At 50.5% G+C, this 243,793-nt stretch overlaps 3 protein-coding genes, 4 long non-coding RNA genes and 1 other non-coding gene across 21 annotated transcripts in view; 4 read left to right on the top strand and 4 right to left on the bottom strand.

The window, feature by feature from the left end:
• Positions 1 to 821: 821 nt before the first annotated feature.
• LOC138923197 (uncharacterized) lies at positions 822 to 1,679 on the top strand. Its single transcript, XR_011436480.1, has 3 exons — positions 822 to 955; positions 1,225 to 1,313; positions 1,480 to 1,679. It is a non-coding gene; the product is annotated as an uncharacterized lncRNA (long non-coding RNA).
• A 10,648-nt stretch (positions 1,680 to 12,327) lies between these two features.
• On the bottom strand, positions 12,328 to 13,902 carry LOC138923196 (uncharacterized). Its single transcript, XR_011436479.1, has 2 exons — positions 13,748 to 13,902; positions 12,328 to 12,960 (listed from the first exon to the last, which is right to left on the bottom strand). It is a non-coding gene; the product is annotated as an uncharacterized lncRNA (long non-coding RNA).
• Positions 13,903 to 14,003: 101 nt separating this feature from the next.
• Positions 14,004 to 40,184, bottom strand: SRSF4 (serine and arginine rich splicing factor 4). Its single transcript, XM_023634842.2, has 6 exons — positions 39,661 to 40,184; positions 23,329 to 23,471; positions 22,353 to 22,465; positions 19,093 to 19,307; positions 15,764 to 15,853; positions 14,004 to 15,504 (listed from the first exon to the last, which is right to left on the bottom strand). The coding sequence occupies exons 1-6, from the start codon at positions 39,765 to 39,767 to the stop codon at positions 14,667 to 14,669; spliced, it is 1,506 nt and encodes a 501-aa protein (XP_023490610.1). The 5' UTR covers positions 39,768 to 40,184; the 3' UTR covers positions 14,004 to 14,666.
• Positions 40,185 to 46,201: 6,017 nt separating this feature from the next.
• MECR (mitochondrial trans-2-enoyl-CoA reductase) lies at positions 46,202 to 76,114 on the bottom strand. Of its 2 annotated transcripts, none has more exons than XM_001503934.6 (10): positions 75,855 to 76,114; positions 61,094 to 61,191; positions 60,498 to 60,629; positions 55,759 to 55,902; positions 52,955 to 53,057; positions 51,754 to 51,856; positions 50,693 to 50,766; positions 48,216 to 48,276; positions 48,000 to 48,072; positions 46,202 to 46,573 (listed from the first exon to the last, which is right to left on the bottom strand). In XM_001503934.6, exons 1-10 carry the CDS (start codon positions 76,028 to 76,030, stop codon positions 46,413 to 46,415), a joined length of 1,125 nt encoding a protein of 374 aa, XP_001503984.3. In that variant the 5' UTR covers positions 76,031 to 76,114; the 3' UTR covers positions 46,202 to 46,412. The 2 variants fall into 2 exon arrangements, with proteins under 2 accessions (XP_001503984.3, XP_070116710.1); XM_070260609.1 differs by having other exon boundaries at positions 75,645 to 75,879.
• LOC111772625 (U6 spliceosomal RNA) lies at positions 74,511 to 74,613 on the bottom strand. Its single transcript, XR_002806629.1, has one exon. It is a non-coding gene; the product is annotated as a U6 spliceosomal RNA (small nuclear RNA).
• A 6,114-nt stretch (positions 76,115 to 82,228) lies between the features above and the next one.
• On the top strand, positions 82,229 to 161,567 carry PTPRU (protein tyrosine phosphatase receptor type U). 12 transcript variants are annotated; one of them, XM_070250105.1, is made up of 32 exons: positions 82,262 to 82,494; positions 97,620 to 97,751; positions 100,729 to 101,000; positions 101,533 to 101,614; positions 101,718 to 101,833; positions 102,249 to 102,423; positions 102,910 to 103,203; positions 112,688 to 112,996; positions 117,029 to 117,138; positions 117,464 to 117,665; positions 117,933 to 118,035; positions 120,672 to 120,945; positions 121,782 to 121,818; positions 122,633 to 122,771; positions 127,094 to 127,123; positions 130,034 to 130,191; positions 139,106 to 139,296; positions 139,908 to 139,983; positions 140,452 to 140,528; positions 142,658 to 142,675; positions 146,666 to 146,702; positions 147,350 to 147,438; positions 147,532 to 147,648; positions 148,417 to 148,571; positions 150,598 to 150,733; positions 151,250 to 151,399; positions 152,970 to 153,143; positions 155,747 to 155,887; positions 158,022 to 158,147; positions 158,278 to 158,435; positions 159,962 to 160,097; positions 160,359 to 161,567. In XM_070250105.1, the coding sequence occupies exons 1-32, from the start codon at positions 82,422 to 82,424 to the stop codon at positions 160,419 to 160,421; spliced, it is 4,350 nt and encodes a 1,449-aa protein (XP_070106206.1). In that variant the 5' UTR covers positions 82,262 to 82,421; the 3' UTR covers positions 160,422 to 161,567. The 12 variants fall into 12 exon arrangements, with proteins under 12 accessions (XP_070106268.1, XP_070106206.1, XP_070106200.1 ...); XM_070250099.1 differs by having other exon boundaries at positions 147,350 to 147,447; XM_023634822.2 differs by lacking the exon at positions 142,658 to 142,675.
• A 54,267-nt stretch (positions 161,568 to 215,834) lies between these two features.
• On the top strand, positions 215,835 to 216,885 carry LOC138919987 (uncharacterized). The gene is made up of 3 exons (XR_011430571.1): positions 215,835 to 215,947; positions 216,511 to 216,632; positions 216,756 to 216,885. It is a non-coding gene; the product is annotated as an uncharacterized lncRNA (long non-coding RNA).
• A 20,913-nt stretch (positions 216,886 to 237,798) lies between these two features.
• LOC111771927 (uncharacterized) overlaps positions 237,799 to 243,793 on the top strand; it is a 12,225-nt gene continuing 6,230 nt past the window's right edge. The window contains exon 1 of one of the 2 annotated variants that reach the window (XR_011432221.1): positions 237,799 to 237,948. This is a non-coding gene — a long non-coding RNA (uncharacterized lncRNA). Of the gene's footprint in view, positions 243,654 to 243,793 lie in introns of both variants that reach the window. The other variant, XR_002805829.2, reaches the window with a different exon arrangement.

Raw genomic sequence — 243,793 nt, 5'->3', positions numbered from 1 at the left:
TCACCTCTCTGAGCCTCGGTTTCTTCACCTGACTACACGCCAATTACCCATCTCACAGGGTCGTGAGGATTCCGTGCCCGTGAAGAGCTCGCAGGGCCACCTGGAAGGCTGCCAGGAAACCTTAGCTGCCGCTGTTGGCGCTGTTGTCTGTGCTGCTGTGAACTCAGCTCTGATCTTCTCCATCATCTCTGGGTCCTTTTTCAATTTCTTCGACATTGCGATTGGCTCAACTTGGATCAGATGGCTATCCCTGGTCCAATCAGCTGGGGACTCGAGGGAGAGGATGGGGTCAGGAGGTCCACAGGGGAGGGGGTGGGCATGTAGATTCTCTCAGAAGCCCTGGAGAGGGCGGCAGGTCCCCACAAGTGACTGCCAGCTTTGGGGGCAGGGGTAGAATGTTGGGAGCTGGGCGATCTCCCACCAACAGCTTGGAGTAGGGCTGCTGGCCAGAAGTGTGACTGTGGGCACAGGCCCGCCACCCATGGCCTCAGCCATGCCAGGTGTGCCCGGCAAGGGACTGCAGCTGGAGGTTCCCTGTGAAGACCTGCTTGCCCTCCACTCCCCTGGGAGTGCTCAGAGCAGGAACCACGGGGAAGAAAACCTCCCTTGAGGAAATCCTGCCTGCCTGTTTCCCCTTGCCCTGTCAATCAGGAAAATTGCACCACTGTGCGGAGAGGCGAGCCTTAGAATGGGGCAGGGCTGCGGCCAACCCACAGCACAACGTGTAACACCAGCTGGACATCTGTGTTTGTTGTAAACCACTGAGATGGGGTGATCTGTTACTGCAGCGCGCCCCAGTGAGAGCTGGCGGACTCACCTGGCACGTGGTAAGCACCTGTTAAATTGCAGCTAATCACATGACTGTTTTATTTCAGTGACAGAATGATGGACTCCGCTGATGCTGCCAGAGGAGAATTTAAGAACAGTGGCTTTGGAGCTGGCTGGTGGCGCAGAGGTTAAGTTTGCACATTCCACTTCAGTGGCCTGGGGTTTGCCAGTTCCCAGGTGCAGACCTACACACTGCTTGGCACGCCACGCTGTGGCAGGCATCCCACATATAAAGTAGAGGAAGATGGGCACAGATGTTAGCTCAGGGCCAGTCTTCCTCAGCAAAAAGAGGAGGATTGGCAGCAGATGTGAGCTCAGGGCTAATCTTCCTCAAAACTAACAATAATAGCAGTGGCTTTAAGCAAGACAGAACTGTATTTCTCCTTCTCATTACAGGTGGAGCATTAGCTGTCCAGAGTCAACAGGGAGGCCCCCAGAGTTAGGGACCCAGGCTCCTTCCATCTTGTGGCTCTGCCATCCCTAAGGTGTGGACCTGCCTTGCCTCTGGGGTTGAAGATGCTCACTATTCCCCTCCCCGAGGTTGCGGACCAGCCAGGGAGAGTGGGGTGGAAAGGGGAGTGCGCCTCCCACCCCTTTTAAAGGCACAACAGCCCATGCACACACCCAGAGTGCTCCTTTCCCATTGGTCAGAACCGGGTCATGCAGCCACCAGAGCTCCGAGGGAGGCTGGGAAACGGATACTGAGAGACAACCAGGAGTCCTTGCCACAAATACCACGGGATGTGGCACCTCCATTGGTGACAAATCACAGTGCTGATGAGGCTCTGGGCACCACGCCACGGGTGGGGATAGGGGGCAGAGGCTGGCCCCTCTGGAGCCTCAGATTCAAGGTGAGAATCCTCTAGGGCAGGCCCCCTGGGCCAAGGGAGCCCTGGTTGGCGCATGCCCAGGCAGCCATCCTCCTACCCCTTGATTGTGCCAAGAGAAGCCAGGGGCCTGTGGGGTCTCTGTCTGTCCATCTACCTATCAGTCACCGGTCCTGCAGAGAGCAACTCTCAGGCTCTCACATCATGCGGTCCAGTTTCTAATCCCCCGCCCCCAAACTTGGGCCGGTCCCGGTTCTGAGTATGACGCGGGTCAAATGCCAGTTTCCAGAGATCTTGAATAAAGTGCTTTGTAAACTGCCAAGGACGTAAGGAGGCCCAGAGAGGATGAGAGACATGCCCAAAGTCGCACAGCTTGATGATGGGTCAAGTCACCGCATTTCACCCTCCCCGGCCTCGGCAAGGCAGGACTCCAGTTCTAAGGGTAACCCCCTGCCTCTGAGCTGTGCGGGGACTTGGTACCAGGCCTGGGGCAGGGGGCGGCGGGAAGCACGCGGGAGAGACAGCAGCGGAGCGGGGGAGCGTTGGCGCCCCCTGGCGGCGAGGCCGCGCACCTGCCCCCGCGGGCCCCGCCTCGCGCGCCGCCCGCCTCCCGCCGCCCGCAGGGGAGCGGCCCACGCCGCCTCTCCGCCAGCTCCGCACGCGATGCCCCCGCGGGGCCTCCCCGGAGCCCCGGGCAGCGGCCGTCGGAGCTCACGGGGGAGCTGCCCTGCAAACCGCAGGGGCCGCGGCGAAAAGGACTCCACTCGGGGAGGTCGGGGCAGGGAGGGAGGAGCCAAAACTTCGTGGCTGCGCCGCGCGGGGCGAAGCCGGGCCGGGGGGCGGCGTGGGAGCCCCTGGCGGCGCTGCTCCGACAGGTCCCCTGTCATCCTCCTGGCGGCCCAGGGCGGGCAGCGCTGGCGCATCCCTGCCCTGCGGACAGGACGCGGGCTCGGGGACGCGCAGGGGCAGCTCGCGGAGCTGGGCTGGCCCAGGGCGGCCTGATCGGAACCCAAACCCGGGCCCGGCTCGCCTGCCCAGGCTCTGTGTGCCCCTCCCCGGCCCCAGCGCGGGCCGCCGGCCCAGGCCTGTGCGAGTTCGCTTGTTCTCAGACAGGCCGCTTGTCCTCTGACGTTTGTGATGACCGTTTCGCCATTGCGAAGGGGACCGGAGGCCGGGGAGTGCCCTCTCCTCCTTCCTTCGCTCCAGAGGCTGGGACACGCAGAGAGCTGCAGACCCAGAGGCGTCCGCTCCGTGCCGCTCTGCTGCTCCTTTTACAGACCGGTGGACAGGGGACAGGCAGACTGCGGCGGGCTTCTCAATGCGGTGTCACCCCCCCACCCCAACCCTCACCCCCCGTCCAGTGTCAAGGCTCCAAGCAGGGAGGCGGGGACGCCAGGAGGCAGCCCTGGTGGAGAAAGGAGCGCCGAGGGGACCACTGCTCGCTGGGCGGTCTAAGCCAGGCCCTGGTGAGCATGGCCCTCATCTGCTGGTGAAGCAGGTACTGAGCTATTTCCTGTTTCCAGGTTCAGGGGTGAAATGACCCCCCTGAAGTCACACAGAGTGTGGGGCAGTGTCAGGACGCCAGGCCAGATCTGTCTGACTCCAAAACTTCTCCACAGAGTTGGGAGGTAGTGGTATGAATTATTATCCCCATTTTACAGATGAGCAAACCATGGCCCAGAGTTTAAGTAACTTGTCCAAGGTCACACAGCAAGGTAGTGAGAGTCACACCCTTCCTAGAATCTCTCATTTCCTCATCTGTCAAGTTCGGACAACACGCTGACCTTAGGAGGGTGTTCTGAGGACCAGGTGACTTGACGTGTGTGAAGTGCCCTCCACCTGCCTGGTGCATGGTGGGAACACAGTATTGGACACTTCACTTGGTCTCCTACTGATATTTTCCAGAAACTGTATGTCCCCAGTCATATTCTAGTAAGAAGAGACAGCCAAAGAGATGAGGAGAAAATGTCCTCAGACGTTGCAGGTCCTGGCAGTTTCTTCCCAGGGACACCGGCACCTCCAGTCGTTAAGCTAAGATGCCCTGCGTGGGGGTGCTCCCCCTGCATCAGTGACGTTATTGGGTCCGCACAAATTTCTGGTTTAGAAGAATTACTGACGATGATCCAAGAAAGTTTTCAAATGTCTTGCCAAGAGATGCTTGAGGGAAAACATTAAGATGACTAGAAGATCGACAGACTACCGATGGCTTGAATGGTAGCTGACGGATGGGAAGAACAGCCCCTCAGAGTCACTGAGGTCTGCGGGCGTGAGTTTTTCATTTCTCAAGTCATTTGAGTCTTCCCAATAAAGGGGATCCAGTAAGCAATATTTGGTGTCTAAACCTTTGTAAGATTTTTTATAGATAAAGTCAGGAATGGAGGAGGGCATCGCGCATCCACTCGGCCCCGAGAGGACTCAGGAGCCTGGCTTGGATGGCGTCCATCGTTTTTCCTGTGATAAATAACGCCGCTATAAACAGCTTTGAACTCGGAGCTCTTTTCCTGGTTTGGGTTGTCACCTCGGGATGAACGCTGGGAGCGGGTGACCCGGCCGGGCGGCGCCACATCGCCCTCGCAGTTCTGGGTGACTTCCGGCCAGAGCGGCCTGGTGGCGGCGCCGTTCAGCATCACCGCCGGGCGGCGCTGCGTTTCCTAACAGAAGCCAGGTTAATGCGATACCTGGAGTGGCTCTAATTTGCATTTCTTTAGGAATATCCCGGGGTTCTTAATAGACTCTCTAAGAAACACCAGGGCTTCCTGAAAAGTGTGAATTAAAGTTAAGTATTCTATCCTGTGAAAAAAGGAATTCTGCTCCCGATGGGATCTGGTGAAATCTCCTTGCCTGTTGGCACTGCTCTTTCGCTGTGAAGGTAACACCCCTCCAGGAAAGGGCGTAAAACCCGGAGGCCCAGCTCGGCCAGCTCCCAGGTAACCCGCACCAGGCAAGGAGCAGACCACAGCCAGCACCCCCAGCGGCCCGCCTGCCTTTCCCATTGCCACCTCTCCCTCCGTCCCAAAGTACACACGGGTCCCACCTCTCAACAGCTGCCGTTTAGTCTGGCCTGCTTTCAAAGTGTGCGATTGTGGAGGGAGTCTCTGCTCCTTCGTGTCCGGCGTCATGTTTGCGAGGTGCCCCCGTGCGGCTTCCTGGCGCGGTGGCTCGTTCGCTTCCACCTGCAGAGGACTCGGTTACAGGAACGCGCCACAACTTAGCTGTTCACAACTTAGCCGGTCGACTGCTGGAGGCTTCGGGGATATTTCTAGGTCTGGCTGTTACAAACAAGGCTGCCGAGGGCCTTCCAGGCCGTGCCGTTTGGTGCCCCGCGCGGCCGGCGCGCTCGTGGTGGGTCTGGCTGGGCCGTGCAGGCGCTGGCGCTGCTCTTCGGCGGGTCGCCGGGCGCGTCCGTGCTGAAACGGACAGGCCGCAGGGCAGACCCCGGACTTTTGCCTCGGATAGCACGTTCCTGCGCCACGCACGGGTTACTTTGTCTATTTGGGTTTCAGCATTAAGGATAAAGCTCTCTGAAGACAAGTTCCACGTCTGGCTCACCTCTGAATCCTGCTCAGGACGTGACCCCATATTTTGCAAAAGTGTAGCAGACACTTGTCAGTGTTTGACGGCCCTCACCCACCTCCCGCTTCTGCGCTGGGGGCGTCCTCACTGGAGAGCATCTGGGGGAGGCAGGGCCGCGTCCCCTGCGTCCGAGCTGGGGAACTAGGTCCTCCCTCTGCAGCCGGGCGGAAGCTGCTGCCCCGGCCTGGCCGCGCTGCCCCTGCCCGGCCCTCTGGAAATGCCTGGGCGCTTGCCCGTTGCCCGAGCCGTCCTCCAGCTTCCACGAAGAGCGACAGGCAGTCCCCGCGCACGAGGAGCGTGACTGTTCTCTACTCGACAGCAGGAGCCCGCAGAACCTTCTCCTCCTTTTTAAAAATCCGCTTCAATAGGTATTAGCTACGTATGTCATTAAAATTAACCTGTGGAGGAGGGAAGCATAAAGTCAGGCAAGGCCTTCTGACCGCTTACAACAAAATAGGACAGTAGCCCCTACCTGCGTTTACTTTCTGGATATGTCATGTATCCATCGATATATTTTAAATGATTTTCTTTTCCTTTCATTTTTCCTCATTATTGTATATAGGCTGTGGTTAAATTTACCATTTAGTACAGGAGGTGGCAGTCTTTTTCTTTAACAAACGGCACACAGGGGCCGACTGGTGGCGTAGAAGTCACGTTTGCCGGCTCCATTTCGGCCCGGGGTTCACCAGTTCGGATTCCAGGTGTGCACCTGCATACCACTCATCAAGCCATGCTGTGACGGCAAACACATACAAAATAGAGGAGGACTGGCATGGACTGGCTCAGGGCCAATCTTCCTCATTGCCCCCCGCCCCCCCAAAAGCCACACACAACTATAACAACTCTTCTGCCGGAAAAACATCCACGTAGTTAAGTATTTTAGAACTTGAGAGCTGTTCCATTTTTGTTACAATGAGTCAACTCTGCTGCCGTAAGAATGAACATGGCTGTGTGCCAAGAGTGGGCACTGAAATGTGAATTTTGTATAACTTTTGTGTATGATGAAATTTTTTTATTTTTTCAACCATTAAAAAATGTAAAAACTATTCTTAGCTCAAGGGCAGTATAACAATAAGGCAGTAGACTGAATCTGGCCCATGGGCTGAGTTTACTGATCCCTAATTTAGTATATAAGTTGCAGAATGTCAAGATGGCATTACTCAAAGGACCAGAAGATCAGAAATTACCTGAGGGATTTTTGCAGATGCCAGGGAGACATTAGGTTGACTCCCTGCACTTAGAAAATATTAACAGACTTTGCAGGTTTAAAGGGAAAGTGCAGAGTTCCCATATACCCCCTCACCTCCTCTTCCCCCATGATTAGCATCTTGCGTTGCTGTGGGACATTTGTTACAACTGATGAAAGGACACTGATGCAGTATTAACTCAAGTCCACAGTTTACATTAGGCTTCACGCTTTGTATTGTGCTGTTCTCTGGGTTTTGACAAATACATAATGTCATGTATCCACCATCACAGTATCATACAGAATAGTGTCCCTGCCCTAAAGGTCCCCTGTGCCTCACCCAGTCCCTCGCTCTCTCCCCCTGAACCCCTGATCTTTTTACTGTCTCCATAGTTTTGCCTTTCCAGAATATCCTACAGTTGGAGTCTCTAGGTGTGTAGCCTTTTCAGATTGGCTTCTTTCGCTGGGAATATGCCTTTAAGGCTCCTCCGTGTCTTTTAGTGGCTTGCTAACTCATTGCTGCTTATCACTGAGTAAGATGCCGTCGTGAGGTTGTACCACAATTTATCCATTCACTTATTGAAGGACATCTTGGTTGCTTCCAAGTTTCGACAATTATGAATAAAGCTGCTATTAAACATTCATGTGCAGGTTTTTGTGTGGACATGTTTTCAGTTCATTTGAGTAAATACCAAGGACATGATGGCTGGATGGGAAGAGAATGTTTAGCTTTGTAAGAAACTACCCAGCTGTCTCCCAAAGGGGCTGTACCATTTTGCATTCCCATCGGTAGTGAATGAGTTCCTGTGGTTCCACATCCTCCCCAGCATTTGGTGTTCTCAGTGTTTTGGATTTTGGTGATTCTAATAGGTGTTTAGTGGTCTCTCATTGTTTTCTTAACTTGCAATTCTGTAATGACATATGAGATTGAGTGTCTTTTCATATGATTATTTGCCATCTGTATATCTTCTTTGATGAGGTGTCTGTTCAGATCATTTGCCTATTTTTAAATTGGGTTGTTTGTTTTGTTATTGTTGAGTTTTAAGACCTCTTTGTATATTTTGGATGCAAGTCCTATGCTGGATATGTTTTAAAAATATTTTCTCCTATTCTGTCACTTGTTTTTTTTAACAGTGCCTTTCACAGTTTTTAATTTTAATAAAGTCCAGCTTATCAATTTTTCTTTCCTGGATTGTACTGTTGGTGTTATAGCTAAAAAGTCATTGCCAAACCCAAGGTTACCTAGATTTTCTATCTTATCTTGTAGTAACTTTGTGTATTACATTAAGGTTTATGATCCTTTTGAGTTAATATTTATGAAAGGCATAAGATCTGTGTCTAGATTCCTTTTTCCTGTGCCACCTGTTGAAAAGACCATCCCTTCTATATTGAATTGCCTTTGCTCCTCTGCAAGTCAGTTGACTATATTTGTGTGGGTCTATTTTGTTCCATTGATCTCTTTTGTCTATTCTTTTAGCCAACACGACTCTGTCTTTACTGAAGTTTATGGTAAGTCTTGAAGTTGAGCAGTGTCAGTCCTCTGACTTTGTTCTCTTTCAATATTGTATTAGCTATACTGGATATTTTTTTGGCTTTCTACATAAACTCTAAAATCAGTTTGTTGACAGCCACAAAATCAGTTGGTGGGATTGCACTGCATCTATGGTTCCAGGTGGAAAGAACTGACATTTTAACAATGTTGAGCCTTCCTATCATGAACGTGGAATCTCTCTCCATTTATGTAGATCTTTGATTTCTTTCAGCAGAGGTCTTGTACATATTTTGTTACTTGTATACCTAAGTATTTCATTTTTATTGGTGCTAATGTAAATGGTATTGTTTTTAATTTCAAATTCTAATTGTTCATTACTGTACAGAGAAAAGCAATTGACTTTTGTATATTATTCATATCTTGAAAACTTGCTATAATTTCTTACTGTTTTTAGTTCTTCTGTTGATTCTTTGGGATTTTCTACAAAGATGATAATGTCATTTGTGAATAGAGTTTTATTTCTTCTTTCCCAATCTGTGTATCTTTTATTTCCTTTTCTTGTCTTATTGCATTAGCTGGGACTTCCAGTACGATGTTGAATATGAGTGGTGACAGGGGATATCTCGGCCATACTGCTGCTCTTATGGGGAAAGCATCTAGTTTCTCACTATTAAGTATGATGTGAGCTGTGGGTTTTTGTTGATTCCTTATCAAGTTGAGGAAGTTGCCTTCTCTTCCTAGTTTGCTGAGAGTTTTTATCATGATTGAGTGTTGGATTTTCCTTAAATGCTTTCTTTGCATCTATTGATATGCTCATGTCATTTTTATTCTTTAGCCTGTTCATGTGATAGATTACATTAATTGATTTTTGAATGTTGAACTAGTTTTGTGTACCTGGGGTAAATTCCACTTGATTGTGGTATATAATTCTTTTTATACATCATTGGATTCTATTTGCTAATATTTCAGGGAGGGTTTTTGTATCTATGTTCATGAATATTGGTATGTAGTTTTCCTTTCTTGCATAGTCTTTGCCTGGTTTGGTGTTGGGGTAATGCTGGTCTCACAAAATGAGTTAGGAGGTATTCCCTCTGCTTTTATTTTCTGGAGAAGATTGAGAATTGGTATAATTTCTTCCTTAAATATTTGGTAGAATTAACATCTGGGCCTGGTGCTTTCTGTTTTTGAAGGTTATTAATTATTGATTACATTTCTTTAGGCCTATTCAGATTTCTTTTCTCTCCCTGTTAGTTTTGGTAGATTGTGTTTTCCAAGGAATTATTCCATTTCATCTAGATTATCAAATTGTGGGGATATAGTTGTTCATTATATCCCTTTATTATTCTTTTTAATGTCCATGAGAACTGTGATGGCCCCTTTCACTTCTGATATTAGTAACTTGTGTCTTGTTTTTATTGGTTAGCTTAGCCAGAAGTTTATAACTTTTCTTAAAGTATCAGCTTTTGGTTTCATTATCTTCTCTATTGACTTCCTGTTTTCAATTTCATTGATTTCTGTTCTGATTTTTATTATTTCTTTTCTTTTGCTTATTTTGGATTTAATTTGCTCTTCTTTTTCTAGTTTCCTGAGGCAGAAGCTTAGATTATTGATTTTAGACTTTTCTTTTTTCTAATGGATGCATTTTAATGCTATAAATTTCCCTCTAAGGACTGCTTTTGCTGTACCCCACAAATTTTAAGTTGTATTTTCATTTGGCTCAAAATCTCTCTCTTGAGGAGATGATTTCCTCAACTTGCGTTATTTAGAAGTGTTGTTTAATTTCCAGGTATTTTGGGATTTTCCAGTTATCTTTCTGTTTTTGATTTCTAGTTTAACTCTATTGTGGTCTGAGAGCATACATAGCATGATTTCTATCCTTTTAAATTTCATAAGGTGTGTTTACGGCCCAGAATGTGGTCTGTCCTGGTAAATGTTCCATGTAAGCTTGAGAAGAATGGGTATTCTGCTAGATGAAGTACTTTATACAAATGTCAATTAGATTCAGTTCATTGATGGCACTGTTCGGTTCAACTACGTCCTTACTAATTTCCTGTCTGCTGGATCTGTCAACTACTGATATAGGGCTGTTGAAGTCTCCAACTCTCATAGTGGCTTTGCCTCTTTCTCCTTGCAGTTCTATCAGTTTTGGCCTCGTGTATTTGATACTTTGTTGTTAGGTGCATACACATTAAAGATTGTTATATCTTCTCGGAGAATTGATCTCTTTATGTAATGCCCCTCTTTATTCCTGATAATCTCCCTTGCTCTGAAGTCTGTCTTGTCTAAAAATATAGCTATCTCACCTTTCTTTTGATTAGTGTTACCACGATATGTCTCCCTCTTTACTTTTAATATCTCAATATTTAAAAACATATAGTTGGGTCTTGTTTTTTAATCTGCTGACACTCTTTGTCTAATTACTTAGATCATTGACATTTGCAGTGATTATTGATAGGGTCTGAATAATACCCATCACATTTGTTACTGTTTTCTATTCGTAACCCTTGTTCTTTCTTACCATTTCCGTTTTCTACTTTTTTTGACAGGAGGAGGAGATGAAGGTTGAGCATGGACAGAAGGGTGCGTGTGGACTTTGAGCATCCAAAGAGGTGAATTCTAGTGGACCTTTGCATCTCCGGCTGCTTCCTATTTTTGGGAAATTCCCTATTGAGTGCATTTTTGTGGGCATTAATGCACCGTTTCCCACTGTACAAGCTAAAATGAACCATCTTCCTTCTTTTCACTCCTTGGCATCTAGGATGTGGCATGACGACTGGGCTTGGCCAAATGGGCTCTTCCAGGCAGGCCTGAGTCTTGATCAAACGATGGAGCAATTCATATTCAGAGCAGTGGGCTAGTGGCATCATCCTGCAGCAACTGAGAAACTTTTGTTTAAGGAAAGCAGATTCAGTTTTGTAGAAATCCTGCTTGACTTGAAACTGAGTTCAAACTCTAGCTGTTGTGATTTCCAGCAAGTGTTTTCCTGTAACTGTATCACAAGTGATATTTTACAAGGGAGGAGAACCAGAGAAATCTAGAGATGAATCCTAGCTTTGTCACTAGCTGTGCTACATTGGGCAAATCACTTCACCTCTCTGAGCTTGTCTTCATCTTTTAAAATGGGACTGTGTAGTAAGGTACATAAAACCACCTAGCTCAGTAGATGCTGCAGGCAAATCAATCAGATTTAGGGCGTTCCTCTTTCAGCTTCCCAAGGTCCTTCCTCCATTGGGCCCCAGTGGGTGGGAGGGGAGGGGCAGGCATTACTCCACATTAGCCTCAAAGGTATTGCCTTCCTCTGGCTCAACTTGTCTAGGAAAAATAGTGCAGTCTAGAATAAGCACTGCATTTAGAAACCTTTTTGGGGCTGGCCCAATGAGGCAGTGGTTAAGTGCCCATGTGCTGCCTTGGCGGCCCAGGGTTCACTGGTTCAGATCCCGGGTGTGGACATGGCACTGCTTGGCAAGCCATGCTGTGGTAGGCGTCCCACATATAAAGTAGAGGAAGATGGGCAGAGACATTAGCTCAGGGCCACTGTTCCTCAGCAAAAAGAGGAGGACTGGCAGCAGTTAGCTCAGGGCTAACCTTCCTCAAAAAAACCCCAAAAGACCTGTTTCTACAGTAAGGCGGCAGACTTCCTTGCAGTGATTTGCCAGTGAACACCAATCAGCCCAACATCCAGCCCAAGGCAAGCACTTGGTACTGATACCCTTATGGGCCAAGTCCTTTAATCTGCCTTAAAAGTAACGTGTATGTTCCATGAGAAGATGGGCCTCGTCTGTCTTGCTCATACTCTATTCCTGGTGCCTTAGAACAGTGCTTGGCCTATAGAAGGTGCTCACATATTAACCTAACACTGTTGGGGGTGGGTAGATATTGTGCTGCAATCTCCTTACCTGCTACTGAGCCTAACGATACTGATCCCAGGGTGGTGGTGTGAGAGCAAAATGAAAAATGTATACAAAAGCACTAACCCTTGGTGCATATTTGGAACTCAACAGATGAGTGTTCATCTTTCCTTGTTAAATTTTTTTTTTACCTCTTCCTTTTCATTACGAATCTAAGTACAGTTGCATAAGGACATTTTGGTCAACAAACCACACATACAACGGTGGTCCCCTAAGATCAGTACTGTATAGCCTAGGTGTGTAACAGGCTGTACCATCTAGGTTTGTGTTAGTACATTCTGTGACGTTCGCATGACGACGAAATAGCCTAATGATGCATTTCTCAGAATGTATCCGTTGTTACCCGATGCATGACTGCAAATAGAAGTGGATTTAAAAACTGCTGCAAAAAGACTGCAAATCCCTTGCAGGCACACATGAAATTGCCCTACCATTCTACTTAAGGATCACACGTGCTAATACATTCATTTGGTTTTAATGTGCCTGAAACATTTAAGTGACAACTTCCAATGCTCATGGTAAATGACAAAGTTTATTAAATTACATAAACATGACATAACTATGTTAGAATATGAATGAATAGGAACAAGCTTGGAAGAGAATTTGGTAAAACAAAAGTTGCTGTGTTAGAGATAAATTGAGGTGAATTTTTTAAAACTGGGCTTAAAAAATTTAAAACTTGTGAAAGAAAGGAAAACACACCCAAAGAAATGTCCCCATCCTTACAGGGATAAAGTTAGGGGATGCTGAATTCTGGAGATCGACATGAGATCCAAGGCAGTGGGAATTCTGGGTGGAGTCATCTTGTCAAGACGACGCAAGAATGAAGGGAAAGATCTAAGGGGCCTGAGTGAGGTTCCTTGGTGTAGCTGCTGTCTGTTCCTGAAGTTCTGTGTTTCCAAAACTGGGCTCACTCACCTTCATCTTCCTCATTCCTCAGAAAGGCTTCACCATCTTGGATGACCTCTGACACCTCTTTCCCTAGGCCAGGTGACCCCTCTTCTGTCCTTGCTGTCGCTGCCTTTGCTCAAGCCCCACATCGCCTGCCACTGTCGCACTCCCGGAATCGCTGGTCCTACTGCACCCGACCTCTCCCACTACTGTCAGATCCATCTGCAGCAGCACAGCTCCAGGACCCGTACCCTCCTGTTCAAATATTTTCTGTGTTCCCCACTGCTTACAAGACAAAGGCCAATTCCCCCTCCTGGCATTTAAAACCCTCTATGACCCAATCCCTCTTGCCAAACTTGCCTCTCTTATTCCCCATTATCAAACTCCACGTTCCCTGGGCACCCTGCCCAGTGCTTTCCCAACTCCATGGCTTTGCTTGCAGATGTTTTTTTCAACAGGAATGCCTCCCCAACCCCCACATCTCCAAAGGTTCAGCCTATGTGCTGTCTCTGAACCCAGATGAAGTTACAACTCCCTTCTCTCAATGCCCACTCTACCCTCATGGTGTTTATCATTTTCAACCAGACTGCAAACTATAAGAGAGCAAGAAACACTCTGATCTTGTCTCCCCAATATGTCCTATAAGGTATGGTTTATAGGAGGAGACAGGACAGTATTTTAAATCTAGGAGCAGTCCCCAGTACATGCACAGGAAGCAGTCTGGAAAGTGGCTCTCTCCCCTTCCAAGCTTGCCACAGCATGTAATGTAGGCCCGCCGGCTTCCTCCCTGCCTTGATGCCTCTCCATGGTCCCTCAAGGGTGGAGACCAGACTGAGCCACCATGTATCTGGTGTCTCCTATAGAGGCAGGCCAGACCAGTATTGCTGGGAAGGAGTGAGGCAGAGGTAATCCAGCATAGTTTCTCTTCCTGGCTTTTGCTTAGTCCAAATCCTAAGGTGATGAGGGATGCTCCCTTGGATTCATGGCAAGAAGTTCAACAGACAGCACAGAAGAAAGAACACTATGTTCATGAAGAACTCACCTGGTGATGCTCTGAGTTCCGAAAGTGACTCATTTCTCATCTGCTTGGCCATAAGCTTCTTGAGAGGATGGACTGTAAATTCCTAAAAACTTGCCTTATTCTCTTGGGTGAGAAAAATCCTTTAGGAAAGTGTTGACTTCCTACCCATGGGTGACCTCAAGGAATAAAACAGTCATTACACACTCAACTTTCTATGCTAAGAAAAGAGATATCAAGATAGATCAGGAAATGCAACTTCGATTCAAGCACCATGAAATTTTGTCAAGCAAAAATAGTCTTTATTCAAATTTAATGGAAACAGGGGTCACTATACTTTGCAAGACGGGGAAAAATAAAATTAAAAAAAATTCTTTTCTTTTCTTTTTTAATATAAAACAATATAATCACAATACCAGAATATGGAACTCTACAGTTTATTTCCTATGGGTTACTGCAGGTATCAATTTTCCTCGACTGTGCTATTCACAACTTTGTTAAGTCCAAAAATATGAAACCAAAGTGGTAGGAAACTTAAGACTTAGCACTTTCACTAAATGGCATACATCAAAGGGCATCAATTCAAGGGCAAAAATGGTTGAACTCACCATACCTACCTATGTCATCATTGCAGCCTTAAAGCCGTCCAGGTACTGAGCTCCCTGTAGGAAAGGCCAGGCCTGAAAGCCAAGGCATTTTGGATATTCTACTGTGGGCCATGAGTAAGGGGGTTTCAAAGAGAAGATTGTTTTCAGTCGAGCAGGAAGGCCTGGTGCCAGGAGGCTTTACGGAGAGGAAGCACTTAGATTTAACAACTGTAGACACACCATTAGGGGAGTTAAAAATGTACAGCAGTGCCATATGTTCTACTTCGATCATTGTGCTACGGCTACCAAACACGTACAAAAGACTGCTCGGGAGTTCCAGCTGTGCGCGCAGCCACTTAGGACCTCGAGTGGGACCTGGATCTAGACCGGGAGGGTGATCTGGACGCAGACCTGGATCGAGACTTGGACCGAGATCGGGTTTTGGAAGCAGACTTTGATCTGGAGCGTGATTCCGATGGAAGGTTTGGTTTTGATTTGGAATTGGACCTCGACCTGGACCGGGTCTCCGGATTGGCGCCAGCATCCTCGCTCTCCCCTCGGCCTTCCCTCTGGCCGGACTCGGACTTGGCATGTTCTCGCTCCTTGGACGCCGAGCGGGATCGCGATCTGGACTGGGAGCGGTCGGTGTCTTCCTTCTTCTTCTTTTTGCTGCTGCCAGACTTGCTGTCTCGCTTGCCGCCCCGTTTTCTGCTCCTCTCACTCTTGCTGTGGCTGCGGCTCCGGCTGCGGCTCTCCTCCCTGCTTCTCTTCCTTCCCTTCCTCTTATCCTTGCTTTTGCTGCGACTCCTGCTTCGGCTCCTGCTGCCGCCTTTGCTCCTGCTTCTGCTCCGGCTCTTGTGCAGGCTTTTCTCCTGACTCCGGCTCTTCTCCTTGCTCCGACTCCTGCTCACACTCCCCCGCTTCTCCTCCTCCACTCTCCTCTCCTGACTCCTGCTTCTACTTTTACTCTTGCTTTTATGCCTGCTGGGACTCCGGCTTTTGGATTTCCCAGTGTTGTCGCTGTTCTGGACCTTCTCTTCGGCTTGGTCTTTGCTCTTGCTGCGGCGCTTGTCCGCGCTGCGGCTGCGGCTGCGGCTCTTGTCATCCTTGCTGGGGCTCCTGCTTTTCTCCTTCTTGCTCCGGCTCCGGCTCTGGCTGCGGCTGCGGCTCTTGCTCCGGGAATGGGAGCCTGACCTGAAGAGAGACAGGGACGTTACGTCACATGAGACCTCAGACTTCATGCTAATCATGAGATGACCAAAGGATGTGGAGCTTTTGCCCCACAACCGAATGCAGGGCTTGCACTGCACAATGATTGCTTTCTGAACCCCCACAATTCCAGTCCAGAGCCAGAAAGACGCGGGTGAGGGAAGACTGGTAACATGATTAAAACCAAAGTGGGAATGGGACGGTGTTCCCTGCCGACCTCCTCAGTTACACCCGGAAGACCTACCTGGACCGGGATCTACTCTTAGAATGACTGCTTTTGCTGCTGCCGCTTCGGCTTCTGCTCTTGCGAGAATGTCTGCTTCGAGAGCGAGACCTAGGGGGAGAAAATATTTCTTTAGTATCTGCCGACAAAAGGCTAGCTGAATAGAATCAACTAAGACTTTTTTTCATTCAAAAAATATGTAGGGCGCTGGCTGCGTCCATGTACAAAGTTGGAAGAGAACTCTCCTCTGTGCTCTAGGCCCAGATCCAGTCACCTGCAAACATTTCACCTGGATGGCTTGCCTAAGACTCTGAGCATCTCCAGTCCTGACCCACTTTCCCATAGACCAGCTCTTTTCCCTGGGTTCCTTCCTTAGTTCCACCGATGCCACTGTTATTTACCCCATTCCTCATACGAGAAAACACAGCCATCCTTGACTCCTCTCTCCCTCATCCTCTTAAACACTCAGATTCTGCCTCTTATCTCCCCGTCTGCTTGTTTCTGCTGCCGCCCTCCTGAGAAAGCCACCAGGGTCTCTCTCCAGGTCCCACAAGAGCCCCCTGACCAGCCTTCCTGCACACACTTTTGCCCTTTACTCATCTATTCACCTCACTGTGAACAGACAGCCATTCTAAAAAGATACACCTCAAGCTTAAAAAAGTCTTTAATAAGCCAACACTGTGGACTCTCTGTATCATTTCCTACCAAAACCAAACAGGGGTCCTGGGGGAAACGACTAATTCCAGGTGTAGGGCAAGAAATGCACAAGATGGGACTAGAACATCTCATCATGACAGAGGGAGGGAAACTTTCAAAGATTTCTGGGCATGATCATCTATGAAAGGACTCTTGCCAAAAATGTTTAATCTGTATCTCATTCATACCTCTCTAGATCTAACTTCCGGTTTACACGAAGTTCAGCAGAAGTACAAGTTCAATGATACTGAGAGGAGACAAATTCAGAATGTAGGAGCATATTAAAGAAAAACCAAACACAATAAAACTAGGAAAAGTAAATGTCATGGAGGGAAGAGGGTAGGAGGGGCTGCTTCAGACTGAAGAGACCGAACAATGCCTTGCAATGCATGACTGCACTGGCTCCTGTGGGGGAAAAATGCAGCTATAAAGACATCCACGGAACAATTGGGGAAATCTGAAAATGGCCCGGACATTAGATGACTTCATGGAATCACTGTTAATGTTCTTAGTTTAGAAAATGGAAGTGTGTTCATCCTCATTTCTGGAGACATATGCTGAAGTATTGAGGGGTGAAGTGTCATTTTAAGTGCTACAACAAAATAAATGTAGAGGGTATGTGTATAAATATACATGCATACATACATACATAGAAAAAGATGCAGAAGGCAGCAAAATGCTAACAAGTGTTGAATTAGAAGGAGGTATACAGGTGGACTATTCCTTCTACTTTTATGTTTAAAAATGATAATAATAAAAAGTCTGGCGAGATATCTAGTAAAGCCCATTCAAACAGACAACAAACAAAGACAAAAGATTTTGAAGACAGAGGAGCCAAACTGATGGGCTTCCAATGACCAAAGAACAATTATTTGAGCATAAAAAATTTATGACTGCAATTGATCAAACATTACATATGTAACATCCAAGAGTCATCACCACCTTTGGGGATTGCTAGGGCACACTTAATATTCTGAAAGTTGGTAATAAAAGTATCAAATTTTTATTTTGCATTTCCTATAAAAATTACATTTTAAGGTAGCAAAGAATGGATGAAGGAAATGATCTTTTATAGAATTACAGCCTTTAAATACAGAAAGAATGAGAAAATTAGAAAGTCACCATTCTGCAACCACTAATGAATGGCTCTAGGTAATGATGACCAATAAATGCCAAAAGTATTAGGTGGAATGTTGATGCAGAACTTTATAAGGGACGGCTCAGGCTGACAACTCCTGAACACTCTGATGCATGTTATCATCACTCAAAGTGGGACACGCAGACACCACATAAGCGATGCAGCAGGAAGTACAAAGTACCACTTAGGAAGAGGACCTGTGAAAAGACTTCCCTTACTCTAAATGCCTCAGCATCCGACTATGAGTTTACAGGAAATATGGGGGACAGGATAAAGGGGTGTGCTAAACATCATCACAGGGATGCAGTCAGCAAACCAATTACAGAAACATCTTCAAAACAGATCACTGTGTCTTCAACAACTAAATGTGTGGAAAATAAAGAGTGAAGAAGGATGTATCAGTGATTAAAAGGAAAATTAAGAGACAATCATCCAATCATAATGTGTAGACCTAGTTGGGATCCTAATATGAACAAACCAACTGCAAAAGTACACATCTGAGGCCACTGGGGAACTGTGAAAACAATTTTGCTAACAGCACCATAATGTCACTTAAAAAGTTAGAGACACACACTGAAGTATTTACAGGTAGAGCGACAGGGTGTCCAGACTTGCCTTAAAACAACGCAGCAGGAAGGGTGATGAAACAAGACTGGCGAAATGAAAAGGACTGAAGCTGGAGGGGTGACAGGCATGAGGGAGTTCAGAGTTCATTAAACTATTTTCTCTAATGCTTATATACTTGAAATTTTCCAGAATAAAAAGTTAAAAAACAGTAAAATCTAAAATGCTTCCAAGTCTCTAATGACTTCCCACTGCTTAAAGCCCTTCCCTGGCTTTGGATCAGCAGGATCCAGCCCTTCTCTGCCTCATCTCAAGCCACTCTCCTCCTGCCTCCCTCTTTCCTCCCTGGAGGCCTTCAAAAAAAGCTGTTCTCTCTGCTAGAAAGGCACTTATCCTTTCTCAGCCCACTGTCTCCAACTTATCCTTGAGGGCTCAGCTTCCATGACATGTCCCTCGGGAAGCCTTTGCCAGCTCTCCAGCCTACTTGTGCTGTGTACCTTTCCTTTCACACACTTAACACAACGGTAATTATTTGCTCAGCGCCTGTTTTCTCCACTAGACTGAGTTTCATGAGGGCATGGGCCATATTTGTCTTGTTCACTAGTGCCTGGCCAGTTCGCAGAATAGCTGCCGAATAAGACAAAACCTCCACTCTTGAGTAGCTGGATCAGTGGCCATGTTTGCCCCCAGTAACGGTGTGATCTGGGGGACCCAGGAATAAACCAAAAGCAGGTCACTGAGACCTGCCTCAGAGAAAGGCCTTTACTTCTATTTGTACTTATGACATAAGAGTTCAAGAGTTTTACAAATAAATGCTCAGTTCAAAGTTCCAAGTTGTTGAACCAGATGGAACCATGGTACTGAGAATCCAACAGGAGAAGGAAAACGGACTGTCTGTGTATTCATTAATGAATTTACTGTGAGTGCCAACACACAAAGACATCAACAGTACCTCGAGTGACTCCGGCTCCTGGAGTAGGACCGGCGTCGTCTAGAACCGGGCTTGTCTTCAACTAATCTGATTTTTCTGCCATTGACTTCAGTTCCATCTAACTTTTCCAAAGCTCTTTTCATATCAGAGTAAGACACAAATTCAATCACCCCTTCATTTTTGCGACCCTTGTGAGCATCTGCATACGTCACTTCTCCCGCCTGACGCATATAATCCTAAAGAAAAAAAAAATCCCCAAATAAGTTAAGACACATTCTTCTAAAATATCTGACACCATCATCATAATGAAAGTTCTTCCTTTCCTTTAGGAAGAATGATGGCTTTCACCACAATGAAGTCTACTGTTAAATATTTCCATCTCCACACCAACCACTTCTTTAAAGCCTCAGGCATTAAGCAGGTGGTAGAGACAACAAATGAATATTTAACTGTTCTTTTAAAGTGATGTGTGAACATAAAAATTTTTAGTTAACTATCATTTCCTCAATTTTATAGTGGCAAATTCTTTACTTATAGAAGCTTTAGAAACTCACGTCACTACATTTAAGTCAGGTCTTTTAGATTTCATTATAAATCCGTGTTTGAAAACATACACTGACAAAAACCAAAGGTAAAATATAAACAAATCCAAAGACAGATTATGAAATTAGTAGCCCAATTTTATCTAAAATTGTTTTCACATTATCTCTGCAGAACAAATGAAAGACAAAAAGGCAACAGAATAGCAGTGTCCAGCTTTGGCTGCAGTGATGTGACGAAGTGTGTCCCATCACTACAATAAGCCTCTTTCCTCACTCTCTTTGAGGACTTAACACAATCCAACGAGAGAACACCACTGACACACTGGATAAATACTGAAGGGATATAGAAAGAAGAGGAGATATGACCAGTGTTTGAAAAGAAAATGCAATTTGGATAAATTTAAAAGAGAGACTTATGGCCAATTTCTCCATACTTCTTTAATATATGATATACACTCAGTACATATTTGTGGAATGATTAAATGAATATTCAGTAGCAGTTCATTGTTGTTATTGCTTTCCTTCCCACGTTTTACAAAGTTAGAAACATCGAACATACGCCATTTGATAATATATCTTTGCTCATTGCATCAAAAAATGTTTACATGTGTTAACAAATAATAATCTTCATAATTAGTGTGCCCAATACTTTTTCTGAGGATTTCCCAATTGTTGGGACTTTCAGATTATATATGGTCTTCTGCTATTATTCACAATCTGGCAATGAATATTTTCATACAAAAATTTCTTTACTTCAGTTGAATTATTTGCAGGAATGGGGATTCTGGGTAAAAGGCAGGGAGCCCACATAATTTATCCTCCAAAGTGGGATATATTTGGGAGTGAATAAGGATATATTAAGTTATGCCACTGGGACCGTCCTGGGCAAGCTGAGACATGATAACTCTGGTTGTTACCACTTTTGTTTATACTGCCATACTTCCAAATCAATAACAGCAGCAGCTAACATATTGAGTGTCTGTTACATGACAGGTGTGATTTAACTAATGTAGTCCTAATTATAACCACAAAAGGTAGACACAATCATTATCTCCACTTTACAGAAGAGAGAAGTGAAATACAGAGATGTTAAGTAAACTGCTCAAGGTCATTCAGGTAGTAAGTGAACGTGCTGGGGTCTGAACATAAGCAGTCAGACTTCAGAACCTGAATTATTAATACTACCCCACACCATGGGTGAAACTACCAATTCTCAATGCCACCAGAGGTATACTACTATAAAAATTTCATCTCAATGCCATCATCATTGGGTGTCATGAATTTACACGTTAAAAACTAACAATATCCCTAAATTTGCTTTATTTTGCATTTTTTTCATTAACAGCTAGCATTCATTGTGCCAGAAACCATTCTAGGCTTTCTTTTTTCTTTGAGGAAGATTGGCCCTGAGCTAACATCTGTGCCTATCTTCCTCTACTTTACATGTGGGACGCCTGCCACAGCATGGCTTGATAAGCAGTGCGTAGGTCTGTGCCTGAGATCTGAACTGGTGAACCCCGCGCCACCAAAGCGGAGCAAGTGAACCTAACCATTGTGCCACCTGGCCGGCCCCCATTCTAGGCTTTTCTTTTTAATAAAAATGTATTCAGTTCTCACAATAACCTTGAGTAGAAATGAGTATCAGTCCCATTTTATAGTTGAGGATTATGAAGCACAAGAGGAAAGTAACTTGCCAGAGTAAAATCACTGAGCAGGGACTCAATCCAGGCAGGTGGACTCCAGGGCCCTGCCCTTAAGGCTGCCTTGACTTACCAGGAAATCTGCTCTCCTAAGACTGAAACGACCAAAGGTACAGAAGTATAAAACCAACTGAGGATACTGGCTAGGCTCCATTTTAACCAAAAGTTTCAAAGTCTTTCCAGTTTCTACTCAACATTTGGGTGGAAAGGACTCAGAATACAGGAGTCCTTCCTTCAGTGAGTGTAATCTTGCTGGCAGACACTCAGTAAGGGGCTGCTATGTGCTGACAACCAACACAATGCACTAGAAAAAATGCCAGCTTATCCCTAGTCCCAGCTCTTCTGCTTAAGAACTGTGTGAGCTAACTTTTTCTGAATCTCACCTTGTTATCTGAAGACTGCTTGGAGTAAATTTTAAAAAAGAAAAAAGATATAAAAATGCTTTGATAAGTTAAAACTATATGAATGTAAAGGATTCCTAACTGCTTTTTGCTGACCCTAAACACACTCACTCATTTTGCTAGAGATGACTTGAGTAATCACGGACTAAAAAGAGAAGTGAGCTGGGAAAAGTCTGAATTTTCCTTTACATTTGTCCTCCTAAAGACCAGCCAGGTTAAGACACTACACAATTAGCTTTGCTTTCCTATAGTCCATTTTCACCAATGAGTATCTACACTGGAAGCCAACAAAAACTTGCATATTACAACCAATGTGGCAGGAAACAACAGAGGTTACAACCTTTCCTTTTATTGGTGAAAGTACACTGGCATCTCTCCACAGCATTCTCTACAGAGGAAAATGTCACATAACATAGGTTGTCCTCAGAGCGATGGTCCCATAATGGACAGGAGTGAGACTGTGATGCCTTCTGTACTGCTATGGAACCTTTAACTGGAGAATTTCTGAATACTTTGGGAAAGCTTTCAAACATATAATACCACTACATTCCATGTATGCCTGGGCCTGCATAAAATTACTTCTTTCCCAACCTCGACTCCTGCCCAACCTTATCCCAGAAGGTTAATGGGGCCCAAACCTTTAGGTCTTGCCAGCTGCACCGACTTGACAAATTCTCCACAATAAGTCTGTATTCTGTGCGGGTAGGAGGGCCATATTTATCTCGGCCACTTCTTCTATAACCATATCCACCTTTGGAAAGTTCAAATGGATAAGCTTATTTCAATGGAGGAAAAGGAAAAAATGATACAGCATGCATTTCCCTTAAATATATCATTTACCGCCCCCCCAAATACCACATATATTTTAACTCTATCCCCACCCTTACTTCTAGATTTTTTTTTTAAAAAAGCCATCAACTAAACATGAAAATTTAATTTACAAAGTTGTAAGTATATATATTAATATTTACATTTAAAATTAACATGCATAAATTAAAAACTATTAACAATTTAGAAATAAGTAACCGAATTATTAAATCAGTTACTGGTGTTACTCACAGTGATTAAAGTTTTTGTGAATATTTTATGTGAAAAAAAAGATTTTCAGGCACCTATTTCAGTTTAATCTCATCTGTGTCTACCCCTTGGGATCCTCACCACCCAGGTCTAATGGGGAAAGGTTGCGGTCGTCACATGGCTTCCTGTTTTTGGTCAGCCAAGGGCCACAATGGTTCAAAGAGCCACGCATGGAAAGGTAACCCAAGGTCAGCAAATGGAACAGGCAGTCATCTTAGCCTCAAAGGATTCTTTTAATTAAAACATTGAGGTCTTTGTTAAATCTATGTTAAACAATTGCATTGCAGAGAAAAAAAACAACACAAATACACATCATTAAACATAATTATAAAGTATTAAAACAAGAAAATTATGTCATTAATTTAATTAAAATTAAACAAAGATATTTGCAATTTTACATTTAAAAAGATACATAATTTATAAAACAAACGGCTTAAATATCAATACATTTCAATGTAACAATTAATTAGTTACTTTAAAAATTAACATTTAATAACAAAGGCATGTCATTGATACAAATGCCCTTTAAATGCTTACTGCGTCCAGAACCGTAACTGCCATCTCGACGTGGGCCTCGGGCATGCTCAACAATTACTCGCTCACCACAAAGGTCTTTGCCATTCAGTTCATAAACAGCATCATCTGCATCACGCAGATCATCAAACTCCACAAACCCGTATCTAGGAGAGAGCAAACCAAATCCTGGTTGGCACCACTCCGACATCCAGCTGTACTAACATTAAAGAGAAAGCAATGAGGTTCATGCTTAGCAAAGGTTAGGTGGGTTGTGCAAACTAAGGGTCAACTTTCTCTTCCCTTTAGCTGAAACCACTTTCCTTTGTGCCGAGAGGTAATGCAAGAGGATAGGGCGACTCCTGTCTCTCTAGTAGGAGGCTTGCTAAATATACAGAGATCATTTCTTTTGTTCCCTAAGTAGTGGGTGGCAACTGGAAAGACCTCCACAGGGATGCTTGGTATAAGGTATCAAAATATATAATCCTACAAGATTGAATATTTGCTCTTTCGAATCACATAAAAACTCATCTTTTTTAATTTCAGCCCAAAAGTGATATCTTAGAAAACAATAAACCTACATTCAGGTACTGTGTCTTAACTGTTAAATAATGTTTGGAATAAAATACCAGGTTAAAAAAAAAAAAATCACAGTACCTTAAATCTCCTCTGTGAAAGAAAAAAAATTTTTAAAGTTCCTGTTTCTCTACCTAAACAAATTAGTCACAAGTCAATTAACTGTTCTAGAAATTATCAGTGAAATTAATTTGGAGCTATTTACTTCCTCAAGATATTACAAACTCATTTCCATGAGGTTTTAGGTAGGGTAGAATTCCCTAAAATCTATCAAAAACTGTACAAACTTCTGTACATACTGCTAGGAATTTCCCAGCAAGGAGGTTTGGTGGTTTAACCCATATCTGAAAGAAAACAAACCCCCCAAAATTCCTATTAATGCCTGTTAAACCGTACAACTTATAAAACTAAAGTGCAAAATTTGTAAGATATTTATAAGCAAGGTTAAACAAACACCCTATAAACTATGTTATCAATAAACTTTTAGTTTGGTCTAACACAGCTGTGAAAAGTCTAGCTTTGTGACCACTGCCTGTATTTAAAAACCAAAACCATCTTAATGATCATACTTAATCACAAAGGAAAGTTACAAGCAATGTCTTCAAACCCTAACAAAGCTGTGTACGCAGGCAACACTGACTAGCGTTCCTCTGTGTCTAACCACACTGGAACTAAAAACAGATGATGAGACTTGCCAGAAGTTCATCCAGTCTGACCAAAACGATTCCATCCTTTAACATGTAATGCTGCGCTCAGCAACACATTAAGTGAGAGAACTCAGAATTTCAGAATTTTTTCTTTACTAAACTAAGTTCCTTTCAAACAAAAGTCTCTCAAGGTGACAATGTACAGCTAACAACTTTGGAGGATTTTTTATGCTGAGATGTCTATAAGCGGCATTCAAACTTTAAGAGTCACTGAACCTCAACTCCATTAAAAAAATCTAACACAGACACACCCAGTTGTTTAATGGGAAATGTTTTGCAGGAGCACAATTCAGAAGCCACCTGGCTCAATTTATGGACTATGAAGTCTTTAAAACATGGTTTCATGCTTCCATAGGCTGGAACTGCTAAGTAGCTTACTAAGAATGATTTTGAACATGATGTCATGTTAGACAAAGCAAGCAAAGCCTCTCCAAATCACTGACTTACTATGTTAAAAAGTGCTTTACAGTCACTATAAATCTATAAGAGATAATTTACGGCAGCTGCTTTTTCCTCTCCTAAGTAGAGTGGGTCATCAGGAAAGCTATACTATCATTTTCAGAGGAAAAAAAGTAAAAAGCAAATAAAAAAATTAAATCTAACTACTTTCTAAATAGATCATAAAATACTCCCCCACCCTGAAAAGTAACTGCCTTAGTTTAATTGTCTAGACTGGTCATAGGTCTGCTTTGCCACAGCATCACTGCCCTTGGCACCATATGAGAGCCTAATGCCAAGCAGAGAGGGATGAGAGAAAACATTCAACATGGGCATGATGAAACGGCCTCCGCTTGCCTCTAAGAGTTACACACCGGCTCGGCACGATTCAATGGCCCTAACTCATCTGATGGGATTTCAGAAAGACAAGATAGACTCCTGAAGATTAAACAAATAATTCACAGGGACATCCAAACAGCTTTCTTCAAAATAATTAGGGTTTACAACTACTCGAGGGTCAGAGAATGCAAGACCCCAAGCTCTGCAAGTCATCTGCAATAGAAAGCCAAACTTCTGTTAATAACAAGTGATGCTTATGTCAGACCTATTGTGGTAATGCATTCTCCCAGACTCAAATATCATCCTGTGCATGCTCATTCCATTCCAAGGCTTGCATGCAGAACTCATTCTGACCTTTGAGGGAGAGTAATGCCAATCTGTTAAGTGGAAGGCACAATTATTTAAAAACAAAAATTAATGCTCAGACAGACCGGCCTTTCTTTGCAGCTGAGGCTGAAGCAAGGTATATCTTGCCAATAAAATTCCTCCCTGAGTTGTAGGGACCAATTTGTGTTATTAGAGGGAAATGGCCCCTACAGTCCTTCCCTAATATTTACATCTAAAAAGTCCCAACAAGCAGGTCACTTAGTAGCCACATTTTTGTGATATCCAAGTTACTTACTAAAATAGTTGAGTTGAGATCAAATTTATTTCACAGAAAAATCCTGCCTACTACTCCGTGAAAAGCCACAAAATCTACTTGGAACATTTTAACGTCAAAGTCCAGTGCAAGGGTTAAATCAGGCACCAGATTGTCACTTCTCTCTGCCACTGGCATGTTGGGTGGGTTTGGAAGAATAAATCAAATATCCTCTGCACCACAAACCACACCTGATAGGGACTTCTGTTCTGAGAGCAAAGTACAGACCAGATCAGTGTGGCCACTTCTGCCAGATTACTATTTATTTAGATCTGTTTTACTGAAAGAATGACTTTATTTCATTCAATAAGTAGAGTGAATGGGTTCCCCAAATAAGGCAGGAAGACCAGACAATAACAGTAAAGTGTTACTTAACATTTATTAAGTAATCTCTATATACTAGACAATGTTATCTTCTTTAATATTCACAATACCCAAGAGTGAGGTACTATTATCCCCGTTTTACAGATGAGGAAACTGAGGCGCAGTGTTAAAAACTTGCATAATAAAACAGCAGAGCTGTTACTCAAAGCCAGTGGTAGGACTCCTGGCTTGTAACTCAAACTTGTAACTATTAAGATCCAAGCAGCATCAGTCGGTCTGAGTTGCAGTCCTGGTTCTGTTATAAACCAACCCTGAAAAGCACATTGAAATCACTTCATTTCTCTGGGTGTCAGTTTATCTGTGAAATGAGGAAGCTACACTACCTATCTCGAAGGCTTCTCCTAACATCAGTAGTATAGAGAAATGTTAAAATTAGTCTTCTTCTAGCCTAAAGATGGGACAAGTTAAACCAATACGATAGCACCAGAGATATACAACAGTGACAGACACGGGTAATTTTAATTTTTAACATCTAAAATACTATTGTATGGGTCCCAATTTTAGTTTTATTTAAACATTTTAACTGTCTCTGAATTAAATTTTAGTGCCTTCAAGAAAGTAAAGCTCTTCCTAGTAACTAACATCAGAGAATCTTTCTAAGTTGATCTTAACATCTCTTTGTAGCAAATAATATGAAACTAATCTCTTTTCCCACAAAATACTCTCCTTTTGAATCTTTTGTCAAATTAACGAGGGATATGAAATACACACAAGCATGTATACACGCTATGTGTTGGCATGTGTATATATCTCTTGTGTGACCTGTGAATAAAGCCTCACGAACACAACCCAACACATAAATTTCTTAACTCTAGCTGCAGACACCCTTCCTCCTGTACTCTATTAAAAACAACCATCTTTCAGTAATTCTAGTATGAAAATGAAGAAGATAAAGAAATTCAGGAGAATGAATCTAAGACAAACTAAGAAATCCCTCTATGGCAAGGACTGATAACAACAAAAACAAAAACCCCTCCTATATACCCCCTCTTGCTTGACTCCCAGACGTCACATCTTTCAACCCTTCTCCCCTATGCCTATGCCTATGTGAAAGAATAAAAAGTATGGCCAAACTATTAGACGTACAATACTTTCCAATTAAAAGAAAAACTACTTTCTTCAATGTTTCTCTGCTATCGCCCTTTCCTAAATTCTCTTCCTCTGGGTCACAATTTATCCTGACAAATTTAGTCAAAAAATGATGGGGGAGGAGTTTCCACCATTTTCTCCCTAAAAAGGTGGGTACCGTGGACTTTTGCCAAGTATAGACAGGTAACTGGACACCACAAACAAAAGCTACACTGAATTATGTGGGCTGTTCTGAACTTTAGTCCATTCTTCCGCCAGGGCCAACACTTGGGGGTTCCTCATTCCACATCTCACGTACTGCTCGGACTATCAGTCAGAACTCTGAAATGCTAGAACGGGGATGACATGTTTTTAAAACTAAAGTACTCCAAGACTTCAATTTTAGAAATGTTAATCACACTTTTCCCCAAGAATTATCATCTGAGCTTGTGCTGTTGCTAAATAGGCTTTCCCTCATCCTAATAACCCACCCCAATGGTCCCAAATACCACTCTGGACGTTCTACTGAAGAGGATGTGGAGTTTATCTTACCCCTCTTGGAAAGGCTTAGGGTCATTCCAAACATCTTCACTGAACAGGGAGACGGGAGAAAAGTCCTCTCTGAAAAACGATGAGCGCGACCTGCTCTGGAGGTATACTGATCAGTGGCTAACTGGGCAGGGCGTGGCTCAGGGGGTGTCCAATACCAGCTAACGGATGGGGAGTGGATACAGGAGCAAGGGAAAGCAAGCCTCCATGCGTGTGCCTGCGGTCACCCACCAACACTGCTTACCGAGGCGCAGGCCTTGGATGTTCTCTCTATAAGAAAAATTTGCCCCTTTCCACAGTGGATCTCTGCTCACCTTTGTCCTAAAACTGTGCCACATGCTTTTCTTTGAATGTGGACATGACAGTCCTCAGCCAACCATCAGCAGGATGTGAGTTTTGTTTTCCCAATGTGGTGAGCCATTCCCACATTCACTCATTTTCCTTGTAAGAACCGAACCTCTCCATGGATGGTCAGGATTAGGGATGTTGCTGTAGCCAAGGAAAAATTTTCATCTGTTGAAGTTAACCCATGGGGTGGCTTGAACCCTCAAATTAGGGTTAATAGCACTGTACTTTAAGGGCAGAACCCTTAAATCTACCCTGAAAGAAATGGCATTCAGTGAACAGGAATCAAACAGCTTTCTTTCAAAGCACTCAGTGTTTGTCCTACGCTTCAGCCAACTTGGTGTTATGAGGTGAAAAAAGTTAGGACAGGATAGTAATAAAACACAGTAATTCTTGCTGTCTGCATAAAGTGCTTGGAAAACTGCAGAAAGACACTTCCGCAACCCACTCTCTAAGTGCTCAGGTGAGGCCAACTCAGAAAAGCTTGTGAGCGAGAACTGTAACTTCTCCCAATTCCAAAGGTCTGCGACATCCCAGGGGAGGCAGTGGTCTGGCCCTCCACGTAGAATTAACCAGCGCCACAGTCACTGCTCTGGGTCACTGATTATGGTTGTAATTTGACTTTCCCAGTAACAGTGGGTTGTTTATAACCCACAACTAGGAACTCCTACCATGTGAAGTAGGTTCCTGAGACCCTTTCCTATCCTGAGACAGGAAGGAGCTGCTCTGGGCATTCTGGCCTCTCTTTCTTTAGCCTCAGAGGAGGGAGGGCCATCAAGGCCACCCGGAGAAGGTGGATGACTTACCCGTGCTCACTGAGTGGCAGAGCTGGGGTGCGACTCCAGGGCTCACCAGTACCCAGTCTGGGGCTCTTTTCACGTCGGCACACTGGCAGTTCCCGCACACCAAGAGCTCTCTGATTAGAGCTAGTATGGATTCCTGGTCTGCAAACGTTGGCCACAGCTCAGTCTGCACTTGATCTTTCCCCACCTTCAAAGAAGAAAACCTACCTCATGACTTCTCTCTTCTGGATCCCTGACCATCTAATTCACTCCCAACCACCTTTGACCATTCCACTCTAGCTGCCCAGTCTAGTTCTACAGTTTTCTCATTCTGCTGGGCTCAGGGCTGGCTCCTCCTGCTTGATCAATTTACTTAATTCTAGGACATGGCTATTTGTATTTACTCCCCCTGTCTCTTTACATGTAGTAGGGAAAGTCCGCTGCTCTATCATTCTCTTGCTCAGAGGTCTAGAATGACTCCTAAATCTCTTTGTTTGTCTCACTCTCTAAAGCTGGAATGACTTGAATGCACAAGGTGCATCACGTCAATCTTCTTCCATATTCTTGAGGATTTCTCTCTCACGAAGTCTCAGAAACCTGCCTGACGCCAATCATTTTAGCATTTTTTTTTAGCTTGAGCACTTCTACTCAATTACATGGTTTCATGATGTTTTTGTGGCCTTTCAAGCCACGTTCTTTTTTCTTTGTGTTTATTCTCTCATTTGATTATCAGCTCTTTAATAGTAATAACAAAGGCTAATATTAGCATAGTGCCTGGCACATAGCAAATAATTATCCATAACACTTCATTATTCCTCATAACATATGTGAAGAGTGTACTATTATCATTATTATTTCCATTTTATAAATGAGAAGACTGAGGCTTGGAGAGGCTAAGCAACTTGCTCACTGTCAAGGAGCTCTTAAGTGGGTATAGCTGAATTTGATCCCACATCCACCTGACTCCAAAACACAAGCTCTTAACTACAAGGTCGCACCGCCTCTGTAAAGGCAGATGCTTCTTCTCTCCTACAGTCCCAAGGACAACTCTTTTCATTCAACAAATGCTGCTGCCTGACTTGATAATCTAACTACAGAAAAACCGGGTTGTACTAAAGTTTTTTGATCTAGTGGGGTATAGACTCCAGAGAAAATACAAACTGATCTTGGGGCAGGGTGAAGCACCTCTAAGCTTGGGATATGTGACAACCAGGTTACATTCACTCTTGTCTTTTGGTTCCCATTAGCCAGTGTCAGCCATCTGGTCCTTCCGAAAACATGTGTGGGTTCAGAACATAACAGACTAGAAGAATAGAGGAAAAATAAGATTATTCTGTGCAATCCCCATCCTGGAGGTCCCATATCAACCCCTGGAATCTTTTTTTGGTTTTTAAGGCTCAGAGAAATTACACTACCATAGAGATGATGGAGAGCTGAGCCTAGAGATGGTGGATATGAATGGATATTGACAATATTATGTATTAAGAATGCATTCAATTAGTTTTGTAAGGAATGGTGACTAGATCATAAAAGCATGGATGGTGGGGGAAAAAAATGACCAGAAACCAAAGAATACTATAAGGTTTACAGACTTTCAACTATACAAGGATTAGAGCAGCAACCAGAAAAGTACTTTGCAGATGATAAGCATTTAAGATCTGATTTAATTCCAAACTACTATTAACATGACTACTCTAGCCCACCAGGATTCTTTCCTTCTTCAAATTCCTTTGCAATAACTCTCACAACTCTGAGGTTTACTGTTAGCTCATAGAAGAAACTAAGATTTAGAGCAGTTAAGTAACTTGCCAAGGTTACCCAACACTTGGGATTCTTCAAACCCTAACCTAAAATCCACATTCCCCCACCATGTTCTATTGCCTCGTAAACACCAGTGGAAAGAAATGGTCCGTAAGAGCAAACACTGTTTGAGAAACATAAGCTCTAGGAGCACAGAAAATCAGTGTCATCAAATTATATGCATTAACACAAATGCCCACGTGAATATTAACATCTTATGAGAAATATTAAATGGTAAGAAAGATCATTTCTGCATCTAATGTGTACTAATATTAATAAGTTGTGAACATTTACTCTCTAAACTATTAGTGGAACCAACCCTATAAATTAACTATCAACATTTTAACATCAGTCTAGGAAAAGAGAAAAAGATAAATCATTAAGAAAATACCAGTCCATCTCTAAAGGAACATTCACATATTGGGGTGAGGAAAATAGAACAGAAAAAATCATTATCCTAAAAACTAAGTGATAAAACAAAATTCCTCCAGAATAGCAGGAGATAGAGAAGAATCTGTATTAAACTCAAATTTAGTCTTACTTTGTAATTGTTCTATGGGCCTATCTAGATGTCCATTTGTTTCAACTATCCAAAACTGTTTCAAAAAGGAACTAAGGTTGCTAAGCTATTTCACTTTTACTAGGCTGCCATCTTATTTCTACCCTACAAAATGGGACCACCCTCAGAAAGTGATATACTTGCAAAGAGTTTGTGGATCAAACTATCACAACCTCCCTGTCATAACTAAATGTATTACTTTGACATTTGAAAGCCAATACGGTTTCTTTCCTTAAAGGTCACAAACACAATCACACCTGTGTCCATTTCAATTTTCTGACACTTATCAATCTTAAGGGTAAATTAAATTAAAAGGTCTCACAAGAAAAGAAGGTCAACCATTCCCTGATGACACAGTAAAGTTCATGGAGACTCAGTCACAAATTAAAAACAATTAAAAAAACTCAGGAGATGAAAGTCATATTACCAATTTAGAATAAAACTCTTGGGACATAAGATAGAATTACCGTAATCTGCTACCCGTACTTAATGAAATAAAAGTTTACACTCAGCAGACAGCACTACCTGATTCCACACCAAAGCTACAAACAGAACTGGTTCGTACTTACCTCTAAAATGATACTACCAGTGGGGTGGCAGGTGTTAAAGCCTTTTAGTGGTTATGCCTCTGGGGCCATCTTGGCTGTTCTCAAGTCCCTTATAACCCTCCCCCCGCCGCCAGTCTGTGGGCTGCAGTCAGTTTCTTTTTTATTTTTATTTTGGTTAAAGATGCTACTCTTTATGCTATTTCTTGGGATGCCCTTCCCTTGAAATTGGCCACTTCATATTTTAACAAATTATTCAAATTCTTTTAACATTAATGAATCAACAGCTTCATTTCACCCACATGCAGTAACTTTTCTTAAAGTCAGCGCTTCCGGTCTGTGGTTCCTGACTCCTGGGCCTGAGCCTCCTACTTGCTTTTATTCCTGACGGCTGAATGCAAACCTCCCTCCTTCAGTCTCACCCCTTTCTCTAAGTCTTGGAGGTCTGTTTACAAAGCACCTGCCATCCCCTCCTTTCAGGCATCCAGGCCTAAAGACATGGGCTGTGGTGGAGGAATAGCCTATCCTTTAAGTGCTTCTTTAGGTATCATCTGCAGCTCAGAGACCTCTAGATTTTCACCTCAATACATCTGAAAGGTCATGTAGGGCATTTCCTCAAAGTATGGGCATGTAAATTCAGAGCACAATCTGATCCCTCACCTTGGGGGTACTCCGAGAGCAGACAGCCCCAGCAATCATATCAGGACAGAGATCACTTACTTGCACAAATCCTACCCTGGTCAGCCATGACAAAGCTGACACCACCTTAACAGCTCTTCAAAGAGTAGCCCGAGGAGGAGAATCGCTAGCGGTCTCCATTCAGGGCCAACGTACCACCTGTCTCACTTTTGGCAGTAACTCGTCAGCTTGTTGGAAGCCTCTGCAGAAACACTCAAGACTGAACAGGCCGTGGGACTTGAACTACCTTCTCACCCTTGGAGGCAAGTCCCAAAAGGGTAAGACTGAACCATCTGGAAGGAAACAGCATGAGAGAAGCTTTGACTGACACTGCTCATGCTGTATCTGGCATGTGAATAACAAAGATCTTCAGTTTCTGGAATTGGCAATAACTCATTTTGTAACCTTGGGCCAGTCACTTATTCGCCCCATGCCTCAGTTTCCCCATCAGTACAAACTAGAGACAACACTTTGATATACTCAGTTGAAAAACAAATCATCCAAATGCACACCGTCAATATTTTCCAAAGTTTTAAAATTTCAGTCTTACTTTACAAATCTCTAAATACCACCCCCAAAAGTATTCTCTCAGATGCATGGAGCACCTTTCTTCTGAGGAGCTCAAAGTACAATTTTCTAGTTAGATTACCTGGAAGCAGCCAAAAATACTGGGAACCCAAACCATATTTTGTCTAGCCTCCATCCTGTGAGTATCTTTTAAGAAGAAACAAATACTTCGCACGGCCCTTTTATTCAAACGTACCTCAATGAGGAAGGGAGGGGCAAGACATTAAAGTGAGGAACAGGGGTTTAAAATGACTTGACCAAATAATTACAGGTATTGTTTATTCAATCACAAATTGACTGGGAAATCAGGACCAAGGAATGGAAGTCTCAAGCCAGGGCAATTTATGCCAGTAACATCTGCTCAAAATCGCAGTATTTTATTGTCTCTTGGCACTCACTGATTTTTCCAAACGGCAGAAATTTTAAAAATTACCTATGTCTTAGGAAAAAAAAGTAACATACTTAAAATTTTTTGAGGTAGGTTGACTTTAAAGAGACTTCAGTAGAAAAACACCTTGGTCACATTTGTAATAGTTATACTACTAATAAAACAAGGATAGAAAAACTACTTAACCCATAGTCCTATTTCTCACAATTTCTTACTTGTTTAAGAAAAAGTTCCTGGTTAAAACACATGAAACCATTTTCACCTGGTAAATGAGCAAAGCTTTTAAACAACAGAGACACTCAACGCTGGGGAGGCTGCCATGACCAGCATGCTCATTCACTGCTGGTACAAGGGTGACGGGTGCAGCTTTCCTGAAAGCTATTTGGCTACATGCATTGAGAGCCCTGAAAAAGTTCATTCCTGCTGTGACACATGAATTTTACTTCATAGAACGTGTCCTAAGAATGATAAAAACGAAAGTTTTATGCACATGAAACCAACACAAGGTTATTTTTAACAGCGAGAATTTAGAGACAACCTGGGAGGAATGGTTACATAAATCACAATATAGCCATACAGTGGATTTTATACAGCCATTAAAATGAAGTGTATGAGAAAGATTTTAACATGAGAGAAAAAATACATGAGAAAAATTAAGTAGAAAAAGTGGTACATAAAATTGCATAGACCTTGCCTATGTTAAAAGGATTCTTGACACTTCTTTTCTACTTTAGGCTTTTAGTGTTTTCTAAATTATCTACAATGAACCTGTATTTATTTCCTAACCAGTCAAAAAGTTATTTTTTGAAAAAGTTCTTGACTCTCTTACGCTTAGTAGGCTACATGCATGAGCCTTAAAGACTGCAAGATAACTTCCCTCATAAACAATTTTAAACATTCTATTTAAAAAATATAATATTAAAAAAACGTAATAAAGGGTAGCTGAGAGTTCAGAAAAATAGGCACTCAAACATGGCAGGTGAAAATATAAATAAATACTATTTGTCTAGAGTTATGGAAACCAACGGGTAGCAAAAGCCTTAAAAACATGTAAGTACTTTGACTCCAAAAGTCCAATTTCAGGAATCTGCCCTAAGGTAATAATTAGAAATATCCACAAAGATTTACAGAAAGGATATCTGTTATGGTGTTATAAATGCATAAAATAACAAAAAACTGAAGATGACCTACATGTCTTACAACAGTTTTAATTATGTGCCTTAAACAGCATTTACACGCGGGAATACTACGCAGCCATCAAGAATCAGGTAGCAGTAGAACACTTCATGACAAAGAAAAGGACCAGGCTGTCAGGAAGGAATAGCAAAGCTACAAAACAGAATGTACAGTATGATCCTAAGCAGGGCAGGCATAAGAAGTGCATGAGCTTGTGCGTGTGTGTGTACAAAAAGGAAGTCTCAAAACGCAGACAGTGTCATCTCTGCATGATTTCCTTTCGTCTATGTTTAAAAAAACTTAAAATACAGAAAATTTTTATATCAGAAATAAATACATGCTATTTTGAAGTGTTATATGAATTAATGGGTCTGTAACTATGCACTGAACAGATTGTTCAAATGCTCCTTTAAACAAAACTATGTTTTAATCTCTTCTTAGAAAATAATAAAATTAACCCAGAACCAAATGCCTTACTTTTCCCAACACAGATTCAAAGCCTTGGTATATGTGGTTGGTTCAAATGTGACATTATTTTTGAGGGCCATGAACAAAAACGTGCTGGGGTCCTCCAAGGGAGAGTCATTGCTGTCGTCCATTAGTTGTAGCATTCCAGAAAAATGATAAAGCATTTAGCTGCTGTCTGGTGGTGGAGGAAGGGAATTTCTCACATGATTAAGAATAAACTAACAGGGGGCAGGCTCTGTGGCCAAGTGGTTAAAGTGCTGCACGCTCCCCTTTAGGGGCCCGGTTTCTCAGGTTTGGATCCCAGATGCGGACCTACTCCACTCGTCAGCCATGCTGTGGAGGTATCCCACATACCCCACATAGCACAAAGTAGAGGAAAATTGGCAATGGATGTCACCTCAGGGTGAATCTTCTTCACACACAAAAAATAAATAAATAAACTAACAGTCAATTAACCAGAAACCAATAACTTGGAACAAAAAACTAATTATATTTCCTTCCTGGCTCTTTTAAAAGAAAAGACAATAAAAAAATAAGCTCCCATGAAGGATTCAGTCAAAAGAGAAAATTCCTGGGTATGTTCTGGGGTTGGCAGAGATTCATCTCAGTATCTAAGGCCTGACAATACCCTACAGAGATCGGGGACAAATCAAACAAGCACTTGACTTAAGGAGAGTAACATATTTAAAAAATTAACCAAGGTATCTTCTACTCGAAGGAATTTTTAACAACGGTGAAAACAAAAACTTCCTGGTAATACTTAGATATCATGAAAATCCAATTAAACAGACTAGACCTCCCTTGAAAATTCTGGCTGGTCACAATTTCACCATAATATGAAACACAGGTTCTGAAACTTATAGCCATGTTTCCCTGCAGAGTTTTAATTCATGTCTTTAACCAACTAAAAACAAAACCAACCAAAAAACCCTCAATGATTTGGGGGTTCACCTGTCCAGCTACTAGCCAAGTAAAATAATCCTAGGATATAACTGATAAATTTTATTAACTAAAATACGGAAAAGTTAAGATATAAAGATTCATGACTGAAAGCACAAGCTTTTGTGGTAAGAGAAACTACTGCATGAAAAATCGTCTACATTTTACATGAAGAAAGTGACTTATTAACATAAAAGAAAGCCCAGAGAAGTCACAAACAATCAAAGGCAGCAAAGTTACCATAGAGGTGCGAGGCTGCCAACAGGTGCTGCTGATATTCTCGCTCCCTGGGCCTCCTAGTCCCGCAGCGGCTCCTGCTGGAGGGTTCCTGCTGGAGGGCTCTTGGTGGAGGTAGCGTGGCAGGTACGAATGTAACAGGCCCTGAGGGGATCTGGAGTGGTCTATATGGTCCTGGGAGATCTACATCCTGTCTATGGTCCCAAACTGAACCATCTTTCTAGGAGTTCTCTAAGACAAAGGCCATCTGGATTAGGGCCGCCGGGTACAATAAAATGGCAGGCAATGAACTACTACATACGTAGGTCTTCTCCAAACACCAAGAGGGTCCATAAAATCCTCTCCTGGACCCTAAATCTCCTTTGGAGAGCTCATCTGCTTCCTCATTTGGTAAACTTTCTATTACACCACTAAGCACCTCATGCCTATTTTAATAATCCTGAACTTTACTCCCAATCCTTCAGCTTATCTGTCTACTGATATACCTCACTTGAACAAATCTGAACGCTTCAACAATTCTTCAAAGCTCTGTCTGTCCAAAATCTGCTTTTGAGTTTCAATTACTAATAATCACAGTCTAGATATGTTCAAAAATGCTTTTCAGGGAGATCTACTGTGCCTTTTAGTTTCCAGGTCTATAAGCTTACATGTTGCTAAACTATGCCATCTTTTCCTTTTGTGCCAACTCCTTCCTGTCAGACTCCTTCACACTTGTGGCATCTACCTCAGTCAATTCCTGCTTGAAATACATCTATACATTGGTCCTTTGCTCAGAAGTCATTTTCCTCTGCAATGATTTCTGAATGCTGCCAGGAGGTGTGCCCGTTTGGTGACTGTCATCCCTGCCTTCAAATCCCTGAAATGACTTCCCATTCCTCATTTCAACCTTGACTTTCAATCAGATGCCACGCATATCATGGTTTAGCAGCAGAAATGTAAAGTATGAATAGCTCCCTACAGGAGACCCAGGTATTTAGGGTCCTGCAAGCATTTGTCCTCTTATCTCATCGTTTGTCAGGTTGCTCAATTACTTCCCCCAGAGCCTTTGAATTCCCATCTATGATTTTGAGTGTTTAATGTAAAATCTTCTACTTCTTGTTTCTGGTTTATGTTGTTAAATTTCTAGATCCTTCATGAGATTCAGTCCAAGCTCGATTGTTTATTTCTCAGAACTGTCCCTTATTGGACCCCTCCTCCTCCTCAGTTATGACATACACTATTCCCAAACACTTCTCTTTCTGCATTTCAAGCCTCAGTCAATCCATTTTTCAAAGCTCATTTCAAACAAATCTTTTCAAACAAACCATTCCAAGTTTTACTTGTTTGAGTTTAAAGAGAGAGCAAGCATTTCTTAACTCAAAGTGTACATGTTATGACCGTAAACACTTAATTTACTCAAGAGCAGAGTTTTCTGCCTCCTCCCCAATTCTTCATCTTCTGCTATCACTTGAGTAACTGTGGAAAACAGACTTCATCAAATACGCTTCATGTTATCAAGCATAAGCTGTCTCCTAATGATTACGCTGAAATCCCTCTGATTATAGCCCTCATTTATAGCTGTGAGCCATTATCTCCAATCTTCCTTTTCCTTGTGGATGAGGAAACTTAAAGAAGTTACTTGCCCACAGATAATAAGTGGTAAAAAGTTAGGATTTGACCCAGGCCTGTCTGGCTTCAAAATCCATGCTTTCCCCACAAAATTTAGTTATTCTGACAACTTAGTCGGGCTCTGAAGAAAATTGGGAGTTTTAACTTGATCTCTCAGATATATGGTATACATCACAATAACAACCCCCCGCGTTTTATCTAGTAAATTCCTTAAGAACCGAAAGCTCTATTGCACAAAATGAGTAATTTTCCAAGCCTTTTACTCTAGAAGAAATCAGTATTCATAACACTTTATTGAGGACACTTTCCTTAGTAAGAAGGTGATTCTTCCGAATGGTCAATTTGAAATGACTTTTTAACCCAACCAACAATCTGAATATATGGCAGCCACCAATTTTTCTCAAATGTGCAACTACTTAAATATCTTCCATAACTTCTCAAGTGTTAGTTGCTAGTATTACACTGGGAGTAAACTGCAGCCGTATCAGACCTGTTGCAAAGTTGGTCTTGTTTCTTAAATAAGCCAAGAGCTCCTCTAACATCCCAGGTTTAGTACCCTAAATGTCCCTCCTACTCCTTTTAATTTTCACACCCATGTCTTTGAAGGCCTACCTAACATCGCCTGGTTTTCAGAGTTTTCCCCGTTGAGTATCTTCTCCAGGCCTGACTCCTCACCTCTTTCGTTTTCCCTGAAACATGCAGCCCTTGCTGGCCCTGCGTCGCCAAAGTAGCTCAGGAATACAAGTAACAGCCCATTCCCGGGGAGGCAGTAAATTAGCAATTTCGAGTTGTGAGCCTCCGTCTCGTTAACCAGTCGACGCAGATATTAGCCAGAGTGGCCACGATTCTCTAACACATTCTACAACGACAAAGCAATTTTTTGGCAAGTTCTGAGATCGGAAACCACAGCGAGGAAACTCTGCACGGAGTCTTAAAGATAACGAGTTAAGACTTTAATTTACCCTTGCAACGGGAACGGTGAAGGCAAGACGATACTTTCGAAACTGTCACTAGACTACTCAAACCGGAGTCTCCCGCCCAAAAAAAGGGTGGCACATGGCAAGTCAAAAAAAGGGCCTCCCTCCAGAGCTCCTGTCCCCGGGAAAGATGCGTGGTGACCGTCTGATCCATTAGACTAGGGAAGAGGGGAAAAGGGAGCAGGAAATCCTGTTTATTTCCAGCTGCCCTCAGGGCGGGAAAGGTCGGTCTCCAGCCGGAGACGAACCAGGCCCCTCTGCCGGGGCCTGAGAAGGAAAACCCAGGCCGCCCCGGCGCCCCGGGGCTGCGCCCTCCCGCCCGGAGCACCGATCCCACTCGGGTTTTCCTTCTCCCCGTCCCACTCGGATCCTCCCCACCGCTCCCATTATCCCTCCACCACCCCCACCCGCGCAGGCGCAGTGGGGACCGGGCCTACCCGCGCCCCCGAGGCGCCGCGACTATGGCGGAGCCGGAGCAGGCCGGTGCAGCTCCGTGCGGAGCAGGCGCCCCTCTCCCGTCCCCGCGGCCTCCCCGCCACCGCCGGGGCGCTGTCCCCACCCGGCCGGCCTCTTCCGCCCTCCTCACCCGTTCTTCAGATCCACCTCCAGGATCTTCCCGTAGCCCTTAAAGAAGCGCTCCACATCGCGCTCCCGGGCCTGGTAGCTCAGGCGGCCGATGTACACCCGCGGCATCCCGGCAACGGCGGCTTGGCCCGGCCCCAGCCCCCTTAGGCGGCGGCCGGCGAAGCGAGAGCGCGGCGGCGACGGCGACGGCGGCGGCGGCAACGGGCGGGCGGCGGGACGGACGCAGCCGAACCCCGGCGACGTACACGAGCACGCAGCTCACGAGCGCGCGCCTCCGCCTCCCCCGCCCTTCCCGCAGGCGGAGGGTAACGGGAGGGAGCGCGCGTTCGCTTCCCGCCCGGCCAAGGGTGGGGGCGGGGCTTGCCCGGGGGCGCGCCGGCGCGGGGCGGGGCCAGCTGATCGACAGGCGGCTCAGGCGGCGCGGGGGCCGTCCGGTCCTCGTCACATTCTCTCGCGATTTCGCCGTGGCCGGGCCCGGGCAGCCCTGCGCCGCCGCCGGCTTCGCCCCGCCCCCCGGAAGTGCGTGCGCCTCCCCCGCCCAGCGAGCGTCCGTGCTTCTGTCCTTTGAACCGGGAGTGGTTTCGCCGTTAGAGCAGCCGCTTTGGAACTAAATCTGGGTTCTAACCGTCTGTGCCTCCCTGACCTTGGGCTCCTTACGCGCCACCTCTCTGAGCCTCGTTGGTCTTCACTGTAAAAGGGGGATAGTGATTCCAACCTGCCAGAGTTGTCTTGAGAGTTGAAAATAGGTACGTAAAGCACTTCGTACTTTGTGCAAGTGCCCAATAAGTGATGCCGATATTATTTTAAAAATCGGACACTGTGCTTCAGTACAAGCAACGTGGGAAGTGGACAAGGCTGAAGCTTTGGAGCTAGACTAGGCGTGACACTGAGTAAATTACTTGACCAATCTAACCTATTTTCTAACTTGCAAAATTAGAATCCAGTAATTCATCCCATCTCAGTGACGAACTGGGGTAGTGGATGTGGGAGTGCTTGGAACGGGGTCGGCACTCAATAAATAATATTGGTTCCCTTCTCAGTAACCCGATTGACTTGAAGCCACAAAGGAGTTTTCTTTGCTGTTCTTATTTTTTAAATTATATTTTGAAAGGATAATTCATTAACTGCTTCAAGTGATATACGGTGAAAAGACTTCTCATCTCTGCCCTCTGGTCGCCTAGTTTCCCTCCTCAGAGGCAAACAGTGTATCAGTTTCTTAAATGTCCTTTCCGAGGTATTTTACACATAGTAAGAAAATAGTAGGGTACTGTACGCACAGTTCTATACTTACTATAGTTTGAAAATTATTCCATCAGAGTACAGAAGGAGCTGCCTCAGGACTATTTTTATGGCTCATAATATACCATTTTATACACAGTAATGTATTTAATCAGTGACCTAGTGAAGGACATGAGACAGGATCAAACCTTTTGTTATAAGGGCTGCAGTAAGTAACTTTGTATATACATATATGTAGGATCTATTCCTAGAAGGAGGATAGTTGGGTCAAAGGGTGTGGGAATGTGTGGTTTTGATAGATATTGCTCACTTCTCTATAAGTACCGTTTCCCCATCTCCTTATCAATACTGTTATCAAACTTTATGATCTTTGTCAATCTGGTATCGGAAAAATGTATCTCACGCTAGTGTATTTTGCAATTTTCTTGAGTGGAGTGAGCCTCATTTTATGTTTAAGAGACACATTTTACTTTCTGTGTCCTTTTATATCTTTTGCCCGTTTTTCTTATTGATTCATAGGAGCTCGCTATATATTAGGGAAATCAGCTCTGTCAAATGAGTTGCAAATATTTTGTCCCAGTTTGTTGACTTTTGATTTTGCCTAGAGTGTTTTTTGCTATATAAAAACATTAGATATTTATGGGATCAAATTTATCCATCCTTTATTTTTCTTTGATTCTGGATTTTGTGTTACAGTTTGAAAGGCCTTCCTCACTCTGAGGCTTTTTTTTTTTTAATCCATTTGGAATTTAGTAAGGTGTGAGGATCATAATATTCTTAAGAACTAGCATCAACCTTGCCTGTCATGTTATCTGCTCAACCTATTGCGCCGATGAGAAAGAGAGCCCCACAGGGGAAATGCCTGTCTCCAAAACCTGCTCCTCCCCTGGAGTCCCCTAACTCAGGGAGTGGCACCTCCATCCAGCAAGGTGCTGAAGTTCAACCTTCAGCCACCACGTTCAGTCTGTCCTGTCGGTTCTTCCTTGTAAGCACTCACAGACCCATTCACTTCACTCCCACTCAGCTAGTTCAGGCCTCATCATATTGTTCACACATCAGGGCTTTTAAACGTGCTGCTCCCTCTGCCTGGAATATGGCTGGCTCCTTCTCATTCAGGCCTCACATCTTCCTTGCCTGTCTTATCTCAGGTACCCCCTGGCACTATGGTATCACTGTATTTTTTCTTTCACAGCACTTATTGCACTCTGTAATTGCCTTGTTTATTTAAACACTTGTTCACTGTCTTTCTCCTCGACCAAAATGTAAGCTCCCTGTTATCAGGGGCCATGTTTGTTGTCTCCTGCTGTATCCCTAGCACCGACGATAGTACTTTTCACATAGTGGATGTTCAGAATATTTACTGAATGAATAAACGAATGATCTCTCAACCTGGATTCCTTCAATGGTCTCTTGATTCTTTGTTTTCATGCATCTGCATGAAACATAGACTCAGGGAAATTCGAACTCTCTTCTGATTGGCATGTCAATTATCAATGAACAAAATCAAGGAGTCCTGAGAAAAGAGGGAGCTGAAGGCCAACTGTGGGACCAAAAGAATTGGGACTGACTGGTATGGTGACTAGACAGGGTCAGGGGGCCTGGCTTCTGGTGCCAGCTCTTCTGCCTGCTGTGTGACCTTGAACAACTCACTTCACCTCTCTCAGCATCCTCCTCTTCTGTAAAGCTGTGATATCAACATCTCAGTGTTACAGAGAGGTTGTAAAAATCAAATGAAGATGCATGTGAAAGTGCTTGTACACTGAAAAGGGTTAGGGACAAGGGAAAGCTTTCTTTCCTTTCAGGGGGGCCACCGTCTCCTTCCCACTTACCTTTAGGTCAGCCCTGCTATCTTCCCAGGATATTCCTGCCTTCAGATCCAGGGAGATGCTGTGCTAGGATTGTCTCTCTTCTCCACCATTTCCAGCTGCTGTGGCTGGGCCTGGTGCCCTACTGAGGACAAGGCACCTGCCATAAGCATGGGGCTGGTGGGTGCTGCTGAGAGCTTCTAGGCAGAAGGACAGGGATGCCTGGCACACACAGGTTAACACAAGAACCTTTTTCTTCTGGGCCTCAGTCTTTCCCTGAGGAAAGGAGGCTTAACGATCTCATCTCCCAAGACACAAGACAGTCATCAATATTATGGCAGTGGCTGTAGGGAGTTGCAGGGTATATGCTCCCAGAAGACAACAGGGAGAGCCAGAGTCACAATGCCTTGGGGCTTCAGGTGCGCCCAAGCTTTGGTTTAGGAGGTGGTGCCTGTTTGTTTGCTTTTAGTCTCCTGGAGCCAAAGCTTCCTCCTTTAGCCATTTAAAAAGCATATTGTTTACTTAGTGGGCCAGAAGAGCTGCCCCAACTACACACACAGATTACTCAGCCTGAAAATTAAAAACAATCTCCTGTACTTGTCCATGATTTTTTTTTTTTTTCGGTGAGGAAGCTAACATCTGGTGTCAATCTTCCTCTTTTATGTGGGATGCCGCCACAGTGTGGCTTGATGAGTGGTGCTAGGTCCCCACCTGGGATCCAAACCTGTGGACCCTGGGCCACCGAAGTGGAGTGCATGAACTTAAACCATGGGGCTGGACCTGGTGATCCATTTTAAGTCAGATTCTCTTTGACATGGTTTTTCCTCAGTCTCCTTTCCTCTGCTGGTCTCTTAAATGCTGATAATCCCTATGTTAGTCTTTAAAACTTAGGGGGATTTTACGTCTCTGAAATTCAGAAGCCTGGGAATTTCTGATTTTATCTTTTTCTTTTGTGCTTCCCTTCTCCAAATTGTCCCCCATCCTGTTGCCAGAGGGATTTTTCCAAAGCAGTTCTGATCTGGCTCAGAAATCTTTTGTTCCTTACTGCCAACAGGATCAAGTCCAAATTCCTTGGCTGGGAATCACAAATTGTCACAATTCCCTTTTTCAGCTTCAGATTGATTGACTTGATTTCAATATAAATTAAATCATGAGTATGTATTAATTATGATTAGGTTCAGAGAAAGCCCAAATACTAGGGGCTTAAGTAACATAGAGCTTATTTCTCAGGTAAAACTTATTTGTGAAGGCCTGAGGTGGGCAGTCGGGGCTTCTGGGTGTCAGGGACCCAGGCTCCTTTGATCTATTGTTGTCTCATTCTTAACCTGGTCAAAGAGGGGAGTGCAAATTCCAGGAATCGTGCTGTATCCCAGCCAGGAGGAAGGTGGAAAGGGAAGAGGGTACGGGATAGATGCCAGGTATATTTTAAAGAGGCTCCGGAGAGACTGGCACCCGCCACCTCTGCTTGCATCACAAGGGACCACCTTGCCTGCTGCAAGGGAGGCAGGGACAGTGTTTATTCCAGCCAACCATGTGCCCACTTGAAAGTTGTCAGTTTTAATTCTTAGGCAGAGAATGGATATTTGGGGAAAATGAGAAGATTCTAACATAAATGTCCTGCCTCTATAACTTTGCTTAGTCTGGTCCCTTAAGTCTGTAATGCTCGTCTCCCTCCCCTGCCTGAGAAAAGGATAATCATCCTTTAAAGCTCAGCCCAGATGTCACCTCCAGACCCCCAGAGGTATTGTTCTCAGGGCCTCATGCACGCCCCTCTCCGAGGTCTCTAACCATGGTGTTATCCTGTCGGCCTCCTGAGTCCGTCCCCGGGGCCTGCTCCCTCTCCATGGCTGCAGGCTCATCACTCCCCCAAGCCCAGCATTGTGGGCCTTCCCTGAGGAACCTAATCTCAATTTTCACTCCTGTAGCCTTTGGGTAGCTTCCCTGACCCCCGCAGGCTTTTTTCACTTGCCCACATTGACCATCTGTGCAAACCATCCATCCCACTAACCTCAAGGATAGAGGACCTGGGAGAGAACTTAGGCAAGTTGGGGCTGATCCAGAGCCCAGGTGCACAAGATGGCAGATCTTACTCAGCGGGCACCTGCAGCCCTTCTGCAACCCCAGGCTGAAGCCGAGTCCTTTTCTCCAGAGGACTCACAATATGCTCCCAAAGGCAAGAGGATCATGCTGGGAGCCGTGAACATGTCTGCCTGCAACTAAACCTGGGTGTCCCCTGGCCTTCCAAGGCAGTTTTTCCACATCACTCCACTGCTTAAAAGCCCTCAGTGCCTCCCCAGGTCTTAAGAGTGAGTCCTGACTTTGTGACCCTTCCTGCTCTGACCTTGCCCACTGCTCCCACCTCAGTCCTCACACTCCCCTCACATCTTAGGCAGCGGTGCCAGGCTCTCAGGGCTGCAAACTTGCACTCGTGTTGTCGGCTTTGCTTGGTGCGCCTTTTCCTGCTCGGCCTTCAAGATTTGCTGTGATGACACTTCCTCGGGAAAGCCTTCCTTAAACCCTCAGGCAGAGCTGCTGTGTCCCACGGCCCTCTGAACACCTCGTATCAGCAGCTTCATCAGCATCCTGCATGGGTCTCTCCCCTGCATTAGGCTAAGGGCCACATCCCTCAGGGCATCCCTAGCCTCCGGCACACACTCGGCACTCCCTGAATGGCGGAGGGCCAGGACATGGAGACACAAAGCTCCAGTCCTTTGCTTTGGGTGAGTGGGTCATGAGGGAAACACCAAAAAGTCACCCAATGTCAAACTCTTTCCTTTGTCTGAATAAAGCTCAGTCTTCAGGGCCTGCTTCTGGGCTTCACCTCGGAAGGCAGCCTGACCCCAGGTCTGGGACAAAACCTTAGGCGCGCTCTCTCAGCACTCCACGCGTATCTTCTTTAGCGCACTCTCACTACGCTAACTGTTCTGGATTCCTGGTTTAACGCAGGGTTTCTCAGCCGTGGCACTATGGACATCTGGGGCTGGCTAATCCTTTGTTGAGGGAGGCTGCCCTGTGCACAGGATGTTTTAGCAGCATTACTGACCTCTACCCACTAGAGGCCAGTAGCACCCTCAGTTATGACAACCAAAAATGTCTCCAGACAGTGTCAAATGTCCCCTTGGGGAAAAGTGAGCTCAGGCTGAGAACCACTGGTGTAAGGTCTGTCTCCTCAGTTAGAATGGACGTTCCACGAGGTGGTCCAGCCACTGGAGACCCCATTTGCTCGGTTCCTCAGCCTGGCACTCACTCTTCCATGCAGTCGATCCTCCCTGCCCCAGATTGAGCTGCACGTCACTGAGAACGCGTCACACCTTCCTTTTGACTCCTCTGTGGGCATGGACAGCTTGAGGGCAGAGACTGCGTCTTTCTGGCTTTTGTACCTGCCAGCGCCCATCCGGGCTTTGCTTTCAGGGTGGCCTTAGCTGGGGGATAAATGGAGGAGAGGCAAGGAGGGGGCTTCTAGGGCTGGTCCTTTCCGACAGGGATGACTTCTATTGGTTTTTGTTTGTTTGTTTTTAGGAAGTTCAGACTTTATTAGATACCCTGAGGCTGGCCCTGGGAAAAGCCTTGGCTGGCTTCACAGTTCTTCTGGTTGGAAGTGACAGTGAGGAGAGGAGCAGCCTGGGGAAGGCTGAGGGCCCTGACTGAGGGGCCCGAAACCAGTCCTGCTGATCCATCTCACACCCACTTGGCTCTGGCTCCTCTGGCCTTATCCCATGGTGAGAATCTGCTTGGAAGACACGAAGGGCTGCATCGCAGTTTCCAAGGCACGCTGGTAGTCCTGCAGCGGGAGCTCAGAGCAGATGGGGGCCATGAGCTGGCCTTGGCGGATGAGATCGCACAGCGTGAGGATCAGCCCCTGGAACTGCTCTGTGGGAGGTCAAAGGAGGTCAGACGGGAGCAGCAGCAGGGCTCAGCAAGACGGCACACAGGTCACCTCTGCCATCAGGAGCTGGCGCTGAGCGCCAGGAAACCCTCAAGAGCCCGGAGGGTGGCTGGGAGACAGCCTGGTCCCTGCCTGTGTTCAGGACAGTGAGAGCCACGGTGGGGACAGAGGAGCATGGGGGCGGCCCCAGGAGATGATGGGCAGGCAGAGGGGGCACTATGCTGGCTTAGACCTATAGAACCTGCTGGGGTGTGACGGGGAGTCCTGAGTGGTGGGAGGGGCAGGGTTACTTTGAGGCAGAGAAGCCGGATGAGGCACTGGGGGGAGGTGGGTGTGCCTGGCACACCTGCTGATACGGAACAGAGGAGCTTAGCTCAGGGGAAGGAGCTCTCCCTGAGAGCCCAGGACTCCTGAGAACCCCAAGAGTTGAGGCTGCCAACATCTCCTCCCAGAGCCCCTCCCACTAAGGACCCAATATGGTACGGGAAGATGAGAAGTGAAGGCCTTAGCTGAGAAGTGTTTTTTCATGGACATAAATTCATTCAACATTCAAATTTAATCATATCCCCTACTTAAAACACTCCAATAGCTCCCCAATTGCCTTTCAGATAGAGTCTGAATTCCTTAAAAAGGTTTATAAGGCCTTTCATAATCTGGTCACAGCCCATCTGTCCGGCTCCCCACTCCCTATGATGGGCCTTTGGACATGCTAGTTTTTCTGCCTGAAACATCCTACTCACACCACGACTGTCCTCCCCTCCGGTTGGATAACTCCATGTCATTCTTCAGTCTCAGTTTGGTGGGGTGGGTCACACTCTGGGGAGCCAGTCCTCCAGGAGAGGAAGAATAGTGTACTGGCTCAGGTTCGGAGTCAGAGAGACTAACTGTTCACAGCCTGGCTGCACCACTGCCTAGGTGGGGCGACTTTGGGCAAGTGACTCAACCACTCTGAACCTCAGTTTCTCCTCTGTCAAACAAGGCTAACAATAGTTTAAACTATTATGACATTTAAACTGAGACAGAGGTTAAGAACTTGTCCCAGGTCTCACAGCTAGGCTCGGCAGAACCTCTAACCAGTAATGGTGGAGGGAGGATTGGAACCCAGGCAAGCTGGCTCCAGAGTCTGTTCTCTTTACTTGGCTGTCTTCCATGGCAGTCTTCCCTACTGTCAGCTCTCAGGGCAGGGGCAGTGGCTGCCTTGTTCAATGCTGTGCCCCCAGGGACCCGCTCACTTTAGTCTGACAACTTTGCTGATTGCAGTTATGGCTGGAGGCTATTTTCCTTTAACCTGTTGTGAAGTTGGAGACCCAGTTACCTCTCCAGGCCTCAGAGTGGCTGGTCACTTCTGCAGCCATTCATAGGCGCTGCCCTCTTGTGTGACCCTAGGCGATGAGGCCATTGTCCACTCACCTGGACTGTGGTCCTTCTTCCACTGGGACAACCAAAAGCCCCGCAGTTTGACATCCTTAAAAATGAACAGGCTCTGTGGATACAGGAAGGACATAGTGGGGCTCTGAGGCACCGCTTAAGGTGCAGATTCTCCCCCAGGGACAGGGCACCACCTGTGTTTAGACAACTGTGGTGTCCGTGCCCCTGTCCCCAGGCCTGTCTCCCCCACCAGCTTACCACAGAGGCTATGACAGGCTGCTTGGCCATCCCCCCGTAGGTCACCATGGTTCCTCCGGGCCTGAAGAATCCAGAGAGAACAGAGTGGGCGCAGGCAGAGATGGCACGTCTTGAACCCACCACAGTGCTTCCATTCCAACCCTGGTTCCTAAGCCTTGCTCTCAGAATTGCTGGGAAGGTTTCAAAAAAATAAAGATTCCTAGGCCCGAGCCCAGACCGAATGTATCAGGAGGCAAGGATCTATATCAAAAACCACAAACAAGCCCCGCTCCGGATGACCCGGATGTTGAGCCAGGGTTGGGAACCCACTGATCTAACCAGAGTCAGGCTGTGATGAGATGCAGCAAAGAAGTGTGAGCTACTGAGAAAAGCTCGAGACTGAGTTCAGTCTGGCTCTACTTCACTCATTGGGTAAGTGACCAGGGACAACGTGTCGAAAACGGTCCAGGCCTCCTCTGTGTGTGCTCCTTCGGAGGATCAGTGAGATGAAGTAGCTGTACGGCTCAGGAATGGTGTGGATGGTAGAGGACAATGGCGACTGGCCTCTCACTGCAGGAGTGTCCGCGTCAGGATCTGCTGTCTGACACCCGCACCCACGCGCAGCAGTCAAACAGGACAGAGGCTCATATACTTTTTAAAAGCTAATAAGCTGGAACTTCACATGCTTGCCTTAACCTGTGTTCCTCTCCCCATGCACTCCCTGGCCCTTTTAGGAATTTATTTTTAAAAAATTTTTTTTTTATTTTTGAAAGATTGGCACCTGAGCTAACAACTGTTGCCAATCTTTTTTTTTTTTTCTGCTTTTTTCTCCCCAAATCCCCCCAGTATATAGTTGTATATTTTTAGTTGTGGGTCCTTCTAGTTGTGGCATGTGGGACACTGCCTCAGCATGGCCTGATGAGCAGTGCCATGTCTGCGCCCAGGATCCAAACCAGCGAAACCCTGGGCTGCTGAAGTGCAGCGCGAGAACTTAACCACTCGGCCCACGGGGCCGGCCCCCAGGAGTTTATTGATCAAGGATGATCCGAGGCACGGTTTGGGACAACACAAGGGAGATTTTGTAAACTACAAGAAGAAGAAGCTCCTGTGTGAGGCAGGTAACTCGTTGTCCCTGAGGCTGGGGGGTGCTTTGGTCTTAAGTTCCCCTCAACCGCCACCTGCCCCAGATAGTCGCTCCTAGGGAATCAAGCCCCACCCCCCCAACACTTATCTAAGCAGAAGAGCTAATATTTACCGGAGGTTTACTAAGTGCCAGGCACAGGTCCAAGCACTTCACGTGTATCGGCTCCGTGAAGCCTCACAGTAACCCCAAAGGGCACTTTCATTACCCTCAATTTGCGGGTGAGAAAACTGAAGCCCAGCCCTCATTCATACAGCGATTTCTCTATCACCTCAGTGTCGCTTAGACTAACTTCTGAGGCAGAAGGGGTTTCTATCCCCTGCCTTTTACAGACGAACAGACTGAGGTCTGGATCATTTTTCATAGGTCCACAGCTAGTCACCAGCCGAGCTGGGTCTTGAACCCAGCCTTTCCAACTCCAAGGCCTACACTTGGAGCCACTGCGCAAGGCTTCCTCCTGCAGTGAGTGACATGGGGATCACAGCCTGCCATGGAGGCTGCCTGGGGTAGGGCTGAAGAGGTGTGCTCAGGAGTCACAGCAACTCGGGGTCAAGCCTGGCTCTCCTGCTGCCTAGACCTTGGTAGTCACTTGCCCTGGACCTTGTATAAATGGGGATGAGAACAGAACCCCTCGCCCAGTGGTTGTGGGAGGGGTACTCGCCGATCACATGACCCAGCTTCCCATCTAGCCAGTGAGTTCTAGAGGGTTCCTTGGGTGTCTCAGCCATGTCTGTACCCCATAGCTAGTGAGTGCTAGCAAGTATTTACTAAGTAATGTTGCTGAGGGGGTTCCTGCTTTAGTGGGAAGTGTCCTTCCAGGCACCCTCCAGCTCGAGAAGTTTATGTTGAAGGGAAAAAGAATGGAAGGACACGCACTGTTAACACTGTCAACAGTGCTTGTCACCCTTGGTGGTGGGATGACAGTAACTTTTGTGTTTAACTTTTCCTTTGTATTTTTACACGCTTTCAAAATGTTTGGTAATAGGCATGTTACTCCAAAATTAGAATCTATTTTTAAAAGCTAATGAAAAATTTAAAAGCTAATAAACTAGGACTAAGCGACTTTATAAGCTGCCCCTAGGCTATGAATCCTTAACTGTCCCCATCACCGAGAGCCTAGCAGTCTACTTCTGTGGTCCCTGGGAAAAACAAAGCTGGGTGGCCATCTGTAAAGGAGGAGGCAGAGAAAGGAGGGCCCAGAGGACAAGGACACGACTTTGGTCCCAGTTTCCTACTCAGGGGCGTGCTGACCTGGCCTTGGCTCGCATTGGCCATTGGGACTTGGTCACCGATGGTCCTCCCAGCTAAAGGCCTGGAGAGCACCGGTGAACTGAATCTGCAGAGCCAAGGGACTTACGCTAAATGTCGCAGCAGCTCTGTGGAGCTTTTCCCACCGACGCAGTTGAGAGCAAGCCGCGGCCGGGGCACATCCTGGAAAACAAGGAACCTGCAGTGAGGGAGCCAGCACTCTACACGGGGGCCTGAGGCTTGCTACAAACAGCACCTCCCCGGCCTGAGTGCTAGGAAGATGGAGGGATCGAAGAAAATGGGATGTCCAGGTTTTCGAACTCTCTGTGCAGGAAGGGCCTTTTCTTTACCAGCTTAATCCTGCTATCTGTTTTGGGATTCCGTTCAAAACTTACCTCCTCTGGAAAAGAACAGACAAAAGGCATCTACATTCCATTTTCATGGACTTCACTTCCCCGCATGCACCTCTTCTAGGCACTTACAACTTGGGTTATATTAGATGTGCCGTTTACTGCTTCAGAAATGTTCTCGAGAGGTGTGTGTTCTCGAGTGCGGTTGTGTGTCTGGTCCCTCCAGAGTTTAGTGAAAAGAGGCTGAGATGTGGTTTGGTCACTTACTAGGGGTGCTGAAGGGTAGAGGTTCTGGAAGGTTAAGAGGCTTTGAGCTCAGAGTCCTGGGGCCAGCCCTGACTCCTCCACACATGACCATGTGGTCCCAGTCAAGTCCCTTATCTTTTCTGAGTCTCGGTTTCCTTGTCTATAAAACAGATCACACTTTGTAGAGCTTTTGTGGAGATTATCAGATAAAATGTAAGGTAGGTCCCTAGGCCATGTTACTCCTTTTCTTTGTCTACCCTCCCTGTGCCTCAGTTTCCTCTCCCAGCTCTGAGACTCACATTGGCTGTGTGGCTGATGTGGCTCAGCACAGATGTTCACAACTACAAATCACACAGCGTTTCCTAAACTGTCTCTCCTGCTTCCCTCACAGCATCTGGGCACTTCATGCAGGCTGTCCCCTGGCTGAGGGAATGGGCTTTGTCCTTCCACAAGGAGACAAAGGGAGGATCTGGAGAGGAACAATGGGGTCAGTCCCCAGTTTTTTTAGTTCAAGTCAACTTTCTTCAGGGAGATGGGTGTGGAACGGAGGCATAAGGGCCCTCATCCTAGGTACCTTAAAGAAGTTTTTCATCTCATGTTTTCTTAATTCCTCTTCAGTGATAACATGCTCAGCCCCCATTTTCTTCAGTCTGTCGGTCAACTTCTGGATGTCAGGTCTGGAAACCAAACACAATCCAAGGTCCTTGGTCACACCTCCCTGCTGTCTCTACTGAAGCCTTCCAGGGCCCCTCTGCTACGGCTGTGAGGACCTGGGTCTCTCTGTGTGGGAAGCTCGGACTGGGTTTGAGCCAGGCAGTGAGCAGGGACTGGCCACCCAGTTTTGTCATACTCCAACATCTCTTGGCTTCAGTTCCTCACTGGCAGGAGGGAGCTAGACTGGGCGATTTCTATAGCTCCTGCCAGCTCAAGGATGCTAGAAACCATCCATGCCCTGGGAGTAGTCATTTCACTTCCTGATTTCTTCTACTGAAACGACAAACTCCACTTCTTTCCCCCCATCTCTTTTCAAGGGGCTCTTCAGAGTGTTGTGCAAACACCCTCCAGCCCAGGAGTGGCTCTGGGCCTCTGTGGCCAAGGCAAACAGAATAATTTTTGTTAGCACAACTGAGGGGATAGGGAACTGAATCGAGAATCAATTCTCCCATTAAGACTGGACCTCCATGACAGACATGGCCACACTCCTGGGTGGTGAGGCCCCAGGAAACTGGATGATATGAGGGAAAGGGAACGAGTCAGGAACTACGTCTGCTACGGACTTGCCGTGTCTTCCTGAGCAAGTTGCTTCTCTCTGACACTTCAGTTTCCTCATAAGTAACCCAGATGACAAACTTGCCCCATCTCCTTGACATCTGTATTTGGTGCGCTTTAAAGTACCACACAAATGCAAGGGAAAAAAGGGCCCTGGGTCAGACAGTTCACAGAAAGAGTAATACAGCTTAAAACATCCCCAAATGTGAGCTGTGGTTTTGAAAACATGGGGTTATCACAAGTCAAGAGCCTTAAAAACTCTTAGCTGGTCAGTAAGGCCATCTCCAGCACCTTCCTGCCCTCCCTTTACATTTCAAAGATTCACTCATCCTATAGCCAAAAGCCGCCTGGACTTTGGGAGGCTGACTCATCTGTTAGCGAGCAGTGTCCGGGCTGAAACGGGGCCTGCTTATGCAAGGGCGCCATCTGGCGGACACGTGGGCAACCGCAGGGATGCCAGGTGGAAAGGCCCAAGTTGGGGTCTGCGATTAGGCCTCCCTACGCACCTGTCTCGGACCACATTGATGGTCCTCAGGCCCAGGGCTGCCGCGATCTGGATGACTGCTTGCCCCACTCCACTGTTGGACGCATTCTGGATGACGGAATCCCCTGTGGAGCCAGGAAGAGACCCAAGTCAAGCCCTGGAGACCTGTAATAGGTCAAGGGCTTCCAGCCTGAGATCCTATTATACAGCGAGAGATGGAGTCCTCAGGTTCCAAGGGGACCTGAGACCTGGCTGCCAACCCTTCTCACACCTTGGAATGTTGCTCACTCTTCTCCCAATGCCCCCCAAACTTCCACCACACCCATGATGCCTCCCAAGACTCAGCAACTCAGAGGCTACACTGGATGTAATTTAGATCCTACTGTGTAGGTAATTTTATATTCTTCATCCTCCCAGTCTCTGCTTAGGTTATTTCCTCGGTCTGCAGTGTTTCCCTCTTTCTCTCTCCCTTTGTTTTGAAATCCTCTCCTTGGAAGCACAGCTCAAGCGTGGCTTCCTTCATGAAGCCTGCCAGGTTCCTCCCTCCACGTGCTGCCGCAGCACTCTGTGGGCGTCTCTACTAATGCTCATGGTCTGCCCCATCTTACACTCGCTTGTACAAAGGTCCATTTGTATCAATGGCTTGCAGCTTCTTGAGGAGGCCATGCCTTATTCCTTCTGTGTACTGCTTAATAAAGGTGCCCTGCCTTGAAATGGGATTAGAGCCATGCTGGAGAAACTGGCAGCCCCTGAGCCAGGGTCCTCCAGAGTCTGTGGTCAAAGCCCAGGCCTAGCTTGGGAATTAACCACCGGGGGAGACAGCGTGACACATTGGGAAGAAGGTGGACTCAGGAATGAGGGGGACTTGGTGTGAGTCCCAGCTTCACCACTGACTGTAATTAAATGACACAGGGCAAGTCATGACCTCTTTGAACCTCAGTTTCCTCCCCATAAAACGGGAGTCCTTGGAACACCGATCAGGGTGCTCCTGACTAGAGTCCAATGCCCTGTGTCAAGGAAGGTGCTCTGGTGCCCCTGATATGCTATCTGGGTTTTGGGAGGCAACAGGGGTCTGGTGCTAGGGACAGAGGACTTCCCGGAAGAGCGCCCCTCATCCTTAGTCGGGGTCAGCATACAGGTGTCACCCAGCAGAGGGTTATGATATCAACATAGCGGGTTGCAAGTGGGATTTTTTTTTCAGTTAAAATGAAGGAAAACAGAATTAAAAATAGCTGAGTGTATCACACATAGAAGGGTAAATATGTTCCGTGAAGCTTTGGTTTCCATTATATATACATTCGTATATGCCTATGTACTGGATTACAAGTAAAATGTAATTCTTACTATGGGTCGAGATCACGAGTTTAACCCTGATCTAGCCCGTGCCGCACTAGCCTTGAGGCAGGAGCGGAGATGCACTGTGGGCACCTGAGATGGAGTGGTGTCAGAACGCCCTGATGAGTCCATGACAGCTGCAGCCCAAATCAGAGGGCCTGAGAGGACGAGATGCAGGTGACTAATGCCTCTGCTGACTAGGACTTGAGCAGAGGTCCCTGGTCACACCTGCTGGCTTTCTCCACCAAAGGCTCCTAGGACTGCTGTGTCCCGCTGTGAGAAGCTGCATTTCTTCTCTGCAGGAAGCGGGGACTGGTTAGCCAGCCTCGAGCAGCAGTGGCCACACTCCAAGTTCATCATACTCCAACATCTCTGGGCCTCCGTCTCCTCGTTGGCATGACGGAACTAGACTGGGTGATTTCTATGGCTCTTGCCAGCTCACGGATATGCCAGTGTGCAGGGTAACCCTCCAAGGATGGGGCACGGGAGGTGGAGGGAACTGGCCCAGCCTCCTGTCATTTGGAGGTGAATGCTGAGGTGGGTTCTCTGAGGGTCCGCAGAGGGTCCCCAGCAGAACTGAGCCCCACTCACCCACAGCAGTAACCAGGCTTCACCAGCTTCTCCTCCTTCCCTGTCTCGCTCTCCCCACTCCCTCACTCCTGCTTCCTGGGATCACCTCCTAGCGAACTGTCTGCCCCTAATCCTTGTCTCAGGCTCTGCTTTCAGGGGAACCCCAAATAAAACACCTGGCTTTGTCATTTCTTTGCTGAGTGATCTCGCTCAAATAATTTACCTCTCTGGACCTCAGTTTCCTCATTTATGAGAAGGAAGAATACTAAAGGCAGTGCACACTTACTGCACTGGATGCCAGGACCGTGCTAAGCATTACACTGCGCTGTTTCGTTAATCCTCAGAACTCCGTATTCTCCATTCTATGGATACAAAATCTGATGATCTGAGAGGTCAGTTAACACAGTCAGTGAAAGGTGAAGCTGGGGTTTGGACGTAGGTGGTTTGCCAGTGATGATACCAGCTTCGCTGCACTGCTCTGAAGACTGCACCAGTCAATGGGGTAATGCATGCAAAGGTACTCACGTGAACTGGAAAGTGCTCTATCAATGCCGAGTGGAACTACTAAGTTCAGCATTTTACGGAAACACAGGGACTGCATCTGTCTTATCTGGCTTTGTATCCCCAGAGCTTAGCACAGCTCGAAACATTTTTGCTGAAGGACAGAATTCCATCCCGAGCTCTAGGGACTGTGATCCTTCAGCGGTTTCCCAGAGCGTACGCCTCCTGAGGTTCCAGCATGTTTTCTAGGAACCAAGCTAACATCTTTCTAAGCACAAGCAACCACACACTCACCCAGGTTAGGGGCCCATCTTCCTCTCAGGCCCCTGACCGGCAAGTTCCCATGGCCTCAGGGTCAGGATCTGGGTCACAGCCCCGTCGGGAGAACCTGGCCTGCTCCCCCCACCTGAGGGTGCCTACCTGGCCGCAGCTGCTCAAAGTCCATCAACATCCTGTAGGCCGTGCAGGGATTGACGCCCACGGTGGCAGCACTCTGAAGAGGAATGTCATTCGGAACTCTGATCAGTGCCTCCTTGCTGAACACAGCCTCGGTCCGCCAGGTTCCTGAGGCAGGGGACGAGTCCCGGGCAGTGAGGAAGGCCCCTGCTCCACACTCAACCCCAGTGCCCCCTCCTCAGTAAATGGGCATCCAGACAGCAGACTTCAAGGATTGCTCAGAGAAAAAGAAAATCCTGGAATCCTCTGGAGTATCTTTGAGTCCTTATAAGAACCATGTAAGGTAGATTTTGTTATTCTCACATCAGTTACCATTAGATTTAGCTAATGTCACACAGCAGGTGGACAAGGATCTCAGACGACTGGACTCTGAGGGTGAGATGGGACACTGTCACCAGGGCAACAGAAGCTGAGAAAGCCCCATTTTCAACTCATTCTTCTCATCTAGGGCAGCTTGGGTAGGGGAGGTATTGCGGAAAAAGGCATGAATGCAGAAGTCGAAGGCCTCAGTTTGGGACCTGGTTTTGCTAGTCTGCTAGTTTGAGCAAATTCCTAACTCACTGAGTTTTGGTGACTCTAATATGTAAATGACATTGGCAAGAAGAGCCTGACTGCCTCCTCCAAGAGCTGTTGCCCAAATCAAACACGATAAAGGAAATGGAAAAATCCTGTAAACTGGAAAGAGATGACCATTAAGCCCCAGCCCACATTCCAGTTCCAGTCAAAAGAAGCCTGAAATGTCAGTGCTGAGAAGGCCCTTAGGGGAGCGAGTTGAAACTCCTCATTGAATAGGGGAGAAAACTGAGGGAGCAACTTGCCGAAAGTCACCAGGCTAATCTGGGCTGCCCCCCTTCCGTCTCTGGATACTTATCTCAAAGCCACTGTGGGCCAGGCACGTGGACAACACAGACAGTTCCCTACTTTCGTGGAGCTTTCATTCCAGTGGAGTGGAACAGGTGAGAAACAAACAGCAAATACAATAATTATAAGTTATAAAGAGCTAGAGAGTAACAGTGGAGAGAATTACACTAGATGGGAGTCAAGGACAGTTCTTGTGGAGATGACAGGCTGAGTTAAAGGACAGAGATGCTAGTCACTCAAAAAGTACACAAAGAACATTCTAGGAAGAGGAAAAAGCACATGCAGGGACTCTGAGGCAGGCCAGATGTAAGAAAGGAACTGCAAAATACACACGGGAGGGCAGAGAGTGAGAGTGATGGAAGCGTGGCTTGAAACGTGGCAGATGTTGCATGGGCTAGACAAAACTTTCATGACCACAGACTTTCATGACCTTGACCCACAGTAACCAGGAGTTATGTTCTAACTCCAGTTACAAGTGATCAGTTTGCACATTCTCTGGCCCCGTCTCCCCTGGGACTGGTTGCAAGTGGGCAAAAGCTGGCTACGGGCACAGCAACAGCTGGGCAGCTCAGTACCATGAAAAATGACCAAGATCAGGCCAGTTGAGGACCCACCGCTTTAACGATGGCCATTCTTATTAAACTGCAGTCTTTGTGAGAAGGCCGTGTCTGTTCACTGCTGTATGCTGGAGCCCAGCGTGTGGCAGATGCTCACAATATGTTTACTGAATAAACTGAGTTAATTATAGTCCCCACAATTGTAAAATCCTCATCCTCTCCAACTGGCACCTGGTTTAAAAGACTCACTTTTTCTCCAGGGAGAAATCCCTGTTCTGGCTACCACCGCCACCACCACACCTGCAATTACCCATAAACCTGGCAGACGTCCTTTATCCTTCTCTCCAAATCTAATTACCAAGGCCTGTTGCTTTAGCTCTTTTATATATATATATATTTATTCTTCCCCCCAAAACCCCCCAGTACATAGTTGTATATTCCAGCTGTAGGTCCTTCTGGTTGTGCTATGTGGGACACTGCCTCAGCATGGCTTGATGAGCGGTGCCATGTCTGCGCCCAGGATCTGAACCGTGAAACCCCAGGCTGCTGAAGTGGAGTGAGTGAACTTAACCACTCGGCCACTGGGCTGGCCCCCTGCTTTAGCACTTAAATCCACCCTGTCTTCTCCAGTCCTATGGCACTGTTTTCTTCAGACCCTCATCATCTGACGCCTGAACTGTTAAGCCACATCCTTACTGGCTTCCTGCCTCCACCCTCTGCCCTTCCAGAGCATTCTCTGTACTGCACCAATCTGATCAAATCATTCCTCTTCTTAACTTTTCATCAGGCGCCCTCTGATCATGGATGCGAGCCCTCTACGACTGGGCCCCAGCCTACCTCTCCAGCCTCATCTCGCTTCCCCCATCCTACCCTTGACCCAGCGACACTGAGCTACCTGCAGTTCTGACGGTGCTGTGCCTTCTCCCATCACCACAGCTTCGCACATGCTGCACTCTCTGCCTGGAAAGCCCTTCCTCACCTCGCCCCCTGGCTGCACTTCTACTCAGTCTTCCAGAGTTCAAGCATCCCTCCTCTGGGAAGCCTTTCCTAATGCTTCCCAACACAGGGCACTCTTGCCTTTGTGTCCATCCTGGGATTATAGCACTGACTATATAGCACTGTATTCAGCATTGTTTTTCCATTCCCAGCCAAGAGCACTTGGAGGGCAGAGACTGTGTCTAACCCATCTTGTGTGCCCTTCACTCGGCACCCATGAATCCCTGCAGCTCTCAATCTGCTCCCGTGGCAAGGCTCTTTCACTGCTAGGTGGCTGGAGGAGAGGGTTGAGGCATTCTCGGAATTCTCGGAGCTTCTAGTAGACTGCTGTGACTGTTTTTCCTGCCTGGTACCTTTTTCTTTCTAGAATTACTCCTTCCTAACCTCTGGGGTGTCAACCATAAGGCCCCACCCTCTCTACCACAGAGGTGGGCAAGAAACTCACCCAGGGCAGTCAGAGCGGCCCAACCCCATCCCCTTCACGCTGGCTTCATGGATGGGCAAGGACCCAGGCAGGGTTGGTCAGAGCCCTTCTCGGGGATGGATAGGGTTGTGCTGGATGGCTTGTGGAGGACGTGCTTGTTTGTTCCCAGGATGATGTAAAGCTCATGCTGCTTTCCACCACCTATGAAAGGTACATATCACAGTGGGTTCGAAACCTAGCTCTACTACTTATTGGCTGGGTGACCTTGGGCAAATTGCTGAATCCTTTACATTTACTGTTGCCTCATGTGCACAATGGGAACAATAACAGTATCTACCTCATGTTGTGGGAAGAATTGAGTTAATGTATGTAAAGTGCTTGGAACAGTGCCTGGTGCAAAGGGAATTGTCAATAAATATTTGTTGCTCTTACTGTATCACTGTGTGGGGAGATGCCATCTGAGGACTACTAGGAACAAGAGAAAGAGCTCTGATATCACTAGGGTTTCTGGATCCAGCTGTGCCTGAAGCTTTCCATCTCTTGCACTTCTCAGTTCCAAAAACCAATTAATTTCTTCCTTTTTTTCGTAAAGCAAGTTTGAGTTGACTCTCTGTAACTTATAACCCAGAGGGTCCTAACACTAGAGTGTAGCAGGAAAAACAGAGGTGACGAGTCTGATGGGTTCTCTTTCAGTCTGCTGTTTGAGTTTCTAGAAGGGCTTCTCCTCAAGCTTCAGTTCCTCATATGTTCAATAGGATGGACAAGGTCTGCCCTGCTTCCCTCTTGTGGCTGTTGTCAGGATCCATCTGTATAATGTTTGTGTCTCAAAAACTGTCAAGTGCTAAAAAGCAAAACTCACCAATGACTTCTTACTAAAGACCAAAGAAAATCCTAGCTCTTAGCTTGGCTTTCGCAGGGCCTTCCCCATGTGGCTCCACTATCCACGTGACCTTCTTTTTCACTTACACAATCCTCTCCCACAAGCAAATCCTCTGCTGAGGCTACGCTGGATTTTCCACCATTGCCCAAATCCACCTCTGTGACTTTGCTCATTTTGTTTCCTCTAAATGCAATGATTTTTTTTTTTTGGTGAGGAAGACTCGCCCTGAGCTAACATCCGTTGCCAATCTTCCTCTTTTTGCTTGAGGAAGATTCACCCTGAGCTAACGTCTGTGCCAAACTTCCTCTATTTTGTACGTGGGATGCCTCCACAGCATGGCTGATGAGTGGAGTAGGTCCACACCCGGGATCCAAACCCCTGAACCCGGGCTGCCAAAGCAGAGCATGTGGAACTTTCACTACTACACCATGGGGCTGGCCCCCCAAATGCAGTGATTTTTGGCTCATCTCTCCCTAACAAAATTCACCCATTAAAGGTCTGTTCCAGTGAAGCCTCCTCCATGAAGCCCTGATCCTTCTGTAAGACTCTCTCTCTGTCACACATGTGCACACATGGTAGCCAGAGGCGCCCTCTGCTTCCTCTGGCCTTGTAGCACTCCCTTTCCGGGGGTTATTAGTTTGGAGATTTCCTAATTAGATTTTAACCTCCTGGAGGGCAGGGGCCGTCTTATTTGTATTCCTCATCACACCTTACGGCAGAGATTAAGGGATTTAGGGACTCAGAGAATCACAGCTCTGCACAACGGGGCCTGAGGAGATGAGAGAGCAGGTGCATCATCTCCTGAGCAAAAGAAACAGAATCTCTGCTCCCCTTGTCCAGCCCCCATCCCTATCTCAGGTACGTGTATGAACTTAATAATAAACCCTGCATTGCTTAGTTACACTGAGCCAATGAGCAAACCTTTACAGTGTGGGTGAAATAGGATCTGGAACAACAGAGGCTGCAGACATCTGAAGAAACTCACCCAAACCAGCATTTGCTGGGATCACCCAGTCTCCTGGCTTCACCCCAGTCACACTGCTGCCCACAGCTACCACCTGTCCAACGCCTTCGTTCCCTCCAACCGCAGGCAGCTTGGGAAGGATGCCGTAATTTCCTAAGGGGGAAGAGCACAGAGGGTCACCCAGCGAAGCCTGGGCAGTGAAAGAGCGTGGACTTCGGAGTCAGACAGACCTAAGCCCGATCTGGGCTCTGCCTTCGACCAGCTGTGTAACTAACCAAGCTCTCTGAGCCTTAGCTTCTTCATCTGTAAAGGGAGATAATACGCTTTAGTGTTCATGGCTATTATGGGGATTAGATAAAATAATGTGTGAAATGAGCCCAGCAGCTCGCAGGCACGTCATAATGGTTGATTTTCTCCCCACTGCAATCTTCCTAACTCTCAAAAAACCTCACATTCCAGAGAGGGGAGGCCAGAGCTCACACGCTCTGCAGACGGCTCATCTGGAGAACAGCTGCTGCTAATCACAGGAATTTCACACCCACACCTGAGGAGGAATGGAAGCGAGGTGGCGCTAAGCAAAAAAGCCAATTAACATAAGCCACAGAAACCAAGGTTACCTTGGATCATATTTATGTCAGCGGGATTGACAGGGGCCGCCAGCATCTTCACATGGACATCTGATCCGCCCATAGCAGCTAACTCCAGGTTCTTCAGTCTAAGCACAGAGCCAAAGAGAGATGTTAATGTCGCCCAGGCTAGACTGGGAGTCTTTTGCTCGAATCATCTCCCCAAAGTAGGTCAGGCAGCAACATTTTTGAGCTGCCATTGTGTGTCCAGGAATGAGGGTTCTGTGAGGAAAGAGAAAGGTGCTGTAAGGAATTAGCACAGGAAACAGGTTCACTCTCACTAACTGCAGTGGAAAGCCGGAGTGACCTCTCCACCCCACTGCCCACTCTAGGACAGGAAATAGTTAAAACTTCTGCTGGCATGGATTAGCCTCGTTTTCCAGAACTAGCTTGATTATAAGAATCACCTGGTGTGCTTACTAATAATATAGATTCTCAGGCATAGCTCTGGCCTCTGTGAACCAGAATCTCCAGATACGGGCACCCCAAGTAGTTCTCATGCACGGGCATGACTGGGAAACCCGGGCTGGCTCATTTGTTCTCCGTTTTCTTTTGCCCCAGCACACACAGGGGAGAGGAGACATTTCCGTTAGTTGCAGAGGGGGTGAGGGGGAGAGAGAGATGGCCTGCCTCGTTCAGAACGAACTCCCTGGGTGACTGTGAATCACCCCTTAGAGTGACGCCTGTTCCCGGTGAGGATGCTGGTCTGTCAGAAAGGACACTGGACGGAGAGCTGAGGGTCTTAAGTGTGAAGCCCCACCACACAATGGCTGTGTCACTGTGGGCAAGTTGTTCCCCATCTCTAGGCCTCTGTCCCTCCACTTGTAAGATGGGGTAATGGTGGTTTGCACTTGATCACTTCCGAGAGCCTGTCCGGTTTCAAGTCTATGTGAGAACTCCCTTTGCTCCAGGTGGGCCCTAGACACCACGGGACTAACGTCTTTATCCACTGGAACTTTGGTTAATGGGTAAAACCCACCAAAGGGCTTTTGAGGGAGGCCCAGCGACAATGTCCGTGTTTTACTTTTGTTTTTATAAAAGGAGACCTTCCAACCAGATGGTACTGATCCGTGCCTAGACTGGTGGGTCCTTGTGACTTTTTCATTACTAGAGACTCCTGTTCTGTCTTTCTCCACACCCCTAAGACTTCATGTTTGCGATGCTTTTCTCTGCCTAACTGTACTGGTGAAGCAATAATTCTCATTTTTACTTACCAAAGGCACATATAACTGCCAATCAGAGATTCTCAGCATTAGGCAACAGAGTCACCACATTAAGCTGATGCAATTCCACCCACTTCCTGCAGAAATCTGACCTTTTAATTATACCCGAGGCTCCATCTTGGGGTAAAAGTGTGATTTTCAAGAAATGTCTTATACTGCTTATAAAAATGGTGGCAGGCAGGGTTTAAATCAACATACGTAAATCAGTAGTATTTCTATATGCTAACAATGAACTAACAGAAAAAGATCTTAAGAACTCAATCCCATTCACGATCGCAACAAAAAGAATAAAATACCTTGGGATAAATTTAACCAAGGAAGTGAAAGATCTATACAACGAAAACTACAAGACCTTCTTGAAAGAAATTGACGACGACATAAAGAGATGGAAAGACATTCCATGCACATGGATTGGAAGAATAAACATAGTTAAAATGTCCATACTACCTAAAGCAATCTACAGATTCAACGTTATCCCAATCAGAATTCCAATGTCATTCTTTACAGAAATTGAACAAAGAATCCTAAAATTCATATGGGGCAACAAAAGACCCCAAATTGCTAAAGCAATCCTGAGAAAGAAGAACAAAGCTGGTGGCATCACAATCCCTGACTTCAAAACATACTACAAAGCTACAGTAATCAAAACAGCATGGTACTGGTACAAAAACAGGTGCACAGACCAATGGAACAGAATTGAAAGCCCAGAAATAAAACCACACATCTATGGACAGCTAATCTTTGACAAAGGAGCTGAGGGCCTACAATGGAGGAAAGAAAGTCTCTTCAACAAATGGTGCTGGGTAAACTGGACAGCCACATGTAAAAGAATGAACATCAACCATTCTTTTTCACCATTTACTAAAATAAACTCAAAATGGATCAAAGACCTAAAGATTAGGCCTGAAACAATAATTCTAGAAGACAATATCGGCAGTACACTCTTTTGACATCAGCTTCAAAAGAATCTTTTCGGACACCATAACCCCTCACATGAGGGAAACAATAGAAAGAATAAACAAATGGGACTTCATCAGACTAAAGAGCTTCTTCAAGGCAAGGGAAAACAGGATTGAAACAAAAAAAACAGCCCACTAATTGGGAAAAAATATTCACAAGTTATTTATCTGACAATGGGTTAATCTCCATAATATACAAAGAACTCACACAACTCAACAATAAAAAATCAAACAACCCAATTACAAAATGGGCAGGGGGCATGAACAGACATTTCTCCAAAGAAGATATACGGATGGCCAATAGACACATGAAAAGATGCTCATCATCACTAATCATCAGGGAAATGCAAATCAAAACTACACTAAGATATCACGTTACACCTGTTAGAATGGCAAAAATATCCAAAACCAAGAGTGACAAATGTTGGAGAGGCTGTGGAGAAAGGAGAACCCTTATACACTTTTGGTGGGAATGCAAACTGGTGCAGCCACTATGGAAAACAGTATGGAGATTCCTCAAAAAGTTAAGAATAGAAATACCTTATGACCCAGCCATCCCACTACTGGGTATCCATCCTAAGAACCTGAAATCAGCAATTCCAAAAGTTCCATGCACCCCTATGTTCATCGCAGCATTATTCACAATAGCCAAGTCATAGAACCAACCTAAGTGCCCAGCAACTGATGATTGGATAAAGAAGATGTGGTATATATATACAATGGAATACTACTCAGCCATAAAAAAGGACAAAGTTGTCCCATTCACAACAACATGGATAGACCTTGAGGGTATTATGTTGAGTGAAATAAGCCAGACAGAGAAAGACGAACTCTGTATGACTCCACTCATAGGTGGTAGTTAACATACGGACAAAGACAACTGATCGGTGGTTGCCAGGGGAAAGGGGGGTGGGGGGAGGGCACTAGGGGTGAAGTGGTGTACCTACAACATGACTAATAATGATGTACAACTGTAATTTTACAAGGATGTTAACTTTCATAACCTTAATTTAAAAAAAGGAAAAAATGGAAAAGAAAAAAAAGAAATCCATTCAACATATTTAAAATATAATGGATCTGTGCTATTTTGAGGAAATTCCTTAAGACCAACAGAGAAGGACAAGGGGCAGATAAAGGGAGTACTCTAAGTCAACAGATAAGGGATAAAAAATTTGTGAGCCTTTGCAGGTGACCTGAAAATTAATATTACTTTATTGCTATTTTCTACAATCTGTAGGGCAATATTAATATTCACAGCAAATTTAACAAATATTTGAATATCTACTATGTACTCTCCTAGTCACTATAGCTTTATACTAAAATGTACCCAGTGTAAATCCTTAAGATTTCATATATCACATTAGAAATGGATTTACATGAGTCTGAACCAAAGCATTAATCATTTAACTTCATATTATAATTAGACATTTCTCCAAACAAAAAGCATCCTAGCAGTTGAGTGAAAAATGTTATGTGAAATGGAATGCTTGAAATAAGAACTGGGCTCTGGGAATAAAACTTTTAAGTTATTTTAAAAATTAAAAAAAAAAAAAAATGGTGGCAGGCATTTATGAGGTGTTTATTATATACCAGGTTCTGTGCTAAGGGCTTTAAATACATGAGCTGATTTAAGATGTAACACTCCTGTGAGGAAAGTATTAATATTCCTATTCCATTAAGTAGGAAGTGGAGGTGCCTGGAGATTAGGACACTTACACAGGGCAGGAGCACTGGTCCGTGGCGGGGCTTACCTACTTTCCAAGTCAGCGCTCTTATCTACCTTGCTCTACACCGGCCTCCTGAAATCAGTTTGAGAATCCTCTGACTGCCTACAAGGACCCCTGGGGATCTAGGAAGCCCAATCTGGGAGTCCCTGTGCTAGATCATGATCAAAGTAAGGGAGGCCACACCTCACCATGACTGAGAAACAGCTGCAAATAACCCAAACAGAAACACTCTACAGGAAATGGTTAACTAGCAAGGAGATGGTGACCAGGGCAGACAGAATAAGGAAAGGGCTTTTTTTAAGATCACTATTAAGGAATGCATATATTTATACACAGCTGGAGGAGAGAGAGTCCTTATAAGAATAATAATAATTATTCTTTGAGTGCTTACCAGTCAGCCACTCTACTAAGTGCTTTCCACGCCAGCTCTCTACTAACTATTATTCTGATTTTATAACTGAGGAACAAAGGTTCAAAAGAGGTAAATAATTTGCTCAAGGCCCCCAGAAGTAGTAAGTGGCGGATCTGATTTAAACCTGGCAGTCTGATGCTAGAGAAGCCAGCCGGTGAGGGGCCGACCCCACACCAAGCCGAGGGCAGCAGGATGAGCACCAGCCTGGAGTGGTGTGTGGGCCTGATCCTTGCTGAGCCTGCCTGGGGAGAAAGAGCGGGGTCAGCAGCTCCCCAGCCTCCCCAGCAGGCTAAGCAGGGAGGCATCAGCTGGACAGCGATGTTTCTCTGTGAACACATGTGTAAGTCTGCATTCCAAAGAAAAATCCTGCCCAGAGCAAATGGATTGTGGACTAGCTCCCCTTTGTATTATCCGTACCCGCTTCTCTCTTGCATTTTGACAGATAATCAGAATTTTCCTGTAAGCTGACAAAATCCGTGCACTCAAGCTACTTAAAGACATTTTTTTCTGCATATTTTCTACATGTTCTTCTCTTAGCCTGGAGTTTCTTTTCCACAGCTTCTCCACGAAGTGAGAAATTCAATTCACCCTTTAAGACTCAGGTCAAATTTTACTTCCCCTAAGACATCTTTTGACTCTCTTCTTGGCCCTGAAAAAAATCACTTGCTCCATCCTCAGTGCTCCCATTACAGAGAAGGGGTGACTGTGCCATTTAAGACCATCTTACACGAGTTTATTGCTTTTTAGTTTACGAAGTCTCTTCATACATTTTTTTCAACTGATCATAACAAGGCGTAAGTTCACATTCCTTTTCCACAACTCTCGGGGCAAGATGTACTCTGGAGTCCTGAACCTGTATCATCTACACCCCATGGGGCAGGGGCAGCACTCCGGGATCAGACACACTGTTTCTGCAGCAAAAACCTACGAGTATTCACACTAAGTGGGATGAATGATGACCATATAAAAACTTCATATTAGATCAGGTTTTGCCTCCAAACGAGCTATGGAAAAACAAACAAACAAAAACAACTGTCAGTGTTCAGAGGTTTTGGATTTCGGAGTTGGAGACACTAATCTGGATTTGAATCCAGGTCTTTCAGACTCAGTTCAGTGCTCTTTTTACTTACCTCCTAGTTTTATAGTCAGAAGGGGTGTGTGCGTGTGTGTTGTCTCCCTGTTAGACTGTGAGCTCAGAGAGGGCAGAGAACTTTTAGTCTTAACTCAGTGTTTAGCACAGTGCCAGGGACCAAAACAGTGCTCATGAATGCTTCCTCAAGAAATGACCCAACTTTTCTTTCTACTGAGAAAATGTAGAATAAAAGTGCCAGCGATTTAGGGAGTCAGGGAAGAGACACGAACCACAGGGACTCAGCTACTGAGGCTTGTACTTGCTCTTCCTGTTCTGGGCTGTTTAGGAAAAGAACCTTGAAGGATGGGTGCAAATAAAATGGAGATTATCCTTAAGAGAGTTTGGTCTGCACAAAAACCTATGGCTCTTTTCCTCACAGGAAAGTGCAGATCAGATTTGCAATAAAATTGCTCTTCTTAAAAACCTAGATGACCAGTCAAGATGAGAATACAAGTAGATTTCAGTGCGTAGATGAAGAGGAGAATATGGATTTAGGCATATGGAATAGGCAGTCCTGAGTTTGAATCTGGCCTTGGTCATTTTCCAGCTAGATAAACCTCAAAATGCTCATCTGTGAGATGGGGAGAACACTAGAACCCAGCTCACAGGATTAAATGAGTTAATGTACAGAAAGCATTTGCTAGAGTATCTGATACACGGGAGATGCTGAAGAAATAGCAGCTGTTATCAGTTGTAGGAATATCCCAGGAAACCTTTGAAACAAGTGACCGGCCATACCTCTGAAAAGAATCACTGAAAGGAAGATAGCAACTTTTGGGAAAATTCTAGTAAAATTAACTCAATAAATATTTATTGATAGTCCTACTATGTGCCAGGTACTGTGCCAAGGGGTTTAAGGATGAAAAACTAAAATCCCCTGGCTGGGAGCTTGATGGTGTGGGCACTCACACATGGCAACGCTGGGAGAAGTGCTGTCACAGAGGCAGGCTTGTGTGCCAACGCCAACTGAGTGTCTAACCGGCCGGAGGAAGAAAACAAAGAGCTAGCAAAGGGGCTTTGGAAGAAGTGATACCTTAGCAGGGGCTTGAAGGATAAACAGGAGTTTACTGGGTGAACCAAGAGAGGAAGGAAGGCTTTCCTGCCAGAGAGAATGACAAAGAATCTGACCCTACGGTAGGCCAGGCAACAGGTGCAGTCTGGACTGGAGCCGTGGGAATGGAGAGGGTTCGATAACCTGGAGTCTCTCAAATAAGAAGAGGCATTGATGTCACTTGGTGACCAACGTCATGGCAGGAGAGTGGGAAGTCTTTGATGGCTCCCAGGCTTCTCGCTTGGGCAAGCTGTTGACATAGGGAAGAAGGAAGAGCGGTTTGGAGTGGGGAGGAAGGTGTTCTGTTTGAAGCTTGAAGGAGGAGACCTGCGGAACGGTATGGAGCAGAGAGCACTCCGGGCTGGACACACAGAGCTGTGAGTCTGTATACAGGTGGGAGTCTAGGTAGCAGATAAACTTATTCTGGGTGATGGGGCTGGATAATTAAATGACAACTAACGCTGACAGTTGACTAAGTTCCAGGCGTCGTGCTTAACATTTTATATACACGATGCTGTTTGGTCCTCAAAACACCTATCTGGAAGGTGTTACCACCTCAATTACCAGATGGGAAGCTGAAGCTCAGAGAAGTTAAGTAACTTGCCCAAGTTAGTAAGCAGCAAGGCTTAGTCTTAAGCTTGACTCCAAAGCTCAGACTGCTGAACGCTAAGCCAGCATCCCCTACACCATGTTTGTGGAATTCTCGTCCTAAGAGAGATTATTAGGTATTCCCTAGGGTCCAATTCGTTTGGGAAACACTGCCTACTAAACCCCCTTTATAAGATTCAGACTGCACATGAGAATCATAAAAGCTCCGAGCAGTCCTCCAGTAAAGAAACCCATGTGGCTTTGTGTAATCCAGAGCTTCCGGAGTTCACTCAGCTGGGAACACTATTTTGACAGCACACCGGATAACTGCCTGCCCCCAGACAGCAGTTTGAGAGGCGCTGCACTGGGCTACCACTGGCTCCCACTTCTCCTCTTGGTCTTCTGGGAGGCTAGCTGCTCCGGCCTGTTGAAATTCACAGAAGTGGGAGGGAAGGAGAGTGGGACAGGGACCAGGGTCTACGAGATGGAAAGCTGAAGCTGCAAACGCAGGTGGGTGAGGGCAGCAGGCAGGCCTGACACACGCTGCTCGCCCCGGGGGAGGTGTGTTGGTCCAGCTGCGTCTCACCAGGGAGACCAGCCCCAGCCTGCCCCATGGAATGCCATCAATACCACAGACACTGCTGATCCTGCAGACAGTTCTAACAGTGTCCTCAAGGATACCATTCTGCCAAGACAGGAAGGAAAGCAGGGTGAGTCTGAATTCCAGGAGTTGGACTCTGGTGTAATGAGAGCAATTTCTTCCTTGTTTTCTCTAAACTCACCAGAGGAACTGGTGGTTGTGTTATGGACTGCAAACGAGGCACCCAAACACAGCCTGGCGAGATCTCAAGTCGCCTTCCTGAGACTGTTCAGGGCCTTCCCCTGTGAGTGTAACGGCGCCACGCAACTCAGAGGGATGCCACTGTCCTCACTCGACAGATCCCAGACTGGATAAGGTCACAATGGCTCCTTTGAGGCTGAGGCTGTACACCTGTGATGCCACATGAACTACAAGGGAGACAAAAGCAGGCAGAAGAAAGAGCCTTTTGAGAGGAGGGAAAAAGAGGCCAGTACTCTGGGGACTGGCTCAGTTCTACTTGCTGTGTAAGGCGGGCACTAGCCAGCTCTGCTAAGATATCTTTCCTGCCTTCTGCATTTAATTAGCAGCCATTGTACTTATCTTGCCTCTTCCACTCAATCACCTCAAACTGGTCAATATCATTTTGAGCAGGAAGAATGCGCAGGGAGACTGTCACAGGCCACAGAGACTTTCTCCTCTGCTCATTACAGAGCCAAGAATGTGTGTCCTGGGTGCCAAGAATAGGGCACTGGGTGAAGGTAACTAACGTCTTATGTGCCTCTCCCCAGGCTGTCTGCAATCCCCATGGTCACAAACAAGCCGCCTTGTGTGATTTAGTGAAATGCCTCGCATGCTGGGTACATTGTTCTGAGATTTAATAATTAATCAGCAGGGCACAACCGGGAAATTGTGGAGGAATGAAGTTCTTCAGCTCACAGCTTGTAACAGCTCGCCCCCCAGCAGGGGATGTTGGCGGCCTCAGTTGGCGGGGTTCTAAAGGAGTTCTGGGCTCTCAGGGAGAGCTCCTTTCCCTGAGCAAAGCTCATACATTCCAATGCCTCTTGGTGTGCCAGGCACACCCACTTGCTGCGCCTCTTCTGGCTTCCCCGTCTCAAAGTAATCTTGCTGTCCCACCACTCAGGACTTTTTCCTCTTTAGCACAAGCATTTTGAATGGAAGCGAATCAGAGACTTAGGGCAACTTCTGGAAGTTTCTCCCAGGGTTGGCAAAGAAACCCTTTCCCTACATTCTCTATCCCCTACTTCTTGTCAATTAAGATTACCAGAAAGCTCGTAAGTCCCATAGCATTCTACATCTGCTGACATCAGGAAACTTACTTGAACGGAGTTGCAGAGTCTCTGTTGCTTAGTTTGCTGAGGCCTAACTCTCTTGTCGCTCCAGAGAACAAGACTGGGCCACAGCAGGGCGCAGGGCCCTGTCTGCAGCTGCTTTTGTCCCTTTGACAGGTACAAAGATGACCCTGCAGTCCCTGCCTGGTGGGCTGCTGATTGTGTAACTAACCAAGGGCAAAGGGGGCCCTTGGTGAAATCTTGTGCCCAAGACCCCAGATTTCTAGCCACACCGTTGCTCCCTGGGTTGCTGGAGCAACCACTGTTGGGCAAGCAGTCCAATGCCTGCTTCAGTTTCAGAGTTGTCAGAGCTGGACAAGTGTTGGATCAAAGAAGATTCATGTCTCATAAACACTTCTGGGGCTGCAATATTATATTGAGAAGGATGTGGAGGCCTCATCTTATCTTGGCAGGAAAGAGTGTTGCTTGAGGAGCATAGGGTAAAGAGGTGTGCAGGTTTTGGGGTGAAAAGGGAGCTGTGAAGGTTCATCAGTGGCACAGAAGACAGGTGGGGGTAGACACAGCCCGCGTGCCCGAGTTTACTGACTTTGGTCAACCCGTTTATTTTATCAAAGAACTGAAAAGAACAGAGCGTGGGGTGATTTCCTCATTCTAATGAGTGGCAGAGCTGATACTAGAACCCAGGCCGGTGTTCTTGAGGGTGATCCCCAATGACCTGAGCCACAGACAAACCTCGTGTCATCTTTGCTTTTTCTCCTCTAAAACAAGGATCCCTCATACCCGATTCAGGGTAGGGAAGGCTTGGAAGCATCCCAGAGAGCTGCAGAGCTGCTAGGAGAGGGCCAGACAATCATGATAACTTGGCGTTGCACTGGGTGGCAGCATTCCTCCCACTCTGGACACAGGGAAATCCCCTGTCAATTGTGCAAGTCCCTGGGGACGTGCCTGCCAAGTTTCACCCTCAGAGGCAAGAATGAGAAAACGAGGGTGGAAGGCCTGGCTCTATACCCCACAGCGTGAGGCCCAGAGGGAAAGTAATGTACAAGTGGTACAGGGTGTGGAATCCTGTGACTTCAGGCTAGTCCCATCTGAGCCTGGTTCAGCAGATACCTGCCTCACAGGAATGCATACTGAGTGCACTGGAGACACTCAATAAATACTCGTTAATAGACACACCACGTTTTCACTTCCCTCTGGACTTTTTTTTTTTTGAGGAAGATTAGCCCTGAGCTAACCACTGCCAATCCTCCTCTTTTTGCTGAGGAAGACCAGCCCTGAGCTAACATCCATGCCCATCTTCCTCTACTTCATACATGGGACACCTACCACAGCATGGCTTTTGCCAAGCGCTGCCATGTCCACACCCGGGATCCGAACCAGCAAACCCCAGGCTGCCGAGAAGCGGAACGTGCAAACTTAACCGCTGTGCCACCGGGCCGGCCCCTCCCTCTGGACTTTTGCACATGCAGGTTCTTCTGCTTGGACCATTCCTACACTTTCTCTCCTCATATGCTGCCCACCTGATCTTCTGGGAACTCAACTTAGACCTGGTGTCTTCAGAGAAAGCATTCTATGAGCAGGCTGAGGGGGTTAGGTCCCCTCTCCTGCGTGTCCGTAGTACTCTAAACATATCCGATCACAGCACTTACCCCACTGGACTATGGTCGCCTGTCTCCTGGACTAGAGTATGAGGTCCCTGAAGGCAAAGACTCCATTCGCTTCTGCATCGTCAGTGCCTAGCACTTAGTAGGACCTAAAAGAATAAATGCTGCCTAACTTACCACATCAGTGAGTTCTGTTCCCACCTCCTTCATTCATGACCACAATAAAGAACTCCAGGAGACAGACAGACAAACAAATAAAATCCCCATTCTCAACACAGTGCCAAAGCAGAAGGTTAAATTTTTTTCCAAGTACTATAACTCTGGTTTAAAAACAAAGTCACCTGCATAGAGTTTCAGTTTTAAACACTGACATCAACTGTAAAAAAGAAATCCCCTGAGAGTTAACAGAGAACCCACTGCCTGCCTAGTCTGGGTCCCTACCATCTGCTCCCCCCAGTTCCACCTGGCTAGGAGAACGTGTGTGTGTCCAAGGGTGCCCCAGCTTTGTTTCATTTTGTGCTACAGCAGACAAGTGAGAAAGCCGTGCTGACCAGGATGCTGTTCTATGAAACCTTCAGGATCCTGACAAGAGGAGGAGACAGAGGACAGGACTCCTACCACCATCCCCAGGGTGCGGCTGCCCTCTTAGGAAGAAGAGAGGTTTGAGGCACCTGAATGACCTATAATTTCCCCTTCATCTCTTCTGACCTATCTTATTCCCAATGTTATACTCCATCTCATCCTCAAAGAAACATGTGAGATGACTGTCATTGTTTCTTCAGGTCTATGTCTATATCAAGGACTTTTAATAAAGGGACATCCTAGTTGTATAATCTTGGGCAAGGAACTTTCAAGCTTCTTGAGCCTCAGTTCCCTTCTCTGAAAAATGGGGATAATAATGATCAAACTGGGTTACTATGATTTTTAAATTCCATAATATATGTGGAGAACTTAGCCCAGTGTCTGCCACATGGTATGTATACAATAAATGAGAGCTGTTTTACCATAAGACCCAGAGGCTGCAAAGTTCTGAAAGAGGACTTTCAGGAACAAAGGGAAAGAGGAAGCTGGAGTTTCCGAGAACTATACGATAGAGATTCCGGAACATTGCACAAGGGACTATGGCTGTGGGGACTTCTGAAATTTCTAGAATGTCTGTAATTCTGCCATGTTTGTCACTTTCTCCTGCACATTCTTACTTCTCTTAGATTAGCACTTCAACGCTTTAAATAAAACAGGCCCAAATGTTTATTTAGGGGAATCCATTTTGGGGGGAAAAGAAATTCTAAGAGCCCAGGGAAAAAGGCTTAGTAGAGAACAGCTAGAAGGGTTGGGAGTCAACAGGAATGAAGACAGCGCCGTTCAGGATGTTGATGTGAGAACAGGAGATCCCTGGAGGCCTCATTTTGAGGAGTTCTGCAGCCCCTTAGACCAGAGCAGACCAGTCCTCGTTCCCTCCCTGCTGCTCCCAGAGCATCCGCCCACAGTGCAAGCATTGCAAATCACGCCAGTCTGAGAAATCTTTGCTTGGACTCTGCAGCCTGAGAAACCTTTGCTTGGACTCTGCATAGTTCCATGACCCTACCAGGTGTATCCTGACCCACATATCCAGTCACCAGGCTGTTGAAAGGACACTTGATTCTTTCCGTGACAGTGTGGTTACTCTAAACCAGCTAAGACATGACTACAAAGAAGAGAACCCCAGCCTCTGGCCTCAGTCCATCCTTGAACAAGTCAAGGCGCCTGAATCTAGGTCAGAAGGGAAAGTTGCTTCCGGGGCAGAGGGAGAATTACTGTCTGCCTGACAATCATATCCACAGGGCAATGGTTCTCACCCCTGGCCTGGGCATCAGAGTCAATCAGCTTTAAAAAACACAGATTTCAGGGCCATCCTAGACCTACCAAGTACCTCAGGGGTGGTGCCTGGCAATATGCAGTTTCCAAAAGTGTCACAGGTGACCGAGATGCGAAGCCAACACTGAATACAATGCTTCATGGAAGCATCACGTTTTGAACTTCTGGGACATTACTGAAGTTCCACTTAAGGAGACAGCAGAGCTGTCTTTTTGCCTATGTGGCATCTGCAACCAGTATGTTCCAGCCTCCCTGGCTCTCCAAGACGAGAGGATCAATCAGGAGGCAACTGCACTCAGCTACCTAACCTTCCCAGGCCTTCCTCAGGGTCCCTGAACATCAGAGATGCCTTCCTCATCATCATAGAACTCAATAAAAGGTGCACTTCTTATTGACATGACTTTTTTTTTTTCTTGCTGAGGAAGATTAGCCCTGAGCTAACATCTGTGCCAATCTTCTTCCACTTTATATGTTGGTTGCCACCACAGCATGGCTGATGAGTGGTATAGGTCTGCGCCTGGGATCCAAACCTGCAAATCTGGGCCGCTGAAGCAGGGTGTGCTGAACTTAACCACTACGCCACAGGGCCAGCCCCCAGATACAGATTTAATAACATTTCTGGGGCACCTGTTTCGTGGCAGGTCCTGCACCAGACACATAAATTACAAGCCTGTGAGAGAGGCACTACATTATTCCCGTTTAGGGGGGCATTCCTAGAAAAGGAGTGTTCCCCAGAGCTTTACCAGCTCATTACAGCACAGTCCTCAAGGAGACGTCTTCCCAACACGGTGATTTATTACCTATCATCAACATACACTTTAGGGTTTACTGCCTGGTGTGTCTTCTCAATATTCTTTCCAGTTGCTCTAATGGTGGATGTGGCTCTGCTGAGTGCATGACCTTGAATTTATCTGAGGCGTATCCCCTCGGGCTGCCAAGACATCTAGCTTGTATCTTTTTTTTAAAGTAAAAACATGGAACGCTTCACAAATTTGCATGTCATCCTTGTGCAGGGACCATGCTAATCTTCTCTGTCTCTTTCCAATTTTAGTATACCTGCTGCCAAAGCAAGCACTCCAGCCTGTATTTTAATCATGAAAATAATTCCGTTTACCTATCCTTTGGAAAACAATCAAACCATTTGCTGGGGATCAAAGAGTTGTAAATAAGGGAGCGCAGGAGAGTAAGCGGTGCTTTTTGGTGGAGAGTATTAGACTGATCTCAGATGATTAGTACTATGAGCTATGAGAGTATTGTCTCCATTTTCAAAGACGATGAAACCAAGGCTCAGAGAACCTCGGTAACTTGCCAAACACACAGCTAGGACATGGAGGGCAAGGATTTGACCTCAAGTCTTCTGATTTCCAGACCAGTGCTTTCACCTTGGCTCCACTAAATGACCCCCGAGCCCTTTTGAATAGCTGTAGTCACTTATGTGCAAATTTATAATGGTTGACAATTCACATACTGTTTTTATCAGCCACATGCAAAAATCATGGATTAAGATACAACTGAATTTTAGGAGGGGCTGAGTGACTTGTCCAAGATCAAATAGCTACTAGGAGGCTGAGCCTGATTTGATCTTAGGTCTGTATGGCTCCAAAACAGGCTCTTTCTAACTTATTAAAAGCACATATACAGCATCGTGGGGAGGAAATCACATAAGATAGGAGTCAGGAGCCATGGATTCCCGTCCCTGTTCCAATCTTTATTAGCTGTATCATTTCGGACAAGTCCCTCACCTTCTGTAAAATGAAAACAATGATCTCTGGCCTACTTTACTGAGAAGTGAAGATCCAAGTGGATGTAAAAGTATTCTGAAATTCCCCTTCAAAAAATAATAGAGGGTAGGAACTCGGGCAGATCAGTCAGACCTGAGTTCAAATTCCGACTCTGCCACTTACTGGCTGTGTGACTCTGGGCAAGTAATTTTACCTCTCTTGTGCCTCAGTTTTCTCATCTGCAAAACGGGGCTAAATCAAGTCCCCACCCCAGAAAGTCGTTGTGGCGCTTAAATGAGAGCATCCATTTACACAGAGATTGCTTGACACACAGTACTCGATCAACACAGTACTCGATCAATAAACGTCAGCTACTATTACCGTTATAATCGTGCCTCTCGGTCTCCAACTTCTTCGAAGCTCAGACTTTCTGAGCTGCAAACGTGCCCTGGGTTTCAGTTTCGGTCCTATTATTCTCTGCCTTCTTCCCCAGACCCTGTCCCTCCGTTCTCACTTCCCCTTCTCCACAGCCCGTCCTAAAACCCTCCAGGAACCCCAGTCCCCTGGCCCCGTCTCGGCGCCATCTCTTACTCGACGACCTTGGCCGGGTCCCCGTGATGCTCATAGACCAGCGCCCGGACCCGGGAGGGCTCGGCAGAGGCGGAGTAGGAGGCGGCAGCAGGCCGGCGGCGGTCCCAAGCAGGCAGCAGCGTCCGCCGCAGCTGGGTAGGGGTTCGAGCCCCGCACAGCGCGCGGCAGACCCACATGCTCCCTCCAGTCAATTCAGAGCTGGATGTCCCGGAAGCGTCATCTTCCCGCGACCGCGCGCTTATGCCCCGCCCCGCCCCGCCCCGCCCCGTCGCGTGGCCACGCCCCTTGCTCCTGTTAAAGGGCCATCCTCCGCCGCTGCCCGCGCAGTGGCGCCTGGTGAAACTGCACCGGGAGCGAGGGTTGGGCGGTGAAGGGACTTGAGGCAGTGGCGGAATTCCGAGCCCGCCAAAGTTGATCTCCCAACAAGGAGCGTCTGGGACAGACCTAGAGCTGTGTCTACAGTATGCGATTTGGTGTTTGATTTTGGGGTAGTCGTTTACCCTCCCCTGGCCTCAGTTTCTCCTCCCCACCATTTATTGAGTGCTGACTGTGCCAGGCTCTTTCAGGCTTCATCTCCTTTAATCCCCGCTACCCTCTAACATTTTAGGGGGCCAAGCTTGCTTCGCTACACTGAGTTCAGTAGATGTAAACTGACGTGGAAGTAAGAGTACTGGGCTTGGAGTTAGAAGATTTAGGTTCAAATCCTAGGCCTGCCGCTTCCTAGCTTAGCCACCTTGGGTAAGTGGCTAAAACTCCGAGTCTGCCTTCTCAGCCGTACAATGGGGAGAATATACCTTGAAGGTGGTTGTGAGGATTGGATGAAACAATAAAATAACGTTATCGTGGGTGAGAGAGTACATCGTAAAAAGCTAAGTGTGTTTAGATAGAAGGGAGGGGTCACAAGGAGGAGAAACTCCTCTCAGAACGCTCACAGTGTAGAAAGGGATTGAGTGAGACAGTGGAAGTGCTTTGTAAAAAGATGTAGCCTGGGAAAGATGCTAGATCATATTTTCAGTGGAGGGAAGACATGAGCATAACTAAAACCCCAGTTGAATGATAGACAGGACAGAGGACGCTGCTGGAGTCTGAAGGACAGAGGTGCTCCGGGATGGTAGCTGGATAGAGGTTCTTGGAGGAAGTGCTGTTGGAGCCAGTCCTGTGACTCAAAATCTTCGATGTACATAAAAATCAACTGAGGTCACACCTCAGACCTACTGAATTAGAATCTTGGGGAGAGGTCCAGGAATCTACATTTCTTACAAGCTCGTAAGAATATTCCAAGGCAGGTGGCCCAGGGAACAGACTTGGAGAAACACTGAGCCAGGGCTTTGAAGGATAAAGAAGAGTTCCTTTCTCTGGATTTTATTGACCCAAAGCCTGCCAGCTCAGAGCCTTTCCTCTGAGGAAGAGAAGAAAGCAAAGTGCTGTGATGGAGGGTGCAGGAGCTGGATTCCAGCAAAACTGGCTTTGAGTCCTGGCTCTGCCACTTTCCAGCCGTTTGATTTTGGGCAAGTCACTTGGCCTCTCTGTGTCTCTATTTCCTCATCCTTAAAATGAAGGAAATAATAGTATCTGTTTCAACTTGAAGCACTTAGCACAATGCTTGGCACATGAAAGCATTTGATAAATGATATTGGAGGTTATCATGAAGATTAAATGAAAAACATCACATGTAAAACATCCAGACTAGGGTCTGGCTCATAGTATGAGCTCAAAAAGTGTTTGTACTTCGATTTATTATTAAAGAAAGTTGACGTCCCATGATAGGGGAAAGACTTGGTCCCATACTGTGTGTACACAAACACACACGCACACACACACACAATACCCAGTCTTGCTTATCTTCTATTTTCACGATGACACATAGGTCTCCTTCTATTGGAAGACTCCCTAGGTGACACTGAGCTGTTGACATTATGTTCTCTATCAAATTGGGTCCTCTGAATTACTTGGGCAGCCCTGCCAGCAAACTTGGAGAATCATCAGTAGGTCTTCCTCCGTGGGGCCGGATTTAGCCCACCTGTCCATCCCGACAGCCCTCACTTTCAGTCCAGGCCATCGGCTCTTATTTGAATGATGTCAACGGCCTTCTTCCTAACTGAGATCCTCTCCCCTCTCTCTCCTTTCCCAATTCCTTCTTTCTCAGGCCTCTGGAATAATTTTTTTTTTAATAGAAAGATCACATTTTGTCTTTCCCTTGCTTAAAGTCCTTCTGTGACTCCCCAATACTCAGGGAGAACCAGAAGCTACAGTTCTTTGTAGAACTCCATGAACTATTGATATATTAAACTTAAAATTGTAAACAAAACAAAGTGAAACTACGATTCTATGCTAATTCTATCATTCTCTCACACATGTACTAAAGTCTTTGGAAAAAGGTATGGAGGAAAAACACCTTCAAACAAAGAAAATTCTATTCATTGTAATTAACCTGCCTTCTTGCAAATTAGAAAAAGATGGCTATGGTTTTAATTCAATGGCAGAAACCCTCAGCTTGGCTTGAGGAATACCTGGCTACCCCAGGGGCACAGTTTGAGAACCAGTGATGGAGGGGTTCAAGTCCAGTTGTCCTGGCCTTGCATTCAAGACGCTTTGCACTGACTCCCACGTTGTCTTTATCTCCTGCTGTTGGACTGTGTGCCGTCTATGATCCAATTGCACCTGATACCCACCTTTCCCAGCACTTCCATGTCTTGTGCCTTTCTGCGGCCTCCTCCTTCTGCTCGAAATGCTCTTCCTTGCCTTGCCTACCTGGGAAACTCCAGATTCAGAAATAATTTCTTTGATGTTGTTTCCCAACCCCCTAGGCTGGTTCAACCCCTGCTGCCTTTATGTTTTTTCTGGATTGGTGTTTTGGCCTTTAGGACACAGTCTCTTATTTATTTATGTGTCCTCTTCTCCCTCCAGGCAGGAGTGGGGCATGTTTGGTGCATCTCCATGATGCCAGCACCCAATATGGGGCCTGGCACAGGGTAGGTGTCATAAATATTCCATGACTTGAAGGTATTTGAGTTTCTTCATGGCCTGGCCCTGTCTGTGGTGCCGTCTCCTTTTCCGTAGATTTGGGTCGGTCATTCCAGGCCAGGACTTTCCTTCTCCCTTCCCTCTTCTCTTAAGGATTATGGAAGTTTGTGGTCTTTTTCAAGTGAAGCAGAATGTTCCCTTTTCATGTGTCCACCCGTTGCTTGTGTTTTCTCTCTCCCTCCATCGCAGTCTCTGCCCTATAGACTTCCCTTGTACAAGGAGTGAAGGGTGTGGAATCAGTCAGGCCTAGCTTTGAGTCCTGGGCCCACTATTTATTAGCTGTGTGACCTTGGACAAGTGCCGTATGTTCTCTGAGCCTCAGTTTCCACATCCCTCCCCAAAAATGGGATCAATGATAAACTCCTGACGTGAGGCTTCTGCACGAGTCCGCTGCAAACAGCGGCATCCTTGGTTGCTTCTTCTGTTCTCCAGGTTTCTCTCCTTGAGTTTCCTTTTCTGGGGCATCCTTTCTGTCTCTTCTCTGCTCCAGCCAGCATTTCTCTGTCTCCATTTCTTCCCCATCACCATTTCTTGCTTCTGTCTCTCTCTCCCTGTGACTTTCTCTGTTTAATTTTCTGCCTCTGGTTCTTGTCTGCTATCTCTTTGCCTCCTTCCCTGGCTCAGCCTGGAGCTCATCAGTGCTCACAAGAGAGGAGCCCAAGAACCCAAAAGCCCTCAGTCCTCCCTCCTTCAGGCCCATAGCAACCTCAGTTGTGCCAACGTCAGTGCAGAGCCAGCCGAGAGTGGAGGCAGTGCACAGGGAGGGCCTACATATTCCTTGAACCCCTGGGCTCTATCCAATATCACTGCCCACTAATTAGACCCATGTACCCTTGGGTCCCTCTGCTTCCACAATCTGTTCTCCACTCAGCTGCTTGGGGGACTTTAAAAAAAATGAGAGATCAGAACTTTTTACTCTTCTGCTTAAAGCTCCAATGGCTTCCCACTGCTCTTAGGGTTTAAGCCAAAGCCCTATAGTTTCTTGTATAACCTGCAGGCCCTGATGGCCTCTCCTGGGACACCTGGCTCCCTTTCCCTCTGCACTTACTCCATTCCAGCCACCCTGGCCTTGCTGGTCCTCAAACCCACCAGCTCCAGCCTTTGCATGGGCTGTCCCCTCTGGCTACAATGTTCTTCCCCACTGATTTGCTGGCTTCTTCTAATACTGCAGGTGTCACCAGGTCACTTCCTTAGGGAATTCCTCTCAGATCACTTTAACTAAAGTAGACCCGCCCCTCCCCCCATTATTTACTCCAACATTTCCATCCATTTCCTTTAGACTGCACATCTCAGAACAGAACTATAGATTTATTTGCATGTTTGCTGTTGGTCTCTTCCCCTAGAATGTAAGTTTCATGAAGGCAAGGACCATGTCAATATTCATTCGTTTATCCATCCAGTATTTATTGAGCACTAACTGCACGTCGGACACCAAGCACTGGGATACAAGACAAAGTCCTAGCCCTCAGGGAACTCAAGTTCTAGAGGTGGAGACAAATAATGAACACATCGTGTAGTAGGTGTTCTGTTTAAAACCGCAATAACCCCCTTCTGTATCACTGTTTCTCTCCCCCACCCCACTTTCTCTGGTATAGCACTGTCTCATATACCAGAGAGTTTGCTGTTTTGAGTAATTTGTTGTTCTTGTCTTACCACTGGAATGTAAGCTCCATGAGAGTAGGAATATTTGTCTAATTCTCCACCTTGGCTTACAGTAATTGTTGAATAAATGACTCCGTATCCAATATCTGTTGATTTGCTCCAGATGAGAAGCAGGTCTCAGCCCCTGTTCATGTTACGCCAGGTGGCCTTGATTCAAATCCTGCTGCTGCCACAAACTAATGCACAATCTTGGAAAGTCACCTCCCTCTTACCTCAATTTCCTCAACTGTGTAATGGGAATAATAGTGGTGAGGATTAAATGAGTCCATGTGGGTAAAACACATAGAAAGTGCCTGGTCTTACAAAGTAACGGACAACTAGTTTGTGGTCATTGCACAAGGGTTTGTACTGGGTAGAAGCTCAGATATACTTAATCTGTATAGCCAGAGGGTAGACTAGGACCAGTGAGAGTTAGCGAGGGAGGTGGACTTCATGGCATGAAAAGGAAGAACTTTTGAAAAGCCAGTGTTGCAAGGAGAAAGAGATGAATCCACTGCTATAGTTGGTAACTTCAACAGCCCTCTCTCAGAAATGCACATATCCAGCAGGCAGAAAGTCAGTAAGGACACAGCTGAACTCAACAACACCATCAACCAACTGGATATAATGGACATCTATAGACGACTTCATCAGACCACCACAGAACACACATTCTTCTCAAGCTCACATGGAATATTCACCGAGATAGACCACACTCTTGGCCGTAAAACACATTTTAACAAATTTTAAAGAATGGGACTTGTACAATGTCTGCTGTCAGATCACAATGGAATTAAACAAGAAATCGATAACAGAAAGATAGCTGGGAACATCCCCAAATACTCGGAGATTAAATAACACACTTTTAAATAACACATGGGTCAAAGAAGAAACTTCAAGAGAAATTAAAAATATTTTGAACTAAATGAAAATGAAAACATAACTTATCAAAATTTGTGGGATGCAGTGAAAGCAGTGCTTCGAGGGAAATTTATAGCACTGAATGCTATATGAGAAAAGAAAAAAGACCTACAACCAATCATCTGAGCTTTTCCCTTGGGAAACTAGAAAAAGAAGAGCAAATTAAACCCAAAGAAAGCAGAAGAAAATAAATAATAAATATTAGAGCAGAAATCAGTGAAATTGGAAACAGGAAATCAATTGAGAAAAAAAATCAACCAAACCAAAAGCTGGTTCTTTGAAAAAATCAATAAACCAGTAAGCCTCTAGCCAGGCTAAGAAGAGAGAGGACACAAATTATCAATATTAGAAATGAAAGAGGAGACATCACGACAGACCCCATGGACATTGAAAGGATAATAAAGGAATAGTATGAACAACTCTAAAAGCTAGCGTTTCCAAAAACCCAACCACCCGCTCGTGGGAGGGGATGAGCACCCTGTCTTTGGAGGTATGGCTGAATGTGCATTTGCAGGGGCCTAGGTAGAGGGGATTCAAGCATCAGAGGGTACCTGGTACCCCCATATCTTTGGGTCTGTATTCCTGAGAGCACTATTCGAGAGCTAGGCCTGGGCAGTGAGCATGCTCGCTTGAAAACGTCGGTGCTGCTCTGGGCAGGCGGCTGGGCGTCCAGGCCCGGCCACCGATCTCCAGGCAGGGGTGCAGGGGTGGGGGAGGGGCGCGCCCGAGCAGCGGTAGACCCGGCCCGGAGGCGGCGCGCGCGGCTGCCAGCGGCCGCCAGCAGGGGGCGCCGCGAGACCGCGGAACGCGCGGCCGGGCCTGACGTCAGCGCCCCGCTTGCTTGGGCTCCCGCTCTGGACTCGGCGCCAGTCCCGCTCCGCGCCGCGCCGCTTCGCTCCGGCTCTGGCTCGCCTCGGGCTCGGCTCGGGCTCCGGCGGCGGCGCCCCCCGCGCCGGGCCCCGGGGCAGGCGGCGGCGCACCATGGCCCGCGCCCAGGCTCTGGTCCTGGCGCTCACCTTCCAGCTGTGCGCGCCGGAGACCGAGACTCCGGCAGGTAAGCGCGCGCCGGTCGGACCAAGCTCGCCCCGCGGAGCCCCCGGGGCCCGTGGCGCAGCTCGGGAGAAAGTGTGAGTGTCGGGTGACCGGGCGTTATGAGCCTGCTCCCTGTGTGTGTCTGAGTGTTGGATGTGCGATCGTGTGCTCCGGGTGTTGTGTGTCTGCGAATGTTGTGTGTCCATGAGTTGTGTGTGCAAGAAAAGGTGCCGTGTGTGTTGTGTGTCTACAACTATGTTGGGGTGAATGTTGTGTGCATCGAGGCTTTGGATGGGCGCTGAGTGTCTTTGTGTGTCTGCCAATGTGTAGTGTTTGTGCGGCCAAGTAGGTTGTGTGTCTGTTGTGTGTGCATCTGAGTTTGCTTGTGTGGTCAGAGTTGTATCCGCTAATGTGTTGCAATTGTTTGCATTTTGTATGCCATAGTCGGGAGTGCTGTTTGTTGTGTGTCTGAGAATGTGTTGTGTGTCTGTATTATGCGTGTGGCCAGGAGTGCTGTGTGGATTCTGCTCGCGTGTGGATCAGGGAACGCGTGTGGTGTGTGTGTGCTTGTGTGCTGCGTGTACGTGTGTGAAGGCGTGGGAACGAGTCTGGAACGTGTGTGTCCGTGCGCTGTGTGCGCGCTGTGTACATGTGGGAGTGTCTGGGGTTTGTGGTGTGCGCCCCTGGGGGCTGCGTGGGTCCGAGTGAATGCCAAGTGTGCCGGGAATGCGTGTGTAGGAGCGTGTCTGGAGCGGATGTGAGTGTGTCCGTGCGAGCTGGCTGCGTGTCCAGGAATGTTGCGAGTGTGTTGCGCGCCTGGGCCGTGGCTGAGTGTGTGCCCGGGCCCGGGGCCACCCGAGGGGGCGGTGCAGGATGTGCGTGTGTGTGTCTGTGTGTGTGTCCCGCGTGTGTGCGTGTGTGGCGCGCGGGCCCCGGACAAGTTGTCGCGGCGGCGCCCCCTCCCCTCCCAGGTCGGGCCGGGCCTGAGGCTCGGAGGGCGGAGGGGGCCCGCGGCCGCCGACTCCGACATGTCGGGCTGTTTGTTGTTTCGCAAGTTCGGCGCGGCGCTGGCGGGCGGCGGATCCGAGCGGCGCCGGGGCTGCGGGGCGCCCGGGCGGTGGCGGGCGGCCCGCGGCGACGTCCGGGCGCGGGCAGGGCCTGGCTCTCGGCCGCCGGACGGCGCCCCTCCCGTTGAGCGCAGGCGGCGCCGCGGACGCCGGGGTCTCCCGGGACACTCCCTCGGTCGACTCCGCAACTTTATGCGGCCTCCCGGCCGGCCGGGACCGCCGTGTGTGTGGAGTGTGTACGTGTGTGAGCGTCTGTGTCGGTGTGATGGCGCTGTCTGGGTGTGATTCGGAGTGTGATGTCTTTTGGGGGGTGTGTGTGTGTGTGTGTGTAGGTGTACGTGTGATCGCGTATCTGAATGTGTGTATCCGGAGCTGTGTTTGTGTGTCCGTATGTGCTGCGGACCGTGTGTCGGCTGTGTGTTTGTGTGTGCGTGTCCCCGCCCCCGCCCCCCCTCGCCAGCCCCCATACCCCACCCTGAGGCCTGGGATCGCAGACGCGGGCCCCCTCCAGTGGAGTTGCGCCCGCCCCTCCGCTGGGCAGGGATGGCCGGTCCTGCTCCCTAGGGCCTCAGCTCCCTCCTCCCCACCGGTTGGGCGGCTCCAGCGCGGTACCCCGGGCGCCGAGTAGCGGGGAGACACGCCCCAGCCAGGGATCCGAGCCGAGACGCGCGCCGGAGCCTCCTCCAGGCCTCTGGCCTCCGGGAACCAGCCTCCCGGGATCGCGTTCTCGGCCCCGCTGCCCCTCAGGCCTCTCAGGCGCAGCTCCCTGGACTCCCGCGGTCGCTCCTGCCGCTGGCTTCGAGCTGGGGCCTGGCCCTGCGCCCCGGGGGCATCAGACACAGCTTTAGCTTTGATCTCTCGGTGCTGGAGAGGACACCAAGGCGACCTCCCTCCCTATCCTCCCCTAACCCCCCCATTCCCATCCTGCAGTAGCGTCGCCCCCTCCCCCACCCTGAGATCAAACCCGAGGGGTACCATACACTCCCCCACCCCTAGCACCTTCACCCTGATTCGAAGAACACTCATGTGCCCCAGCTCCTGCCAGCAGGGGGTCATGTGAAGAACAGAGGTTTGAGGGTGAGACCTTGAGTGAGTTACTTCTGTTCTTGGAGCCTCAGTTTCCTCATCTGCCTCATGGGCATCATAACAATGGTTATGGTACTGGGTAGATTGTAAAGTGAGGCTCTATATGTGAGTGCCAAGGAATGAAAGATGCTTTTGAGGACTGTTACAGAGCCCCAGAGGCTGTGATTTGAAGCTAGGGGGACCTGGTTCGAGTTCTGCCTTGGTCGCTTGCTGTCCCTGTGACCTTGGGCAAGTCACTTCACATCTAAAGCTCCTGGCCCTCTTGTAGCTATTGCTGTTAGAGCTTAATTCAGAAGCCCTTAGCTGAAGGGGTGGGATCGTGCCTTGCCCCGAATCTGGGTAGACAGCCCAGCTCCCTGAATGCCTCCTGAGTCTCCGCCCCACCGAGGGTGGTGCGTGATGTCTCTGAGCCATGCAAGTCTGGCAATAATTTATTCCACTGTGTTCTAGCTCATTTTGTCCTTTTGGTTGCTGGAGTTGTGGACAGCAGGAATGAGGGAGAGGCTGCCCAGTGGTTTCAGGTTGGGCAATAAAGGCTTGTCTGGGCAGCTGGCCCTTCTCCCTGGGGCTGAGGGAGGGGACTCAGCAGGAAGTGGTGAGAGTGGCCAGAGTGGGGGTGCTGAGCTCCTGGGCAGCCTCCAGCCCAGGCCAGCCCAGGTGTCAGGGAAAATCCAGGGCGGGCCCCCTGCTTGCTTAAGGCGTGCTGTCGTCCTTCCATGCTTTCATCAGCCAGGCTAGACTTGGGGCAGCCTTTTCACGAAGGCTGGGTTAGCTGGAGTCGCAGGGGGTGCCTTGTGCCCCCCTTCCTCCCTCAACCCTCTTCCCTCCTCCAAGCCACCCTCCCTGCATCCTGATGCATCCTACCCTTATGCCCTCTCAGGAGCTCCCTCATCTGCCCCCTCTCTCCATCCTCAGGCATCCCTCTCCTCCATCCCTCTCTCCATGGTGCCAGGGATCTTCTTTGAAGGCTTCCCATGGCCTTCAGGGTCAAGGCCATCCCCCTTGGCCCCTGCCTGCCTGTTCAACCTCATCTTGTTTCATGCCCCTTGCCTCTTGCCTGCTATGTTCTGGTCAGTCTCACCACTTACCAATAACCCCTAAATGCCCGTCACCTGCCATCTATCTCCTCTCTGGGCCTTTGCACAAGCTGTCCTTTCTCCCCAGAACTCTCTAACTCCACTTCTTTGCCTGGTGAAATCCTGCTTCTCCTTCAGCCCTCAGCTTAGATATCGCCTCCTCCCTGAAGCCTTCCTTAGTTACTCTCTGTTCTAGTCTAGGAAGGAAGGGTGAGGGTTGATTGGATATTTTCTTAGCATTGTAATTATTGTAATTATAGTTTATTGGCCCTTTCTCCCTTACAGACCGTGAGCTCTGTGAGGACAGGAACTGGATATTTAGTCACCTCTGAATCCTTAGTGCCAGACGCAAGGCCCAGCCGAGTCAAGGCCTGAAAGAGTCAGGTCCAGTGGGTCAAGCTCTAGGCAGGAGATGCCAGATGGGGGCGCACTGACTCCACTGAAAGTAGATTAAAGAAATCGGTTTCCCTTCAGGAATCTGGAAAATTCTTTTGGGGGATGGTGTTGTGTGTGAAAAGGCCACGTAGAGTGTCATCTGGGAGCTGCGAGTTGGGGAGGTTAGGTCCCTGGCAGAGAGGAAGGGAGCACTCTCTGCTTGCCAGCCCCTCCCCCCAGCTCCCAGCACTCCCTCCCTCTGCCCTCCCACCCCACCCCCAGCAGCTGGCAGGGCCTGTGGGCCCCCCAGTGTCAGCCCTTTGTGCTGGAGGCCCTGGCAGTTGGTGAAAGGCATCCAGTCCCAACCGTCAATCTGAGCGTCTGGGCAGGAGGGAGGGAGGGCCCTGCGTCAGGAGCCGGAGACCCTCTGTCAGTCTTCTGTCTCTTGGGGTGGGCAGGTGGGGTCACAGCCTCTGTCCTGGCAGCTTCTGAGCCTGAGGGAAAGTGTTCCCTGTGGTGACTCCTGCAGGTGGGGTTGGGGGAGGCCACCAAGGTTGTGTAGGTGTGATCCTGGCATCTGGGCAGAGTGGGGGGTGTCTGTGTGTGTATGACTGTAGCCTGGGCACAGGACATATGTCACGGCATCTAGCCATCTGCTTACCCTGTGTGGCAGGGTCTGAGTTCAGAGTAGAGAGGCAACCAGCTGCTTTGATCCCCGGGGAGCCTGATGCTAGGGTGTCTGGGTACCCCGGTGTCACATTCCTGGAGTTTGGGTGCGGAGCTCTTTGGGTGGGTGGTGTCTCAGTATCTAGGTGTGGGCACCCCAGTCCCAAGGTGTGGAGGCTCAGGGTGTGCCAACACAAGGATGTCCCAGTGTCTCTGGATCTGGAGGTGGGTGTGTCCAGGTGTGTGGGAGTTCTCAGGGAAATGGGTGTTCAAGTGCGGGAGCATTATATCCAGATGTGGGGCTGTCCAGGTGCCTGGGGGTCTGGGTGTGGAGTACCAAAGTGTCTGGATGTCTGAATGTGGGGTATTTACATATCCAGCAATGGCCTACCCATGTGTTGGAGTATCCGGGTGTTTCTGAGTCTGGCTGTGGGGTGCCCTGTGGTCGGTGTGTCTATTTGTGTGTTTAGGTATGTATGTCTTCAAGAAAGGAGTGTGCATGTTTTGGGTGGGGAGTGTCTTGCTGACTGTGCCCAGCTGTGGACCAGGGGCTGGGGCTGTGCCAGCTCAGCTGCTGACACTCCCTTCCCTGGGGCTTGCCTCCTGATCTCCTTTGGGGCCCCAAGGCCAGGAGCCCCTAGAGGAGGCCCATATGGTTCTTCTTCTCCACGGTTATTCAGTCTAGAGCTGTGCTATCCGATAAAACTTTCTACAATGATGGAAATGTTCTTTACCTGCACTCTCTGGTATGGTGACCGCTTAGTCACATGTGGCTATTAAGTTTAAATTGGTTAAAATTCATTAAAATAAAAATTCCATCCCTCAGTCTCACCAGCCAGATTTCAAGTCCTCAAAAGTCGCAAGTTGCTAGTGGCTATTGTATTGGTCAGTGCAGGTAGAGGACATTTCCATCATGGCAGGAAGCTATATGGACAGTGCTGGTCTTGGGATGTGAGGCCTGTGGCATCTTCAGTGAGGCCTGGACGCCTCAGGGAGTGGAAGTGGTCCGGACGGACCATCACTGAGCGGCCGTTGAAGAAGGCTGTGTTGAATCCATATCCCCTTCTCTCTAGCCCCATCATTTTTGCCTGGACTATTGCAGTAGCCCCCTCCTTGGTCTCCAATCTGCCATCAGCCTCCAGTGCTTCCACCACCCTGTGACCTGAATGACCTCTCTTAGGCAGACATCAGATGCTGCATACCCTTGCCCCAAGCTGAAGGCTCTCCAGCACCCAGGGGACACAAGTCAAACCCTAACGTGACAGGTGGGGCCTTGCACACCCCAGCCGCTGCTTCCTATGACAGCTTCATGTTTAGGCCTGTCCTCCCTGGCCCCGTTCCTCCTATCCACCTTATGACCCAGGATCATCAGGCCAACGCTACTCCGAGAACCCGCTAGGCCCTGTCCGTCCTGTCTCCCTTTGTACGGACTGTGTCTTCTGCTGAGAACGCCCCTGCCACCCTTCTTGCCCGCCTACTTGCTCAGCCTTCAGAATCCAGCTCCCATGTCACTTCCCCAGTGGAGCCTTCTCAGATGCCTCCGGGCACAGTGGGTCGGTTTCTCCGGTTTCTCGCATCACGCTCGTGTGACAGTGTGCTGCTGCCGTTTCCAGTCTCCTTCCCCTCTAGGCTGGGAGCCCCCTGAGGGCTGGGCTGGGTCTTTGTCATCTCCTGTCCCCAGGGCCATGTACATGGCAGGTAGCCCCTCAGTGTTAGCTTTGATGTGAGCCCCCAGGTACCCAGGGAGGGCTCAGAGGGGGTGGAGGGTGGAGCTGGGGCTCTGGAGGGCAGTCGTGGATGGGGGCCCGTATGCCTCCTTGATTGGCTCTGGGCAGAGGCCACCATTGCCTGCAGAATGGCTGGGGGAGGACTCCTGAGGCGGACAGCTCAGAAAAGGCTGTTACTGGATGAGTCAGGAGGTCTTGGGCAGATTCCCAGGGTGCAGACCCCAGGACCTAGTGGTGAACGAGAAGGGATGAAAAGAAAGGGAGCTTAGAGGGGTCGCTGAGGTTTTGGAGTTGAGTCTAGATGTGGCGGGGAAGGATTGGAATGGGGAAGTTGGGAAGGGGTGTTTTTGGGGGCATTTGATGGGCAAGGTCACAGAGGGGGATGGGTGACAGCTGGGGGATAGGGGACAGCTGGGGGATGGGAGATAACTAGCAATGAAGATATATCTGGGAGATGGGGACAGCTGGGAATGAGGGGACAGGTGGCGTAGGGGGAACAGCTGAGGTTTGGGGGACAAATGGGGGATGGAGAGAAAGGGGATGTGGGATAGCTGGGGGATAAGGGGTGACAACTGGGAGGTGCCAGAAACCTATCTGGAAAGGATAAGTGTGTCTCAGCTAAGAGAGTGGGAAGTACATTGCTCAGATTGCGTGCATGTGTGTATGTGTGTTTACATGTGTGTACGTGTGCACCCTTGTGGTTGTACATGTGTGTAAATAGATGTTTGACCTAGAGCGTGGTGGTTAAGAGCATGGGCTCAGGAGCCAGGCCATCGTGGTTCTAATCCTGGCTCCACCACTACTGGCCACATAACTCTTGGGCTAGTTACTTGACCTCTCTGGGCCTTTAGTGTTCTCATCTGTGAGATGGGGATAATAACAGAACACGCTGCGTGGGGTTGCTGTGCGGATATATTTCATATACATGTGTATAGAGTTGAGAACAGCTCCTGGCACATGGTAAGCACTGTGTAAGTGTTAACTATTATTAAGTGTGTGTGTGTGTGCGTGTGTGCAGCATCCTGTGTGTTCAGAAAAGTTTGTTCTCGGCTCCTGATGAAGTCCAGGCCGGGGAGGGGTGATGGTAGGGGCGGCACTGGAGTGACCAGCCAGGTTGGTTGGGTCTGGCTCTCTTCTCATCCTCTCCCTGTTCATCCCGCTTTTCACCCACTCTGTACCAGGGCCTAATCCAATGGGTCTCCCTCTCTGTCTCTCCCTTGTCCTGCCCCCCACTGCCCAGCCCCGGGCTGGGGGCCAGGGGATGTGCTTTAATTGTCCAAAAGCTTTTCAGCAGGATCTGAATTCATTGTTTGCCTGCCAGCGCGCTGGAGCCCTGCTGGGATATAAATACCTGGACAATGTGCTCAGTTGTGGCTGCCCGTCCCATGGGCGGTGGTGGCTTCATCCTTTGCCCTTGGAGAGTCACTGGGGTGGAAGATGTTGGGGTTGGGAGATGAGGTGGGGGAAGCCCACAGGGCAGATGAGTCCTCACCCCACCCCACGGGATGGGCAGCCCTGCCTGGCAGAGCTGCAGGTACGGGGTTTTCCAGGGGGCTGGGCTCCCCTGCTCACCCGTGCATCACAGGGAGGCATGTGCACCCTTCTTCACAACACTTTTGCAGTGTGCTGTGTCCTTGCCTTACACTAATCATGGCGCTGCATTATGGCCCCGGACCAGCACCCAGGACTGGGCCCCTGCATTGCGTCCTTGCCCTGTACTGCTTCTCAACCCCGCACTGCATGACTGCGCTGGGATTCTGCCTTGTGTTGGCTGTGTGAAGTCTCCTTGGGTGTCTGTGCGCGCCACCTCTGCATTGTCCCATTGTACTGTGCCTCCATCCTGCGGCTGTACTCCGTTTGTGTTGTTGCAGCTCTCTTCTGTGCTGCATCACTCTATTGGATGTCACGGTTGCATTGGGCTTTTGGACTCTCTTGGGATTTGGGCATAGCTCCTAGCAATGCACCGCTGCACCATGCCAACAGATGGCATGATCCCACCACACTGCATCTTTGCATCACATGCCACTTCCATACTACACTGCATTACTGCAGTGGGCATGTGCACTGCACTGGGTATGTGGCCTTTCCTGAGTTTCTGGGCAGAGCCCCTCTGCTTTCACTGTTGCGCTGTACCAACACAGTGCACCTTTGCCTCACAGAGCACTTCTGTCCCACTGCTCCACTGCACTGCACCAGGTATGTGCCTTCTCCTTGCCAGCCCTTCACGCTGCACCACTGCCGCTGTAACGCAGCCCCCTGTGGTATCTTGGCCTCTCTTGGTATGACCACTGAGTTGTCAGCTGGTGTCCTTTCCCAGGTTTGTCAGCCCCAGTTGAGCCCCATCTTTGCGTCAAGCATCCTCACCATGTGCACTTCTGCCCACATTGCACACTGCCCCGGGAGTCTCTCTACACTGCAGCCTGGGGCCACTTTGCTGGGCTTTGGTGCTGGCTTGCGTTTTTGTAGGCAGCACCTTTGCACAGGACCCAGCACTGCCTCTGTGCACTGCACAGGATTGCTACCCTGGGCCTCTACCCTGTGCTGTACCTGCTCACTGTTGGGTTGTGTGCACTCTACTGCATTTCAGGACCCAGAGCCCTGACACTGAATTCACTCTTCCACATGGCATCTTCACTGCACTTCATTTTTGTGCCACTTTTGACCCCTGCCCTTGAGACCTACTCGGCTCCTTGGGACTGTATTGGGCTTATATTCTGGACTGGGTCTCCACACCCAGAAGTTTCTTTTACACCACACCGCATCCTTCTCTTCCCCCTGTCTCTGTACTGTTGTGCATGCCTCCGCTGGACACATCCTTTCAGTGAGAATTCATGGAGCGCCAACTATGTGCCTGGCCCTGTGTTAGCATCTGGGGAGGAGGAAGAACTGTTAAGGCTTGAACTCACCACCTTGGCATTCCCTCCACACACCTATGGAGTTAACACTGAGTGCCTGCCCTGTGCCTTCCCCTTATAACGCTGCCAATATGGCAGCCCTACCACTAACTGTGAGATTTGCGGTGCCTACAGATCAGGGAGATGAGGAGTGGGTCTGGCCTAAGTTTCCCCTGCTGTGGTTAGCATCCTTCTGTCCTCAGTGGAGAAGGGAGGATGTCGGCATCGCTGAGATTTGTGCTGGTCCCTGTAGAGGAACTAGTTCAGCTTTCCCTCCCTGTGGCCTGGCCCTGGCTGATCCTTCTGGTTGCAGCATGCTGAACCCTGGGTGATTTGAAGGTGGGCGTATAGCTGGCAGCCCTGCCTTTAATTAATTGCTCATCAGTTATTCAGGGCTCTTGAGGGCAGCTCCAGGGAGCCCTGGCCAAGGTCTGGGTGTGTTGCTCTGGGCAGGAGAGCAGAGAGGTGGGCTGCGCCGGGACTCTGGGCTGGAGTCATGGTCCTGAGCCTGGGTGGGGTTGGTTGGGGTCAGATTAGGTGGGATCATGGGGTCAATAAGTCTAGCCACTGTTGGCCATTGACTGTACACAGAGCTGGGGATGGGGCTCAAAGGCATACGAGATAGTCCCTGACCTCAGGAAGGGAGGAGGTGGGGGTGAGATAGGCCTGAGACGCGGCTGCAGTTGGGGTGAGCGTGGGATAGGGCTGGACTGGGCAAGCACGTCCAGGGGTGAGACCAGTGTTGGTTCCAGGGTGGGGTTGGGCTACCTAGAGTGGGGTGTGACTTTGGATGATGAAATAGACCTGTGTTGTTGTTGGGGTTGTATTTGGGTTCCCAAGGCCAGGGTTGGGGCTGTGCCTGTGGTTGGGGATGATCCAGCCCCTACCTTTGTAATCTTTTGGGAGAAGTGTTATTTCTCCTGGGGCCACCCTTGGGAACTGGATGTTCTATTGACAAACCAAAGGGAACAAAAATCTCATTGCAAACAGACTCTGTATACCTAGGGTCTTCAGAAAACACTGGTGGCAGCTGGCAGGTGCGGTTGGCACAGAGCACCATTCCCTGTCTGGTCGGGAGGAAAGTCTGGTGCTCATATGTTGGTGGTGCTCCCACGCACATGCACAACTCGCCTCTAGCCCACCACGTACACGCACCTCCCCTTAGGCACATGTGTATCACTGAATGTGCCCACATACCTCTGCACGTAAGTGTACACCTGCACGCCCCCAGCTTCACAGCACAGTGCCTGGAGGACCCACACCTTAAGACACGTGGGCTCACCCTCACATCCTCTCCCCTTAGGATCTCTCTCTTCCCTCGAATTATTCTTGCTCACATGTATACTCACACAAATGGAATCAGAATTCTGGAGGTGGAAGCCGCCTTAGAGGTCACCTGGGCGCCCATTCTCATTTCATAGGTGAGGAAGCAGGGGTTCAGAGAGGGCAAATCACCTGCCCAAGGTCACACAGGGAGTTAGAGGCTCAGCAGGAGTTAGATGCAGGTCTCCTGCCTCCCGATTGAGTACTCACAAGTCGGTACCAGGCTATCACTCTCACAGCCATGTACACATACGCACACACACACGTCGGCATATGGGAACACACACACATACACGGAGAGGTGGAGACCCTCACGCCAGACTCACCAGGGAGACCCCCTCGCACACCCGGGCTCCTCCTGCAGAGGTTGCTCTGCCCCTTACATCACCCCGTCTAGAGCCCAGCCGGATGTGGAGAAACCATCCTCCTGCCTTCCCAAATTGTGGCTGACGGTTGCTCAGGCAACCGCCTGCCAGATTGTGGAGATTAGCTCAGGAATGTAGCTGGGCCAGTTTGAGCTGAGGCTGGGGGAGCCGGTGGGGGTCCTGGGTTGATTCAGCCCACCCTCTCTGGGAGGCCCCAGCAGAGATGCGGTATCCGGAGAGGGGCCTGGTTTTTTCCTGTCCCCAGCCCAGTTGAGACTGTGTCCCTAAGGCTTGGACTAGGCTGGGGGAAGGGAGGGTGTATGTGTGTGAACATTTGAGTCTGGGGCTGTGTGTGTGTGTATTGTGCATCTCCCTGGGCGTGATTGGAGTGTGTGCTGTTTTTGTCTGGGCTGGAGACTTGAGGCCCCTTTCCTCACCAGTTCCTGACATCTGACTCTGAACTTCTTGGTGGCTTGTCCCACTCCTGATCCTCTCGTGCCCTCTGGAGAAGCCACCTTTCCTCCTCATGGCTTATAGGATGTGTCACTTGTCTTATCTGAATCCAGGCATTCCCCTGCTCAGACACCACTGTGGCTTCCTAATTCAAAATGACGCCAAACTTCGGGGCTGGTCTGGTGGCATAGTGGTTAAGATTGCGCACTCCACTTCTGCAGCCTGGGGTTTGCAGGTTCGGATCCTGGGCACGGACCTACACATTGCTCATCAAGCCATGCTGTGGTGGCATCCCACATACAAAATAAAAGGAGATTGGGACAGATGTTAGCTCAGTGACAATCTTCCTCACCAAAAGAAATTGAGGCCAAACTTCTCACCCCAGCACTTAAGGCTTCCCTGATGGACCCTCCCTCTGGTCTCATCTCTGCTGCTTTGGCCAGTCTGGGCTCCTCTGTGTCCTGTTACTCGTCACCTTCCTTTGCTGTTGCTGGGCCCTTTGCCTCTAATGCCCTTCCACCCATCTCTACTGGCCAGAACGATCCCCATCCTTCCAGGCTCTGCTCAGACGCCCCTACCTCCAGGAAGCCTTTCCTCTGCACCCACCCTCCTCCCTGGGCCCCCTTGTGGCCTTGACCCTTCTCTGCTTCATCACATTCCCTCACCCCCACTCAGACTGGGAGGTCCCTGAGGGCAGGGCAGAGTCTTAACCATCCTCGTCCTCTAATACTGCCAGCCTGGGACCTGATTTGTACTGTCAGTAAACAACTGTCCTGTGGATGGAACCGAGTTAACATGTGGCCAGTGAAATACCAGGGCCTTAGGTGGTGTGTGCCTAGCCTCCTTGAATAAAGATAGGGGGCTTAAATCCCAGCTTCTGGGACTTACAGTGTGGCCTTGGGCAAGCCACCTCATCTCTCTGTGCCTCAGTCTCCGTCTGTAGGATAGGAATAATATTGGTTCCTCCCTTCTGGGTTACTCTGAGAGTTCATGGCACAGGTGGTCATGGTGGATAGTGGCAGCCCCCTTGTGTTGGTGTTGATGTGCGTGTGTGTGTCTGTGCCCACATCTGTGATGATGGAATCAAGAGGGATCCCCTGCTACTGTTCTTGCTCTGAACCCAAAGTCCAATCTAGGTTTTTCCCCTGGACTGGTGGCCTCCAGCAGGAGCTGGGGCCTGGTTTGGGGGCTCCTGGCTCCTGAGCCATCCAGACTGGAGGTGATGGGGCTTTTCCCAGGGCCTGGGAGGGCTGATTGTTCCCATCCCAGGGCGAACTGGAGAGGAGGTGGGGGTGGGGCTCTCCTTGGGGAGCCTGGCCCCAGAGATGTTACCCTCTAAGGGCTGTGGCTGAACTCCAGCCGGCCCAGAGACACAGGGCTGGGGATGGACATGGCTGAGGGAGGGGGAGCCATTCTGCCTAAGGGGTCACTCTGGATGGGGAGGATCAGCCTTGCTGAGGTCAGTGGTAGGAGTCATTTGGCAGAGGTCAAGAGTCACTCTGGCCAGGGTCAGCTAGTCTAGGGTGAGTCAGTCTGTCTGGTGATTATTCTGGCTGAAGTCAGATGGTCTGGCAGTCATCTGGATGACGTTGGGGCCACTCTGACCAGGAACAATCAGCTGGGGGCCGCTCTAGCTGAGGTCAATCTGTCTGGAGGTCACTGACCTGGGTCAGTCAGTCTCAGGAGCATATGACTGAAGTCAGTCAAACGGAGGGTTACACTGGCTAAGGTCAGATGGTCTGGGGGTCCCTCTGACCAGTTCAGTCAGGCTGGGAGTCCTGGCAAGTGGTGTGGCCTGGCTTAGGATGGACAGGAGGAAGCCAAGGAGCTGACACCCCTAGGCTCACCCCAGGGCCACAGCTGAGACATCTGGGGCAGCTGCCTTGTTCGTTGTGAAGGAACAGGAAGGGCCTGAGTGTCAGCCAGGGCTCTAGGTCTTGGGCTTCCCTTTCTGGAGATCCCTGTGCCTCAGGGAGGCCTTGGCTAAGGCCCTCAGGAGCAGACTCAGTTCAGGCTGAATGACGTCATCTGTCCCCCTCCTCCAGGAAGCCCTTCCTGACCATCCCTATGTTCTCTCTCTGCTGTGCTGTAGGTCATTTTCTAGAGGGATTGCTGAGGCCTTCCCAGCACAGATGGTGTTAAAACGCACCTCCCACAGGCCACAGGGCATGATGCTGACCAGGTCTTTTCACACAAAGAGGCAAAGAGCTCAGCCAAGGTCCTGCCCCAGCTCTGGAGAGAGGCTTCTGTCACTTTGTCCCATCCCCTCGGCGCCAGCCTCATGCCCCCATCTTATGGTTTCACACTCTGATGGGATCCAAGAGGAGGAAAAGGGAGACCCCGTAACGGTGGCGAGCCCCTTCCTGCCTGGCTGTGCTGGGTGTGTTTCCGTTTGCTGTGTCACGTGATCCGCATAACAACCTAGGGAAGTCTCTGCTCCCGATGAAATGACATAGCCTCCCGAGAGTGAAGTCCCTGGCCGCGTGTGCAAATGCCTGGCACTGGGCCCTGTGGGTGGCCCTCACTCCCCATCGCTGTCTGTTTCTCTTCCCTCCTCTTCTTGAGGCTGGGAAGCCACTCAGGTTTGCTCCTTCTCATGGTGATGGCTTTCTGATGGAAGACACGGGCTTTGGCCTCAGATTGACATGGGTTCAAATCCTGCTCTGTTACTTAGTAGGCTCAGGTGGCAGCTGGGAAGAGCTGCTATTTCCTGAGTGCTTGCATGTGCGAGGTATTGTGCTAAGTGCACCCCCTCACTGAATCCTTCTGGGGATGGGAAACTGAGGCTCAGAAGGGGGAAGGGACTTGTCCATGGTCACAAGAGTTGGCAAATTGCAGATTCAAGATTCAATCCCAGGTCTGTCTGATGCCAAAGCCCACTCACTCATGTACCACTATATACTATGGGCAGATCCCTTCACCCCCCGGAGCCTCAGTCACCGCATCTGTCAAATGGGGAGAAGCACCAGTGGCCGGCAGGTACTGAGGACAGGGCCTGGCATCGTTTGTACCTGCTTCCTCGCCACTTGCCCAGGCTAAGGGTCTCAGAGGCCTTAGACTCCCCCGATGGGGCTCCAGACGCCAAGGTACAGGAGTGAGTGCAGGACCAGTTGGCAGGTACTTTCTGAGTCAGTGGTGCCCTCAGGTTTATGAGGGGCGCAGCTCAGGGCTTTGACGCACTAGCCAAGATCTGTGGACCTCATTACCAACCAGAGGACTCACATCCGTTTCAGTCCCCTCTTGCTCCCTCCCCTTCTCATTTAAACTGTAAATATTGGTTCCAGATCATGAGAATTTGCTCCCTCTGGTCATACGTGTGCCCATTCCACTCATGACTATGCTTCTGCATGTCACATTCCTGCAGGCAGAGACCTAAGTTCGGTGACATTGGGCAATGACTGCATCCTCCAGCCCATCTGTCAAGTAGGAATAATAGTGGTACCTGCCTCAGCAGGAGAGGCCTGAGTGAGACCTGTACCCAGAGCCATCAGCCCTGTGCTGGGCTTGTAAGCCTGTGGTGGTCGGTGGCCATCATTATTTTTAAGGGGATACTGTCAGGGCTGGCTCAGGGCACTCATGACCCTGCTAGTCCTGGGGCCCACTGTGCTGAGATGGAGGGACAGGTGACAGGACACTGACTAGCAGTCAGGAGACCTCTGTGCATATCCCACCTCTGTCACTAACTGGCTGAGAGATCTTAAGGAAGTCACTTAACCTCTTTGGGCCTCAGTTTCCTTATCTGTGAAATGGGGATAATTTTAGTCTTGCTCTCCCAAGTTGTCATGAGGCTCTAATGACAACTAGTTTTAATTGAGGAGGGTCTGATGGGTGGTTGAGCAGTGGGGGGTCCTGGGGAGCCCTGGGGGTGTGGGCCGCGTGAGGAGGTCTTGGTATGGGGAAGGGACAGTGAGGGACGGCCTCCGTGGAGGGAGAGGGTGGGGGAGGGAGAGTTTTGTTGGAGGGAGCAGTGGGGGGAGGGCCTGAGGAGAGGCAGGGGTGGAGGGTGGGCCTGGGCAGAAGGATGGGACAGTGGGGGCACCTGGAGGGCAGCCCCAGGAGCCCTCCTGGCCAGCAGCCCAGCCCTAGCCTGGGCTAACCAGGTCCTGCTCTCACAGCCGGCTGCACCTTCGAGGAGGCAAGTGACCCAGCAGTGCCTTGCGAATACAGCCAGGCCCAGAATGACGACTTCCAGTGGGAGCAAGTGCGGATCCACCCTGGTACCCGGGCGCCTGCAGACCTGCCCCATGGTGAGCCTACTTTCAGTCACCATTCTCCCTTCGTCTCCTTCCATTTCTATTCACCTGCTGTGTGAACTTGGGTACATTACTTAACCTCTCTGGGCCTCATCTGCTTTTGCATCTGTAATGATGTATATGATACTATGAATGTGGAGCTCTCTGGACACTGTCCGATTGTGTGTATCAGGTAGTTTTACCTGTGAAATGGGTGCAGGTTCAAGTAATCAAAGGCCCTTACAGCTGTGAGTTAAAATCTACTTCCTATTACCCCTCCTGCAGCTTAGCTCAGAATCCACCCTACTCCCACCAGGTCTTCCTGAATCCTCCGCCTTCTGGGATGTCCCCTTCTCCCTGAGAGCCTCTGCATCCTGGTCTCCTTAGGACGTGAAGATGCTGACAGGGCAGTAACATCGGGCGCTGGACGGGTGTAAACCGCCCTTCCTCTGCCTCCTTCTTCCTGGAAGTCCCAGATCTTTCCCAACTTCTACCTTGCGCTGCCCCTATTTCAGGACGGGGTACTTTTGGCCTTGTGAGCACTGGACTGGGAGTAAGGAGACTAATTCCATGGATTCTAGTATTGACCTCCTACTCTGTTGATGGAGCCCAGAGCTCTGGTTCCAGAATCATAAAGACTGGGGTTACATCCTGGCTTCATCACTTTACCAGCTGGGTGACCTTGGGCAAGTCACTTAATTTCTCTGAGCTTCCATTTTCTTAACTGTAAAACAGAGAGAACAATAATCCATTTCGTAGGGTTATTAGATGATGATGTATATGAAGTGCATAACACAGGGATGGCATGTAGGGGTTCAATTAATGTTTAGTTGCTATTGCTGGAGGTATTTGAGGGGACCCAAACACTAGCACCCCTCTTCACGGGGTGCAGAATCCACTGGAAATTAAGAAAAGGATAAGACAGATGGAGGCCAAATTCTTGACTTTCTCACTGATAAAGCCTGGGTGGGAGGACATAGCACAGTGTGAGGACCAAATGGGCTTCCTGAGGGAAGCCCAGGATTGGGCAGCCTGCGAGCCCCCTCCCCTTTGTCCTATCACAGTAGTGGCCAGGGCCTTCGCTGCTCAGCTTACAGCATGGCTGAGATGGCACCTGCTGTCAAGGGTGCAGCGAGGGGCAGCAAAGGATCTCAGTGGTGGGGCCCAGATTTGAAGCCAACAGGAGAGAGACCCTCCACGACCTGGCACCGGCGGCCTCTGCAGCCTCGTCTCCTGCCCCTCACCTTGCCTCCTAGAGGCCTCCCTGCCTCCCTCTTCCATGTGTTTGCTCACCTGAGCCCTCCCTGGGGCATTCATCTCTGCCTTCGTGGGGCCCTCAGCCCCTAGTTGACCTCTGTACTAGCAGGTGTCAAATCTGACTGCGTGACAATGATCTGTCAAGGTGCCCACCATGGCAGGGACCCTGTGTGGGTTGTTTCCATATCCCCAGGGTCCAGTGTTGGCCTGGTACATGGTTGGTACTCAGGTACAAGGTGGCCGATGGAAATTCTTACAGTTCTGACCACCTGCGTGGGCCCAGCCTCTCTCTCTCTCACAAGGAGAGAAATACCCAGTGAGAGAGGAGGGAGAGAAATTTAGTATTTAGTGTGGGCTTTGTGCTGGATCCTGGGGCTGCAGGCGTCAGCGAGATGACACAGTCCCTGCTCTCTTGGCGCTCACATTCTGGAAAGAGGGTTGGGGGGGTGGAGAGAGAAGGAAGGAGGGAGAGTCACACTGAGAGACAGAGAGCAGGAGGGAGAAGGAAGAGCCACAGGGATGAAGGGAGTAAATGAAAGAGATGGGGAGAGAAGCAGAGTGAGAAAAACTAGGGAAAAAGAGAGAGGAGACAGAGGCAGAGGGCACAGGAGGAAGAGGCAAGAACAAAGTGTCAGAGTGAAACGGCGAGAAGGACCGCAGCTGCTCTCAGGGAGACCAGAGAGGAGGACGGAGGAAGCCAAGAGAGACTGTGGGGGCTGGGATGTGTCCCTTCCTGGGTGGGCTCGGGGACCGGGGGTTCTGTTTACTACCCCACCAGGACTGATCCAGGAGCCGCTTTCACAGGCTTCTGGCTCACAGAGATGAATGGGAGCCCCTCCAGTGGAGTCCCTGGGGAGCCCTCCCAGAGCAGGGAGCCTCATGGTTTGGGATCTGAATCAGCTTGTGTTGGCTGGCAGCCAAGCCCGGGAGGAGGCAGTGCTGTGTGGCTGCGGGCACCCGTGACAGCTGCTGGGGTCTTCTCCCCACGAAAGGGCAGCCATAGTCCCCCAGCCAGGTCCTGAGGAGTCTAGCCACCCCCCCAACCCCCCCAGCACAGGGCACGTATCTCTGGGGAAGGGGTGGGGCTGCCTTTCTCCAGGTTGGAAGTGAAGAGAACTGTATTCCAGGAATTTAGACTCAGGGGGTGGGGCTGGAAGGGAACTTAGAGTCCTTTCATTCAATCTGTTCTATACATTCATTCAGCTGGGGTTCAAACCAGTGCTGGGGACACAGTGGAGCCCCAAGGCTTCACAGGCTGGGGGTGAGACAGACACCCTTTATGAATGATCCAGGGCCAGGAGAGGAAACCATAGAGGGACAGGGAGGGAGGCCTTCAGAAGAGGTGGCCTTTGAGGGCCTGTCATGCGCCAGACTCGACTCCTGAGCTGAGTGACCCAGTTCCTGCCTCCAAGGACAGACAGCTGGGAACACGGGGAAAGCCTGGATCAGCATGGCCTGGACTGGGATTGTAGGTGGTGAGGAGCCATAAGGGGTTTTGACAAAGTCAGATTTGTGTGTTTTTTTGCTGCTGCAACTCTCTCCTCTGGGAAACAGAGGCAGGGAAGTGATGGGACTTACACGGTGAGTCAAAGCTGGGACCAGAACTCAGAACCCCTGACTCTGGGTGGATCCAAATGCCCAGGGTCCTTAGTTCCTGCCTCTCCTCTGTGCCCACCTGGTCCTGGTCCTCCCCCAGGCTCTCCTCCAATCCTGCCTCTTCCTCCTCTCTTTCCAGGCTCGTACTTGATGGTCAACGCTTCCCAGCATGCCCCAGGCCAGCGGGCCCATGTCATCTTCCAGAGCCTGAGCGAGAATGACACCCACTGTGTGCAGTTCAGCTACTTCCTGTACAGCCGGGATGGGCACAGTCCGGGCACCTTGGGCATCTACGTGCGCGTCAATGGGGGTCCCCTGGGCAGCGCTGTCTGGAATATGACTGGATCCCACGGCCGTCAGTGGCACCAGGCTGAGCTGGCTGTCAGCACTTTCTGGCCTAATGAATATCAGGTGGGCTGGGTTTAGTCTGTGGTGAGCCTGTGCTTGGGGCGGGGGTAGAGGGGTGTCACCTTGAGGTCAGAGTGAGTGGCTGAGGTTGGAATTAGTCTGTGTTTAGCATCAGGAGTCACTCTGTGGTCAAGGTCAGGTGTCAGTCTGCGGTCAGCATTGGGTTATTCAGTGATGGTTCAGTCTGAGTTCAGCCTCAGAGGTCATTGTTAATAGGAATAGTCTATGGCTGGGATCCAGGCTGAGTTGGAACAGTGCTGACCTGGAAACCCTGTCTGGCTGGGAGAGTTTTGCAGCTTGAAGTTAACTGTCCAGGACTGGGATGGAACCTCTGGCCTTGACCTTGTTAGCTCTGGGTACGGACACCCCCTCTCACAACTAGTTGGCTTGGTAGGGAGGGTCATTGGGAGCTGGGCTGACCTCTGCTGGTTGAGGAGCATGGGGCTGGAGCAGAGTTGAAAGGGGCCTCTCTGGGCACCTCCCAGGCCGGGCTGGAGGGATATCAGTATGACAGGAGCCCTCCCACCTCCCCCAGGTGCTGTTTGAGGCCCTCATCTCCCCAGACCGCAGGGGCTACATGGGCCTAGATGACATCCTGCTTCTCAGCTACCCCTGCGGTGAGTCCCAGCCCACTGGGGCGCAGGGGGAGGGGTGCGGGCAGCTGTGGCTCCTGTCTGCAGGGGTGCAGGCCTAGCTCACGCCACAGCTCTATTCTCGCAGCAAAGGCCCCCCACTTCTCCCGCTTGGGAGACGTGGAGGTCAACGCGGGCCAGAACGCCTCGTTCCAGTGCATGGCGGCAGGCAGAGCGGCCGAGGCGGAGCGCTTCCTCCTGCAGGTGAGCGGAGGGGGCAGACACCTTAGGCAAGGCGGGGGATTTATTCTGGGCCCTGGCTCCCTTGCGGGGTGCTGAGTCCTTACTTCATCCTCCAGCACCCACACACAGGCGTCCTGGCTCTGCCCTAGGTTCTGCTCTGCCCTCTTGGGAGCCCCCATCCTTCCAAGACAGTGTGTGGCTCCAGGGTCCCCCAACCACACTCTCCATCAAAGACAGAGCGACCACGTTCCCTTAATCAGCTTCTTATCTGGCACCTTCCTGTGGCGGAGCTGGTTCCAGGAACCCCATATACCCCCGTGTAATAGGGACGGTTAAATGGGGCCAGCACATTGACCACTCCCCTCGTCCGGGTCAGAGCGAAACCGGGACCCTCCCTCCCCGACGCCCCTGACCCTGTCGCCCTCTCCTCGAGCAGCGGCAGAGCGGGGCGCTGGTGCCCGCGGCCGGCGTGCGGCACATCAGCCACCGGCGCTTCCTGGCCACCTTCCCGCTGGCCGCCGTGGGCCGCGCGGAGCAGGACCTGTACCGCTGCGTGTCCCAGGCGCCGCGCGGCGCGGGCGTCTCCAACTTCGCGGAGCTCATCGTCAAGGGTGAGCCTGCCGGCGCCCGCGGGGGCGGGGCTCGCACCCTCCGAGTGGCGGGGATGCAGGAGGGGCGGGATCTCGCCGGGCCGGAGTCTGGCCGAGGGGCGAGGTCCGCGGAGGGGTGGGGCCGGCAGGGTCTGACCGGGGGCGGGGCCTTGTCTCCGGGGAGGAGGTCTGATCCAGGGGGCGGGGTCTGACCCGAGCGGGCGTGTGGTCAGCCCCTGCAGGCGAGGACTCAGGGATTCCGAGGGGAGTGAGGAAGAGGGTGTGGGCTGAGGGGTGAGGGCGGGTCAGCCTTTAGAGCGGGGCGCCCCTAAGGGCCCGGGATTTTAGCGGGTGGGGAGAGGTGGTCCCGTCGGGGGCTTGGGGGTTGCATGAGGGGTCTGGGAGGACAGGGAGGGCTCTTGGAGATTTGGATGTGGTGGGAGGCGGAGTTGGGGGCCCGGGTCTCACAGCAGCATCCGTCGGCTCCGCCTCTCCCCCATCTCCCAGAGCCCCCTACCCCCATCGCGCCCCCACAGCTACTGCGCGCGGGTCCTACCTACCTCATCATCCAGCTCAACACCAACTCCATCATTGGCGACGGGCCGATCGTGCGCAAGGAGATTGAGTACCGCATGGCGCGCGGCCCTTGGGCCGAGGTGCACGCCGTCAGCCTGCAGACCTACAAGCTGTGGCACCTCGACCCCGACACCGAGTATGAGATCAGCGTGCTGCTCACGCGCCCGGGTGACGGCGGCACCGGCCGCCCAGGGCCGCCCCTCGTCAGCCGCACCAAGTGCGCAGGTGGGTGCCTCTTGGCCCCGCGGGACAACCGGGTATGGACTCGGGGCAACCCAGGCGCGAAGGGGCACATTCTGAGAGGTAGTATGGCCTGCATCTGTGCTTCTAAAACTTTCTAAAACTTCGTGATTTTCCCTCAATTCTTGTTAAGGTAAAGATAATGATAGATAACACTTTACTTTGTGCTTGAAACACATATGTGTGTGTACACACACACATTTATTGTTTTAAAACTCACAACAGCACCATGATCTAGGCACTCTTGTCATGTCTATTTTACAGATGAAGTGACTAAGGTACAGAGATGTTAAGTGACTTGCCCAAAATCACACAGCTATTAAGTGGCATAGCTGGGATTAGAAACCTTGACTGGCTGGCTCCAGAATGTGTCTTCTTAATTCTAAATTATATCAGCTAGATAAAATAAACAACTAAACGCCGTAAAATAAAAGTGTTATTACGTTCTAGCTGGATCCTCTGGTCTGGGCATTTGAGCCTGAGGTCTGCTCTTCCTGGTTTAAAAGGGTAAAGCAGATGTTAGGAGCAATGGCACACTTGCACCAAAGGAGACTTTTTGTTCAATCGGAAAGGAAATGGAGAACAGAACAGTTTTCTTACTCTATGATTTCAGCGTTGTTGTTGTTTTTTGGAATTAAGATAATTGTAGATTCGTAGGCAGTTGTAAGCAAAAATACAGAGAGAATTCCCTATACACTTTATCGTGTTCCTGCAATGGTAACATTTTTCAAAACTGTAGTATAGTATCACAATCAAAGTATTGACATTGAAACAGTCCACAGATCTTATTCAGACTTCCCCGGGTTCACCAGTCCTCATTTGTGTGTGTTTCGTTCTATACAGTGTATCCATGTGTAAGTTTGCGTGTTCACCACTACAGTCGAGATACTGAACAGTTCAATCCACTTAAAGATCCTTGTGTCGCTCTTTCCTCCCCATTTGCCTCTGTCCCTTCCCCCACCCCCAACCCCTGGTAACGGCTAATCTGTCCTTCGTTTCTAAAATTTTGTCATTTCAAAAACGTTAAATAAATTGTGAAATCATACAGTATATGACCTTTTGGAATTGGCTTTTTAATCTCGTAGCAGCTTTATTGAGATAGAATTCACATCTTAGACAATTCACTCATTAGAGTATACAGTTCATCGGTTTTTAGTATATTCCCAGAGTTGTGCAACCATTGCCACAGTCAATTTTAGAACATTTTTGTCACTCCAACAGGAAACCTTGTACCTTTAGCAGTCTACCTCCCCAACTTCCCCGACACCTCCAATGCTAGGCAACCACTCATTTACTTTCTGTCTCTATAGATTTGCCTCTTTGTGGATAGTTCATATAAATGGAATCATATATAGTCTTTTGTGACTAGCTTCTTTCACTTAGCGTAATATTTTCAAGGTTTATCCATGTTGTGGTATGTATCATACTTTATCCTTTTTATTGGCAAATAATATTCCGTTGTATGGACATATCACTATTTATCCATTCATCAGTTGATGGACATTTGGGTTGTTTATACTTTTTGACTATTATGAACAGTATCGCTATGAATATTCATGTACAGGTTTTTGTGTAGACACGTTTTCATTTCTCCTGGGTATATAGCATATTTATCATATAATAACTATGTTTATCCTTTGAGGAATTGCTGGATTGTTTTCCAGAGCAGCTGCACCATTTAACATTTCCATCAGCAGTGTGTGAGGGTTCCAGTTTCTCTACATTCTTGCCAACACTATTATCTGTCTTCTGATTATCACCCTCCTAGTGGGTGTGGAGAGGTATCTCGTTGGTGGTTTTGATTTGCATTTCCCTGATGGTGAATGATATTGAGCAGTTTTTCATGGGCATATTGGCCATTTATATGTCTTCTCTTTAGAAATGTCTACTTAGATTTTTTACCCATTTTGAGTTGGGTTATTTGTCTTTTTATTATTGAGTTGTAAGAGTGCTTTATGTATTCTAGATACTAGACCCTTATCAGATATGTTTGCAAATATTTTCTTCCGTTCTGTGTGTTGTCTTTTAATTTTCTTGATGGTGTCCTTTGAAGCACAAAAATTTTTGGTTTTGATTATGTCCGATTTATCTATTTTCTCTTTTGTTCTTTGTACTTTTGATGTCTATCTAAGAAATCATTGCCTCATCCAAAGTCATGAAAATTTATCCCTATTTTTCCCTAAGGTTTTATAGTTTTAGCTCTTACAGTCAGGTCCCTGATCCATTTTGAGTTAATTTTTGTGTGTGGTATGAAGTAGGGGTCCAACGTCATTCTATTGCACGTGGACGCCAGTTGTCCAGCACCGTTTGTTGAAAAGACTGTTCCTTTCCCGTTGAATTGTCTTGGCACTGAGACTGGCTTCTTTACTCAGCATAATTCTCTGGAGAGTCATCCAAGTTGTTGTGCATATCAACGGTTCGTTCCTTTTTGTTGCTGAGTAATATTCCATGGTGTGGATATACCACAGTTTAACTGTTCACATTTCGAAGGACATCTGGACTCGTTCCAGTTTTTGCATATACATAAACTTTCATTTTTCTGGGATAAATGCTCAAGGGTACACCTGGTGGGTTGTACGGTAATTGCATAATTAATAAAACTGCCAGAGTGGCTGCATTGTGTTACATTCTCACCAGCAGTGTATGAGTGATCCAGTTTTCTGCATCCTTGCCAGCATTTGGTGTTGTCATTATTTTTCGCTTTCAGCCCTGCTGAGAGGTGTGTAGTGACACCCATCTTGGTCTTAATTTGCATTTCTTTAATGCCTGGTGATGCTGAACATCTTTTTCATGTGCTATTTGCCATCTGTATATCATCTTTGGTGACTTGTTCATGTCTTTGCCGATTTCCTAATTGGATTGTTTATGTTTTACTGTTGGATTTTGAGAGTTCCTTACACATTCTAGATACTAGTTCTTTGCTGGATGTGTAGTTTGTAAACATTTTCTCCCAGCTTTTAGCCTGTCTTTTCATCCTCTTCACTTGAGCTTTCACAGAGCAACCATTTTTAATTTTGATGAGGGCCAGTTTATCAAAATTTCCTTTCATGAATTGTGCTTTTGGTGTCAAGTTTAAGAACTTCTTCCTAGCCCTAGATTCCTCAGATTTTTTTCCCCTGTTTTTTTCTAAAAGTGTTATAGTTTTACATTTTACATTTAAGTCCATGATTCATGATCCACTCTGAGTTAATTTTTGGATAAGGTACAAGGTTTAGGTTGAGGTTTATTTATTTTTTGCCAATCAATATTCTTAAGTGTTTTTAAAAGCCGATCTGGGAACCATCTAAAATTCAGTTTAATGTTGCATTTGGGGAGGCTGTTGGGTCTTGGGTCCCAGTGTTCCAGTGGGAATTACTTTCTAGCTAAGGGATCTGGGTCAAGTTACTTAACCTCTCAGGGCTTTAGTCCTTTTGTGTTATAAAATGGGAATAATAATGGTCTTTAGTCTACAGGGTTAGCATGAAGATTCATTCAACAAACGTTTATCGAGTGCCTGTTATGTGTCAGGTACTATTGTAGTTGCTAGGGATGCAGGGCTGCGACCAAGACAGACAAAGGCCTCTAGCATGTGAATTCCTCACGTAGGAACTCTGCATGGAACTCACATTCTGATGGTAGGAACAGACGGTAAATAAGTAAACAAGTCAAACATATAGGTTGTCAGATGATGGTAAGTGCTGTGAAGAATAAAGCAGGGAGGGGATGTGGGGAGTGGGGGTAGGAGGATTGTTATTTTAAAAAGGCTCAAGGGACCGTTTTCCTGAGCAGGTGGCATTTGAGCAGAGACCTGAAAGAGGTGGGGGAGTGAGCCATGCAGGAGGCTGGAGGAAGGAGCGTTCCAGGCAGATGGAACAGCGGGCTCAGAGGCCTGGAGGCTGGAGCCTGCTTGGCATGTGTGAGGAGCAGCAAGGAGACCAGTGTACCTGTGATCCGGTGACTGAGGGAGAGATGGCAGGAGGAGAGGTCAGATTCTTGCTCGGGGTGTGGGACTCAGAGCCATTTCACGCTGAGTGAGCTAGGGAGCCATTGCGGGGTTTGGAGAGTTGGAGAGCAGGACTGACGTCTCTTCCTATATTTAAAAGGATGACTTTGGTCCTTTTGTGGAGCACAGACTCGAGGAGGGCAAAGGGACCAGAGGAGAGACCAGTGCGGAAGCTGCTCCCGCAATCCAGCTGAGAGCTGGTGGAGGCTGGGAGCTGGGAGGAAGTGGTGGAGGTGGTGAAAAGTGGTTAGATTCGGGGTTTACTTTGAAAGTAGAGCTAACTGCGTTTGCTGATGCATTGGATTTGCAGTGAGAGAGAGGGAAACAGAGAGAAGTCAGGGTGGCTCCAAGATGTTTTGCTTGAGCAGCTGGAAGGATGGAGTTGTCATTTACTGCAAAGGAGCAGACTGCAGGAGGAGCAGGTGTGACGGGGTGTCGTAGATCAGGAGCTCTGTGCTGGGAACGTTGACTTTGAGATGCCTATTAGACGTTCAAGTGGAGGTATCCATCAGGCGGGTGGATTTACGAGTGTGGAGTTCAGGGAAGAGGCTCGGGCTGCTGATATAAATTTGAAAGTCGTCAGTATAGACGTGGTGTAGGAGGTGTTTAAAGCCGTGAGACTGGATGAGATCTTTACGCTGGTGGTTCTCAACCCGCGGGTGAATTTGTCTCCCAGGAGACATTTGCGGTGTCTGGAGACATATTGGTTGTCACAACTGGGGGTGGGCTGCTAATAGCATCTAAAGGGTAGAGGAGGCCAGGGAAGCTGCTAAACATCCTACGATGTACAAAGAGCCCCCCAAACAGAATTCTCTAGTCCAAAACGTCAGTAATGCCGCAGTTGAGAACCCCTGATTTAGTCCTTAGATTTTAGGGACTAAGTGTAGATGGAAAAGAGGGGAGCTGTGAATCCCCAACCCTGGGCCACTCCAGTGTTTGGTGGTCAGTACAGGTCCTTGCGTGTGACTGTTTGAAGTGCACGTGAAGTAAGGTGCCTGACACACAGTGAGTACTCAGTAAGTGACAACTGTCATTATCATGGTGTTTTTAACTCTTCAAAGCCAGTTCTGGTCAGGTACTTAGAATAAAAGAAATCGGAGCTAGGGGTCCATAGAGAATCTCTGGTCCACTCTCCTTAGCGTACAGATGGGGGAACTGAAACCCAGAGAGGGGAAGGCACTGGCCTGGGATCATACAGCAGGTTAAGATCCCAGGTTTCATGATGACAGCTGTCGATTGTTCCCATTTTATAGATGAGGAAACTGAGATTTAGAGATACAGTCCCTTGCCCAAATCTGAACAGTGAGTCCATGGCAGAGTCAGAACCAAAGGTTGAATGTCTTGATTTCCAATCCAGTGTTTGAAACGGCAGCAGCAGCTGCTGTCATGGGCTGAGTGCCGCTTTGTGCCAGGCCTGCTAAACACTTTACGCAGGCCTGCCAGGACAGAAGCTGGGGCAGGGACCAGACAGGACCCAAACACCGTCTCCTGCCCCTCTTAATTACATGCTTCTTTTCGTTGACATCACCACCCCCTCCTTGCTTAGGTGCCTGGGCCAGTGGTTGTTTTGCTGGTGGCCAGCTGTGTTGTCATCTTCTCTGTCCCCATAACTTCCCTCCCACAATATTATTTACTGTAAAAACAATACTGTAACATCAGTAAAAGGCATTTTAAAAAAACTCTCTAAATCCCACAATCCTAGCCCAACAGCTGTTTTAATTTTTCCCCCTTCTTCAAATCTCTGCCCCTGTGCCAACAGTACACATTTTTACACCCTCGTCACCGGGATGTAGAAAGCATTCTGTATTCTGCTTCCTTTGCTTGGTGGTGTTACACGTGTTATGTTGTTTGTAATTATTTTTAGTGGCTATAGAAGTCCATGGAGTGTCTCCATGTTGCTGGACTTTCTGTTTCTAGATTCCTGTTACAGTCATGCGTCGCTTAACGACGGGGCCACGTGCTGAGACATGCGTCGTTAGGCGGTTGCATCGTTGTGTCAACATCACAGAGTGCACTTACACAAGCCTAGATGGTATGGCCTTGTACACTCCTAAGCTGTCAGGTGCTAACCTTATGAGACCACCATCATGTATTTGGTCCGCTGTTGACCTAAATGTTGTTTTGCTGCACGTGGCTGTGTTATAAGTAATACTGCATTGAAAAACTTAGTGCTTACAGTGCTTTTATCCTCTTGAGTTATTTCTTTAAGAGAAATAGTCAGGAGTGATTTAAGAAGGGACTTTGACATCTATTGCTTTAAAAAATGGTTGTACTAATTTATGCTGCTACCAGTATCTTACCTTAGTGTGCACATATTCATTCATTCATTAATTACCATAAGCTAGGCCTTCGACTCACAACATCTCAGACAACTCTCCCACTTGTTCAAAGTAGGTGTTATTGTCTCCATTTTTCAGTCGAGGAACTTGACGTTCAAAGAGGGGAAGTCACTTAGCTGAAGTCATAGAACTAATGAGAGAGGTTGAGATAGGGTTTAAATGTTGAGCACCCGCCCGCTTCAGAAAGCCCCTTCCCAGAAACGGTTGATGTTTCAGGGTTATTGCATCCTCGTTAGCATTGTTAAAATCAACACATTTTGGCCTACTTTAATCGATCTTAACTGTTAGCCTCCTTGTTTTAATGTGCACTTTGACCTTTGACCTCTGAGTAGCCTGCAGCCCTATGGAATTTAGAGGGATGGGGCTTTGAGATCCCCAGGTTCTGTTTTTCCAGCGTGTGCTGGCAGCTGAAGAGAGCGTGTCTGGGCACCAGATGGTTTCTGGAAACACAGAGAGACTCATGAATTCACACCCCTCAATCAACCTATTGGTCTAGAGTCAACAAACTCTTTGGGCCCCCGGATCTGCCCAGATTTGATCAGGGTGGAGAGGGAAGAGAAAAACGAGCTTTCTTTTCAAAGGCCCCTCCGTCTAGCGAGGTAGATGGGGGCCAACCCAGCTGATGGAGAAGGAGACACCCAGCATGAGGGTGGAAGTTTCATCCTCCAACTTAGAGGTTGCCATCTTATGCCCTGCCAAGTGGTTTTCAAAAACCTGAGTAGGTTGCCAGTATTTAAAAATTTGGAGATGTCACACAAAAATCTGAATATCTGGCTTCTTTTAAAAAATGGGAGGATCTGGCAACCCTGAGCCTGTAGTCCTGCAGGGCAGCATCGCCTGGAGCTGAGTAGCAGCTGCCCCTTTTGGATGGGACACTTACTGTCCTGTTTGTTATAGTCCTGACCCAGCCTGTGTCACCAGGTTACATGTACCTTTCCATGCCCTTCTCGAAATGCTGCAGGAGGACCAAGGAAGCAGCGTGCTTTGGCCAAGCCTGGAAGGATGGAAAGGAATATGGGGCAGGTGTTCCGGGGGTAGGGAAGATGTGAGCAGAGCTGCAGGGAACTGAGACCTGCTTTCACTGGTGCAGATAGAGCAGTGGTCCTTTGGTTCCCATGGACACCTTGGGACAGTACACATGGGGCAGCCAGGACCAGAGCCGGAAGGTCAGGGAATGAAACAAGGACCTCTGAACAAGATGGCAGGGCGAGCACACACAAAATCCGCCCCGTCCGCTCCAAACAGATTGGAATGATGGGTTAAAATAAAACTACATAGGAAAACATTCCTCTGCGGGCCAGGAATGTGAGAGAAAACATAAGTGCAGTAAGTGGGCTTGCAGCCAGCAGCCCTCGGGTTGCAGTAGCTGTGGGAGCCAGCCCTTTAATGTCCTTGTCGGATGGGAATCAGGTCTGCCTTGTTTGTGGGGAGAAGGGAGCCAGACTCTGTAAGAAGTCAGGAGGTGGGCCTTGTTCCTAGCAGGAAATATCTCTTTGGTGGCCAGATATATGACTGGAGAATGCCACTTGCCCGTGGCCCAGGGAAGAAAGGAGAGCTCTTGGGCGGAAACAGAACCTTGTGTTGTGCTGTACTTGGGGCCAGCATCTAAAGCTGTGGTACCCATAAACTCCGGAGTAAAGAGCAGCCTGGGCTGATGTTTCCCTTTGCATCTTCTTTGTAAAGAGCATCCTGAGCAAAGTAATCATATAAGAAAGGATAATGGGGTCATACTTAATCATCTTCAGAGGCGAAGCTGTCTCACCTGGTCGTTAAGGTGTGTTCCGAGATCCTCTGACTGGGGATGCTTTGCAGGTGTTCACAGAACTCGAGGGTGATAAAACTGCATTCACAGAGTCAGGGTGCAAGAGTGAAAAGGGTTGTTAGTCATCGTGGCTTCTTCCATCATTTCATAGATGAGGAAATTGAGGCCCAGAGATTAAGATCACACAGCTGGTCAATGCAGATGCAGGACTGGGGGCTGAGCCCCTCGGCTCCATCCTGGCTTTGCTTCAGAAGCCTCAGTTTCTTTGCTTGTAAAATGGGGATAACTTTCTGGCCCCATGGAATCATCAAGAAGCTGTAAGGCACAGTTATATACTCCTCCCTCGTGTTGGGGTAGCTGTCTCTCCTAAGGCATTGTGTGATTTTTTTTTTTTTTTGACAGTGAATTCCTTATGGGGAGGCAGGGTAGTGGTGTTTAAGAGTATGGATTCTGGAGCCAGCCTGTCCAGGTTTGGATCCAAGTGTCATCACTTACTGTCTGTGTGACTGTGGGCAAGTTACTTAATCTTTCTGTGTCTCCATTTCCACATATGATAGGGCTAATAATAGCACCTGTCTATTGGATTTCAGATTAAATGAGATAAGGCATTTTAAAGCCTCTAGAGCAATGCCGGCCACATACAGAGCCCCCAATAAATGTTAAGGGCCATTATTATTATTATCCTGATAATAACAGATTGTATTTCCCTTTTTGCTTTGGCAGTCAGGGAACTCACCACTCAATTTGAACCTTAGCTTTAGACCGCATAGGACCTAATGGCATGCATTTCTGTTTCCCTAACGTTCTCTGCCTTTATTTAACTATTTGGCTCTCATTTCCCCCATCAGCTTGATTTCTATATTTTATTGTTTCATATATTTTACTATAAGCTGTTTTAGAGCAAGTTTGGAATTAATAAATTAAGAAAAATGTGGCCATTTGATTCAGACTGTCCTGATGTTCTCCAGGATGATCTTGAAATAGGAGGTAGACTGTGTTATTAAAAATATCATCGCCCGCATTTTTGAGGCCTGTTCGTATTAGCCGTTCTCGCACATGCTTTGCACACATTCCCTTAAACCTCACAACTCTCCTGTGAGGTAGGGCCTGTTGTCCCATTTTGCAGTTGAGGAAACTAAGGCTCAGAGAGGTACAGACACTCAGCCAGTGGTTGCCAGCTGCAAGCGATTGAGCCAGGATTCAGATGTGGCCCCGCCTGACTCCAAAACACAGACTTTTACTCCCTGTTCCATGTTCTAGGGTGTCCCTTGAGCTCTTGGGGGCAAAGGAGGGATGGTTTCAGTCGGCCAACTGATGTTTTCTCTCCTGTCCCCCTTCTCTTCCCAATTTCTCTGCCTTCTTCTCTCTGCTGCCTGGGTTCTCTAGAGCCCATGAGGGCCCCCAAAGGCCTGGCGTTTGCCGAGATCCAGGCCCGCCAGTTGACCCTGCAGTGGGAACCGCTGGGCTACAACGTGACACGTTGCCACACCTACACCGTGTCCCTGTGCTACCACTACACCCTGGGCAGCAGCCACAACCAGACCTTCCGGGAGTGTGTGAAGATGGAGCGGGGTGTCAGCCGCTACGCCATCAAGAACCTGCTGCCTTACCGGAATGTCCACGTGCGGCTCGTCCTCGCTAACCCCGAGGGGCGCAAGGAGGGCAAGGAGGTCACCTTCCAGACGGACGAGGACGGTAAGGGTCCGCCCCCCGATCCCCAGGGCCCTCAGTGCCCCCACACTCACCCCGTGTCCGAGACTGAAAGTTTTTGCTTAGGATTAAACTAACTGTGTAACAACAATGTAATGACGGCTAATGTTTATTCTCTGCAAGACTTTGGGTTAGATTGGCATAGTTTCTTCCTTAAATGTTTGGAGGAATTCAGCGGTGAAGTCATTTGGGCCCGGGGTTTTCTTTGTGGCAGTGTTTTCTAATAATAGTTTTACTTCTTAAAATAGATGTTAGAATATTCAGATCTTCTACTCTTCTATCAGTTTTGGTGTACCATGTTTTTAAGGGATTTATTCATTTCACCTAAATTGTCAAGTTTCTTGACATAAATTTTATTCTCTGGTTATGTTTATTTAATATCTGTAGGATCTATGGCGATATCCCCTTTTTCATTCCTGATATTGATAATTTGTGCCTTCTCTCTGTTTTCTTGTTCATTCTTGCTAGGGATGTATAAATTTTATTAATCTTTCTAAAGAGCCAACTTTTGGGCTTAGTTGATTTTCTTTGTTGTATATTTATTTTCCATTCTTTATTTCCTTTTTTGTACTTTCTTTGGATTTGATCAGCTGTTCTTCTAGCTTTTTGAGATGGGAACTTATTAGATCATTGATTTTGTGCCTTTATTTCCTATTTATGCATTTAGAGCTATAAATTTCCCTCTAAGCCACACTGTAGCTGCATCCCACGAGTTTTGATATGTTCTATCTTCATTATCGTTAAGTTCAAAATATTTTGTAATTTTTGTTTTGACTTCTTCTTTGACCCAAGAGTTATTTAGAATTATGTTGCTTAATTTCTAAGTAATTGAAACTTTTCTAATTATCTTTTTGTTACTGATATCTAGCTTAATTCTGCTGTGGTCAGAGTGCATATTCTAATTTTGGTCTTTTGAAATTTTGTCCTTGCTTTATAGCCCAGCATATGGTTAAATTTTGGTAAATATTCCATGTATACTTGAAAAAAAAAATGTCATTGGATGCAGTGTTCTACTTATGTCACACTAATACTTTTTAAGCACTTACTACACGTTAAGCACTATTCTGAATGCTTTTCATATATTAACGTATATAATCCCCATGACAACCCTGTGTGGTAGGTGACTGTTACTATCCCCATTTTACAGATGAGGTCACATAGTTAGTAGATAGGTGGCAGAGCTGTTCATAGATAGGTGGCAGAGCTGGGTTTCAAACCTAGCCGTCTGCTTCAGAGAATTCATTGTTTTTTTTGTTTTTGTTTTTGTTTGGTGAGGAGGGTTGGCCCTGAACTAACATCTGTTGCCAGTCTTCCTCTTTTTGCTTGAGGAAGATTGTTGCCGAGCTAATATCCACGCTAGTGTTCCTCTATTTTGGATGTGGGATGCCTCCACAGCATGGCTTGATTAGCGGTGTGTAGGTCTGTGCCCAGGATCCAAACCCATGAACCTGGGCTGCCGAAGCAGAGCGTGGGAACTTAACCGCTCTGCCACCTGGCAAGCCCCCAGAGTTTTCACTCTTAACAGCTGTGCTCTAATGGCAGCACAGGTCCAAAGCCTTCCCCCAGATTCCTCAAATTCCCAGGTACCCTAAGCTCCTTGGTTGATGGTTTTTTGGCTTCTCCACATGTGCAGTTTTCTGTTTTGCACAGCAGTGGCTCAGACACAAAATTTACCTCCTTCTGTGATTTCATAAAACCCCACTCACTCTGGGCAGCGTGCGTGGCCTATGCCCTGTGCTGATGCACTGAGGATTTGCTGGGGGTGGCAGTGAGGACTGGAGGGGTTTACCCTGAAGCACTGAAAATGTAGAGAAGGTAAAACGTAACTTTTTTCCTTCTACCCACCTTAGTTTCATTGGCTGGGGCCGGATAAATTAGACTTAGAAAAGAGAGATTAACAGGAGAAGCACAAACAGGAATTTGCTATGATGTGCATTGCACATACACATGGTAATCCTCAGTGATGAGTAATTCAAAGGGGTGGTTAGAATTTGGGCTTATATAGCATCTTAACAAAGGAACCATGAATCTTTAGAGAAGTGACAAGACAAAGAAAAAGGTCTGCGATTCTAGGGGCGGCAAATTATTCAAAGGCAAACACGTGGGGGAAACAAATGGGCTAGTTAGATAAGGGCTAGTTAGTAAAGATTATGTAGATTCTTCTGGGCCAAGAAGGGTCCAGAGTTGTCTCAGTGATTAACTTCTTTCCTTCCTGTAGAGAGGGGAGGGGGCACCTTTGCAAATTTATGTCCTGCTTTTAGGCAGATGGGGGAGGGCAGAGAATTTTCCTTGTATCTGATTCTTCTCAGTTCAGCTCAAAATAATCCTTATACCAAAATTGTATGTTGTGGGGCAGCATAGTCTGCTCCCCTTCACAGACAACCTCAAGGTCAACATCAGATGACCCCATTCATAAAGTCTGTTGACGTTGATGTCCCCCCCACTCCTAGGTGTGCTTGTGGCTGCTTCATCCACTCTGACCAGGCCTCACTTGGCCTGCTTGGCCTTCTCTCTTCGTTCTCTGCCCCTCTCCTCCTTCCTTCCAATAACTGCTTATTATTTAATGTTTTTTACTTTTAATCAAAATAGTGTAATACTAAGAGGAAGTGCACTTATCAATTAAATGGCCAGCTCAGTGAATTCTCAGACTGGACACATCAGAATAACCCACACCTAGACGAAGAACAGCAATTCCAGCTGCCCAGAAGGCCGGCTTTCTATACCCTCCCACTCACAACCTCCCAGGGGCAACCATTATCCTGACCTATAATGCCAGAGATTAATTTCTGCTTGGTTTTGAACTTTATATCAATGGAATCATACAGCATGTATTCTTTTTATGACTGGCTTCTTTCTCCCAACTTTATGCTTGAGAGAGTCAGCTGTGTTGTGTGTGCGGTTCTAGAGAATTCATTCTCATTACTGAATAGTCCATTATGTGAATATGCCAAATTTATTTATCCTATTTACTGTTGTTGGGCTTTTGGGTTGTTTCCAGTTTTCAGCGACTTTAAATTGTGCTGCAAAGAAAATCCCTGTAGATTATTATTATTATTTCTTTTGGTAGACATACACACTTCCGATGGGTTTATACCTAGGAGCAGAATGGCTAGGTTTTAGGATATGGGTTCAGAATAAGTGGATATATCCAGACAGTTTTCCCAAGTGCTTGTATCAATTTACACCCCCACTAGCAGTGTGTGAAAATTTCAGGTGCTAATTGCCTTTTGCATTTGATCATTTTGGTGGGTGGATAGTGGTGTTGCCTTGTTCACTGTTTTAACACAGAGCCCTTTAGCTTTCACTGATTGTTATTTGGTTTCTGCTTTCCCCTGCCTCAGGATTTTAGCATCCCCACAATGGTTTATCAAGGTGTTTTCCCAAATAAAGACCGTTCTCTTCCTAGAAGAAATTCCTTGTGCCTGCTGTTAGGGTGATACATTCAAACCAAACCAAACCAAACCAACCTGAAAGGGTTCATGCTAAAATGCTAACAGTACTTATCTCTGGGGAATGGATTGCAGGTGCCATTAGTTTACTCTATGCTCATTTTGATTTTCTACATTGAACATATTGTTTGTGTAATTAAACATTTTTACACAAGAAAACATCTCCACCCATAATCCTGCCACTCTAATGCAATTGTTTTCATTTCTCTGGCAAATGTCTGTATTTTCTGAAAACCACTCAACTGGAACAAAATGGGAGCGTTCAGACGTTCTTCTCTGCCGGAGGAAACCTGCACAGGAACGAAAATGCCAGCCACCCTTTTAGAGTAATCAGGTTGAACCATGTGAAATTGCTGATATTTGCCTTTGGCCTTTATGTACATCATATCTTTTAATTCTGGTGAGGGAGGGGTTATTATCATCCCATTTCACAGATAAAGAAATCGAGGCTCAGAGAGGTTGCGTATTCCATGCGCACCAGCTAGGAAATGGCAAGGCTGGAATCTGAACCCGGGTGTCAGGCTCCAGAACCTGCTTTCCAGTGCCCTATGCGGCCTTTCCCTCGCAGTGCCTGGCGGGATTGCGGCGGAGTCCCTGACCTTCACTCCACTGGAGGACATGATCTTCCTCAAGTGGGAGGAGCCCCAGGAACCCAATGGCCTCATCACTCAGTATGAGGTGGGTTTGGACCCTATTACAGTGGGGGCCCCTGGTGTGAACGCACAGCTTGGAGAGGGAGGTATGTTGGGGGGACAGAGGTGATCGTTAAGGTTCAGCTCTGTCCAGGTCTGTGTCCTGTGGGCTATGGGGACAGGGGCCCTGAAGGCAGGAGAGAGAGGCCAAGGTGCCCAGCGGCCTGGGCTAACGGGCATCCTTCATCCCACTGAGTCTTCCCTTTGCCCAGCAAATCCTTGCTCACCTGCACCTTGATGAGTGGGAGGCTATGGGCCCAGTGGTGCCCTACCCATCCCTGTGCCCGCGTACCTGCCCATCCTGCCCCCAGATCAGCTACCAGAGCATCGAGTCATCAGACCCTGCGGTGAACGTGCCGGGCCCACGACGTACCATCTCCAAGCTCCGCAACGAGACCTACCACGTCTTCTCCAACCTGCACCCAGGCACCACCTACCTGTTCTCCGTGCGGGCCCGCACCAGCAAGGGCTTTGGCCAGGCGGCACTCACCGAGATCACCACCAACATCTCAGGTGAGCCCTGCCCGACCCCGGCCCGGCCCCTCTGCAGGAGGCCCCGAATCCCAGGGCTCCGTGGGCAGAGGGGCGTGGGAGCATCCTGGGATGGTTATAGCGGGCCCCTGCTGAGATGAATGTACCATTCAGGGGCTGAGGTCAGAGGGAGCAAGGAGAATAAGGCTGAAGGGGAGAGATGTGAGGACAGAGTCAAGGAGGCTGGAGGCCTGGCCTTCCTGGTCCAGTGGCCAGGCTCCATGCTAATGTCCCTGTCCCCTTCCCCAGCTCCCAGCTTTGATTATGCCGACATGCCGTCGCCCCTGGGCGAGTCTGAGAACACCATCACCGTGCTGCTGAGGCCGGCACAGGGCCGCGGCGCGCCCATCAGGTGGGAAAGGCTGGATGGAGGGGTGGGAGGTCAGGGCTGCAGGGACGAGGCCCCTCCTCTGACCCAGAGCCCCCTACCCAGGCCAGCTCACCCTAGTCCTCCCGCAGTCTCCCGCTCAGGGCTCAGAGTGTCCGGAGGAGGACGTTCTGTGATCCTGGGCAGGCAGAAGCCTTGCAGTCACTCCCCTCTGAGGCCATGGGTATCTGGTGGTGACTGTCATGAGATCTCTGCACAGTGTCCAGTCTGGAGAGGTGACTGTCCAGGCCTCTCCAGAGGGCCTTCCCTGAGACCCCTGCGAGAAGTGAAACTCTGGGCGCCTTATTTCTTCCCAGCTTTGTCCCTGGAGGGTCTTGCCCAGGGAGACACAGGGATGGGCTTTCTAGAAGGCAAGGGCAGCCAGCCAAATAGGGCCATCTTTCTGGAGTGGCCAAGAGCTTGGTTTCTCCACTTCCTTCTCTCCAGAGGAAGCTGGGGATGCTGATGCCACGGTGGCTGCCTCTGCTGGGGAGAAGGTGCTGGAGACAAGATGGGTTGCCTGTGTGTGTGTGATAAAGACGTGTGTGTGCAGTGTGTGGTGTGGAAGTGTGAGTGTCTGTGTGAGAGAGTTGCGGTGGTAAGTCTGAGGGTGTGTGAGAGGTATGTGTAGGATAGGAGCTCGTGTGTATGTATGAGAGAGAGGGGTGAGGGTGTTTGTGGGGTACGTGCGAGTGTGTGCACATACTGTCAGTCAGACACCGTGCTAGAGACCTTACCTGCACGAGTCCTTTTATCCTCGGGGCAGCCTGTGGAGTGGGTGCCACTACCTTTATTTTACACTTCAGGCAACAGGCCCAGAGAGCCTAAGTAACTTGCCCTGAAGGCCCCCAGCGGGGGAGCAATAGAGCTGGGTGTTGGAACCCAGGTCTGTCTGTGAAGGCTGTACCTTTTCTTGAAGTCCCAGAACCTCCCTGGCCCTCGGGTTCACCCCTCCTTCCACAAAGGTGCATGCACTGGGAGAGGGTGACAGCCTGTGTCTGGGCACAGGAACGTTCTAGTAAGTCCCTGCCCCAAGAAGGTCGTGGGTTCCCCAGGTTCCCTGGACACCCCTCTCTTCCCCACTCCCCAACCCCTACTCTTTCCTGCTTTGCCTTCCCTGGATTTTCCACTGTCTGTCCTGCACTGATTCCCAGACCCTCCAGGAGACCCGGGAGAAAGCCAGAGTGTCTGAGGGGCAGTTTGCATTTTCCAGGTGCCTCTGGGCCCTGGTGCAGCTGAATCTGGGAGGAGTTGGAAACTTAGCAGTACCTTCTCCTTTCCTTGTCCTGTTGAGGGGTCTTGTGGGCAGGCCTGGTCAGCGTCCCTCAGGGATGATGATGCCAGGGCTGGGCAGGGGTAGGCGGGTGGAACATGGTGAGAGCGGAGAGGCATGATGGCTGTGCAACCTTGGGCATGTCCTTCACCTCTCTGAGCTCCTTTTCCTTATCTGCATGATTGGGATCATCCCAGATCAACATGTGCTTTGCTCACCGCTAGTGCTGATTATTATCCTCTCCTTGTGGGACTTGGGGCTGAGAGAGGCCTGACCTCAGCCTGGGAAATGGAGGCTGAGCAGGGCCTGGGCTGGTGTTTGTAATGCGCTTGTGACAGAGAACAAACTCTTTTCTCTGGCTCAAATCTCGGGGTGCTGGGGTGATTCCCCTACAACTTGTGAGCTCTAAAGAAACAGCTGGAGAGCAAGGAAAAGGCATTTCTGCTTCCCAGAGCGCAGGCTGTCAGTGCGGGGTGTCCCATGCCAAGACGTGGCGGAGGCTCTGACTGGAAATATTGAAATTTGTCAGCTTCATTTATTTACTCTTGGCTTTGTTCCACAGAGGATTTGGAGGAGCTCACAGCAAAAGGTCATTCAGTAAAGTGAGAATAATAAATAGAAACACACAAGTCAAAACCAGGAGACACAAATTGGAGGCAAGACAGACCAGGGAACACACCTCAGCCATCAGGACCGGGAGATGCCGGGCTCAGGGCTGCAGACTCGAGGCTGCCCCGGGTTGGGCGGGATGTAGGCTGAGTGTCCTTGTTGCTTCCTCAGTCGCTGTCTCCCCATGGAGGGTGGTTCCGGGAAGCCTGGATCCCCAGGTGCTGGCACAGGGCCCATTGTCTGAGCTCAGTCAACGCTTTCTGAGTGAATGAATGCCTCGAGTCTAACTCAAGTTCACTGAGGCCCAGAGGGAGCTGTGGATACCAGGGTGGAGCCCGAGGCTTCGGGATCCTGGGTCCTGTGGCTTCGGGATCCCAGGTCCTGTGGCAGGCTCAGGAGGACTCACTGAGGAGCCTGGGTGGGGCTTTAGGGCTTGGTGCCATTGAGCAGGGCCTGCATTCTTTCAGCTTAGTCACAGTGGTGACAGCTGACAGGCACTGGCTGCTTCCTGACCTTGCCTCCTTCCTCTCATCCACCCATGGAACGGTCCTCTGGTCACTCCCATTTTCAGAGAAGGAAACTGAGGCCTGAGGACGTTAAGTGACTTGCCCAGCTAGTAACAGGCAGAGCAGAGATTAGCCCCAAGCTGGGCCCGATCCCAAGGCCCATGCCCTTAGCTACCAGATGCCTCTCCCGTTCTCTGGCCCCGTGTTCACTGCCCTCTCCCCTCCCGGTCCAGTGTGTACCAGGTGATTGTGGAGGAGGAGCGACCGCGGAGGCTGCGGCGGGAGCCAGGTGGCCAGGACTGCTTCCCAGTGCCGCTGACCTTCGACGCGGCGCTGGCCCGCGGCCTGGTGCACTACTTTGGCGCCGAACTGGCGGCCAGCAGTCTGCCCGAGGCCATGCCCTTCACCGTGGGTGACAACCAGACCTATCGCGGCTTCTGGAACCCACCGCTTGAGCCCAGGAAGGCCTACCTCATCTACTTCCAGGCAACAAGCCACCTGAAGGGGGTGAGGGACCGTCCAGGGTCGTGGTGGGGGCCGTTGGGGGGCAGGCTGGGGACCCCTTGGAGCGGGCCACTATGGAAGAGAGACCTCAGGCCCCGCCCACTTATTGATACCCACCCTCCCGTAGTCCCGCCCCTCTTGAGTCCCGCCCCCTCTCGTGGCCCCCCCCCCCCCCCCCCCCCCCCCCCCCGCCCTCCTCCCCTGTTCCCTGACTCCTCTATTGATTTCCGTCCTCCTATAGCCTCACCTTCCTCCCCTGAGCCCCGCCCTCCTGACCCCAGGCTCCTTCTCTCCAGCGTTACCCACTTCCTGAGCCTATTTTCCCAGACTCCCTTCTAGCCAAGCCCCTGGGCTAGTCCCTGACCGCTGCCTGAGGCCCTGGTCTATCTCAGGCTCCTCTCTCCCCAGAGGGGTCCATCTCAGGTTCCTGCTTTCAGCAGACCCTGAGGCCTAGGACCCTCCTCCTCCCCGAAGCCCCGCCCTCCTCCAGACTCTACCTCCTCAGAGTTCTCCTTCCCAGGCTTCCCCCTCCTAACCATGCTAACCAGACCTTACCCTCATTTCTGATTAGCATGAGCATGAGATGAGCCCCCTTTCTTTTCCTGTTCCCACCCATCTCATTCCCCTTTCCTAAGGCATTGCCCTATTTGCAGGCCCCTCCCCTCTCGGCCCCTCCCTCTGGTCCCCCCCCAGGCCCTCCTGCCGGTTGGGTGTCTTTAGTTACCATCTCCTCCAGACAAGCCCTGACCAGGCCCAAGACACGCTGTCCGAGGTTCCCCCGCCCCGGGGAGGGTCAGGTCTGCTCTTCATTGGTGCTGAAACCCCATCTGTGCCTCCAGGAGACCCGACTGAATTGCATCCGCATTGCCAGGAAGGGTAAGTCCCGCAGGCTTCAGCCCCAGTAGCGGGTTTCTCACCTGCTGGGCTCCGGGGAGGTGGACCCTGAGGACCCGTGGCTGTGGGAACAGAGGAGGCTGGTCCTGCAGGCCTGGGGTCCGGAAGGGTTTCCCTTCTTGGCCCCCATACGCCCCACCTCAAGGGCTCCTTCTCCCAGATCCAACAGCGGGGCTGCACCCCCTTAACTCCCCACCCACTGTGGTCACAGAAGGGGCCTTGGCAGGGGCCGGGGACGGGCCTGTGGAGAGGGAGCCATTATGGTTGGGCCATGGGGGTGATGGGTACTGGGCGCTGGTTCTGGGTTCTGTCTGCCCCCTTTCCTATGGTGGGGAAGAAGTGGGGACAGCATGGACCCTGCAGTGTAGGGATTGTCCTTGCTCCCAGACAGGATTGGTTTGCCATGCTGAGGTGCCCTAACCATGCCCTAGGCACATAAGTCTCTTCCCCCATCACTGCTCAGGAGGGCAAGGGGGTTAGTCTGGAGGCCCCAGGCATCCTCTGTCCTGCATCCACTGAAGGATGGGGAGGATTTGAGATAGTAGAGAGGAGATGGGAGCCATTCCTGATGGGGGACAGTGAAAGTAAAGCCTCTGACAGGAATGCAGAAGGCGTGAAGGATGGTGAGGACATCAATCTGATTGAAAGGCCGGACCTGTGTGAGGACCAGGGGCAGTTGTCTGTGCATGTGTGTTTGTGCAGCCTCATTTGTTCCTTGGGGCTCAGACCCCAGCAGGCAGAGGGTAAGTGGTCCCTATCTCCCCTCTGATCCTTTGTCCTGCTTTGTTCTCTCCAGCTGCCTGTAAGGAAAGCAAGCAGCCCCTGGAGGTGTCCCAGAGATCGGAGGAGATGGGGCTCATTCTGGGCATCTGTGCGGGGGGACTTGCTGTTCTCATCCTCCTCCTGGGGGCCATCATTATCATCATCCGCAAGGGGTGAGTGACGCTGGTGCCCTGGCCCACCTGTGGCTCCTGACCCTCAGAGGCCTGGTGGGCAGAGGGGAGCGGTGGCTGGGAGCTGGTAGGGCAGCCGCCTGGCGGGTGTGTGGAGGGCTGCCAGCCTGGGCATCAGGCCTGTGGATGGACCCAAGCTGGGTGGCGGTGGGAAGCCAGAGACTCTGCAGATGGGGCTGCCCCAGAGCGGCTTGGCTGGGGCCCAGGTCTGGCTGGTGCCTGCTGCCACTATCCAGAGAAGGGCGCTCGGTGCCCGCTGCCAAGGAGCTGTGCTGGAAGTGGGCACCGCCCTCCTGTGCCTGCGGGGCTGCTCCAGTGGGGAGGGTGTGGAAGTGGCCTGACTTGGAGTCCCCAGCCCCTGCAGACCTTCTGCCAACCTGTCTGCCCTGCCCTGGGTGTTGACCCTGGCAGGGGTGGTGGTGCTCACTCCCCTTCAAACCGAGGACCCTGAGCCATGGCTGTTTCCGGGCGCCACCCTCTCTTGGTCTCAGCTTGCCCTGGACCCTGTTACTGTAGGTCCCCTGAGGAGTCCTCCTGGGCCCGTGACTCACAGAAGACCTCCCTCCTGCCCCCACCCTCTCCCAGGCCTCAAAGGTCCAGCTGTGTGTTTACGAGGGATGTGTTGCAGTGGGCGATGTGAGTCCCAGTACATCTTAGAATCTAGAACTTCGAATTTTGGAGTTTCAGGAGACCAGGATTTGGGATTCTGAGAATCTCAGAATTTAGAATTGTGGAGGCTCAGAGCCCAGGAAGTAAAGGCTGCCAGGAAGTTCAAGGACATCTAGCCTAGTGGGTTTCAGATCTTTTTAAAGCAATAGAACCTGTCTCCAGAACACCAAATACACCTCCCTGGAAGCCCGGTCCATGGAGCAGATGAAGGCCAAGGCTCTGGCTGGAGGTGGGGCGGGGGTGTGGGTGGGGGGAGGCTTCTGAGACCTCTCTGCTCGCCCCCGCTGCCCCACCTCATTCCCCATCAGGCAGCCCCAGGACAGTGTGGTCCAAGCACCTTAATTGAGGGATGGAGACACTGAAGGCCAGAGGGAGCGTGGACCTGCCACGGTCACCCAGGGAACCAGAGGCAGGCCTGCTCCCTTTCCTCCCCTCCTGGGCTCTGGCTTCTGTAGCCCCTGCTGCTGCCAGGCTGGGCACACGTGGGTGAGTTGGCGCTGGGTCTCTGGGCTGCTGGGAGCAGATAAGTAGGATCCAGGGGATAAAGGAAAACTGGCTAGGGATCCCCTTGCAGGTAAGACTCTTCCAGGGAGTCTGGGGGTGGGGCATGCCAGTGTTGGGGACATGGTGAGGGGGTGGCATGGGAGGTGGCCTGTCCAGGGTGTCAGGCTCAGATTTTTTCCCTTCCCTAGTCCCTGCACAGCTTCATGAGATGAAATATTTAAAACCATCATTTGATCAGTATTACTGTGTGCTGAGAGCTTTACACACATCATCCCTTAGGATATTAGTTCTTGAGCACCTACTGTGTGCACTCAGGATACATCAGAGGACATTTGCTTCTTGGATCCTGACCCACAAAGCTGGTCCACCTCCCTTTTCACGGATGAGGAAACTGTAATTTAGTGACTTGCCGTGTCGCTTGGCCGATGGGTGGAGGGATTGAACCCAGGCCTGACCGCAGAGCTGTGCTTCTCACAGTTGGGGCTCTGAAGGGTCTCACCACGGCCGGCGCGCAGTAGGTGCTGCCTGGAAGGGGCAAGTGCCTGTCTGTCTGGGCGTTGGCTCCGGGGACTGGGGCGTGAGGCAGATGGAGAGAGCTGTGAGAGAGGGGGAGAGTTTGGGGAGCTGCAGGTAGTGTTTGAGGCCTTGAAATCCACCCTCCAGGAGAGAGGCGTGGCAGGATGGGGGATGTCCCTCACCCCTGCAGAGAGTGTTGGGCCCAAGAGAGGATGGTCAGAGATGCTGCCAGCGCCTCACTAGGAAACCCTCCGCTTTACGCAGCTGCCAGCCCACAAACCCTTCCAGGGGACCCCAAAAGCTCTAGGGTCCCCCGGCACCTCCTTCCTTCCTCTAAAGCCATTCAGCCCCTTTCTCTAGCACCTCACTGCGTCCCCCTGAATCCAGCCTGGCCTTCAGGGTCTACTGTGCTCCTCAGGGCTCCCCCGGTCTGCATTGCGGGGTGTCCTGGGACAGAGCAGCCCTGGCAGGGATGGGGGCATTCAGATCACCTTGGGGTGCGAATGTCATGGGCAGATGAGGAGGTTGCTGAGGGAGGCCAGTTACCCAGCTGCCTCCCGTGTACCCTGTTGGAGGAAGGAGGCAGCCCGGGGGGCCAGCTTGGGAGGAGGCATCAGATTCTCCATCCTGCCCTGCCGTGTGGACAACGAGGCTGGGTGCACCCGCCCCTGGGAACTCCAGGGCAAGGAAGGGCTAGCCTGGCGCACCCCAGGCTGGGTCAGGTCCCTAACTCTGCCTCCGGAGTCCGCCCTTCTTGGCAGCGTCGTCTTCTCCCTGCTTTTTCTTTTACGTACCTGTAGCGCTGTACTCAGTGTTTCTCTTCCCTGCTGGACGGAGTGCTCCATGAGAGTAGAGGAGGGTCTGTCTTGTAGGCTGTGTCTCCCCGGGGTCTGGCCCCGGGGAGTCAGGTCCTCCCGAGCCCCCCATGCCCAACTCTGCAGGTGGAGGAGGCAGGGAGGACCTGAGCATGCACTTCCTGTTCCTTCAGCCTCCCACGGCCCCTGGGAGTTAGTATCATCCTCGCTTGTTTAGAGGAGGAAATAGAGGCTTCTGGGGGTGGCGTTCTTTTATTTATTTTCCCTCCTTTATTGATCACTCAATTCAATGAACTGTTTCTCGAGGGATCATAATGTGCTGGGTGCTGTCCTGGCCCCAGGATCCAGCAGTGGACAGACAGGAACAGGATGCTGCCCTCTGCGGCTTTGTGGCCAGTGGGGAGCCCGGGATTAAACCAGAAAAAGCCCAAATGGATAATTATGAATTATGGAAAGGATGGGGTGCTGGGGTGAGGGCAGAGAGAGGGTAAAGGGGGATGTGATGTGGTGATTATGGGGGAGCGGTCAGGAAGGCCCTCAGAAGTCATGGATTTCAGCTGAGACCAGAAGAATGCCATTCCTTCAGCTGTCCTGCCCCTTTGAGGCCTCTGTGACCAGCTGCAGGGCCCTGGATCAATGTGATGTGTGACTCCAGCCAGTCTCCTGCCCTGACTGGGCCTCAGTCTTCCTCTCCCTTCTCTGCTTGCCTTCCCTCTATCAGCAACGTCAGCGTTGGGGTCCCTGCTGCCCAGTGATGTGGGGGCGGTGGCTCGGGGACCCCTGGATGGGCCTGGATGGGGCCTCAGGAGGGAGCTGGCTCTGGAGTTGGGGTCCTGGTCCTGCTCTGGGCTCCACTACTGACCCCCAGAGTCCTGGGCTGACCATGACTCTCCAGCCTCAGCTTCCCCACCTGTGCCGTGGGACCAGACCTGCTCAGCCTCCTCTCTGGGGGTGCACAGCGGTAACCCAGAGCTCCTGACCTATGCGTGCGCTGGGTGCCCACGAGGAGGTGGGCTGCCTCTTTAATGGATCCCACTCCCAGGGGCAATCTGGGTGGTGAGGGCAGCCCAGGCTCGCTCTGGCGTCCAGCTGGAGTCCTCCCCGCCCCCTGCCGCCCCTCCCCGCCCCAGCCACGGTCCCTCTCAGGCACAGGTGAATGCTCAGGGCTGTCCCCTCAGGGCTGAAGGGCCTGCAGGTGTGAGTGGCATTGGGACTGAGGGTGGGGGCCATATGCAGGGTGAGTGCAGCCCTGGGGGAGGGCGTGACGTTGATTGTGTGATTGTGTGCACCCGTGTGTGTGTGTTTATGAATATTTATCTGTGTATGTATCTGTGTGTGTCAGTCTTTGTGTGTGTATGAGTGTGTCTGCATGTTTGTATGTCTGTGTTTTTAAGTGCATGAGTGTGTCAGTGTGTTTCTATGTGTATGAGTGTGTGTGTATTGTATCCATATGAGCGTGTCTGTGTGTGAGTGTACAAGTGTGTGTATTTCTCTTTGTGAATGTGTGTGTCTGTGACTGTGTGTGAAAGTTCTGCTTCCCCTCAGAGTGCTTCCCACTTCCTCCTCACTCCAGTGGCAGGCTTGGGGAAGGTTCCGGAAGGGGTCTTGGGTCCTGGTCCTCAATGACTGAGCCCAGCTGGCCCTTGGGACGAGGAGGGCCCTTCTGACCTGTCGGGTCCCTGGCCAGCCCCCTCCCCAGCACGGAAAGCACCAGGGCCCTCCCTGCGGGCTGGGCGCAGCCCTTGCCGGGCCTGTGGCAGGACAGGGGCCGACTGTGCTCTTCTCTTTGCATGCTGCCAGGAGAGACCACTATGCCTACTCCTGCTACCCGTAAGTAGCTCCACCCGCCTTGGGGTCCAGGCCCTCGACGGGGAGCCGCCACGCTACCCCTCTGGGCTTGGGCCCCACCCCCCGCCTGGCCGAGTGTCAGCCCCTCCTCCAGGGCCACCTCTGCCTCAGCGTCCCTCCTCTGCTCTGTCCCTCCTCCCCGTCGTCCTCCTGGCGTGGAGGTCATGAGCGCTGGCTTGTCGTCAGAGTCTCAGGTCCAGACCAGGCTCTGCTGAGTCGCCGTGGATGAGTCGCTTGACCTCCCTGAGCCTGGTGTCCTCTCGCCCCCAGAGGCAGCCCCTTGTGTCCGTGAGCCATTCCTGCTGGTCAGGACTTCCTGACGCCAGACCACAGTCCATGCCCAGGAGGGTCCTCACACAGGCCCCGTTCTGGGGTCGGCAGCCCATGTGTGTGTGTGTGCTTGTGGGGCACACCTGTCCCCACGCTGGCAGCTCTCCCCACGGTGCAGGCAGCTCTCAGGGCCACGAGCAACTTCTCCAATGGGGCAGCCCCAGGCTCCCAGACCCGCCGTCTCCTGGGCGCTTCCTCTGGGCTCAGTTCTTTACACCGAAGCCTCACGGCTGCCCTGAGAAGCAGGTGCTGCCATCGCTCCATTTTACTGATGGGGAAACTGAGGCTCAGAGAGGTTAGGGCCCTGTCAGAGGTCACAGGAGGTGCAGAGCTGGGGTCACCGTCTGATTCCATGGCCTCCTGAGGGCACCCCGTCTTCTGCCTCTGTGTCCTCTGACTCTGCAAGCCTTCCAGAACATTCCCCCACCTGTGCTTGTTCTCCCTCCCTGCAGAGCAGGCTCAGGTGGCCCTGGGCCAGCACAGAGGATGGTGGTCTCACCTCCTCCTCCCTGGACCCTCTGCTTGCATCGATGTCACCCGATGTCACGTTAGCTTTTCCAGCAACTGAACCCTGTCAGCCCCGCGGAGCCTCCAGCGCTGCTTTTGCAGGAAGCGCTGACAGGCAGCTCTCCCTCCCTCTCTGCTGCGCAGTTAACTCTCGAGCCTAAATGCAGAACTTTCCATGTGCCCATATTCCATCTGCTTAATCTCACCCTGGGGTCAGCTGGAGGCGGGCAGTGTCGGTGTCCCTCCCGGGTTCTGTCTTCTGCGGATCTGGTTGGTTGGTGTTTGTGGTTCTTCCTAGTGGGCCACCAGCCTGGGTGGGAACAGAGCCCTGTGGTACTCCACTGGAGACTGCCTTCTCGGCCAGTGTCCCCTTGTGACGAGTCCTCCTTGGGCACCTTGGTTCAGCCAGCTTGACCAGCTGTCCTCTGTCCACGGCGCTCTGTCTGTCTTCCCTGGGGGCTGCTGGTGTCTGGCCTGTCCCTCTGTCTGTCCCCTTCCCCATCCCTCTCTCTCTTGTCGTTGTCCCTTACTTTCCTCCTCCTCCTCTGGATCCTCCTGATCTCTCCACGCCCCGCCTCCTTTCCCTCCCTCCTTCCTCCTCCTTCTCTCACGTTGATGGTCAAGGTCGCTGCCACAGAGGTTTCTCCTCACCTGCCCCCAGAGGGCTCCTGGCTCTGCCCTGGTCACAGCGAGGGCGCTGCCCAGAGCCTGGGGTGAGCCTGGGAGTTGGAGGCCTGTGCCCGCTGAGCTGTCTCTCCTCCAGACTGCGAAGGCTGTGCCCACCTCAGTGCACAGCATCATTGGTCCCCAGCGTGGACACAGAGTCATCTTTTCAGCATGGGAAGGACGTTGTAGTCCTGCAGTAGGAGTGTCCAGAGGCCCTCCTGTCCTTCCCCTGCCCTGGGCAGCTCTTGAGCCAGGACAGGTTGATTGGTGTTTGGCTGTCTGGGCATATTCTTTCATTGGCCTCTTCGTCTCCATGGATGATCTGCGTCCCTGAGCCCTCATAACATGGAAGTCCTTTCTCGGGTCTACCCCACGTCCTGCATGCTGCAGCGCTGTGCAGGCAATGGCTCGCTGTCTCAAGCCTTCCCTGTGATTGGGCCCCTGGCTCCTCTCCAGTCTCATGAGGGTCCCAAGTCACTTCCTCTTTGCTTGTGCTGGGCCCCTCCATCCTGGAGCTGCACCCCTGCCCCCTACTCTCTGTCCTCCCTCCCATTTTCCTTGAGTTCCCCTGGAGTCACAAACTGCCATCCTTGTCTGTAAAGCTGGGCTGGAGGCCTGGGCTGTGCGGGACCCTTGTCCAGGGGCCTTTCTGGAAGCTCTGCCCTCTCAAGAGGGACTGGGGCCTCTTACCCTCTCTCTGCTGCTTCCAGTGGCAGTTTGGACTGGTGGGCAGTGGCGGGAATATAGACCCTGTGCGGATCTCTTTACATGTCTAGTGTGGCCTGTGGTTGGACCATTCTGGGGGCAAGAAGGCGCCACGGTTCATTCTGTGCCCAGGGGAGGACTCCTGAGCACTGACTGAGCACCAGCCAGACTGCCCTGAAGGAGGAGTATAGCCCTCCCTACTGCAGGAGTAAAGGAGTTTTCAGGGCAGACGAGGACAGGGGAAAGGAGGATGGAGTATGAGGAAGCTGGGGCTGGAGAGGGAGGATGCTGGGGCTGGAGCTGGGGCAGTCATCCTTCTAGTTTGGGGTGGGATGTCTATCTGCTGTGACACCAAAATAGGCCCAGAGTGACTTTCCTTCCCATTTCCGGAGCCCTTGATGCCGGTGAGAGTTCTGAGCCAGGTCCCAGTCCGAGGCCACTGCTGCTCCATCTGTTGTTCTCAGCAAAGGTCCCCAGGGCAGGGACCCTGCGGCTTCTTTGGGGGCAAGTGGCAGCTCTCTGGTTCTGGTGAGCAAAGGATGGAGGCAGAGCCCCCTCAGCATTCAGGGATGCTTCTAGAATGACTCCTGGCCTCAAGGCCCCCTGATGGCTTGGCCTCCCCATCCGCCTCTGGGCTCTGTCCTGCCCACTCAGGCCTGCGTCTCCCGTGAACCCCCTCTGCAGGAAGCCGGTGAACATGACCAAGGCCACCGTCAACTACCGCCAGGAGAAGACCCACATGATGAGCGCCGTGGACCGGAGCTTTACAGACCAGAGCACGCTGCAGGAGGATGAGCGGCTGGGCCTGTCCTTCATGGATGCCCACGGCTACAGCCCCCGGGGTGAGTGCTGGGGCCCTGGGGCTTCTTCCTCATGGCTCTGGGCTCCCCTCCCCCTCCCCCCGGCATTGGATGAGTTCTGGAACACCCTGAACCAAGATTGAAGCATCTGTTGTGCTCCTGCTGGGTACCAGCACTGGCACTGGAAGTACACAGAAGGCACAGGCATTCCCTTGGTACTGGAGGAGCTTTAGGAAAATTGAGGACTTAGACACAGACTCTATAAAAGGAACGCGAAGTCACATGTTAATTGTGAGAGATGCTCTGGGGACTCAGAGGAGAGAGTGATGCTGTGTGATCAGAGGGGTCAGAGCAGTCTGCTGGCTTATTGAGTGCCTGCTGAGAGTGGCAGGAGGCTAGTGGCTAAGAGAGAGTGCTCTGGAGTCAGACAGGCCTGGGTTGCCACTCAGATCCTCTTAACTGTGTGACCTGGGCCAAGTTGCTTAACCTCTCTGGATGTCTGCTTTCTCATCATGTATAAGATGGGGATAAAAATCATCTCTGCTGCTAGGACTGCTGGAAGACTAACTGAGATATTGTGTGTACATCATTTAGTGCTGTGCCTGGCATGCGGGAAGAGTATAGTGATTCAGCTGGATGTGCTAGGAGCTTGCCGTAAATTGCTGATCGCACATCTTTTTATTCTATTTAGTGCTGATTTTTTACAAAAGAAAACACGTAATGTTTATGAAAGTCATAAAGTCATAATACAGCAAACACCAATGAATCCCACTGGTGAACTGGAACACCATGTGTATGCTCCTCCCTAACTGTATCCCCTGCTTCCCTCTTAGATGTAAATATTCCCCTGCAATTTGTGTTTATAATTTTCTTGCCTTTTTTGGGGTAGTTTTACCATGTCTGCGTGTATCCCCAGACAGCGCATTATATAATTTTTCTCATGTTTGAGCTTTAAAAAAATGAAATCACACTCTATTTTTCAACTCAACATCATGTTTCTAATATTTGCCCAGGTGGATGTTTCGCTGTCGTTCATTTATTTTCTCTGAGGAATAGTTTTCCATTGTATGAACGGATCACAGTTTATTTCTCCATTCTGCCATCCGTGGACATTTCATTTGCTTCTGGTTTTCTTGTTATTACAAATGAGGCTGCAGTGAACATTCTTAAATGACTCTCCAGATGCACCTGCACAGGAGGTTCTAGAAGCAGGACTGCTGGATTAGAGAGGATGCGCTCGTTCCACTTTATAAGACAGTGCCAAATTGTTTTTCGAAGTGGCTGTGCCTGGGTTCACGCCTCACAGCAATGTACAAGAGTTTCTGTGGTTCTGCGTCAAGCTCAGAATTTGCCAGGCTTCTTCACTTTTGTCAAGCTAGTTTGTATAAAATGGTGATTCTCTATAGTCTTAATTTGCATTTCTCTGATTACTAATGAGGTGCAACATGTTTTCAAATCATTATTGGCCATTCAGGTTTCTTCTTCCATGAAATGCCTGTTCATGTCTTTTACCTAATTTTCTATTGGTTTTTCTGTTGCTTTCTTAGTGGTTTTTAGGAGTTCTTTATATATTTAGGATGATACACATTTGTCACTTATGAATTGCAAATATCTTCTCCCAATTTGTGGCTCATCTTTGTAGGTTATTTATAGTGTCTTTGGATGAACACGTTTTTATTTCAATTTAGTCACGTTCATCAAGCTTTTCCTTTTTGATTTCTCCTTTTTCCGTTTTCTTAAAGAATTCTTCCTTACGCAAGGTCATAAAATGTTTTTTACTTTTTTCTAAAACTTTTGATATTTTGCATTTTACATTTAAATCTTTACCCATCTGTAATTGATTTTTGTGTGTGATATGAATTAAGGATTTTATTTTATTTTTTCTGTGGGGAAAACCAACTATCCTGGCCTCAGTTGTTGCGGTTCATACTTTCACCACTGACTTGCGGTGCCACCTTGTCACAGCTCACATTCCCATATGTATGTGGATCGTGTTTTGGCTCCCTATTCTCTTTCTTTGGCTAATTTGGTGATTCCTGAGCCAATACCACACAGCTTAATTACTGTAGTAATCTGTCTTGATATCTGGAACATCAAGCCCTCCCGACTTTGTTCTCTGTCGAGGGTGTCTTGGCTATATTTGTCCTCATTCTCTTTCTTATAAATTTTAGGATCACTTTTGCAAGTTCCTTGGAAAATTTTGGTGGGTGGGTTTGTATTGAACCTATAGATCAATTTGGGGAAAACTGACATCTTGTGAAATTGTCTTTCCATTGATGAATATGATATATATCACCCCATTTATTTAGGTCTTTGAGTGTCTTTCAATAATATTCTCCATAAGATCTTGTACATCTTTTGTTAGATGTACCCCCAGGTCCTTTATAGTTTTGATTTCCATTGCAAATCGTACACTTTTTCTTTATTGTGGTAAAATACACATAACATAAAATTTACCTTCATAACCATTTTTAAGCGTACAGCTGAATGGCTTTGAATACATTCATAATGTTGTGCAGCCATCACCACCCTCCATCCCCATAGCTCTTTTCATCTTGTAAAACTGAAACTCTACACTCATTAAACGATAGCACCTTATTCCCCACTCTTCCTAGCTCCTGGCAACCACCATTCTGCTTTCAGTCTCTATGATTTTGACCACTATAAGTATCTAAGTGGAATCATACGGTATTTGTCTTTTGTGACTGACTTATTTTACTTAACGTAATGTCCTCAAGGTTTATCTATGTTGTAGCATCTTTTAGAATTTCATTCCTTTTTAAGGCTGAATAATATTCCATTGTTTGTATCTATCACACTTTTCTTATTCGTCTGTTGATGGACGCTTGGGTTGCTTCCATGTTTTAACTGTTGTGAATAATGCAGCTCTGAACATGGGTATGTGAATATCTCTTTGAGATGCTGCTTTCAATTCTTTTGGGTATATACCCAAAAGTGGAATTGCTGAATCTTATAGGAGTTCTATTTTTAATATTTTGAAGAACTGCCATACTGTTTTCCATAGCAGCTGTACCATTTTACATTCCCACCAACAGCGTACAAGGGTTCCAATTTCCCTCCATTCTCACCGATAGTTATTTTATTTTATTTTTTTTTGATAGCTGTCATCCTAATGGGTGTGAGATGGCATCTCACAGTTTTGATTTGCATTTGCCTAATGATGAATGATGTGCGTTGAACATCTTTTCACGTGTCTCTTGCCCATTTGTGTATCTTCTTTGGAAAATATTTGAATCAGGTTGTTTGTTTTTTTATTGTTGAGTTCTCGGAGTTCTATATATATTCTGGATATTAATCCTTTGTCAGATATATGATTTGCGAATATTTTCTCTCATTCTGTGGGTTGCCTTTTTACTCTGTGGATAGTGTCTTTTGATGCCCAAAATGTTTAAATTTTCATGAAGTCCGATTTGTCTATTTTTTCTTTTGTTGCCTGTGCCTTTGGTGTCAGAGCCAAGAAATCATTGCTAAGATGAATGTCATGGAGATTTTGTCCTATATTTTTTTCTAAGAGTTTTATAGTTTTAGATCTTACATTTAGGTCTTTGATCCGTTTTGAGTTAATTTTTGTATACGGTATTAGATAAGGGTCCAACTTCATTCTTTTGCTTGGGGAGATCCAGTTTCCCCAGCACAAATGGTATACTTTTAAAATAGTACTTTCCTAATTGTTGCTCAAATAGAGAAATACAGTTGATTTTTGTGTGTATATATATAGATCTCACATCCATACTCCTTGATAAACTTTCTTGTTAATTCTCATTTGTCTGTAGAAGCTTACAGATTTTCTAAGTACAGTCAAGGCATCTGCGAATACTGACAGTTCTATTGCTTCTTTCTCATTTCTTATCCTGTTTTCCTTGTCTTTCTGCACGGCACTGCCTGGGACCCCCAGTATTCTGTTCAAGGGAAACACTTATAGCAGGAATCCTCATCTTGTTTTCCTGACTTTAAAAGGAACACTGCTCACATTAAAATACTGAGAACGAAGTTGGCTATAGATTTTTATTTTAAATGGACATGAAATTTACCAGTGATTTTTTCTGCACTTATTGTAATGTCATATTTTGTTTTTCCTTTAGTTTGTTAATGAAATGAAAGACACTTTTAGATTTTCAAATGTTAAAATAACCTTCAGTTGCTGGGATAAATTCATCCTGGCCACGATGCATTATATTTTTAATGTATTGTTGGATTCAGTATAATATTGTTCAAAATTTTAAAGCTGTATTCTCGAATGGGATTGGCTTGTAATTTTTCTTTTTTGTACACTCCTTGTCTGGTTTCTAGTATCAAGATGCTATTAGTCTTATAAAATATACTGAGGTCTCTTCTCTTTTTTCCTTATTATGGAAAAATGGAATAATTGACACCTTGAAAGTTTGGTGGAATTCACCCGTCAAACAATCTTTCTTTTTGGTTTTATGGAAAAATTTAAAACTTTTAATTCAATTTATTTAAAGGAGTAAAGGACTATTCAAGCTTTCTATTTTTTTCAAGCCACTTTTAGTAAGTTATATCTTCTCTAGGAATTTGTCCATTTCATTTACATTTTCAAATTCATTGACATGCACTTACTTATCCTGTTCTTTTTGTGATCTCCCTCATTCGCTTTTCTCCACAGCTCTGCGTGGTAGCTGTCATCATACAAATGGGGAAATGGAGGCTCAGAGAGGGAAAGTCACTTGTCTGGATCAAACAGCCAGAAAGTGGCAGAGCCAGGATTTACATGCAGGTCTTTCTGAGTTGCAAATTGCCGCTTCTGCTGGCATGGTGGGATTTGGATGGGCAGAGATGGGAAAGGAAGGGCACGCGTGGGGGAAGAACAGCTTGTGCAAATGTTCAGGAGAACATGGAGAGGTCTGACTGGGCTGAAACTCAAGTGGGTGTTGGGGAGAGGGGGAGGTGAGGGTCCTGTGGGCGCATGCCTTGCTGCAGAGTCCTTAATAGACATATAGAGAGACAGGAAGCATGGACTCTGCTCCCAAGGAACTCACTCACTACTTGGGGAGACGAGACTGACCTAGGAAGTCAGCACCAGGCTAATTGCCATGTGGACGGTGGGGACAATTAGTGCTGCCGGAGTCTGGAGAAGAGACACCTTTGGGCCAGGGTGATCAGGGTTTTGGCTGAGATGGGTAAGATTGGACTGACGGTGAGGGGGAGTGGGCACTGCAGGCAGGATGCAGGACACGGGGAAGGTACGAGGGCTGGGAAACTCAAGGTGTGTTCAGAAGACCGGAGCTGAGTCTCAGCACCTTCTCTCTTTCTCCACGCCCCAAACTGGTCTAGCCTCCACTTCCTTCTTTGCTTTTCCAAACAGTGGAGGCCAGAGTTTTGGAGTTTAGAACAGAAAGCCATGTTGATTTTGATACCTCCTCCATTTGCAAATTTTAAAATAGGGATGTACCATGCTGAGTAAAATGGTGGCAGGCTGGCCGTGAGAAGCCGACTGGAATGTTCCCAAGATGTTGGAATGTGCTCCCGTTGTCTCTGAAATTCTGCCTATGAAAACTCTCAAACCTTCCTGGCCCCCATCCCTGCAGAGCTCTTGACCTCTCTGGGTACCAGTGGGTTCTGGCCAAATGTTTTGTCAAATAAGTCCTCAGTTACTTCATCACCATAAATGCCCCTTTATCAGGAAGGGGAAACAGAGAAAGCAGGCGGACAACAGGACCCAGAGTCAGATGGGCCTGGGTTTGAATCTTACTGCTGCCACTTAATGAGAACATAACTTGCCCCTTCTGGGCCTCAGTTTCCTCATTGGGATAGGGGGATGAAACAGTGCCTACGTCATGGGCATAGTCTAAGGATTAAATGACTTAAGAATTGTGCCAGGCATATGAAAGCATTCAATATGTTAGTTATTGTTAGCTTTTATTACCGGCTGTGTTTCTTTAAAGTCATTTGCTAACTGCAAACAGTGAAGGAAAAGGATAAAGTGCTCTTGGATTGTATAACTGGGGCCCATCTTCATCTGAGGGTGGATGGGAATTGGGGAAAGTGCTCATCTTTGAGAAAGATCTGAGGATTCTCATTTTCACATGAGGAAACTGAGGCCCAGAGAGGTCAAGTGACTGGAGTCAGAATTTGAACTCAGGTTCTCTGTGACTCTAGACACAGGGTTCTTTTCTCTGGGCCTCAGCCCTTCTCTTAAAACGTCAGCTGTCTGGTGGTTGCTCCCAAAAGATGTCCCACAATCATGGTGGAGCTGGGGAGAGACTGGGAGACCTTGAAGCTGAGGGCTGGCTCTCACCTTCTTTCCTCTCTTCTTCCCTTTCAGGGGCTGCCAGCTGTGGGCAAGCTGGTCCTTGGGGTGGGGGTGGGGGTGAAGAGGAGAGTGTGTGTGTGTGTGTGTGTGTGTGTGTGTTTGTGTTTGTGAAATCCCATGGGAATTCATGGGCAAGGAGATGGGGAGCTGTCTTCTCTGGTCCCAGGAAATGGAGGGTCCTCTTGGCACCATCATCCCGTTGTCTCCTGCTGGCCTTATTTCTAGAACACCTTGTGTCGCTCTCAGGCTCTGCTGGAAGCCGCCCAGATTTGGCTCTGCCTTTCCATCAGGATCCCAACCAGAGGGCAGTTTTTGCTTGTCTTTAGCCATTGCAAGCTGATTCCATGCCTGCTTGTGAGGCTGCCTTAGAGCTGCCAGCCCCTCGGGGTCTCTGGGATGGGCTGCTGGATTCTCCACCATCCTTGTTTGCTCCTTTCTCCACCTGGAGAGCTCTCTGTGGAGCTGTCGCATGGTTTCCACGAACAGCACTGGGACCCCTCTGTCTCTGAGTTCTTTGAGCCAGCTGAAATCCTTTTGCTTGAAATCTTTGCACTTGTCTTGTGTGTTGTTGTAGATGCTCTTTAGAATTGTTAGGTCCTGGACCAAGATCCTACAGTGGAGAAGGACCACGACAGAAAGGCCCTCTCTTGTCAACCAACTGCCCTGGCTTTCTGGACTAAAGGGGTTCCTCCCTTTCCTGGAGGCTACTAATGATGCCAACAGCCGCCAGCCGCAGGCGTTCACTGTGTGCCGGGCACCGGGCTGCGTGCTTTATATGCATTATCTTATTTAGTATTTACATCATCGTATGGAGAGCAACAGTTTTTATCTTCATTTGACATGTGAAAATGGAAGTCTAGAGAGAGTCCCATCCCCAGGGTCACAGGCAGAGCTGGGATTTGATCTGAGGCCTGTCTGACTCCAGAGATTGGCTCTTAATCTCCATATTACACTGTGTTCCCCCGAGGATATTTCATGAAACAAACAAAAAAAGCTCTCCATGGAGAAAGACGGTGGTGAATCACTGCTGTTTGCACCTATCTCTTGGAAATTCAAAATGCACTCTACCTTGCGGGAAGCCCTGAGAGATCTTACAGGGAAATAACCTACTTATTTTTGTTTAAGCCAGAATTCACCCGTCTCCTTTAAAACGTAGAACCCCTCCTTGTCCTCCTTCTCTTCTTTTTAATGGACTACCACTTAGTCATCTGGTGTCACTGCTACTTTCTGGAAGACACTTTGGCAACCACTACATTAGGGAGGTCTTACCTCTTTGGACCTCAGTTTCCCCATCTGTAAAATCAAGAGTTTGGGGCATCTGACCATGATGGTGTAACTGGCTTGCCCACCAGCTGTAAACAACTAGAAATGTGGATCAAATATGTGACACAATTGTTTTCGACATGGAGTGACAGGCAGCTCAGGACTGGGAGTCCCGAGAGAAGAGAGACAAATGAGTGGGCCCTGCCTTCCCATCGCCTTTCTACCTGGAGGCAGTTTTCCAGTAGTGGTCCAGGAAGGGGGCACCGAGGCGGGCCCGGCGGTCTCCTTGATTTGCAGAGACAAGGATTGGGGTGTGGGGCGGGGGAGCTGCACGGGCGTCTGTCCGGTGCTCCTGCGTTCATTCTGTCAGTTAGTCATGGTGGGAATTAGAGGCCAGACACCAAGAAGTCTCCCCATGGAGGGTCATTTCAGCTGAGGCCTGAAGGATGAGAATGAGTTTGCCAGGCCAAAAGAGGAGGGGCAGGGTGTGCGGACCAGAGGAACCCGCATGTGTGAAGGCACAAGGAAGGGAGGGGACCAGCATCTAGGCCCCACTGAGAGTTGGCCACCTGCCCCTGCCGGCTCTGATGTGGGCAGAGAACAGCTGTGAGAAATGCCGGGGGTCTGGCCTTGAAGGCTCCCTGCACCTTACCCCAGACAGGGGGAGGGAAATGAGTGTTAAGTGAGCGTGTGGGGGTGGTGTCGCTGAGCGGGGCTGTTCTCTCATGTGCTCTCAGTCCCAGGACCCGATCTCAGGACCAGGGTGGGATGTCCTTGGTGATGCTGCTGAGTAGAGCTGGGGCGTGGGCCTGGGGAGGAGGGTCTATTTTCCCGGGGGTGTGGGGCGCTGTGAGCCTCTCGACCCGCTGCCCGATTGGCTGAGCGCAGGCTGACAGCGGAAATGCTTGCGCGGGAGAAACCCTCTATTGAGGTGACTGCGTTAATCTGCAGAGGGGGCGGCGGCCGGGCTAATTTCGGGATTTGCTTGTCTTTGAATGGGGGTAATTGCCAATGTTCCGGATTGTTCCCTAGAAGAGGGGGAGGGAGGGGCTGTTCCGGGCTCTGCCGAGCGCTGCCCCCTGCAGGCAGCACGATGAAGTCCGCTGGATGTAGGATAGAGGGAGGGGATGGCAGGATCGCGGCAGGCAGGGCGCCGCCAGAAGGGCCCCCAGAGGTCAGAGATGCGACCCGCTCCTTTGACAGACGGGAAACCCTAGATGCAGAAGGAAGGGACTTTCCCAAGGTCACATGGGGTGGGCGCAGCCAGGCTGCTTGGCTCCAGGGAACAGCCCAGCCGTCCTCCACGGTGGCCTGCTCCCTTTCCCCCCTCACCCCGAGTCCCTCTGGGGTTCCCCAGGCTGGGCGTGTGTCAGGAGCCCCTTCCCCTTTCTCTGACTGCAGGGGACCAGCGCAGCGGTGGGGTCACTGAGGCCAGCAGCCTCCTGGGGGGCTCTCCGCGGCGTCCGTGTGGCCGGAAGGGCTCCCCGTACCACACGGGGCAGCTGCATCCCGCGGTGCGTGTGGCCGACCTCCTTCAGCACATCAACCAGATGAAGACGGCCGAGGGCTACGGCTTCAAGCAGGAGTACGAGGTGCAGGGCCCGTCCAGCCACGACCCCTCGCCGGGGCCTCACTGGTCCCTCCTCAGTGTGGACCCTGGCCCTGGCAGCCCTGAGCCCAGCTCCAGATAGACCTTGCTCTGACAATCAATTCGACCTAACCCTTTTTGACCCTAACCTACCTTCTTATCTCACTGACCTGGTTTCTCACTGTCATCCTGACCCTGATTTGAAATCTGACCTTGACTCTTAACTCAGTCTCCATCTGGACCTGATGGTAATCCTTATCCTATCCCCAATCCAACCTGACCCTGATCTCTAACCTAACCCCAGTAGGACTTTGACCCTGACTCTCATCCTAAACTCTGTCTGGACTCTGACTTGAATCCCTTCCTGCCTCCATCTGGACTCTGACACCACCCTCCTCCTAATTTTAATTTGACCCTTAACCTTACCTTATTCCTAACTCATACCTGGATTTACCCTAAACCTGACCCTCATTCTAAAATGTCTCTCAAGCCCCACGTTTAGCCCTGAACCTGGCCCTTGCTGTGGTCCCGCCCACATCATCCCTGTTGACGGGAAGGGGCCTTACGAGTGGAGGGGTTTCCCTCTCCCGCTGACCACCACTTCCCACCTGGCAGAGCTTCTTTGAAGGCTGGGATGCCACAAAGAAGAAAGACAAGCTCAAGGGCAGCCGGCAGGAGCACATGCCTGCCTGTGAGTCCTGGGAAGGGCCTGGTGTCTGGGGCAGTGGGTGGGAGGGAGTTAGGGTGGGGAGCGCCCTGGGGCAGCCTCAGAGGTTACAGTGGTATCGGCTGCCATTTCTCGAGGGCCTCCCAATGCCAAGCTGTGCGCTGAGCATTACACCCATTATCTCACTTGTTCCTCTCAATAACCCTGTGAAGTGGGACGTTTTGTAATCCCCGCTTTACAGATGAGGAAGCCAGGCTTGGGAGATTAAGCCCCCTGCCCGAGGTCACTTGCCTGAGTGAGGGAGCATCCCCTGGCCTGGCCTGCTTCCCGCAGTACCTGGAGCCAGCTGTTCGGCCCTGAACCTTTAGGTCCTCTTTGCTGCCCTGCCTGCGCCCCACCTCTGGCCTCCAGGAAGCCTTCCCTGACTGCCCCAGCTCTGGGCTCCCAGTTCAGCCCCTGCCCACCCCATGGCCGCCTGCTCTGTGTTTGCAGATGATCGGCACAGAGTGAAACTGCACCCGATGCTGGGAGACCCGGATGCGGACTACATTAACGCCAACTACATAGACGTGAGTGCCGTGCCCTGTCATCTCTGCTGACCTGGCCCCGCCCGCTCCAGGCTCACTGTCCAGGCAGGGCAGGAGCCTGTCAGGGAATCAATGAGGGTTCAGATGGCTGGGTTCTGGGCGCCCCCACCTCCTGGAGTCAGTGCCAGGGAGCTCAGAGGGGAGCACAGAGTGGATGGTGGCCATCAGGAATGCTTCCTGCAGACTTCTGAAGTGGGCCTGAGAGATGGGGGGGCTTCAGTGAAGCAGAACGAAAGGAAGAGGGCAGACAGCTAGGCCTAGAGGTGAGGCAGCATCCCCCTTCAGTGAGGGCGGAGAGGTGAGGGAGCATCCCCCTTCAGTGAGGGCGGAGAGGTGAGGCAGCATCCCCTTTCAGTGACGGCTGAGAGGTGAGGGAGCATCCCCTTTCAGTGAGGGCGGAGAGGTGAGGGAGCATCCCCTTTCAGTGACGGCTGAGAGGTGAGGGAGCATCCCCTTTCAGTGAGGGCAGAGAGGTGAGGGAGCATCCCCTTTCAGTGACGGCTGAGAGGTGAGGGAGCATCCCCTTTCAGTGATGGCTGAGAGGTGAGGGAGCGTCCCCTTTCAGTGAGGGGCCAAGAGGTGAGGGAGCGTCCCTTTTCAGTGAGGGGCCAAGAGGTGAGGGAGCGTCCCCTTTCAGTGAGGGGGGACAGGTGAGGCAGCATCCCTTTTCAGTGAGGGGGGAGAGGTGAGGCAGCATCCCCTTTCAGTGAGAGGGGAGAGCTTGGAGGTGGGAGTCCATGATACACCATGAAGCTGAGAGCAGGCGGGGCTGGATTGTGAGGCCTCCCTCGAATGGTGAGCTAAGGAGTTGGGGCTTTCCCTAGAGGCACCAGGGAGTGGTTAGAAGTGATTTCACCATGATCAGAGTGGTACTTTAAGAATAGTAACTCTTGTTTATTGAGCATGAACTGTGTGCCAAGCAGTGTGCTAAGCACTTTATGCCAAATATTTAATTTTGTGTAATCCATGCAACCACCCTATGGGTAGTTAGCATCATGACCTCACTTTACAGGTGAGGAAACTGGGGCTCAGAGAGGTGAAGCTACTTGTCCTAGGTCACACAGCTAGTGAGTGGTCAGGAAGGAACTCAAATCTCAGCCTGTCTGTTTCTCCAAAGCCTTTGCTGCTGACCATGAGGCTCTCCTGCCATCCACTGCAGCAGCTGGGTCTGGCTGAACTGAGAGTGGGATCAGAGATAGGCAGGAAGCCAGGAGCCTAGGCTTGGGGGGGTGAAGAAGAGGAGATGAGTCTGCTCCACAATTGTGGATGAGGGTGAGACCAAACAGAGTCCAGGGACTCTGGTCAGACTCCCCCACCCTGCAGCAAGCCAAGTTCAGCAGAGAACCATTTATTCATTTGTTAGCTATCCTTTGAGCACCTACTCTGTCCCAGGCATTGTGCTGGGGACCAGGGATGCAGCAGTGACCAAGCCAGACACATCCCTGCTTTCCTTGAACATGTGGATTCTAGTAGGGGAGACTCATAAATATGCAAGTCACCTAATTTCAGATGAGGTGGGAAGGCACAGGCCAGAGAGAGGAATGGCTTGCCCAGATTGCACAGCACAGTTAGTGGAAGGGCCAGGGTTGGTCCTGGCAGTCTGCCTGGAGGCAGGAGAGCTTGAGCTGGCTTTGGGTGGCTGGAGGGGAAGAGGAGGGACATGCCAGTTGGAGAGCACAGGCCTGAGGCGCATAGGAGGAGGAAGGCCTGTATCTGGGGGGTCCGGGAGTCTGGAGATGATCTCTCCTCGCCCTTGTCTTCACCTCGTCCTGGCGACCAGATGTGCTGCCCCATGGTTTCCAGAATTCCTTACCTTCTTCCCCACGTCCCATCCTCTCCCTTGGCTGGGCCTGACCTCTTGGACTTGGGCAGCTTTGGTGACAGGGGGCCTCTCCTCGGTCTCCTCAAGGTCCCAGTCGGCTTCTCCTTGGGCCTGGCAGGGACATGCCACTCGCCCCTCTCTGGCCCACCCCAGTCCACCCGTCTCTGCTCTGCCTCCCCTGCTCACATCGCCCATTCTGGCCACTGCTGTGCTCCGTCCACCTCCATCTGCCTCTAGCCTAATATCTGTCTCTTTTGCTTTGTACTGTTCCCTCACTGGAATCATTAAGATTCGGATAAACCGTGAAGTAAGTATCTCTCTCCCGTCTCCTCCTCCTCCCCCTCCTCCTTCCCTTCCTCCTCCTCTTCCTCCTTCTCCTCCTCCTCCTATCTGACTGGCTGTACCTCAGACTCTCTCACAGTCTCCAGCTGTCTCTCCCTCTCTCTCTCTCTCTGTCCTCCTTCCCCTCCACCCGTGCGCCTGACACCAACCGTCCATTTCAACAGCCTGGCCAGGGGCCGCCCAGGGCTGCAGATTCGACTCTCTCCCTGTTGTAAGCACTTCCTCCCATCCGCCCTGCCCTGAGACGGGCAGCAGTACTGGGGGTGCTTCCCCAGGTCCCATTCTGCGCCGGCCACCGCCTCGGTCACCTTTGTCCTCCAGCTCCCCATGTCCGATGAGTCCTCTCTAGCCACACCTTCTGCGGGGCCGTGGGCATGGGTGGGGTGGGGCTGGGTGGAGCTGCCCTGGGTGCCCTGTCGCTGCTGCTTGGGGCTCAGGGTCTTCAAGGAAGTGAGCACGACCCTGGTCAGTCCCCTTAAGACCAGGGACTTAAGTCCCTTGGTGATCAGTATGCTTGACACTCAGCCCCCACCACTCTGCCCTCAGTTTAGCCCTAATTTGAATGTTTTACTTTTGGGGAGCAGTTTGGGTATTCTAGTTTTAAAAATAGTGCCATCTTTGGGCCTTTTAAGAATTAAAAAAAAAACCCAATCCATCTAGCGATCCTTTGATTTGATTTTTACTATATATTATTTTCATGATATTTGATGACTGATGGGATTGTTTGCTATCTTGTGGGTACCTTTTCTATTTTATCTCCTTTTTTCTTTTAAAAGTATATTTCTTGATTTTTATGATTGCAGAAATTTCAGACTTTCAGACAACATGGAGATGTCTAATTCATAAAGTGAAAGGGCCCCACAGTCATCTCTGCAGGGGGTGGGCAGTTACCCAGATGTGCTCCCTGACGTCCGCCCTCCTTCCGAGTGCGCTTAAACAGTTGATTTGTAAAGTTTTCGGATTTAAATGGAATGTTAGGGCCGGAAACGCAGTGGATACGCTCAGCCCTAGCGCCCCCTTTAGGAGCTGAGGATCTCCACTGCTCTTAAATCCCCCCTATTTCCATTAGATGTTGTCAGATTCCTGAGAAATACCCATAGAACACTTGGCTTAATACATCTTCAAATGCACGTTAATAAGAGAGTCACTGGCTGAACACCTGCCCTGTGCCGGCACCTCAGGCACGTCGTTTCACTGTTACCACACTCTGCCAGGTGGGGACCTACCTGCATTTGGCAGATGAGAAAATCGAAGCTTAGAAAAGTCAAGCAAATTGCTCACGGCTGTTGGGAGCTGGGTCTCAAACCCAGCCTGAGCCCTCAACCCTTATGCTAGACTGTGGTTCCCCGACTTTGGGAGCATCAGGATGCTCTGAGGGTCTTACCCATAATGCAGGTGGCCCATCCCCCGGCTCCCCAGTCAGACTCCAGGGAGGGCTCAGGTGACCACTCCAGGAGCAGGTTCCTAGGACATGCTGATGCCCAGAGTGTGAGGACCAGTGAGTGCTCTAACGCTGGTCTCTAAAGTGGGTGTGCTCAAGGTGATTGATCTTCCTTTAACATCGGATCATTTTAAACTTTCCATGTCAGCGTCCTCTGTGTAATGTAATTGTACAGTAATGCCCGTATTCAATTCAAAAGTTAATGCAGATATTTTGAGGGTTATGTGTTTAAGACCTTGTTTAGCTTCTTACTGTATTTACTGACTGGTGTTTGAGTGTGCTGGGCACTGGAGGGACCGAGCTGGGGAGTCAGAAGAGGCCCTTACTTTCATGTGGAACTCTTAGGCAAACTGGTTTTAAGTGGAGCAGCCTGTTTCCAGCTGGACCAGTGCTGAGGTTGGGAGGGCAGCCACTGGCAGCACCTCTGCTGGACCCTCCCGTCCTCTGCCTCCACCTTTTCCTCTGGCTCCAGTTGCCCAGCATCTCTGCAGAGGACTTGAAGCAGAGGCCGTGGCTAGGGAGACAGCAGGCGGGAACTACGCTAGACCCGGGGAAGTTTCGGTAGTGAGGGCTGAGTGATGCTGGTAGGCTTTTCATTATTGGTAACTTTGACTGTGTTCTGGTCATTTTCATGGGAATGGTGTGTAGGTCTACAGCAGACTCTCTGAGGTGTATGTCTCACTATTATCCTCATACTACAGAGGAGAACAGAGGTTTAGAGAGGCTGAGAACCTGGGTGCTCAAAGTGTGTTGTGGTCTCTTTTTTTTTTTGGTGAGGAAGATTGGCCCTGAGATAACATCTGCCACCAATTTTCCTCTTTTTGCATGAGGAAGATTGTCCCTGAGCTAACATCTATGCCAGTCCTCCTCCATTTCTTGTATATGGGAGGTTGCCACAGCATGGCTTGATGAATGGTGTGTAGGTCTGTGCCTGGGATCCAAACATGCAAGCCCTGGGCTGCCAAAGTAGAGTGCATGAACTTAACCACTACGCCACCAGGCCGGCCCCTCCAAGTGTGTTTTGAGGCCCAGCATCAGCACCACCTGGGAACTGGTTGGAAATGCACAATCCCAGGCCCCACCCAGACCTTCTGACTTTGCATCTGCCTTTTAACAAGATCCCCAGGAGATTTGTGTGTACATTGGAGGCCAAGAAGCCCCCTTTTGGTGCCCAGAGTCACACAGCTGCTACTTGGCAGAGCAGCGAGGGACCCAGATCACCTTGACTCCAAGACTCCGATTCTTACCCGCTATAGCAAACCACTGTCTGCCCTGGGAATTCTTGACATCCGCACTCTTTGGAGCTTCAGGGGTGCTCTTTGACCCCTAAAGGGGTGGTGATAATGATCAGCTACTATTGATCAAGTACTGACTTGGTGCTTGAAACTGCGCCAAACCCTTGACATACGTTACTCTATTTACTCCTCACAACAGCCCTAGGAGGTAAATGCTATAATTATTCCCATATTATAGATGTGAAAATGGAGGCACAGAAAAGTGAAGGGATCTGCCTAAGGGCGCACAGCTGGCGAGAGCTGTGTAAAGCTGGGACTTGAACCCTGGCAGTCTGGCTCCAGGGCTCCTTGGGCCCGAGAAGCCCGCAGGCCCGAGGCGTTGCGGGAGCTGGGCTGGGGGCGTGTGGGAACTTGAGGCGAGTGGCCGAGCTGGGCTGTCTTCTCTTGCACCAGCCCTCAGTGCTTCTTGCCTGTCTTGTGTTGCCCTCCTTGGTGCCCTGGGCATCTCGTGTGGGCAGGACTCGGGGGCTGTGGCCGCAGGGCCGGTGTGGGAGACCAGCTGCCCCTCTTCTCAGCCTGAGGGCTCTGGGGATGGAGGAGGAAGTAGCTCTTGGCCCCTCTCTTGTGAGAGAAAATTCAGGTAAAGTGCTTAGCACAGTACGTGGCCATAATAGGGTCTCAAAATATTTATTATTGTTATTGATTTTAAAGATTTAAAAACCATTTGATCTGAGGGCCGTGAGGAACCCCTGTGCTCATTTGCCCCCCATGAACCCTTCTTCTGGGCCCCCAAGCTCTACATGACTAAGGAAGTGGGGAGGGGCCCTGCCCATTCTGGTTGCCCCGGCGGGGGCTGGGATAGCTGGCAAGACCCCAGCCTGGGGTCTGGGGTTGATTAGGGCCTCTGGGGCTTTGGGGAGAGGGCAGGGTCACCCTGCACTTTACTTGTTTCCAAACACCAGCTGGGTTGTAAGCTGCTTGTGGATAATTATCCCCAGGTTATGGATGGGGAGGCTCTCTATGCCCCTAAAGGAGTTGTGTCCTCCCTGGGGTCACACAGCAAAGATGGGTTTAGAACCAAGACACTGGCGTCCCAGCCGCACTTCCCTCCTTGCTCGGGGGCTGAGGGACAGGGCCACCCTTGTTAGGAGGTCCTGGGGAAGCGGCGGGACAGTTCCCTGGGTTCGTGTGCTGCTTCTGGGAGAGGAAGGCAGAGGAGGTCTGAGGGAGTGAGGGGCTGCCCCCTGGGGTCTTAACACACCCTCCTCTCCTGTTGCAGGGCTACCACAGGTCAAACCACTTCATAGCCACTCAAGGTACTTGGCGCCTCTGCCCGTGTGCCCCCGTGTGCCCCGCAGTGTGCTGCGTGCCCTCTGCGCCTGTCTGCCTTCCCTGCTCCTCTGCTTGACCCCCATCTGCCTCCCTTCTGCCTCTGTCTCTGTCTGTCTGATCTCTGCTCTCGGCTGAGTCTTCTGGAATCTGGCCATCAGTCTCTGACCCTCTCTGTGTTTGCCCCTCCCCAATATGCTCAGCCTGTCTGTAGCTCCCTGGTCCCTCTGTCTGTCTCCGAGGTGTTGCATGCAAAAGGGCCCCAGGCCCCGTCCTCATGGGTGTGGATTGTGCCTCTCAGCCTGGGGGCTGCCTGGGTCCCTCTGGCTGTCTTTTCCCCCTGACTGTCCATCTGTCTGTCGCTTCTGGAGACTTGTGCTATGGACCAAGAGTCTAGCCGTCCACTTATGCTTCCTGGGGATGGCCAGGGTCTCCAGGCAGGCCCTCCCTAATACTACCCCCACCCAGGGCTCTCCAAGCATGAGTTGGCAGTTGGTGGGGTGTGTGCGGGGTGAGCACAAAGCCCCCACTGGGGCTCAGGAGCCTCCTGGCCTGGGTGGGGGTGCTGGGGAGTGGGTGTGCCGGCTCTGGGTCGACACCTAGCCTCAGGGACACTCACCTTCTGTGTCCCCAGGGCCGAAGCCTGAGATGGTCTACGACTTCTGGCGCATGGTGTGGCAGGAGCACTGTTCCAGCATTGTCATGATCACCAAGCTGGTGGAGGTGGGCAGGGTAAGCGGGGCTGTGGGGTGAGGGGGCCTGGCAGCCACGGGGGGCAGCAAAGAACCCACTGAGCCTGCCCCGTGGGGACTCCAGGTGAAATGCTCACGGTACTGGCCGGAGGACTCGGACATGTACGGGGACATCAAGATCACGCTGGTGAAGACGGAGACTTTAGCCGAATATGTCGTGCGCACCTTTGCCCTGGAGCGGGTGAGTGTCCCGTCACCTGGCCCTCCAGGCAGAGCCCACCTCCCCATCCCCCAGGCCAGGAGCAGGCGGGGTGAGGAGGGCACCACCATCCTCTCCAGCAAGGCAGCTGCTCTTTAACTGCTGTGAGCACCGTGGAGGGACGGGAGGGAACCATCTTTGCTGGCCACTCCACAAGGAATCGAGACAATGGAGATGATGACAGTGGCTGCCAGGTGTTGGTCCTGCTCTGTGCCGGGTGCTGGGCTGAGCCCCTTACATCTTGTTTCAGCCCTGGAAAGCTCTGTGGGATTGGGTGTTTACCATTAGCTCCATTTTACAGATGAGGAAAGTGAGGTTGAGTGGCTGCGTCACTCATGAGAGGCCACAGGGTCAGTGACTGGCCAAGTTCTCCTGTCCATGATCCCGTTTGATCCTCTGTAAAATCCTCAGAGGAAAGAGATTTCCCCCTTTAAACTAAGACCAGGGAGTCAAAATATCCTGCTAGGGTTACACCGTAGTCTGGCCGCAGAGGAGGGTGTTAATGGCATGGGTTTAGGATCAAGGAGACTCCGGCCCAAGTCCCACATATCTGTCTCATCTAACTGCGGGCAAGTGGTTTCTTCTCCTTGAGCCCTAGTTTTCGTGCTTGGGCAATGAGTCATTAACCTCCACCCTATAAGTTTATTACTGGGATTAATTGAGATCTGTGGTGAGATGCTCACCACAGGGCCTGGCACACAGCAGGTGTCTAATAGATGCCAGCAGTGACTCTGACTGTTGTCTCCCCAGAGAGGCTACACTGCCCGGCATGAGGTCCGCCAGTTCCACTTCACGGCCTGGCCGGAGCATGGTGTCCCTTACCATGCTACTGGGCTGCTGGCCTTCATCCGGCGCGTGAAGGCCTCCACGCCCCCTGACGCTGGGCCCATCGTCATCCACTGCAGGTGGGGCGCTGGGAATCCCCAGGAGAGGAGGGGCTGGGAGTGGGGTTGGTTCACGGTCCCTCCAGGAGGCTGGGCTTGGGTTCATCCTGCTTAGAGGACAGGAGAGAAGGACCCCCAAGGACCATCTGCCCTTTGAGCTTCGGCACTGAGGTTGGCCCTGTCCTATGCTCCCTGAGACCTGTGAGGCCCTGGGCCTGGATGCCGAGGAGGCGCTGAGACACGGAGGTGCAGGGGCTGGTGAAGATAGAGTGCTGTCTGCTTCCACGTAGGCAGTATGCACTGCACGCCTGCCCTGTGCTAGGTTTGGCCCAGGTGCTGGGAGGGACCTCGCCTTCTCTCCAAACCCAGGGCCTTTCCTCGCCCTGGGCCTTCTCACTCTCTGCAGCTTTGACCTCACTCCCTCCTTTCCCAGCCCTGCCTTGGTTGGCTCCTGTGACCCCAATGGCCCTTCCTCTCTGCTCTGCCTCCCCCTTGGCTCCATACCTTCCTAAGTGGGGACCCAGTGCCCTGTCTTATTCCTGTCCCCTCTCTACCCCTGGAGAGCTTAACCTCTGACCCTTGTGACGTTGGTGAGTCCCCTGGGCCCACAAGTCCTTGGCCTCTCTATCTCGTCCTGGCTCCTCTCCTAGGGTTCTTATCAGCTTCCCAAATGCCACGTGGCAGACTCATTCATTTTCCTGCCCTGTCCCCAAACCAGCTTCTTTTTGATTTCTTTAGGCCTATTTAAGGTACTGTCTTTTCGGAATAAAATTTTATTAATGTATAATGTACTTAAACAAGGTGCACAAATAATAAGTGTGTATATCACTTTATGAATTTTCACAAAAATTCATTGAACACACGTGTGAAATAACCACACTTCAGATCAAGAAACGGAACATTAGCAGCCCCTAGAAGCCCCCTTGACCCGCCTTCTGGTCTGTATCCGCCTCCTCCCTCCCAGAACAGTCACTCTCCTGACTGCTAAACCCTTGTTTTGCACTTTGCATAAATGGAATCGCACTGTGTGTGCTCTTTGGGTCTGACTGCTTTCCCTCCACCTTATGCTTGTAAGATTCATCCAGATTGTCTGCTGCACCGCCGGATGAATAAACCCCAGTGTGTTTATCCATTCCACTGTTGATAGGCATTTGGGTGGTTTCCCGTTCTGAGCTGTTATGAATAGTGCTGCTGAGCACCTTCTGTGGCACGTCTTTTGGCCCACGTGCACACGCATTGGGGTGAGGTGTGTATGGAGGAGTGGAATTGCTGTCTGTGCGAACATTCAGCTTTAGCAGATACTGCCAGTTTTCCAAAGTGGTTGTACTGATTTAAGCCCCCAGCAGTGGTGTGCGGGACACCCCATTGCCACGTGTTCTTGCCAACACTTTGATGCCACCATTTTCAAGTTTGAAATCTTGGTGTCATCTTTGTCTTCTCCCCGCTCCTCTCAAATCTCCTCAGCCTGGTGCTGAGCGTGGGGATCCTAGTGATGGACGCGAGACAGCCCAGCTCTTGATGAGCTCCCAGGGGGGTCAGGGAGCCAGCCACATAAGCCGCGACCACATAGCAGGAAGAGTGTTTTAATAAAAGCCTGCCCAGATTGCTCGGGGAGCGCAGGAGAATGACATCTGCTGGACGGATTGGGGAGGCTCTACCCAGTCTCTCAGTGGGTGTGGGTGTGTGGGGCTTTGAAGGATGGCCAGGAGACTTGGGGGATATCGAGGAGGCAAGAACATTCTAGGTTAAGCTCTGAGCATCACCTTTGTCCCTCTCCCTCTATCAAAGTTGCTAAGTCTCACCCCCTCATTCTCCTTACCCTTTCCCCCTCTCCTTCCCCAAGGCCCGTCCTCTATCACATTCCACCACAACTCTGCCAGCAGCCTTCTCCCTGGCTCATCTGTGCCCCCGGTGCGGTCTCTCTGTGCCTCCATCCCCTGTGTGGTGTAGATATGGCCAGGTGCCCCAGGGCCCCTCTTTTCATCTCCTTGGTCCTGGGCTTCCTCCCCAAGGCCCTGAGCTGCCCTGGGACTCTCTCTCCCCCCAGCGCGGGCACTGGCCGCACAGGTTGCTACATCGTTCTGGATGTGATGCTGGACATGGCGGAGTGTGAGGGCGTCGTGGACATTTACAACTGCGTGAAGACCCTCTGCTCCCGGCGCGTCAACATGATCCAGACGGAGGTGGGAGACGCAGCCCTCTCCCGCTGCCCCCTCCAGGACTGGGGCCCCTGTGCAGGGGCTCACAGCTGGGGGTGTGTCAGAGGCTGTCCTGAGGCTCTTCCCCTCTCCAGGGTTTCCCCGCTGTTCTTTTGCATCCCCGAACTTGGCCTGCTGACCTCTTAGGGTTTTCCCACACTCAGCCCCACTGTGTTCTGTTAGGTGAGGTCAGACAGCAGCAGGCTAAGGTCATAGGTTCTGCAGGCAAGACATACCCAGGTTTGTGTCCTCATCAGATGTATAACCCTGGGCTGGCCCTCACCTTCAGAGCTTCTCACAAGGATGAAAGATGAGATAAGTGAATGTGTCCACGAAGGTCATTTCGAGGAGCGTTGGTTGAACCTGTTGTGACATGTGGGTGGACTCGTCCTACCTCAGAGCGCCCCCACCTCAGCCTTGAGCTTCTTCCCCCTCCCACCGCCCCCAAATCTCTAGCTGATAGTCCCCCCTGGTTCCTCATAGCCTTGCCTTCTGTTCCAGGAGCAGTACATCTTCATCCACGATGCAATCCTGGAGGCCTGCCTGTGTGGGGAGACCACCATCCCTGTCAGCGAGTTCAAGGCCACCTACAAGGAGATGATCCGCATTGACCCTCAGAGTAACTCGTCCCAGCTGCGGGAGGAGTTCCAGGTGGGGCATGAGTGTGTGTTGTAGGTGTGTAACTGTAAGTGAATGAGTGAGTGTGGTGCGTGGTGTATTGGGAGGTCCTCAGTGCTGTGGGAGTCCTCTGCAGGAGGGACAGAATTGGGCTACCAGGAAGGACTTTGAGACAGTGCAGGAGGTGGTACATCAGTGGTTAGGAGCCCAGGCTTTGAGGTCAGATAAACCTGAGTTCAAATCCTGGCTTACCTAGTTACGAGCAGTGAGTAGCCTTGAACAAGTCACTTTACCTCTCCAAGCCTCAGTTTTCTTACCTAGAAAAGAAAGATGGTTAATATTGCCCTTGCAGTGTTTGTATTGGTTAGGATTCTTTTGGTTGAAAGTGATAAAAGTCCAGCTCAATGGCTCTTATAACTGAAAACGCTGAGAATGGTGTGGCTTCAGTTATGGCTGGATCTAGGGGCTCAAATGAGGATGCCAAGCCTTAGTCTCTGTCTGTTTTTGGTTCTGCTCTCCTCTGCTTTTGCTTCATTCTCAGACCCACACCTTGGTTCCCAGCAGTGCCAGGCTCATGTCTTCTCTACTATCAGGACACTCTGGAAAGAGGCACTTCCTGCCCCCAAGCTCTTCAACAAAATTCTTGGACCAAACTCTCGTCCCTGAGCTGGTCACTGGGGCCAGAGGGATGGAACACACTGATTGACCCGGGCCTGGTTCTGGGGTGGGGCCAGTCTCCCATGTCATGTGACTGAGACAAGGGAAGCCTGGTTCTCCAGAGAAGCTGGAGAGTGGTCAGGGGGCAGGTGAGACCCCAGAAGTCCTCTCCACTCCAGGGTTCCTGTGAGGGTTTGGCAGGATGGCATGTGCTGGTGCCTGGCACTCTAGAGCCGGTACAGAGTGATGTCACAGGAAATGCTGCCTGTGGTTCCTGGAGGAGGATGTCAGGCCCTGGGGACCATGAGAGCCTGGGGTTCCTTGTTAGGGATCCCCAAGAACAAGAGAAAGAAACAGACTCATGAATCAGGATCGTGAGGCCTGAAGGCAAGAGGGTAGAGACGACCGGAGTCCCTGCTTGCTGTAGTCCAGGTGCTCTGCACTTACGTTCTGTTCAGACGGGGTCGTGACCGAGGAAGGTGACCGTCTCTGCCGGGTCCCTGGGGTCTGCTTTGTGGAAGATGTGGGTCTCAGGGCTTGTCTCCATGAAAGCACCCGATAAGCTAGTGACCACCCTCGCTGTGCCTTGTGTGTGTTGATCCTGCGTGTGCCAGGCCCAGTGCTCGGTGCGAGGCCTCAGCTCCCTTCATCTCCCCACCAGCCCCTGAGGCGGGCATGTTCTTATCCACTTTGCAGTTGAGGAATACTGAGGCTGGGAGATGCACTAGCTTGTCTGAGGTTACGCGGGCGGTGAGGAGGCAGACTCCAGACCCTGCGCGGCCTGGACGGGGAGCCTGGGGCCCTGCCCTCTCTCCGTTCTCGCTGGACCTCAGTTTCTCCATCCATAAAGTGGGGGTGATACCCCAGCCCAGTCTCCTCCCTGGGGCTGTGAGGAGGCCCAGCAAGCACTGGACGTCACCCGCATTCCTCTTCCCGCTCTGTGTAGACGCTGAACTCGGTCACACCGCCACTGGACGTGGAGGAGTGCAGCATCGCCCTGCTGCCCCGGAACCGGGACAAGAACCGCAGCATGGACGTGCTGCCACCCGACCGCTGCCTGCCCTTCCTCATCCCCACCGACGGGGACCCCAGCAACTACATCAACGCGGCCCTGACTGACGTGAGGGCCAGGGCGGGGCGGGCTCTGGGGCTCCTCCACCCAGCAGGATCTGGGAGGGTCCAGGAGCCACGGGAGCGGAGCTGAGGGCTCTGGTTGGGGGAATCCTCTGCCCTTTTTGGACACCAGGCCCATGAGGTGACCCTCCTACCCTTAGTGATCTTCCATTCAGGGCATCAAAGCCAGTGTTCTCCCTCAGGTATTACCCTTGGCTGGAGTGGGGGGGGTCTGGGTGGTGGACTTCAGGCAAGGCCGTCTCCAGGATCAGGTCCAGCAGAGCCTGGGGTAGGATGAGTGATTCAGGGAGCTTTGGCAGGTGTGGATGGGAGGGTTTGGGGTTGGTACTTGAGAGGTGATGTCTGGAGCCAGGGGAGCTTGTCCTGGGGTGATTGAGCTTGCCCCAGGACCCGGCCTGGAATGGTGACTTGTTCCCTGGCCCCACCCTGGCTGTGATCTGAGGGCTCAGGAGCCATTTAGAAGCCCCTCTCCCTGCCCCCAGCTCGGGGGGCTCTGCCTCCTTTATTGGGTGCTGCAAGCTGAGCATGGGCTTTAGGGCCCAATGAATGACTCCAAGGTGCTGCTGTCTGAGGGGCAGGAGTCTGTGAGCATCACCTCTTTGCTCTCCCGGTGGAACCCGGTGAGAGAGAAGCACAGGAGACAGACAGGTGGAGATCACAGCCTTACCTTTTTAAGAAAACTGATGAAACTGGAGAACGTGACTTCAGATGTGTGGCTCAGTGGACTGGCAACTCCTTCCTCCTTAGTCAGGCTGACCTGTCCTCCCAGATACCATTGTACAGCCACAGGCCACCCCTCCCCAGCAGGGCCAGGCTTTACGTGTGGCAGGAACCAGGAACAGTTACAGTACACACCTTCTGAGGACAGGCTATCTGCAAAAAGAGGAAGGGGCCGAGCTGAGCACGCTCATCCTTGTCCCACACTCGCCCATGGGAGGAGTGCGTGCAGGCGGGCCAAGGCCAGTGTGTCTCCACTGGACATCTCTCCACGTGCAAATCAGAGATGTGGAGCGGGAGGGTCCCTCGTGGCAGCTACGAGGAAGATGGTTCCTGGCCAGAGCCCCTTGGCAGGACAGTGCAGGGGACAGTGGGCTTTCTCTAAAGAGGGAGAGCTCCCGGCCTTGCTTCCCAGGGGCTTCCCGGTGGGAGCTGAAGGCGAGGGGAGGAGCAGCCCCAGCCGCTGAAGGGAGCGACGGGCAAGGGGCCCATCTGTCACCAGCCTGATGGCATGTGTGTGAGTGTAGGTGTGCATATGACTGCTGAGGGGGTCGGGGTCCTGAAGAGGTGGCATGGGGAGTGGAGAGTTGTGATGGGAACTTAGGAATCTGTGACCTCCCTCCCAGCCCACTCTTTGGCCTCAGCGTGCCCATCTGCACATGGGGGAGGGGAGGCTGGGAAGGAGGCCCTCTGAGGGGCCTGAGCGTCTCTGAGCTGGGGAGGGTCTTGTTGCTCCCTGGCCCTGGGTGGGAATGGGCCTGTCAGGTGGAGGAGCTTCCCTGGGGTCTTTGATACTTTGGGTACTTCATCCCTGCCGGGCACAGCCTGTCGATCGTGAGCCAGGATGCCCCGGAGCCGGGAGCCTTGACTCTTGGATTGCAGCGAGCTTGTCTGGGGGCCAGCTGGGGTCTGTCTGGGGTGGTCAGTCTGCAGGGAGCCCTATCAGGTGCGCAGGCTTGAGTGTTGGAGCCTGGTGGGGCCTGGCCTGGAGGAGCTGCCAGTCAGGGGACCTTCAGAGTCCCAGGGAGGAGGTCGTAGGAGAAGGGGTGGGGGGGACATGGACGGTGGGCAAGGCAGGGCACCAGGAGGAGACAGGGTGGGGCTGAAGGGGTGAAGGCCGGTGCCAGTGCTCCTGGCGGGATGAGGTCGGGAGTGGGGAGCAGAGTCCCTCCCTGGGTTGGGATCTCAGAGCCTTCATCCGTGGAGTTGGAAGGGACCTGGAGAAATAGTCAGACATATTTATTGAACCCCTGCAGGTGCTGGGCACAGGCCACAGCCTGAAATCTCTGTTCTCCTGAACCTTGCATTCGGGGGATGAGATGAGACAGTCAATAAACAAATATATAATGGGATGTCACACACTAGTAATTTCTACAAAAAAACAACCAAGCAGAAGAAGTATTTAATGTGGGTTTTGGGGGCATGTGTGTGGCTATTTTTGATGAGGTGGTAAGAAGGGCCTCTTTGAGGAGGTGGCAGGTAAGCAAAGACCAGAAAGAAGTGAGGGAGAGAGCCATGTAAACACTTAGGAAATTTGTGTTAGGCAACAGGAATAGTAAATGCAAAGGCCCTGAGGCAGGAAGCAGACTTGGCCAGCCTCTGCCTACCATGCCCAAGCTCCCATTGCCACACATTTGGGAACCTTTTGCTGTTTAGTTCCCGGGGGCCATGGGCTTGGGCACTAGAGGCCCGGGGCTCCCTCTGTCAATTCAGGCCTCAGTGCATCAGCCAAAGTTGGAAATGGGCCACTGGAGGTCCTGTGGGGCCGAGCCATGCAGCTCAGAGTGGGCAGGGTGGGAGGACAGCCTGTGGGGGGCTCCACCTGTGGCAGGGACGGTGGACAGGCCCTGCTGAGTCCCGGTTTCTCTGCAGAGCTACACGCGGAGCGCAGCGTTCATCGTGACCCTGCACCCGCTGCAGAGCACCACGCCCGACTTCTGGCGGCTGGTCTACGACTATGGGTGCACCTCCATCGTCATGCTCAACCAGCTGCACCAGTCCAACTCCGCCTGGGTGAGGGCCCCGTGGGCCAGGCTGCCTGGCTGCCTGCTGCCCAGGATCCCAGTGTGTTCAGGGCATGTCCCAGCAGTCGGGGTTGGATCCCAGTGCTGCTGCTTGGTTGTTGAGTGACCTTAGACGGGTTACACTCCTTCCAGAGCCTTGGTTTCCTCATCCGTAAAACGAGGCTGTCAGACTGGAGACAAATAGCTCCTCTTTATTGAGCACCTGCTGTATGCCAGGGACTGTGCTTTGCACTTATGGGCTTCAGGGGAGAAAGTTAAGATCTGGAGAGGTGAAGCAACTTCTCCAAGGTCACACAGCTGGGAAGTGGCAGAGCTGTGCTCCCTACCCTGCCCGGGCTGCCTCCCGCCAGAGCTCCTGGACTAAACTGCCCATTATGGGGGCCTTAGAGGCAGAGTAAGTTCCCAGCCTCCTCACTTTCTGACTTTTGATGGAGGATGAGTGAATTTACCTCTTGAGCCTTAGTTTCCTTCTCTGTAAAATGGGCACCCTCACAGCACCGGTTCTTTCATGGGGTTGTTGTCAGGACCACGTGAGCTGTGTGTAGAAGGCCGTGCCTAGCACAGAGTAGTGCTGAAGATGGTGAGGGTGACAGTCACTACTGAGGTTGGTCCAGACACTGGTTCAGTGACCTCAGCCTGGGGCAGCCAGTGGGGCTGCCCCCAATTCCTTTTCGGGCTCCCAAAGCTGGAGCTCCCGGGCAAAGCAGATGCCCAGCCTTCCAGCCCCAGGTGACCGTATTCCCTAGATGTTTGTGCGAGGCCAGGAAGGTTTGCTGTCAAATGAGCATGACAGCCTCTTAATGGCCGCCTGGACAAGACTGGATAACTGGGCTCTTTACGAGTCAGGCACTTGGTATAGATGGCCCAGGACGGCAAGGTCACGGGCTCCAGCCTCTGGGCAGAGATCTGGAGGGACTCCTACACAGCAAGAACCCGCTCTTGCTCAGACAGTGGGGAGGGACCCAGAGGGAGGCTTATGCAGACATCATTCACTGGTCGCCCATTTGCTCATTCATTCGACCACCTTTTCTCATGAGCCACTCCCTGCTAGGCCCTACAGCTGGGAGTGGGGAGACAGAACACACAACCCCTCTGAGATCTTATGGTCCGGGGGAAGCAGGGACAAAACCGAGAGTGACATCACGGAGGGAAAGGGCTAGCATGGAGCTGGCACAGGGATGCAGGGGAGCCTGGGGGAATAGTATACCAGGGAGGGCTTCCTGGAGGAGGCAGTGTCTGAGCCGAGATGTGTAGGAAGGGTAGAATTAACTAGGTGAAGAGGTGGGAGATGAGTCATCCATGGAGAAGGAGCAGTCCACACAAAGGTCTGAATGCAAGGAGCGGCCAGGACCCCAGGCAAAAAGAGGAAGGCAGTGTCCTCTCTTTGTGGGCTGTGGTCAGAGAAGAAGGGAGCTAGAGCGTAGTGTTGTCTGGGAGCAGCTTGGGGCCATTTTACAGATGGAGAAACTGGGGTGCTGAGAAAGGGAGAGCTTTACCTGGGCTCCAGGCAGAGCTGAGACTAGAAGCCAGGGCTCTGGGCCTGCTAGTCTGGAGGACCCATGTGTGTATATGTGTGGGGGCTGTGCCTCCTCTGTTCCTCTCCTGTCTCGAGTCTGCAGTTTGGGGGGGTGCATTTAAGATCCTGACTCCATGGAGGGGTCCTGGGGCAGGCGTGGGAGTGCTGAGCTGTGTCACAGCATCTGGGATACCCCACCTCTGTGAGGTGATGCTGGAGGGCAGAGGGAGTGAGAGAGAAGGCCCGGGACTGGGGGTGCTGGGGTGGGTGGGGGTGATCTAGCCCTATCCCTGGCAGAAGGAGCCTCATGGAGGTGTGTGTGTGTGTGTGCATGCGTGTGTGTGGGCGTGTTAGGTGTCGCTGTATAGCCGCACAGCAGTGTCAGTGCACCCACTGTGAAGGGTTCGTCTCAGCTGACCTGAGTGTGTCAGTACAGAACTCCTTGCGGCAGGTGTGCCCTGCAGTCTGATGACTGGGTGGCGGAGAGTGGGAGGCCTCTGGAGTGAGTGGGGCTCCCAGGGCAGGTGTGGAGGTCTGGGGGCGGGTGTGAGCGGCAGCTGCCCCTGTCGGGCTCTGTCAGCTCCCCTCTCCGTGCCTGTGCCCCAAGCCGTGCCTGCAGTACTGGCCAGAGCCAGGCCGGCAGCAGTATGGCCTCATGGAGGTGGAGTTCGTGTCGGGTTCAGTGGATGAAGACTTGGTAGCCCGTGTCTTCCGGGTGCAGAACATCTCTCGGGTGAGTGATCCGGGAGCCCCAGGGTGAGAACCTGGGTGGTGGCTGGGGTGGCCTTTAATGACCCTCTTGAGGTCACCAGGGGGCCTCGTCACCCCGGTGCTCATGTCCCCCTGGCTGCTTGCACCCCCAGCTGCAGGAGGGGCACCTGCTGGTGCGGCACTTCCAGTTCCTGCGCTGGTCTGCATACCGGGACACACCTGACTCCAAGAAGGCCTTCCTGCACCTGCTGGCTGAGGTGGACAAGTGGCAGGCGGAGAGTGGGGACGGACGCACCGTTGTGCACTGCCTGTGAGTGCTGGCCCTGCTGCAGGCCGGGGGGAGGGGTCAGGAGCCATGGGCCAGGGTCCCAGGTCAGCGTGAGAGAGGGCTCAAGGCTGGCACTGGAGCCCCTGGGCTCCTAGATGGCCATGGTCTGGACTCTGCCCGACCAGGCAAGGCTGGCCCTGCCTTCCCTGGAGGAACCCAGTCAGCTTCCAGGGTGTAGACTCAATGCGGAACGATGGCCAGTAGCCTCTGTGTGATGTCTGACTTTGCTAGTTTAGTTAGAGTCCTGTAGGGACTGTTTACCCCACCCTATGGGGGTGCGGGTTTTAAGCTGATGGAATACCGGTCTTCTATCATGCCTGCCCTTGTGCAGCTTTTTCATCCATCCATGTGCCTCATTCACAAATTCATTTCTTCACTGGTGTCTGGGTGCAGTCACTCCTCTGCCCCCCACTCTTCCGTGCTTTCAGCACTTACCACCCTCCCAGTGCCAGGCTGGGCACTCTGGGTGCAAGAGATAGGGGGCTGACTCAGGCCGGGCTGGTGGGAGACACCCCTCCAGAAGGGGGCTGAGGGCCCAGTCCCACTCCCTTCTCCCACGAGGCACCCACACCCCAGAGTCACAGAAACTGAGGAGGGAGAGTGATGGGGATGGGAGGGTTTCTGTGTGTGAGAGGCTTGACCAGGAGCGTCTGTGTGTTTGCGCCTTGTGGCTGTTGCTGGGGGTGACTGGTGTGCTCACTGCTCATTTTCCATTCTGCTTTCTTGCTGCTCTGCCGCCCTCCTCCGTGGCTGTCTTAGTCCCAGCGTCTTTCTCTGGGAGTGTGTCTGGCCTTCTTTCTCTCAGCATCTGATGTTTCTCCTGGAGGCGCTGTCTTTCTAGATGCTTCCAGGCTTCGGATGCCAGTCTTAGCGTCTGACTCCGCTCCCTTAACCATGTCCCGCCCCTCATCCCTGGGCTCCCGGACCCCTCCTTTCTGGGTTCCCTGGCCCCGCCCCTCGCCCCTGGGCTCCCGGACCCCTCCTTTCTGGGTTCCCTGACCCCGCCCCTCGCCCCTGGGCTGCCTGGCTCCTCCTTTCTGGGTTCCCTGGCCCCGCCCCTCGCCCCTGGGCTGCCTGGCTCCTCCTTTCTGGGTTCCCTGGCCCCGCCCCTCGCCCCTGGGCTGCCTGGCTCCTCCTTTCTGGGTTCCCTGGCCCCGCCCCTCGCCCCTGGGCTGCCTGGCTCCTCCTTTCTGGGTTCCCTGGCCCCGCCCCTCGCCCCTGGGCTGCCTGGCTCCTCCTTTCTGGGTTCCCTGGCCCCGCCCCTCGCCCCTGGGCTCCCGGACCCCTCCTTTCTAGGTTCCCTGGCCCCGCCCCTCGCCCCTGGGCTGCCTGGCTCCTCCTTTCTGGGTTCCCTGGCCCCGCCCCTCGCCCCTGGGCTCCCGGACCCCTCCTTTCTAGGTTCCCTGGCCCCGCCCCTCGCCCCTGGGCTCCCGGACCCTGGCCCTGCCCTTCACCTCTGAGTTGCCCCCAACCCCGAGCCCGCCCCAAACCTTTTGTGTCTCATTCAGAAATGGTGGCGGCCGCAGCGGCACCTTCTGCGCCTGCGCCACCGTCCTGGAGATGATCCGCTGCCACAGCCTGGTGGACGTTTTCTTTGCTGCCAAAACGCTTAGGAACTACAAGCCCAATATGGTGGAGACCCTGGTAAGGGCCATGTCCCTCCGTGCCCAGCTACTCCCCCGTGCCCAGCTACTTCCCACTTTGCGGTCAGTGCTCGGCCGGGCCCCCCAGCACCCACACTCCCATATCTGCTCCCCACACTGGGCCTTGGGTTCTAGTCCCATGGTGCCAAAGCGTAACCCCAATTCCCCCTTCTGCCAAAGATGAGCCAGGGCCCCTGTCTGCCGTCTCTCCCCAGGACTCGAGAGGGGCCAGGCTTGTGATTCCTTCTCTCCCTCTCCCCAGGATCAGTACCACTTTTGCTATGATGTGGCCCTGGAGTACCTGGAGGGGCTGGAGGCAAGATAGCGGGGCCCGTGGCCTGGGACTCCCACTGCGCACTCAGGGCCAGGCCCACCATGCCAGACTGATGAGAAAGACCTATGCTCCCTATTCTGCTCAGCCACAGCCCCAACAGGGAAAGCACTGGAGTGGACACTGGGCCCTCGGTGCCCCTTCCACTGTGGACAGGGCCTTTTGACCTGTCCCATGGGCAGGCTGTGGGCCAAGGAGGAGCTTAGCAAGACTGCAACCCAGCCCACGTCCACAGGGTCCTGCAGGCCTATGCTGAGAGGCCTGGCACTGCCTGGCAGAGTGACAGGGGCTCAGAACTGCCAGCTCCAGGGAACCCAGGCCCAAGCCCCTTGACTGTGTCCCACCCCTCGGCAGAGATGTGTGAGGCCCTGCAGAGCGTGTGCCAGGCCGAGGGTTCCACCACTTGGCTCGACATGGGTAGAGAGTGCACTGGGGCTTGGCTTCTAGAATCTCATCTGGCCCAGCCGCTGAGGGGCCTGGGGAGATTGGGCTCTGCCCTGAATTGCCAGTGGGCATGGCAGCTTGGCCTCCCTGGGGGGAGCTGCAGCCCCCTCCACCCACTGCCCCCTGCAGCCCCAGGGATATTTTGCTCATGACCCCTCTCACTTCTGCTTCCCTGACGTGTGCTCTGAGCTTCCCCGAACCAGGAGCTGCCCATCCGCACCCTGCCCCCGCGGAGCCCCTGCCTGCCTGGCCCAGTGTCTGCAGAATGAAGTCACCTCAGTCCCTCTGCCTGTACCTTTCAGGCCTCACTGGCCGGTCCTGCTCAGCCTGGGCCAGTGACAGTCTGTGAGGCTGAATGACAGCCCCTGGGGTTGAGGTCCCTGTGGCTCCTGGTCAAACTGCCCACTGGGGAGGGGGCGCTGCTACGTCAGGGGTGCTCGCAAGCCCTGGAGTTTGGAGGAAGAAGGTATATTTTATGATGGAACATCAATGCTTTTTTGTTTGTTTTGTTATTTTTTGATGGAGGGGTGGGAAGATCTCTTTAAAATGGGGCAGGCCACACCCCCATTCCGTGCCTCAATTTCCCCATCTGTAAACTGTAGATATGACTACTGACCTACCTCGCAGGGGGCTGTGGGGAGGCATAAGCTGATGTTTGTAAAACGCTTTGTAAATAAACGTGCTCTCTGAATGCCACAGAGTGGCCGTGTGTGTCTGACCCGCCTGCCCCGGGCTGCTCTCCTGCCCCCAGCCTCCTAGTGCAATGGGAGGCCCTGGACCGGGAGGCAGAGGCCTGAGTGGCAGCCTGGCCTTGGTTTTTTCATCCCAATGGTGGGCGTGTAGACCAGAGCCTCGCTCAGGGTTCTTCCCCTGGCAGAGGCCGTTCTGAGGGTTTCTGGCTGTTGCTGCCTCCACGCAGGCCTCTGAGTTAGTTCCTCAGGCGGTGGGCTTGATCCCGAGACCCCGAGGGCCACACAGCCGCCTTTCACTTCCGGGGCCTGGATCCGGGTCGAGCTCTTTCTGGGTAGCACGGGAGGCCCACGTTTTGGTGTGGGGCAGATGGGCCCCCCCAGCTGTGAGACCCTGGGTGAGTCTGCTGCCCTCTCGGGGGCTCAGTTTCCCATCTGTGAAATGGGGATGATCCTGTTAGGACCAGATGAGGTGGGATTAAGTGCCTTGAGTGGGGCCAGGCGTGTGGAAAGGGCTCCATGTAAAACACAGCAGAGATGGGGCAGAGGAGAGATGCCTCTTCTGGGATTGATCATCCAGGTGCCCGAGCCCAGCCGTTCCCAGGGGGAGGAGGAGTGGGCTGCTGGAAGGGACTCGAGTCACTCCTGGCTCTGTCACAAGCTTGCCGTGTGACCTTGGGTAAGACACTCCTGCTCTGAGCCTCAGTTTCTTCATATGAAAACCAGCTCTATGATGTACTGATTCTGTTCACACTCTGGCTGACTCTCTCTGCCTCAGTTTCTCTATTGGTTAAAGGATATGACCCATTCTAACGACCTCACAATTCAACATCCTTTAATCTGAATTAAAAATTTATCAGTTACTGGGACTGGTCCGGTGGTGTAGTGGTTAAGTTCGTTCACTCTGCTTTGGTGGCCCAGAGTTTGCAGGTTCAGATCCTGGCAGGGACCTGGCACTGCTTGTCAAGCCATGCCGTGGTGGCTTTCCACATAAAAAAGTGGGGGGAAATTGGCACAGATGTTAGATGAACCAATCTTCATCTCACACACACACAAATTATTAGACTGTTATGATCCCAGTTAACTAGGGCACAAACTGACCCCCTCCCACTCGTTCTCTAAGCCTCATCTGATGGGTCACAAATGTATGTCACAGATACTGGCCAAGCAATAGAATGTGACTTGCTTTGACCAACAGAATGTGGCAGAAGTGACGTCAAGTGAGTTCTGGATCCTGGAGCTCGGGGGCATTGTGGCTTTTGCTTTTCCTTCTTGGAACTCTGCCATGTGAGGAAGGCTGTGTAGCCTTCTGGGAGATTTGAAGGCACGTGGAGAAGAACCAACACATCCCATAAGCAGCAAATACCCATCACCAGGCCTGCGAATGAGGCCGTCCTGGGCCTTCCAGCCTGGCTGACCTGTTGGGTGAGTTTAGCCGCAGGATTAAGCTTAGCGGAAACGGCCCAACGGACCCTCAGAACTGGAAGAGATAATAAATTGCTCTTTCTTTTAAGCTGTTATATTTTGGGATCATTTGTTATGCAGCAAAAGCTAACTGATGCATATGTGTTCTGGGCAGTGTGGATGCAGCTTTCCTCTGCCCCATCAGGTGTTGAGCTCCAGGGCAGGAAGTGTCTCTGTGGTCACCTTATTGTATCCATTGCCCAGAAAAGGGCTTATCTTGGAACTGGTGCTTGAGAAATGTGGGCGTGAGGGAGGGAGGGCAGCAGAGAGTGTGGCTGTGCCTGTCCTGACCAGTGGCCTGACACGGCCTTCCAGAGGAGCCGGGAAGGTCGGCTGCGTGTTGGGAGGAGGGCCAGCTCCAGAATCAACAGGCCCTGGTCCCACCCCCCGCCCCACATCCCACCAGCTGGAGACCTTGCTCAAGACCTGGGGCCGCCTGTTTCCCAGTCTAGACAATCAACATAACAAGACCCACCTGCAGGGTTGGTTGTGGCGTCTAGAGAGGTTTAAAAACCAGCATCGTCCCTGGTGACGTAACTGCCCTCACTCAGTGAACGCCACCACACGTCGCGCTGAAGTCCCTGGATCACAAGATGGTCAGCACTGCCCTTCCTTCTGCACCCACGCCCTCTGTCTCTTGCTTATCCCCACACAGCTCTTCAGAGTGAGACGAGGAGACGGGGCCTCAGGGAGGCCGTTCACCCATCTGAAGTCACAGCCGTCTCATGGCAGAGCGAGAACTTGAACTTGAACCACGTGTGGGCCAACTCCAAAGCCTGGCCTTTACCCTCCCTGCTCCATGGCGGGTCGGGGCGATGCTGAAAGTCAGAGGCCCCCTCGGTGCGACACCAAACAGGTCACCTGTGATCTGGGCGCTGGTTTTCAAGTGCCGTTAAATGTGTCAGAGGTGGTGGCCTTGGAGCAGGCGGCCTGAGCACAACATGAGTGGACCGGCCTGGCTCTGCCCAGGGCTGCAGGCGGCAGGTGTGGGGTAGAAGTGCCTGCCCACCGGATCCAGGAAATAGGATTTCTAACCATATCCGGCCTGGCTGCCTACTACTGCCAGGAGCTGAACGTGCTTCTTTATGTCATAATAAACCCGGGCGTAGGAGCTGGCCAAGGCGATTACTACTTCTCACACCTGCCCTGCCAGTCCCTCCCTGGGATGTGTTATATATCCTGGGCACCCAGGAGATGGAGCCAGACTCTGATGGATGCTAAGGCCATTTGCAAGGCCCTAACTGAGAGCAGGGCCTGGCTCCTCCCTGTCACTGGGCCCCACTGACCTCCCCCAGCTGACCTCTGATGGATGGGAGCTTAATAGACATGGCTGAGGGCAGTGCAGAATAACAGTGTTGTTGGGCAGGCAGGACCTGCCGTGTGATGTGGTGAGAGCGGGGACTCTGGCGTCCGAGGCCCTGGGTCTGAGTGCCCTCCTTGCAGGGGCGCTGTGGCCAGTCCTGATCTTCAGGGAACCTCAGCTGCCTCATCCGAGAAGTGGAGAAAAAAAGCCACAGCCGTGGTGCTCCCGGGGCAGTGGGGGACTGGGTCGTGCTGATGGGACTGGAAGGACCTATGGTTCACCAGGTTCAGGCCACGCCGTGTCCCGTGGGTGGAAGACGAGGCTTTGGACGAGGCGTGAAAGCAAAGCTTCGTTTGGCACTGATGATGCTGAGTGCTCTGTGTGGGTCGTCACGTGTCAGCCTCCCCTGCAGGCTGTGAGGCAGGTCCTGTTACCATCACCCTGTGAAAGATGAGGAAGTCGAGGCTCAGGAAGCCTAAGTGACTTGCCCCAGGTCCCAGAGCCACCAAGTGTCACAAACAGCAGTAGCCAGAGCGATCGTTTGAAAGAAATAAGCCAGATCATGTTGCCCACCTGCTCAGACCCTCCAGGGACCTCCCACTGCTCTGTGAGTAAAAGTGGAGCTCCTGGCCGGGACCTCCGTGGCGCCCCCTGCCGTGCCCTGTGCCCTCTCTGCCCAGGTCCCTCCTGCTGGCTCCTTCACCCGCTCTGGCCTCATTTCTTCTCCTCATCCCTCCGAGCTCTTTGCTTGGACGCCCTTTGCCTGTCTCTGCATGGCTCGTCCTTCTTGGTGTCCAGGTCCAGCTCAGATGGCCTCTCCTTGAAAGGCCCTTCCTAGTGCCCTGGCCCCTGCCCCACAGTCCCCGTCACCCCCAGGGCCCCACCCCTGTGTGTCCCTGTCACTCAGGGGTGACTAGCTGGTTTATTTGGTTATTGCCTCTGTCCCCAGACTGTGAGAGAGCCCAGACCATGTGGCTCTGGTCCCCCAGTGTCCCGTGCACTGAGCATGGCGCCTGGCCCATGCTGGGCACTCAGGGGATGTTTGTTGAGTGAATGAAAGGTGTGGAGCCAGGATGCAAACTGTCTGTCTGCTTCCAAAGCCCATACTCTCAAGCACATTATTTTCAGTTGTCCAGTTGGTCAAATGGCTCAATGCCATGAGGCTGAGTTCCAATGCTGGCTCAGCCACTACCGTGCTGTGTGGCCTTGGGCAAACATCTGCCCTCTCTGGGGCTTTGTCTTCTGATCTGTCCAGTGAGGAGGTGGGACTAGGTGCTCTCTAGGAGCCCATTCCAAGTAGGGCACCCTGAGTTCAACATCCATGACAACGGGGCTGAGGCACCTCAGTGGTGCTAGGCCATTGGCTTAGTTAAGCATCTGCTGTCAGAGTCTGGTGAAACCTTGGGTGTGGTTTGGGCTTTGGTCTGATGGGCCCGGGGATGCATCCTGGCAGGTCCCTGCATTATACTGAATATAGGCATTGTCTCTAGTCTTCCCAGCAATCCCCAGACGTAGATGTTACCCAAACCATTTGATATACGAGGAAACAGGCTCAGAGAAGTGAGGCAAATCGCTAAGGGCACATAGCTAAGGAAGAAACAGACAGGATTAGAACTCATGTCACCTGACTCCCAAGCCTTTGCCGCTGTCGTCATCACAGAAACACTTGCAAATCGGAACCAAACCAGATGAACGGCTTGCAATTGCTCTTGTCCCTGAGTCAGTCTGCTCTCTCAGTGCTCGCTCGAGCCTGGCTCAGCTGCACACAGCTTAGCTGAGGCCCGCAAACAGCCTCCCAGCCTCAGTGCTTGACACCTAGTAGGCCTGCAGAAAATGCTGTTGGAGAAATGTTTGAGCGTCTGTTGAATCTGCAGATGGTGGGAGTGGCCTGAGTCAGCAGGAGCCGAGGAGCTGAGAAAGCCTCTTCAAGAAAAATGAAATGCATCTCAACTCACTTCCTACTTCCTCCCAGGGGTGGGCAGAGGGAACCTGTCCAGGAATTTTCTTTTCTTTTCATTTGAAAGCTGAACAATGAGGCTTTCTTGAGCTGTGTTTACTTATGTGACTGCATTTCTCTTTTTGAGGAGAACCAGGCACGGAGTCCTCTCCCCAGGGCTCCAGCCCAGGCCTGTCCGGCCCCCCAAAAGGCAGAGAAATGCCTGCCCCTCTTTTCCTAACAAACGCTTTGCTCCCCTTCATGTCTGCCTCTCCCCCCTGCCAGTTATAGATTTATTGTCTCTGAGCACCAAATACGCCCTTCTTTGCCCTGCTTTCGATACAGGAGCTGGACCCTGTGAACAGTTCTCTCTCGTCAGTGGAGCGATGTAAGACTTTGTCAGTAGAGGGCGCTAGAGGGACACTGTAAGGTGATAGCAGCAGAAAGGCACTTCTAGGTTCTGGTCCTCCTTCCATCTTTTTTTTTTTTTTTTTTTTAAATAAACTCAGCACAGGAGCCAAGACCTCAGTGGTCCTTGTGGACCAGCTCCAGTTGTGCCCTCGGGCCTCACTCTCTAGAGGGTCGCTTCTGCAGACCAGTGCTAGCCCACGCTCCCCGGCAAGTTTCTCAGCCACTAGAGGCTGTGTGTTCTTGTGGTCGGCACTCCCTCACTAAAGAGGTCTCCATCTCAGTCTTGGGGGAAGACCTCAGTCCTTGGTTCCTTCATTATCCCCTCTCCCTCGGCCTAGACACAGTAGCTGGTTCTTTGCAGAACACTTTTTCTTCTGAGTGCTTCTTTCAGTCTCTGCTTTCAGACGCTGTTTCTGGTCCCTTAGAGTCCTCTTTTACCCCTGTTTGTAATTAACTATATTTTGCTAGCTAACAATTCTTTACACTAAAATTTCCATGTTCAAATTGTGGGTTATGAGCTGTCTCCTGACTGAATCTTAATCCATATAATTGGGAGCAGGGTCCCAGGAGACAGACCCTCAAAGGTGGAATTTTGATTGGTTTTGTTTGTGCCCTTGGGCTTGAGCACAGTGCTGAGCTCCTTGCCAATGGGACATGGGATGCTAATGATCCACAGCCTTGTGGCCTCGTAATTATGCTATCGCCTGTGATGGATTTTGATGCAAAGCCAACTGAAGCAAGTGCCTTGGGAGCCCAAGTGACTATTGCAGTCGACCACCACATCAGTAACTATGACTAAGGACTGTGGTGTGGGATGCGTCCTGGAACGCGCTGGAGCACTTACTCGGAAGAAAATGATGAGTTCAGGTCATTTAATTCTCAGCTCAAGTCATGGTTTGAGAACCACAGAGTTTCCATGGCATCTTTAGAAGAATCTCTTATTTCACACAGCCACAGGGCTGATATTGTTGAAAATAACACATAAAATTTAATTGTGTGGGTCACAGACTTTAAACGTCAGTTAAATTTACAGCATTGCCAAGTTTCTCATGTAAGAGTTTGGGTATAAATTAGGAAAGAATGGGGTCCTGAAACTTGGACTAGAGACATCAGGCTGGACTCTGAGCCTCCCTTTACAAATGGAGAGAACTTGCCCTCTTGTGTCTGAGACTACTTTTCCTTTGTTTGAAAACCCCGTGATAACCTCACATGGGTCAGATGCCTTGAAAGGGGATGACCATTCTCAAAACATGCCACAAGCACCCTTTGTTGCCATCGGACCCCTGATGAGAGTCAAATCTCAGAATGCTCCAGGGGCTCAGGTACACACTGATCCAGGAGGAGACAATACATACGATACAAGAATGGCAAGATTCTTGCTAATAGCCAGATTTGACATAATCCTGGGGAATATACATGGGAGTTGGTTCTAAGAGTGGAAGATAATACTAAATCATTCTGAATTCATGGATGCGATTTGGGATTTAACGTGTTAGCTTGTGCAGCTGAAGGTGGCTCTAACAGTTGACTCGGTTGGTTGACTCAAAGTTGGACTTGAAGGTGGCTTACGTTTAATGAGTGGAGGTGCAGAGCTTCCATGGAACGATGTGGAAGAGGGAACCCAAAGGCTTAAGGATATAGGATGTTGGAGTGGATTTATCAGGTATGACCAGCAACTGTGTTCCATGAAAATTCCTAAATGAGGCTTTGAAAAATGTATTTTTCGTATTTTTCAATAGGTGAGAACCATTTCATAGGTGAGAACCTACATCCTTAAGATACTCTGTGGGTGTTCGCCTTTGTAGGCCAGGTATCATCATGGTGTTTTCTGTCATTCAGATGGGCTCCCTGATTTCATGGGGATGACAGGATCCTGGAGTGGTAGAGGCTAGCTGGCTGTGCTTAATAGCCAAAGACAAGGTGAGTGCATTTTCCAGAAAAGGCAGCAGGGGCGTACCAGTAATCAGAAGGCCTTGGCCAATAGGGATTTTTGGTAGTCATTAATTGATCAGTGTGTCCCTAGGGAGGAAATAGATGGCCAGCTTGCTAGGGTATTGCTTGATCTTTGTAACATAAAAACCAACCTCTGTGATTAGTGGCCAAAACCTGAGTTGAATCACTGTGTTGGAGAGTTGTGACCTCTCCTCAGTTTCCAGACATAAACCAATCCACAGACCAGAGCCCCCTGATTGAAGAGAGGCCAGGCCCCTTGAAGAATGTTCTTGCAGCAGTGCTGTAAGCATATACCCTACATCTTCCTCCAAGCCTTCACCAAAGGGACCTATGGCTACTTGACTGCCCTTGGGAAAAGAAGTACCCAGACCTTTGGAGATTACTAGGCTTTGCACTGAATTTATGATAATTCCTGGGGATGCAAAATGCCACTGTGGCCAAAGCAAGGACCTAGGTAGTCAGGTGATAGATACTTAGCCCAAGTGTGTCCAGTTGGTCACTTCCCCAATTCCTGAATGTGTACAAATTGAAGTAGACATACATGGCAACTGGAAGAATCCCCACTTTGGGTCTCTGACTCATGAAATGAGAGCAATTATGGAAGGAAGGGCTAAGTAGAAGTTCCTGGAACTTCCTCTCTCTACCGTGATAGTAAACTGGAAGCACTTCTCCATCCTGCGGAAATTTCAGAGACTGATGAAGCCTGGACCATAAAGAGGTGGTGATTCGTGTGCCATCCCCCTTTAGCTTGCCTCTTTGGCCTGTGCAGAGGTTGGATGGATTTTGGAGGATGACTAGATTATTGTATGCTTCATTGGGTGGTGACCCCAGTTGCAGCTACTGTCTCAGATATAGTATCTTTCCTGGAGCAACTCAGTATAGCACTTGGTATGTAGCCATTGACCTAGCTACTGCCTTTTTCTCTGTACCAATTTGTGAGGACTACCAAAAACAGTTTGCTTTTACCTGGAGTGGCCAACAGTACACCTTCAGAGTCTTGCCTCAGAACTAAGTCAATTCTCTTGCTTTCTGCCATTGTATAGTCTACAAACAATGAGATCATCTTGATTTTCTACAAAGCATCACACTGGTACACTACGTGGATGACAAGCTGATTGCATCTGATGGACAGGAATTACAACATCTGTGTACATACGAGAGGGCGGGAAATAAATCCCACAAAATTTCAGGGGTCTTCCATCTCAGTGAAGTTCCTGAGGGTTCACTGGTATGGAACATGTTGAGATATCTCCTTTAAGGTGAAAGTCAAGTTGCTGCACCTTACAGTACCTGCCACGAGACAAGGGGCATGGCACTTGGTAGGCTTCTTGGATTTTGGAGGAAACATATAGCACATTTGTGGATGCTACTTTGACCCATTGACAAAATCCCCTAAGAATTCCAGTTCCAAGAGGTGACCATCGTAAAAGAAGGCACTGCAGCAAGTAAAGACTTCAGTACAAGTCCTTCTACCACTCTGTTCTTATAACCCAATACACCCAATGATTCTCAAAGGTTTCATAGCAAACAGGGATGCTGTATGGAGTCTCAGACAAGCCCCCAAAGGGGGACCATAGTGAAGACCTCTAGGATTTCAGAGCAAATCTATTCCTTCTTATGCAGATACTTTTCCTTCTGAGAAACAGCTTCTAGCTTGTTACTGGACTGTGGTAGAGATTGGATGGCTCACTATGGGACATCAGGTGGTCATGTGGCCTGAGATTCCCATTTAGGATTCCCTTGACACAACTAGCCATAAATTTAGCTTTGTGCATCAGCAATATACCATCAGATGGGAGTGGTATAAAGAGACCACACTTGAGCAAGTCTGGAAGGTCTGAACACGTATGAGTCAGTGATTCAGACTCCTGCTTCATTGCCTCTTCTCCTTCGAATCATGCCTCTGGCTTCATGGGGAGTTCCCAAAGACCATTTGACTGAGGAATAAAAACTCAAGCCTGGTTTACAGATGGCACCGCATGATATGCTGGTACCACCCAAAACAGAAGACCGCAGTGTTACACTCAACCATCACATTAGTGATGTGACTTCACTGATCAGGAGTGACACTGAAGGATGGTGACGAAGGAAAGCCTTTTCACTGGGTAGAGCTTTAAGCAGTATATTTGTTTGTCCATTTTGGAATTAGAGATGGCCAGAAGTATGGATCCATACTTATTTATGAGCAGTTATTAGTGGTGTGGTTTGGCTGGATGGTCAGGGACTTGAACAGGATTGGAAGATTGATGACAAGGAGTTCTGGGGAAGAGGCATGTGGATGGATTCTCCACAATAGGTGTAGACTGTTAAGATTTGAGTCCCATGTGAATGCTCACTAAAGGGAATCCACTGCACCGGAGACTTTCAATAATCAGATGAACAGCATGACAAGCTTTGTGGTTATCAGTCTCTTTACCCAGCTGTCCCTTGCTTGTCCAATGGGCCCATGAAAAAGGGGTCAGAGTGGCAGGAATGGAGGATATACCTGGGCTCAAAGCATGAACTTTCCCTTACAAAGGGCTGCCTTGGATGCTGCCACTGCTGGGTGCTCAACCTTCCAACAGAAAAGATCAACATGAGCCCACAATATGGCACCATTCCCTGCAGGAGCAAGCCATCCACCTAGTGGTAGGTTGATTTCATTGTTCCACTTCCATCATGTAGGGGGCAGAGATTCTTCCTTTCTGGAATAGAACCATCTTCTGGATATGCATTTGCTGTCCCTTACTGTAATGCTTTTGTCCACACCATCATCCATGATTTACAGAATGCCTCATCCACAATCGTGGTATTCTACCTAGAATTGCCTTTTCTCAAGGAACTCATTTAATAACAAAGGAGGTGCATCAGTGGGCTCATTTTCATGGAATTAACTCGTTTTGCGATATAACTCATCACCTGGAATTGGATGGCTTAATTGAAAGGTAGAATGGCTTCTTGAAGGCTCAAGTATGGTGCCAGTTGGCAGATAAACTCTGAAAGGATGCAATATATGCTTTGAAATAGACACCATTGTATAGTGCTGCCTCTCTCACTATTAGAATACGGTCCATTAATCAAGGTGTGAAAATGGGAGTGGTTCTGTGTCAATCAAAGTCTACTCAGGAGGGGCTTGCCCCGTGGCACAGCGGTTAAGTGCGCACACTCTGTTTCAGTGGCCCGGGGTTTGCTGGTTCAGATCCCGGGTGCGGACATGGCACCGCTTGGCAAGCCATGCTGTGGTAGGCGTCCCACATGTAAAGTAGAGGAAGATGGGCATGGATGTGAGCTCAGGGCCAGTCTTCCTCGCAAAAAGAGGATGATTGGCAGCCATTAGCTCAAGGCTAATCTTCCTCAAAAAAAACAAAAAAGTCCACTCAGGAGACAGAAACCACATCAAATTAACTAAAGGTGAATAAAAGAGAACTATAAAGAATACCACTAAGATTGAAGGAGAGTATGCAAGGAATAATACGTGGAAGGGAGAAAGCTTCCTCCCCCTGCCTGGGACCATTAGAGAGGGTGTGGTTGCAGCCCATTGAATGGTGGAAGAGTTCACTGGGTTGTCCAGGCCTGAGATGGCTCAGCGGTGGGCCAAGGTTAGTGGGCAAAGAACTGCCTGGTGAGGTGCCAGTGAAATTCAGAAGCTGCCTGTGGGGGCTGCTGTTGAACTTGCTGGAAAGCCAGCTGGGGCACTGGCTGCCAAGAAGTTTCCAAAAGAGTTGGGTGGCAGGGAATAAGGAGCCATCTTTGGGGAGATGCTCAGAAGTGAGCTGCGGCTCCCTCCAATCTTGCCTTTAGAAAGATATTGGGGTGCTGCTGATATTACGAGGGGTGTGCTCCACTGAGAGCCCTGCATGCCGCCTGGTGCTGCAGGAGCAAGAAGAAAAGCACACTGCAGTCAGATAGAGTGTCCAGTGTCGTGCCGGTGCCACCTGTTGACAATGAGTAACATCATGCTTGCAAGGGAAAAATGTTCTAGTACCTGAAGCAGCCTCCGAAGGGTGGATCTGGAGCTGAGAAGCAATCAGTGACAACTGGCACGGGCTCCTCTAACTCTCCTTCTTGATCACCCACTTGCAGAATATTTGCTTCTTGTCTGAGCAAATTTAAACTCTGCTGGCTTGGAGATCTTTGTTTCCCGGGGGGGCATAACAGAGGACACAGTGATGGTTCCAGTGAATGGACGGATGAGACTGCCATCTAGCCACTGGAGGGCCTTGTGTCACTGAACAAACACCGAAGCTGAAAAAAGAGTTACTCTACTGGATGGAATAATTGATCCTGCTTACCAAGGGGAAATTGGGCGGCGCCTGCACCATGAGCGCGTGGAAGACTACTTCTGGAACTCAGGGGCTTTTCTGGGGTGCCTCTTAGTGCTTCCATGTCCAGTCGTAAAGGTTAATGGAAAACTTCAGCAACCCCCAAAAGCAAGAAAATTGAGGACTCATACCATTCAGTAGTAAAGTTTTGGCTGACTCTTCCTGGTAAAAACCCAACCAGCTGAGGCTCTGGTTGAGGGCGGGGGAAATGTTGCATGGGTAGAGGAAGAAGGAAGTCATAGACATAAATTATGGCTTCGTGACCAATTACAGAAATGAGGACTACAGTCGCTTTGCTTGTTATGTTTATAAGTTTATATTTGTATGTTAACCATTTTCTTCTTCTCTCTCCTTCCCATCATTGTTTATATATAAACTATTGGAGGTTAACTTTACAGTTAAGTCTTTAGGAAACGGAATAGTCAGTGTGACTGTCCTGAATTTGAGGAGCCATTCATATGGTCAGCGGTGGAAACAGTGACATTGAAACTATGTATCTCCTCATTTTGAGGCAAGTGGGAGAAGTTTATTTGTATGAAGGATAACTGTGTCTTGTCAGGTGGAAACAGAGCTGCTGTGCTGTGAATGGAAGTTCAAACGTGTGTCGAGGGTGTTTGTGGAAACTGATTAGGCAAAGGCAAGGATTGTGGCACTTATCACTTTCTTGTCTCTCAGGGCCAAGTCCATCCTTCTTTGCCCTGCTTTGTGATACTGGAGCAGGACCCTGTAAGCATTTCTTTGCCAGCTGGTGCAATGTTAGTATCTGCCAATAGAGGGCACTGGAGGGATATTGCAAGGTGATAGCCTCAGAAGGCGCTTTTCTGGTGTTGGACCCCCTTCTGTTTTCTTTTACTCAGTGTGGGAGCTGCTAGGGGCACTCACCTCAGTAGCCATCAGTCACCAGGTCCACTGCTCGCTCAGCCTGCGCTCTGCTCACCTTGCAGCCATTTTTACAAATCAGCCTCAGCCACACCCTCCGTCATTGCTAGAGGTAGTAAATTTTCCCTACATTTGCTATTCCTGTATTCTTTAGAGTCCTCTTTTACTCCATTTACTGGTTAACCCCCTTTGACTAATGAACATCTCTTTACATTAAATTTCCCATCTTCAAATTACTGGTGTGCTCGCTGTCTCCTGAATGGACCTTGACTCAAACACTCTCCACCCTGTCATCTGGTCTCCTTTGCTGCCTCCATCTCAGTCCTTGGATTTGGGCTCCCTCTTGTTCTTCTCGTCGTGGCCTCCTCTCTTCACCTCTGCCTCTTTCAGATCCATCTTGGGAACATCCAGTTACTGTGGAAAGACAAGGATGTGGCATCCTCCCAGGATGCCTTGCAAAAGGGTGGCGTTTCACAAAGTTGGTAGTATGGGAGGAGTCTGGACCTTGGAAACATGGTGCCTGGGTTCTAGACTCAGCTCAGCCTCTGAGCCGTGTATTTGACAGGTGGGAAAATGGAGGAGAAGTTGTGACAAATAATTACTCACATCCAAGCTGCTCTAATTGGCTGCCAAATGTCCCCCTTCCCCTTCAGTTCTCATTATTTTATGTGTTCCCCATGAGAACCTTTCTCACAGGGGTTGACTGGATAGGTCTTCTTCTTTTTATTCCAATTAACACAGTGGTTCTTAATTGGGTGCAATTTTGCTTCTTAGAGGACATTTGGTTGTAACAATAGGTGTGTGTGTATGCTACTGGCACTTAGTGGATAGAGACCAGGAATCCTATAATGCATAGGACAGTCCGTACAACAAGGAATTTTCTCACCAAAAATGTCAGCAGTTTTGAGGTTGAGAAGTCCTGAATTAATAGGTATAGAAATGGAGGTCCAGAGAGGCGAAGTGACTTGCTGAGGGTCACACAGAAAGTGGGCAGCAGAGCTTGGATGACAGCCCAGGTCCCCTAACTCCCAGCTGGGGTCTTTTCAACCCTTGCCCTCACTCCTGCCCATTCTTCTCCCTGGTGCAAGAGTAGGAAAGGAGATGGGAAGCAGGTGAGGCCTGCCCCTAGGAATACTGCGCCTGCCAGCGGCTGGCATTCTCCTCTCGCCACCCTGCCCGGCCAAACCCCAGCCATTTCCCAATGCAGACCATCTGCTTCTTAATTCCTGTCTGAGCTGCTGGGAAGCCGCTGAGAACTGCACTCAAGGAGTACTGGCAACACTGCCAAAGAGTGAGTGCCAACGTGAGTGCCAACATGAGCTGGCTCCAGCATCACCCATCCTTCCCCTGGCCTTCCTATAGTCTGCTGGGCTCCCCTTGCCTTCAAGGATGATTGGAGTCCCCACCCTTCTCAAGCCCTCTCCCATCCCCAACCATCAACTCCTTCACTCCCAACGGGTGACTGACTTCTGTGAGTGCTCCCTTCTCTCTACAGCTACACCTATGCTCAGCCAGCTCAGGAACAGAATTCTTAACCATCTCAGGAACAGAATTTTCCCTCTCCTTGTGGGTGGCCAATCCCTTCCTGTCTTCTGGATCCGTTTCCTTCTGCCTTTGCAGGGGCTGTCCCTATTGAGTACTCTTTCTATCTCTGCCTCTCTCCCATTGGTCAGCTTCCCCACCCCCACCACCTAAGCCTTCCCTCCATAAAGGCTGCTCAAATCTCCCCCATCATTAATTCTAAAATAAATTCTTTGCATGAAGTCCTCTGGCCCTGTGAGCCGCTTTCATTTTGTCGCCTCCCATCCGACACTTCTCCAGCTGCCTGCGTTAGCCACTCCCCATGCCCTCTCCAGCTACAAGACTCCTACTCACGCTTTCAACCCAGCTCAAATGTCAGCTTTTTAAAGATGCCATAGCAGATGCTCTTGATGGCCCACCTCATCTCTCTTGAACTTTCTGAGTTCTCCTGCAGCTACAGACAGTTCCGGGCATGCTGACTGCTTCCCATCTTAAACACCTGCCTTCCTTTTCTTTCTCTGGCACTCAGAGAAATTGTCTGTGTGGCAGGTGTATGTGGCAGGTGCCACCTAGAAGTATGGGGGTGGATGGGAGGAGTTAATGCCCCGAAAGTCAGTGGGTAAATGCGCAGCCTTCCCCTCCTCCAGAAGGATGGCTCTGAGACATCTCCACGTGGTCCTCAGAGGGTCCTCAGCAGGATGGAACCCCATATGCCCATCACTGTAACCCACTCGTGAGTCCATGCTTTGTTGTCTTTTCTCCCTTCTCTGCTTATTCTCTCCAAGTCCTCACCTCGGGTCCCCTCCCAGGTAAACTACTGGCATTGGAGCCCTTGCCTCAGGGTCTGATTTGGGGCACCCACCCTCAGACCCACGCCTTCCTCACCTGGCCCCCAAGGGAGTTCAGCGCTCCCTCCTTCTGCTCCCCGGTGTCTAACATTGCGCTTCCTGAGGCAGAGTCTCTGTCTCTGTGCCAGACTGTGAGCCCCTCAAGGGTAAGCCTAGCCCTTAATCACCTCTGTATTCCTCTCACCTGGCACATCACTGGCCAACAAGTGTTTGTTGAGTGAGAGAGTGAGAAGTGAGTGAACGAATGATGAAATGAATCTCCAGGGCACTGTTGGGTGACAGACCCTGGGAAGTGAATTATCCCATCAGCGTGGCCCTCTCAACTCCAGCCTTCTTCTCTCCCATCAGGGGACCCCCCCCCCCCCACTGCCCTGCCCAGGCCTGCCGGCCCCTCACTCTGCCATCGACACCTGTTCTGCCCTCTCTAATGCAGTTGGCTCCCAAGACGCCTCCTAACCGGAAAAGTCCCCAGACGGGGAAGTGGGTCTCTTGGTGGGAGATTCTGACTCTGGCTAAATAAAGGTTACAGGAGCGGCTTTGTAATGTGACATAATTCAATGCCACCCCCAGCAGATGCTGCTTTGGAGGGATGGATTTGTCCCAGCTGGACTCTGGGGCTCATTCAGGAGCACTTGGAACAACCACCTGCTGCTTCTGATGTGAGCAGCCCCAGGACATGGCAATTTCTATAAGTCAACTTATTCAGCCCAAATACGTGGAGTCCCTAATGTAACGAAATGGCAAGCACAGCCTGTGATCAGTCCAGGATTTTGGTTGTTCTTTTGTTTTGTTTTGTTTTTAGCTTCAGCATGATTCCCACCCGGCCAGCTCTTCTGAGAAGTTGGGGAGGGTGGGGGCAGAGCTGTCCCAGGTCTGCCACTCACTGTGTGTGTGACCTTGGGCAGCCTCTCCTTTGCCTTCACAGGCCTCGGTTTTCTCATCTGTGAAATGGCCTCTCACAGGCCCAGGGTGCTGAGTTTTGAGTCCCCAGGCATTCCGGATGTGCTCAGAGCGCCCCGTTACCCCAGGGGGTGCAAAGCTGGACGTGGTCTACATGACCGCTTGGCTTGGCAGCAGCTGCTTCCCTTCCCCAGCAACAATTTTAATTACTCCTGCTGGAAACTCAGGACCCTGGGATCTGATGCTGGTTCTGCCCCTCACTTGCTGGGTGACCTTTCTCTGGGTTTCAGTTTCTTTATCTGTAAAATGAGAAGATTAAGGATCTCTAGAGTCCTTCAGCTTCAAAAAAAAATCACTCTGATTCTGAAAGAAGAACAAGGCTGGAGGCATCATGCTCCCTGATTTCAAAGTCTATTAGAAAGCTATAGTAATTGAAACAGTATGATATTGGCATAAAAACAGACACATAGATCAATGGAACAGAATAGAAAGCACAGAAATAAACCCACGCATATACAGTCAATTAATTTATAACAAAGGAGCCAAGAATATACAATGGGGAAAGGACAGTCTTTTCAGTAAAAGGTGTTGGGAAAATTGAACAGCCACACGAAAAAGAATGAAACTGCTCTGCTATCTTACACCATACACAAAAACTAACTCAAAATGCGTTAAAGACTTGAACGTAAGACCTGAAACCATAAAACTCCAAGAAGAAAACATAGGTGGTAATTTCCTCGACATAGGTCTTGCGGATGATTTTTTGAATCTGATACTAAAAGCAAAAGTAATAAAAGCGAAAGTCAACAAGTGGGACTTCATCGTACTAAAAAGCTTCTGCACAGCAAAGAAAACCATCAAGAAAATGAAAAGACAACCTATTGAAAGGAGAAAATATTTGTAAGTCATATATCTGATAAGGAGCTAATATCCAAAATACATAAAGAACTCATACGACTCAATAGCAACAGCCCCCAAACAATCTGATTAAAAAATGGGCAGAATATCTGAATAGATATTTCTTTTCTCAAGGAAGACATATAGGTAGCCAACAGGCATATGCAAAGATGATCTACATCATTAATCATCAGGGAAATGCAATTCAAACCACACTGAGATATCACCTCACACTTATTAGGATGGCTATTATCAAAAATAAAACTAGAAATAAGTGTTGGTGAGGATGTGGAGAAAAGGGGACCCGTGTGCACGGTTGGTGGGAATACGTATTGGTGCAGCCAGTATGGAGAACAGTATAGAGAGTCCTCAAAAAATGAAAAGTAGAACTACCGTATGATCCAGCAATTCCACTTCTGGGTATTTATCCAAAAAAAAAATGAACACACTAACTTGAAAAGATATATGCAACCCTATGTTCACTGCAGCATTATTCACGGTAGCCAAGATATGAAAACAACGCAAGTGTTCATTGAGGGAATGAATGGTTAAAGAAGTTGTGGTATATATATATGTACACACACGCGATGGAATATAACTCATCCACAAAAAAGAATAAAATCTTGCCATTTGTGACAACATGGATGGACCTTGAGGGCATCATGGTAAGTGAAATAAGTCAGACAGAGAAAGACGAATACCATGTGATCTCTCTTACATGTGGAATCTAAAACTAAATAAATAAATAAAACTAAGCTCACAGATACAGAGAACAGATTGGTGGTTGTCAGAGGCATGGGGTGGGGAGGGGGAGAAATGAGTGAGCTGTTTTTGTTTGTTTTGTTTTTAGTTTAAATACAAAAAGGAAAAAATAATAAAAATAATAAAAAATAATAAGAACAATAGCAACACCTTTACTCTGCTTTATCTTTCTCGAGGGCATTGATTACCAGCTGACTTTGTACGTAGGTATATATGTCTTTACTGTCTCCTTCTCCACGAGAATGAAAGCACCAAAGGGCAGGACATTGGTTTGGTCACTGCCGGATCCCACAAAACTTTACTTAAGAAATTGTATAGTTTTCACTGTAGTTGCGAAAATAAAGCAAACAAACAAAAATGTGCATTTTAAAATTTAATAAACAACATAAAATACAGTATAAATAAATTCACATTGGAAATCTAATAACATTTGGTTAGAACAGTAGGCTGATAATTTTCAGAGAAAAAGAACTATGATGATCTTATTATTCATATATATTCATATACATAATATATATGATATATAAATATTTATATGTATATAATATATACACACATATAAATATATATGTGTGTATATATTATATACATATATATATATAAAGGACAGAGGAAGCCTGTGCCAGAAATCAGAGGCAGCAGTGGAAGTGCAGCCCTCCCACAATCCCCACATCTAAATGCAGGTGGGCAAAAGACCTCTCCCAGTGGAATCAATATGTTAATACAAAAATTTTGTTTCAGGAAGGATTTTCCCTTACAGAAGTGTGCTCCATTCTGATATATTACTTTACTCTTAATTTGGCCTAGACCAAACATTTAATTTTACTATACTCCTCCTCATTTGCTAAGCCATCCTATATGTCTATATATTTAAAAGTAGTAAGTCCACAAGGAATCTTTGTGGTATTAGAGCTCTTTCATGTCTTGATTGGGGTAGCAAATGCATGAACTTATGCAGGTGATAAAATGTATAGAATTTGTTACATACATACATACCAACCAGCACAAGTGAAACTGGGGAAGTCAGAATATGATCTTTGGATTGTATCAATGTCAATCTGGGTTGTGATATTATGTATAGCTTTGCAAAATGTTACCATTGGTGACAACTAGGCAAAGAGTGTAAGAGATCCCTCTGTATTATTTCTTACAACTGTATGTGAATCTGCAATTATCTCAGATTATGAATAACTTTTTAAAATAATAGGAAATCAAGCTAACGACCTGCTAAATAAAATATATTCTAACAGTTATCTTGAAAACAAACAAAAAATTGCTCTGAGCTTCCAGTTTCCACATCCAAGAGGCATAATGCTCTACTTGCTAGGATGCTATGAGGATCACATGAGGTTCAGAAGAAGCTCCTTGGCACAGTTGTCTGAAAGTTACCCTGGGAAGAGTGATATCATCACTCAGACACCTGCGGCAAGGGGATGCTCAGGGTAAAGCTACTCCCATATCTGAGCAGCTAGGCGTGAAGGGAAAAACCATGTGTCATCTCCCAGCCAAGTGGCTCTGGAGCCAGGGGAGGGGCCTTAGGGTGGGTTTAAGTCCGGAGGCCCCGGACTTTCTCCTCATAAGGTGAGCGTGGCTCTGAAGCCATATCCCTCTTGCTGTCCCAGCAAGTGACATGGAGCGTCCAAATCTCAGGCTGCCTGTCCAAAGGAGGCTGGCGGTGCTGGGCTGTGGGCAAGAGCTGAGGAAGGGAAAGGGAGAAAGAAGTGATTCACTAGGGGGTTGGGATGAAGAAGAGGAGGCTGAAGGGAAGAGGAGGAGATGGAAGAAGAGAACAAAGAGGAGGAGAAGGAACATCTGGAAGGCAATGACTATCTCCATTCTATGGCGCAAAATAGAAGCAGAAATTGTGGGCTCTAGAATCAGAAAAACCTGAGATCAAAGTCAACCTCCACCACTCAGCATTTCGGGGACTTTGAGCTAATCATTCAACCATTCTAAACCTCAGTTTCCATCTCTGTAAAATGGGGATAAGAACGGTGCCTGTTTCTTAGAGATAATCTTGGTAAAGTGCTTAGCGCCACACCTGGCCCAGGGTAAGTGCTCAATACACAGTAGCCAGAGTGGCAGCAGAAGCAGGGCAAGTTCCTCTAAATCAGTGTGTTCTTTGGCAGGGTGGTGGTGCTGCTGCAGAATCCATCCCACTGACTAGGGATACAGGAAGACATGTTCCTGTCGAGGAACAGATGGGTCTGCCCAAGTTGAGAAAAGACTGAAGAAGGGCAGAGGCCCAGATCACACATGCAAAGGAATACAGTTAACAAATTTTTATTGTGTTGATTATAGCAGGAATTATTCTTATCTGGCTAATAGAAATTATATTAGTGAGGACAACAATTCATGTGCTAATGGTGGCTAAGTTGATTAAAATAATAAGAAAGCACATTTCATGTCATTAGGTTAATCAAGAAGAAAAGCCAATGGAGAACCATGATCAAATGACTGTCACATGTATAAACAACGCGTGTGACATCAGAGAGGTGGGAGAGGTGGTGAAAGGGCACTGAGTGTGTGCAGCCCTCTGGGGCACTCACTGGGGTCAGCATTCAGTATCAAATGAGGCTCAGCACATGAAACAACATCCGTCAAATCCCACAGTGGGTGAGTAGTGGGGCCTGGACTTCAACCTAGCTGTCTGAACCGGAGGCTCTGACCATTCATCCACATTGGCTAGCACCATGTATTTAAGCTGGACCTTCCCTGGCCTCCCAGGTCCAGCAATATTGAGGGACAGAGCAGCCACAGACTGAGGGATATAGATGACTGGGGTTAGCAGACCATTCCTGCAGTCCTGATGGGCTGGACAGGAAGTATACCCTGGGGCCATGTCTGCAAGCCCAGAAGGATGGATGCACTCAGCCATGGGCTTTCCAGCTCTCTGGGATTATGAAATTCTTGCAGGCTTTCCTCTCAGCACCCACTGAGAGAGGTACCTCCTCACCCGATGTGAATGCCAGAGATTTGTCTTCTTAGCAGATCTATCCGGCTGTGGCCGCAAAGCTGTGGGTGGAGATGAAAAAAACTCAGGATGCACACATTTTTTGAATTAGGATAAAATGCCAGCTAAATATTTGTCTTAGATCTACCCTCTTGAATAATTGAATTATGAGATGCCAGTTGTTTTAATATGAGAGATGTATCATCACACAGAGAATCTGTTTCATGCATAGTCAGTCAGACACACACACACACACACACACACACACACACACACGAAGAGGAGACCCTTGAATCTATTTTCCTTCTTCAGGAGCCCTGAATGGCTCTTAGGAAGCAGAAAGATGTCTCCAAACTCCAGGTAATATTTTCCCTGGGATCTGTGAATGCCACACATAATAATGGTCCTAATCTTGTTCCTCCAGCTCCCCTTCTTACCCTCCAGCCCTACCTTGATTGAGGATTCTGTCCCCTGAACTGAAGGGGAGGTAGAAAGGAATATTCACTCCTCAGCCCTCAGGGTTGCTCAGCTTTTTGGGGTCTTCTCTGAGCCTCCTCCTTTCATCGTCTTCCAAGAGATGGAGACAGAATAAAAACTTTAGGTCTGAAAACCGTTGAAATGGTTTAATCATGTTTCAGCACCATGGACAGAGTCTTCACTATTGGAGGAGGCTGAGGTTCGATTTTGCCAAGTTTAGGAAGGGGAAACTGGGAGTTTCTTGCTAATGGCATCAGGTCGTGGGGACACCCAGGTTACCAAAAGGTCTGCATCCAAACAGTGCTTCATCTAGACCCCAGCCACAAGCTCACAGCTACTTTGAATTCTCCAATTTAATAGTTCAAATCTATGCATATTTTGTCCTCTATGATATTAGAGTAAAATTGACACAGAGGGAGGATGCCCTATGCCTATCCTATGGCTTTTTGTACTGCTGGGTATACTGCCAAAATTCCTGTGGCGGGTTTGTGTGTGTGTGATGAGGTACACTGCCCACAGAGTGAAGTTCAAGACACTTAGCTTGGAATTCATATCATCATCCACCACTTCCTCCTTTTCCTTCCCCACTTTCACCCCTGTCTCACCCTCACATCTCACACAACAACTCCACACCACACACACCTCCACCATGGGAGAAGGTGAGTCTCCCCACCCTGGCCTTCTCTGCTCCTGCCTGTGAACACAGACACGTGTCCTGCACTCTGAGATGCAGTCCATGCCACCCAGCAGAGCAGAGAGGTGGATCTGCTGTTTTTAAGGAATAAACCTGGGCTGACCCCCATTGATTTCTTTCACTCTTTGAGTCTTGTCCCTGGGCATGGGCTCCTCATCATTGCCCACAAGGTGCAGACTGAGGAGAAAGTCCCAGCCCTTGGCTGCCCAGGTCAGGTGCAGCTGGAAAGTAAACAGTTGAGCTTTTGGGAGACTTTTCTCACCCTACCATCTAATTGTGGAGGCTTCGACAACACTCGAGGTTCTGTGTGAGCTAAGCCCTGGGCCATGTAGCCTGCATGCGAAACCTCTTCCTGTGCCATCTCTTCTTGCTGCTCTAACCTGGGGCTGGGGCCTCCAGGAGGCTCTCAGGGTGGACAGAGGAACAGCAGCCGGTCCCTATCAGCATCGCGTGGCCCTGACCCTGAGAGGTTAGAGCAGGAAGGTGCAGCTCCCACGCTGATTGGTCAACAGTCCCACTGACACCTGCTCCGTGCCAGGCCTGTCCTGGGTTCTGGGGCTGCTTGGACATCGCCCCTGCCCTTGGGGAGCTCAGGGTGGGGGCTGGTGGATGAGTCGCAAACCGAGGCCCAGAGAGGGGGTGTGCCTCCACAGTCAGGCAGCGGGCTGGGTTAGAATAGAGCCCGGGACCCCTGATACCCGGGCTGCCTGACCAGAACCTGCCATCCAGGTGCCAGGCCAGGGCTAGGGGTCAGGGGATGTTCTCTGAGGAAAGATCTTGACTCATAGGAACTGTACATGGAGACGGAATCAAGGGGAAAGGGCCCGGCCCAACACCACCGCTGGCTGCTCCTTCTCCAGCTCTGTCCGAGTCGGTCCTCCAGAAACGCCCTGTTATTTCTAGAAACTGACAACAAACGGGCCAAACCAATGTGGGGGTCTGCGGCTCGGCTGACCGAGAGCTGCAGAGGTGGGTCCGGCCAGCCCCGTTTCACTGGCATCCTGTCCTCTCCGCCCGCCTCCCTGGACCACCTTCATCCCTGGCCCCACATCCCAACCACGGAGACAGGGGAAAAGCGCGAGGCCTTCTGGGAGCTCCCTCGGAGGGGAGGGGAGGAGCCTCTTTCCCAGAAACCCTGGGAAAACCTGGGGTTTCATTGGCCTGAGCTGGTCACGTGCCCTTCCCTGAACCAATCACGTGCCAGCAGGAAGGGGGAGGTGACTGCTTAAGCCAATCAGGCCCCACCCTGGAGCCGGGGGCGGGTCATTCAGACCACGTGACTGAGAGGGGACTCGGAGGTTCCCCAGAGGAGAGTCTGCTGGGCTGGGTGGGAGGAGGTGGGATGGAAGCTGGGGGCAGCGAACTACCGAGACGGACGCCGCCGCCTGAGATGGTTAATCATAACGTCCGATCAATGAGCAGTCCTCCCTGCGCTCCGCCCCGCCTCCCAGGTCAGCCTAGTGCCCAGGCCCGCTGAGCGGCACGTGGTCCGCGGTCCCCACCCCGCCGGCTCATGACTCCAGTCGTTAGCCCTGGCTGTGCCCTCCCTCGGGATTCTCTGTTCCTTCCCCTGCCTCATTCATCCTTTGGATCGAAGCTCTAGCTTCACCTTTGGCTGTTATGAAATGAGGCACCTCTGCCAGGAGCTCCACAGCACCTTCCTCCCACCGCCATCCTTGCGGCACCATCGTGGTCAGGGCTCCTGTTGTCCTCCCGCCCCACCGCCATACACACCGAGCTTGCCAGTTCCTTGAAGGAAGGAAATAAACTTCTAGGCCCAAGAGGGAGTCGCTCTTGCCGCGGAAGCCACGTCGGCAAACAGAAACTCAGATAACTTTCGAGTCGCTGTAAATGCGCCGCTTGACCAGAAATGCGGGATATCTAGTCAGCCAATCCCAAAATGCTGGGCTAACTGGGGTCTATGCTTATTTCCTTGTTCCTGATTTGTTTTCTGTTTTTCTCTTCCTTGTTCTTTGCCCTATGAAAGCTTCCTGCCTTCCGCCCCATTTTGCTATTGTCTGGACGCCTGGGAATGGAGACTGCCTCCTTCATGAAGTGTTAAAGTTTGTTTGTATCACCTAAATTGTCTTCTTTAATCATTTTTTAACACAAGTAGGGACCTGGACGAGTCTTAATTAATCTATTCCCAGCCTCTAGGTCCTGCCTGGTTTAGAGCAGGAAGTCAATAAATATTTGTTGAATTAATGAAAATAAGTCTGTGTTGAAGACGTGACCTCTGTGAAGTTGTTTGTGTTTTAACAAAGGACAAAGCCTCAAGCCATAGCTATGCATGAGGCTCCAATGTAGAATTTCAGGCCCCAGTAAACTGGGGACAGAAGCTTCCTCTATTGTTTAGTGCCTGGGGGAGGAAGCGGTGTCTGGGCAGGTGGAATTTTCCATTAGTGGCTCTCCAATGCAAAAACAATCTCATGGTCTCTGAAAAATACAAATGTGTCATGGAAACAAATGTGTTTCCCTTTGGCTTTCTTGTGGGAGGAAGCTTCTCTCTAGTCCTGTCAGGTTTTCTGCCCTGGTTCTGGTTGACAGAATATTCCTTCCTGACATTCATGTGAGTGATGAAGATGATGCCCTGAATGACCCTCCTCAGATTTCTGACGCCACAGCCACCGAGCCTCACTTGTCAGCCCATCTCTGCCTGGCGGGGGAGACCCATTCCGCAGCTCAGACATTTCCCCGTGAAGCCCATCAGCCTGGCTGCTTCTCCCCAGCTGACCTTGGCAGGTCTTGATCACTGGGTCCCTCTCTGGTCCCCAGTGGAGCCCCCTTGTGCCTCAGCTCTGTGCACTGACAGCCTCTCTGCCATCAAGCTTGTCCCCTCCAGCGCACCCTCCACTCTGCCCCAGAGTGGTCCTCTGCAGCGCAAAGCTGACTGCGTGCCTCCCTGCAGGACGTCCTTCCCAAGCTCCACAGTGTCCTTGAGTCCAGGTTCCAGCTCCTTGGCCCTGCACCAGCCACACAGAGGCATGGACATCAGTCGGCTGCACACCAGGCAGACGCCGCCCTGCTCATGCTCCTGCCCTTCGTCTGCCTGGATGCCCTTCCCTCCCTGTCAGCCTGGCGAGCTCTTACTCACTCCTCAAGACCCAGCCCCAATGTCCCCTTCACTGTGAAGCCCTCCCCACTGACTCTATTTCTGTCTCTGCACGCGGCCCCTCGTTGATGATCCCCTGGTCTGTCTGCCCCGCTAAACTGCGAGCATCTCTAGGTCAGAAGCCACGTCTGAATCTCGTGTCCCGGCATCTGGCAGCAGAAGTGCCCATGTGTGTCTCTGTGGGGATGGAGGGGTGAATGGACTTGCTACCGTCAGGACAGTAACAGGGACGTCCCTTGTTTCTGGAGCGTGCACTCTGTGCCAGGCACGGCCCGGGGTGATTTGCCTGCATACATCTGCCGTAGCTCCACATGCCTTCTGAGTTTGGCCCCATTACTGGGTCCATTTTACAGAGGAGACACATGGGGCTCAGAGAGGTCAAGGGTCCAGTCCAAGGTCACACTGTGAGGGAGTAACAAGGCTAGAAGTTGAACCCGGGGATGTCTGGCTCCAACTTCTTCATTTACTGAGGACCTACTCTGTGCCAGGCGCTGTCCTGTGGTCTGGGGATAGAGCAGGAAACAGAGCAGGCTGAGTCCCTGTCCTCCTGGAGCTCCCGTTGTATGGGGAGGGGAGGGACAGGCAGTAAACAGATACAGATGTAGATAACGGCAGGGCTGATACGGGCTGTGCGGAACAACAAATCGGGGTCGGGGCAGAGTGATGGGCTGGGTGAGTGATACTTTAGGGGATGTCTGAGTAGAGACCTGAGTAAAGTGAAGGGACAAGCCTGGTTATACCTGAGAGAAGCAGAAGCAGAGGGAACAGCAAGTGCAAAGGCCCTGAAGCAGGAATAGGCATCTTGTTCAAGGAGAGGCAGGAGGTCACCGTGGCCATTGTTTTGTGAGCTGGGGAGAGGTGAGGGGCATAAGGTCAGAGGGGCAGACACACACACATTCCCTGAACATCCTCCGAACTTAGGGGCTCAACATGACTGACCCTTCCCACCTCTATAGGTATCTAGTTCTATACTCATGTTGTGCAGATGGGGAAACTGAGGCCCAGAATGGGACCTCTCAGAGTCACAGTGTGTATTGGTCTTGGATGTCCTGCCCTAAGACTGCCTTTGACACTCCTCTCTCTGTGGAGGTGGGTGGGCTGCAGCTGGTGCTGGCAAAGCCCTGCCAAGAGGACAGGATTATTATAATTATTGTTTCTGTTCTCTCCATGTAGAAGTGACATGGGTCCTGCCAAGAGCAAGTGGGAGAAGAGAAGCTCGAGTGTGGGGCTCAGGCGGCTGCTCCCAGGAGGGTCCCCGGGCAGTGCCTCGCTGCCTCCCCTGATGCTCTTCCCTTTGCCGGTTTATTAAGCAGCTTCTACCCACTCCTGGGCTCCACACTTGGGGCAGCCTTGGTCCCTCTGAGCCCCCTGCCAGGCTGGGGAGGTTCCAGGTCCCAGCACCACAATCACCATTTACTGAGCATGAAACGATGGTGCCAGGAGTGGTGTAGCCGCTCATCTGGACCACCAGCTACAGTTCTCACAAGGGCCCCACGAGGGAGGCAGTGTGAGGACGACCCCCCTTTACAGATGATGCGACTGAGGCCCGGAGAGGTTGGGGCATCTGACAAAGGTACCCAGCCGGTGAGTGGGGAGGGTGGGATTTGAACCCATGTCCACAGGGCTCTGGAGAGCACCAACTCCACTGCCCCACCTGAGCCTCTGGGTCTCCTGGGCGCTGCCTGCCACCTGCCACCCTTAGGTGAGTCACTTCTCCTTCCTGGACCTTGATTTTCTCGTCTGGAAAATGGAGAGGACACCCCCTGGCCCTTCCACCTCCCAGGGATGTTGTGATGTCTCCTCTCTTACGAGGAAATGGACTCAGGATGACATGGATGACAGCACTGAGTACTGAGCTGCACATGAGCCCATCAGGCCCTCAGGGAAGCCCTATGGAGCAGGGAGTCTCAGTCCTGTTTCCTGAGGAAGGAACTGAGGCTCAGAGAGGTTCAGGGGCTCACCCAAGGCCACACAGCTGGGAAGGATAGAGCTGGGGCTCTAATGCCTGATCTGTCTGAGTCTGCCCCCAGCCCCACATCCCATAGGAGCTGAGCCTCCTAACACCTTGGTGGGAGTGGCTGTAGGACAATGTAAGGTGGAACTTAAACGGAACTTAAAAAAAAATGGGATCGTGTCACTCCCCCCATTTAACTGTCCTCATATTCTGAACTGGCACCTGTGAAGCCCTCTGTGGCCTGGCCCTGCTCAACCCCCCACCCTAATCTCATGCATCTCCTCTTCTCTCCATGTTCCCTGCCGCCTCCTCCTGGCGGTTCCTGGACCATGTCCTGCTTCTTCAGGCCCAATCTGCCTGCAAGTTCCTCTTCCTGAAACTCTCTTCTCCTTTCCTGCCCCTCCCCAGGTCCACTCTCCATGATGCAGACAAAAGGGCTTTAAAAACACCAGCCTGGTGGCATCACAGCCCAGCTTGAACCTCTCCCGTGGCCCCTACTGCCCTGAGATAAACCACTAGACCTTGGCACTGACCCTGTGGTCCTGCCTGACCTGGTCCTTGTCGGTTTCCAGCTTCACTCCAGCCACCCTGATGCCCTCTGTTCCCGGGATGCCCTGACCTCTTTCCTGCCTCAGGGCCTTTGCATAGGCAGTTCCTGCCACTAGGAAGGCTCTTCCCTTTCTTTTCTGCCTCATTGGCTCCTGACCCTTCTGGTCTCAGTTCAAATGTTCCCTCAGGGAGGCCTTTCCTGGACTCCCCAAATCAAGCCCTCTTTTTTTTCTCCCTCATGTTGTTTCATTCTCTCACTTCACAATAAGCACCCCAGTTTTAAATTATATTCATTTGTTTATCTATGTATGTCTCCCTCTGCCCCTAGACTATATGATCTCTGAGGATGGGTAACGTCTGTGGTGTTCAAAACAAAATAGGTGCTAGGTAAATATAAGGAACGAGTGAGGGCGTGAAGGAACACAGTTGAGGGTTCTTAGTCTCCTGAATGGGACAGGGATTCAGGGGTGGGGTCCCCAGGAGGACCTGACAGGCACCTTCTCCCCCAGCTGCCCAGGTCCCCTTTGGTGAGTGGGAGGTCAGCAGGGGTGCTGTCCCCATGGCTGTGTGCTCAGCAGCCAGCCTGTCCAGGCAGGCCTATATTTGATTCCACTTGCTTCCACTCATCACTTCTCCCAGGAAGATAATAACATTTGACATCATCAGGGGCCTGGAGACGTGAGTGTATTAACGGGCCACTAAAGTGTCAGGCGGGAGCCCCCTCTCCATGCCTTGAAAGGCTCCCACCCAATGGAAGGTCATTGTGTCCTTTGCATGTTGGGTGGGACGTGTCCCCTGCTGGGGGAGGTGGGGAGATCCCTGGAGGCCCAAGGTCCTTGGGAGGCTGGAGGCACCACCAATGCCTGCCCACCTATCTCCTAATAGGAGCTCATGGTGATGCTCAAAACGTCATTGGCTGAACAAATGAATTCACCGGATTGGTCCATGTGCCTGGAGGTCCCTGCTGATTGGTTCCTCCTGTGATTCTCTTCCTTGATAAACACTTTTCTGCCCAGTCTTGGGTTATTCTAAAGTATGGACCTTCTTGTTGTTTATTCATGGCCCCCCCCTCCCCCCCCCCCCCCCCAAGCTGTAGGAGGCAGCCTGGCCAGGCCCAGAGCCCCGGAGAACGCCTGGAACATTACCTCTTCCAGGGGCCCTGGGGACTGTGGTGGGGGCTCCAGTCCTGGCCTCCAGCCCCTCCAGTCTTCCCTTCTCTTCCTGCTTCTAATCAGAGAGCCCGGGAGCAGATTCCTGCCCTTCTGGATTTTCCACTAAGTCTATCCTCTGAGCCTTTGATATAGGCCCACCCTCCTTTGCTGACCCCACGGACCTCACTCTCACCTTCTTGGGCTGAGGGGGGCTACAGTCACATCAGGGAGTCAGACTCCAGTTCCCCCAGGGTCCTCTGGAGTGCAGGTGCGTCAGGTCATCTAGGGACCTCAGAGGTGTTGGTCCAGGCCCTTCCCTTCTCCTTTATTAACAGGATCCTCTAATTCCACATGTGGACGCTGGGAGGGGGACGGGCCCTCTTCCTCCAGATCATGAGCTGTAAGGACTCTGGAGGCCTGGGGCAGCTGCATCTTCCCCACGGGGAGGAGAAAGGCATCCGAGAAGGGCAGAAGGGCGTCAACACAGAGGGAAGCAGAGCTGCGGGGAGGGAGGAGGGACACGGGTCCCGGGACCGGTTTGAGCCTCTGCCTCCAGCTGTGGCGTCCCTGAAGCCACTTCCACCGCCTGCGTTCTCCGGTTATGTGGGCCAGGAAGTAGTGACACCTTTTGCTCCAACTCTGTGTGCTCTGCCTGTTGTGATAAAAGGTTCTGCCTAAACAAGTCACAATCAACGGGCAGAACCCAACTCCGGAAGGGAAGCGAGGCCCAAAGGGAGCAGCCAAGAAGACCCGGAGCTGAGCGGAGAGGGCGGGCGAGGTCTGTGGGACGGAGGCAGAGGCTGCAGGAGGCCTGCTCTGCTCGGCCCAAGGAGCTGTGCCCTCTGTCCCGCCGCGGGGTGGACCAGGAAGCTTCTGAGACCATGCGTTGAGACAAAGTGATTATTACCTCCATGCTGCAGATCAGGAAACTGAGGCCTAAAGAGGGGAAGTGACTTTCCGAGATCACACAGCCAGTAGGGGCAGAGCCAGGATTTGGACGTGGGTCCATCTGATGCTAAAGCCCAGGGTCTTAAAAGTCCTCCTAAATCCTGGAGTCAGAGACTCTGAGAAGCACAAAATCTCAGAATTAGTTCTGAATCTGATGAAAGAGGGTCCCGAGATGGAAATCTAGTACGTAGCCCCCCCCCCCCCGCCCCCGTCACACCGTGTCCAGGGCACACACTCTCCGGGTTTCCCTCCCACCTCTCTGGCTGGTCCTTCTCAGCCTCCTTGCTGGATCCTTCCTTCTTGCCGTCCTCCCAACCATGGAAGGCTCGGTCCCCTCTCTGCTCTCTCCTCCTCTCCATCGATGCTTTCCCCCGGGAGACCAGCAGTCCCACAGAAACGCTGCCTACACACCGTCGGCTCCCACACCACCACCTCTCGCCTGGGCTCAGACTCGGACATCCACTGCCCGCTGCGCTTCTCCACCTGCATGTCCAGAAGGGCTCTCCACCCTTTTCCCAGCTTTATTGAGATATAATTGACGTGTAACATAATGTAAGTTTAAGGTGGACGATGTGATGATTTGACAAACATATATACTGTGAACTGATTACCATCGTAAGGTTAGTTAACGCACCATCACCTCACATGATTACTTTGTGTGTGTGTGTGTGTGTGTGTGTGTGTGGTGAGAACATTTAAGATCTATTCTTCTAACAACTTTCAAGTATGTAGTACAGTATTATCTGTGCTGAATATTACATCCCAGAGCTTACTCACCTCATAACTGGAAGGTTGCACCCTTTGACCAACCTCTCCCCAGGCCCTCCATTCCCCAGGCCCTGGCAACACCATTCTACTCTCTGTTTCTGTGAGCTTGGCATTTTTTTAGATTCCGCGTATAAGTGAGATCGTACAGTATTTATCTTTTTCTGTCTGACTTATTTCACTTAGCTCGATGCCCTCGAGTTCTGTCCGTGTTGTCGCAAATGGCAGGATTTCCTTCTTTTTTAGTGCTGAATAATATTCTATTGTGTGTGTATGTATATATGCCCACACCACATCTTCTTATGCCGTGAGCATGGGCTTGCAGATATCTCTTCAAGACAGTGATTTCATTTCCTTCGGATAAATACCCAGAAGTGCAATTGCTGGATCCTATGGTAGTTCTATTTTTAATTTTTTGAGGAACCTCCATATTATTTTCCATAGTGGCTGCACCAATTTACATTCCCGCCAACAGTGTATGAGGGTTCCCTTTTCTCCACATCCTCCAAGTCCCTCAACTTACTATGTCTGCGCAGAACTCCCTCACCCCAGCCCCACACCCCGCCACACCCGCCCTTCCTTACCTCTCCCCTCTGTCTTCTCCAGGTGCCCATCTCTAGGCGTGGGCCCCGCCTCCCCCAGCCTGATCAGGAAGTGGAAGTGTGGGAGCCACTCACACTGCGGACATTGTCTGTGCATTTGGTGCCTAGTTTTACTGCAGCTGAGAACAGAGTTTGCAAACGGTTACCCGTGGGGCTGATTCAGCTCACAGATCTGTTTCTTTTGGCCCTCATGGTGTTTTTTTTTTCTTTAACAAAAATTGTTATTTTAGAATAGATTTAGATTTTGTAAAAGTTGCAAATACGGTCCAGAGTTCCCACTAACCCCACACCCAGTTTCCCCTATTATTATTACTTTTAAAAACATGCCAGTTTTAAAAAATGAGGTGGTTCAACAAAAGAAAATAAAAAGAAAAAAGAAAAGAAAAAGAAAAAAGTAAAAAAAAAAAAAAAATCCAGGTATTTGCTTCGTCCTGAAAAATCAGAAGATCCAGCCACACTGGGCTCAGAATGGGCCATAGCTGGGGTGAGCATCAGGATCCCCAGACCCTCCCAGCCTGCCCCACTCACACGGTGTGTGTGCTTGCACTGTCCTGTGGCCCATTTCACTCTTACACATTCCCTGCCTGGCCCCTGTTGGCATGTAAGATTGGGATCCTTGGTTAAAAGTAACAGTAGTTTCTGCTTTGGTGGCCTGGGGTTTGCAGGTTTGGATCCCAGGCATGGACCTACACACCACTCATAGAGCCATGCAGTGGGGGAATCCCACACTCAAAATAGAGGAAGATTGGCACAAATGTTAGCTCAGTGGAAATCTTTCTCAAGCAAAAAGAGGAAGATTGGCAACAGGTATTAGCACAGGGTCAATCTTCCTCACCAAAAAAAAAAAAAAAAAAAGAGTAATAACTGTTTAATCTTCTTGAATCACAGAGCCAGAGAATCTTAGAATCATAGCCCTAGATACCTGGGATTATGGAACCCTGGAATTTTTTCGTTCATTCAATAAATATTTTTGGAACATTGCCTCTGTGCCAGGCTCTGTGCTGGATGTTGAGAAGGCTCTGCAGCTGTCATGTCGAGAATGGATTATCTTAAAGCAAGAGTGGAGGCTAGGAGCCCAAGAGGAAGAGCCTCACTTGGGCTTCACCCACCCTCCTCTCAGTGCCAGCCGTAGGCTCCCATGCCCACAGGGCCACGCACCAGGAGCCTGGACCCGCAACCAGTGGGAACTGCGGAGGGCCCAGGAGCAGCCTTCAGGAAGGAGTCCCCACCTTGCCTCTCCTAGCCGGGAGAAAACTGTGTGTGTGTGTGTGTGTGTGCGTGTGTGTGTGTGTGTGTGCGTGTGTGTGTGTGCGTGTGTGTGTGTGTGTGTATGTGCGTGTGTGTGTGTGTTGACTCCCAGCAAGGAAGTCTTAAGACTCTCTGTAGCCGCTCGAAGTTCACGAGGACCCCAGGGCTCTTTTCCTGGCTGGTTTCAGCCCTGCACTTCTTCCTCGCACAGGCAGCCAGGGGCGCACAGGGGAAGGAAAGAATGTTGGAGCAACGCGTAAACAACGATACTGTGAATAAGCACGGCCCCCACTGGCTGAATAATTACTGCATTTGCTCGTGGGATCCTCAAAGAAGCCCAGGGGATCGCCACGCGCCATTGTGCAGGGGAGGCAGCTGAAGCGCAGAGAGGCTGGATAACTGCTCAAGGTCCCACAACGTCAAGGGCTGGAGCTGGACTTCAGCTCTGTGTCGGTTGACCATCGAGCCCGTCTTTTCTCCTCCATGCCTCTCTCTGACCCTCTCGCAACAATTCTGTAAATCGAGGCTAGTCATAGTGCTTACCTCACTATCTTCTTGGGAGACAGAAGTAAGATGATGTGTGTAAAGTGCTTATCATGGTGCCAGGCACGTGCTTGGTGTTCCATCAACAGTAGCTGTTAGGATAGGATTGTGCTGATCCCAGAAGGGAGGCTGGTTTGGGTTCCCTATTCTAGCTCTGCTGCCTGGATGATGGGTGATGACTGCACTGAGGTTGGTGTGTGTGCACACGTGCATGTGTGTGTGTGTGCGCGTGTGTGTGTGGATGGGGGTGCTGGTCAGCTGTTTATTTATTCCTCACCTCTGCCCTCTGCTGGACGGAGGGAGAGAGCTAGGGAAGAGGTTCAGTCCAGTGAAGGCACTCGAGCTTCAAAGACCTCTGAACGACTTGTGATGCATTCATTAGCTCCCTCGAAGACACCGTGCCCTGACCCCTCAACCCCATTCCTGAATTTCCCATCTCCAGCTAGGCAATGTCCCCTCCCTGGGATAATTCCAAGCAAGCTCTTCTCCCGGTACCTTGGAGAGACAGAGACGATTGCGCCCACTTCACAGATGGAAAAACCGTGAGGCTCCACTATGGACCTGCCCTCTCCTGACCTAGGTGCGGCTGTGTGTGGAGCCCCCATAGGGATGGGTCTCAGAGGAGGGCGGGTCTAAAGGAGGCCATCTGGACGGGAGAGAGCCCTGACCTTGGCACCGGGCTTCCCTGGCCCTAATCCCAGCTCTGAGTCCCTGAGGGACTCCCCAGATTCTGTTTCCCATCTGACAGTGGAGGCGCTGGACTGGACGATCTCTAAGATAAAGGCTACTGCAGATTGAAGAACAAATAGGAAAGAGTGAACCTCTGGCTGGCAAAGGTGGATTAAACCTTGTTGAAGGGGACTCAGGACCCAGAAGGGGAAGATATGAGAGCAGGGACTGGCTCTCAGAGGATGAGCTCCTGGCTCTGAGAGAACCTGCAGGGGAGAGGTGGGGAGGCATAACAGGGAAGACAGCAATCACAGAAACATGGGGTGGCACAGCGATGGGGGCTTTATGTGTCTGAGTCCGCAACAAGCCCGAGACGCAGGAACAACGAGCCCGTTGTACAATGAGGAGGGTGAGACCTGAGTAGGAAGCAGCTCCCGGGGAGGCAGGGTCATCCATCTAGCTCTCCGTCCTCCCCATGTGCAGGGCAGAGGCTCAGAGGACGGGCAGGGCCTGTCCTGGGGCCTGGAGAACTCGGATGGGTGTGTTGATTTGTTCCTGTCCATGGAGAACCACCATGAGATGTGCCGGTTTGCACGGGGAGGTAGTGAGCGCTCTGTCGGTGAAGAGGGCAGGAGCAGGACAGCGGCAGCCACAGCGCCCCTTGCCTGGCAGGGGTTGGAACACCAGGGGCTCCAGGAAGATGCTGATCCACACGTGATGCCCGGGCCCCGAGCATCATCAGTCCTCACAGTAGTGCCCCACTTTATGCGGGAGCAAGCTGAGGCTCCCCGAGGTGAAGTGACATACTTCAGCCTGGAAATAGCAGATCCGTGCCCAGGGCCGCCTGGCCCCAAAGCCCCCAGTTGCCCCCTCTGAGGCCTCATTTCGGGAAGGCAGCGAGACTGATGCTTGTGTCTGCAGCTGGGCCTGCTGTTCCCAGCTCCCCTGACCCGAATGGCTCAGCCAGCGAGTGTTTTATCGCTTAAATCGCATCCAATCATTATTGCCCCTTTGGCGGGACCCTGAGAAATTGTCTCAGCCACCAAGGTGGAAGGTGACAGAGGACTTGCTGGAGAAAGAGGGAAAGAAGATCGGCTCGGCAGAGGCTGCGGTGCATTGGGAGGCAGAGAGAGGCCCGGGGCCGAGGGGGCTGGGGGGGCTGGGGCAGAGAGTTTCCAGCCTGGCAGCCCTGACACCGACTTCCTCTGGGTACAGTAGCTCTGGCCGGGCACAGCCTTTGGGTGGCTCCATTCCTGGAGCTGTCGCTGATGCTGCCTGCTGGACCTGCCCCCCCTCCCGCTGCAGCCTTGCTCTCTCCTCCCATCTCTGCACTGCTGGTGGATGCACCTGTAGTTTCTTCCCTTCCCTTGGCCTGGGTGCCCCGCTCGTCCTCCGGACCCCAGCTGAAACACCGCGCCCTCCGGGAACCTCCGCCCTCCCGACTCCCCCTGCTGGACTGGCCACCCTGCTCTGCCCACAGCCTGTGGCCCTTCCCGGGTGTTGAGTCTGTCCTGCTCAGTGCTGTATCCCCAGTGCCTAGGACAGGGCCTGGCACATAATAGATGCTTAGTAAATGGATGACATTTATTTGTTCAACAACTATTTATTGAGCACCAGCTGCATGCCAGGCCCTCCCTGGGTGCTGGGGATCCTGAGGAGGAGCGGGAGCCGGACCCCTGGTCCCAGAGTACTTCCCTCCCTGAGGTGGGGAGGAGGATGGGAACAAGTGGGGACATCAATGGATAAGACACCTGATAGGGCTTGTGGAGATAATCCTGTGTGACAAGTGACAGAGGGACCAGGAGGGGGACATACCTGCTTGGGCAGGTAATGAAAAGCGTCTCTGAGCAGGTGACATGTGAGTGGGAATCAAATGGACAAACCTGGGGGGGACGCACAGATGGAGACTCGGGTGGCCAGCTCTCCTGGTTTGCTGGGTCTGAGGGGTCTCCCAGGACACAGGACTTTCAGTGCTAAAACTGGGCCAGTCCCAGGGAAAATGAGGTCACCTTAATGGAGACACAGATCCTGCCCTGGAGGAGCTTGTGGTCCAGTGAGGTCAATGGGCCCAGAAACAGCCATTCTGAAGGGGTGGGAGGCGCTGTGTGCCTGGACCTGTGCCAAGTGCTTTGCACAGGTTAACTCACTTAGTTCTCACAACAGCCCTGCAAGGAAGGCATTAACGTTGTCCCCCTTTGCCAGATGCAGAAGCTGAGGCCCAGCACTGTTAAGCAGTTTGCCTGGGTCACACACTAGGGAGTGTTGGAGCCCAGATTCACCCCCAGCCAGGCTGACTCTGGAGGCTGTGCCCCTCCCACCCTGCCCTGCTGCTGCAGTAACAATGACATCGACAACAGCCAGCAACTCCTGAGCTCCTCCGACACGTGGCATGAGGTCAAGCTCTTGCAGGCCTTATATCCTCCACCCTCTGAGATGACTGTTTTTTGCCCCAAGAACAAATGGGAGGCTAAGGTCTGGAGAGATCAAGGAACATGCTTCGGATCACCTGAGGGGGCAAGTGATGGAGACAGGACTTGAACTCACGCCCGTCTGAATCCAGAGCCTGTGCTGTCTGCGACGTCAGCGCCTGAGCCAGTGCAAGGCCTGATCCAGGGCTCAGCACCCCCTGCTGATTGGGAGGACACTGCAGAACATTGAAAGCATGATGTCTTCCTTTCATGGGGACGCTGCATTTCAGGGGGGGAGCTCTGGTAAGGGCAATGCTTACCCCAAGGCTCACCACGCTCCTAGTGGAAACCTAGGCGTCTGGCGGGTGGTGGCTGCCAACCAGCCAGAAGCCCTCCTTTTCTTCCTCCCATGCTCAGTGTAGCCCCTGAGCTGATGGAGACATCTCCCTGACTGGGAAACCGACAGAGACAGAGTGCCCTGTGCTGGGTCCCAGAGAGTGAGTGACGGCTACGCCCAGTGGATGCTCTATAGGAAAGCATGAGGCCCGATTCCCACGAGAGAGCACAGGCTACCAACGAGTGACCGGGACGCTGGGGCTGTGGCTGGGGGAGCAGGTGATGAGAGGCCCAGGGAGGGTCAGCTGGAGGCACTGTGTGCAGCCTTGGCCCGTGCCCAGTGGTGGGGGCTGGTGGGTGGATCAACCTGCACAGCCCAAAATGACTTTCCTGCCAAGGTGAGAATAACAGGGCAGAGGTGGTGTTGGGAGGTGGGGGAGCACGAGTGACTTTAGTGACCACAGTGGGATGGCAAGCTGTTGGTGGACTGTAAGCAGGGGAGTGGCTCGTCCTGATGGTGTTTTAGAAGGTGTGGCTTTAATCTGGACAATGAGCAGGATGAGTGAGCACCTCAAAATAGCCACTCTTGTCACTGACTCAGCCGTGACTCGGCCCAGAGCAGCCCAAGGTGCAGGGGGCTGGGTGATGGCTCAGGGCTGCCAGATGGCGTCTGCAGGGCCTGCTGAGGCTGGAGGTGCAGATCGGGGGCCTGGAGGAGAGGCCGGGGCCCCGAGGGAGGCCTGGGAGCTGGCTCCTGGTGGGGCAGGGGAAGTCACTAGAGTCTGGAGGGCTGAAGAAACAGGTCTAAGCGTTGAGATTCACACCGAGTCCAGACGTTTGACCACAGGAGGCTGGGGGAGCTGTGCAAAGCTGTGACCTTGGAGGGACTTCTCGCTTACCCATCAAGCCCCACTCTGCCCTTCCAGTTACGTCTCCACTTGCTGATCCCTGTAAACACTTCTCTCTATTCCCCAAAGATGCTCTGGGCTCCTCACTTCCGGCCTGTTCCTCATGCTGCTTCTCCCCCTTGGGACGCCTTGTCAGAATGTCAGAATCCTTAGCCTTCTTCAGAGTCCCCCTCACATGTGACCTTCCCGACCCTTGCCCAGATCCCCCAAAATCACACATTGCTCCCCACCACCTCCTCCTCCTGGGGGTGAGTGGAAAGAGCGTGGAGGCAGAGCTAGGCAGGTGGGGTTTGCATCCAGCTCCTCACTGCCTGGCTGTGTGACCTTGAGCAAGTCTCTTCCCCTCTCTGAGTCTATTTCCTCATCTGTGGCATGGGGGAGGGGGCACCCACTGACCAGACTGTAGCCTGACTCTGGGTAAGGCACCCAGTAAGTGTTAACTTGACTCCTCCTCTTAGGACAGTCTTTTATTCTTTACTTTTGTTCTCCAAACTCTCTGACTATAAAACGAACTCCTAAAAGTAAAGACTCTTCTTTGTTTCTCTTTCTCCATTTGTTCAACAATTATTTACTGTGTCTCCCTGGGACAGGCCAGGTCTGGGGGCTGGGACCACACATATAATCCCAGCTCTGCCCTTGAGAAGCCCAGCTGTCTGCCCTTCGTGATGGGGCCCTGATGAGACCTGGGCTCAACCCAGTGTTGTACCCAAAGAACCAGTCCAGAAGGCCATCATTTAAAAAGACATTCCTATTTTACTTTCCTTTCCAGAAGAAAACTAAAGGGGATACGATTTGGACCCCCACACCCCTTTCTGAAGTTCCTGTCGTGGTCTCCCCCCCCCCCCAAGCCGGGGCTCCACGATGCCCCCAGCCCTCATGTCTGCAGAGCGTCTCCCCTCTCCTCCGCACCTGCCCCTGTCGGCTTCTTCTCTCTCCTCTGTTTCTCTCTCCATTGCTGATTCTCCTGGTTCAGCACCAAGCGTGTTTAGAGGGCAATTCTTGCTTAGAGGGCAGGGGAAGGGGAGAAGCTGGGTCGGTGAAGATAAAACTCGTGTGTGTAAATGGTCGCAAACACACACGCGGTGAGTCCCGTTCCTGCCCCGGCCGGTTGTCCGTGAGTGCCCAGGGAGGTCTCTGCAGCCCTGAGGTGCTGTCATCCCGTGAATTTTAACATGTTAGGCCTCAGGTGGGTGGGGATGAGCTGAAAGCCACCACCCCACCAATGCCTCTCAGATCATGCCACCTGCACAGCCGTGACAGAAGCCTGGCCCCAGACATCAGTGTCAGGTGTGCCAACGCCTGCTGCTTCTCAGAACAGGGGTGGAGGGCCCAGTTCATGGGGACTCTGGTCTTGGCGGCCCTGCTCCCAGCCCTCCGCTCCAGGGTGCCATCTTGTTTCCTGTTTCTGGCCGGACCTTTGAGGGCTGCGGCCAAATCTGTGCTGTAGACGGGTGTGTGCGTGTGCACACATGTGTGCGGAAGGACAGACAGCAGCAGCCAGCCTGCAGAGCAAAGGGCCAGAGCCTTTACCCCTGAGAAGAGCCTTCTCTTTATTGCCCCCTTGCCTTAATTCAACAAACACTCAATGTCCCCACCCTGGTCCTGCCCTCGGGTGGCACTGGGGCCCTAGAGGGAATCCTCTGCGCAGAGTCCTCGTCTGGAGGGAGAGGCAGGCGGAGACACAGACATCTACAAAGCAGAGTGATAAGGGCTCCAGGGAGGGCTGAACTCGGGACGGGGACCTGGAGGAAGACGCCAAGGTGAGCGTGGGGGTCAGAGGTTGACGCGGGTGGGGCTGGAGCCAGTTCCAGGCTGCAGCCACAGGGCTCCGCTCAGATCTCAGCCCCTCCATTTGTTCATCCCTTCAACATCCATTCCGTATTTCTTGCACACAGACTATGATGCTGGAGAGGCGGGTGAGCAGGACCCGGTGGCGGCCCTCGTGGAGTCCGCAGCCCGTGGAGGAGAGATGCATTGAATGAACTACTGCCCATGTCATTAATTCATCACACCCGGGGCAAGTGCCACCCGGGAGAGTGCTTTGATGCTCTGGAAGAGACAGCATAATATAGACTTGCCCTGCCCCAAGGAGGTGAGGAAGAGCCACGGAGACCAGGAGGGCCATCTAGGCAGAGAGGAGGGCACGTGTAAAGGCCCTGTGGTGGGTGGAAGCCTGGTGCACTCTGGGAGACTGAGAGAAGGCTCTAAATGCTGGAAGGCAAGGAACATTGTGGGGAAGCCAGTGACTGAAGGAAGCTGGGGAAACAGGAGGGACTAGGCTGAGGGCGCACTGGGGGCCTCCCATCTTGTGTCATCCCTTCACCAACCTATGTCTCAAGGGACGTTCTCTTTGTGTCACAGCCTGCTCTGGGCCGTAAGGTCCTAGGGGTGGAGACAGCAGTGACTGAGACTTCTCTCAGCCACTCCCAGCTCTCCCCGCCCCCCAGACTCTGACCCTGCTCTTGGCACTTGCTCTTGACCTTCTGCTGACCCCTCAAGGGGCCCTGGTCTGACAGGCAGAGAATGGGAGCACACACGGTGACCATGCAACCTTTACCCCAAAATGGGAGGGTGATAGTGACCCCCTCGCAGCGTGGTTGTGAGGAACAGAGGAGACAGTGCGGGGGGAGGGCAAGCCCCACAAACCCAGCCATGAGGCTCCTGCCACTTCTGCAGCTGCACCTCCTTACAGGGTCCTGCTTTATCCAGAACAGCACTGAACACACTGAAGAAGAGCGTGTCCCCTCCCACAGAGGGATGAAATGATCCCTACAGATGGACGAGCTCTGCGCTGGTCCCGCAGGGGACATGGCACCTGGGTGAGGACTCTGCCTCCTCTGGGGCCGGCTCTGCCTCACAGCTGCCTGCTGACCCTGCCCACTGTCCCTGCTGTGTGGAGGCCAGGTCTGAGACGACCCTGCTGCAGGCCTGAAGGGAGAGGGGCTGGCACATCCCTTCCAGGCACTGTCAGCCTTTACAGGAGCCCCTCGGAGACAGCACACCCAGCAGGAGTGACCAAACACAGCCTCTTAAGAGTGAGACCTTGGCTGTGGCAGGTCAGAGGGGTGATGCCCCGGTGGGGACAGAGGTGATGGAGACTGAGTCCTTTATGCTCTGTGGGCTGCCGGGTACTTGGTCCAGCTCAGCCTTTGACTTGCAGTGTGGCTGTCTGCCAGCTAATGCTTCTGCTCCCATTTACGACGTGTGTGCGGTTTTTCCCCACACCAAGCAATTCTCCAATGTCAGCTGGGTGTCCCGTAACCCAGCTCAATTCTGACACCATCTACCCAGAGACAGTGTCAGAGCTCACAGGTCAAGGGCTCAGTCCTACAAGAACACTCTCCTCCTCAGTTCAAATGCCAATCACAAGTCCAGGTTGTCACCTGTGTTTCTGACCGACCAGCTATAGACGGAAGTTTCCTAAGACCGCCTCCTCGGGTTTGACGAACTTGCTAGAGTGGCTCACAGACCTCAGGAAGCCAGTTTACTCATGAGATTATGGTTTATTATAAAAGGATATACTCAGGAACAGCCAGAGGGAAGAGATGCCCAGGGCAAGGCCTGAGGAAAGGGCGCAGAGCTCCATGCCGCCTCCAGGTGCACTCCTCTGCTTGCATCTCCACGTGTTCACTGACCGGAAACTCTCTGAACCCTGAACTTTTGGGGTTTTGTAGAGGCTTCTTACATAGGCGTGACTGGTGAAATCACTGGCCATAGGCTATTGATTCAACCTCCAGCCCCGCTCCCCTCCCTGGAGGTCAGGGGGGTGGGACTAAAAGTTCCAGTCCTCTAAGGACAGCCAACAGCCTCCAACCTTAGGTGTTTTCCAAAAGTCACCTCATTAACATAACAAAAGACACCTTTATGACTCTTATCACTTAGGAAATTACAAGAGTTATAGGAGCGCAGGGCTGGGAACTGGGACAAAGACCAAATAAATACTTCTTATAAGAAATGGCAATATCACTCAACTATTGCCGTCACAAGACTGTGTAAAATACACCTGAAGTCTAGCAGCTGAGAGCAGTAGGCGTTTGCTGTCCCTGTTCACGGGTCTGGGGCCTGGCTGGCAGCCTGTCCCAGGTTGTGAGCCAGATGCGCTTGGCTCCAGGCCTTTGGTTGGGTTTGGTCTGCTCCACGTGTCTCTCATCCCCTGTGGACCGGTGGCTCCTGAAGACACATTCCACTCACTGAAAATGGCACAAGCATAAGAGGGTGAGCAGAAACAGAGGACGCTTCTTAAGGACTTGGTTCAGAAGTGGCCACTGTCGCATCCACTCACATTCTCTTGGCCAAAACAAGTCACGTGGCCAAGCTCTACTTCAGCAGGGTGGAGAAAAACACTGCCTCATGGGAGGGCTGTGAACATTTGCTGAAATGAATCCAAATGACTAAAGAGACTTTGGGCAAGTCACTCCCCATCTCTGGGCCTGGGAATCCCGTAGGTTTAATTACGGGGTTGAGGTATTTCCAAGAGCTTTCCCACCCCTAGCTCTCTGTGATTCTCTGACCCCGAAATAGTGGGGTTTCATTCCATCTCCTGGATCCAGGGCTGCCTAGGCTCCTGAGGGGTCATGGAGCCCAACAGTGAGCTGGGGTTGGGCTGAGGGCCTAAGGGCCAGGCTCCTGCTCCTTTAAGCTCTTGGACCCCTCCCACACCTGGCACTGCATTCCACCATCTCCCCGTGCAGTGCACAGTCTCATCCTGAGCCTCTTGCTCTGAACCAGCTGCTGCCTCAGTCCTTCCTACTCCCGCCCCCTGAAACCCTCCCACTCACAGCCAGGCTCGCTCCCCGAAGAACCGTGCCTGGTACAGCCTTCCCAGCTCCCACCCCTTTCATCTCTGTGACGCTGCCCTCTCCCTCACCCCCAGAAAAATTCCAGCCTTATCTGACCCAGATCCCAGGCTCTCCCTATCCCAGGCCCCAACACCAGCTGTCTGCATTGCAGACTCCACAAAAAAAGGACTTTAAAACTCAGCCCTCCGCGTCTTGAGTCTTGAGTCTCTGCAACTGTGGGGGTTTTCTCCCCTCCCCCATCCGCGGGCTCCCTGGCAGATGTGTTCAGGCTCTGGTTGCATCTACATTGCTCCCTCCGCAGTCTGTCCTGTCTCATTGTTGGGGCTCCGGGCTCTCTCTCAGATGCCTCCTTTTGCGTTGCTGCAGATTGTTTTCAGTCCCAGCGAAGTAGGTCTCTGGCTTTGCACAGAGTCAAGCTCTCTGGCCCTGGAGGAGCTGCTTTCCACCTTCTGTCCCTCCCTCCCCGCCAGGCACCAAGCCCCATCGTCTGAGCCACAAAGGGAGGTGGAATGGCCCCTTGGAGCTGACAGAAAGGGCGCCCTACGGGCATAAATGCCACTGCCTGTGAAGTCCATGAACCAGCGCAGCGGGCCCACTCCCCACGCAACCAAAGACACGTGCCCCCGTTCACCAGGAAGGAGCCCTGTGATCATCTGGGTACCGACATGGTGCTGACTCCTGGTCACAGAGCCCTTCCTGTGGACCCGGCGCTGAGCTGGGCTCTTTGCAGGCGCCGTCTCCCAGGCCTCACCGCGGTCTGTATAGCGGGTGCTATCGCTGTCCCTGGTGCTCAGACGACACTGAGACTTAGAGAAGAAAGTTTGCCAAGGTCAGGCAACTACCTGGCAGCAGGGAGGGAATTAGGCCCAGGGCTGTCTGAAGATGGGTGCTTCTGACTACATCACCCACGTGTGCAGTGCTGAAGCAGCCCAAGCATCCCCACGCGCCCTCACACCAGTGTACACGCCAGCAGGTACTGTGAAAACACTTCCGGCTTTGCTGATGGGCAGCATTCCTGTGTGCACGGATGAGAAGCCTCCTTGTGCCCAGGGATGTGAATGCCTCCCATGTGAACTAATGATGCTGTCCCCATGAGCACAACTGAGGTTGCCACCTTTATTCCACTTCCAGCCTGGCCCCACCGCTTGTTGCCTGGCTCAGTGATGAAGGCACTCTCAGGTAGACCCACAAACAGCTTCCAGGAGTACTGGTCTCCAAGCTCCGGGGGTTCCCCTGTAATCCGCTAACTAAGGAACGCCTTCTCCAAGTACCCCCCCCCCCAAAGGGCAACCTGTGACCAGGGAAGGGTCCACAAAGCCCTGCTCCTTCCTTCCTCTCCTTGATCTCATTTGTGCATTTGCAAAAACCCTCACGCCCACCTCAGTGACAGAGGGAGATAATTAACTGCAATCTTTCTGGCTTCATCAGCTCCAGCGTCGGGAAGGCAGTTGTGATGGAAGATGCCCGGGTTCCGGGATGTGAATTATGTGCTCCCAGCCCTTCATCACCCTCTGTCACTGTCTTATCTTTATTCATTCTGGCAAATTAAATTAGCACTGTCTTCCCAATCTTGTTCTCCAGAAGGAATTAAACAATAGCGGCAAAGAGAGAAGCGGCCATGATGGGGGCGTTCGAGCACTTCTGAGCACGCTGTGTCTTAAAGGCCCACTGCCCTGGACAATACCAGGCGACCAGATCTACTGGGGTTGGAGTTTGGGGCATTTGGGGTCAGACATGTGGCTTTTCCTTATGTCAGACCTGGATGGGGGTTAGCAGTCCCAGGTCCAGTACCGCATTCTGAGCCTCAATTATCCCATCAGGAAAATGGGCCCAATATCTGTGTTGGTATGAGAAGCACCGGCCCATGTTCTGGAATTCTGAGTGACAGTTGGCATCAACCTTGCCAGAGGGCTTTATCATTCCACCCCAGCAGCATGAAGGATGTCGAGAGAGGAGAACAAGCCAGGTGGAGGTTTTTTAGATTCTAACCCAGGATGACCTCTGAGGCAACTCCTAGCCTTGTGATCCAAGGACCCTCCACGCCAGGGGTTGCCAAACCTGTTCTGCACGTTCACCTTTGAACTTGTTAAAGATATAGATGCCTAGACCTTAAAATATAACTCCCTAAGATGGTAGCCTGGGCTCTGCATTTCCCCGAAGCTTTCCAGATACTATCTGATAAAGGTCGTCTTTCATCAGAGTTCAGGACTCACTGCTCCAACCCGAATGTTCATAAATTTTTGGGTGGTCCCAGACGTACCCTGTACTCATCAATATCCAGTTTGCCTCCCCTTCCTGGGCACGTGGAAGTCTTCTCTGCTCCCCTTGCCGTGAGGTGCACCTTGTGACTCATTACGGCTGATGAATATTGAGTAGAAGCGACACGCGTCTCTTCTGGGCTGCGGCACTGAAAAGCCCCTGCCAGATGTTTTAGCTCTTTCTTGTTCTTTGCTGGAGACAGCACATCAAGATGACTGAGACATAAGCTTAATGCCTGGCTTGCTGGGTCAACACGTGGAGGACAGCAGCCCTGGAGAGTCCCCTGGCCCACAGTGGAGTTCGTGAGAGATAAAGAGAGAAACTCCTAGCCAGTGCGATCAGGGGCTGTTTGTTACTAAGCATAATTCTCGCCTGTCCTGAGTAATACTGACTCCTTTGAGAATCTGGTAAAAACCATGGCTCTTTCCCTAAGAAAATGTACACTTGTATATAATCACAAAATTTGGGCTCCCTTCCTGGGGTCCCTTTTTCTTCCTCAGCTCTAGGAATTATTGGCCCAAGCCGCTGTCAACTTCACACTCTGTGACCTGATTTGTGCCAATGGTGGCATTCCCCTCCTATCACTGCTCCTCTCCCTGCTCCTCGTCACTGAAGGCCGCTCTTACTCATGCAGACCAGTCCAACCCTCCGCTCCTGCCCCTCTGTGTGGGTCCAAACCCAGCCAAGTGGTCAGGAGAATGAAGTGCCTCCTTCATCAGCACCCACTCTCCTTATAAGGTCTGTGGGTATAATTAGAGTTATATAATTAGGAATTGTATGCGTAGTATCTGTGCTATTAAGTTTGACCAATTTCAGGGGTTTTGGTCTTTCTTAGTCTCATCCTCTCATTCATAAACCACAGATTTAGAACCCCAGCTCTCACCTAAGGCCAGACGACTCCCAGGGGCTCATGGGAAATTCCCCACGACCTCACAGACGTCTGATATAAGCCGCTGAAAGGATTTCACAGTCAGATGCTGAGCCTCACCTTTGAACCCCCAGGCCTGATGGGACCCCCTGACCCGCCCCAGTGGCATCTACAGCCAAAGCTCAGGCTTTTCAGGAAGCCCCTCCACACTCTTCTCCGGCAGACACTGACACTCACGGTCAGGAACTTACTCTCCCACCCATGCTTGCTTTCTGGGACTCCAGCTGTTAGAAAAACACCAAACTTCTGGAGACCCGAGAGTCCTTCAGCCCGAGTCTCTGTTTTCACCTGCAGCTTGGCAAAGGCAGAGCCCCACGGCTCTGAGGCCTGGGTTCAAATGCCGGGCCTGCCGCTTGCCAGCTGATATGGGACAAGTCACTTGACATCTGCAGGCCTCAGTTTACCCATCCATGAAATGTATTGTCCTGGACGGTCCCTCCCAGGCCCCACACGTGGCCTGCACTCCAGCCAGACCGGGAGGGTGTCTACTCTGGAGACAATCCCTGCCTCCCTTCCTTTGCTCATTCCAAGAGTGCTCTCCCTCCGTCGCCCGTCTCTGTCTCTCTCTTAAATGCTCCCTGTTCTCCAAGAGCTGGTCCAAATGCCACCAAAGTCTCCCCTGACCCAACCAGAATGGCCTCTCCCTTCCCAGGACCCCTAACTCTTGTTGGCTTTGCCTCACTTCTTGCCTTTATCTGTTTTCCAGACTCTCTCAGTGAGAGGGAAATTATTTACTGAGCACATACCATATGCCAGATTCTGTGTCAGGGGCTTCACCAGCATCTACTCTGGATTTTCTCATCAGCCTGTGAGGCAGATATGATTGTTCCTATTTCACGGAGGTGGACGTTGAGGCTCTGAGAGGTCAGGGGACTACCAATAGTCACGCAGCCAGTCAGGGGCATCTCAGCTGGGGCTGCCTGCCTCCTGCGTGGTGGGGGCCCACTGGGGTGGGGCCGCATCCTGCCCTTGGTGGGCGCCCGGCAGGGGCGGGCTGAAGGGATGTGGGTAGTGCCCACCTCCAGCCCCTGCGGCTCAGAATCAGCAGGGAGAAGGAGCGGCTCTGAGGCCTGGGCTGGAGAGCAGACGGCGGGGGTCTCTCTCCTTCCATTGGTGTGCCTGGTTCAAGGTGAAGACGGAGGAGGCCCCTGCTCAGTGCAGATGGAGCCCCGTAGGCCTGTTTGTCGTTAGGGGCACATGGGGAAGGCAGAGTGTGTCTGGACCTGGGATAATTAACTTCTCACTCGGGGCTTTTGTGAGCCAAGTCAGGGGATGGCGGGAGAAGGAGGGTGGGCAGGGAGGGGGGCGTGAGCTCCAGCATGATGCTCAGGGGCTGCTGGCTCCTGCCCCCTCAGCACCCCCTCCTCCAGCTCCCTCTCACGGCCTCTCCCCATCGCTCTTTCTCTGTTTCTTCTTCTCTCCCCCATCTCTCTTTGGTCTTGCTACGGCCTTTTCTATCTCCTGGGTGTGTGTCTGTAAGTCTCTCTCTCTCTGTGAGCCTCTGGCTTTTTCTGAATTTTACATCCTCTCAGTGGTGTTTTCTCTTTATGTGAGGGTGTCTATAACTCTGTCTTTGTATATGTGTGTTTTTTATCTTTCAATCTGTTTCTGTATTTTTCTGTCTTGATCTCCCTCTGGGTGTTTCTTATTCTTTGTTTTTCCTTCCCTGTGTAAATTTGATTTTTCCTCTTTCTCTACTCTCTCTCTTTTTTCTCTATATCTATTATCTCATCTCTACCACCCAACCTATCTCTCACCTGTGTTTCTCTTTCCGTGTGTCTGTGTGTGTGTGTGTGAGCGCGCACGTGTGTGCCTGGTGTCTTTGTGTTCATAAAGGCTGTCTCTCGTTCTCAATGCATCAGTTAATTTCTCTCTCTCTCTCACTCGCTCACTCCTCCTGCCCCGTGTTTGCTGCGGATCCCAACATGAGGATCTGAGAGACTCAGACCTGAGGGCCTGCAGTTTCGAGGAAGGATAAGGCAGTTTTCTTGCAGGGAGGCAGCTCTCGGCTGATCTTCGGGGAAGGAACACCTTGCAAGCCCAAGGAGACCCTGAGTCACTGGATGTTGTGGGAAAAACACTGTCGCAGAACCAGAGAATCAAAGCGCAAGTCCTACCTCTTCCACTTCCTGTGTGATCTTGGGCAAGTCACTCAACGTCTCTGACCCTGGGTCCTCATTAGTCAATGGGGCTGCTGTCAAGATGAGAGGAGGTCACTGCTGTAGAACTGGAAGCCCAGTGTGCAGGGCGCCATAAATAGAAGAGGAGCCAGGACTCCAGGGCTGCCTGGCATGGCCCAAGGCCCATAGGTGGATGCTGGACAGAGGAGCTGCTGGAGATCACGAAGGAGCCGCGGAGGCTCCCTGGAGGCGGTGGGTGCAGAGACAGGCTGGGGGGCAGTAGACAGGGGGTGCTGGGGGGGAGGGCTGCAGGAGGTGGAGGCAGCGTCCCCCTCCTCACCTGGCTCGGGGCCTCTCCCTCCCCACACCCAGGTCCTCCCAGTGCTCTCCCCAGGGAAGGCCACCCCAGGGCTCCATGGAGATAGAGAGCCAGGAACCAGTGACCAAGCCCCTTGAATCCAATCTGTTGTCAAGGCTGTCCCTGCCCAGCACGTGGGACTGGGATAGACAGCGCCACCTCTCAACAGACACCCTCGCTCACTCACAGGTACTGACCGGGCCCAGATGTGTGCTGGGCTGGCGATGCAGCAGGAGCACCCAGTCTAGAGGGGAGACCAGTGCTACAAACATCCGCAGGACACGTGGGCCACCGCGCGCCGTGGTGCTTCCGCACTCAGAACTCCGGGTCTGACCTCACCTGGAGGTCAAGGTGGGCTTCCCTGAGGAGGTGATGTTGGAGCTGAGAACACGAAGGATGAGAAGGAGCAGAGCTGTGTTCGGGTAGGGAAGAGAATTCTGCCCTAGCTGTTTAGCGTGCGTGACAAACTTCCACAAAATATTGTGGCTGAAAACAACCATTTGATTTTGCTCACCATTTTGGGTCAGGAATTTGGGACAGGCTCAGCCAGGCCACTTGGTGTCAGCAAAGCAACACTGGGGCAGGAGGGGCCCTCCGAGATGGCCTCTTCACCCACCTGTCTGGCCTCTGGTGCTCCTGGCTCTCTTCCTCTCCACGTGGCGTCTTGTCCTCCAGAACCCCTCCACCTGCCTTGGTCTTCCTCCCAGGATGGAGCGTCCTCATGGATGGGGCTCTTATATGAGGCTCAGGGCTCCAAGAGACCACGGCAGAAGCTGCCAGACCCCTTAAAGGCCAGGCTCAGAACCCGCATAATATCACCTTTGCCATACTCAATTGGTCAAAGTAGGGACAGGCCAGCCCACATGCAAGGGCGGGGGACGTGTGCCCACTTCTTGATGGAAGGACATTCAAAGCAGAGAATATAGTGTGTGTGTAGACTGAATGTTTGAATTGTCTGTGACAAGGGCTGCAAATGAGGAAGACCTCTGGAAGTTGGGATGAGGAAATAGAGGGAGAACTCTTACCCAGTGATAATGTGGCTGGGCCCAGGAATAAGGCAAGAAATCAGAGCCAGCTTCCTGGAGGAGGCGGCACTCAAGCCAGATCTTGAAGTTCAGATGGGATATGGAGATAAGTACACGGGCATTCTCAGCCTAGGGAATAGTCTGAGCAAAGAGCTGACAGTGGGGAACCTCAGTGCGGGCTCCTGGGACCACATTGCTTGGAGCACTGGTCACCAGCAAGGATGTGGTGGGAACTGTGGCTGCAATGGTGGGTGGTGGCTGATGGGGCCTCGAGTGCCAGGTGAAGACCCTGCAGTGGGACCCCTGAAGGCCCTGATGCAAAGGAAGGTCAACAGAGAGCAAGATGGACGAGGACAGCGTGTGGCGGGGGCTGCCTGAGGCAGGGGAGCTGGGGAGGAGGCCACTGCACGAGGCAAGGACGGGGCAGATGGGAGCCTGAACGAGGGCGGGAGGCTGAATGGAGGAGGGCAGACAATAACAATAAGAACAACCACCATTAATTGAGAGTTTCTGCCACCCAGGCACTTTGTACCACGTTATCTACCGTATTTAGTTACCATATTTAAACCCTTCCACGAGGTAGGTACTATTATTATTCACCATTTGCCGGCACAATCCTGAGGCTCAGAGAGGTAAACAAAGTTGTCCAAGATCACACAGAGCTGAGATTCCCGAGACTGGGTCGGCTACCCTCCGGCTCCTGCGCTTCTGATCTCTGTGCCCCTAGGGGAAGAGTTGGCGCCATAATTGTGTGTCTATATATGGGGTGGGCTGGGGAGGACAAGAGGGGAAAAGGCAGACCTGGGAACGGTTCCATGGTTCCTACTCTGACTACTGGAAGGGAGGCCAGACACTTGACAAGACCTGAGGACCCAGGAGCGGTGGCCTCAGGGGCCAGTCCTGGGGTGGGCCTGGGGTAAGTGTCTGGGGAGTTGGCCTTGGATATTCAAGGGACACATGGGATAGGAGGGAGGGGAAGCGGAGAGGACCCCGAGCGCAGCTATGAAGTGGGGGAGTGGCAATTGGAAGCGGAGGATGGACTCTGAAGGCTAGCAGGGATCAGAGAGCGTGAGCAGCTTGCCCAAGGTCACACGGAGTCAAATCTGATCCTGAATCTCCAGACTCTCGAGAAGGACTCCTGACTACGTCCCGTGCCATTTACAGTTGTGAAAACTCCGGAGTCTGACAGAGCTGTGGTCAAATCCCGGCTCCATCACTGAGCTGCTGGACCAATTACTCTGCCTCGATTTCCCATCTGTAAAATGGGGATAGGTATTACCTTCTTCACAGGAATATAGTGAAAATTAATTGAGATAATATAAAGTGCTTAGAACAGCTTCTGGCACATTGTCAGCATTAATAATGGTCAGCTGCTATGGCTATTTGTGTCCGGTATTTTACTGTCATTATTGTCATAGCATTGTGGCCAGACGTGTAGACTCTGGAGCCAGACTGGTCTGAATCCCAACACTGTCACTTACCAACTGCATGACCTTGGGCAATTTACTTAACCTCTCTGTGCCTCAGTTTTCTCCCCTATCAAAATGGGGATAATATTGATGCAAACTTTTTAGAGTTGTTGGGAAGAGTAAATGCATTAAACATGTAAAGTGCTTCAAACACTGCCTAGCACATAGCAGGTGCGCATAACGGCCTGATACAGTCATTCTCACCATAATAATCACCGTTATCATCCTCACCTTCATCATCACCACCATCGTCATCGTCCTCACCATCATCACCATGACCACCATCCTCCTCCTCCTCCTCGCCACCGTCATCCTCACCATCACCATCCTCCTCCTCGCCACCGTCATCCTCACCATCACCATCCTCCTCCTCATTATCACCATCATCTCCCTCGCCACCGTCATCCTCACCATCACCATCCTTCTCCTCACCACCGTCATCCTGTCTTGAATCAGTGAAGGGTAGATTCTCTTTGTCCCCCGTCCCCCTTACCTGCCCCTCCTCTGACTGTTTCTCAAGGAGCAGCCCTTCCCCCTTCCCGACCGCTGCACCCAGACCCACCTACGCGCCCCGAGCCTGGCCCTCCGGACGGGCCTTTGTTGATCTGTAAGGAGCAGACAGGGAAAACGCGGATTGCTTCTGGACTCTGAGCTGCCGGGCAGGGGAGGAGTGTGGGAGCTCTGAGGCCAAGCTGTGAGGGGGGCATGGAGCCAGGGAGGCAGGGTCATCTAGGTCACCAGGAGAGTCAGGGCTGAGCGGAAGAGAACGCGAGTGTGTGAGCTCCCATTGTGTGCCGGGTGCCCCATATAAATGATGACATTTGTTCCGCACAGCCGTTCCATAACGTAGATGTTATATTCCCATCTCAGAGACGAGAAAACTGAGGCTCAGAAAGGCAACGGATTTGCCCCAGGCCTTAGTAAGTCAGCGGCAGAGCTGGGGTCTGAGCACAGCCTCGTCTGACTTAAAGTGCTTGGCATTGTGCCTGATATGCTGTAGGTGCTAAACGGGTGTCTGGGCCCCTAAGTGGATGTCTGTCAAGCCCCTGCTGGGCTCTGGGCTCCCTCCTGGCACCCCTCCCCATTCCAAGGGCCCCTTTAAGACACTGATGTGGCTCTGGGTCTGATGCCAGAGACAGGAGTGTTTCCTCTCTTAGGAAATTCCCCTTTGAAGCTGGGGACGAGCTGGCCCCTCAGAGGATGCCTGGAAGATCCCCAGGGGGGCCAAGGCCCATCAGGATCAGGAACGAGGCTCAGAGGACCTGGTTCTTCCTTCCGGGCCCGTTGTCCTCAACTTTGGGGCCTGGAACCCACCTCTTGCTCTCTCTGGGCCTCAGTTTCGCTCTCCATACAATTAGGGGCCTTGGACCAGATGGTCTCTATGTTAATAACAACAGCGACAGCTGGCGCTCACTTGCTGTGGGCTTGCCCAGCTCTCCTCACGCGTTATTACCCCACTTCACCCTCCCAAGGCGTGATTTGTCATCCATTTTACAGACGAGAAAACTGATCCCAGAAAGGTTAAGTGACTTGACACCAAAATACACCCCAGAGCTTGGCCCTTTGTCACCACAGCCCCTTCCCATGAGGTGAGGGAACCCTCTCTGGCCCCTCACAATGGTCATCTCCCCTCTGTCCACATTCACACTAAGAGCCGATCCAGTCCTGGGTGCAGAGCCGGAGGGGGAGAAGGAACAAGGGTGCTGAGTTGCCAAGGGGTGGGGGAGCTCAGCGAGGGAGGGGGTCCTCAACGTCCCCTGTTGACTGTGGAGCAGCTCCCCCTCCCCCCGCTCCCACCCCAGGCCCCTTAGGAAGCTCAGCCACAGCCACTCAGCCCTGTTCAGCTCAACAGACAAAATAAAAGAATGAGAGACGAGTCTGGGGCATATCTGCCCCAAAAGGTGAGTCGGGGGCGGGGCCAGATGCCAGCCCCCTCTTGCCGAGTCCCTGGGTCTCCTGGGGGGAAGCAGAGGGTCTGCCCCTTAGGCCCCATCCTCAGAGCTGGGACAGTCACCTGGTTAGTCATCGCTGTTATTCCGGCAGGGAGGGTGGGTGGCTGAGAGAGCGGGTTCTTAGGGGAGGCTGGCTGGGCTCTAATTGGGCTCCCCAACTTGTCACTGTGGGGCCTTGGGCACGTCACTGCTCACCTCTGACCTGCTCCTCTGGGAAACGGTGCTGCTGGGAGGGTTCAGTGGGTGACAGCTGTGTGAGGGGCTTTGCTCATCACCCTGCAGATAACAAGTGTCAGCTCCTTGGATGATCAACCAGCCAGCCCAGCGCATTCCTTCCCAGCCGGCCTGGCTCTGGCCCCCACGGAGACGGCGGGACCGGGAAACCCCTTGCAGCAGTGCCCGGGCACATTCACTGGGAAAGTGGGAGAAGGGTTCACGGGCCTGACTGGCGCCAGGCACTGGACGGGGAGGGCTCTCACTGTCATTTCACCCTCACCATGGTGTCACCAGCCCTGGGTCACAGACAGAGTCAAAGGCTCAGGGAGGAGCACCCAGCCTGGAGGGGAGTGAGTGCCTGAGCTCCGAGTGTCTGACCCTGAGCGGACCTGACTCTTAACCGTGGTGACTCCGGCACCCGGGGAGCGAGCCCCAGCAGGACAGGGCCTGAGCCTGAGCCCAAGGAGAGGTCAAGGCTGGCCCATGTCTGGCCACCAGGGCCTTTCCCCGGGCAGGGCTGTCCAGTCGCTCCTGTCTAGGCTTCCTTGTCCACTGTCCCAGTGGGGGCCCAGACACAGGCTGAGCTCTGGGGTCAGAGACCTGTGTGAGCCTGGACAAGTCACTGAGGCCCCTGCGGGCCAGGAATCCCCTCCCTGAAGGATTGCCAACCTGCAACCGAGCGGAGCCTCTCTGAGCCCCTGCGCCAGGTGGGTAATGATTCTGTCCTGCAGGGCTGTGGTGAGGCCCAGACTCCGCACTGCACACAGGAGCCCCTGGGGCCTGGCACTTGTTCTGGAGGCTCGAAGTAGGTCGCTCTGACCTCCTGCCTTGGCCTGGCCCCACCTGGTCCTGGACTCCCCCGTCCCTAGCAGCCTTTTCTCTACTTTGTTCCTGGCTCCTGGGTCCTTGGGTTTCATGTTTACCTGAACACCAAGGTGAGGGGGGACTCTGGCCTCCTGGACCAGCCAGGATCCTCGAGGTGGGGAGGAGGGGTGCAGGGTCCTGTGGGCAGCATGGGTTCCAGGGCCCTGCATGGTCTGGCCCCACCCCCTCCCCCCATCCCTCCCCCACCTGTTTTTTTTCAGTCCCCAAGATGGTGTGAAGTCTCTCTCTGCTTGGGAACTTGCTGTTCCCTCCACCTTTCGCCTCCCCTCCCCTCCCCAGTGGCCTCTTCTTTGGGCTCCACAGGCGTTTGGGCACCAACCCCCAGCACAGCCCTGGAACACTGAGTGTGTGATGACTGGTGCGTTCATCGCCTCCCCCGTGATGCTGGGGGCATTCTGAGGGCTGAGCCTGTGGCTGCATCACAGCTGCATCCCCAGAAGCCAGCCCAGGGCCTGGCACCCAGTCAGATGAATGAATCAATGGGCAAGAAAGCTACGACGGCTATCGTCAAGTAAAAAATTCATGAATGAATAAATGACTATGATCATTCCTTTAGATATTTAAAGAGTTGCCACAGGAAAAAAGAGATTCAGCCTGGGTGGCCCCAGGAGTTGTGTCTAGGGCAGAATAGTACGGCCACGGGGAAAGCTTTCAGTTTAGTCTAAGGAAAGGCTTTCTAAGTGTTGGGGCTGTCTCCACGTGGTGGGTGACTCAGAGGAGTGAGCACCCCATCACAGGAGGTATGTAAGCAGAGACCTAATGGCAGTGCTGTAAGAGGTATTTCAGTACCACGGCCCATTTCCTGGGATGATGCAGAACATCTGTAGGGGGAGGTTCCGTGTTCTTCTGACCTTCCGATGGGGACAAGACACAGGAGAACATCTCACTGGAGGCTGTGGAGGGCTGAAGACCACATAGCTCCATTGGCCTGGTGAGCTCCAGACATTTGGCCTCCCAAGGCTGACCTCAGTGCGGGGGTTGGGACAAGGGCTGTTACAGCCTCTGTGGTGGGAGGGGAGCAGGGAGGAAATGCAGAGGGGCCTCAGAGAAGGAGAAGGCCTGGATCCAGGGCCCCAGCCTGTGCTGGGTCAGAGCAGTGCTGGGTGCGAGTCCTGACCAGCCCTGGCACCACCCTGGCCAGGGCAGCTGGAGTCATCACTGCTGCTCCCTGAGTCTGAGCTCCCCTGTCTGTCAAAGGAGAGCTGGACTCAGTGGTCCCCAGGAGGCCGGAGGACCAGCTGCTGTGTGGCTTACCCTCTGAGCCTTAGCTTCTTTGTCTAGAAAGGTGAGATCATGGCAGTTGCCCTCCCCAGTCCACAGGGGCATTCTGGGAACCAAGTCATCTCTGTAAATGGGTGTCCTTCATTCATTGCATAAATCTTTGTTGTGCACCTACTTCGTGCTTTGAAAAGTCTGAGTTATCACCCCCATTCCAGCTATCACCTGTGTTTATTTATGCTACGATGACTCCACTTGCCTCCCGGTGCAATGGGTATACGACTCCCACTCCCTCCCCACAGCTGAGGGCTGTCCCTGCCCCTCTGTGACCGTAGGATGAAACTGGGACTCCTGCTCTGAGAGCAGACACAGCTATTTCAAGAGGCCTCGGGAAAACCATATTTCATGAATTAAACATCAAAATATTTACAAGAAATAAACAAGTGCAAGCAGTCCTGGCTTCTGGATGAGGTGATGGAGGCATCGGATGGACCGTGATTCCTCTGGATGCTTCCTTCCCACCCCTTGGGCACGGCCCAGCTTCCACCCAACAAACCTTTCCCTGAGCGTGGGGAATCATAAGGGCCACGTTTACTGAACAGCTACTTTGCCTGGCTCACTGAACTGCCAGCGGGCAAGCTGTGACTGTCCCATTTACAGAAGAGGGTGAGTTACAGAGAGCCAGGGGCGTGGGGAGAGGGGGGTGCCTGGGGGTGGGGAGGGAGGACCGGGCAGAAAGGGGATCAGGGAGGAGGAAAGGCCCCAGGCAAAGGGATTCACACAGTTAATTCTTCTTCTTTGCCTTCCTGTCTCATTCTGTCTCTGTTTCTGAGTGTTTCTCTGTCCTTCTCTCTTTTCTGACCCTGTCTCTGTCACATGCGTGTGCGCGCGCGCGCACACACACACACACACACACACACACACACACACACGCTCTTTCTTCCCACTGGCTTCTGGCCTCTCTCCCCGCGGTTCCTTCCTGCTGCCTGGGCGCCCGGCCCTTCTCTGGGCAGCAGCTCAGCGGCTGGCCGGGCTCCAGGTGTCTGTGTCGTTCTGGCTCAGGCACAGAAGCAAAGTGGGAGCCCCTGCCGGGGGAGGAGGGGGCAGAGGGCCAGGCCCCCGGGGGACGGGCCCCGCCTGGACCTGGAGGGAGGTTTGGTTTTCAGAGCTGAGGCATGTTGAATGTTTTACCGTGAAATGTTTTCTTGTTCCTTTTTGCTGGCTGGTAGCTCCCTCCTTTCCCAGGTCATGAAAAGACATTCCATCAAGAGCAAAGAGGTGATGGAACAGTATTAAGTGTCAACCCTCCTCCCCCAGGGTGACCACAGTTAATCCTCCTGCGGCCAGTAAGGTGGGTCACTGTTTACAGCCAAGAGAACTGGGCTCAGAGGCGGGTCAGGAAAGTTCATTTCACTCGAAAATGACCCAGACTTGCCTGACCACAGCCTTCCTCCTCCCCTCTGTCCCGTGACAGCTCTGAAACCAGCTCTGTGCTTTTGACTTTCTGAGATGGTGAGAATCTGTGAAGCAAGTTGAGGAGGTCCCTGGGGAACCTCCAGACATGGGGAAGAGAGCCGGTCGCAGCCATCGTCACCTCCTGAATGTGGCGGTGACCAGCATCTGGGTCGATGACCTTCCTGAGGATGAGAGGCAAGATAAAGAGTTGACATCTGACTTCCCTGGGCTCAGCCAGAGCTGCCTCCAGCCTCTGGGGGCGGGGTGGGGGGGGGTGGGGGTGGGGGGAGGGGTGGGCGGTGATCAAACTCTGGAACTTTCTCTTGCCCAGAAAGTCCTGGCTGCTCCTTTACCAAGAGAGGGAAATCTCTGAACCTCTTAATGACTTTCCTTCTCAGGGGTCACGGAGTCCTCAAGCTGCTCCCAGGCCAGCCGCACTTGATGCAGAACCTGCTTCTACAGCCATGGAGGAGCTGGTACCCACCAGACTCCCCAGTGCCAGGTGCTGGCTTCTCCTCACAGCAGCAGGACTGGTGGCTCCTTGAGGCCGGGCTGAGTGTGGGTCACTCTCTAAAGGCACAGCTCCGGGGAGGCTCTGGGTGATGGGGGACAGTCCTCGTCCTCCTGTGGAATCAAGGTCTGTTCCCCACAGCTTCCCCGGGCCTCCCTCTGGGGTCTTATGGGACAAAGCCAAGGAACGTCCAGGAAATCGGGGCTATTAAGGCCTGTCTCATGGGTTGTCATGAGGGTTCAAGAGCAGAGTGTCTGGTTCAGCTCCGGCTCGGTCGTTACCAGCTGTGTGAGCTTGGATAAGTCATTTAGCTTCTTCGTGCCTCAACTTCCTCATCTGTCAAATGGGGATAATCGTTACTTTCTCATAGGTTTGTTGTGAGCAGCGGATGAATTCCTCCGCGTGGCTCACTTGGAGCAGAGCCCCGAGCTCAGGTGGGAAGGGCTCGGTAATAACACAGTAATTGTTCCCGTTATTATTTGACACTGCTGTTTTTCTTTCAATTTTTTTATTATGGTAACGTACATATAAAATTTACCTTCTTAACCATTTTTAAGTATCCAGTTCAGTGGTATTAAATACACTCAATGTTGTGCAGCCGTTGCCACCATCCATCGCCATAACTTTTCACCTGTTATGATGAAACTCTACGCCCGTTAAACACTATCTCCCCATTCTCCCCTCCGCCAGCCCCTGGCAGCCCCCACTCTCCTCTCTGTCTCTGTGATTGTGGCCACTCTACGTATCTCATTTAAGTGGAATCATACAGTATTTGTCTTTTTGTGACTGGCTTATTTCACTTAGCATACCTTCAGGTCCATCTGTGTGGTAGTCTGTGTCACAATTTCCTCCCATTTTAAGGCTCAATAAATATTCCATTGTTTGTCTGTACCACATTTTGCTTATCCATTCATCCGTTGATGGCCACGTGGGTTGCTCCATGTTTTAGCTTTTGTGAACAATGCTGCTATGAACACGGTGTGCAGCCATCGCTTCCGGATCTTGCTTTCCATTCTTCTGTGGCGCCGCTTTGAAGCACAGGTTGCAGGGCAACAGCTATGGGAAGGAGTAGTTAGAGCTTCCAGTTTTCATCTTCAACACATCTAAGTTTAGGGCTTGGAGCCAGAGAGGACATTGCCATCTGGAGGGAGAGACTCGGTTCTCTGTATCTGACCGAGACGCACTGAAATATTTCCATCGGCATCTGGGGAGTGGGAATGAGGATGGTGCCTTATGGGCTCCCAGGGATGAGGGAAGGAGGCGGAGGGACACGGAGGAGCGGCAGCAGGAGTGAGGCAGCTGGCAGCTGGGCAGAGAGGCCCCGTGCAGGCCCCCACACCTTCCTCTCATCGAGGGGACCAGCCCGGGGGCAGATCCCAGAATCCAGAACACTGGAAAGAAGCCTGGTGCCCAGCATGTCCCTCATTTTACAGATGGGGCCCTCCGACGCGTGGGTTTTTTCCACACCACCAAGCAGTTAATTCCATTTTGATGCTATCTATCCACCTGGAGATAGCATCAGTTCCCACAGGTTAGGGGCTCAGTCCTACAAGACGCCTCCTCCCTCTGCCCCCTACTTCCAACGTCAAGTGCAAGTCCAGGTTGTCCCCTGGGCTCCTGACCAACTGGCTATGGATCAAGCTTCCCATGACCCCCTCCTGGGGTTCGATTCATTCTCAAGAACCACTCACAGAACTCAGAGAAACATTTTACTTACTAGATTACCAGTTTATTATAAAGGGGATAACTCAGGGAGAGCCAGACGGAAGAGATGCACAGGGCAAGGTGTGTGGGAAGAGGCTTTATGACTTGGGCGTGATTGATGAGATCATTGGCCATTGGCGATTGACCTGCATTGCCAGCCCCTCTCCTCTCCCTGGAGGTTGGAACGGAGGGGAGGGCTGGAAAGTTCCAACCCCCTAATCACGTGGTTGGTTCTCTTGGAAACCAGCCTCTGTCCTGAGGTGACCCAGGGGTTTTCCAACCTAATGTAACAGAACATTACAAAAGACACCTTTCTCGCTTTCAATACTTTGGAAATTCCAAGGGTTTTCAGAGCTCTGTACTGGAAACAGTGGACAAAGACCAAATATATATTTCTTATAAATCACAACATGTCAGGCCTGGAGAGAGGAAGACCCTTGTCCAAGGTGACACAGCTAATCGCTGTGCAGGCTGGGCTGACGCCCCCCTGCTTCCTGACCCCCTGCCCACTGCTTTTGCCTTTCAGAGAGTCAGGGAGAGAGGAAGCCGGGTGGGGCGGGGCTGACCCCCAGGACTCCTCAGAGGCCATCATCCCAGGGATCTGAGCTGGACCTCATCCACTCTCACCACAGCTGGGTGGGTGGATCGCCCCTGAGTGGCAGTGAGGATGCTGAGGCCCAGAGAGGGTCTGGCCCACCTCAGGTGGCACAGCATGCAAGTAGCAGTCCAGGGACTAAAGTCAACAGCTCTTGTCTGCGAGCCCAGCCAGCATCCCTGAGCTGATCCTTTCATTTAAAATCTCACCTAGAGCTTTGGATCAAAAGCCCATTTTATTACAGCCCACTCACCCTTTGTTTTGTAATTACTCTCATACATCTCTTTGTCTCCGGGGCCTCAAAGCTCCTCCAGGCTCCAACGGCCTCTCCTCCTAAGGCCGAGCTCTCAGGCTGGCCGCAGTGTGGCACAAACTGCCTGTGCTATTTATTTCCTAATAAGAAGACAGCCTGGGTGGCCCAGTGGGGGATTAAAACAGAGATTTACTATGAGATGATTACCCATAAAGCCCACAGGTGAAATCAACGTTGGCCAAGGAGGAGGGGAGAGGGCAGGAGTTGCGGGAATGCTAGCTGAGCCAGAGCACTTTTGCCCAGGTGCCCAGGATTACTGTGGCCCAGGCTTCCGCCCGGGGACAGCTGAGGGGGACCTGAGCCCCATGCTGGCCCTTCTGTGTGTGTGACTCCAGGCACGTCCCTTCCACTCTCTGGACCTCAGTTTCCCGATTTATCTAACGCAGAGACTGGACTAGGGGCTTCTTGCTTGGTACAAGTGCAAAGAGCACGGTCTTTGGCACCAGATGGGCTGGAGCTTGGAGTCCAGTGTTGCTGTGTCTTAGGGTGGCCTGAGGCAGGTCACTTCTCCCAGGCTCAGTTTTCTCTCCGTGGTGATAGTGGTAATAAAGGTAATGATAATGATAGCTCACGTTTATTGAGGGCTTACCTACACTTCAATACACTTAGAAAAACACCATTTCTTCCAAGACTTTCCTGTGTATTGAATCATTGATCATTCACAACAACCCCGTGGGTCCGCCTATATCTCCATCTTGCAGAACAGGTCGATTTCCCAGCCAGGCTCGGTGGCATCTCCGAGAGCCAACGCCTGGCAAGTCTGTTTGGCCCCACGGAGAACTGTTCCTTGCTCGCCAGCCTCAGCTGGGGGGACGTAGGCAAACCTCTTCACTTCTTCACTTGAGCGGCTCCAGCCACATGCGCTCCAGCGAGGTCTGAGTCACAGCGCTGGGGGGAGTGGTTCTTCCAAATACATTTACTCCTTGAGGACGCTGCCTCCACTCCATATTTTAGCTGTTTCTATGATTTAGAGTTTGCTTTACTTCTTAGTAGTTAAGCCATTACTAGCCAATCATTCTGCCTGTTAACTTTTTCCTGGTAAAATTGCTATGTGATCCAATTTTCTGTCTAGATTCTGATTGATATAGAATTGGTACTGGAACTGGTCCCAGGATATAGACCAGCAAAGATTTTTTTTTTCTAACAACTCTTTAAAATGTAAAAGCCATTTTTAGATAAGCGATGGGCCAGCCTTTGCACACAGGCTGCGGTTTTCTAATCCCTGTACTAGGGTGACAGTCCACTGGAGAAAAGGAAAGATCCAGACCTTTGAGGGATTACTAGATACCAGCTATGAACTGAAGCAAAATCCTGGGGACCCGACATGCCCCTGTGGTCCACCAGTCAAAGTGGGGATTTACAATGGCCAGGCGATAGCGGGGGTCTTATTTCAAGCTCGTCTCACAATGGGCCGAGTCAGTTATTTCCCTAGTTTCTGAGAGTATAATTGGAATAGACATACATGGCAATTGGTAGAATTCCCACTTTAGTTCTCTGGCCCAGGAAGGGCTAAATAGAAGGTTCTGGACCTTCCCCTCCCTAGAAAGGTAGTGAACCAAAGTGATAATGCTTCCCTGCTAGGGTGGTGGGACTGGAAAGATTAATGTTACCATTCAAACTTGAGAGAAGTAGGGGTGCTTCTAAAGAGGCATGTTCACTACTCTGATTAACCTGTTCAGAAGTCGGATGGGTCTCGGAGAACGACTGTGGATTATCGTAAATGCGGTCAGGTCCTTACTCCAATCGCGGCTGTTTTCCCAGATGTGTTATTTTTGTTGGAGAAAATCAACATGGCCCCTGGCAATTGGAATACAGCCACTGACCTGGCCCACGCCTTTTTCTTGATACCAATTTTATCAGGACCACCTGAAGCAGTTTTCTTTGACCTGGCAGGGCCACAGGTATACTGCCAGAATCTGGCCCAAGGGGCATGGCAAGGCTCCTGCTGTTGCTCATAATGGAGTCTTGGCTGTCTCGACATTCCACGAATCATCGCACTGGTCGACTTCCACCCCACACCAGGGTCATCCATAAAGCTGCCAGCTTTGAGTGGGCACTGAGGAAGGGAAGTCTCTGCAGTGGTTCCGGGCTGCAATGCCAACTGCTCTGGCCCTTTGGCCTTGTGATACAACAGGTCCAGGGATGTTTGAAGTGTCTGCAAAAAGGATGCTCTTCAGAGCCTCTGCCCAGCACCAGTTGAGAATCACAACGCAGCTCTCTAGGACTTTGTAGCAAATCTTTGCCTGGTCCCTGAGGTGGCCTCTCCTGACTCCCACCTGGGTGGCACTGCCTTGTGGGTGCAGGTGCCCAGGACAGGGTCAGGGAGGCTGTGCTGTCGGTGGTGTGTGTGTGTGTGTGTGTGTGGGGCCAGGCAGCCTAGCGTTTAGGGACACCATGTTCCGGATGGAGGAGAGTTTGAGCCCCAGCTCTGTCACTCATTTGCTGTGTGTCCTTGCACAAGTTCCTCGTCTCTGTGCCGGCACTTCCTCACGTAGGGTGGGCCCGGGTCTCTACACTGTAGGGCTGTTTGAGGATTGTCAAACCAACCTTCACTTCATGCAGGAGCTGTTCTATCTGCTCCGTTTGCATTCACTCAACGTTCGTTGCAAGGGCCTTATGAGGGAGGGACTGTTATTGTCCCCACCTTCAGATGGGGACCCTGGACACAGGGCAGTCAGGTCCCTTCCCCTGAGTTCGAGCTGATGAGTCGAGGAGCCGGTGCTTGAGCCCAGATTGGATGGATCTAGAATCTTTGATCTTAAACATTGCGCTATAAAATATCCGTATAGAACTCAGGATGGGGCCTGGGACACCCTAAGCGGTGTTTCTCCGAGGGTGGTCTGCACGCACTTGGTCTGCCAGAAGCGCCTGGGTGAGGGGGTACGCCCTGCGTAAAACACAGATTCCCTGCATGTCAGAGTCTCCGGGTGGGGCCCGGGGGCATGCGTTCTAAACAGACACACCCGCTCCCAGGTGAGTCTTCAGCAGCCTGAAGACTGAGAACCAGGGCCTAAGAGTGCAATGAAATCGATTACACGTCCATTTCACGCATTTTCAGCTGAAAAGCTGGAGTTCCGGGCTCTAGAATGAGCTGCAGAGGAGCCACAGGACCTGAGACAGGTCACCTTGCTGCCTTGTCTCAGTTTTCCCATCTGCATAACGGGATCCTGGTCCCCACACTGCCCCACTTCCAGGACACGTGAGAGCACAAAGGTGACGGGGGCTGCAGTGTCCCCTGCTAACAAGGCAGGCACCTGTGTCACTCTGACCCCGGGTCCAACGTCAGCTCTGCTGCTACTGTGACCTGCCCATGTCATGTCCCCTCTGAGCTCGCTTTTCTCCTCCTTAAATGGAGATAATAAGCTGATAATCCCACCCCACCCCAGTCACGGTGAGCTGTAATGAGGCAGCAGGTCGAGAGCACAGGAAACGTAAATCCCTCATCCCTCCATAAATATTAATTATTATCCCCTTTATCTGCTCTAGTTTCTATAATCTCCAGGAATATCTGAAACCCACGGGTGACTCTCGCTCCACAGTTTTCGCCGATGAGTCAGGATGTGGTCTTTCTCTCTCCTTTCTCCCAACTCAATGAGAGCAGGATGAGGAGCTGAAATAGCCATCTGGGTGTAGCCAGGCCAGAAACCATGCAGAACAGAAACAGCAGCCTGTCATTTGATGAGGTCGCCCGGCATCTGAGTGAGCTGCACTTGGCCTCATGTCAACCTGCGTCCACCATGAAATGAAGGTGCAAACCCTGTCCTTCGTCCTCTCCACCCCACCCCAGCCCAGCCTGCCCTCAGCCCTGAGGACCCGGAGCCTTTGTGTCCCTATGTTCCCTGCTCACTGGTGGTGGAGAAGGGTCGAGGATGGAGTTCACTAGCCTCGCCAGGCTCCCAGCTCTACTTTGGGGCTGATAGCAAGGGAGATGACTGAGGTGGGCTGCCTCGGTTTCCCCAAGATGGTCTTTGGCAGGGGAAAGAGGGAACAGCTCAGAGAGGCCATGGCTGGGAACACACTGTAGGCTTATGACTGAGCAGCTGTCCCGAGAGACGACCCATCAACGCCGCCTGGAGCAACAGGGCTTCACGCTCCCCTCTGCACCCTCACAAGTGGGAAGAAGCCTCGGATGGCTGGCTTCCGGGATCTCTGCCTGTGAAGAGGTCACCTGGAGAGAGGGAGGAGCCAGGGCTTCAGCGCATGGTACCCCTGAGATCGAACCCTGGGCTGCTGACATGCGAGGGGTAGGGGGCACCTCTGGCAGGGGGAAGCCAGAGTTCTTGTCTTAAAGCTACATTTACTTTAGGCAATAATTCTAATTAAGAATGCTTGTGGGGATGATGGAGATTTTCGGGGTGACAGCCTTAAATCCAGGCTCGGTGGCTACTGGTTGGCATCCCAACTCTACCTTGTCCCAGCTGTGTAACCTCAGCCTGCTACCTCACCTCTCTGATCCTTAATTTCCTCTCCTGCCAAATGGGACTAACAATGCCCACTTGGCAGGGTTGTTGTAGGGTGCCATGAGATAACGTCTGTTGAGGGCCCAGCAGAGGGCCAGGCCCATGGTGGTCACCTGAGGGTGACCAGTCACAGCTGTTGTGGCCTTGGCTGCTGCCACCCCCAGGCCCACTAGAGTCATCTGGACAGAAACAGGGGTGCTTATGTGCAAAGGAGCTGGGAGCAAGGCTGCAAAGATGCAGGTAACACCTTCCTTTCTGGAAGATTCCTGACCTGGGTACCAATCTCGATACAGACCCAGTCGTGACATCCCCACAGTGGTGAATATCCACCACATCTGTTCACGACTACCGTGGGCGGGGGGCAGAGCATGTGACGTGTTAGGGAAACACAAATGGCAGAGCCAGCTCTGAACGAGTACTGTTTGCTCTGAGATGACTCTGAAACTAATGCCTGTCTCTTGTGGAAAACACCCCAAAATATCAAGAAAGTAGCAGTTACCCAAATCCCGCTCCCCAGAGATGACCACTGTTCATAAGGCAGCAGATTTCAAATTTCCTTTCGTGTCTATTCCTATAAATCAAATTAAACTTCTATCTGTCTGCCATCCCTGCCGATGAAAATGGTTCTGAAGGTTTTCACCAGATTTGGAGGCATTTGGATGGCCTGACTAAAATCAATAAGGCCTCCACAAAATTCACGGGTGGGGGGCGTGGGTCACCTCAAAGAGGTTAACAGCTGCTAAGTGATGCAATTGAAACTGGAGATGGGACAGGTACTTGGGAGGACCAGAGAGAACGGACGGACGTGTCACCTGCTTTGCTGTCATCCCAGCCATGAGTCACAGAGTGGGGGCACTGAATTGCGCTTAGCTGCTTCTTGCCTGGGCAACTCCATGCAGATGAGCAGCCGCAGGGAGATATTTAGGCAGTCACAGTTGGTTGTTCTCTGGAGCAACACCGGGGCGGCCAGCGGCTGCAGTGTGTGTGTGCGAGCGCATGTGTGCATGCACACACACGTGCATATACCTGTGTGCATGTGTTTTTGTCTGGTGTCATTCTGCATGTACAACTTTAAATCGTTTTTCCTTCACATTTTTCGTAATCATCTGCCCACATTATTCAATGACAAGCCTTAAATGACAATGGGCACACGTTACACACGCTGTGTGCCAGGCCCTGTCTCAGATGCTTTACACAGGTGCTACTGTCCTCATCTCTATTCTGCAGGTGAGGAAACCGAGGCCCAGGGAGGTTCGCTTCCCCAAGGCACACAGCCAGGGAGCAAGTAGCACAGCTGGGACGTGGACCCCGGCTGTCCGGCTGCAGCTGCTCCCTGTATCCTGCACGTCTCCTGCTACGAGGAACTTTCTTATAAACATCACCCTTTTATTTTTCATAGACTTACTGTGAAGTAAACAGGACGTGAAAAACATAAAACCTGGTTTCTTCATAATTCAGGAGGGGACAGGGGAAGATTATCACGTAAGAAGCCGTGAAGCAGGTGCTGTTGTCCCCAGCCCCATCCTGCCGAGGGGAGACTGAGGCTCAGAGAGGATAAAGACTGTGCCCGAGTCTTTTCAACAAATGATGCTGGAATGAGCAGACATCCTTGTGCAAAAAGCAAACCTCCATCTACACATCACACTTTATGCAAAATTAACTCAAGATGGATCGTAGATCTAAATGTAAAATGAACAATGAAACTTTTTTTTTAAAGATTGGCACCTGAGCTAACACCTGTTGCCAATCTTCTTTTTTTTTTCTTTTTCTTCTCCTCAAAGCCCCCCAGTATGTAGTTGTATATTCTAGTTGTGGGTCCTTCCAGTTGTGGCATGTGGGACACCGCCTCAGCATGGCCTGATGAGCAGCGCCATGTCCGCACCCAGGATTCGAACCGGCGAAACCCTGGGCTGCCGAAGCAGAGTGCACGAACTTAACCACTCGACCACGGGACTGGTGCCGTGAATAATGAAACTTAAGAGAAAACATGGGAGAAAATCTTCATGACTAGGGTTTAGGCAAAAATTCTTACTTATGACACCAAAAGAATGATCCACAAAATAAAAAAGTTGATAAATGAACTTCATCAAAATGAAAAACTGTTTCCATGCAAAAAGCACTGTTAAGAGAATGCAAAAACAGGCCATAAATTGGAAGAGAATATCTGAAATCACATATCCAACAAAAGACTTGTATCCGGAATCTATAAAGAACTCTCAAAACTTAATAGTAACAAAACACAACTAGAAAATGGACAAAAGACTTGAGTAGACAACAAAGAGGAGATATGGGTGAAATATAAGAACATGAAAAGATGTTCTGTACCATTAGCCATTAGGGAAATGCACTTTAAAGCCACAACAAGATACCACTACATACCTATTAGAATGGCTAAAATGAAAATACTGACAATAACAAGTGCTGACAAGACTGTGGAACAACTGTCAGGATGTATGAACAACTCTCACACATTTGCTGGTGGGAATGCAAAATGGTATAGCCACTCTGGAAAACACTTTGGTAGTTTCTTATAACATTAAACATGTATTTATCATTGGATCCAGCAATTCCACTTTTGTACATGAATGCTCACAGCAGCTCTATTCATAATTATCAAAAATTGGAACTCAAATGTCCTTCACTTCAAACATTTGTTTGACCAGATAAACAAATATTGGTAAATCCACGCAATGGAATATTACTCAGCAATAAAAAGGAATGCGCTATTTATACGTGCAACAACTTGGAGGAACCTCAAAGGCATTATGCTGAGGGAAAGGGCGCAGGTCCAGCTGGCTCCAAGCCCAAGCATGTAACCACTGCACCACACAGTCCCTCAAGCCCAAGAGTCCCTCTGTCCTGGTTCCAGACCTGTCAATCCTGGGGCAGCGACTGTAAGCTGGTGCAGAGGCCGGGGGAGTGACTGTCAGAGGGGTGCAGGTCAAGTCTCGAGAGATCTGCCTTGATTTCCTAGTGATTGGGGTCCTGCTTTTAGCACGGAGCCCGTGTCATCTCAACAAATGTCAATGATCGTGAAAACATACTTGTAAAGGCCTAGGAACCCATGCACTGGATCCTCAGTGCCCTGAAGCCCGCCCGGCACGGCCACAGCTCTCTGCAGCCTCCTCCTGTGAGCCTGAAGCTGGGATTGTCCTTTAAAACTCTACCTGGTGGTTGGGAGGGTAAACTGGCACAGGCTTTGCAGGGCAATTTGACTCCAAGAATCAAGAACCTTAAAAACATGCCCACCCACTGGCCTAGAAATTCAGTTCTGCTCAATGGGTTTATCACACAGAAAGAAGAAGGCCCAAATGTGGTCACATGGATTTCCTCATGGTGCGCTTTGTAAACACTTACCAGTTACAGACCACGGAGGCCCGACAGACAGGACTATGAACGCCCACAGGGCAGAGCCAGCACTTAGCAGAGGGCCCGGCACACAGTAGGTCTTCAAGTCAAATTGCAGGAGAAGAAACCAATTAAGGAGATTGTATAAATCTACATATTGTGAGATGGAAAGGACAGATTTCAAAACAATATGTATAGTATAATTCTCTTTTTGTTAAAAAAAAAGTAGATAATAGGTACATTTCTATGCACAGAAAACAGTCAGGCAGGATATGTCCCCAACTGTGGATGTTACAGTAGCCATCCCCAGGGGGTAGGGAGGTGAGAGAATTTTACTTTCTTTTCTTTATTCCATTCTGCAGAGACTAAATTATTTTTACCATTTATAGTTAATATTGATTGAACTTTCCTGTACATCGATCCCAACACGCTAGCTGCTTTAGTCCTCTCCATGGCCCTTTAAGGCAGGTGTCATTATTATCAGACCATTTCATAGATTAGGAAACAGGCCAAAGACTGCTCAGTAGTAACTGCTGCTGGGATTTGAGCGCAGACAGTAGTGTCTGTGCTGCTCCGTTTCAGGGGGCCGGAGCCTGGGCGGCGGGCCCCTGAGCGTCGAACCCTCCCTCAGTGTTGGGGGAGACCAGGGACCCTTCATTCGGTGTTGAGAGTTGGGTTTTACATGGAGCTGGCACAAGCGATGCAATCAGAACAATGCGTACAGCCAGGGATTTCCTCTTCGCAAGAAGACGGGAGACAGAGAGCCCGGCACACGGCGCCTTGGAGAGGCCGAGTGGTGGGACTTGCTTAGTGGGCCAGCCCCGAAGATGGGTGCACTCATGGGGCTTCTGGGCTGCTGCCTGTGGCTCCTTTAGGGGGACTCTGTTCTCTGATCCCTCCTCTTCATCAAAACCTCCTCTGCTCACGTCTCTCCGCCAGCTGCTGCCCCACAGCCCCCTCCCGAGCTCACCTGCAGCCCACACCTGGTGTGGCAGCTCTTACCTGAGAGGCTCCGGGCCCAGCGCCTCCTGGGAGGGTAGTCTCTGCCTGGCTCTGTAGTCAAGGTGCCACTTCGAGGTCAGCCGTGGGCAGCCCGGGCCGCAGATGGGGAGGCGGTGTGAAGGTCGGAGGATGGCTCGTTCAGGTCTCTAAGTGGCAGAGCTGGATTCTGTACAGAAGTGTCCCCTGGCAAAAGCAGAACAACCATAAACGGTTCTGAGCAGCCAGCAGGCACATTTCCCTGAAAACTCGCTCCCTACCTGCTGACCTTCCAGGCGAGGCCACTTGATCCTGGGCCGTCCATGCTCAGTACCATTGCCGTGTTGAGCACAGGCTCTCATAAATTCTCCCAGGAACTTTCTGGGATGAGGACAATGATCCTCATTCACCGATGGGAAACTGAGGCTCAAAGAGGGGAGGCAACTCAGCCAAGATCCCAGAGCCTGTTGAGGTGGAGGCAGGACCTGAAGCTGGGCCTGCTGGACTGCAGGGGCGGTGCCGCCCCAGCCCTGGCTGGACGCACCAGCGCAGGGGGTCCACCTGGGCACTGGTCATCTGCAGGACGAGTGGGGGGTGGGGAGGAGAAGGGCACTCATATTTTGAGGGCCCACTAGGTCTTTGATCAGCTGTCACCTCCTCAGGAAAGCTGCCCTGACCACCTCGTGTAAGACGCTATGCACCATCATCACTCTCTCCTCTGCCCCTGCGTCACGCGCCTTCACAGCACACACGTCACTGTGTCACAGCCCCTGCCATTGTGTGATCTAGACAGACATCATCTGTCTCCCCAGCTCTGAGACCCACAGGGCTTGTTTTCCTCAGGACCACGTCCCGAGGGCCCGGACAGTGCCAGGCTCAGAGTAGATGCTCAATGAACACTTGAATGAATAAACAAGTGAACCAGAAACATTCTCTACAACCTCTCATTTGATCCTCTCCCCAACCCTGCCACGTATTTACCATCATCATCCCCATTTTACAGGTGAGAAAAGCGGGATCAGGGAAGTAACTGACTTGCCCAAGGTCACCCTCACTCTGTGCGCTGGAGGCAGGATTCGAACTCTCAAATCAGCGCTCCTTCCCTTCCGGCTCTAAATCAGGGGAAGAGCGAAGCACCCTGGGGTGGCAGGAGCCCTGCCTGAGAGCCAGGCCGGAGCGGAGGAGAAGACCCTGACCGGCCCGGGCGTCTCCTTCATAGGATGCTCCTGGGCGCTGTTGTTCTTACAGAGGGTGGAGTTCAGAGCCAGCAGATCCCAAATTGCAGATTTCTCAGCTCTGCCAAGACACTGCAAGCCTTGGGGACTCAATCAAAGGGACCACAGCAAGGGGCTGACTCAGCCCGCCAAGCAGGGCCAGGCTGAGCCTGACAGGAAGGAGTTCAACTCCTTCACTTTTGGGAGGGGAGCAGGAAAGGCGGGGGGCCACCCCCAGGGCAGGCATGGAGGGGGGACAGGAGGTCACAGAGGCTGTGGGTGCAAAGAGAACAGTAGGTCTGACCTTACCCAGAGACGGATTCAAATCCCCATTCTGCTACCCACTAGCTTTGTGCTGCTGGCTAAGTTGCTTCATATCTCCGAGCCTCAGTTTCCCCATCTGTAAAATGGGAAGCCTTCCCAGGACTGCCGTATTAGGTAAGAGAACATATGTGAATGAGCCTGGCATGTGGGCTGCTCAGTAAATCTGAGTTCCCTTCCCCTCCAGCAAAGGAGAACCAGGAGGTTTGCTCAGCTCAAAAGACGTATTCTTGGCCACTGTGAGCAGAAGTTGGAGGGTGTGGCTTTGCAGGCTCAAAGGAAGGAAGACATTGCCTCTTGGCCTCAATTCTCAGATGGGGAAACTGAGGCCAGCGTAATGACTTGCCCAATGGCACAGGGGACAGGGGACAGACAGAGCAGGGAGAGCGTCTAGGCCTCCTGACCTCCTGTCCAGGGCTGTCTACCCTTCGGAGGCAGGAAAGGGAGAAAACAGCCCAGGGTATTCCTCGCCCTTTCTGGGCCTCAGTTTCTCCATGGGTGCAACGGAGGGTAGACGAGGGTTTCCCAAAGGCCTAGCTGGGCTGGGCAGTCTGGGAGTGCCCACTGCCTGTGACTGGCCCTCAGGTCCAGAGCAGCGCAGGGTGAGGGAGACCACAGGAGGGAGGGGCAGGGGCGGGGGGAAGGGCTGTGCCAGAGCCTCGAACGCTGCACAGGATTGGGGGGTGGCCTTTCACCCCATATCCTGGCACAGGGGGAGTGAGGCCCCCACAGGGGAGCAGGCTGTTTCCTGCTGGCCCTCCTGGCCCCATCTCCACCCTGGCCTGGACCCAAGCCCCGCTCCTCACTTCCGTGTCTGGGTCTCTCTTAGATCCTTGGACCTCCCTGAACCCACCACCACCACCACTGCCACGACCGCCACCGCCACCACCGCCACCAGCTACGGCTACACACCTGTTCTCAGTTTGGCCACACACTCTCCCACCCACCCTCGGGGGCACTCTTTGAAACTCACTCCCCCCACCTCTAAACCAAAACTTGCGATCGTGTTCCTAGCCGTGAAACCCGCTCCTGAGCTCTTCCCTGGGGCGCGAACACCTTCCACCACGGACTCCCAGGGGCGACTGAGAAAGGGGATGCCCCCTTCTGGGTTGAGCTCAGGCTCTGCCCCAGGACTGTCATTGTTGGGTGATGACAATGGTGACAAGGTCGGTGACCATTCATTCATTCCACAAATATTTACTCAGCACCTACTATGTGCCGGGTGCCATTGTAGGTCTTGGTGATGTGTCAGAGAACAAGTCACAACAAGGTCCTGGCTGCCCCGGAGCTCATATCTGTGTGTGTGTGTGTGTGTGTGTGTGTGTTGTAGAGGACAAACAATAAAACAACAGATAAGTGAATTACACTGTGCGTCTGAAGGTGCTCAGAGCAGGATGGGGGCTGGAGGAGCTGGGGAGGGGCTGCAGCTGTAAGTGGGGTGATCAGGGTGGGCTCCCTGAGGAGTCTCGCGAGAGGAGAGAGAGCCCTTCTGGATGTGTGGTGGTTGTTCCCTGCCGTGCGCAACTTGCTCAGCACACGCACGTCTCTGTGCTGGGAGATTTATGCACCTGAGTTCAGGCCTCCATCTCCTCTCGGCTGGAGGATACTGACGCTCCTATCTGTCCTCCCGACCCCCTGCACTGCGCCCCTCCCGTCCATTCTCCCCACAGCAGCCGGAGTGAAGATTCAACACGAATCCGCTCACGAGTCACTTTACTGATTAAAACCTCCCATGATTCTCCATTGCCCTCAGAACAAAGTCCAAAGTCCTGATCAATTGCTACTTGGAGGCCCCCATCATCTGGCCCAGCCTGGGCCGGGCTCACTGTTATTCAAAGTGCCGAGCTCAGCCTCCTCCAGGAAGTCCTCCTTGACTCCCACTCACCTCCAGTCCCTGCCCTATTTGTGTGTTTCCCCCCGGAGCCCTGTGGCCTCCTAGCCCGGCACTTCGTCCTGGCTGGTAACAGCTCATTGAAAGTCTGACTTCCCCCTGGATCCATGAGGAAGGGGTGGTGTTTGCCCATTCACCCCTAGATTCTTGGCACCAAGCACAGGGTGGGGCACACAGTAGGAGTGCAATCAATCCCTGATGACTGTGGAGATGCACGGATGGTCAGAGGGACCAGTGGGGGATAAACAGACAGCAAGCCCATTCATCATCTCCTCCCGAGGGACAGGGCCAGGAGTCCGTGGGTGGGAGAGAAATGACGCAGCACCCAGAAGCTCATTTGATTTAATTTCACGATCGTTCAGGTCTTTTTTCTTCCTTGACAACTATGGATTGGGCGATAATCTGAAAACCAATCTTGCTCCCTCCCAAGTTCACCCAGGCGCCCTGCTTGGCTCCATTGACAGCGTCCATGGGAGCAGACGGACCATTCACACTGTCCTGTTGGTGGTGACAGACGTTTTGCAGGGCCGTGGAGCAGGGGTCTTCTTCCCCCACTGGCCTGGAGCTCCCGGTGGGAGCGCAGAGCAGGCCCGGGCATCCACAGGGGAGCAGCTGGGAGCCTGGCGAGGCTCTGGGTGTGAGGACACGTGAGGGGATGTGATTGTCCTCTTGGTCGTGTTGATGTCACCCCAGGATACTGGTGGATCCTCCGGGGTCTCTGCCCCTTTCAGGCCATTTGGTGTATCCCGGGGCACTGGGGCTTCCAAGCCACTGGTGGATAAACATGTGGGCTGGTGAGGGCACCCCAGATGCAGGCGGGCATTTTTACATATGCAGCCTGAGGGCAGGATCCAGCTTGGAACTCACATCGAGAACTTTCTAGGCTATATCTGAGTCCTGTTCCTTTTAGCCCAAATCTTTCTCACATTGGGCTGGGAAGTGGTCCAGGACACAAGCTCTAATGGCCGGGGGCGGGAGGGGCATAGGTAGGTCATGTAAACGAGTGAGGAGGTGAAGGCTGTGGGCACAATAGGGAGAGGAGGGGATTGTGGGCAGCAGGAGAGGGCAGGTTCCATCAGAGGAGAGCCAGAGTGGACACAGTGACAGCCCCTGCTGGGAGCGCACGGTGTTTACATGTGTTCACTCATCTACTGCTCAGGACGGCCCTTGAGGTGGGTACCACTAGTGGTACATCCGTCATGCAGATGATGCAACTGGGGCCCAGGGGTGTGTGTCACTTGCCCAAGGTCACCCAGGCATCTGAGTCCTAAGCCTGAGCTGCTTGGGAAGATGAGCTTGGCTCCTGTTAATTGGTGCCATGTGGGACTTTTGGAATGCAGTGTCCTGATTTCCTGCTTTTTCCAGAGAAATCAGAGATCTTATTTTTTTTTTCCTATAAAACTTCCCGATTTTTATTACATGGTAGGTGTCAAATGAATTCCATCTGGGAGTAGGATTCTGTCGAGGCCGCTGATTTGCAATCTGTGGCCTAGTAGAAAGAGCTCTGCATTTCTAACCAGAGGGCCGAGACTTGGAGGCAAACAGACCAAGCTTGAGTTTTGTATGCAGACTTCCCCTCTCTGGGCCTCAGTTTCCCCACGTGTGACGCTTGCCTCATGGGGCTGCTCTGAGCAGCAGATGGGACCAGGGTCTGCACGGGACAAGCGCTGGACCCACATGGGGTCATGTTGGCATCTTCACCAGTTCCCTGGCCGTGCCTGGCCCCAGCTGCCAAGCTCAAGGGCAGGGCTTTTCCAGCCTGCTGGGCCCCTCTGCCCCCACCCTGTGATCTCAGTCCCCTGAGCCTTCCACATGGAAAAGATCTTTGGGGGCACAGGGACGTGGCTCACCCCACTGCTGACCCTTAGCAGCCATGCAAACTTGGGTAACTGTGGCCCCTCCCTGAGCCTCAGTTTCGTCACCTGTAAGATGGCAGAGGTGTTCTGGATGAATAGGGTCCAAGGCCCAGGTTCTCTTCTTCCTGTTTCGACCATTTGGATCAGTGTTATGGATACTCTGTCCTGGCTGTAGTGAATGTTTGACAGATGTGTATGAAGAGGATCCCATGCAGCTACTTGCAAGTTAGCTTAAGAATGGGGTTCTTTCTTCTGAGGATTCTGCTGGAGTGGATCTTGGTTATCCCTGTAGAGTTAGGCATCATCATGAGTATCTATTTGCATTAGTTAAACATGTTGGATTAAAGGAGAGAGGGATTTATTTCAGGAGGCAGGTGCCTGGGGATAAAGACACCTGCCTGACGAGGGAGGGATGCACGCACCTGCTCTTTCGGACGGGCTTCCGATTCCATGGGGGGAAGGGAGAAAGCCAGAGTGTATTCAGGAGATGCCATGTGAGGCTCAGCGCCCGAGCAGAGCTGCTGAGGGGCCCCGGTGGCATCGAGCTTCTAGAGATGGGCATTCCCCCTGGAGCAGGCCACCGACCCAGCACCCCCTGGGCTTCTGGGATCACCGCCTATCCCAGCAGGGGGAGACCCCAGCCCTCAGCGGAGGCGCAGGCTCCCAGAGACACCAGCACTGGTGGGCAGAGGTGGGAGGCCCAGGAAGAGGCCGGAGAGGACGGCTGAGGGTGGATGGAGCCCTGAGCATGTGTCCCGCCTGCTGTGGACACTTAGAGATAACTGGGGAGACCCACGCAGGAAGCGGGGTTCTGTGGTCATTGAGGCGGGTGAGGGCTGTCGTCTGACGTTAATGTGGCCCCTTATTTCTTGCTTGGAGACATTCTGATTCAAGGAGAATAATCTACCCTTCCCAGAGCAGCGGGTCCAGAGGGATGCAGTGCACTGAGAGATGCTAACAGGGGTTTCCTAAGGTCAAATCAGTGTGCATAGTTGTATGAGTCAGTTTTTTGCTACATAATTAGTCCTCTCAAAGTCTCCATGGGTTTCAATGGTAAAGATGTACTTTTCTTCCTCAGGGCAGGTGAGACGGCCCTTCTTCAGGGCGTGGGTGGCTCCAGGTCTGCCCTCAGCTCTTCCTCGGGCCAGCAGCTGCCCAGCTGTGCGCTTCCATGACGAACAGAGAGCTAAAGGGTTGAGCAGCATCATTCAATGCCTCTGTTTCAAATATTGTTCTGTCTTAAAATTTTTAAAAAGTTTACATACAGTAAAATCCACCTTTTTGTGGTGTACAGGTCTATGAGTTTCAACACAAGCATGGATTCATTTACCACCACAGTCAGGACACAGGACAGCTCTAGTACCCCAAATTCCCATGTGCTGCCCCTTTGTGGTCACACTCTTTCCCCAGCTCTGAGCCTGGCACCCCCAGTCTGTTCTCCATGCCTAGAGTTTTCCAGAACGTCATTCACATGGAAACATACAGCATGCAGCCTTTTGAGTCTGGCTTCTTCCACTTGGCGTAATGATTTGGACACCTGTCCATGTCGTGTGTGTATCATCCTCTTGATTGCTGAGTAGCGCTCCACTGCACGGACGTACCGAGTTTCTACCCATTCATTTGTTAAGGGACTTTTGGGTTGTTCCCAGTTTGGGGCAAGTGTAAATGATGCTGCTATAAGCCTTCATACACAGCTTTTTGCGTGAAGCTCAGTTTTTATTTCTCTGGTGTAAATGCATAGGAATAGGATTGCTGGGTCGTATGGTGAGCGCATGTTCGACTTCCTAAGAAACTGCATAGCTGTTTCCCAGAAGGACTGTCCCATTTTGCATTCCAACCAGCACTGTACGAGAGGTCTAATTGCTCTCCATCCTCGCCAGCATTGCATATTGCCAGTAGTTAAAAAATTAATAGCCATTCTGACGGATGTATAATGATATTTTGCTGTGGTTTTAGTTTACATTTCCCTAATTACATTACATTAAGGGACTAAGGATGTTGTGCATCTTTTCGTGTGCTTGTCTTCCATTCGTATCCCTTCTTTGGTGAAGCATCTGTTCAAATCTTTTCCCGTCTTTTCATTGGGTTGTTTGTTTTCATATTGTTGCATTTTGAGAGTTCTTTCTATGTTCTGAATACGGGTTCTTGCTAGATACATGATTTGCAAATATTTTCTTCCAGTCGGTAGCTTGTCTTTTCTTTTTCTTACCAGTGTCTTTCACAGAGCAAAAGCTTTTAATTTGGATGAAGTCCAATTTATCAACTTTTTCTTTGATGAATCGTGCTTTTGATGTCACATCTAAGAACTCTGTGTAACTCGAGTTCAGCAAAGATTTTCTCCTGCGATTTCTTCTGAAGTTTGTAGGTTTACATTTTGCATTTAAGTCTACGATCCATTTTGAGTTAATTTTTATGTAAAGTGTGAGGTATCTTTCAAGGTTCACCCTTTTGCACATGGACGTCCAATCGTTCCAACATCATTTGTTGTAAAGACGATCCTTTATCCGTTTAATCGCGTTTGCACTTTTCTCAAAAATCAATTGACCATAATCGTGTGGGTGTATTTTTGGACTCTCTATTCTGTTCGATTCATCTACGTGTGTTTCCTCTCGCCAACGGTGCACTGTCTTGATTACGGTGACTTTATAGGAAGTCTTAAAATCAAGAAGGTTGAGGTTTGAAAGATTTTGTTATTTTACAAAATTGTTTTGACTAATCCAGTTCCTCTATCTTTTCATATAAGTTTTAGAATTGGCTTGTCTATATCTGACAAAATATATTGTTACAGTTCTGATTGCGGTTAAGTTAACTCTTTAGATCAATTTGGCGAGAATTGACATATTAACAATGGTGAGTCTTCCAGTCCATGAATATGACGTGTCTCTCCATTTATTTAGATCTTCTTTGGTTTCTATCATCAGGTTTTTTGTAGTGTTCAGTATATAGATCCCCTATATATTTTGTTACCTACGTATTTCTAATTTTTTGGAGCTGTTGTAAATGGTACTGTTTTTAAAGTTTTAATTTCTGGTTGTTCATTGTGGTTCATAGAGATTTTTGTACGTTAACTTTATATCCTATGGCCTTGCCAGAATTTTTTAGATCTAGGAGATTTTTTGTAGATTCCTTGGGATTTTCTACATAGACAATCATGTTACCTGTGAAGAGGGATAGTTTTATTTCTTTTTTTCAGCTTTATTGAGGTATAACTGACAAAAATTGTGTATATTTAAAGTGTCCTGCTTGACGTTTTGATATATGTATACATTGTGAAATTATGCAATCTGCGTGTCTCCTTTTTTTTTTTCCTTATTGCACTGGCTGGGCTTCTCGTGTGGTGATGAATGAGAGCCATGGGAGCGGACATCCTTGCCTTGTTCCTTATCTTAGCAGAAACGCCAACAGTGTTTCACCATCAGTATGACATCAACTGTAAATTTTCTGTAGGTGCCCTTTACCAGGTTAGGAGAGTTCATTTCTATTCCTAGTTTGTTGAGAGTTTTCATTTTTAACCATGAGCAGATATTGAATTTTGTAAAATGTCTTTTTTGCATCTCTTGATATGATCACCTGTTTTTTTCTTTCTTTAGTCTGTTGACATGGTGGATTACATTGATTGATTCTCAAATCTCAATCAGTCTTACATTCCTGGAATCAACAAAATTGACCATGACGTATTATTTTTATTCTATATTCCTGGATTTGATCTGCTAATATCTTTTTGAGGATTTTTGCATCTATGTTCACAAGGAATATTAATCTTTAGTCTTATTTTCTTCTATGGTCTCTGTCTGGCTTTGTTGTCATGGCAATGCCGACCTCATAAAGTGCTGGGAAATGTTCCTCCTTCTTCTATGTTCTGGAAGAGACTGTAGAACTGGTATTATTATGCCTTAAGTGTTGGGAGAGTTTGCTGGTGAAACCATCTGTGCCTGGAATTTTCTTCTTTGGAAGTTTTTCTAACTACAAATTTAATTTCTTAATAGACACAAGGTTACCCAGGTCATCAGTTTCTTCTTGAGTGAGTTTAGCAGTTCGTATCCTTCAAGGAATTGGTCCATGTCATCTAAGTTGTCAAATTTATGGACGCAGAGCTGTTCATAGTGTCTGTTTATTCTCATGTTAAGGTCTGTGGGGCCTACTGTGAAGTGCTTGCTTTCAATTATGACATTGGTAATTTTTGTCTTCTCCCTCTTTTCTTGATCAGTTTGACTAAGTTTTAGCAATTTTATTGATTTTTTTTAATTCACCAAGTTTCAGTTTTGTTGTTTTCCTCTATTATTTTTGTTTTCAATTCCCCTGATTTCTGCTCTTAACTTTATTATTTCCTGCCTTCTGCTTTCTTTGGGTTTTCTTTTATCCCCTACTATAAGCATTTAACATAAATATTCCTACCAGCACAACTTGAGCTCCATCCCACAAATTTTCATTAAGCTCAAAATATTTTCTGATTTACCTTCAGACTTCTTTTTTGAGCTATAGATTATTTGGAAGTGTGTCGTTAAACGTGTTTGGGAATCTCTAGCTATCTTTCTGTTATTAATTTATAGTTTAATCCCATTATGGTCAGAGAACATACTTTATGTGATTTCAATTCTTTTAAATTTGATACTTTATTTTATGACCCAGAATGTAGCCTATCTTGGTGAATGTTCTGTGTGCACTTAAAAGAATATGTTTTCTGCTGTTGTTGGGTGGAGCGTTCTCCAAATGACAATTAGGTCAAGTTGGTTGCTCACATAGTCGAGGCCTCTCTTTACCGACTTTCTCTTTACTTTTCTATCAATCACAGAGAGAGGGCCTTTGATGTCTCCAGCTATAACTGGATTTGTCAGTTTCTCCTTACGCTTCCGTAAGTTTTTGCCTTCATGTGTTTTGAAGCTCTTTTGTTAGTTCTCTATATATTTAAGATTGCTATGTCTTCATAGTAAATGGAACTTTTTGCAACTTTTGTTTTTCTGAAATCTGCTTTTTCTGATATTAATAGCAACTCCAGGTTTCTTTCGAGAGCTTCTTTGGAGGTTCTAGCAGGGAAGCCGTTACTCATATGCCCTTGACCAAAGAACTGTCCACCTCTATTGGGGAGGGTCGTCCTCTTTGATCGAGCGCGTGGCTTTGGGAAGGATGCATGTGGAGCGGTGAGGGAGGAAGGGGACACCCGCCTGGTCGGCCAGCTCAGCCGAATCAACCCTGGCGATCAACGAGGTGACAGATGTCGCGGCCAGATGGCCCTCCCATCCCAAGTTTCTTCTGATTAGTGTTTGCACGGTGTATCTTTTACCAGCTTTTTACTTTTAATCTATTTACATCATTCTATAAAAAGTGGTTTTCTTGTAGAAACGTGTAGTTCGGTCTTAAACAAAAAAATCCACTCTAGCAATCTCTGGCTTTTAACTGGTGTATTTAGACCATTTGCATTTAATGTAATTATTCAGATGGTTGGATTTAAGACTGACATTTTACTATTTGTTTTTCACTTATTCCTTGATTTCCCCTTTCCTGATATCTTTTGAATTATTTGAATATTTTTATTGCATTTTAATTTATATATTGGCCATTTTACTCTATCTCTTTGTATAGATTTTTGGTGGTTCTCTAGGGATTGGTTACAATATACACACTTAACATACAATATGCACACTTAAAATTAACATGTTACCATTAAACTTTACAATCCCATTGGTTCCTTTCCCTCCACCCTTTGTGTGATAGTCGTCAGATGTTTTACATGTATATACATTGAAAATCCCACCAGATCATGTTACAGTTTTGCTTTCAACTGTCACATATATTTTAAAGAATTAAAGGGAGAAAAATAGTCTACTATTTTCACTCAGATGGATGTTAATTTTGTTGCTCTTCCTTCATGCCAGAAGTTCCAAGTTCCTCACTGGTACCATTTCTCTTCCTCTGTAGAACTCCCTGGAGTTCTAGCCCAAATCTCTTAATTTTTGAGACAAAATCTCTTAATTTTCTTTCATCTGAGAATATCTTTATTTTGCCTTTATTCCTGAAGGGTATTTTTTACCAGATCTGGAAGACTGGGTTGACAGTTGTTTTCTTTCAAAACTTAAAAAGTTTCCACTGTCTTCTGGTTCGATGGATTCTGGTTAGAAACCCATAGTCATTTGCATGATTTTTCTCCCATTGGTAATAAGTTTTTTTTTTTATGGCTACTTTCAAGAATTTTTATCTTTGATTTTCAGTAATTTGATTATGACCTATCTGTGTATGGTTTTCTTTGTGTCTATTTGTTTGGAGTTTGCTGAACTTCCTGAAGCCATATAATTACGTCTTTCTACGCTTCTGGGAAGTTTGTATCCATTATTTCTTCAAATACTCTTTCAGCACTAACCTTTTTCTTCTGTCCTTCTGGGACTCTAAAGGCACAAATGTCAGAACTTTCATATTGTCCCACGGTCTCCTGATGCTCTGTTCATTATTCTGTCATTTTTCTTCCTATCTGTTGTTCAGATTAGATAATTTCTGTTGGTCTATCCTCCAGTGAACAGACTCATTCCTCTGTCATATATATTCCTTTGTTGAGCCCATCCAGTGAAATTTTAAATTTTAGTTATTGTCTTTTTCAGAACCTAAATTTACATTTGGGTTTTTTTTACCCCATTAAAAAAATTGTGGTAAAGTACACATAACATAAAATTTCTCATCTTAACCATTCTTAAGTGTCCAGTGCAGTGGTATTAAATACATTCATAATGCTGTGTAACCATCACCCCATCCATCCTCATAACTCTTTTCGTCTTGTAAATATACCCATTACGTAATAACTTCTCCTTTCTCCCTCCCCCAGCCCTTGGCAGCCACCATTCTAGTTTCTGTCTCTATGATGTCGACTACTCTAAGTTATCTCATATAAGTGGAATCACACCATAATTGTCCTTTTGTGACTGGATTATTTCACTCAGCATAATGTCCTCAAGGTTCATCCATGTCGTAGCATGCGTCAGAATTTTATTCCTTTTTAAGGCCGAATAATACCATTTGGTTCTTTTTACAGCTTCCATTACTCTGCTGAGAATTTCCATCTTTCCATTCGTTTTAAGAGGATTTTTCCTTATTTCATGGAACGTTGTTATCATAGCTGTTTTAAAAATCTTTGTCTAATAATTTCAACGTTTCCGTCATACTGGAGTTGGCATCTATTGATACTCTTTTCCCTTGTAAGTTGTTGAGATTTCCCTGATTCTTCGTATATTGAGTAATTTTCGATTATATCCTGGACATTTTGAAACTTTGGGTTCTTTTGAAATTTTGAAATCTGAGAACGCTGACTTTTTTAAGCAGGCAGCCAGCCCAGTAAGGTCAGAGCCGCAAGTTCTCACCCACTTCCCGTGGGCTGCGGTTTCGATTTCAGTTAAGTTTTCAGAGGCTTTGCAGTATATTAGGATATTCCCCACCTGTGTGCCCGCGAGGACACACTGCATTGTAATTCAGTTCTCAAAGCCTTTAGCATGTTGTTTGGGGTCAGGTCCATCCGTGTACAGGTTGGGGGTGCGTCCAGGACTTCATACACAGCTTTCTTGGATGGCTTTCTCAAGCTCCCCTTTCCCTGTGCTTTTCTCCCACACCCTCTGACTCCCCAGGGCCCCTTTACTTCTTAAGGCCTCAGTTTGGAACTGCCACTGTCACTTGCACCTATATTCCATTGGCCAAGGCAAATCACATGGGCAAGGTTAAGATGAGTGAGGCGGGCAGCCCCACCCTGCCGGCTCCCGTGCTCTGCAAGGCCACGTGGCAGAGGCGGGAAGAGAGTGAAGGGTTGGGAACAAAAATCCCATCTGCCATTGTAACGCTGCAGACTCAGGATCACAGAACACCCAGGCCTCAGATCTCTCCAGCTGGGTTGTCCCAAGTCCTCCAGATGACTGGTGTCCCCCTTCCCTTTAGTGTCTCGTAAGCTGGCTTGAGCCCCACCTCGTGCACTGTGCAAAGTCCAGGGGACTCCTTATGAGTTCTACAAGTTCCCCGGAGCTTAGGGTCTCCTGAGCACTGCTTCTTTTGGCTTCCTTTTCCTTCTAAACGCTATTCCTCTCCCTCCTATGTCTGTTCCCCACCTCCACCTGCATCCCACACTCAGCTTAGGGCTCGTGTTTGCATAATCAAAATCCCTCACCTTGCTTCGCTGAGCAAAAAGCCATCTATTCTGAGCTTCTTTTTACCATCATAAAATGCTTTTTTCTCCCCATCCTGTTCACTCAATAACATTCTGAGGCACAGTAAACTGTCTGTCTGGGTAAAGGGATTAACTAAAGGGAAGTGGTATAAAGATTTATCCCACACCAACTTCTTTTGGGACCACGGTGTTGGGGGAGAGTGTTTCCTTTCCTCCTGCTGCTTGTATGAGCACAGCAAGTGCACTGAGGAATGCTGTGGTAAGGAAACCAGTTTATTGCTATGTAACCCAGTCTTTCCAGAACTTTCTTGGCCGCGGGACATCTGTGTCAAGGAGCATCCACTAGTACCTGAAAGTCAGGTGTGTGGAAAGCCACAGAGAATGGAGGCTGGTTGTGGGGATTCGTAAGGGCAGGTGAGCCCCAGGTGCTTATCAGTCACCAGTCAATGGTGGCTCCAGATTCTCTCCAGGGACCACCCCCTTGGTGGCCATGAAAAATTGTCCCAATGAGGAAAGTTTTGAGAATGAAAGGAAACACTATTAATAATCACACCAGGGAAGTAGGCATGAACTGGATTGCTCTGGGAAAACTGGGGCATATGGTCATCTTACCCACGTGCTTTATAGCTGATGGTCGCTGCTGCAGAATCCAGATGGCGAATGAGGTGTGAGTTCTCTGATGGCCTCAGTTTCCCCACCTGTGAAGTGAGGGTATCTCAGTTATTTTTTCATTTATTCAGTCATTCAACACATATGTGGCGAAGCTCTCGCAGGTACCAGCACTGCGCTAGGCCTTGAGGGGCCAATCGTGGAAGGAGACGCTGCCCATCTTCAAGGGGATCACTGTGTGGAGGGAGAGACAGATGATGGGGTCATTCAGGAAGCATGGTCTCTGCCTCACTGTGACCTTTAGTCCTCAATTCACAAGCAGAGACCAATCTAGAAGGGCCTTTTGGTGGTGGATCCTGGGCTGTAACAGAAAGAGGCTCCCACAGCACCTGGAGGCATCACCTCACCTGCGCTGGTTCAACCACTTCCCGGCTGGAGTCCTGGGGAGAAGTGGAGACAAGGCCACCTCCTGCTCCAGCCAGGAGTCTAATCACGCCTCGCCCGCTGCTCCGGGGAATGGTTACCTGTCAAGGCTCATCCGAGCCCTTGGCCTCCTGGAGACAACCCCCTCCCCCTGCCCCCCCAGACAGTCCCAGCGGCAGCTGAGGAGCTGCTCCCCTGGGGTGGGGGGGGAGGATAATTACCTTCTACGACACTTACACCTATTCAGACTGGCCGTCACAGCAGTAGCTTGTGTCCTGCCAGGCCTGATAACAGAACCGTCATGGTCCGTGGACAGTCTGGCCTTGGGAGGTGAGCAGTGAGGGTTCCAGGAAACTGTGGAGATTGCCTGCGATTTGGACCACTTCAAATTAGATTGCCTCGCTGAGTGATTTCAGTCTCTGCAAATTGCATTGTGAACAGAGCCCGTTCCTTTGCTTCCCGTGGCCCCAGCTCTTAAAGCTTTCCTCAAAGACTGTCACCACTGGAGACAGCTGGATTTGGGCTTGAATCCCTGTGTGTGACCAGGTGTATGACTGTAGGTAAGTTACTTCATGGGGACAGTATTTCATGGGGACACTGTGTCAGTCAGGATCCTTTCTATTACAAAGGAAAGAAATGCAAAAGAGAAACTATAGGCTTATTAAGTGAGAAGTCTAGGGGAATTTCAGGTATGGCTGGA

This window comes from Equus caballus, chromosome 2 (genome assembly GCF_041296265.1).
Source record: "Equus caballus isolate H_3958 breed thoroughbred chromosome 2, TB-T2T, whole genome shotgun sequence".
NCBI classification, from domain to species: Eukaryota; Metazoa; Chordata; class Mammalia; order Perissodactyla; family Equidae; genus Equus; species Equus caballus.
This window is presented reverse-complemented; position numbering and strand designations above follow the sequence as displayed.

Bases quoted from the DNA above. Each gene is read 5' to 3' on its own strand.
- SRSF4 (XM_023634842.2), bottom strand. From the start codon at position 39,767: ATGCCGCGGGTGTACATCGGCCGCCTGAGCTACCAGGCCCGGGAGCGC. The intron at 22,466-23,328 runs GTAAGCATTTAA...AACTTTCCAAAG, and splicing joins CAGTTACGGTTCTGGACGCA to GTGGATATGGTTATAGAAGA. The intron at 15,505-15,763 runs GTAGGTCTTCCG...GTCTCTCTTCAG, and splicing joins AAGAGTAGATCCCGGTCCAG to GTCAGGCTCCCATTCCCGGA.
- MECR (XM_001503934.6), bottom strand. From the start codon at position 76,030: ATGTGGGTCTGCCGCGCGCTGTGCGGGGCTCGAACCCCTACCCAGCTG. The intron at 48,277-50,692 runs GTAAGTCCCTTG...TGGATTCTTCAG, and splicing joins GAGCTGCTGCGACATTTAGC to GCCCGGAGGAACCATGGTGA. The intron at 46,574-47,999 runs GTGAGTGGACAA...GACCTCCCACAG, and splicing joins GAAGAAGGACCACAGTCCAG to AGCAGTTCCAGGGGCTGATC.
- PTPRU (XM_070250099.1), top strand. From the start codon at position 82,422: ATGGCCCGCGCCCAGGCTCTGGTCCTGGCGCTCACCTTCCAGCTGTGC. The intron at 117,666-117,932 runs GTGAGCCCTGCC...CCCCTTCCCCAG, and splicing joins GATCACCACCAACATCTCAG to CTCCCAGCTTTGATTATGCC. The intron at 122,772-127,093 runs GTGAGTGACGCT...GCATGCTGCCAG, and splicing joins ATTATCATCATCCGCAAGGG to GAGAGACCACTATGCCTACT.